Here is a 288,358-nt window from a genome sequence, read left to right as displayed (position 1 = left end):
CTCTTCCATAAAGGCCAACTATGTGCAGTGCACGACTAATAGTTGTCCTATGGACAGATTTCCCCACCTGAGCTGTAGTGAGGAGAGAAAGTCAGGAGAGAATGGAGCCAGCTAAGAAGAGGAGGATGTCCTCCCCTGTGTGGGAACATTTTGATTTTATTCCTCCCAACAAGGTATGTAAATTTCTACAGAAGATGTATTTTCATAATACTGATGGTGCAATACAATTTATGTTCAGCGGCTTTACTTTTGTACAAGGTGAAGTGTTTGCTATGTGCCAGGGAGCTGGGATATAACAACAACACCTCATCCATGCTTAGGCACTACAGAGCTTTGCATGAGAATAAGGGGAACACTGATTGTGGAGCAAGACCAGGTGAGCCATCAAATGCAATGATAATATAGGATGCAGTAATGTTACTAAATGATATAACAATATTATACAACTGTTATAAGTTACGTGTTTGATATTTATATTTGTGCTTTGATTTTGTTGTCTTTCCTCAGGAGAACAATCTCAAATAGATGAAGACCTGGTCAGCATGGTGATTGAGGACTCCCAGCCATTTAGCATTGTGGAGGACAAAGGATTTAAAAGATTTGTTAAATCATTAAATCCTAGCTATGTTCTCCCCACTAAAAAGGTCATAAAAGCAGTGAAAATGTAGTTTTTACAGAATAAAATATGAACAGGCAGGACTGAGGCTCAAAGCCTCAGTGTGTAGCTGTCCATACCTCAACGTTACAAAAGCACAACCACTGTCCACACCCCAACCACACCTCACCTCACAGTAAATGATCATTTCCATTTTAAGCATTTCCAAATAATCACATTTTCCATACTGCCAGTATAAATATACACAGTATGCTGCCATCACTACAATATAGATGTTTTACACACTCCTTTTGTTGTTGACATTTACAGGCTGTGTGCAAAAGGCCACACTCTTCAAATTCATGCCAACTAATATTTTTACGTCCAGTAGGTGTCCTAATAGAGCAAATGAAGCTTCAAGAAGCTTTGCGCTGGGGTGAACCAATTGGATGAAAAGCTTCAGTGCTTCATGAAGCTTCATCTGCCCATCACTATTGGTAGGTTTACAGTTGTGCCATACTCCTTCCATTTCTGAATGATTGCTTGAACAGTGCTCCATGGGATGTTCAAGGCTTGGGAAATCTGTTTGCAGACCTAAGCCTGCTTTAAATTGCTCAATAACTTTATCCCTGACCTGTCTGGTGTGTTCTTTGGACTTCATGGTGTTGTTGCTCCCAATATTCTCTTAGACAACCTCTGAGGCCGTCACAGAGCAGCTGTATGTACTGACATTAGATTACACACAGGTGCACTCTATTTAGTCATTAGCACTCATCAGGCAATGTCTATGTGCAACTGACTGCACTCAGACCAAAGGGGCCTGAATAATTACACACACCCCACTTTTCAGTTATTTATTTGTAAAAAATGTTTGGAATCATGTATGATTTTCGTTCCACTTCTCACGTGTACACCACTTTGTGTTGGTCTTTCACGTGGAATTCCAATAAAATTGATTCATGTTTGTGGCTGTAATGTGACAAAATGTGGGAAAGTTCAAGGGGCCGAATACTTTTGCAAGCCACTGTATGATCCTGAAATAGGAGGCCTGTTTGTACTTGTGGACATTATCCTGTTTTGATTTTTGTCTTTACCCTCGCTCAGTGTTGAGCACCACAGCTGAAATAATAAAAACTAAAACTGAACATTTATTTAATGAAATAAAATCCGTCAAATGTGTCTGAATGACAGAACCTGTTAACCTGCATTCAAATAAGCCAAATGTTATGAAAGTAGTAGGTATTTTCCGCTCTTACTCTTAAAGCACACACATTCACAGTCCCTTCGATAGTTTCGTTTTCTGCTCCATCTGCAGCTGCTGTGTTACTTTCAGTTTGTATTGTGTGTTTAACGTCTTCATATTTTTATTATACTAGTTTTAAGCTCTCTGTAAAATTATCCACTCTGCTGCCAGCACACTCATCCATGTTTCTGCTTGGTCACATGCTGTTGACACACTTGCAGATTTATTGAACAGTGAGTTAACTCACTGAGCTACTAACCAGCTTTATGTAGCCTGGCTGCCAGTGTTAGGTTAAGTAAAGATGGATAATGCAAAGATATCATGTTGAACTTGCTTCACAGTTGAGGGCTTTGCAGAGGTGGGGGCTGTGTACAGTATGTACCCAGAACTGAAACAAAGGAAGCGAAGGAGAACTGGGAAAAAGCAATTAAACACAGGTGAAAACAGGAGGTCACAACCAAAACTAGACTGAAGTAAAACAGGAAACACCAGACTGCTTAGAGACCAAACAGAGACTGTTAACAGGCTTGTTGCCATGATGTGCTTTACACTGAAGTCAAAGTCAGTACACTCAGAGGTCAAGATAAAATCAAGTCAAGATAAGTCACCGCAAAAGTGTTCTACTTTTCTCAGTAAATCTGTAATACAGCAGATTATAATATTTAAATAATCTTCAGTATTGTAAGAGTCCAAGTTGTAAGAGCACATCTTTAAAGTTGGTGCAAACTTGAAAAACCAAATCTGGACTTGAGATATTTTCAGCTCTGATGTTTCTTGGCTGCTTTTCCGGTCATTATCTCCTCTATAGGGTGCACCCTCTTATATGCACAGAAATAGCACATTAGGCCACTCCTGGGCATTGTGAAGGCAGGTTTGTGCAGTAACGGGAAGCTGCTAACCACCCATTGAATTGCCTCCTCCAGGTGTTTGCGCTGGCCGCCTTCCCTCATGCAGCATGAAGAATTTGCTAAACTGGAAAAAGTTGATGAGTCGTCCGCGGCGCTGGGAAAGTGGGCTGAAACAGGGCCGAAGGTTACTTCTACATTTACCTCCTGATTCTCACCCCGAGGAGATGCAATTTGTCTCTTTGACAGGTTCAGAGTGTAAGGGATGAACACGAGGCGCTCAGCTTATCCCCACAGTTCAGGAGGAAGAGGCTCATTAAGGGCCGGATTTAAAACACAAAGTACACAAAGAAGAGAGCTGCCTGCTCAACACAAGTATTAATGATCGCTCTGAAAATATTTGAGCGACACAAGTGTATAAAGAAGGTTTTATCTCTACCTGCTAAAGCAAATGCCTTAACAGGTCATATTCAAATGTGGTAGAGCCATCTAGTGGCCAGAGGAAGTGTGACCGTTTGTCTTTAGGGCAAACGGAGGGAGGAGGCCAGGGTGGATGGATGGGTTCTGGATTTTCAATGCTTTAAGTTTTTAATGTTTTTATTTTTTAAACAGCGATTGTTTTCACTTAAAAAAAACCCCAGTATCAGGTTCCCTTGAGTCTTGTCCACATCAGCCTAAGACTCATTAAATATGTCCTGGTGATCTTTTACCTCATTACCTGGCCGCTAGTGTTGCTTGGTTCATGAATAATGTGCTTGTGGTGTCATGTTTCTCACTGTATTGATACTAGGAAATATATAGTATTATCTAAGTTCATAGTTTGCTCTATAGTTCTATATATATATGGCCTCATTCATAAAACGCGCTTAATGTTTCATGGATTTAGTTCTCATTCTGTCGCTCACTTTATTCTTTGTAAATATTCTGGTTTGCACTCATCCCTCATGCCTCCGAGTGTTTTCTGCTCCTGAGTCCGTTCACCTGTGTTGGCCGCCCGGCTGTGACATAAGGATCACTGATGCTGTTCTGGAGACCTATTGTGGGAAAATCCACACATGGACTTCATGAACATGTACAGAAGTGTCCCAATAAACAGAAACGTAACATTCTCATTTACAATACAATAATCCAGGACAGACACAGAGACCCAGCCACCAGCCTGCTTCATTTTTGTAACTATATTTTATATAGTTTTGCTTTTGCTTTTGTAGGCTTTGTTTGACTCTTGCAGAGGACATCATGTGTATACACAAAGTCCAATGAATGGAGGATACAGAGGATTAGAGTCATTCTGTCTACAGAGATCTTCTCTAAGCTTGAATGAAAGACCTTGCAAAGTTAGCAGCTTTCTCTCTTGCCACAGACATAATGACTTGTATTCAAAGACTGATGTTAGAGAGGAAGGTCTATTACATGTAAATGTCTTTTTTGTATAAATGGACTTTGTGATTCTGATGGCTTTAGATGTGTCAGCCTGTCTCACTGCATTGCTGTTTAATCTGAATACTGCAGAAGGTCAGAGAAGAAATGAGCTGTTACTGATAAATAACCTGTATGGAGTAGCAGGCAGTATATTATGCACATCAGCAATCCTGATGGAGTTTGGGACTCTTAAAACTAATCTGTCTGCCTAACTCTGAACAAATGAGAGAAATGATTTAATGACATTTTTCATAAATAATGGAGTGACAAAGAACATTTCCTGCTAATAAAAGCTGCACTCTCTCATTTTCCTGGTGATGAAGTTAATGTTTAGCATTAATTGCTGGAGTAGTCAAATGATCAAGAAGTTTTAAAATGCCATTTTTATTTTTCATACTTTTCCACTAATTCAGCTTATTATACTGGATGTGTGCGGTGCTGGTGTCTGTGGGAGCATTTCAGTGGGATTATCTGACTAATGACACAGATCGCTGTGTGCTACACACTGTGAGTGAAATTCTGATAGTTTAATCATCTGTTACTTAGCATTAATTAGCAGTTATATGTGTCTATGTGCTGCACCCGTGCAGTTAAAGGTGATAAAGCTGATGAACCTTGCACCCTTTCGTCCAGATATGAGCATTTTACATGTTGGTGGCCAAAATTCTGAAGCCACTGTGTGACATCACAGTTGTTACGTCTAGTCTGCAAAAGTCTGCTTTGATCCAGCAGGTGGAAATGTTGTCATTAGACGATGAGCACTAGATCTCATTTGGATGTGCAGATCCCTGTGACCATTTTGTGATTGTGTGGATTCTCCTGCTACACCCCAATGCACCAACTAACCATCCATCCATCAGGCAACCTTCGTGAATATCTAACTTTAAAAGACCAGTGCTTTCCTTAATGGGTTCTCCCTACTGCCTTGGCTTACTGGTTGTAGTCCTTGAAAACAGTTAGCTTCCACTTCTAACTCCACCATCTTGGGCTGCAGCAGGTTGACAGCAGTCCTTGCTCTGCTCTGGAGATCACCTGTAAACTTTTGAGCCACTCTAACCGGAACCTGCAGCAGGTAGAAATGGCTTCATGTGAGGGTACACTGAGCTCACCAAGGCTGCAGAGTAAAGCGAGGACTACCAGCTGCTGTCCACGATGGAGGATGAAGTTCATCCAGCAGGACAGAAACTGGTTAATTGGTTTTGGCTGGTCCCCCTGGGTGGGTTTGTCTGTCAAAGACACCAGAAAACATGGCTGATTGGGGTTTCCAAGTGAATCAGGATGATGTAAGTTATAAGACTGCAATATTGAGGTGAGCAGGAGTGTTTAGCATATATATTGCCTGAAAACTTTGCATTTTGAGGCAATTTTCTAGCCATTAGCAGAATCGTTCCTTTTCTGATGTTAAAATCTGCCATCATGCAGATGTAGTGAAGAGACACGCGGGATAAAAACTAAAGTCGCTTAAATAAAAGGTAAAAGATCACCAGGACATATTTAATGCACTAAAATAAGAGCTGATACACCAGAACAACTCAACTTAACACTCACCTCCTCCTATCATGTCACATTTAATATAAAGCTATGCAGTGGGTGCACTATATATCAAGCTAACCCAGTTTGCAGTGGCATCAGTCATGAGTGGACAGAGGAGGGCTCTGAGCCACACAGGACCCAGCCCAGAGACAGAGCTGCCAATGACAACATGACCCAGTTCAAAACTCCACTGACTTAAAAACAGACTTTTTCAAAGACAGGAGCTGCTTCACAAGTTTCCTTCATCTCTTTTTATAGGCACACTTATAATGTTTCCTGATCTTGGTGGGACGCGTAGGCTTCTTCTAGTGATTTGATGTTTTTTTCTAATTCCTGAATATTTTTGTTTTCTTCTTTCTTTTTGTGTGATGAGAAAGAAATTATTTTACCTCTCATCACAGCTTTCCCTGCTTCCCATCTTTTTATAGGCACACTTGTTTGAAGAAGAAGAAGAGTTTATTCCCAAAGTGGAGTCTGGAACCTCCTTCCTCCCCAGGGGTCCTCGATGGGGTCCTTTGGGGTTTGTTAGCATAATTTGGTGTTTAATATATTTATTATTTTTCACAATGAAATACAAAAATACAAAGCATAAAATAAAAGTAAAAGAGGAGAGAAAAATTAAAATAAAAAACCCACCCGAACAAACAAAACCCCTGTTCGCTGTCAAGTAATCAAAAGTTTAAAAGTGCAAAATATTTTTTTCTTTTTTTTTTTTTTCTAAATGACATCAGAAACAGCAGTATGCGACATTACGTGATGGCAGAGCTTCAGTTCATCCATTGTCTTTTTTTTTTTTTTTTTTTTTAATAAATAGGACAGGGGGAATGAATGAGAGAGAGAGGGGGAGAGAAAGAAAGAAAACCAAAGGGGAGAAGAAACGGTGAGAAGGGGGGGGAAGAGAGAGAAGAAAAAAAACTCCTGGGTCACCTGTATGGAGAAAAAAAAAACAAACAAACAAACAAAAACAAACAGAGGAGACAGCAAACAACAAAGAGCAACATAATAATAGAGAAAACAAAGCACCATCACAATAAACTAGCTAGTCATAGATATCAGTATTTACTAAGTAATAAACGATATTGTGCAGCACGCAAGATAGACAGCGCACAGTGTGCTTTGAGGCAGCAGCCAAGAAAGCTTTAGTCCGCGTCTGTGAATACCCATGTGTGCATACCTGTGTGGATCAGCATGCTTGCATTCCAAAGGTTTCTCCATGTAATGATCTGCTAGGGAGTGTGGGGGGGCCACAGCCCCGTCCTCCAGGGTGTGAAGCGGGTATGGAGGAGATCAAAACTCCAGACATCCAGAGGCCCCAGAACACAAGAGACCATGGAAGACCAACAGAGGGGCAGCCACGCCACTGTCCCAGTAAGAGCTGAGGAGAGTCCCAGATGAGGGCTCGCCCAGCAGCCGCGGAGCAGAAGTCAGGGGGAGTTGCAGTGACGCGCCCGTGAGCTCCGCCGGCCCCCAGCTGCGCCTGAGTGACCGAGCCCTAGGCCGAGAGGCCGGGGGCACCCCACCTCCAAAGGGGCCCGAGCGAGCCCCAGGCCCCAGGCCCCGACAAGCGGCCGCCAAGGAGTGAGCCGGTGTGTACCCGGACGCCCACCCCCAGACACAAAGAACCACCAACACACCGACACCTGAGGGAGTCCGCCACCGGCAGGGGAAGTGGTGGTGGGTGGAGATAGGCCTCCAAACCTTGGAGGGCCTGAGGTGTCCCCAGAGAGGTGGCGTCTGATACCCAACCTGACATATAGACACAGACATACAGGCACACACAGACACAAACATCCATTCCCACCCTCATGCTCTCATATGCACTCACTCCACACTCAACCAACGTGGAGACAGACATAAAGAGACGCTGTACACACAATCACACTCCCCAAGCGTACTCTACAAACCGGGTCTAGGTATCCTTGCCCCTGGAGGGGGGAATTGCACCCAGACCCAGGTGGTGTTACCCTTTTCCCTGCGGTGGGGAGAGGCAGACCACCCCGACTCCGCAGCAGCAGGGAGGCCCCACACCCCAGACCGCAGTCGGACGGCCAACTCCTCCTACTAGCCCTCCCGCTCCAGCAGGCCGCAGAGAATGGGGGTGGGAGAAGACTCCAAACCTCCCTCCACCCGCTCATTGTAGTGTTGATGCATATGTGTTCTAAGGTGCAATTAAAACCCAGGAGGGCATGGAGCTACCTGCCAAGGAGCAGCAGGTAAGCGCATAGTCCCTCCTGCTAACCCTCAATGACTAAGTGTATTCAAAATTGAGAGGTGGGCAACGACGTCAGGGGTGAGGTATACACCCTGATGGTGATTTGGACTCCGTGATTGTGCCCACCCCCAAGATCCTATATGTATGTGTAATGAGAGTGTGAATAATGTGAATGTCTAAGTTGTGGGATAAAATTGAGGCAGAGGCAGCCAGAAGGGGACGGGGGGGGGGGGGGGGGGGTAGCCTCCTCTGCACCCTGGTGACATACCCCCACTCCAAGGCCCTGCATGTGTGGGTGGTTGTGGAGGAGCGGGAAGGGGGAGGCAGCTGGAGATGGGGAGGGAAGGAAGGGAGGGGCAGGTAACCCCTCCCTGGGGCCAGCTCCCCCGCTGACCCCAGTAGGCACTCCCACCCTCCGCGACCCGCCAGGGAAGGGGGGCCCAGGCCCATCAGACCGGGGCCCAGTGCAGTAGCGCCCCCCGGCTCCACAGAGCCCTGGACAGTCCACCCAACCCCACCACAGAGAAAACTGCACCCACCCCACCAACCACACATCTTCCAGACTACATAAGACGGTAAACGCCCAGGCTGAGATCTTCCTCCACCTCTCCTGTATCTCCCCCTCCTGCAGAGAGTTCCTGAGAGAAGAAAGCTCCTGCAAGATGTGACCATCCCCCCCACCAGTTGAAGAGCCCCCCAGGCGGCTCGATGCACCGGCGGCACCCTGCTCCAGGGCCGGGCCCCCATGCACCCCCCCCCCCCCAACCCCGGCAACACACCAACCAGGACCCGAGCCCCCGAGGCCCGGCCCGGGCCCCAGCCCAGAGACGGAGCGCCCCCAGAACCTCACGCCCATCCCGGACCCACCCAGGGGCAGCCAGGTTGCCAGGTCAGTAACCCACGTCCATCAGCACAGACCCTCCCCTAGCCCCGCTGCACGCAGCCGCGAGGAAACAGTCACCTGAGAGCCAACAGAGCCCTCAACCGGACGTGACCGCTACCCCGGGTTGAGCCCCCCAAGGAAGATGCCTCCGGGGAACCCCCCGACGCCCTAAGCCTGTCCCTACCCCCTCACCAATCACAACAGTGAAGGCGGGACCAAACTATGACCCCCCACCCCCACTAGGTGATGGAGCTGATAAAAGGGGCCCAGAGCAATTGATCTAATGTGGTGGCAGAGGCTGTGTCAAGACTAATGTAATCTAATAGATAATTTCTATATTGGTTAGATTTAAGATTATTTTTATTTTTCCAGTTCATGAGGACTGTTTTCTTGGCTATGCATAGGGCAGTGAAGATCATATGGGCTATATTCTTTTCTGAAGTGACATTATCTAAGCTGCCCAACAAACACACTAAGGGGGAGGTTGGAATGTTACATTTCAGACATTTTGATAAGTCTTCACATATCTCGCGCCAAAACTTTTGCACTGGTGGACAGAACCAAAGAGCGTGGATGTAATTGTCTGGTGTATTGCCTTGACAGTGTGAGCAGTTGTTGGAAGATGTAAAGCCCATCTTGAACATCCGATGACCTGTATAGTGCACTCTATGAAGTATTTTGTATTGTATTAATTGCAGACTGGGATTTTTAATTAATTTAAAAGTTTTTAAGCAAATCTGAGACCAGAAGTTTTGGTCTAGGTTGACTGATAAATCTGCTTCCCACTTTGCAGTAGGAAGGGATATTGATTCATCTAATTTAGAAAGTGTTCTGTATATTTTAGATAATAATTTGGGGGATTTAAGAGTAAGAAAATGTGCCGCACTTAGTGGTGTTTGTAATTCAACTTGACTGAGGTTAAATTTCTTTTTTACTATGGATTTAATTTGTTGATATTCTAAAAACCTTGTCTTGTTGATCCCATATTGTTCAACTAGTCTGTCTGTCAAATGGAATAAATTCTGTTCCCTCTAATATATGTTCTAAGTATTTAATTCCTTTACAACTCCATTCTGGGAAATTAATCATATTATTGTTTTGTAATATGTCAGGGTTATTCCAGATAGGTGTACGTTTGCATGGGATTAATGAAGACTCCGTTATTTTTAGAAACTCCCACCATGCTGTTAGAGAAAAGCTGATGTTGATACTTTTAAAGCATTCATGTCTTTTGATGTTTGAGCTAATAAATGGTAGGTCTGAAATCTCTAGATCCTTGCATAGTGCCTGTTCAACATCTAGCCAGGGCTCAACTAAGAAGGTATGTTTTAACCATTCTGAGATGAACTGAAGCCTGTTGGCTAAGAAGTATTGGTGAAAATTAGGCAGATCTAATCCTCCTCTATCCTTGGTTCTTTGTAGCGTTTTTAAGCTAATACGCGGGGGTTTATCTTTCCAAAGGAATTTGGAAATATATGAATCCAGAGATCTGAACCAATCTTGTGATGGTTTGTTAGGGATCATCAAAAATAAGTAATTTATTTTTGGCAAGATCATCATTTTTATAGTGGCGACCCTTCCCATGAGTGATATGGGTAAAGATTTCCATCTAGTCAGATCGCCTTCTACTTTCTTTAGAAGTGGGATGTGGTTTAGTTTAGTTAAGTCTGAAAGCTTAGGAGAAACATTAATACCTAAATATTTAATATTTCCGGATTGCAGTGGGGCAGAGGAAGAATTATGGAAGGAGCAGTTAATGGGGAGAACTGTAGATTTTGGCCAGTTAATTGAATAATCTGAAACTCTTGAAAACCAGTTTATTAAAGTAATTACCTCAGAGAGGTTGGTTTGTGTGTTTTGCAGAAAAAGCAACACATCATCCGCATAGAGACTGATTTTATGTTCTATGTTCTTACATTTTATGCCCTTAATTGTTGTAGCCTGTCTAAATGCTGCTGCTAGAGGTTCGATAAAAATTGCAAAAAGTGAGGGGGAGAGTGGGCATCCCTGTCTGGTGCCCCTCAGGAGACAGAAGCTGGAGGATGTCTGGTCATTTGTTCTGATACGAGCCGTTGGGGAATTGTATAATATTCTTATCCAGTTTATGAAAGAGTTTCCGAAACCAAATTTGTGTAAAGTTGCGAATAAAAATTTCCAATTAACTCTGTCAAATGCTTTTTCTGCATCTAGAGATAATATTATGGCTTCGATGTTTTTATCGTATGAGTAGTCTATTAAATTAAGTAATCTACGAGTGTTTGTTGAGGAGTGCCGACCTTTTATGAAACCAGTTTGGTCAGGATGAATTAAGAGGGGGGTCATTTTCTCTAATCTCTTTGAGAGAGCTTTGCAGATTATTTTAAGGTCTACATTTAAAAGAGAAATTGGACGATAGCTTGAGGGATATACAGGGTCTTTGCCTGGTTTTAGCAGGAGACTAATGTTGGCAGAATTCATATTTGGTGGTAGTCTGCCCTTTTCCTCGATTTCCTGCAACATGCTGTGGAATACTGGTGCCAAAATTGTCCAGAATTCTTTGTAGAATTCTGCAGGGAAGCCGTCTGGACCTGGAGCCTTATTATTGGGCATACTTATCAGGGCTTCCTGGAGTTCACTTGGCGTCAGTGGCGAATCCAGTTCCATTGCTTGACTGTCTAGTAATTTTGGAAGAGTTACGTTGTCAAGAAACAGATCAATTTCATTTTTAGATGGGTTTATTTGTGGTGAGTATAAAGTTTCATAGAAATCCCTAAAAATGTTGTTTATTCTTCCAGGATCATATATTGTGTTCCCCGATAAATCTTTAGCAGCACATATAGTTGTTTTTTCTTTCTTTATTTTTAGCTGGTTAGCTAGAAATCGACCTGATTTGTTACTGTGTTCAAAATTCTGCAAGCGAAGTCTTTGTATAAGGAATTGTGTTTTTTTATTAATAGTTTCATTTAATTCTAGTTTTGTTTTGCATATTTTGTTCAATGTTTCCTGATCTTGGTGGGACGCGTAGGCTTCTTCTAGTGATTTGATGTTTTTTTCTAATTCCTGAATATTTTTGTTTTCTTCTTTCTTTTTGTGTGATGAGAAAGAAATTATTTTACCTCTCATCACAGCTTTCCCTGCTTCCCATCTTTTTATAGGCACACTTGTTTGAAGAAGAAGAAGAGTTTATTCCCAAAGTGGAGTCTGGAACCTCCTTCCTCCCCAGGGGTCCTCGATGGGGTCCTTTGGGGTTTGTTAGCATAATTTGGTGTTTAATATATTTATTATTTTTCACAATGAAATACAAAAATACAAAGCATAAAATAAAAGTAAAAGAGGAGAGAAAAATTAAAATAAAAAACCCACCCGAACAAACAAAACCCCTGTTCGCTGTCAAGTAATCAAAAGTTTAAAAGTGCAAAATAACGCCAACCAAGGTATACAGAATAAGAAGGAAGAAAAATAAGCAAACAAATATAATTAAAAATAAACCGTGGGTGGGGGCCGCGTCCTTCAACTTCAAACGTATTAGACGTCTTGCCAATAGTGTAGAGAAGGCAATAAGTCTTTGACCCCCTGCCGGTAGTGCCAGACCATCGGAATTGACCCCAAATAAAAATAAAAGTGGATTGAGTGTTACTCTCATTTCAAATATGCATGACAAAGCCTCACAGACATCCGTCCAGGACTTTTGTACTTTGGGACAGGACCAAAACATATGGATCAAGGTGGCCTCTGTCAATTTATATCTTTCGCACGTTGGGTCAATCTGAGGATACATCTTTGCCAATTTTGGTTTGCTGAGATGTAACCAATGCACTATTTTAAACTGCAGAAGGCAATGTCTTGCACACATGGAGAATGAGTGAATATTACTTAAAACATTTCCTCAGTCTGCTTCAGTAATACAGATTTTAAGATCCTCTTCCCAGGATCGCTTAATTGCAGACATAGAACAAGAACCCAGGTGCAAAATCAGAACAAGTATTGATGATATGGCCTTTTTCTTAGCCGGGTTAAAACACATAATGTCATCCATTACATCATGAGGGGGTTTATTCGGGAACCCTGGGATAGAGCCTGAAAGAAAGTGTCGTATTTGTAGGTACCTAAAAAAATGAGAGGGGGGTAAGTTGTATTCATTAGTCAGAAATGTGGCATCATACACTGAAGGAGAAAAAACATAGTTGGAAGCTACTGGGCTGCCTAAGCACATCTTCAGAAGATTAAAATGTTTTCTAAACTGAAAGCAAATTTGGATAGTATTATTGACTATAAGATTCTCAATTGTTAGGCTTCTGGGTAATGGGATAGATGCACCTACGACAGACGATAGCAAGAAAGCTTCGCCATTTCTACCCATACGTGTCCACTGCAATCGTGCTCATAGTGCAGCCAGTAGGTCAGACAGCATAAATTGGAGGCCCAGTAATAATAATGGAAATTCGGTAGAGCCGGGCCTCCATCTTGCTTTGACTTTTGCAGATGGTCTTTGCGCAATCATGGTTTCTTATTGTTCCAAAGGCATGATGTAATTACAGAGTCCAATTTCTTAAAATAAGCATTCGGAATGGATATAGGGAGGCTTTGAAACAGATAAAGATATTTAGGCAATACAGACATTTTAACCACATTCACTCTCCCAACTAACGAGAGAGGAAGCGGCGACCATTTTGACAAGTCTTGCTGCATACTGAGGTGTAACTTGGTAAAATTTTCTTTAAAGAGATCACTGAAGTTTTTCGTCACAGTTATGCCTAGATAGACAAAACTGTATGTTGCAATTTTGAAGGGAACAGTAATGTTTGCTAATGTGGAGAGAGGCATATTTAGAGGCAGTAATTCACTCTTGTGTAGATTCAATTTATAGCCTGACACAATCCCAAATGTATCAAAAAGTTCAAGAATGGAGGGAATTGTTACCTCAGCCTTGGATACAAACAGCAGGAGATCATCGGCATAGAGAGATAGCTTATGCTCAGTGCCATATCGCGAAATGCCTTGAATAGCATGATTACTTCTTATAGCTATGATTACTTCTAAATTCAAACAGGATAAAAAGGAACTTCCAAACCCAAATCTTTTCAAGGCCTCGAATAGATATTCCCATTCTACTCTATCGAAAGCCTTCTCTGCATCCGTGGAGAGAAGGCATTCGGAAGCAGCTTGGCTGGGGTGTACATTATATTAAGTAGTCGGCGAATACTAAAAAAGGAGTGCCTGTTTTTAATAAAACCCAGTCTGATCTGAAGAGATTATGTTGGGTAAAACTTTTTCCAATCGGTTGGCCAAAACCTTCGCTAGTATTTTATAGTCTGATTTCAGGAGTGAAATCGGCCTGTAGGATCCACATTCCAAAGGGTTTTTATCTTATTTGGGAAGTAATGTTATACAAGCTTGATTTAGGCTATCATGCAAAACACCTTTGACAAGAGAGTCAGTATATAACGTAGCTAACACAGGGGCTAGTTTTCCAGCAAAGGCGGCATAAAACTCGTTCGGTAAGCCATCAGGGCCTGGTGATCGACGAGACTGACTTTATTGCCATTATGATCTCCTGCTGCTGCAGAGGTGCATCCAGGGTGGAAACCTCGTCTGGGGACAATGTTGGAATCTTTAGGTCTCTAAAAAAATCAGAAAGGAGGTTAGAATCATTGGTACTATCAGAGCTATACAACTTATAATAATAATGCTGAAAAGCATCATTTATTCCCTGTTGATCTGTAACAGACCCACCATCTCGGGTTGCGATCCCATTAATAGTTTGCCTGGCTCTTGCACATTTCAACTGTCTTGCTAGAATCTCTCCCGCCTTATCTCCGTGTTCATAGGTATCACTCCGGTTCTTTAACAATAAATATTCTATAGAATGTGAGGCAAGCACGTCATATTCTGCACCCAGTTTCAAACATTCTTTATATAAATTTGGTGAGGGGTTCTGAGAATTCCTATTATCCAAGTCTGTTATTTGCTTTTCCAAATCCTTCAGTTTAGAAGTAGAAGCACGTTTCTTATTAGCTGTAAATGATATAATCTGGTCGCGAAGATAAGCCTTAAGAGCCTCCCAGACCGACGAGATGGAAATATCTGGAGTTAAATTAAATTCCAAAAAGCAGGTAATTTGATCCAAAATAAATTCTATAAAGTTTTCATCACGTAGCAACCATGGTTGTCCGATGCCTTCTGTAGTCTGTCCAGCTTTTTATTCACATCATCAAAAAAGCTGACTTTTAGCTCTGCCAGTAAAGCTGAACGGTGCTCCGCTAGCAGTGCTGTTATGTCGGCTTTGCTAACATTCGCAGGAACGCCAGAAGCCGCGCATTCGGTTGTTTTACCATTCGGCTTCGCAGGTTTAGGCGACATGATAGGGCATCAAATGTTCCGACGGCTTCACTAAATCACCAAGATATTTATCAAAAGATAAGTTAGGTGGGCTCGCTCAAATAACTAAAAGTCGCAGGAGCTAAGGAAAAGTGTGACTACCCCATGCTTGTCAAAACCGGAAGTCTGTTAGCATAATTTGGAGAGGTCCTGGAGTTATTTCTGCTTCACATAATCATCAAGAGTCCGAATACTGTGCACTTGGGTCATTTTTGTACTGATGTAAGCTCAGTGGTGTCAAATTGGCTGTACCTCTTGAAAGGAAGGAGGAGGTGGAACTGATCGCATGACCAGAGGTTTCTGACACTGTGGCACTTTTTCTTGAAGAGATGAGGACACAAGTGTATTTCCTGAGGTTTTGCAGACACCTAGACACCTGAACATGGACCACATTACGGTAACTTGTTCTGTATTTTGGACATGTGATAATGTAGGACCAAGTGACAAGTCACAGAACTAGAGACTCATCTGCAACCATCTGGCAAGCTAAAGTTGTGAGGGAAAAATGAGTAGTTCACGAGTGGTTGTGAGTGGTTTATGAAAGTTGACTTGAGTCACTTGGAAAATGATTCCTGAAGTCCCTGTGCTGCAGGTGGAAACAACTGTCACCAGGAAAAACTGTATTCCCCAACTGGTTGGCAGAAGCTGGCTTCTGACTGCATGTTTCTGCAGTCAGAGTTTGCATGGCCCAGTGCTGGACTTGTGTACAAACACTGTTTATCTACTCTCCCTTAGCAGTGATGAAACTGTGAAATATGCAGCACAAACTGGAAATGAAGATGTTTCGCCTTCAAAGTAAAAGTTGTTGCCTTTCTAGCACTGAAAAGTAACCTTTTGCTGGACTGGTAGTGAGCACAGCTGACAAATATGAAAAGCTAAATGTAATCTGCGAGCAATCACAGCAATCACTAAGAGATTTTTGACGCAGAGCTGTCTTTGCGACTGAATTCATCCAATGACTGCCAGAAACTTCCAAGAAACACTACAACCAGTCAGCAAATAGACAGTCAGCTGTATCACGTCTAATATGGCACATAGTTCTTGAGCAATGCATACATGGCGTCATGTGAGAAATCTCAGTGCTAGTTGCTCTGTTGACGGCATCATCATTCTGACAGTCTGGTTGTAGTATTGTTTGACTGACCTGTTTTCCTTCTTTCTGTGATCTACCTGTGGTGTGAATGAGTATCTGATCACACTATGTAAGTAGAACACCGACTTCATGTAGACATAGCCATTGTGAGTTCACTTATTGGTTTTGGACTCACTAAAAGATCTTGAAGCCTCAGTGCCATCATGTTGGTGTGGTGTCCATATTTGGATGAGAAGGTGAAGGGTGGAGCGCTAAAAGTTGGTAAGGGTCAAGCACAGAGATACTGGTACCTGTGTCTGTGTAAGTAATAGACCAATAAAAAACTGATACACACTTCTTGTCTGTCAGTAAACAAAACAGCAGTCATATTAAGGTGGAAGGAGAAGACTCCACAAAGGGCAAGGGGCGAGTGAGACTGTAAATATAAACGGTAAAGAGGCTAGGGGAAACAGGTGGGTAATACAGGGGGAACAACTCAGGGATAATACGACATAATACGACAGGAAGTAAAATTCAATATAAATCACAGGTGACAAAACACTACCAAAATAAAAACAGGAAGTAACTAGAAAGCATTGTGTAGAAGGAAGATAGGAAAAAATTCAGTAAGATGAGTTAGACCGAGCATTAAAAGGAGGTTCAGTTGGAAGGGGGTTACAAGTGTCTTGGGAAGGAAATAAAGACAGGTTTATCTGACAATTCTGAGAAAATTCCAACAGACTAAACAAAATAAACGTAAACGTAGAATATAACCACAAACTGAAAAAAATAACTGAAAATTAATGTACTTAAAAATGTGGCAAACATAAACAAACAATAACAATCAGACTGAGAACAAAGAAAATGTAAAATAATTACCAAAAATGAGGACTGTGACACACGGTCCAACTCAGTGACTATTATCACTGAAGGTGAAACCTAGCAGATGGCTAGCAGCTAACTTTAAGCCTTACAAAGCAGGGCATTCTCCTTTTTTTCACCCGTTTCCTGTCCTCGTCAGATAAGCTGTGGATTAAAGGCATGGCTGGCTTGGCTTGTGGAGAACCACCATGTCTTGTTCGACCTTATCACATACACCTGGTTACATTATACACACATTTTAACTAGATTTTTTTTTTTTAGAACTTTAAATAAAACTCATCACCTAATCCCATTTTAAGCTTATAAGTCTGGTTGTAACAGATATGGTTATTATTCAGATCCTTGTCCAGTTATGGGGAACTCCATGCATGCTGAAAACAACTGCAATTGAACCAGTAATTCCCCAGCATGCAACATCTGCAACCTGAAAGAAGTGTCAACTGTTCCACCAACACCTGAATTAACAACCAAACCAGAAGACCCGTTCCACTGGGAAACTTCAGTTCCTCTGCAGCCCTGAATGAAAGCACAACTCTCTTACTTTTTACTTGTCTTTGAACATGGTGCTGGACTCCTGATTGGCTGGGTTCAGCAGCTCAGTGACCTGTGGCCGTAGCAGCACAGCACAAAGAGCAGTACTTCATAAAAACTTCACTCCTCAGCGTTCAAGATCTTTGGATTATTTTAGGTTTGTCTTGGGTCAGCTACAGATTCCCCAACGGACGATCTGATATCCTCGTGTTGGTGTTGTTCCCTCGTCACCATAAATAATGTTGTTCCAGGTTCAACATTGCAAGTGACCAATCACCTTCTCCTGACGTCATCCGCGACCTTGAAAAAAACAAACGCCTTCAAAAAATCTACTTCACTTGCGTGAAGAGAAACCGCCTCTGTAAGGACAATATGTATAATGCTTACCGTTTACTTAAAAAAAGTATCCTGAAATTCAAAGAATTCAAGTTCCTGGATCGGCGGACAGAAGCAGTTTCTCTTCTCGCAAGTGAAGTCGATTTTTTTAAGGCAGTATTTTTCAAATGCACAAAAAGGGGACGTCACAACAATGTGATTGGTCACTTGCAATGTGATTGGTCACTTGCAATGTTGAACCTGGAACAACATTTATTATGATGATGTGGGGACAACACCGACACGAGGATATCAGATCATTCTTCACCAACACCTGGAGGTGACACAAATAACACGTCTGTACCTGCAGCAGATTTTTTAAAGAAGGACACACAATAGAGAAGAGCTAATAGCAACTATCATTAGCTTCACCTGCATATTAAACAGACCCGCTGTCAGAAAGGTCGTTATTATTCACCGACGTGACGACTTAAAAACCCGAGCTGATGTTTTCTTTTAGTTCTCTCCCCAGTCTAATGCATATTTACACATGAATCCAAGTTCTGCAGCAGTAATTAAGAATAACAGCCAATTTACCCGGCGAGAAATTCAAACCTGAGAAATGTAATTCCTTCATGGCTCGCTGCATTTAATCCAAATTTGACACACTAGGTAAATGGAACCTAAATACTGTGCTTTTCAGCCTCTCCCTCACTCATTCACTCATCCACCATTACTTACATAATAAAGTAGTATAAAAGTAGTACTTCGAGGTACTTTACTTTCTTTTTCACGCCACTTTATCCCTCCACTCTGCTGCATTTCACTGACAAATACTGAATTTCATTTCACAGCTCCCCTTACCTGTTATTTTTCAGACCATGATATTACATAAAAACCATGAGACTGTGGGAGACATACAATCCATTATTAGAGGTTAAGCCTGACTCTGTTTTGTTTTATCGGTGTTTCCTGCTCCAGGTGGCGGGAGTTGTGCCTTCTGATGGCATGAAGGCTGTACCGGTTTCTCTGTTTGACAGCCGTCTTTTAATCGACTCATTTGAGAGAGAAAAACACGTCTTTCAGAGGCAAACATTTATTGCGAGGCTGAGTGCACCCATCCTTCCTGCCCTTCTACACAGCTAATTTCAGCTAACAGCGTTCAGCTGATGTTCCAGGTGTGAATCAGCCGGTCATAGGCTCAGAGAGGAGCTGCAGCACGTATTTAACAGCCTCTTCTTTGCTTCATTCGAGTCCTGATGTGTTATGTAACAGCAGGGTGGCACCTGAATGAAAATGACCAGATTTCTGATGCCAGCAAGCCGCGGGCGAACATCTTTCCGGCTGCGATGGCATCCCTGCATGGCATGTCGGTATATCGTGAAGCATCGTGTCATATACGGCTCTTTCTAAATTATGTATCATTGTTCTTTTGCAAATTTAAACAGCTGTTGGAAGCAGTAAGAAAATCCAATAAAGCCACGGCTGTTGAAGCAGGCGAGGTTCAGACTTGGAGCCCTTTTGGCCTGCTGGAGCAGCATCGATTCCATCTGCGCTTCAGCAGAGCACTTTTAATATGAATTCACTGAACCAGGGAGAGGCATTATATTCACCTTTATCCCCGTTTTAACTCCTCACTTCAGCACAGGCCGGAGCGTCAAAGGTAAAGGAACATTTATAGAGAACTGAATTGAAAAATACCAACGAATAAATAATTCAGGCGACATGACGACATAATGGCTGTGTTTGCCCATTCCCACTTGGGGAGGAAAAATCTGGTGCATTTTAATGTGTTGCTTTGGTCACAAAAGGAGACTGATTTCATTTGTGCTCCTTGTTTTTAGGTCAGAGTGAGTTTTAAAGCTCATCAAGGTGGAAATGCTGCTAATGGGAGGTTCACCCTCATGTCTTTGAGTCTAATTTGCCAACTAGTCATTTAAAGTTATTGGTTTCCCGATTTTATCGTGATTAAAACCCATTTTTCCCCTCCAGCAGCAGCCCAACCTCGTGACACTGGTGGTCAGACCGTTTACCTGTCTACTCCAGAGTTATAGATCCTGTCATCTGCTGGAAGTGAAGTTTATTATGTATATTCATGATGGCCGGGTTAACCTCCTGAGGGCATGAAGGCAAAAACATTGTCCTGCCTCACTTCATCTATCACAGTATCATTATTTTCTCAGACAGCCCGAAGCCAGACATTGGAGATTAATGCATTAGATGACTGACAGAAAAATAATTGCCACCAATGTTGGTAACGTATGTTTAATTTAACCCCATAATCCTGCTTTTATTTATTTATTTGTTGATTGTGACCAGAAACGATGCCCTCACAGTCGAGTCAGCTTCACAGCTCAATTAGAGTTGTGTTTGGAAGTGTACGTCCACTCATCGTGAGGATGAAGGTCATCATGATTTCTTTGACCTGTTCGTTTCCCAGGTGGATGATTATACATCTTTAATGACTTTAAAAAAGAAGAATTGGGTGCAGATGGGATGTGCTCTGTCACAGTTTATGGTTTCTTGGAACCCAGAAAAAAGCTGCTGTGGCAAGAAGTTCATATCCACTCATCACGGGCATGAACGGCAGGGTCATTGGGGTTTTAATGATTTTTTTCACTTGTTCTTTTTCCAGATTACAGATCAAACAAAACTCCAAAATTGAACCTGAATGAAATTTGCAGCGTCCGGTCAACATGGACCAGCCAAATGTCTTCTGGAGAAAAGCTTGATGGTCAGAGAGACAAAATAGCTATTTGGCCACAATGACAAGAGGTATGTTTGGAGGAGTAAAAGTGAGGCTTTGAAACCTAAGAAAACTGTACCAACTGCCAAGCATGGTGGTGGCAGTTATGTTGGCCACTGAGAGATTACAGCCAAGAGATGCTGGTTGGAGTCCTGTTGGACTTCACTTGTGTTTTCACCTTTCCTTTAACCTTTACCTGCATTCACGTCTTAGGTTTAGGTTAAAACACACCCATTCACAACCGTGACCCAGCTAGCTGACAAATTGTTGGCCTTAAAGTAAGAGAGGGCAAGTCAGGTTTACTTTGTTAATATGTTAGTATGAAGTGTTAGTATGATTTATCCATAAGTTGCGCATAAAAGCTGGAAGCAGCCTACAGCTCCTTGTATGCAGATGTTGATAGAATGAGGTGTCCTTGCAGAATCCTGGCAAACCTCTCAGGATGTTAAAGAAATTCCAAAAAGGGGACAAGGTGACAGGGACGACGCTGCTGCTCCCATCCTAAAGATAGTTTGCTCCTCATCTCTGCTCTTGTTTTGTGTCTATATGTTGTGAGCAGCTAAGTGTGCAAAAACCAGTTTAAAGTAGGGAAGTCTGCCACAGGGAGAATCATGAGTGGGTAAAAATGTTAGAAAACAACACATTTCCTGTTTCTAAAGGGCATCCTTCTGCGACCATTATTACAACATGCTCACACAGCCCATTATTCTCAATAAACACAACCAACTTTGGATTTTTTCTCACCTAATCCAAGTTTCAAGCTTCTTTTAAACTCCAGCAGCACTGAATAAATTACAGCACAACTTGGTGATGATGAAAGTGACAACGAATAATAATGCGGGTGACACTTTTACCAAATTGTTGTGTGACTTCTGACAGCAGGAGGGGGGGGAAAAGCCATTTTCGGGAATCCTGTGGCAATTTTTTTTCACTTTAAACCCAAAGCCTTTTGTTCGTTTGATCCTAATCAGCATAACAATACTTCCCCTGCAAAGATAATCTGACAGAGCCTCATTTTAAGAATTATTTTCACGTCCATCTTTGGCCTCTTTCTTTGTGCGCTGCGCTTGACTCTCACTCTACTTCTGTGAGGCTTTTGTTGCAGATAATGTCTTATTAAATTTCCTTCCTGCAGCTTGACTTATAATTACTGTGGGCAGGCTGTACATTGACCTAAATTGCAGCACTCCTTCTGAGCAGGACGCAGTCTAACTGAAACATTCATCTTCCTCTGCTCGGTAATTCTCCCGCCTTGTGGCTCCCCTGGTGGCTGGAAAAGCTGATTAGTTTTACAGCATGTTTCCCAGGTATCCTGTTTCCTGATCACTAACGTCAGCATAGGAAAAATAGACCAGTTTTTTTTATCTGAGTGAACTCTGTGATGTGTGACATGTCACTTTCAAATGGGGTCCTAACCAGCGATGGGAATACTGCGTTATAAGTAACGGCATTACTTTTTTCAGTAACGAGTAATCTAGCTAATTACTATTCCTATCGTTACAACACTGGTACTGTACGGGTACCAGTCTCATTACTATTTCTCAACAAACAGACGGGTGAAGCTGTGTTCAGCTTACCGCACCTTATATCAGTTGCACGGAAGTAACTGTAAGTAATCTGGGCGCTACAGCTTTAAGTAGCTGCGCGCGCTCCCGCGGATGGCAATCACTGTCTGGCAGACGATCACTTTTTGGCACAACACCTGGAGCTAAGCGGGCAAAACAATCGCAGGAGTACTGCTGTTTGACTGAGGAAGAATAACGTCGTCGTGGTAAGCCAATCACATGACCACTTTAAGATGACAAAGCAACAAGGGGATATATACCAGTTTTTAAATTGTGCTGATAGGCCACTTAAAGTCACGATAAACAATATATACACGGTGTTTTTTCCTGAATAGTTTCATCACATTTACTGTCTAAGGATAGCGCTAGCGAGCACTCTCTGCTTATGACCAAAAAAAAAAAAAACAACCAATTATACCCTGGACATTGTTTTTTTCAAAGTAACACAATAGTTACTTACGGAGCCCCGCAGGGGACATGGGAGAAAAAAAAAATTAGGGAGAAAAAAAAATAATTAAAACCGACTTTTGCGAGATCTCGCAAAAGTTTTAGCCGCATTCTTCGGAGGCCGCCAGCTCGAAGCCGACCGGGAGGTCGAGGCACGATGTGCCGGGAAAGCGGTGTTCCTCCCGGCTGTAGTAGGTCTCGACCTCCCGTTAGCTTCGAGCTAGTGGGTGTCAGATCTCCAAAAACGTCGGAGCACTTTTGCAAATATGTGATGTCTTGTAAACCGAGCAGGTATCTGACGCTTACACAACTACATTCACGCCTCAAAATATCTTAAAAGTGTATTTTGTGACCCAGAAAGAGTAATATTACAACTAAGTAGCTGCCGCCATTGTTGGAGTTTTGCGAGGCTGGCGGCCTCCGAAGAATGCGGCTAAAACTTTTGCGAGCTCTCGCAATACTTTTGCGAGATCTCTCAAAAGTCCATCTTAACTTTTTTTTTTTCTCCCTAATTTTTTTTTCTCCCATGTCCCCTGCAGGGCTCCGTAGTTAATCTTTCTAGTAATTGATTACTTTTAGAATATGTAACTCAATTACTTTTTTGAAGAAGTAATTAGTAAGTATAATTAATTACTTTTTCAAAGTAACTTGCCCAACACTGGTCCTAACATACATACATACAACAGAGCTAAGACAAAACAAATGACAATAAACTGTTGTTCCCTGTCTGAACGTCTGGTGTCCTGGTGCAGCCACAACAACCTGGTGCTGAATGCCCAGAAGACAGTGGAGATTATTGTGGACTTCAGGAAGCACACAGCTCCACTCCCCCCCATCATCCTGACTGACACCCCCATCACCTCTGTGGACTCATTCTGCTTCCTGGGTACCACCATCACCCAGGACCTGAAGTGGGAGCCCACCATCACCTCCGTCATAAAGAAAGCCCAGCAGAGGATGTACTTCCTGAGGCAGCTGAAGAAATTCAACCTGCCAACACGGACGATGATGCAATTCTACACTGCAATCATCGAGTCCATCCTCACCTCCTCCATCACCGTGTGGTACGCTGGAGCCACTATCAGGGACAAACAGAGACTGCAGCGTGTTGTGCGCTCTGCTGAGAAGGTGATTGGCTGCAGACTCCCATCTCTGCAGGACCTGTACACCTCCAGGACACTGGGGCGTGCAGCTCGGATCTCAGCTGACCCTTCTCACCCTGGACACAACCTGTTTGACCTGCTCCCCTCAGGCAGGAGGCTCCGGTCCATTCGCACCAGAACCTCTCGCCATAAGAACAGTTTCTTCCCCTCTGCTGTTGGACACATGAACAATAACCGTATGACTGTTCCCGCCACTAACACATGACCCTACGCTGTGTTCACTGCATCATTCCATGTTTGGCACTGATCACCACCTGCACTCATGTATATATCATGTATATATCTATCTATCTACTTAGCACTTTTAATTCTTATCTTATTTTTATTTTCATGTCTATTTAAGCTTAATTTATAACAGTATTTATAACAGTATGTTTGCACTGAAGCACCGCAGCAATCTCCTAATGTTGTAAACCCGCTCAACATTTGGCAATAAAACCCTTTCTGATTCTGATTCTGATTCTCTGTCTCAGGTAGAGATGCAGCCCGGCGCATCCTTGTGGGTGGAGTTTTCCATTCCCAGGCTTCCTTCTTTTCACACCTGCTATTTATTGTCCTAGGAGAGGTTATAATACTACAGGTTAAAAATGAGCTCTGTTAACCACAAAACACAGAGAAGTGGCAAGATTGATCTAAAAATAGTAAAATTAATGTTTAGCTTATTATGATAAAGTGTCATCTACATTTGTAGTAGTATAATTTGTTTATTGACATTTTGCAATGTATTTACTGTTTGACCTACCCAGAGATGAAAATTAGCTAGCAGCTAAATCAGTCTCGTACAATGCAGCCTTTCTCAGAGGAGGAGAGAAGCTGGGACCTCGCCTCAGATCATTCCGCATGACGTGCAGTCTCTTTGGGTCCTCTGCAGGTCCTCTGGGATTACAGGCTCACTGTGGCCAGTCGAGCTAACAGCACAATTAGCTGGTGAAGAGTGATACTTTAAGAAAAAAAATCTGTACAACCTGACTTTACAAGACCTGCAAAATAAAAAAAAAAACACCAAAGCAAAGGTTTTGTTATATAGTCATTTAAAAAAATAATGAATGAAAACACTAACATGAGGAAAAAATTAAGGTAAATTTAACTCATCTCAATCAGAGAGAAACATAAAAGCCTGCCTCAAGTTGACTTTAGAGGAACTGTAGCTCAGAGACTCCGAGGCTACTGGTGTTTACCATGTAAAACAGCAGCAGGTCTGTGACAAAGTAAGATGTTAGCCTCACACTTATAATCAATTTAACAAAAAAAAAGTCATATTAAATATTTTTTTCTGACATTAAAATAGTTCATAGAGGCAAGATCGCCTGTAACTGCAGAAGGCAAACAAAAATTGTCACGATCCTGGGTCTTAGGACCCAGTGTTTTGAGTTTTAGTTCATTTTGATGTTTATAGTATGTTAAGCTCTTTAGGCCTCCTATGTTCATTTGCTTATTAGTTCCCCCTTGTGTTTCCAACCCATGTTAAGTCTCCCCTGCTCTTCATCTGTTTCATGTCTGTGTCTTACGTTGTCAAGTTCTGGTTATCATGTCTGCGTCTCATTATGTTTCCTATTTTATTTGGAAGAGATCCTGTGCTTTTATATCATGGTTTATGTTTTGAGTCCTTTGATGTACTGTTTCTTGTTTCCCTGGATCTCAGTTATGGTTATCTTAGGTTTAGCTCTTTGGCTTTGTTATATGGCTTCCCTGTGTTCCATGTTATGTCCACTGTGATGTTTTGTACCATGTTTCAGGTTCCTATGTTCTGTCTCCCCAGTTGCTGTTAAGTTTGCGTGTTTTAGAATTCAGTCAGTGTGTTTCCTGTTTTACTTTGAAGGTCCATGCCTCATGTGAGTGTTTCTAGTTTTGCGTCTGTCTCGTCCAGCCTGATTACTCCCAGCTGTGCTCCCCTTCTGTGTCTCATTCCCTCGTTATCCCTCTGTGTATTTAGGCTCTGTGTTTCTCTTTGTCAGTGTCGTAGTCTCCCTCATGCTGTGTGTGATTCTCCCCGTGGTTCCTGGTATACTTTATGTTTAGCTTTCCCAGTTTAGTTTAGTACTGTTTTTGTGTTTCACCTTTTGCCAGCATTAAAGCTGTGTTTTTGAGTTTACGTTTTGTCTCCGTGAGTTTGCGTTTGGGTCCTCTCCTGCCTGCCACACAGCTGAATCATGACAAAAATTCCAATTACACTTATTTATGATGATCTCACATGTGCATTATTAGCATAAAAATGAAGGTTTTGTCTTTTAAGTGGAGAGTTTACGTCTCTCATTTCAGATTCAGGTGATGCTGGAAGGAAACGTGTTTCTGATCATTTAGAAATCCTCTAACTGTCACAGTCTGGCGGAGGCAGACTGTATTATGAAGAGGACCCAAAATGCAGACACCATGAAACAAAACTTAAATGTTAACAGAAAGCGAGCCGTTTATTAAGGCTGGTGAAAACATTACAAAACAAAAGGCAGAGGAGAAGCTAAATAATAACCTAAACTGGGAGAGCTAAGATAACATAGAAACCCAAAACATGGACACAAAAACACCGAGAGCACAGAACCTGGAAACATGACACAAAGGACAACAGACGACCTGAGAGTGAATGAACAGAAACACACAGACTAAGGTCGTGTCCAAATTCATGGGCTGCATCCTCCTGAGGCCGCATTTGTAGACCGATTACGTCACAGCGACGCGCCGAAGGCTGTCCAAATTCGTAGACTCCTCCGAAAGCAGCCGACAAATGCGTCCTCCTTTTCCCCGAATTTGAAGGATACGTTGGGTGTGTCCTTCGTGGCCTACCATATCCCAGAATTCATAGCGCAGCCCAGCCAAACTCCAGTTTCCAACAATGGCGGCCGCTACTAAGTTTTAAAATTACTCATACTAATCTTTCTGGGTCACAAAATAAACTTTTAACATATTTTCAGGCGAGAAAGTAGCTGTGGAAACATCAAATATCTGCTCGGTTTATCAAGATATCGCATATTTGCAAAAGTGCTTCGATGTTTTCAGAGGCGTCTGCTACCCACCAGCTCGACAGCTAGCCGGGAGCTCGAGGGTTACTGATGCGGCCAAGAACGGCACAACTCCCGGCACATCATTTTCAGATCACCGCGGACTTTCGCTGCTCGGGTTAAACGTAATATATAATTCACTTAGACAACCTAAAAATGTTATCGTTGGGCTTTTTTCAGTGTTTTGTTTGTTCGTGAGTAAATCGGTTTGGTTGAGATTAAAGTTATTAGATTAGATTGGATAAAATAAAACTTTATTAATCCCCCTCCTCCTTGGTTTTTACACAGCTGACTAAACGTCAAACAGAAAACTGATTAAACAGAAGTATGAGACAGTCGAGAATTTACGCCAGTGTCCTGTTATATTTTAGATAGCAAGGAGCAGACGGCTGAGTTTATTAACCCTTTAAGACCTGCCATAGAACCAAGTCCGCCAGAGCTTATATTATATTTTTACATGTTGTAGAGCCATTTTTGGGAGCATTTCAAGTTGCTATACATCAATACAACCACTACAGCCTAAATTTTAATAATATGCATGCATTAAGTGCATAGTAATTACATAAATTGCAAAAAGTGCAATAAACTACAAAAACATTGAAAATCGTTTTGTTTTTTAACATATATTTCTAGTTAGAGAAATTTAAGAGGCTTATCCCTCAAAACTGGAAATACAAAAAAGTTGCACAGAATAGTTTCCCACCACAGGAAATTTATTTTGAGTGTCTTCATAGTTTTATTTTTGAAATACACCAATTTCTATACACTGCAGGAAAAACGAAAATAAATATTATAGTGCAAATTTGCAAAAAAGCAGCATATGCATCAAAATAAACTATTTCCAGCAGTGCAATATGAGTCCTAAGCATCCCAGAAACAACACAAAGTCATAAAGTCAAACATAACTTTTAAAAACACCAGTATAAGCTCATGAGGCCTTGATGGTAAAAAAAAAAAACAAACTACATTTCCGCGAAAATGACGCCACTTCCGGTTTCGGGCAGATCATGGCGGACATGCGATAGCTTGTGCTAATGGACGTAGGAAGTTTTATGAACAGCTGATCGGATCGGCAAAGCGTGTTTCTGGAATATTATGTTTTTGTTGCTGCAAGTGCTTTTTATGCAGTTTTTGCAAAGCTATATGTGGAAGGAAACCGTGACCTAGGACAGGCTGATGGCATAAGATGTAAGTACAACTCCTCCGGTTTCATATGCAAAAAAAAATTATTGCGCTAGCTCACGTGGTTGCAGTGCTACCGGGATTTAAAAATAGTTACACAAAACGGAGCGTGCCCGCTCTGACCGGTTTTAAAGGGTTAAACTCCACCGAGACAGCGGTGACCCTAATCTGAAGGCTAGACCGTCCAATTTCACGGCCGTTTACTTCCGGCCTACTCGACCTTCTGAGGACCCGGCCCACGTAGACTGCAAAGGCCGGGTCCTCAGGAGGATGCAGCCCATGAATTTGGACACGACCAGCATACACACAAGGGTGATTAGGGGGAAGTGGAAACACATGGGGAAACAGCTGACACTAGTCTGACATAACAGACAAAGGAACCAAAGCTGACTGCACTGACATAGGACACAGACCTTCAAAATAAAACAGGAAACATGAGATGTAGACAAGACAATATAAACCTGACAACATAAGATACGCAGCATGAAACAGGGAGAGGGAAACTTAAATACAGGGGTAGAAAAACACAAAGAGAAGCTAATAAACAAATGAACTTAGCTATTCTAAAGAACTTAAAACATCCAAATAAACTAAAACTCAAAACGGGTCAGTAGGAATGTGACACACAGGCTACGTTCACACTGCAGGCGAAAGCGCATCAAATCCGATTTTTTTGACCCTATGCGACCCATATCCGATCATGGTATGACAGTGTGAACGGCACAAATCCGATATTTTCAAATCCGATCTGGGTCACTTTCGTATGTGGTACTGAATCCGATACATATCCGATGTTTTAGAAAGCGACTGCTGTTTGAACGGTCATGTCGCATTAAATCCGTCTTTTACGTCACTGACACAAGACAGACGCCAATTATCAGCACCAGAGAAGCGCCCGATAAGACATCGCAAACGCTTCCTGGCCATCCGGTGAAACAGCTGGGAAGACAACGTTTGAGAAACGTGAACATTTTATTTGTACTGTATAATCTGCAGATTCTGACAGAAATCTGCAACTATCCTTTGAAGCACCGCTCCTCTCTAAAACAGCAATAAGGATAATTATGAGGTTATCTACATTATTATGTAAATAACAAAATAACTTAAAACAAAAATTGGGAAACATGAAGTCTGAAGTCTTTATATTAAGGGCCATCAGTCAAACAATATTGTTTGCTCTGGGTCTAAACAGAGCGTTGTGTGTGACGTCGTCTTTTGCGCATGCGGGCCGCTTTGGGCGTTCACACTAGAGCACGTTTGCTGTCGCATTTTATTTGTGGTGTGAACAGGCAGACAAACAAATCGGATTTGATCAAAAAATTGGAATTGAGCATTAAGACCTGCAGTGTGAACGTAGCCTAACAGACGCTCCCACTTCCCTCCAGGCAAACTAGAAAACCAAGCTGACCTCTATGTTCTCCGCGGCCTTCAGTGTTTTTGTTCTGAGATTTCACCTCTGTGCATTTGTTCTTCTTAGCCCCCGCTTCATTAAATTACCCAGACACTACCATTTATTCTGCCAGATTACTTTTAAATGTGTAATTTCACCTCTTTCCAATTAATAATAATGATGAGGAGGCTTCTGCAGAGCAGCCAAAGACTCGTGTTGATCTGAAATTGAGCACTGCATTATAATGATGTTTCATGCAGGTGAAGCAGGACACCAAAAAACAAGCTTTCATTAATCTCTCTTTATCTGTGCTGAGAAATTAAACAGCTATCTTATTTGTATTCTTCTCTGTTCTTTTTCTCTATTTGTTCCTTTCCGCTTTTTTTTTTTTTTTTTTTTTTTTTTTTTTTAACATCTTGCAATAAAGACATGAACACTGATGAGCCTGTAAAAAGGTGAAATCTCTTCAGCTCATCTCAGTGTTCAGGGACTCACAATGTGAGAAATAAAGCAGCAGCATTTCTTTATGCTGCAGTATTCAGTCAGGAAGAGGGTATCTAAAAGGTTTAGGAACTTAGGAACTGAATCTAAATTAAAAAACCCTAAAAGCCTCACTGAAAAGACCCAATTTTTATTTCATCCAGGGACTGAATTAAGGAAGAAAGTAAATGCCATGAGGCCACAAGCTGTTGTATTCCTCATTTTTCTCCTGCAGCAGTCTTACAATCATTTTCACCCATCATTACAGGTGTATAATACGCTTTGGGCTCTTGTTCACTATGCAGTGGACAGTTTGTACTTGCAGCAGTGATGCTGTTCTGGAAAAATCCTCATTGAAGACTAAATTAGGATTTTTCAAAATTTGAAGTTATTCCTCTTGTAACTTCACCAGTGAAGATGCTGTGTTCTCATTCTGGCTCAGAGTCTCTATGAATGCATCAGAAAGACAGTATTGGTAGCATGTAACCTTGCAGAGGTTACACAGGTAGTCCAAGTCCTCCAGGATGGCACACCTGTGTCTCCCAGTTTTAAGAGCAAGGAAGATATTCCAGGAGACATGCAGTTATTCTAGGAGAGCTACAGAGGGCCGTAGAAGGCCTTAACCCATCAACGGGACCAACACCTGCTCCTTTGTTCAAGGAGTAACAGGATGAGCACTGCCAGAACTTCAAAATGACCTCCAGGAGGCCACTGGTGTGAATGTCTCTTACCAAACAATTAGAAACAGACTACATGAAGATGGCCTGAGAGCATGACGTCCTCTAGTGGGCTCTGTGCCATCTCCCCACTGCCGTGAAGCCCAGATGCAATTTACCATAGAATACCAAAATTGGTAGGTTCACCCTGAGCACTTGTGACAGACGTGAAATGTTTTGGAGAAGGTGTGGAGAACCTCATTATGCCTGTAGCGTTCTTTAGCATGACCAGTTTGGTAATGGGTTAGTGATGTCCTTATGAGGAATATCCATGGAGGGACTTCTAAAAGCTACAATCTCAATGCAGACTTTGACTTTTCCCACAGAACACCAATTAGGAACCACTGCCTTCAAATATACTCTGGTTTATCATCCTTCTGGCTCTAATGGGACCACGATTCCCAAAAGGGCATCATATTTAATGTAATAAAACTTGAAACTGGTGACTGAGACCATAAACTCCTCAAGAAAGTGTTTATTGACTTAATGTTGTATCCAGAGGAGTCAGTATGAATGTGGGTTTAAGGGGCCACTTGAACCTCCTGAAGTGAGAGCAAAAATGAACTTCAACTGTACAGAAAACCATCTGAGTCGGAGCAGAAAAAGTTTGGCCCAGTCCAAACTAGAGGCCGGGCTAAAACACAAGGCAGCTAATGTGAAGCAAAACATAGATGAAGCACAAAGAGTATTCTGTACGGTGGAGGATGATTAACTGGGTGGAGTTTTTATGATTTTAGCCTTTGTTATTAAGCCACTTGCTTCACATGATAAACTGTTGACTAGGGATGGGTATTGATAAGATTTTCACGATTCCGATTCCATTTTCGATTCTGTTTAACGATTCGATTCTTTATCGATTCTCTTATCGATTCTTTTTAAAAAGGAGAACACTAAGGTCGAATAGCTTAGAACTTTGTTTTATATCTTCTCTTTGAACAAGAAAGAAATTTAGGAGTAACATGGCCTTACAAACCCAACAGTGAGATCTTAAGAGATCCAGCCTACGGCTCTTCAATGGGGTGTCACAGGGTCCCCAGGAAAAAAAATTGCAAATGTAAAATAATAAAATAAATATTCTTCTGTAGCAATAACAAAGTACAACATAAAATATTCTGTAGCAATTACACAAGAATATCCAGTAATGTCCCTGCCTACAATTAAACACATTCACTTACCGAAAATCGGGGGCATCTGCTGTGGCAAATGGGTGCAAGCCTTTTACCACAAACTGAGTCTCTGCTCGGTGACATTCGTCTATCCTGCAGTCTACGCTACCGGTAGACTGCAGCGAGAACTGCCAGCATCTGAGCCAGACTCTGTCTCTCTCATCATGGTCACCTAAATGCACAGTAATGGCAGGTTTTGTAATAAGGCAGATCGCGCTAACATAATATGCACTGTTAGTTGATTATTTACCTGCCGCTTTAACAGGAGAGGACGTGCAAACGTTACCGCTGCTGCTGGGTTGAGATTCACGAGTCCGGAGCGGAATTAAAAACACGACATTCATTTAAGGTCATCGCGTGTTTTGTGAGCAACTGCTTTTGCATATTCGTCGTGTTTCCTCCCTTAAATGAAATATCTACTTTGCAAGTATTGCAAGTTGCCCTGTTGTCATCTGTTCTCGATACCCATCCCTACTGTTAACATGTAAATAAAGGTTTTTATTGATTTATTTTTAGTGTGTGTACACTCACAGACTCTAAACCTAATCAGAACTGTGTGATTGACATTTTGGGCGAACCACCACCAAAGAAACAACCACTGGCTGTCCAAACTGGTCCCAGAAATGAAAGCCCATATCTGAGTGCTGAAAGCAGACCAAAATCAATCTTCAGCTGCTGTCACTAACCCACACAACCTTTTGGCTTCATGAAATCAAACACAATGGAGGATTCCCAACCTCATTACAAATGCTCTGGTCTCCTCTCAGCCAGAACCCTCTGCACAGAGATGAAGCCACAGTGACAAGGGAATCCAAAAACCCCAGCCATGACGAGAAGGGCGAATGCAGCACACTTACCCTCTCTGCATTCACCAGTTTGTCTCAGTAAGGAATAAATATATATATACACATCCTCTCTGTATACTTTCATGTAAGTTTGTTTGTTTACATTTCCAGTAAATGTACATTTTCAATGATCTCATTTCCTCCTCAAAGCTGATCATCTCTTCAGCTGAACATCAGAAAAACAAAAATCAAACTTATATAATACATCCATCCATCCATCCATTCGCTTCCGCTTATCCTTATCCTTTTCCAGCTGTCATAGGGTGAGAGGCGGGGTACACCCTGGACAGGTTGCCAGTCTGTCGCAGGGCTAACATACAGAGACAGACAACTATTCGTGCTCACATTCACTCCCACATTCACACCTATTGGGCAATTTGGATTAATCAATTAACCTATCCCCACAAACTGCATGTCTTTGGACGGTGGGAGGAAGCCGGAGTACCCGGAGGGAACCCACGCAAACACGGGGAGAACATGAAGAGATGAACAGAATTTATAAAGAAAAATCAATTTAAATAAGACCAATAAATACATACAGATTTTTTTTAAATAATGAAACATCTCATTTAGATCTTTTTACCTTTTTATACCTAACTGGGAAAAAGTTTTGTCTTATATTTGTTCAGATGTAACCAGGGATTTTGGGGGTATTTGGGATGAAATACAAAAACTGATGACCCAAAAGTTGATTCTGTTCTTCTGGATGTAGCGTTTTCAGGGGGAGAAACGTTTTGTCCCTCATCCAAGTGACTTTTTTAGTCTCAGCTGACTGCAGGTTTCCCCAATCTTATAAACAGTACCTCTCAGCCCATTGTTCCTTTAGTGGTGCTAGTTTCAGTCATTATGCGAATGTACTGTTTACTGTTTATACAGCTAAATCTTCACTTGAAAATGTCTTAAAAATATTGACTTCAGTATCTTCAGTGACATCATCCCAGACAATCTTATAGCCAAGCCGGTAAACTTGGACTAAACTTGGAACCTCACCCTAAACACAAAGAAAACCAAGGAAGTGACATGGAGTTCCATAAAACAAGAACTGATCCCCCTCCCCTATCCATAAAAGGTGACTATGTGGAGAGGGTGTCCTCCTTTAAGTTCCCCGGCACCCACATATCTGAGGACCTATCTTGGTCCACAAATACATCAGCCCTTGTGAAGAAGGCCCAGCAGCGCTTGAGGGTTCTGAGATGGCTGCAGACTGACCTACTCGCGTCCTTCTACCGTGCCACAAACGAGAGTGTGCTGGTGCACGCCATCCCTACAGAGGGTCATCAGAACTGCAGAGGAGGTGATCAGCTGTCCGCTCTCCTCCCTGGACTTAATTGCCAGCTCGAGATGTCTCTCGAGAGCCAGGGCAATTATAAAAGACCACCTCCACCTTAACCATCACCTCTTCAACATCCTGCCCTCTGGATAAAGTTTCAAATCAATCAGGTGCAAAAGCAATAGACTAAAAAACAGCTTCTTCCTGTGGGCTGTCAGAACTCTTAATGCAAACTAAGAGTGTGAACAGACTTCTCCCATACAACCACTCGGACGCTGCTATTGATTAACTATGTTGCTGCCATCCCATGTCCAATAGCTCAGTCTTTCCTTGTTCCTTGTTCTGTGTAATATTTTGGTCTCAATGAAATTACCATCCCCACCCTAAATGACCATAGCTCCTCCACCCTTATTTATTTATTTATTTATTATATATCTGCCCTTGTATAAAGCCCCAATGTTTCTGTTTCAATGTTTCTACTCATACACCATGTATATAGTTTACTCACATATTCGTGCTCACATTCACTCCCACATACATGTATATTGCTTTTTTCTTGTTGCATATTGTTTTCTTTACTTTTGCACCTTTGTGGTCCAGCTACCCAATTTCGCTGTGCAAGAAACTGCACAATGACAATAAAAGCTCTAAGGTCAAAGCCTAAAGTCAAAAGTTTATTTTGTGAACCAGAAAGAGTAATAAGACTAATGTTAAAACTGGAATTGGCTGGGCCGCGATATGAATTCTGGGATAGGTTGGGCCACAAAGGATACACCCGACCCATTGTTCAAATCTGGGGAAAAGCAGGATGCATTTGTCGGCAGCATTTGGCGGAGTCTATAAATTTGGACAGCCTTCATCATGTCGCTGTGACATAATTGGACTACAAATGTGCAGCTGTCTATTGTAATTTGAGTCTACTAAAATAAAAATAAAAGTGTTCTAACATCTCACCTGTTTTTTTTTATTAAAGCATACATGTATACTATTTTTATTGATAGAGAGATTAAGCTTGTGTTTCAGTCATTTAGTGACTGTGCTTAACTGTATGAAGCTTATTAGACATTATAAAACAGATGATATGTAATTTTGCCAAAGTGCTTAAGATACTTAGATCTTAAGTATCTTAAGCACCCCCCCCCCCCCCCCTTCATCACTGAAATGTCAAAAAATAGCCAACAATGTCACCTCTTGTACTGTTGGCAAATATCCTGGGAGTCCAAAAATATTCAACTTCATTTTGTTATTTATGAGAAAGAAAAGCATAAAATCCAATTTGAGCAGCTGGCAAGTAGAATACTTTACATCGTGGAAGAAATCTTGGATGATGTGGTTTATCTGTAACATCCCTGAACATAAAAATCACCTTGAGCTTTGATCAAATGTAACTATAACGCTTTGCTCTCAGGCAAAGTCTTTCTATGTAGCACTGGTCAAAAACTACTTTCACTTGTTCCAAGTGGGAATTTTCTTGCAAGTATTCCAGTACAACCTTCTCCTCTGCAACCTTTTCTAGCTCCTTGTGAGGGATGCCAAGTGTTATAAGATGGTGTATGCCATGGCCTCCCAGCTGGGCATGCCTGGAATCGTCCAACCTAACCAGATACGTGAATCACCTCATCTGGCTCCTTTCAACATGACTCTACTTTGATCTCGTTCTGTTGTCTGAGCTCCTCCTCTGTAAGGCTGAACCGAGCCATCCTATAGAGGAAACTGATTGATGAGGAAACTTGTTACCCAGATCTTATGACCACATGAGGTTAGGAGGTAGATGGTCAAGTACAACACTGACACTGCAAACCAAACCACATCCTCTGCAAAAAGCAGGGATACTAATCTCAGGATCAAAGACAAGCATCAACCCAGGGAAAGCCCAGTGGCCTCCTCTTTGTCTTCTTTAAACGTGAAGAGAGAAAACCGTCTTGATAAAAGTCAAAAACTGTGAGTGAGGTCAGTGATATTCACTGAAGCAACAAATCTCACTCCATATAAATTAATTCATATCAAAGGGACAGATTTTTCTTTCACATTCACCACAATTTTTTTTACATTTCAGCTGCTTCATTATAAAACCTTTTCCTTCTCTGCTGGCCTTTAAAAATACTTTTCACATCCAGTAATTTAGAGCTTCCCTCAACTCGGGCTGCTGGATGTGGGAACATTTTTCTGCTCCCACGAATGACTTTCCTCTCAATTGTCAACTTTTCAGGAGCCGAGATGAACATCTTCACGCACCGACCGACACAAAGCAGTTTAAAGCTCGCTCGCTGACTTTCATATCAGAAACAAAAATTACAACAAAAGATTTCCAGAGTGTGACAATGACAGAGGTGTTTCATCAACCTCCCAAAACTTGAAGTGAATAAAAATCTCCCAGAAAAAGCAGGAAGACAGTGAGAGTACGTCCTTACTTCATTACACCAGCAGTCACTAAAGGTTTGTGTCCATCAGAGGCGGAGCCAGACATTTGAAACACCCGGAGCTTAGCCCTAAAGGGTGGTATGCATGTGGGATTTTTTTGGGGGGGGGTTAGAAATGACTGAAAGATTAATTGCCTCTGTTTTGACTTTTGTTCAAAAAGAATGGCTTCATATAGGGAAAAATATATACCACATGTGCAGAGCACCTTAAGCTAGTTTTTTAATTAAGCAGCAAGGCAGAACAAGGTCAGGGCTGTATCAAGACACACGGACTAAACCCCAATTCAACCAGACCCAGAACTGATCCGGAATTAAAACAGGACACAACAGTTCAAAATCAGGACTACTTAGGATTTAACCAAGACAGAACCAGAATCAGAACTAGATGATAGTAGCACTAAAAATCATCATAGACCTGCACTACACTTATTTTTTTATTCTACCAAAGTCCACTATTTAGATTGAGAAAAGTTTATATAATTATTTAGCCTTGTTGTGCAAACAAGCCTGCATAACTTAATAAATGTAGAATTTGAAAAATAACAAACCTAAAAAGAAACACTAGGTACGAGATACATGAGGACCTATGATACGGTGATACTTTTGGTAAACAACCATTTGACTAACATGTGTGTCGTACCTGCTCTTGTTCATCTCTGTTCTGTCCTCATTCTCCATCTCCCTCTCTGTTCCTCTCTCTCCCTCTTTGTGCTGACAATCATCAAACATACAGTGGAAACCAGATATTTACATACTCTTCAATTCAAAACACAAACACTTTTTTAATTGTAACATCAAATCAGACTAAATGTTTATTTATTTAGATTGATAAATATAAAAACATATTTGTTAACTTTAAGAGCAAAGAGAGAAACTATCTGTTTTCTTAATTGCAAATGGCACCAAATTGTATTCAAAACTGAGCCACACTTATGGAGCTCCACAGTTCTGTTCCTGGTGTTTTGGTTGACATCTCTTGATGTTCCCATGGCAAAGAAACAGGCTCTGTGTTTTGCCTTATATGCATCCACAACTGTGTCACCAATTTACTCACATGGACTCTACGAACCTATCAGAAGCTTCTTCAGCTCAGAATGGAATCGTCTGCAGTTTTCTTATTAATTAACAATAAACTTAGTGTATATGTACTCCTACATTTGATGAAAGTGATAATAAATAGACAGCTCTGTCTCTCTTTATTCTGACATTTAACTAATTCAAAAGATCTTTCAATATTTATTTATCCAAAACAAGTTTACTCTAAATTGATGTTGTACAGTAAAAAAAAATTTCTTGTGTTTTCCACAAAGTGTATGTAAATATCTGGTTTAAACTGTGAATATACTGCTGTGTATTGAAATTCCTCTTGTTTTGCATAGAAATATACTGAACAACATACAAAGCATAATATATAAAATACTACCAGAGTTTTTTCTTTGAAAGAAGCCCCTTATGTCCATTCTTGTATATCAGTACATTACTGAAACCGATTTATTTAGCCGTGGAGGGTAACAACTGAAAATATGAAATAAACACACAAGCTGAGACTCTTTAAAGTTGTTCGGCTTTTCATTTCGCCATTTGTTGATTCACTTGAAGAACAAGTAATGTAATATGGGTCAAGTGATCAGTTTGATATCAATCTTTCTTGATACATACTTATGTATGAATTCTGGTTGTGTTTACTGACCTCGAACTGATTTTATATGGTACACAGCGCTCAAAAATCGGTCAAAAATGTTTTAGTACAACAAGTTAGAAGTTAGCAGGAAGTTAGCTCGCTAGTTTCCAACTAAACATGATATACCAAGTTCTGACTGAGAGAGTTCTGAAAAAATTAAAACGTACTGTTTTGCAATCACTTCCAACATAAATGAAGACAGAAAACTAAACAGCAGTGACATTTGTAGGGTTATTGAAGTTGGTCTTGCAGGTATGATGTGCTACGTGATCTCTAGCAACACAGATATGTTAGCATAACATAAACACATTGACGTTGGAGGATGAACGCTAACTTTTTTCCCACTCGATAAAGTTTAACGTGAGGGTTCCCCAATAGTTATAGGCAAATGCAATCGCATGGAATTATAGAAGTATGGAAGTGGAGGAAGCATGAACTAACTGAACTCAAAATGCATAAAGAATATAACCAGCAAAAATAATAAAACAAAAATTCTGTAATAATACATGAGAAAATAATAAATAGAACTAGAAAGATCAAAACTCAAAAACACTGGTTTAAACACCCAGGACCAGGAATACCAGCCAGTAGGGAAACGGCAGAGAAAGAATTGGTGCTTAGGTGTAACAGAGCAAGGGGATGTTTCATAGAAAGAAAGCCTAAAAACCAAAACAAACAGAAAAAATAAAAAGTACAAACTTTACAAACCTGAGTCATGCAGCTAAGTGGAAAATACTGAAGCAGATGTGATATATTACTCGCCTCTGTCAGTGCGCCCCAGGGTGGCTGTGGCTACAATGTAGCTTGCCATCACCAGTGTGTGAATGTGTGAGTGAATGGGTGGATGACTGGATATGTAAAGCGCTTTGGGGTCCTTAGGGACTAGTAAAGCGCTATATAAATACAGGCCATTTACCATTAGTTTTAGTTTCCTGGTGGATTTATTGAACTTTATAAAGAGACAGATGGCATTACTGAGATACATAATCTTCTTATATTATTACCAATATTGATTGCAATTGATGACCGAAAGGAAGACTGTAATAAAAATATTTAATTATCAGAGAGCAACAGGAAAATCAGAGACTTCACTAAAGTACGAGAACGTACACTCAGTACTTTAACTATGTGGGAGCACTTGTGCTTACAGGTGTAGCCAGCCCTAAAAAGGCTGATTTGTGAGCCAGAAAAACCCTGCTGAGATGCATTCGCTTTCTATTATCAGTCCCTTACTATCTTAATATAGTCTATGAAACATGAAAAGTTGTCATGCAAAATTCCTGCAGTCTGAGTAGACATTTTTATTTGGTTTAATATTCAGCTCAGTTCAATTTGATGTAAATAGCACCAAATCACAACAGCAGTCCTACAGACCCTGCAGTAATACAATACATCTCTCCATCTCTGCAGAACTCTCATATTTCATAGGCTACAGTTGTTTCAGAAGGGCGATCGTGGCTCAAGAGTTGGCAGTTTGTCTTGTAAATGAAGGTTGCCAGTTCAAGCCCCAGCTTGGACAGTTTCGGTCGTTGAGTCCTTGGGCAAGACACTTCACCTACCGCCTAGTGGTGTTGGCCAGAGGAGCCGATGGCGCGATATGGCAGCCTCACTTCTGTCAGTCTGCCCCAGGGCAGCTGTGGCCACAACTGTAGCTTGCGTCCACCAGTGTGTGAATGTGAGAGTGAATGAATAGTGGAATTGTACAGCGCTTTGAGGTTCTCGAAAAGCGCTATATTAACGCAACCCATTATTATTATTCAGACCCCATCAGGTTCTGCACTGTTCCTAAGCATGTACTTTTAATCTTACATGAAAAATGGCATTTTCCCCCATCCATCCCAAGTTTAATAACCCACAGAGGTGTTTTTATAGACCCTTTGCTGTTTGGTGAGATTCGTCCCGTTTGCTTTGTTTATCGCTGAACCTGACTGCAGACTCGCTGTGGCACACTCAAGGGGCTGGAGACACTGTGTATCAAAGGGTTCACATTTTGGACTGCATTAAAGCAAAAACACTCTCTGCAGACCTCCACAATAAAACTGTGGTGAGTCATAGATCAGGTTAAGGGTCTGAAACCATTTCTAAGGCTCAGAGCGTTCCCAGCAGCACAGTGACCTTAATAACAGTGAGATGGAAGAAGTTTAAAACTCTCAACCATGAGAGGTGACTGAGAAGCCAAATGGATAGAGCTCCAGAGCCTATACCAGCTTTCTAAAAACACATTTCACTTTGTCTTTATTGGTTTCTGAATTTAGATTAGTGAGTAAAAATATCTGTTTTAGTCATTTTAAAGCTGTTCTTTGAAGTCGACCTTTCTCACATATAGCAGTGTCAGATATGCTGTCATTACCGGAAATACTCTGTGTTGTTCAAACAGCAAAATAAAAGAGGAAAACAGAGACATGAAGACAGACAGGTATACAAACACAGTCAGGTGAACACCAGAGGTCCTGGCAGAGAGTAAAGGCTCAAAGGAAGAAAAACCCAAAATAACAGAAATAACCTAAAAACCATAACTTTATTTATAAGTTGTAAAATATTTGACACTTACACACACACACACACACACACACACACACACACACACACACACACACACACACACACACACTGATTTCTGGACTATCTGCCGAGTAAACAGTCCTCACTCTCCGTATTTACCCTCTGCACAGCGAGTTTTCATCAGACTGCTGATCTGTCGGGTTAATGCAGTCTGTGTTTCTGGCCCACGGCAAGTGTGCAGATAAGACCCAGAGGGCAATTTATTGTCAAGTTAATCACTTTAAACGGTAAATATGCAGCGTATAAATGGCAAATTATGTGCTAATGATGGAGCGCGCCAACTCAATTACATCTTAATTGGGTTGATGTAACAACTCTCAGCATTTTCCAGTATTAGGTATTCATCAACAACTTAGTGCAGCCGCCAAGTGATATTTACTGTGCATCTCTCAGTTTGGATCAGATGTCAAGTGTTCATATGGAAGCTGTCGAGATGAATGCTTGGTGGTTATTATGCACATTTTTCATACCAGCCAGATTTGATTCCACAATTTGCTTTTTCTTTTTTTTTTGGTGGGGGGGTATATTGAATAAATAATTTTTGTAGATGACATCACCTATGACATCAGTATTGGTGTGTTAGCCTCTACCAGTTTGTTTTTTCTGGAGCCTGAAGTTGCTTTTTATGGATTGTTTACCGTTCAAGTGCACTGCACAGACATGGCTAATTAATGCTCAGTAATGGATTAATTGAATCAAGACTAAAGCACTAAGTTGTTGGACAGTGGGTTCTTCACTGCATTTTATGAGCCAGAAAATGTAAGAAACAGTGAAAAGGTCCAGTTTACTCACCTGAAACGGGGCTGGGTCAGCAGCAGCCTAACCAAAGAAGCTTCTCCCTGGGAACCTCCTCCAACTTGTCTTGGGGAACACCAAGGCCTCTCCAGGCCAGCCGAGAGATACAATCTCTCCAGCATGTCCTGGGTCTGCCTCGGAGCCTCCTTCCGGTGGGACATGCCTGGAACACCTCACCAAGGAGGCACCCAGGAGGCATCCTTGTCAGATGCCCGAACCACCTCAGCTGGCTCTCTAAGGGAGAGGCCAGCCACCCTTCAGAGGAAGCTCATTTCCGCCACTTGTATCCACAATCCTGTTCTTTCAGTCACTACCGACAGCTCGTGACCATAGGTGAGGGTAGCAACGTAGATCGATCAGTGAATTGAGAGCTTCACTTTTACGCTCACCTCTCTCTCTCTCAATCTGTCTGCTGATCTCTCACTCCCTCTCACTTCACTTCTGAACAACATCCAGAGATACTTAAACTCCTCCACTTGGGGCAGTAACTCGTCCCTGACCCAGAGTGGGCACTCCAGCTTTTTCCAGCTGAGGATCACCTCAGATTTGGAGGTGCTGAACCTCTTTCCCACCCCTTCACACTCTCCTCCAAACTGTTTCAACAACACGGAGTCCAGAACCCACCGGGAACAAGTCCAGCTTATTACCAGCTATAACTCCCATACACCCTAAAGTATCCTTGAGAGGGTAAAGAGCTGGACCAGTGTCCTGCAACTGGGACGAAAACCATATTGTTCCTCCTGTCTCTGAGGTTCGACAAAGGGACTGACTCTCCTTTCCAGCACACTTGCATAGACTTAATTCATGTTTTACAGAAATTTTAGATGCTTTACACTTCAGACTGGTTGTAAAAGTTCTCCAGCAGCTTGCAGGGAGACATGAACCAGTAATAAATAATGAACCCCCAAGGAAATCATTCTTTTCAAAGCCACTACACTACACTGTCATTTTTACCTTTGAGATGCACATATCCAATAATTTACACATATTTGAATTTTGGTGTTGCTTTAGGTTTTTGTCTTTCTATGTTTGCAAATGTTTCTAAACAAAACACTCCAAAAAAGCCTCTCGTTCATGCTCGCTCTCAGTCTCCCGCCTGGTGTTAAACCTGTCGAAATGCCTTTTTTGCACTTACAGTAACATAATGTGTTGTTGTCACATCAATTTATGTTATTTTCCATCTCCTATTGCTTTCTGCTCCACTTCATGTGTGAGGATACATTTAAAGGATTCCCACTCTCTTCCTCACAGTGAGGAATACAGCTGGTCTCAGATCAGTGCTTACAATCAGCAGGTAACCTGTTGTATTGGAGCTGGAATAAGTTAGATTCTTGGATCTTTGCTCTAAATTCCACTTGACCTGCTCAGCTGTTCAAATCTTAGCAGCTTTAATGTAAATGACACACATTTGTGTGGTGTCTGGGAAAGAGCCAGTCTCAGCAGAGGAAACATGAGCCACTGCTGTAACAGATGAGCTCACTGAAGTCCTCTTCACTTCTTGTAAAAACTCAGAGGTGTTGTAGCAGCAGGCTTCGCTAACACGAGTTTAACTCCTGGGAAAAAGTAACAATGCTGATTCTCCTTCCCCTCCAAGGTCACGGAGAGACAGGAGTCATCAAACAGCTTAATCTTCTGCATCTCATGAAGGTTGTTTTAATTGGGTTTGTTGGCGATACAAAGTTCAGTGACTCACAAAGTGCAGTGACAGCAGGACTCAATGCACGATGCTTCAAACTGTATACAAATGAGTCTGTCCTTCCGGCTGTCTGTCAGAGCTGTGTTTGATCAGGCTTTATGAAATTATGCAACATCACAGGATGTGAGCTGGATAGCAGACAGTATGCATGCGAAATCCAGTAATTAGAGAAAGAGAGAGAGAGACGCCGTTTCCTGAATCTTTTGTTCTTCTGTCACGGACCCGGCTCTGGGGACTCGGGGTCCGTGGGCAGTGGGGACTGTGACTATTATTGTTATTGTTATTATTATTATTATTTGGTGTGTTGTCTGCACTGCCCCTATGCACATCTGTATGTAGGCAGGTATGTGTGTGTGTTTTGCCTTTCTGCTGTGGCCAAGTTACAGGCACCTTCAGCCCTGGGGGCGTGGTCTAACTTGAGGGCTGGCCACACCCGAAGTCCTGGCCGCACACCTGCTCCTCATCTGGGCTCGTCGGGGGAGCTATTTAGATGAGCGATGGAGCTTCCACCGACGCTGGATTATTGCGTTTGACTACACGTCAGTCTTCAAACAAGTCAAGTGTGAGTTTATGCCTGCTGGGATAAGTGTTAACGGCTGTCTCTTTTGTTTTCCCCTCAGGAGGAGTGTGGGACGAGAAGGAGCAGTGAGCACGGGGAGTGCAGGGACACTGGGGCAGAGAGCACTACACGGGGACTTTTGGGAAGAAGACACTACACGGGAGTCTGGGAAACTGGGGATTTATTGTTGTTTACTTCACCACCTTGTAAATAAACACTGTTGCACTGAAGAGTCCGGCGTTTGGGTCCTATTTCCCCATCTCCCCACGGTCTGCCAGCCAGACCGTGACATCTTCTCTTTGTGTGTGACTCTCAGAGATGTTTTTATGGACTCGGCCTCGTTGCCTGCTCTCTTTCTGGGTTGTTTGCCTCACTGCCAACCTCTGATTAAAGACTTGGATTTTGAACTTGTGCTCGGCCTCTAAATGTCCTGCATTTGGGTCCTTTCCTCTGCATTCTTTACAGAGCTACTGAGAAAGCAGGACGGTGACAGGAAATAGATGCTGTGTGTGCAGAGGAGCAACAGATTAGCTTCCAGGTGTTGCTGAACAGATGGGGGGCTTAGTTTGGTGATCTCCTTACCACCACCTCTAGGATTTCTTTGTTGGAGGTGTTTTTAAGTAGAGACTGAACCCTGAAGAAGAACTCTGTAGTGCCAGAACAGAGGAAAGTAAGAAGTACTGCCATCATACACATATCAGGTTCCCACTCATAGACTTAACTGACACAAGGCACTCCGATGTATCTGCTAACTGTAAATGGAAAATATGTTGGGAAACAGTTTTTGTGCAGCAGATAAAAAACTAAGTACCAGAATTGTGACATTTACTCTTTTGTGGTTACACAGAAATTTGATGTGGCCACATCAACAATCAGACCCATTGTTAAAATGCATTGATGCGCCAAAAGACCACAGAATTATTTCCATGATGAAGAAAAACAACTTCACACCATCTAAACAAGTCAAGAAGACCCTTGTCATGGTCTGGGTGAGTGGCTGGGTTTCTTAGCCTGTCACTAATTCCTTGGTTGTATCTAAGTCGAGCGTTCTCAATGAATCATCGCCAGATTATCTGCTAACTCTTGTTAGAGCCAAGCCACCAAGTTCAAGTTCTTGTAAAGTTATAAGGTTCTAGTGAATTAACTGTTATCTACTGTGCTTTAGCTTTCCTCGGATCACCCTTCCATGTCTAACCATTGCTAACACTCACCTGGACTCTGGACTCGCAATCCACCACAGCCACCATACTTGCAATTGTGGTTCACTATTTCGCCTCCCTGTCTCAATCACTTAGATCCACCAGACCCTCAGGATTAACGAGTACTCACCAGGACCTTGCCATCAGCTTCTCGCCCCACGCCACAGCCGGACTGTGGACAAGTAAGGCAAAATATATTGGACCTCTCACCAGTGAACCGCCTGACTCCTCTTTCCCTCTGTTTCTGTGACGCTGTTCGCCAGCCCAGAACCACGACTCATTGCCTGTTTACCAGTTCTTAGTTGTAAGCACCAGATTCCAGTCATAGTTTGCTCGTAACATTTAGCATCCCTAAGAGTTTTTGAGTATTAAAGTTTTCACGTCCAAGCCACGTTAACTGCCTCCGTCTGAGTCTGCTATTTGGGTCCACTCTCTCGCTCTGGCCTCTCCACCATTACATGCTTCTAAAATGGAAATACAGAATTTACAAGAAGATCCAAATACTTGTTTACACTCATTAAAAAACATGTAAAGAGTTGCACAGGTCTGGGGAAAATTCTTTGGACAGATAAAACCAAGATGAGCTTGTACCAGAATGATACGAAGGCAAAGGTCTGGAGAAGCAGTGAACCAGCTAATTATGTGAAGAATATCACATCATCTTTCAAACATGTAATGTTATAACATGGGCATGAATGGCTGCCGGTGGAACCAGATCACTGGGATTTAAAGACAGAAGCTGACAGAAGCAGCAGGATGTGCTGTGAAGTGTTCAGGGCTGTACTCTCTGCTCAGATTCAGCCAAATACTGTAAAAGTGATTGGACAGAGCTTCACAGAACGGATGAATAATGACCCAAACAAACATTGATCTGAGGCCCAGTAGGCATCCTTGTCAGATGCCAGAACCACCTCAACTGGCTCCTTTTGATGTGGAGGAGTATCACCTCTACTCTGAGCCCTCTGACTGAACTCCTCATCCTATCTCTAAGGGAGAGGCCAGCCACCCTTCAGGGGAAGCTCATTTCTGGCACTTGTATCCAAAGTCTTGTTCTTTCGGTCCCTACCCACAGCTTGTGACCATAGGTGATGGTAGGGATATAGATTGACCGGTAAAGAGCTTTGCTTTTACACTCAGCTCTCTCTTCACCACAACAGACGTGTACAGCTTCCACATCACTGCAAACAAATAAAGGAACCCAAGAGTTTCTCAAAGGAAAGAAATGGACAAGTCACTCCCCTGATCTCAACCAACAGAGCAAGTTATTCAGGTATTAAATGGAAAACTGAAAACAGAGACACCCACAAACAAGCAACAACCAATGGTGGCTGCAGCAACGAGCATCTGAAGTCCATGGGTTCTAGACTTCAGTCACTGAACACAAAGGATTTCAACCAAAAACACTTCTTACATTTAAAATTGTTAGTTTAGCCATTTCTTTTTAAGAAAATTGGAGATTGTGTAGAAAATGTCTGTAAATCCTAAACATATCATGGCATACTCTTGTTAATTAAAGCTGAAAGTCTGCACTTCAGTCACATCTTGAATGCTTGATTTAAAATTTTCTGTGTTGGTTTACAGAGGCAAATGTAGAAAAAAGTGTTGCTGTCTAAAAGCTTATTGAGCAGACTGTAGCTGAAGATGCTGTCTGGATGAGTAATTATTGACTGACTGGCTGCAGAGAGACAAACATGCACTGAAACAGTTTTAAAGATGGGCTCTTTACAGTTATCTGTTCCTAATGAGAAACGGTGTCCAGGTCACTAGTCTGACACTGAGGTGTGTCGCGGTCTTGTGTGATCGATGGTTACGTAGTCTGTGAGCTTCGACTGTGCATCGGGCGACTGTTATGAACTCTCAATTCTACCAATGTGTCTCAAAGTAAATGCAATGTAGAGTCATGTGGTAAAACGGATCCAGGGCAGGTTCGGTTCAGAAACAGAAGATCGCCCCGTGACCCGCGGCGGCAGCATTGTTGTTGTTGTTTGTGTGATGTCAAGCCTGCGGGGGAGTCTCGGGTGTTATTTTTAGCGGTGAAAGGTTAAACGGAGAAGCTCGACTGACTGAACTAACCAGATTATCTGCCATTCTTGTCTGGATTTCATCATAGTAGGATTTAGTGGGAGACGGGCCATCTGAGACAATTCACCAGTGACGCCGCAGTAAGCTGGAAACCGGCATCCGCACATTTCTCCTCTGATTAAAATCAGCCCAAATCATAAGGAACTCCCATTTGAATACCAAATAATTTCACCTATTTTCTTAAAGTGCCTGAGACCTGACAGAGACTCCTGCTTATCTCTCCCTTTTATTTTCATTTTGCTGCCATGAATACAGAGCGGAGTATCAACTGTGAATATTTCAGTATTTAATCAAATGTCAGAGTGCATTTAGTCTGAGCCCTGAGAGGAGGGTTTTTCTTTAAATGTAATGCGGTGATAAGCGGAGCTGGATTTTAATGTGCAAAGTGAAACTTTTATTAGCGGCTCCCTGAGAGCTCCTCGGCTTTATTAGATAAAACAGCTGAGGGGGATGGAGGAGAGATTGGCAGACAATGCTACAAGTGAAGTGTTGTCACTGAGAGCAGAAAGGCTTTAATGGACTCCGAGCTACTGCTGGACTCACTTTAAATGAACTACATCAAAGTCAAGCACAAAGCAAAGTACATGAAGTAAAACACATGTGCTACAAAAGCTTCAGAGTCCAGGTCAAAGCGCAACACGCCAAATAATCAACAAGAGTACCAGAATTTGTGCCTCAGAGGACCAGAACGTGGAGTCAATCACTTTGTTTTGTTGCAGACCTGCAGCTTTATAATGAGGAGTGGATGGACTCAGTTTGAGTCATCGCTGCAGCCGCTGTGATGTCAGCTATTTTGAAGCCTCGGCCGAAGTGTTTTTGCTGAGCTTTTTGAAAGCAGGTGCCACGAGTCCAGAGTGAACGTGATGCTGCACGGTTTCCTCGTCCGTCCGCTGACCGATCAGGACTTTGATCAACAAATTGAGGAATGACAGCAGGCTGGGTAGTCGTACAACTCAAATATGCAGCTCAGCATAACAGAAACCAGTCCTTGTGTTTGACCTCACCGCCGTCGTGTTCAGTTTCGTATGGACTAACTTTGTTTTTAGGAGAGATTAGGTAAATAACATGAACAAATACTTTGCCTTTTATTTTTTCTTTAATATTTTTCTTATATTTTCTTTTTCTGTGTGGGTGCGTGTGTGTCGGGGGGGGGGGGGGGGGGGTTACAGCTGCTAATCCCAGTGCTTCAGTCTGGCAGCAGTGAAACACACAGGCTGTGTTGGACAGTAAAACAGGCACCGGATTACAGATTAAAAGCAATTTCTAATCTTCTTTTGCACGGCTCTTCAGATATGGCCCAACTTGGCGATGTCTGAGCTCCAGCTGACCTACAATAAGATAAGACCTTCAACTTTCCACCATCTCTGCTCGTCACAGAGGTCACCAGAAAACATCAGAAGCCTCGCGTATGAAAGTGCACAGGCAGTAGGTCTTCCTCAAAGCCAGAAGTTTTATTTTTACTCCAAATCCTCAAAGAGACACAATCCCTCACCCCCTCGCTCCCCCCAGCCGTTAGCCTCACTCCACCTTTCATCAGTCGGGTTCACCTGAAGGAAAGAGGTTTGAAGTTCACAGCCATTCGAAACAGTGTGAAGTTTTTAGGTTTGGTTTCATGTGTTAAAGTCGCACGAAGTTTGGTTTAGTGCTGCAGTGTTTGGATAGAGCAAAGTAAAGGCAAATAAAAATAAAATAAAAATGCAAACAAGTTACTGAACAAAGATTTGGTAATTAATTTTTCTTTCTTTTTAAGCAAGACAGTCTAAAATAATCTGGTTCCAGCTTCCTCAGAGTGATTTTATTTTTTATTCTTTTTGGTTGCTGGATGGGGGGAAAAAGGAGATTATGATCTGTCAGCGTGTCCTTTGGGAAAGTTTCATCTAATTATTCACTCATTAAATATTAAACCATTGTGGGAGAACTAAAAGAATTAGATTAGTTTAAGGCTTTTATCTGAGTAACATGATGACATACCTGACAGTGTTTGCCTGCAGCTTCTCCAGTGCGACTGTATTTTGTTGCTTTTATATTGTTTTTATAAGATGGACATAAAAGTATTTTTTATATACTGTATTTATACGTGTTTGGGTTTTCTGTTCGAGAGCAGAAACTTGGATGTGATCACGGTTTGTGTCTTTCTAAAGTGAATATTAACCAAATGAAACTAAGTAAAAGTCGGCTGATTAAGAAGAAAAGTTTTTAATTGAAAACTGAAAATTGCAAAATATGTGTACACATAATGTATTCATTAATCAGCTTAGGACAGTTAAAAAGTAGTAAAAAAAGATTTTTGTTTTAAAGTGGGTTTATTTTTCATATTTGTTGTGAACACAGGGATTTTAATTGTTGCATTAGTGATAACAGCGTGTTCATGTTTTTCAGGGCTTTGAATGTCACAGTAATTTAATGGAAGAAAATACAACAACATATAAAGAAAACTATTCACATATGTTTGAATTACAACAACGTGTATATGGAGGCTCTGTCCCTCTCTCTGATCTACAAGCTTGTTTTCTCTTTATCCAGAGTCAGATTTCTGTAAACGGCTTCTTTACAGGCAGATTAAATAAAGACTTTCACATCAGATATTTGAGGAGTTTAATATTAAACTGATCCATATTCTAAATGAACTCTATTTATTAATTAAGCAGAATATAAAAGTAAAAGTGCTACAGATAAGATGGCAAGAAGGAATTTAAATGTTTTAAATGAGTTTTATTTTGTTGGCAGAAACATCATAGTTCAAGTAAAAGAGCAGAGTCATTAAAATGTTAATATTTTTTACTGTGTTCAAGTAAAGCGACTGATCTTATTTCTTCTTTTCATCCCAAGGCTCTGCACACTGTGCAGTTTCAGCTCTCTGATCTAAAATCATTTCTTTTCATGTGTCGGAGTCAGATTTCCTTTTAAAGGACTTCTGCACTTGTGGAACAAACATCATTTGTCTGGAGCTTCCTGGGACTTAAACCCTGAGATGGCATAAGCTTCTGGACTTATTGTATTTGTAACAAAGGCATGAAAGTACATTGAGCGGAGGATTTAAGTATTCATTTATTCCTCCAAGCCCAACGGTTGTCACAGTTTTGTGCAGCGATCAGGTTTTTGAATTGAAACAATGAAGCCTGGAGACAGAAACGTGCAGGAAACCGCCAAACGAAAGAGAAAAACATCAGCAAAGATTCAAAGGTCCAGCAACCTGAGTCTGTGCAGACATGTGATGTGCTCGTGAGGACCGCTCGGAGCAGTGAGGCCTGCAGGATGCCTTGATTGAAAGCAGCCGGGGAACCATGGCACGGCGTGTCCGGCTGGGCCAGGAGGGGGTGTGTTGAGCCAACTAGTCATCGTGGTTGACAGATGCCCCCAGAAAGCCACTAACAGGATGACGCCTGCGCTGCGAGGGCTGCAAGGTAAAGACGGATTATGTCTGAGCAGTAGATAAACAGATTATTCCAGAAACAGTGCCTACTTTTTTAACCTCGTCACTCTTGCCACACTTTGCAGCAGGTCCTGTTCTGGATCGGTTTACGCTTCCACACGCATCCTGGAATTCATCGGAAGCGTTTCAGCAGCCGCTCAGGGTCCCCCAAATGACACGAGGTCGACCCACGCCCATGATCTCCACCTGAGCCAGAGGAGCCCCCTCCTCTTCGCTGACACCTTCCCTTGTGCTGCTGGATTAACTTTGACGTTCATATTTCAGGAGACCGTCCTACATGATGCTTTGGGCGTTTGGACTCGCTCTGCTGCTCGCCGTCGCTCCGCAGGCTGCCGTGATTAAAGGTGAGCCTCGTTGGTTCGCATTTTATTCTTTGCAAACAGAGAGGTTAGATGTGAGGGTTTAAAGAGTAAGGCTATCTATACTCGTACTAAACTTGGTTACAATGTGAAGCAAAGCCTATTACGATTGCGTAAGTACTTGGCTGTGAAGTCATCGTGGAGTTGGACTGTCACTTTTCCCCCGAGGATACCAAAAAGGCAGTTTAAATGCATGGTGACATCGCAAGAAGTTTGCCTTCCTCCAATTATGTGTGTGCAAACATGTCCTCAATGCAAATGGAAATGCAGAAACAGATAATGGCAGTTCAGTAGATTCATGGCTGGCGTGCTGACAGCTTGACAATTTGAATTACAGCTTTCTCTCCTCACTTATTCAGGAAAGAAAGAAAGCTAAAAATCTGACAAAAGAGGGGCTGATAATCAAAGTTATAAAACAAAGTTCACCTTCACTTCAAAACATTTCTCAGGCTGTTTATTTCTCCCAAAAGCAGCCCGATGAATTACAACCCTCACTTTGACTCATGCTGTCCTAAATTTATCTACAACAAACCTCTTGTTTAGGAGCGTCCTTTTGGTACACCGAGTGCTTCCAGTTTTAGTGTGTGTGGGCGCCTGAAGGAGAGAGTCGACCCTGAGCAATGACTGTAAGGCAAACACTGAACTCGGCTCAGCTCCATGCAGCAGATAAACAAAAAACAGAGAAATGCTGAAGGACTCACACAGATTAATGTAGGGAAAGATCACGGCATGTGCCCAAAGTGAATGTGAGGGATAGGTGGAGGTTTAGAAACAAGAACATAGAGAGAATCAGAAGAAAAGGTCAAAAACATGGAGCTACATGCAGCAGCAGACAGCTTTATAAAATATTCAACACAGAAAGGTTTTATTGGTGCAATTTGGTGGTGGTCTCTTTCTCAGTTCAGTCATTAGAAACCTTTAGAAACATTTCTGCATCACTCACAGGTTTAATATCTTTAATTAATCCGTTTCTTTTTTTCCTGATGTTCCCTTGTTTATTAATAACACATACTGTATCATTTACAGGTATTACTGCTCCTTCAAACTGAAGCGTCGGCAGTGATACGGAAGGATTTAGTCACATTAATGCTGCATAAAAAAGCACATCATCAAAATTAACCTGGACATTTTCAACACTGCAGCTTCTTTGGATAGAAAACGGTATCTAATGAGAGCAAACTCAGAAGTGAAGTATTTAAATACTTTTACATCCCACATTCACCGTCAGTGCAGACAGTAAAAGCTTCGGTGTTCAGAAGATGTCAGGATTCATAAATTTTAACAATTATGATGTTTACAGTTAGAAAACTAGAAAAAATGTGCATAATTTACAGTTATAAAATCCTCTGATTAAAGCTGACTTTAATGTCCAAAATCCATCAGGTTCTGTAGGATACTGAGGATTTAGTCACATTAATGCTTCATAACATATCTTGGAGACTTTCTTCTGCATTCAGCTGTAACGTTGCAGCTTCTTTACGATTTATTTTCTTTGCAAAAAATGTCACGCATGTAAATATGTTATTGTCATCTATGTATGTTGAACTAAAATAAACTTAAAGGTCTGTAAGAAAGAAAAAGAAACGGGATACGTGTTGTGTAGCAGCATGTTAGGAGGTCACAGAAAGTCAGCGTCTCTAGAAAGATCATTTAATACCAGGCTTCAAACCACTGACACTTCGATACTGATAACCTAAAAGCTTTCAGGGACTCGCCTGTAAGAACACAAATCTCAGTCACAAATCTTGATGCCTACGTTGTTGTGCTCTGTAGTCTTGTCCATGACATTTTAATATAAAGATTTGTCGAGTGATTATTGTGTAACTAACCGAGACAGCCAGAGGGGAGAATGTAAAAATTAGCTGTGATGATAAACAAGTCAAACTAAGCACTTCCAGACCTTTTACCCTCTGAATGAGACCACTGAGGGAACAAAGTGTGGATCCAGTCTCCTCAGATCTGGGCAGTGATGTTAGAGTTTGCATCTGTGTCTGCTAACATGCTGCTTAAATGCTACTAACACGCTGCTAACATGCTGCTTAAATGCTACTAACACGCTGCTAACATGTTGCTAACACGCTGCTAACACGCTGTTAACAAGCTGATAACACACTACTAACACGCTGTTAACAAGCTGCTAACACGCTGCTAACATCCTGGTAATATGCTGCTAACACACTGTTAACAAGCTGGTAACATGCTGCTAACAAACTGGTAGCATGCTGGTGTGGTGTCTGAAAGTTCAGGTTTATCTTATGAGCTAAAATACAAAAACTGTAAATCTGCCGGTTATAAAATACTCTCTGACTCTGTTTACCAGCTCGTAGCCATGAAGCTGTGCGTTTGCTTTCAGAGCACATCTTTGATGACGTGTCCTGTGGAAGTGACAACCATTTTTTTAAATTAATCCTGTGATGTCACTGCTTTTCTTTTACTGCTTTCTCATTGTTCTCAAGTGGAGGAGGTAAAGTTGAGGAGGTAGACTTGAGGTCTTTGCTTATCTGTGAGGGAATAAGGAGGGAGCAATAGTAGTAGAAATGAGCGCCAGAGATTAATAAGAACTAATGGTTAAATGCAGAGGAGTGTATACACATGGTGACTGAAGAAGAAACACCCAGTGCATCATGGGAATCCCCCAGCAGCCTACACCTATTGCAGCATAACTAAGGGAGGATTCAGGTTCACCTGATCCAGCCCTAACTATAAGCTTTATTTTTCATAGACACTGAAGGGTGTCTGGGCCCTCATCTGAGGTGTTTCAGCCATGTCCTACTGGGAGCAGACCCAGATTTTCCCTTTGGTAAAGTCTTTGTGCCCCCCTGTTCTGGACATATCAGACTTGGATAAGTAGTTTTGTTTCTGAAGTGACCAGAACTACTTTTGTTGTCTCCTAAAGAGTTGTTTTGCATATTAAATGTCAGAAACTAGTCGTCCAAAGGCTCAGAATATTCCGTTTCTAATGAATAGAGACAGAAAATAGCAAGTTTAATGTGGATCTGTCTAATTACTGAAATGCTAATCAAGGCTTTTTGGTTTATGGACGTCTTTTCTACCTCTGACTCTTTGCAGAGTAAATCAGACCGGCGGTGGTGTCACTGTGGTCCTGATGCTGCTCCATCAGTCTGCGTTTGACTCGTCACGATGTGTGTTTGTATCTGAAATATCTGGCATCTGTTTATTTACCACAGCAGCGTAGCAGCAGCTGGTGTTTTATCTGCTCTTCACTGCGTTCGGCTCTGATTCCTCTCCTGCAGCTCCAAGCTTCTTCTCCTGTTTGTTTTAAGCCTCTTGTAGTACCAGACGGATGGGGTTTAAATCAGGCAGTGTCGTTTGTGTCGCCAGTGGCAGAAAATGACTCTAAATCCGATTTCGACTGTTTTCAAATGTTGTTTAAATCTGGTGACATGAGCTGCGCTGCTCTTTGTAGTAAACACCACCCATCTGTTGCTCTAAACAAATGCCAGGGATTTGGAACTGACCGCGATCTGCTCTGCAATGACTGTGTTTTGACCCTGAAGTTATTTTTTACCTCCTCTCTTTGTCTGGCTCAGAGGGCGATGGAAGGATGGACTCAGGGGTGAAGATGGAGGCCGTTGGCCCGGCGGGACTGGCGCAGCTGCTAAAGATGCCCGCCCTCACCAAAAGTTCAGGTTTTAAACCAGAGCTACGCCGATCCAAGAGGTCGGTGTTTTTACACTCCGGAGTGAGAATCTGCCCCCAGGAGACCATCAGTGAAGTGATCGCAAGCCACCAGGCGTACTACCAGCTCAGAGGTACAATTTGTATTAGTCTGGAGACAATAATACCCCCTAATCGCTGTTGTCAGCAGTATTCCTCTGATAAATTATAGGTATACTACAACTGCATTCAAGTTTTATTTATATAGCACCAAATCACAGCAGTCGCTTCAAGGTGGTTTATGTTGTAAGGTAAAGCCCCTGCAATAATAGAGGGAAATCCCTACAATCAGACGACTCCTGATGAGACAGTGGCAAGAAAAATAAAACCCTTTTAACACGAAGAACCAGTCTCAAGGAGGGCTTCTTATCTTACCTTTCCTAAATCAATTGCTGGTTTTCTGCCTATAAATCTGCAAACAACTCCGAATTATCGGCCAAATATTGATATTGTTCAAATTCCTTCTACAAACAGGCCCTTTTTGGGCTTTTATTTTGAAGCTCAAGTGTAAAGAATGTGTCTGTGGTAACCAGGATGTAAAAATCATGCATGAAACCATGAGACAAATATTGGGTTTGGTAAATCTGCTTCAAAGTAAAGTTTAGAAAGATTTTTTTTCCAGTGGAGTATAGGTTTGATGGACACGTGCAAAGTTACACGACGTTATGCCTTAATTAGCGGCTCATTATGGGGGTCCTTTCGTCAGAGCAGCTCTTATTTGCATTTTGTGCAGGGCTGAAGGTAAGAAAGTTTCCCACAACAGCAATAAAAACTGTGAAAAATATTTTACTATCTGCTTATTTTCTTTGCAGAAGTGAAAAAAAATGTTTTCTGATGCTTTGGTAAGAATTGTGTATGTGGGTGGATGCAGGAGGCAGTAAACAGCTGAAACAGTCGTGAACCTCCACCCTGTTACAGACTGCACCCATACGCTTCTGTTCGTGACACGGCGTGCTTTGAGCACCATGTCTCCTCTTTATTCTGGCTGTTTATGAGCCTCACTGACTGGCATCAGAATGAATTTACATCAGTTTGTTCAGAAATGTTCAGAAATCATTTGATGAAGACGGGAGAGGGAATAAATATCAAAGAACATCTGGAGGGATCGGATGACAGCGCTGAATGCACGCCTTATTATTACCTCTTCCTTAAGATGAGGTCCTTACATTTAGCAGTACGATAGAGCGTTGGAACCACTGATGGTGCAAAAATAAAAATAAAAAAAGGTGAGGTGTGGGGATGTAGGGGTTGTTAAAAGTTAAAAAAAAGTTCAAAGAATAGTCTGATGTTGGTGCTCCAGCATGGGGATTTCAGTTAAGTATCAGAAAGGGAAGCAATGCTTTTCCTAATAACGTGCACATTTGGAAAGGTAATCTCCAAATTTATAGCTTTTCTTCAACTTTAACTGGCACTGCTCTCACCACTGTGCTGCCTTTTGTTGTGAGAAAATTAAATTTGTGGCTCCACAATTTTTTTTAAATGTGGAGGACAAAGCAATTAAACATGATGCTGTGAATATAATTTTACTGGTTTTAAGTGTTTGCATGCTTTCAAGTCTTAAATTTAATCAGATTGAACTTCAAGAGTAGCTTTAAAAGCCTTACATTTAGCAGATTTTACCTGCAGACATCCACACAAAGAAAAGACAAAGCTGAAGTGCAGAAGCGTCGGTTTCTTCACACAGTTTCCAGCAGGCAGTTTCACTGTGGAGGAGGGGGGGGGGGGAGTGGAGGAAAGCACAGGTACATGATCCCACACTCGAGCCAGCTGACCCGTCACGGCGCCACTGAGGAGCGATGAAGTGAGTCACAGGCGTGAGTCACTCCCCTCCTCCGCACAGAAAAGTGCCGAGCTGTGCGGCTTGTTCAGCACAGGAGCAGAAGCACGGGGATCGTACCTGTGAAACAAAACGGCCTCCGCACGAATCTTCTGAGCGACAGATGCAGGACAGTGTGAGGAGTCCCATGTTTGCAGGTGGTCCAAAAGGTGACGCCCCCCCCACCCCCACTGACGTTTTCTAATCCCTTTTTCTTGAGCTTTATACAAAACACCATGAGCTTAAGGAAAGGTGTGAAGGAGAGCTGATGAGGCCAGGAAGATCAGACTGCTGGACTAGAAACTCCTCATCATAGATACTTCTTCACATGTGTGGTTTTTGCATGCAGGCTGTATAAATGTGTCTCGTATCTTCTCTTGCTGCTAAAGGAAACTTGTGGTTTTAATGGCTTTGTGATGATGATCAAATCTGTCAGTGCAGAATGCCCAGAAAGAGGACAAAACCAAATCAACCTCCACTTTCACTCCATTTTCACAAAGCTCATTATCGTTATTCACAGAGGTCAGCTCTGAAGAGAAGAAGCTTTATAACAAGCACATCTTAATACAGCAGCAGTTCAGCTGTGGATTTAAAAGCCTGTTGTTGAATCTTTAAAGCATGTCAGCAGGTTACAGCATGAGTGGAAAACCTCATCGCCCTTCAGTCTGCTTGTGAACGGTCGGCACAAGTCGTGGGACGCCATCTCCTTCTGATAGTAAAGCCACACCACTCTTCATATGGACAAACTGTTCATGAAAACAGAATTCAGCGTTACCCAAAAATCAAGTGTGCCCTATAACCTTCAGCAGCGGGCGCCCATGTGCATGAAAACATGGGGTTATATATATAAAAGTACTAGTTGGTCGCGGCATCCACCTCGAGCATTTCGCTGCCGTCATTTTTAAACTCCTCCCTCCACCGCCGCTTCTGTGGCTTCAGATCGATGGCGCCCTCCTCCATCTTCGTTTTCCATCCGAGCTCCCCTTGCACTTCACATTGATCCACATCAGCCTTCACCTCCCTCCCCACACCTTCAGCGTCTAGACCCCCGCGGGGGGCATAGCTGTGCACCTCACGCCCCAAGTACCCCCTAAAAATAATTAAATGGCGTCTAAAGGCCAAAGAGTCCTCACATAATTCAGCTTTTTCTTCGTTGTGCTCATAGCTGGTCTAATAAATCTCTTTCTTTTTAAGCCTCGATCTCATCTGAGTCGCCCCTGACAGAGCAGCTCTGAGATGACGGATGAAAACTGTTTGTGACATCAGTTTTAAATGCAGCTCGCCTCGGGCTGTATGCGTGTTTAGCCGGATACTACCAAAGAAAGACGGGCCAGAGTAGCTGTGGATAAAACATGAATTTCATAAACAAGACGTGTGAATCTCTTCAGATGTTCAGTGAGAGTTTATTTGTGTGTTCCAGGAGTTTTTCCCTCAGTTAAAATTCACTCTTTTATGACTATTTATTGTTATTACCGGCACCCAGGAGCTCCTACTTGCAAGAAGCCAAATTAAATGTGTTTTAATGTTTACCCATGTATGCGCAGCGTCTGCAGCCTGCAGAGCTGCATGCTGTGTCCGTGTTCCTTTATCCTGTGCTGTAAATGTCAGAAAGATCCCGTCCCACTCTGATGGCTTAATTCTGTTTTCAGACGTTCACCCTTCATCTGATTTTCGTGTCATGCACAAATATCTTTTCATCTTTCTCGTCTTATCTCTGCTCACGCTCCTGTTTGATCTTTTATCCTCGTCTCACACGGACTTTATTTTCCGATTGATTCAGAGCGGATTAGCTCAAAGTCTCGTGTGTGTTCTGTAAATTTGGACATACCGAAGGCTTCAGTGTGTTGTTTAAAAAGGGAAAATCATACAGCTTTGCTCACAGATCCCACCGATGGACATTCTTTAGTTATTCCCAGTGAAACCAGACAGAAGCTGACGTTTCCACAGATGGTGGTGGTTCATTCAGACAAAGCAAGAAATACTGGTCTGATTTCTGCAGTAATAATAAGTATTGCATCTTTGCTACCTAAATAAAACCACAATCACGTCTGTGGTGCAGCATTCTCATGTGAATATTTTCTTTCAGTCGATGAAATCATTGATCGTCTTCCTCCACTCACCTTTAAGCATTCACAGCAGACGGCTTTCTCTGTTTTCTCAGTATTATTGTGGGGCCTTACAATACAAAGCTACTTCAGGCAACTCTTAAAGAATTGAATTGAATTGAATGACCCCGGGTGTGACTGTGGTTTAGGTTGTTTGTAGATTTGTTCCCTCAGTGTTTCCTGTCTCATTTTTTTGTTAAGTTAATTCATGTGTCACTTCCTGTTTTATTTTGGTAGTTTGTCTTGTGTTTAGCCTAATTTCTTTGATTTTGCCTCCTGTGTCTTGTTACCCTGCTGTTTCTGCTTTACTTACCCTCGTGTATAAACAGCACTGTCTTCCCCTCAGTCTTTGTCTAAGCGTCTGTTAATCTCCCACATGTGTCTCCAGCTTTGGGGTTCTTTTTTTTACTTTTCTGATGGACTTTGTTTTGGCTAGTAAAGAGCCCATAAAAGAAAGGCTCACTTTAGTTTAGTTTGCCTTTCTCCACATGTCTGCAATTCATTGCAGTTTCTTGGTTTTGGAAGACATAAACTGCACACCTGTTAGACTTCAGCAGAAGAAGATGGATGGACGACTAAACCAATCTTACTGTGCCATCAGTTTTTGTTTTTTAATCCTCCTCAGTTAATTCATCCATCACAGACACTGCTGCAGAGTTAAATACGTCCTCTGGAGGTTGGAGAGCTGAAACTGTCTGATTCATTTAAAAATATCTCGCAACAAATCTGTATTTGCAAATAGATAAACATGTACATGTTTATGAATATAAACATCCATAAATGGATGAAATGTTGTTTATATTTAAAAGAATGAGGCTGCTGTGAGGAGGTGGATATTGGAGGTGAGGAGGTGGAAATGTCACTATATTAAAACCCATCTTCTTTATTTTAGTGATGTGGCACAACATCAACATCCACCTGTGCAGTTTTTCTGTCATCAGACCAGGTCGAAGGTTTAAACCTGATCTAAGGTTTAGGATACATTTGATGTCTGCTGGTTAACTATTGGAGTCAATCTGGATTTAAATAAATTGTCATCTCTGTGAGATGTGACAACACTGGACACTTGGAATAACTTTGTACAAGTTTAAAAGTGCAGATCTGATTAGAAAACGATGTTGTGATGATATAAAGAAACCTCCGGATCCAGCAGCAAAGTGTTCAGTGCTGAACATGGTGTGTGTGTGTGTGTGTGTGTGTGTGTGTGTGTGTGTGTGTGTGTGTGTGTGTGTGTGTGTGTGTGTGTGTGTGTGTGTGTGTGTGCGTGCGTGTGGTCCTGTGGTCAGTTTGTCAGGAGGCGGTGTGGGAGGCGTTCAGGATCTTCTTCGACAGGATTCCGGGGACGGCCGAGTACCAGCGATGGGTTCACACGTGTCAGCACGAGTCGCTCTGCATCTCTGACCTCGCCAAAAACTTCAGCGACTCGGAGGAGCACGTGAGCATGATTCAGCGGGTACAAACGAGATTCTTCACATCTGCCTGCAAACCATGTTTCATGTTCATCCCAGCTAACCTGTCATTGTTTTCATCGTTATGTTGAAGGCGTGAGTTACGTCTTGGATGCTTTTAAATAAACGAAGCGGAGTGAGTTTCGCTGTCAGTCAAAGACACACAGTGAACTAGAGTAAATATGCAGTGCTCCTTGTCATCTGTATTTAATTGAGAACCTGATGTTAATCCAATCACAGTGAAACTGAACTGAGACAGTTTTTACTTTATACTATTTACAGTTTTCTGAAGATCCTTCACTTTCTTTGGTTTCTTTTTCTTTTTTTCACCTGAGCCTTTAGCTACAGACACTTCCAGTATATTTTAATGTTTTGCTTTCAGTTGTGTTTGTTTGCATCATTTCTACTGTTTTTTCCTAAAGTCTACTTTTTTTTCACTTCCATTTAAAATGTTTTGGTCACAATGAGCTAATTAGTTTTCTTAATTTAGGATATTTTTTGCTGTTTTTACAACAAATAAGCTGATTATCCCAGCATGAATCAGTCCCTCTAAATCATTCAGGCACCTCACTTGCAGGAGTGTGGTGGTTGGAGTTTGTTGGCCGGCAGCCGCGTTGTAAATCCATCAGCAAACATGCAAACATTCGTCACCGCAGCATCTGTCCTGTCTGTAAAGTCTCAACATTAACGGCACGAAGATTAAAAACTGCAGAGATTTGTACTGAATCAGTCCAGTTAACCTGCAAAGGAGAAAAGAGATGCTTTAATAGCATTTAGCTGCTCAAAACCGCCAAGAATATGAGCGAGCTGGACATTTAAAACGTTCATTAACATTCAGAGGCGTTTTTAAAAAATGATACTGTGGAGATTTAATAAGTTTAATCGCCAGAAGGTTTGTAAAACTTCAGGGACAGCTGCAGCTAAATGAAGGTTTAAACCACAAGAGGCACTTTTTAAATGAAGCCTGGTGTAAAAGTAAATCAAATAATCAGTTAAAGTAAAACCAAACAGCTGCACACGAGCTGAAATAATGTGTGGTGAAAGTAAACAATTGTTCTGGTTTCTGATTGGTTTACAGAGGATGGACCGGCTGAGAGACAGGAGGCCTTCATCACGGTAAGAGCTGACAGATGATTCATGTTCGTTAAGCTCTCACTGTGCTTCTCTGACTGCATGCACACTGATAATGTGAATATGATGCAAACAAGGCCATTAAACAGTGTGTGTGGGGGTGTGAACCCGCAGGAGTCCAGAAATGTCATTTAAACAAATGATTCGAGTGTCAGAGCGAAAATCAGCTTTACATTAAAAACTTGGTGATTTCTTAAAAAAATGTCTAAAGCAGAGGTATCAAACATAATAATAATGCAGTCCCATTAAACAGTATTGAAAAAAGTGATAGACGGTGTAAACTTTGGACTTTTAGTTTTACAGCTTTATTTACTGACAGAAACTTCCCACATGGTCATTCATGCTCCACCAAAGTAATTGGGTAAAAAAAACTTAAATAAAACACTTACATAAAAGTTCCTGTTTTTCACTGCCTACTATAGATATTTCATTTTGTTTTTACGCAGGATATCCTGTGTATCCACTGAAAACTATACACTGTACACATGAATACACATTTGTGTAATTTTACACGTTTACAGTCTAAAGATCAGATTTTGTAATCTGGTTAAAAGGATCGTGGTTCTGATTGAACCCTCACTCCCTGAGGCGTGTTTCAGAGGTTTTATGCAAACCAACACGATTTTAGTGTCTTACCACGTGCTGAACTTTGCATAGCTGTTAGAAATATTCATTAGTTAAACTTAACAATGAGCACTCAAAAAAGGCGGGGGTGGCAACCTGCCCCTGAGCCGGGCTCTGCCAGAACTTTCTTACTGTTAAAAGGGAGTTTTTCCTTCCCACTGTTGCCAAAGTGCTGGCTCACTGGTAATATAGTTGTTGGGTTTTTCTCTGTATGTACTATTCCAGGGTCTACCTTACAATATAAAGCACCTTGAGGCAACTGTTGTTGTGATTTGGTGCTGTATAAATAAAATGTAATTTAATTTAATTGAATGGAGAAGCAGATTTTCAGCACCGTCATTGCCAGCAAAATTAATCGATTCCAGGCAGTTATTGGCCATTTACAGGTTGGGAATTTTGCAGGTGCCAAATATATTTTGGCAATATTTGAAATTTACAGACATGTTTCCAATGCTGACGTCAATGACAGCTTGGGCAAAAATAACAGTGGATGAGCTTCTGGTGGTCGTTATGGTCTTTTCTGTTGTTGTCTACACATTTCTGCCACTTCAATCGAAAGATTCCTTCAAAATATGTATTCATGCATCAGAAACATCTTACCATACATAACGTGTGCAGGGAGAGGGAGAGGAGCATGAAAAATAAATAATTTCCCTTAACAAATAGCAGATTTGAGGGGTAATTACACACATGCAATCAAAAGGTTCCTCATTGGATCTTTACTAAGGACTGAAGTGCTACAGTAAAGGATTTTGAAATGTATGTTTTCATTTGTAAATTTTAAGTGTTTATTGATTTGCAGCAAAGCATCACTTTCATAGATTCAGCTGAGCAGTCTGTCAGTGAGTCATGTTTCAGGGAGAAACGTCACATGGGTGCAGATGTTGCTTTAATGTCATGAACACGGTGGAGAGAGTGCCGTTTGGAGCTGACAGGTGCACTTTTGTGCGTTTGTAATCATTCGTGGATGACTCAGCACCGTCATTATTTCTGATCTTTGTGTCTCTTCCATAAAGGAATAAATACAAAGTAATGTGTGTGCGTGTGAGTTGTTAGCAGAGTGAAGTTTATTACTTTAATTCATCATTTTCACTCATTGATCTGAGCGTCGGTGTTTCAGCTCGTTCTGCTGCTCTCTTCATGAAAGATAGATGAAGTTATGATGAGTCGAGTGTGACTCTTATTAGAAGTACAAGGCAGGTTATGCAAGATTCATTCAACGTGATTAAAAAACATGCAGACCTTTATTTTTTTTTAACTTGAAGTGTTTTAATATTTCATCTGCACTAAATGTTCTCTGTAAAACATTTAAGGCTTTGGAAGAAGCCCTTCTTCCCTCTTAAAAGCAAAATCCTTTGTGTTTGTGGTGGCGTTTGGATACGACAGGCTTAAGCCCGAAAACACTGCTTTATATGGGATTAGCATTACATTTAACATACAGCATGGCCATGTTTTATTAAGTAACTCAAATGCATATCAGCGTGTAACCCTCATCATGAAGTAAAAGAGATTTTGTTCAAACATCGGCCGTTTTCCACCGGTGCTCACACCAAACATAGAGCAAAGTTTTAAGCTGCGTTACTCGGCCAAAAACAGGACAGACACAACAGCAGCTGCCTGAAAGTGCTTTATAGTGTAAAGTAAAGACTCTACAGTGATAGAAAGAAACCCCACCAAACAACCCCCTGTGAGCAAGCATTTGGCAATAGTGGCAATAGTGGCAAGGTAAAACTCCCTTTTAACAGGAAGAAACTTCTGGAAGAACCAAATAGAGTTCTAAAAATTTGACGGATATAAAAAAAAAAAGTCTTTAATTTCAGATCAGTGCATCTGTAAAACATAAAGTTGGAAGTCTTACAGCTGTGCTCATTACTGATACTAGAACAGCTTTGCATGATTCACAGTTCAACATAAACCTTCTTTATGTCACACTGAGCCTCGCTGCTGTCCCCTCAGTTAATCCTGTGTGAAACAAGCTGTTTTAGCTCCTCCCACTTTAAGTCATCTGCATTCTGACAGAAGGTCTGAACAGAAGGTGGGTGGAGCTTCTGTTTCAGATTACCATATTAGGGATATCCTCTCCCTGTGATGTCATTAAGAACCACGAGTAGAAAAAACTGCCTGAAGCTGAGTGTATGTTCTGATTCGTACATACACCAACCTGGAGCAGGAGAGATGTGACAGGAAGTCAATCAATCAAATCTTTATCTCAAACATATAAGTAATAAATGTTAATACAGAAAAAGACAAACATGAAATCGCTTAAAGTGACCATATTAGGGGGAGAACGCAAACGTTTATCAAATCCTATACAGTGGGGCAAAAAAGTATTTAGTCAGCCACCGATTGTGCAAGTTCCCCCACTTAAAATGATGACAGAGGTCAGTAATTTGCACCAGAGGTACACTTCAACTGTGAGAGACAGAATGTGGAAAAAAAATCCATGAATCCACATGGTAGGATTTGTAAAGAATTTATTCGTAAATTAGGGTGGAAAATAAGTATTTGGTCACCTCAAACAAGGAAAATCTCTGGCTCTCACAGACCTGTAACGTCTTCTGTAAGAAGCTTTTCTGTCCCCCACTCGTTACCTGTATGAATGGCACCTGTTTGAACCCATCATCTGTATAAAAGACAGCTGTCCACAGCCTCAAACAGTCAGACTCCAAACTCCGCCATGGCCAAGACCAAAGAGCTTTCGAAGGACACCAGGAAAAGTATTGTAGACCTGCACCAGACTGGGAAGAGTGAATCTACAATAGGCAAGCAGCTTGGTGTGAAAAAATCAACTGTGGGAGCAATCATCAGAAAATGGAAGACATACAAGACCACTGATAATCTCCCTCGATCTGGGGCTCCACGCAAGATCTCATCCCGTGGGGTCAAAATGATCATGAGAACGGTGAGCAAAGATCCCAGAACCACACGGGGGGACCTGGTGAATGACCTGCAGAGAGCTGGGACCAAAGTAACAAAGGTCACCATCAGTAACACACTACAACGGCAGGGAATCAAATCCCGCAGTGCCAGACGTGTTCCGCTGCTGAAGCCAGTGCATGTCCAGGCCCGTCTGAAGTTTGCCAGAGAGCACATGGATGATACAGCAGAGGATTGGGAGAATGTCATGTGGTCAGATGAAACCAAAGTAGAACTTTTTGGTATAAACTCAACTCGTCGTATTTGGAGGAAGAAGAATACTGAGTTGCATCCCAAGAACACCGTACCTACTGTGAAGCATGGGGGTGGAAACATCATGCTATGGGGCTGTTTTTCTGCCAAGAGGACAGGACGACTGATCCGTGTTAAGGACAGAATGAATGGGGCCATGTATCGTGAGATTTTGAGCCAAAACCTCCTTCCATCAGTGAGAACTTTGAAGATGAAACGAGGCTGGGTCTTCCAACATGACAATGATCCAAAACACACCGCCCGGGCAACAAAGGAGTGGCTCCGTAAGAAGCATTTGAAAGTCCTGGAGTGGCCTAGCCAGTCTCCAGACCTCGACCCCATAGAAAATCTGTGGCGGGAGTTGAAAGTCCGTGTTGCTCGGCGACAGCCCCAAAACATCACTGCTCTCGAGAAGATCTGCATGGAGGAATGGGCCAAAATACCAGCTACTGTGTGTGCAAACCTGGTAAAGACCTATAGTAAACGTTTGACCTCTGTTATTGCCAACAAAGGTTATGTTGCAAAGTATTGAGTTGTATTTTTGTTATTGACCAAATACTTATTTTCCACCCTGATTTACGAATAAATTCTTTACAAATCCTACCATGTGGATTCATGGATTTTTTTTTCACATTCTGTCTCTCACAGTTGAAGTGTACCTCTGGTGCAAATTACTGACCTCTGTCATCATTTTAGGTGGGGGAACTTGCACAATCGGTGGCTGACTAAATACTTTTTTGCGCCACTGTACTTATCTAGATCATCCTCTGTTTTCATTATACAATCTAACATATACCTTTGTGCCACAAATAAATATGTTTGTGTAATATGTTTTCCTGTAACTATGTTCATTGTTTGTAAATGTTTGAAAAGATGAGTCAAAGATGTGCATTAGTAGTTTTGAAATTCTTCAACAACTCCAAATTGGGGATGTCAAAGAAATTTAATTAGTGTGAATGCTTGAAAAGCATTCACAGTATTGTTGTTGTAATCTTTATTATTATTATTAGTGTGAATGCTTGAAAAGCATTCACAGTATTGTTCTTCTAATTAGTGTGAATGCTTGAAAAGCATTCACAGTATTGTTCTTCTAATCTTTATTCTATTTTATTTATTATTCTGTATTCCGTACGTTTTTTGTAATCTATCTCCTTCAAAACCGTTCAACTTAGAAAAACCATTCAAACACCGTTAGATTCCTATTCTTTTGGACATGACTGCTTCTATTTTTCTCATTTCTAACATTTATATTTTTAATTTTATTCAACTTTATTTAACAAAAATTTATAATGTATTTCAATGGAGAGACCCTTCAAATTCTCATTCAAATTCCTCCTCTTTAAACTGTATCTACTTCCACATACATTGACATAGAGCCACCATTCAAACTTTGAAACGAAGACAAGACATTCAACTATTCAACTTGTATTTATCTTTTCAATATCTATTATACTTTTTCTTCAGTTCCAGTTTAAGTTTCATGATGTTTTTTCACCCGTTTCAGAGTTTATAATGGGTGTGTATGGGACGGAATGTTGGGGCTAGAGTGAGGCAGCTCAACTGCTAGAGTGAGAGGAGCAAAAAAAATAATCTTAAAATCTTTTTTAAAACTGCTGCTGTGTCCGCAGCGTTTGCTCTACAGGTATGATTTTACCCTCAAAACGTAGCCATGGCTGTCCTCTTTCATCCAATGTGTTTACTATTATCCTAGGTGTTATGGTTCTTTCATAAATGTCACCAATGCACAGCCTCCTCCCTCCAACTCTTCCATAGACTCTAATGTTAAAATGGCTCAGAAGGTTCGTTTGAAAATCAGAAGAGCATGGTGTCTTTACACTGTCACCACGTCCATATAATAAGCTCCACAGGCATGAAAACTGAGAATTAGGTAGACTAGACATGGCTGTCGCTCACGGTGAAAGAATTTTGTCAGTACGACATGTACTTTTCATTTGGGAACGATTTGTTTCGGCCTGACTTTTCTGTTCATTTTAAGCAGCAAAAGTGAGGTGCATGTCTGTGTGCGTGTGTATGGAGCCATTGGGTGCGGTCACTATAGCAACCAGGCTCACACCTGCCTGCTTAACGAGCTCTGCCTGCCACTCTGCCAAGATTCAACTTAAACACTTCTCTTTCAACTGCTGCTGTGTCCACAGTGTTACAGCCATCATTTTACCCTCAAAACGTCGCCATCGTTGTTCTCTTTCCAACATCTTGTCTTTCAAAGCTCAGGCATTTAAACTTTTTAAACTGTGTGGATCAAAGTGGAGGGATCACATTTGAGTCATTCAGTGATTCAAAGAATATGACCTTTTAATATTCATTCAGATGTTTTCTGACTCTAAATGTTCTTTTCTCATTTCTTAGGTTTTTCTAATTTACAATTAAAACATTTTCAGCTTTTTTCCAACTTCTTCTTCTGTGTAACCTTCAGCTTTTAGCAGTTCAGCACCTTTGTTTTCAGGTTAAATTCGGGTTTTTTTTTTAATCTCATTCAAAATTTTTAACTTAAATTCAGTAATTATTTCATTTCAATGCATACATTCAGATTCAAGCATTCACACTGCAGTTTCTTCAGAAAATGCACTTTCTAGTCTTTATTCTATTTTATTTATTATTCTGTATTCCGTACGTTTTTTGTAATCTATCTCCTTCAAAACCGTTCAACTTAGAAAAACCATTCAAACACCGTTAGATTCCTATTCTTTTGGACATGACTGCTTCTATTTTTCTCATTTCTAACATTTATATTTTTAATTTTATTCAACTTTATTTAACAAAAATTTATAATGTATTTCAATGGAGAGACCCTTCAAATTCTCATTCAAATTCCTCCTCTTTAAACTGTATCTACTTCCACATACATTGACATAGAGCCACCATTCAAACTTTAAAACGAAGACAAGACATTCAACTATTCAACTTGTATTTATCTTTTCAATATCTATTATACTTTTTCTTCAGTTCCAGTTTAAGTTTCATGATGTTTTTTCACCCGTTTCAGAGTTTATAATGGGTGTGTATGGGACGGAATGTTGGGGCTAGAGTGAGGCAGCTCAACTGCTAGAGTGAGAGGAGCAAAAAAAATAATCTTAAAATCTTTTTTAAAACTGCTGCTGTGTCCGCAGCGTTTGCTCTACAGGTATGATTTTACCCTCAAAACGTAGCCATGGCTGTCCTCTTTCATCCAATGTGTTTACTATTGTCCTAGGTGTTATGGTTCTTTCATAAATGTCACCAATGCACAGCCTCCTCCCTCCAACTCTTCCATAGACTCTAATGTTAAAATGGCTCAGAAGGTTCGTTTGAAAATCAGAAGAGCATGGTGTCTTTACACTGTCACCACGTCCATATAATAAGCTCCACAGGCATGAAAACTGAGAATTAGGTAGACTAGACATGGCTGTCGCTCACGGTGAAAGAATTTTGTCAATACGACATGTACTTTTCATTTGGGAACGATTTGTTTCGGCCTGACTTTTCTGTTCATTTTAAGCAGCAAAAGTGAGGTGCATGTCTGTGTGCGTGTGTATGGAGCCATTGGGTGCGGTCACTATAGCAACCAGGCTCACACCTGCCTGCTTAACGAGCTCTGCCTGCCACTCTGCCAAGATTCATCTTAAACACTTCTCTTTCAACTGCTGCTGTGTCCACAGTGTTAAAGCCATCATTTTACCCTCAAAACGTCGCCATCGTTGTTCTCTTTCCAACATCTTGTCTTTCAAAGCTCAGGCATTTAAACTTTTTAAACTGTGTGGATCAAAGTGGAGGGATCACATTTTAGTCATTCAGTGATTCAAAGAATATGACCTTTTAATATTCATTCAGATGTTTTCTGACTCTAAATGTTCTTTTCTCATTTCTTAGGGTTTTCTAATTTACAATTAAAACATTTTCAGCTTTTTTCCAACTTCTTCTTCTGTGTAACCTTCAGCTTTTAGCAGTTCAGCACTTTTGTTTTCAGGTTAAATTCGGGTTTTTTTTTTTAATCTCATTCAAAATTTTTAACTTAAATTCAGTAATTATTTCATTTCAATGCATACATTCAGATTCAAGCATTCACACTGCAGTTTCTTCAGAAAATGCACTTTCTAGTTAGTGTGAATGCTTGAAAAGCATTCACAGTATTGTTATTCTAATCTTTATTATTAGTGTGAATGCTTGAAAAGCATTCACAGTATTGTTCTTCTAATCTTTATTATTATTAGTGTGAATGCTTGAAAAGCATTCACAGTATTGTTCTTCTAATCTTTATTATTATATTTTATCTATTCCGTACGTTTTTTGAAAGCCTACTCCTTCAAAACCGTTCAACTTAGAAAAACCATTCAAACACCATTAGATTCCTATTCTTTTGGACACTGTTGCTTGTATTTTTCTCATTTTTAACATTTATATTTTTAATTTTATTCAACTTTATTCAACAAAAATTTCCCATGTATTTCAATGGGGAGACCCTTCAAATTCTCATTCAACTTACTCATTTTTAAACTCTTACTACTTCAACATACGTTCACATAGAGCCACCATTCAAACTTTAAAACGAAGACAAGACATTCAACTATTCAACTTGTATTTATCTTTTCAATATCTATTATACTTTTTCTTCAGTTCCAGTTTAAGTTTCATGATGTTTTTTCACCCGTTTCAGAGTTTATAATGGGTGTGTATGGGACGGAATGTTGGGGCTAGAGTGAGGCAGCTCAACTGCTAGAGTGAGAGGAGCAAAAAAATTAATCTTAAAATCTTTTTTAAAACTGCTGCTGTGTCCGCAGCGTTTGCTCTACAGGTATGATTTTACCCTCAAAACGTAGCCATGGCTGTCCTCTTTCATCCAATGTGTTTACTATTGTACTAGGTGTTATGGTTCTTTCATAAATGTCACCAATGCACAGCCTCCTCCCTCCAACTCTTCCATAGACTCTAATGTTAAAATGGCTCAGAAGGTTCGTTTGAAAATCAGAAGAGCATGGTGTCTTTCCACTGTCACCACGTCCATATAATAAACTCCACAGGCATGAAAACTGAGAATTAGGTAGACTAGACATTGCTGTCGCTCACAGTGAAAGAATTTTGTCAATACGACTTTTACTTTTCATTTGGGAACGATTTGTTTCGGCCTGACTTTTCTGTTCATTTTAAGCAGCAAAAGTGAGGTGCATGTCTGTGTGCGTGTGTATGGAGCCATTGGGTGCGGTCACTATAGCAACCAGGCTCACACCTGCCTGCTTAACGAGCTCTCTCTGCCACTCTGCCAAAATTCATCTTAAACACTTCTCTTTCAACTGCTGCTGTGTCCACAGTGTTAAAGCCATCATTTTACCCTCAAAACGTCGCCATCGTTGTTCTCTTTCCAACACAGTGTCTTTCAAAGCTCAGAGATGTAAACTTTTTAAACTGTGTGGGTCCAAGTGGAGGGATCACATTTTAGTCATTCAGTGATTCAAAGAATATGACCTTTTAATATTCTTTCAGATGTTTTCTGACTCTAAATGTTCTTTTCTCATTTCTTAGGTTTTTCTAATTTACAATTAAAACATTTTCAGCTTTTTTCCAACTCCTTCTTCTGTGTAACCTTCAGCTTTTAGCAGTTCCGCACTTTTGTTTTCAGGTTAAATTCGTTTGTTTTTTTTTAATCTCATTCAAAATTTTTAACTCAAAATTCAGCAATTAATTCATTTCAGTGCATACATTCAGATTCAAGCATTCACACTGCAGTTTCTTCAGAAAATGCACTTTCTAGTTAGTGTGAATGCTTGAAAAGCATTCACAGTATTGTTCTTCGAATCTTTATTCTATTTTATTATATTTTATTATTATGGATTCCGTACGTTTTTTGTACTCTATCTCCTTCAAAACCGTTCAACTTAGAAAAACCATTCAAACACCATTAGATTCCTATTCTTTTGGACATGACTGCTTCTATTTTTCTCATTTTTAACATTTATATTTTTAATTTTATTCAACTTTTTTCAACAAAAATTTCCCATGTATTTCAATGGGGAGACCCTTCAAATTCTCATTCAACTTCCTCCTCTTTAAACTGTATCTACTTCCACATACATTGACATAGAGCCACCATTCAAACTTTAAAACGAAGACAAGACATTCAACTATTCAACTTGTATTTATCTTTTCAATATCTATTATACTTTTTCTTCAGTTCCAGTTTAAGTTTCATGATGTTTTTTCACCCGTTTCAGAGTTTATAATGGGTGTGTATGGGACGGAATGTTGGGGCTAGAGTGAGGCAGCTCAACTGCTAGAGTGAGAGGAGCAAAAAAATTAATCTTAAAATCTTTTTTAAAACTGCTGCTGTGTCCGCAGCGTTTGCTCTACAGGTATGATTTTACCCTCAAAACGTAGCCATCGCTGTCCTCTTTCATCCAATGTGTTTACTATTGTCCTAGGTGTTATGGTTCTTTCATAAATGTCACCAATGCACAGCCTCCTCCCTCCAACTCTTCCATAGACTCTAATGTTAAAATGGCTCAGAAGGTTCGTTTGAAAATCAGAAGAGCATGGTGTCTTTCCACTGTCACCACGTCCATATAATAAACTCCACAGGCATGAAAACTGAGAATTAGGTAGACTAGAAGCTGCTGTCGCTCACGGTGAAAGAATTTTGTCAATACGACTTTTACTTTTCATTTGGGAACGATTTGTTTCGGCCTGACTTTTCTGTTCATTTTAAGCAGCAAAAGTGAGGCGCATGTCTGTGTACGTGTGTATGGAGCCATTGGGTGCGGTCACTATAGCAACCAGGCTCACACCTGCCTGCTTAACGAGCTCTGCCTGCCACTGTACCAAGATTCATCTTAAGCACTTCTCTTTCAACTGCTGCTGTGTCCACAGTGTTACAGCCATCATTTTACCCTCAAATTGTCGCCATTATTGTTCTCTTTCCAACACCGTATCTTTCAAAGCTCAGGCATTTAAACTTTTTAAACTGTGTGGATCAAAGTGGAGGGATCACATTTGAGTCATTCAGTGATTCAAAGAATATGACCTTTTAATATTCATTCAGATGTTTTCTGACTCTAAATGTTCTTTTCTCATTTCTTAGGGTTTTCTAATTTACATTTAAAACATTTTCAGTTTTTTTCCAACTCCTTCTTCTGTGTAACCTTCAGCTTTTAGCAGTTCAGCACCTTTGTTTTCAGGTTAAATTCGGACTTTTTTTTTTGTTTTTTTTTTAATCTCATTCAATATTTTTAACTCAAAATTCAGCAATTAATTCATTTCAGTGCATACATTCAGATTCAAGCATTCACACTGCAGTTTCTTCAGAAAATGCACTTTCTAGTTATTATATTTTATTCTGTATTCCGTACGTTTTTTGTACTCCTACTCCTTCAAAACCGTTCAACTTAGAAAAACCATTCAAACACCATTAGATTCCTCTTCTTTTGGACATGACTGCTTCTATTTTTCATATTTTTAACATTTATATTTTTAATTTTATTCAACTTTATTCAAAAAAAATTTCCCAAAATTTCCCATGTATTTCAATGGGGAGACCCTTCAAATTCTCATTCAACTTATTCATTTTTAAACTCTTACTACTTCCACATACATTGACATAGAGCCACCATTCAAACTTTAAAACGAAGACAAGACATTCAACTATTCAACTTGTATTTATCTTTTCAATATCTATTATACTTTTTCTTCAGTTCCAGTTTAAGTTTCATGATGTTTTTTCACCCGTTTCAGAGTTTATAATGGGTGTGTATGGGACGGAATGTTGGGGCTAGAGTGAGAGAGCTCAACTGCTAGAGTGAGAGGAGCAAAAAAATTAATCTTAAAATCTTTTTTAAAACTGCTGCTGTGTCCACAGCGTTTGCTCTACAGCCATCATTTTACCCTCAAAACGTAGCCATGGCTGTCCTCTTTCATCCAATGTGTTTACTATTGTCCTAGGTGTTATGGTTCTTTCATAAATGTCACCAATGCACAGCCTCCTCCCTCCAACTCTTCCATAGACTCTAATGTTAAAATGGCTCAGAAGGTTCGTTTGAAAATCAGAAGAGCATGGTGTCTTTCCACTGTCACCACGTCCATATAATAAGCTCCACAGGCATGAAAACTGAGAATTAGGTAGACTAGACATTGCTGTCGCTCACGGTGAAAGAATTTTGTCAATACGACTTTTACTTTTCATTTGGGAGCGATTTGTTTCGGCCTGACTTTTCTGTTCATTTTAAGCAGCAAAAGTGAGGCGCATGTCTGTGTACGTGTGTATGGAGCCATTGGGTGCGGTCACTATAGCAACCAGGCTCACACCTGCCTGCTTAACGAGCTCTCTCTGCCACTCTGCCAAGATTCAACTTAAACACTTCTCTTTCAACTGCTGCTGTGTCCACAGTGTTACAGCCATCATTTTACCCTCAAATTGTCGCCATCATTGTTCTCTTCCCAACACTTGTCTTTCAAAGCTCAGACATTTAAACTTTTTAAACTGTGTGGATCAAAGTGGAGGGATCACATTTTAGTCATTCAGTGATTCAAAGAATATGACCTTTTAATATTCTTTCAGATGTTTTCTGACTCTAAATGTTCTTTTCTCAGTTCTGAGGTTTTTCTAATTTACAATTAAAACATTTTCAGCTTTTTTTCCAACTTCTTCTTCTGTGTAACCTTCAGCTTTTAGCAGTTCAGTACTTTTGTTTTCAGGTTAAATTTGGGTTGTTTTTTTTTTTATCTCATTCAAGATTTTTAACTTAAATTCAGTAATTAATTCATTTCAGTGCATACATTCAGATTCAAGCATTCACACTGCAGTTTCTTCAGAAAATGCACTTTCTAGTTAGTGTGAATGCTTGAAAAGCATTCACAGTATTGTTCTTCTAATCTTTATTCTATTTTATTTATTATTCTGTATTCCGTACGTTTTTTGTAATCTATCTCCTTCAAAACCGTTCAACTTAGAAAAACCATTCAAACACCGTTAGATTCCTATTCTTTTGGACATGACTGCTTCTATTTTTCTCATTTCTAACATTTATATTTTTAATTTTATTCAACTTTTTTCAACAAAAATTTATAATGTATTTCAATGGGGAGACCCTTCAAATTCTCATTCAACTTCCTCATCTTTAAACTCTTACTACTTCAACATACATTGACATAGAGCCACCATTCAAACTTTAAAACGAAGACAAGACATTCAACTATTCAACTTGTATTTATCTTTTCAATATCTATTATACTTTTTCTTCAGTTCCAGTTTAAGTTTCATGATGTTTTTTCACCCGTTTCAGAGTTTATAATGGGTGTGTATGGGACGGAATGTTGGGGCTAGAGTGAGGCAGCTCAACTGCTAGAGTGAGAGGAGCAAAAAAATTAATCTTAAAATATTTTTTAAAACTGCTGCTGTGTCCGCAGCGTTTGCTCTACAGGTATGATTTTACCCTCAAAACGTAGCCATGGCTGTCCTCTTTCATCCAATGTGTTTACTATTGTCCTAGGTGTTATGGTTCTTTCATAAATGTCACCAATGCACAGCCTCCTCCCTCCAACTCTTCCATAGACTCTAATGTTAAAATGGCTCAGAAGGTTCGTTTGAAAATCAGAAGAGCATGGTGTCTTTCCACTGTCACCACGTCCATATAATAAACTCCACAGGCATGAAAACTGAGAATTCAGTAGACTAGAAGCTGCTGTCGCTCACGGTGAAAGAATTTTGTCAATACGACTTTTACTTTTCATTTGGGAACGATTTGTTTCGGCCTGACTTTTCTGTTCATTTTAAGCAGCAAAAGTGAGGCGCATGTCTGTGTACGTGTGTATGGAGCCATTGGGTGCGGTCACTATAGCAACCAGGCTCACACCTGCCTGCTTAACGAGCTCTGCCTGCCACTGTGCCAAGATTCATCTTAAGCACTTCTCTTTCAACTGCTGCTGTGTCCACAGTGTTACAGCCATCATTTTACCCTCAAATTGTCGCCATTATTGTTCTCTTTCCAACATCTTGTCTTTCAAAGCTCAGGCATTTAAACTTTTTAAACTGTGTGGATCAAAGTGGAGGGATCACATTTGAGTCATTCAGTGATTCAAAGAATATGACCTTTTAATATTCTTTCAGATGTTTTCTGACTCTAAATGTTCTTTTCTCATTTCTTAGGTTTTTCTAATTTACAATTAAAACATTTTCAGCTTTTTTCCAACTTCTTCTTCTGTGTAACCTTCAGCTTTTAGCAGTTCAGCACTTTTGTTTTCAGGTTAAATTCGGGGTTTTTTTTTTTATCTCATTCAAAATTTTTAACTTAAATTCAGTAATTATTTCATTTCAATGCATACATTCAGATTCAAGCATTCACACTGCAGTTTCTTCAGAAAATGCACTTTCTAGTTATTATTAGTGTGAATGCTTGAAAAGCATTCACAGTATTGTTCTTCTAATCTTTATTCTATTTTTTTATTTATTGTGTGGATGCTTTAAGCATCCACACTATTGAGTTCCTGTTTCTCTTTATTCTTTATTCTACTTTATTATTCCAGTTGCTTCCGTACACTTTTTGGCACTTAACTACTTCCACAATTTTCAGCCGATTTTCACCGTTCAAATTTTAAACTATTCTGCTATTTTTGCTAATTCCTGCTATGACTTTTGCTATTTTTAACTATTATACTTTTTAAAATATTAAGCTTTTTTCCTTTAATTTGTCCCATTGAAATGAATGGGAAACTTCTGCAATTCTGCTAAATTTTGCTTGTTTTTGAAACTTAACTACTTCCTCATACTTTCACCTAGAACAACCATTCAAATTTTAAAATGTTCACAAATTATTGGGCTATTCAGGTATGATTCAGCTTTTTCAAATCTTTTACTGTTTTACTTTTATGCCTCTTAAAGTTTTGAGTTGCAAAATTGTGATTTTTCACAAAATACATGCGTTGTTATGGTTGCTATGCTCTTGGCTTCCAGTGTGCCACTGAAGGTTTTGCAATTTTCACTTCATGTCCGAACAACTTCTTGCTACTTGCTCAATTTTCACTCAACTTCCACAAATTATACATCAAAACGTAGGTATTTTTGCTGGCTTTCAGAAAATGTCACTATCATTGTTGTGGGATTTATAGAATTTTGGCAAATCTCCTCAGACCAACACAATGTCGGAAAACTCTCCATATAAAGTCAATGGAGAGTTTGTTCAAAATCACCGCTGGATTTCTGTAATGAGAGGCATATTCGAATCGTCATATCTCCTTAACGAAGCAAAGTTAAGACATGAGGCTTGTCCCCGTATATCTTCAGACACTCCTGACGCTCACAATTCAAGAATTTCTTTCTCACCTATTACCGTTCTGAAATGAGTTGGACTTGTTTGAGGGTAGGAAATTTGTCCTTCGCTCAGATTTCTTCAGATTTCAAACTGTGGAAATACTGGAGCTAAATATGTTCCATTTGTTCAAATAAATAATATTCCTTTCAGCAAACGCTCCCGGCTCCATACATTTCATATTGCTGCAAGCAGCTGGCTGAATCATATACTAGGCTATTGAACAACTAATGTGGTGCGCATGCAGGAGGACAACTCAGCGTATGGCATGCTTTGTCCAGAATCTAAAACCCAAGTTCTTCTCCAGCTAATGTTCACAAAGAGGTGAAAGATGACATTAGATTAGCTTCTTGACAGTTTAATAAAAAACTGCATCTGCCAGACGAATCTGACGATTATCACTACGAGATAACCATCATAATTCACTTTACCACAAACTCCGAATTCTTAGATACAAGTTGATCGGTTCGCTACTATATCTGCACAGGCTCTGCACAACATATGCAACAATATGCGAACATGCTAATTACAAAGACCATACCTGTAATGATGCCATCACTGTAAAAATTTAACTTTGTCTCAGCATTTCATTGTAATATAAGAACAGAGAAAATCAAAGACAGTCGTGGCTATACACAAAAACAGAGTATGGAGGTCTATTGGTGAATTAGTGACTGTGGATGCAGATATCTAAACCAAAGCCGTGCTCACATATTCTGTTTGAGGTGCTGAGTCAAATTTAAAACAAAACATGTTTTACTCGACTTGGAGAGATTTTCGTCCCTATACCAATATCGCCCATCACAGATGAAGCATCACATTAGTGAACAATCACCAAATACTAATATCAATATTTTTTTTCACATTTGAAAAAAAATTCTTTTTTTCTAACTCTGCAAATAAAGAGCTCCTTATCTTACCTCCAGCATCCCACATAGGCTTCATAAACTGCTTTGAATTATGAGCTGAACAAATACCGCAGCTTTCTCTTGTCAATGGCATGTGACAGACAGCCTTTCACATGTCCCTCAGCATAACAACACAAAAAACCAAAAGAAACCCAAACTCAGTTGCACATACATGCACATAAAGGTACAATAAGCCACTGCCATTGCATGAGTAATACTCGCTTTATTTTAAGGTGTTTCTACCGTAGTACAACAATCATTATTAATAATAAAAACATACTATTTTAGTGAAGCCCTAATACAGAATATTCTACCTTAGCATATTACAGTGCTGCTTTTAAATTCCACAGTCATTTTGTGCTAAGTGAATTTAAGTACCTCATTCATTTATTCTCATCATGCTGTTAGAACCCTTTATTTATACCAACCAGCTTTCATTTTGCGTCTCAAAGTAATGTAAGTTTACAGATAATTATCTGACCTCCTAACCCTTAAAATATCTAATAGGCAATAATACCACCATTTGCTTTAAACCCCACTTACAACACTTACAAGCACTATATTAAGAAAATTTCATCTATATTACATTTGACTTCGCTCAGCTAAGTCCTCTCAGATGCATTGCATTTGCTTTCCTAAATTAGCTAGTTTACTAACTGCTCATTCATTTCAATTTACTGTCAACAACAAACTGCCAAGAAATATTATAATACCCAATCTTAGCACAACTTGAAGTTCAATTAATATGTTTATTTCTAAATTCATATTTTCCTCTCACGAGTTACATTCGTATTCTTTACCACACAACATGGTTTCACTTCCTTTTTCATGATCATCCTTTTGTTACATATACTCCACATCACAAAGTGCAAATACAGGAAGATATAAATTTAATACTAAAAATGTGGCACATTTTAGTTTGGCTGATTCAAAATCCAACAAATAATATAAACTCCCAAACAAATCAAAAGACATCAAACACATATAAATCCAACATATATTCAAAAATAACAGAAAACAATATGCGTTTAAAACTGATTCACGGGTCAGAACGTTATGCACTAAGACACTTTGTTTGGCTAATAGGAACAAAGCAAACACAATAGACCAATCAGAACAGATGCTAAGTAAAACTCAAAAACATGCCAAGGGGCACCGAACTGAACAGAGAATAAAACAAGAAATACCAAGAAAAACCAAGTATAAACGCAGTACACTACGTAACACAGTTTAACTAGAATTTAATTCAAAATCAAAAAGAAAACTCAACATCGGTAGTAGGGGAACGGCGATAGTTGACATTTTTGACATTTCGTCTGTCAATGAACTCTTTTAGTAGTGGGTCAAACATGTAATGCAAAGTATTCTACCAGTCTCGGCTATTAAAGTAGCAGCTTTTCTCTGCAGCACAATTAACCCATTTGCATCGTATGCCTCAAACACAAAGAGTGACAATACACATTAACCCTAGTCGGGTTAGTTGTAACATATCCTGGTGAAATGTAACACAATAACTAAGCGTACTAAAAAAATCAATTAAATTACATTTGTTTATTCAAACACATGAAGCACATAGGCCATTAATGTAGCTGTGTTGTGTACAGAATGCGAAATCTACTTGTGAACATATCTCCAACCCCAAAAAGACAAGATTTATGAATTTTCTGCAATGAATTATTTCATTAATTTTGCGTTGTCTTCCCGAGTTCGGACTCATTGCCAATGGCATTATAACCTTTACAACTCTGCACCAATTCATGCAACATACAATGGAGCTGGAAAAAATTAGTTCTCACCAGCATCGCAATCCATACTTTTTATCAGCTTACCTTTTGTGGTTCTGCAATGCTTCAAAGATGAGAAATCCTGTTTCTTGCACCCCAGTCCTGATTTATTTCCACTACCAGTACTTTCCTACTGGTCTCATTCTCTTGACACATAAGTCGATAATATGTTAACACAAACAGTGAGGCAATGTTTGCCTATGGCACTACGCATATACAAATGCGACCAGTAACCTCTTCTGCTGATGTCTGTGCGCCCAATTGTTTATATAAGTTAAATTAAAGTTGTGGAAGTCTGCAAATCCATTATGTTACAACTACCAGACTCCATAGCCATGAACTACGCTAACAATTACAGCGCAACGCAAAACATTAGACTAAAGACCTACACGAATATTACCCCAACAGACATACAAATTAACCAATTTAAGTTTGAGAGTTTAACGAAAAGCAAATCAATAGCTATTAGCGAAATTGAATTAAGTAGAAAACTTACTTTTTCCAATACAAATCTACTTTTTCGTGAATGTTGTCGTTTGACAAAATTTGCTATTTTCAATGGATAGCAGAACTGAGTGGCATGCACCGAGAGCAATCATTGCAACTTAGCCCTGATTGAGAATTGGAAAGTGTTACAACGGACCCAACTTTACAACTTCCCCGGTCTCCCTAATAACTGAAAAGTTCTTATAGAAATTGAATCAAGTAGATAACCAAGATTCCAAAAAATACAGAGTGTCAATCAACTAAGAATATCAGGAAATGATTGTACTCATTTATCACCTCTATTTTCAAGTGGTCACTCAAAGCACTTTCTGCTAAGCTTTTCACCCCATATTTAGCACTTTTTTCGGACATTGCACTCACACACCATTTAATGGCATGCTTCATATCGTTTGCCCCAAGACACTTTGACGTGTGGACTGAACAGACAGAACAACTCATCGACCTTCTTATGGACAATCACACAGCTACCAAACCTTGAGTCACAGTGGCCCAACTGGGACAAAGACTTAACCAGGGATCTACAAATACTAAAGACAAAAAACGTGAGACCAAGACTTACGAACCTAAATAAACAAAGAACCCAGAAATACAAGGTAAGCTGTGGATGAAGGTTATTACCAGGTGCCTGTCGAGGAAGGGATTAGGACAGCAGAAGTAGCAATTAGTGGCTTGAGGCAAAGAAGATAGCTGTGAGCGCGAGCATAAGCATAAGCTTGCTGAAAGGTGTTGGACCACACTAAAACGCCTGAGTAACATGGAGCGTGTATGAGTTTGGCGTGCAAACCGGTCCAAGGGATAAAGGAGCATGCCCCCCCACCCCAAAGCCCCATCAGTGAACGTCTTCATGGAAAGGGGTTACTGTTTTGTGGGGGAAAGCATTGATTGGGAAATCGGAAGGATTGCGTGTCAGTGAGAAATTGAAGTGACGGCTGGTTCAGAGTCCAGCACTAGTAAAGCGCCTTTGAGTTGTGTGGAAGCAATGAGACCGGGAGTCCCGTAAGTCCGTGACCCCGCAGGCGGCAGGGCAAGGCGTACGGAGGTTTAGCCACTTAAAACCTGGAGGAAAGTCACGGAGCAGAAGAAATTCACACCCCACGGGACGTGGCACAGCCCGGCGAGAGATTGGGCAGGGCCGGCCCAGAAAGCAGGGGTGGAACTTTGGAACAGCGAAAAATGGATGAAGGAGAAACATAGTCTGACCCACGAAGTTAAGTCCCATCAGGGCGAAGAGCGGTGGCAGAACAAAAGCAAAACAAAACCACACCTGGAGGCAGTGCCACAAAAAGAACGAATATGAAACAGAGTCAGGGATGCAAAACATGCGCCCGAAACTGCCGCCCACGTTGTTACTTCTAACATCCTAAACCTCTCCCTCATCCCCATTTCTAATATTAACAGTTCCTCTCGCGCTACCTATATCTCCCTCTAACAGATCTCTCTTTCAGGCCCCTACAACGTCTCACACTACCTTCATATTTTATCTCTTATAACAGAAATGCCAAACTATATTTGTAAAAACATAGAAATAAACAAAATGATATATAATTAAAGAAATGTGCACATCAGTGTCTGAGCCTAATAATAAATGTATATAACACAGTTAATGGAGAACCTATTTTGTATGACATTACTTTGCAAACCACAATTACTAGCACACATCGGACTGAAATGTACTACCCGGTATTAAAATTTTTTGTATTTTTTCAAAGTCAGAAAATTCAGCCACTTTCACGATTGAAGGCTAAATTCGCTTGTTAGTACATCTTGCACATATGTCACAAGTTTTCTAAGCTGGTCATTGATGAACCAGTAATGTTGCGTTTTCCTTTTCTGACTCAATTCAAGAAAAGGACTGGTCAACAGTGCAAAACACATCCTCAGCGAAGATTCAAAAGAAATCTTATTCAACCAAGTGGAAATTTGCCTCTTATTAAATCACAACTAACCAAGGTTTAAAAAGACGCAAAAACACAAAAAGCACAAAACATGATGATAACATGATTCACAATGACAGTTGCCACTTTGGCACTAAATCAAATACATAACAGGCTGATGACCAGATTATTTGAATGACCAGAAGCAAGCAAAACGCTTTAAGTTATTCTGTACAACCTTTGCTGTCTGCATCCATCCTTTCTTCAAAGGGAGGGTTGTGCAGCGTTTAAACAGTCCACATCACCCACAAAAAGTTTCCAATGTTTAAACGTTGGCCGTGGGCCACTTCCGTGCGAGGGTTGTTCTCCCTGTAGTTTCTGTATCTCCTAGAGTTCAAACATCAAGAAGGCTATTATGATCCACTGTAGTTGTTAATAATTGCATGATGTTTGCTCATCATCTTGTTCACCTGACAGACTGGCAACATCTTCATGATCTTCTTAGGCTATCCTATGTATCAACTGCATCAATCTTAAATGGATAAACTCCGAAGTAATTGATATAATTATTGTCACGGTTTATTTCTTGTTGACTTTCTTAGTTGTGTTTTGTTTCGTTTTAGCTTTTCCAGAACCACGTTGGTACTGTCAGGTTTGATTAACAGAAACCCAAGGACCAACCTGCATAGCGTCTTAAATTGGTTTAATGTGTCACTGCTGATTTTTATGTGATAAATTCTGAGAACTGTCGCCAATCAAGTTTCCCAGGAGGACAAAAAAGAAAGTACAAATGAAAAAAAAAAAACAACACCGTCCCAACAAGCAATTTATATATCACAGGGTTCATTATTACTATATGTATTGGCACATAATTCTCAAATGTGTTCTTCATATCATATGGCCACTCTCCATTCACTTCAGAGACACACTATTTGACACATTTTTCTTTGTCTTATTTTTGCCTGTTCCTTACTTTTTCACACACCTCCTTGTATAGGGTAGCAGGATGCGGACATAAATACTTGCTATTACTTTAAGCTATCTTTTTAGGTGCTGTGGTGATGGAAAAAGCACATCCTCCCAAGAAACATGTCCGGCTGAACTACTCCAATTAAAATACATTAGTTTCAAAGTTGCTGACTACATAAAAAAAGAAAAAAGAACAATATAAATAAATTTTTATGTCCATGCCAGTAAAAATCAGATCACATTTCCTCCTGTTTTCATGACTTTTGGTCAGAACCAAGGCGCATCTATAACTCCGAGAGAAACGGCGTCGCTGACATTGATTGCTGGGCTGCTTAGTGTAATATACATTGATTTTTAAGTCACGATTCGTTTTCTTCTTTTGGGATTTGCTTCTTGAACCTTAAGCAAAAAACAATCCCACCACTTTTGTACAATGCTGTTCCACTCTTTCTGTCTCCTCACATTCAAAATAAAGCACACAAACAGTTGCAAGTTGGACATCTTATGAGCACGTTTGCAATCTTGATCTTTCTTTGACTTTCAATCATCTTGTCTTATCTGAAATTCTAAAGCATCACTGTGTTGTTGCCCCACAAATTCCACAAGAATTTACTCTCAGATATCTCAGTACTATTTTTAGAACATCTCCAGGCACCCGATAGGACCAAACTCAATAGTTTCGGCAGATACAAGCTAACAAAGGATTTAAACCATAGAGGAGCCAAGGCAGTGTCGATTTGTTGTTGTCCCAAGCTTTGCTGTTTACAACCCCCTCTGCTATAGTCTACTTAATACGCCCAACAGACATCAGATAGTGCGTTGGTGTCCAGGAGTTTTTAAGCCTGTCTCCTCAATATTCATCTGCAGGCTCCAATGTGTTCCCGTTCTGGAGAAACTTGGACCACAGCCTTAGCATTGAATTAATTCAACTGTAAGGCCTAAACAGACAACGCCTTTGGCTCTGCAGTAGCAGTGAAGGTGTCAGATGATTGGCGATACTAGCACCTAGAACAATCAGGGCTTTATTAGCGTATTCCCGTTCGATTCCTAAGTCAGATAGCCTTTGATCTTAGAGATACTGTGCTGCTTAATTGGTTTATTGACCATCCAGCGCCTTGCCATGTTGGCACATCAATGATGAATGTCAGTCTGCTTAGCTGAATGAAAACTGGACCACCAGCTTTAGTTCAGCTGGTTCGTTATGTCGTTGCCAGGTTCTAACAAGCATGAATAACATAAGTGGCAGGGAAAGACAATCATTACAGCTGCTTTAAAGTTTTTTGCTAAAACTTGTTGCAAGTTTTCAACTTCTCGGGTCATATCAGTTTGTTGTTCATATAATAAATCTTAACTATTCTCTATGAATGTTCTGGAGAAATAGGACTGCATTCAGAAAAAAAGGTTAATTAGTAAAAACATTATTTTATTTTCAAGCAAAATTTCTAATAGTTATAACAGTAATTTAAACAAAATGTGGGGGAGTAGAAAATATTGTGTAATGCCAAGTCTGACCAAAAATTTATTTCCCTAGCAGATTCTTTTTCTACTGCCTCTAAATACAATCTATTTCAAAACACTGAGATTGATAAGAGAAGATTAAAGATCTAAGGGTAACATTAACATAACAAGGGTATTAATTTTTTATCAGACAGCACCTTATATTCATGCTCTTTCAAAACTTTGGGGTTTGCTCTGTATTATTCACATTGGTGCAATACCAGAGATTGTCAACCCAATTTTATATACAATTTCTTTAGATGCTCTTGAGAAATTTTATTAGATAATAGTCAGCAGGTGCATGTTAAATTTCAAGACATTCATCCAAAAATTAAATTACATAAAGTGCACTACTGATTATTTGTTAATGTTAGATCTATCATACCCATGAGCTGACACAGCCTCACGAAAGAGTATCTTCTACTGATTCATTAGCTGCATATAAATGCCCATGGAGGAGGGCAAAGCTTGAAGATGGTACAGATATTAAATTTATCTTGGTGAACCGTCAGTAAATGAAGATACAAATTTTCCACGAAGTTCAAATAGAATATAAAATCACAGCTGAAAACAATGGTGTTTAAATTCCTTGCAACCTGGAAAAAATGTAGAATTTACATTTCTGCAGTACACAGAAGATAAAAAAACAGTTAATGCACTGTAACCTTCACTATATTGATGTTATGACACCTCCTTGTCTCTTGCATGCACCTAATTCATGAGCATTATAATTTAAATATTAGACAACATGTTGTAAGATATATTTTGATATTTTCATCTATACACAACACAACAGTGTGTTAGTTGGCCATAGGTTTTACTTGAATTCCACCACAGCCTCCAACTCTACTCCCCATAAAGGGTCACTATGCAATGGCTGAAGCATCCAAGAGTGATCATGTAAGACAATATAAAAAGCCAGCCCGAGAGGTATGCATCTTATATGTGCAAAACTAACTAGCTTGATGCTTTACTCTGCTGTTCTGCTACTTAGTTTCAGTTTCTGTATGTGCAGTCCAGATTAAGATAGGACTTGCAATCCAAATTGAACAAAGAAGTCAATAATTTTCCTAATTCTGCAGCCCCAAGGACAAATTCATTTGCTCCTTTGCTTTTAAAACTGGACGGGGATTTTGTAACTGCTGCGTACAGTGCATCCAAAAAGTATTTACGGAGCTTTACTTGTTCGACATTTTGTCAGGTTACAGACTTATTCCAAATTGATTAACTTTTTTTAATTCTCCACTAATCCCCATAATGACAAAGTGAAAATGTTTGCTTGATATTTTTGCAAATTTATTAAAAGTAAAAAATATATATATATAAAAAAAAACCCAAAACATTTACATAAGCATTCACAGCCTTTGCCATGACACTCAAAATTTTGCTCCCACTAACCATCTGTCAGATGTTTCTATAACTAAGTCCACTTGTGGTAACTTCGTTTGATTGGACATGATTTTTAAAGGCACACACCTGTCTATATAAGGTCCCATAGTTGACAGTGCATATCAGCAAAGTCCAGGAAATAGTCTGTAGATATCTGAGACTGTATTTTATCAAGGCACAGATCTGGGGGTGTATATAAAAATTTCCGTAGTAGAATGAAGATTCCAATGAGCACAGTGGCCTCCACCATCCCGTAAACGTATCATCCATAAATGCATACATGTACATATATAAATTTGCAAGGAAACCTTTTTCACTTTTTCATTATGGAGGTATATAGTGTGTAGAATTTTGGGTTGAAAAATGAATTCAGTCCATTTTGGAATAAGGCTATAACATGACAAAATATGGAACAAGTGAAGTGCTGTGAATACTTTCCTACACTGTAGGTAGTTATTATAAGTAGTCCTGAAATTTCATTTTCCACAAGAGAGCAAGAAAAGGAAGACCGGTACTGGTTTAGCAGTTACAGATCGGAGCCCTTACAGTGACATTTAGACAGTATGGTTCAATATTTTATAGTATTTTGTAAAAACTCTGGGTTTTATGTGGTGAATGATTGTATGACACAAAACAGGAAGCAGACTGTTTTCCCAAAAAAATACAGCAATTGTTTTTGGAAGGTTTCTCAATGGCATATGGTGCATCAAGTGAAAGCTAACAGAGAAATCCATTCAGAGTTTTTCTTCTATGAACTCTGAAGTAAAAATTCTAATTAAAACAAAATTGTTTAATGGCAAATGCAGTTTTACATTTATTACACCATTCCACTGATGAGATTGAAGCAACCTAAAACACTGTCACATGTTTATTTGTGATTGAAACATTAGATTTATTAGCACAGGATTACACAGGAGTAAATCACATTTTCTGTTCTGTTTTCTGTTTACTGCATGAGCCAAAAGCATATCCATCTTTTAGAGACAAATAACACTAGGCTTGCACATCCTTGTGCAGGGTGTCTCATGGATTTATAATATTTTAGCATACTATTTGTTCTAATCTACACCATTACTTTTGGCCAACAGCACTGATATAAAAGGCAGAACACCTGGTGGCTCAGACAACTGTGCCTAGAGACATACGTTTTTATTTATTTATTAAAATCTATTTTCAGTCAAAGAATATTAAAAGGACGCAGTTAAGTCATTTCAGCCCATTGCTATCTTGTATAACAAAAACATGAAACACAGCATCTCGATTAAGGTACACAACCATTTGTTCTTTAAAGCTCTTTGACACATATGCCCCAGTCTTGTGTGTTCTGCATGTTGATTTGCCACGATGTCTTATCTACTGACATTTGTCATCCTTTGTGTTTATGCATGCTATATAAAATCTTTGATACAGAGATATCTAGGAAATACAACCTTTTGGTCTAAGAAGTGTCTTGTTTTTTGGTTGTTGTTAGGGTTTTTGTTTTTTTTGTTTTTTTGGCGGCTCAGAAGACATATTGCTTTTTTTCTTCCTCTGTCTTCTTAGCAGCGTCTCATTAATTAACAAGTGATGTTAAGGAGGATGAGAAGTGGTCGATAGCAGGAGGAGAAATGGCAACACTTCATCTTGTACTCTTGCCAGGACCATGGATAAAGAACAAAGTGTTTGGCATTAGTTCTATTAGCATTAGTTTTAGTATAATGATAATGGGTTTTTAGTTTATTTCCAGTCTTTTATAGAAGTGATCAAAAAAGTGAATTTCTATATTTGGTATTATGCAGTATACTTCTAACTGTACACTGGTTCATCTCATCGTGTAAACAACAGTAACTTACTTACAGACATTTAAATGTAACCTAAAACTGTCACTGATGTGATTTCTACATGTAAATGCATATTGCTGAAGACAGGTTTGATCATTTCCAGTAATCCTCCCACTTCACTTGCACTGAAAAGATACATTTACAGTTCCTCTGTGGCCAATGAATCATATAATTTGTCATCACTGAGTGATTCCCCTCTGAGCTAGTATTAGATTACTACGTCTCCTAATTACTCAGTCTGAATTTGCATAATATTTCACTTCTATCGTCTGAAAGTTTACAAAGTAAAGCTGCAAGCAATTATCTGTCACCATCTTCAGTCAGGAGAATTGACTGTTTGACCCTGCTTGTACAAAAATCACACTTGACACTCGTACTCCTGCAGGCAATGTCAAATGAGACAGCTGGGGCTAACTCAGGATGACACACATCACTGACTACTGCTAAAGATGTTCCATTTGTCAGAAATAAACTAATATTTCCTTTCAGCAAAAGCTCCCTGCTCCACTACATTTCATATTTGCTGCAAGGCAGTGCTGAATCTATACTAGGTATGAAAGACCTCATGTGGTGCGCAGGAGGACAACCAGGGTATTGGCATGCCCTTTGTCCTAGATGTAAGAACCAGTCTTCTCGCTAATGTTCTACAAAGAGTGTGAAAGAGATTTAGAGCTTCTTGACAGTTTTTAATAAGAAACTGGCAATGTTGCCAGACTGAATTCTGACAGGATTTATCACTACTGAGATAACCATCAAAATTCATTTACACAGAAATTGCGATTTTAGAAAAGTTGATCGCGTCTCGCCTTAGCGGCACAGTGCTCTTTGCACAACATATGAAAATGCAGTACATTGCTATACAAAGACCTCTACCCTGTAATGATGCATCACTGTAAATAATTGAATTTGTCTCATGCATTTCATTGTAATGAAAGAACAGAGGAAATCAAAAAGGAGTGTGTGGGATTACACAAAAACAGAGGTATGGAGGTACTATTGGTGAATTAGTGGGTGGATTGCAGGCATATCTAAACCAGCCGTGCATCAACAATAATCTGTTTTGGGTGGCTGAGTTCAAATTAAAAACAAAACATGTTGTTACTATTAAGGAGGATTTTCGTCCCTAATAATACCTGCCCATTCAACAGATGAGCATCACATTAGTGTACAATCACAAATACTAATATCAATATTTTTTTTCACATTTGAAAAAAAATTCTTTTTTTTCTGAAGTTCTGCAAATAAAGAGTCCGTATCTTAGCCTCCAGCATCCCAGCATAGGTTAAACTGGCTTTGAATTAATGAGCTGGAACAACTACAGCAGCGTCATTTTGGTAATGGAGTGTGGACAGAGAGCTTTCACATTGTCTCAGTGTAACAAAGCAAAAAACCAAAGAAACCAAATCAGTTTGCAATACATTGGCACATAAAGGTACAAGAAGCCACTGCATTGCATGATTGAATACTTCTGCTTTATTTTAAAGGGTTGTTTTTTACCGTGGTAACAAAATCAATTATTAATGGAATAAAAAATATACTATTAGTGAGCCCTAAAATTACAAATATTGATAACTTAGTTCATATTACAGTGCTGCTTTTAAATTCACAGTCATTTGTTTGTTTGTCTAAGTGAGGATTTAAGTTACCTGATATTTTTATTTCTATGCCATGCTTTTTAGAACCCTTTATTTTATACAACAGCTTCATTTGCAGTCTCAAAGTAATAGTAAAGTTAAGATTATTTCTGCCTCCTAACCTAAAATGATCTTAATAGGCAATAATATCCACCATTTTGCTTTAAACCCCACTTTAAAACACTACCAAGCACAATATTGTAAGAAATTTTCATTAGGATGTACATGACTTCCTCAGTAGATGTCTGCTCAGATGCATTGATTTGCTTCCTTAATTAGCTAGTTTACTAACTGGCTCATTCATTTCAATTACTGTCAACAACAAACTTCCAGAAATATTGATAATACCCAATCTTAGCTACAACTGGAAGTCAATTAATGGATGTTTTACGTCTTAATTCTATTATTTTCCTCTCACTGAGTTACATTCTTTTCTTTGACCACACAAACATGGGTTTCATCTTTTCATGATCTAGCCTTTGGTTTACATTTACTCCACAATCCACAAAGTGCAAGATACAGGAAGTAAAATTTAAAAGTAAAATGTGGGCCATTTTATTTTGGCTGATTCAAAATCCACAAACTAAAATAAAATCCCAAACAAAGTCCAAAAGGCAATCAAACATAAAATCCAACAGAGTATCAAAAATATCAGAAAGGAATAGTGGTTTAAAAATTGAATTCCACAGGGCAGAAAAGTTAGCATAAGACACTGGGTGGCTATAGGACAAAGCTAAACACAATCAAGACAATCAACAGATGCTAAGTAAAACTCAAAACATGACACAAGGGGCACCGACTAACAGAGAAAAACAAGAAATACCAAGAAAACCAAGTAAATGCAGACACACGGAAACACAGTTTAACTAGAATGGTTAATTCAAAACAAAAAGAAAACTCAAGGTAGTAGGGGAGACCGGGGATAGTTGTAACATTTTTGACATTTCTGTCTGTAAATTGAAGCTCTTTTAAGGTAGTGGATTCAAAATGTAATGCAAAGTATCTACATGTCTCGGCTATTAAATAGTGCAGCTATTTTCTCTGCAGCACAATTACCCATTGCATGGTATGGCCTCAAACACAAAGAGTGAAATGTTACAATTAACCCCATAGTCTGGGTTAGTTGTAACATATCCTGGGGTGAAATGTAACACAATGAAATAAGGGTACTAACAAAACATTAACATGTAATCTTTGTTTATTCAACACATGAATGCACTTAGAGCCATTAATGTAGCTGTGTGTGTGTGTGACAGAATGCAGAAATCTAGCTTTTGAACATATTCCAACCCCCCAAAAAAGACAAGTTATGGAATTTTCTGCAACTGAATATTTCATTAATTTTGGTTGGTCTTCCTCGAGGTTGGCCTCATTGGCTCAGTGGGCATTATAACCTACAACTCTTGCACCAATTTTGAACATAACAATGGAGCTGGAAAAATGTAGTTGTTCACCAGCATCGCAATTCCATTACTTTTTATCATGGCTTACCTTGGTGTGGTTTGCAAAGTGCTTCAGAAAGATGAGGAAATCTGTTTCTTGCACCCATCCTGATTTATTTCCACTACCAGTACTTCCTACTGGTCCATCTCTGACACAGTGGTCTGCATAATGTATGTGTGGGAACACAAACAGTGGAGGAATTGTGTTGCCAATGGCATTAACCGCATATACAAATGCGACCAGTGAACCTCTCTCTGCTGATGTCGTTGCCCCAACTTGTTTAATATAAGTTAAAGTAATAGTGTGGTAAGTTGCAACATCTGCATTATTGTTACAACTGACCCAGACTCCTATAGCCATGAACTAGCTAACATTACAGGCAACGGCTAAAACATTAGCACTAAAGACCTACACAGAATATATCCCCACAGACATACAAATAACACAATTTAAGTTTGATGAGTTTAACTGAAAAGCAAATAATGCTATTAGAAATTGAAATAAAGTAGAAAAACTTACTTTTTGCCATACAAATTACTTTTTTTCGTGTTAAATTGTCTGTGTTTGACAAAATGTGCTGATTTTTCACATGTGATAGCAGAACTGAGTTGGGCATGCACAGGATGAGTCACATCATTTGAAACTTAGCCCTGATTGGAGAAATTGGAAGTGTTACAACTGACCCACGTTACAACTATCCCCGGTCTCCCCTACATAACTGAAAGTCTTCAATAGATTGGAATCAAGTAGAAACCAAAGATTCCAAAAAATGCAGAGTGTCAAATTCACTAAGGAATATCAGGAAATGGATTGGGACTCATGTAGCACCTTTCTATTCAATTTGAGCACTCAAAGCACTTTCTGCTAAGTCTTTCTCACCCATATAGCACTTTTTCTGACATTCACTCACACACATTGATGGCTGCATGCTTCAGTATCTTGCCCAAGGACACTTTGACGTGTGGACTGAAAGAGCCAGGATCAATCTATCGACCTTCTTATTGGTAGACAATCCACCCTACCACCTGAGTCACAGTTGCCCCCAGAACTGGATAAATACTTAACAGTGACTACAAATACAAATACAAAAACTAATACTCAAGACTACTACCACTATAGATACAAGAATCACCAGAAAATACAAGTTTAAAGCTGTTTATATAAGGGTATACCCATGTTTCCTGTAGTGCAGGGATTATGACAGCATAAAGTATCCAAAGTTATTTGTCTTGTATTTAAAGTAAGAATATCTTTGTGTCTCTAGCATAAGCTATAATTTGATTAAAATTTTGGACCACACTAAAACTTATAACATTGAGCTGATAGTGCTTCAAACTTGTCAAGTGTATCAAGGATCAATTCCCCCCCACCCAAAGCCCCATCCATTCAACTTTCATTCATTGAAAGGGTTTTTCATTTTTGTTGCAAGCAGTTTGATGTTTGAAATTGAATGTTTTCTTGATGAGGGAAGCTGGGAATTGGCTGGCTGTCAGATCAGCACTATTATCTGCCTTTTAGGTTTGAAGCAAATTAGACTTGGAGTCCCTAAGGTGCCTGGACCCTTGCATGCTGGCAGTGTTGAATTCTCTGAGCGTGTCACTTCCTTGATGGAAATTCACTTTAATCAGAAGAAGATTCACAGCCCCACTGGACTTGTTCACAGCTTCTAGATTTGTTTTCAGGGCATGCCAGAAAGCATTTTTTTAACTTGAAACTAAGAAATGTATGAATGAGAAACATATCTGACCAGTAAGTAATCTCAAGCAGGTCGAAGAAACGTTTATTAACGAAAAATCAAACAAACCTGATAGGCCCAAAAATGACGCAGACATATTTTGATGCAACATGCGCCTACTTTATAACAGAAATGCCAAACTATGATTGTAAGAAAAGGGAGAATAAAAAAAAGATATATAATTTAAAGGAAGATGTGCACAATCAGTGTCTGACATAATAATAAATGTATGATAACACAGTTAATGGAGAACCATTTTTATGGACATATTTGGCAACACCAAATACTAGCACACAGGGGACTGGAAATGTCTACCCGGTAGTTTAAATTTTGTTTGTATTTTTTTTAAAAGTTTCAGAAAAATTCAGGCCATTTCCTGGATTGGAAGCTAAATTGTCTTGTTAGTACATCTGCAGCATATGTCACCAAGTTTTCTAAGCTGGTCTTTGATGAACCATATATGTTGCTGTTTTTCCTTTTCTGACCTCATTCAATGAAAAGGGACATGGTCATACAGTGCAAACACTCCTAGGGCGAAAGATTCAAAAGAGTAATCGTATTCAACCAAGTGAATTTGCCTCTGATATTAAATCACATAATTCAACATCAAAGTTAAAAACAAAAACACAAAAAGCACAAACATGATGATAACATGATCACAATGACAGTTTGCACTTTGGCACTAAAAGCAAAGTACAGAACAGGCTGATTGGAATGAATTATTGAATTTGACCAGAAGCAAGGCAAAAGCTTTACAGTTTATTCTGTAATACCTTTGCTGTCCTGCTCCATCCTTGTCTTCAAGGAGGGTGGTGCAGCGTTTAGAACTGTCACATCACCACAAAAAGTTTCAAGGTTTGAACCTGCTGGCCAGTTTGGGGCCCTCCTGGTCGAGGTTGTTCTCCCTGTAGGTTTTCTGTATTCTGCCTAGAGTTCAAAGACATTCAAGTTAGGCTATTAGGTGATTCCAGCTGTAGTTGTTAATATATGTGCATGGATGATTGCTCATCCCTCTTTGTTCACCCTGTGACAGACTGGCAACATCTTCAGGGTCTTCTAAGGTATGCCTAGTATCAACTGCATCAACTCTAAAGTGGATAAACCCGAAGATAAATTGATAATAATTATTGTCAAGGTTTATTTTGGTTGATTTTGTAGTTGTTGTTTTGTTTTGTTTTGCTTTGTCCAGAGACCACGTTGGTTACTGTCAGGTTTGGATTACAGAAACCCAATGGCACTAACCGTGCAGTAGCGTTCTTAAATTGGTTAATGTGGTCATCTGCTGATTTTTATGTGGATAAATTCTTGAGAACCTGTCTGCTAATCAAGTTTCCCAGGAGGGACAAAAATAAATTAATGAAAAAAAAAAAAAACACAGTCCAACAGCAATTTTTATATAGTCACAAAGTTCAGTTATATATTTATGCTCATTGGCACAAATTCTCCAAATGTGTTTCTTCCATTCAATGTGCACTGCTCATTCACTTCAGAGACACACTTTTGACACACTTTTCTTTGGTGTTATTTTTTGCTGTTTCCTTACTTTTTTCACACACCTCTTGGTTAGGGGCAGGCAGGATTTGGGTAAAAATACTGCTATTACTTTAAAGCTCATCTTTTTAGGTTGCCTGGGTGATGGGAAAAAGCACATCCCCAAAAACATGGTGCCGGCATGAAACATACTTCCAATTAAAATACATTAGTTTCAAAGTCCTGCTGACTGTCACAAAAAAAGAAAAAAGAAAATAAAGACATTTTATGTCCATGCACAGTAAAAATAGATCACATTTCCTCCTGTTTTCATGACTTTGTGTGAGACCAGGCTGCAATAACAGTCGTAGAGAAAAGGCTGTGTCAGGCTGACATTGATTGCTGGGCTGCTTTAGTGTAAAATACATGATTTTTAAGTGCAGCGATTCGTTTTCTTCTTTTTTGGATTTTGCTTCTTGAAACCTTGGAGGCAAAAACAATCCCACCCACTTTTTTACACATGCTGTTTTCCACTTGTTCCTGTCTCTGTCACAATTCAAAATAAAGCACACACAATCAGTGTGCTAAGTTGGACATTTTATGATCACGGTTTGGATCTTGGTCTTTCTTTGCTTTCAATCATCTTGTCTTATCTGAAAGTCTAAGCCATCAGGTGTGTTGTGCCCCACAAATTCCCACAAGTAATTGAACTCTCAGTATATCTCAGTATATTTTCAGAACATCTTCCAGGCACCCAGAATAGGCCAAATCATTATAGTTTCTGGCAGATACAGAGCTAACAAAGGATTAAACCAGAGAGGAGCCAAGGAGTGTCGGGATTTGGTTTGTTTGTCCCAGCTGTGCTGTTTACAACCCCCTCTGCTATAGTCTACTTAAAGACAGCCCAACAGACATCAGAGAGGCGTTGGTGTCCAGGAGTTTTGTCAAGCCTGTCTCCCTCATACTCATCTGCAGGCTCAATGTGTTCGCCTTTGGAGAATGATTGACCACTAGCCTTAGATTGAAATTGATTGCATAAGGGCTATAACAATGAAACGCCTTTGGTATTCTGGCAGTAGCAGTGGAAGAGTGTCAGAGGATTGGGGTACTGCTGTCACTAGAACAACAGGGTTCTTTATTAGCGTATTGTCTAGTGGTCAGATTCCTAAGATCAGAGTGAGCCTTTGATCTTAGAGATACTGTGCTGCTAATTGGGTTGTATTGATCCATCCAGCGCCTGCCCATGTTGGCACAGTCATGATGAATGTCAGTCTGCTGTGCTGAATGAAAAACTGGACTAACCAGCTTTGAGTTCAGCTGGGTTGTCTGATGTGCGGTGCCAGGTTCTAGACAGAGAAGAATCAAACATAAGTGGCAGAAAAGACATCATTACCAGTCTGCTTTAAAGTTTTTTGTAAAACTTGTTGCAAGGTTTCAAACTTCTCGGGGTCCATATCAGTCTTGTTGTTCTATAATAAATCTTAAGCTATTCTTCTATGAATGTTCTTGAGAAATAGGCCTTGCATCAGAAGAAAAAGGTTAATTATTAAAATTATGTTATTTTCAAGCAAAATTTTCTAATAGTTATAACAGTAATTTAAACAAAAATGTGGGGGGAGGATGTAAATATTTGTTATATTGCCAAGTCTGACAAATATTTATTCCTAGCAGATTTTTTTCTACTTGCCTCTGAAATACAAATCTATTTGCAAAACACTGAAATGATTGATGAGAAGATTAAAGAGTTCTAAGGGAACATTAACATAACCAAGTGTATTAATTTTAACAGACAGCACTTTATATTCTGCTCTTTTGCAAAAGTTGGTTGGTTTGCTGCTGTATTATTCTGACATTGGTGCACAGCTACAGAGTTGTACAACCCCAATTTTTATTGCACATTTCTTTTAGATGCTCTGAGAAATTTTCATTAGATAATAAGTCAGCAGGGTGCATGTTTTCAAAATTTCCAAGACATTCACTCCAGGAAAACTTAAATTACATAAATGTGCTACATACTTTGGATTATTTGTTAAAATGGTAGATCTATACCATTGAGGCTGACACAGCCTTCATCGAAGAGTATCTGATACTGATTCATTATGCTGCATTAAATGCCCATGGAGCAGGAAGGGGCAAAGCTTGAAGGATTGTACAGCATATTAAATTTATCTTGGTGAACCTCAGTAGAATGAAGATATCCCACGAAGTTCAAAATGAAGATATAAAATCACAGCTGAAAACAATGGTGTTTAAGTTCCATGCAAACCTGGGAAATAAATGGTAGAATACATTTCTGGCAGTGACACAGAAGATAAAAAACAAGTTAATGCACTGTAACTTACTATATGTAGTTTTATGACACACCTGCCCTTGTCTCTCTGCAGTCCCTAATTCAGTTTGAGCATCATTAAATTTAAATATTAGCACATGTTTTAGTAATGAATCTTTTGATATTTCTCATATATACAACAACACAGCAGTGTTGTTAAGTGTGGCCATATGTGTTTTTACTTGAATCCACCCACAGTCCTCCTAACTCTACTCCCATTAAAGAGGTCAACTATGCAATGGCTAGAGCATCCAAGGTGATCATGTAAAGACAACTCATTAAAATAGCCAGCCCTAGACGGTGCATCTATATATGTGCAAAACTACCTAGCTTGATTGCTTTACTCGTGCTGTCTGCTAGTGTTTTCAGGTTCTGTATGGTGGCAGTCCAGATAAAGATTAGACTGCAATCCAATGATACAAGAATGTCAATTAATTTCCTAAGTCTGCAGCCCCAAGGACAAAGTCATTTGCTCTTTGCTTTTTACAGAACTGGACGGGATTTTGTAATTGTGTGGATGCTTTAAGCATCCACACTATTGAGTTCCTGTTTCTCTTTATACTTTATTATTCTTCAAGTTGCTCGTTTTTCGTCCGCTAACTACTTCCACAATTTTCAGCCGATTTTCACCGTTCAAATTTTAAACTATTCTGCTATTTTTGCTAATTCCTGCTATGACTTTTGCTATTTTTTGCTATTATACTTTTTAAAATATTAAGCTTTTTTCCTTTAATTTGTCCCATTGAAATGAATGGGAAACTTCCAAAATTCTGCTAAATTTTGCTTGTTTTTGAAACTTAACTACTTCCTCATACTTTCACCTAGAACAACCATTCAAACTTTAAAATGTTCTCAAATTATTGGGCTATTCAGGTATAAAGCAGCTTTTTCAAATCTTTTACCGTTTTACTTTTATGCCCCTTAAAGTTTTGAGTTTCAAAATTATGATTTTTCACAAAATACATGCGTTGTTATGGTTGCTATGCTCTTGGCTTCCAGTGTGTCACTAAAGGTTTTGCAATTTTCACTTCATGTCCGAACAACTTCTTGCTACTTGCTCAATTTTCACTCAACTTCCACAAATTATACATCAAAACGTAGGTATTTTTGCTGGCTTTCAGAAAATGTCACTATCGTTGTTGTGGGATTTATAGAATTTTGGCAAATCTCCTCAGACCAACACAAGGTCTCAAAACTCTCCATATAAAGTCAATGGAGAGTTTGTTCAAAATCACCGCTGCATTTCTGTAATGAGAGGCATATTCGAATCGTCATATCTCCTTAACGAAGCAAAGTTAAGACATGAGGCTTGTCCCGGTATATCTTCAGACACTCCTGACGCTCACAATTCAAGAATTTCTTTCTCAACTATTAACGTTCTGAAATGAGTTGGACTTGTTTGAGGGTAGGAAATTCGTCCGTCGCTCAGATTTCTTCAGATTTCAAACTGTGGAAATGAACCACTTTTTTCTCTCGTCATAACTTTTTGTTGGATTTCCACAGAGACCTGAAAATTTCCATGATTGTTCACCAAAGCCTGCTGTCTCTTACGGTGAAAGAATGATATCGATACTCCAAATAGATTTCAAGTCACAAAGCGTTGTTTGAGGGCAAGTCAAGGCAGTTTTTGCTTCGCTCTACTCAGTTATGGTGCATTAGAAGTCAAATATCTTTAATAATTCATATTTTAATGATAAATTGTAAACACTGGAAGATTCCCCCATCTCTTCTGAACAAAACGGTGTAAGAATGACCGCTCTAGCCCCTACGGTTTGGAAATTATGGTCATTTGTTTGAGGGGAGTCCTCACTATGAGAAATAGGCTGCAATAATCCTGTGCCTCTCTGTGCTGCGTGTGTAAAAAGAGGCACATGTTTTGGCGGGAAAAAGTACACAGGCTCTCTGATTGGTGGATTCAAATTCAGCAGCTCCCAGGCTGACCTAGAAACTTACTTCTCTCTCCCTGTGCATTTTTTTGCTGATTTTTTCATTTAACAAGTATATTTGAGGGACCCTCAGCATGTTCAGCATTTTTTCAGCTGTCCATTTTGCTTTTCCAATTTTTCTATTTAACTTATTACTATTGTGCTAAATCATACTGTTTCTGCTATTTTATAAGATTTGTGCTTAATATAGTATTTCTGCTTTTAATAGGATTTGTGCTTAATATAGTATTTCTGCTTTTTATAGAATTTGTGCTTAATATAGTATTTCTGCTTTTTATAGAATTTGTGCTTAATATAGTATTTCTGCTTTTTATAGGATTTGTGCTTAATATAGTATTTCTGCTAAATTATAGTATTTCTGCTTTTTATAGTATTTGTGCTAAAACATAGTATTTCTACTAAATGTAGTATTTATGCTTAATCATAGTATTTCTATATATTTCTGCCAGGTCCCCAGGCAGCCAATCCTCTGTGAGGACTTAGACATTCAAATTTTCAAATCAGGGCCTGCACGGTTTCCCAGCCAATCATATATGTGTCCTGAGGCATTCAAATTTGCATATTGGGGCCTTCATGGCTTCTAAGCCAGCCAATCATATCTGAGGGCTGAGGAATTCAAATCCACAAATCAGGGCCTGCACGGCTTCCCAGCCAGCCAATCATATATGTGGCCTCAGGCATTCAAATTTGCATATTGGGGGAATTCGTGGCTTCTAAGTCAACAAGTCATCCATGTCGTATATCTCTAAAAATTCACATTTTAATGATAAATTGTTAACACTGGAAGATTCCCCCATCTCTTCTGAACAAAACGGTGTAAGAATGACCGCTCTAGCCCCTACGGTTAGGAAATTATGGTCATTTGTTTGAGGGGAGTCCTCACTATGAGAAATAGGCTGCAATAATCCTGTGCCTCTCTCTGCTGCGTGTGTAAAAAGATGCACCTGTTTTGGCGGGAAAAAGTACACAGGCTCTCTGATTGGTGGATTCAAATTCAGCAGCTCCCAGGCTGACCTAGAAACTTACTTCTCTCTCCCTGTGCATTTTTATGCTGATTTTTTCATTTAACAAGTATATTTGAGGGACCCTCAGCATGTTCAGCATTTTTTCAGCTGTCCATTTTGCTTTTCCAATTTTTCTGTTTAACTTATTACTATTGTGCTAAATCATACTGTTTCTGCTATTTCATAAGATTTGTGCTTAATCATAGTATTTCTATATATTTCTGCCTGGTCCCCAGGCAGCCAATCCTCTGTGAGGACTTAGACATTCAAATTTTCAAATCAGGTCCTGCACGGTTTCCCAGCCAATCATATATGTGTCCTGAGGCATTCAAATTTGCATATTGGGGACTTCATGGCTTCTAAGCCAGCCAATCATATCTGAGGGCTGAGGAATTCAAATCCACAAATCAGGGCCTGCACAGCTTCCCAGCCAGCCAATCATGTATGTGGGCTCCAGGTATTCAAATTTGCATATTGGGGAATTCGTGGCTTCTAAGTCAACAAGTCATCCGTGTCATATATCTCTAAAAATTCATATTTTAATGATAAATTGTCAACACTTGAAGATTCCCCCATCTCTTCTGAACAAAACGGTGTAAGAATGACCGTTCTAGCTCCTACGGTTAGGAAATTATGGTCATTTGTTTGAGGGGAGTCATCATTATGAGAAATAGACTGCAATGATCCTGTGTCTCTCTGTGCTGCGTGTGTAAAAAGGATGCACCTGTTTTGGAGGGAAAGAGTGCACAGGCTCTCTGATTGGTGGATTCAAATTCAGCAGCTCCCAGGCTGACCTAGAAACTCACTTTTCTCTCCCTGTGTGTGTGTGTGTGTGTGTGTGTGTGTGTGTGTGTGTGTGTGTGTGTGTGTGTGTGTGTGTGTGTGTGTGTGACAGAGAGAGAGAGAGAGAGAGAGAAAGGCTTTTAATGGGATGATCTCATTCTAAGATTCAAATTCAATATATTTAGACTGGTTGACTGAATTGGATCTTGTGTGTGTGTCTCTCTGTGCATGTGTGTTTTCTTATGTGTACATATTTGTGATTGTGTGGCTGTTATAGATTTTTTTGCTGATTTTTTTCATTTAACAAGTATAGTTGAGGGACCTTCAGCATGTTCATCATTTTTTCAGCTGTCCATTTTTGCTTTTCCAATTTTTCTGTTTAAGTTATTACTATTGTGCTAAATCATACTATTTCTGCTATTTTATAAGATTTGTGCCAAATACCGTATTTCTGCCAAATATAGTATTTCTGATTAATTATAGTTTTTTCTACCAAATCATAGTACAGTATTTCTGCTTTTTATAGGGTTTGTGCTTAATATAGTATTTCTGCTAAATTATAGTATTTCTGCTTTTTATAGTATTTGTGCTAAATTATAGTATTTCTGCCAAATTATAATATTTGTGCTAAAACATAGTCTTAATTTAAAATTACAATATTCATAGTTCATCACAGTGTCTCTGGTAAATCACAATATTTCTGCTCTGTTGTACTATTTTTCTAAATCATAGTGTTTCTGTAATGTTTAAGTATTTTTGGCTAAATATATTCTTTCTGTTATCTTATACTATTTCTCCTAAATTCTTGTATTTTTGAGAAGTTATCATGTTTCTGGTAAGTTACAATATTTCTGCTAAATTCTGCTATGCTATTGTATTTCTGCCAAGTATTATGTTTCCTCTAAGATATTGCAGTTCTGCTAAGTTATTCCATTTTAGCAAACTTATTTTGCTTCTGCAAAGTTTTTACAATTTCTGCAACTTTTCAGCTTTTTCAGCTACTTTTTGCATACAGCTTCAGCTTTAAGCATCCACACTGCATTTTCGCAGGAAATGCAAATTTTTCTAGTTATTATTATATTTTATTCTGTATTCCGTACGTTTTTTGTAATCCTATAACTTCAAAACCGTTCAACTTAGAAAAACCATTCAAACACCGTTAGATTCCTATTCTTTTGGACAACACTGCTTCTATTTTTCATATTTTTAACATTTATATTTTTAATTTTATTCAACTTTATTCAACAAAAATTTATAATGTATTTCAATGGGGAGACCCTTCAAATCCTCATTCAACTTACTCATTTTTAAACTCTTACTACTTCCACATACATTGACATAGAGCCACCATTCAAACTTTAAAACGAAGACAAGACATTCAACTATTCAACTTGTATTTATCTTTTCAATATCTATTATACTTTTTCTTCAGTTCCAGTTTAAGTTTCATGATGTTTTTTCACCCGTTTCAGAGTTTATAATGGGTGTGTATGGGACGGAATGTTGGGGCTAGAGTGAGGCAGCTCAACTGCTAGAGTGAGAGGAGCAAAAAAATTAATCTTAAAATCTTTTTTAAAACTGCTGCTGTGTCCGCAGCGTTTGCTCTACAGGTATGATTTTACCCTCAAAACGTAGCCATGGCTGTCCTCTTTCATCCAATGTGTTTACTATTGTCCTAGGTGTTATGGTTCTTTCATAAATGTCACCAATGCACAGCCTCCTCCCTCCAACTCTTCCATAGACTCTAATGTTAAAATGGCTCAGAAGGTTCGTTTGAAAATCAGAAGAGCATGGTGTCTTTCCACTGTCACCACGTCCATATAATAAACTCCACAGGCATGAAAACTGAGAATTCAGTAGACTAGACATTGCTGTCGCTCACAGTGAAAGAATTTTGTCAATACGACTTTTACTTTTCATTTGGGAACGATTTGTTTCGGCCTGACTTTTCTGTTCATTTTAAGCAGCAAAAGTGAGGCGCATGTCTGTGTACGTGTGTATGGAGCCATTGGGTGCGGTCACTATAGCAACCAGGCTCACACCTGCCTGCTTAACGAGCTCTGCCTGCCACTGTGCCAAGATTCATCTTAAGCACTTCTCTTTCAACTGCTGCTGTGTCCACAGTGTTACAGCCATCATTTTACCCTCAAATTGTCGCCATTATTGTTCTCTTTCCAACACCTTGTCTTTCAAAGCTCAGGCATTTAAACTTTTTAAACTGTGTGGATCAAAGTGGAGGGATCACATTTGAGTCATTCAGTGATTCAAAGAATATGACCTTTTAATATTCATTCAGATGTTTTCTGACTCTAAATGTTCTTTTCTCATTTCTTAGGGTTTTCTAATTTACATTTAAAACATTTTCAGTTTTTTTCCAACTCCTTCTTCTGTGTAACCTTCAGCTTTTAGCAGTTCAGCACCTTTGTTTTCAGGTTAAATTCATTTTTTTTTTTTTTTTTTTTAATCTCATTCAATATTTTTAACTCAAAATTCAGCAATTAATTCATTTCAGTGCATACATTCAGATTCAAGCATTCACACTGCAGTTTCTTCAGAAAATGCACTTTCTAGTTATTATTATTATATTTTATTCTGTATTCCGTACGTTTTTTGTAATCCTACTCCTTCAAAACCGTTCAACTTAGAAAAACCATTCAAACACCGTTAGATTCCTATTCTTTTGGACAACACTGCTTCCATTTTTCATATTTTTAACATTTATATTTTTAATTTTATTCAACTTTATTCAACAAAAATTTATAATGTATTTCAATGGGGAGACCCTTCAAATCCTCATTCAACTTACTCATTTTTAAACTCTTACTACTTCCACATACATTGACATAGAGCCACCATTCAAACTTTAAAACGAAGACAAGACATTCAACTATTCAACTTGCATTTATCTTTTCAATATCTATTATACTTTTTCTTCAGTTCCAGTTTAAGTTTCATGATGTTTTTTCACCCGTTTCAGAGTTTATAATGGGTGTGTATGGGACGGAATGTTGGGGCTAGAGTGAGGCAGCTCAACTGCTAGAGTGAGAGGAGCAAAAAAATTAATCTTAAAATCTTTTTTAAAACTGCTGCTGTGTCCGCAGCGTTTGCTCTACAGGTATGATTTTACCCTCAAAACGTAGCCATGGCTGTCCTCTTTCATCCAATGTGTTTACTATTGTACTAGGTGTTATGGTTCTTTCATAAATGTCACCAATGCACAGCCTCCTCCCTCCAACTCTTCCATAGACTCTAATGTTAAAATGGCTCAGAAGGTTCGTTTGAAAATCAGAAGAGCATGGTGTCTTTCCACTGTCACCACGTCCATATAATAAACTCCACAGACATGAAAACTGAGAATTTGGTAGACTAGACATTGCTGTCGCTCACAGTGAAAGAATTTTGTCAATACGACTTTTACTTTTCATTTGGGAACGATTTGTTTCGGCCTGACTTTTCTGTTCATTTTAAGCAGCAAAAGTGAGGCGCATGTCTGTGTACGTGTGTATGGAGCCATTGGGTGCGGTCACTATAGCAACCAGGCTCACACCTGCCTGCTTAACGAGCTCTGCCTGCCACTGTACCAAGATTCATCTTAAGCACTTCTCTTTCAACTGCTGCTGTGTCCACAGTGTTAAAGCCATCATTTTACCCTCAAAACGTCGCCATCGTTGTTCTTTTTCCAACATCTTGTCTTTCAAAGCTCAGAGATGTAAACTTTTTAAACTGTGTGGGTCCAAGTGGAGGGATCACATTTTAGTCATTCAGTGATTCAAAGAATATGACCTTTTAATATTCTTTCAGATGTTTTCTGACTCTAAATGTTCTTTTCTCATTTCTTAGGTTTTTCTAATTTACAATTAAAACATTTTCAGCTTTTTTCCAACTTCTTCTTCTGTGTAACCTTCAGCTTTTAGCAGTTCAGCACTTTTGTTTTCAGGTTAAATTCGGGGTTTTTTTTTTATCTCATTCAAAATTTTTAACTTAAATTCAGTAATTATTTCATTTCAATGCATACATTCAGATTCAAGCATTCACACTGCAGTTTCTTCAGAAAATGCACTTTCTAGTTTCACATCTAATCCCTGAGATATTCTAGTATAAGAAAAAGAAGTGCAATGTTCAACACATCTGTTTTTTCCACACAATAAAGAAATTCTGCTGAAGTGAATGAAAGAAAGCACTCTTTAACTGTAAAAATCAATGTGCGAAATTACAGAAAAATAGCATCCATGTGAAAACAGGAACTTCTGTAGCACATACAGTGAATAAACAGGAGCTTTTATGTTTTTAAAAGTATTTTCTAATTACTTGTAGCATGAATGGGCATGTGGGAGGTCTTTGTCAGTAATGATAAAGCTGTAAAACGTAATCATTTACACCTTGCTTCACATTTTTCAGTGCTGTTAAGTGGGGCCAGACTGGAGTCTCTGCTCGGCCGACTTTAGGCCCTGGGCCTTATGTTTGATGCCCCTGCTCACTTTCAGAATGTGAAATTTTTGTGTCATGATGTGTTTGTCTTTCTGCAGGGGAGCGACGACTCCTGCACCAACGCAGAAGCTCCCGGAGATCACAGGTAGGACATCTTCAGCGGAATGCATGTCATCTGTTTATACACTGATAGTTTTTTACTGTTTTCATTGTATATTGTCGTACAGGGAGTGCAGAATTATTAGGCAAGTTGTATTTTTGAGGAATAATTTTATTATTGAACAACAACCATGTTCTCAATGAACCCAAAAAACTCATTAATATCAAAGCTGAATGTTTTTGGAAGTAGTTTTTAGTTTTAGCTATTTTAGGGGGATATCTGTGTGTGCAGGTGACTATTACTGTGCATAATTATTAGGCAACTTAACAAAAAACAAATATATACCCATTTCAATTATTTATTTTTACCAGTGAAACCAATATAACATCTGCACATTCACAAATATACGTTTCTGACATTCAAAAACAAAACAAAAACAAATCAGCGACCAATATAGCCACCTTTCTTTGCAAGGACACTCAAAAGCCTGCCATCCATGGATTCTGTCAGTGTTTTGATCTGTTCACCATCAACATTGCGTGCAGCAGCAACCACAGCCTCCCAGACACTGTTCAGAGAGGTGTACTGTTTTCCCTCCTTGTAAATCTCACATTTGATGATGGACCACAGGTTCTCAATGGGGTTCAGATCAGGTGAACAAGGAGGCCATGTCATTAGTTTTTCTTCTTTTATACCCTTTCTTGCCAGCCACGCTGTGGAGTACTTGGACGCGTGTGATGGAGCATTGTCCTGCATGAAAATCATGTTTTTCTTGAAGGATGCAGACTTCTTCCTGTACCACTGCTTGAAGAAGGTGTCTTCCAGAAACTGGCAGTAGGACTGGGAGTTGAGCTTGACTCCATCCTCAACCCGAAAAGGCCCCACAAGCTCATCTTTGATGATACCACCCCAAACCAGTACTCCACCTCCACCTTGCTGGTGTCTGAGTCGGACTGAAGCTCTCTGCCCTTTACCAATCTAGCCACGGACCCATCCATCTGGCCCATCAAGACTCACTCTCATTTCATCAGTCCATAAAACCTTAGAAAAACCAGTCTTGAGATATTTCTTGGCCCAGTCTTGACGTTTCAGCTTGTGTGTCTTGTTCAGTGGTGGTCGTCTTTCAGCCTTTCTTACCTTGGCCATGTCTCTGAGTATTGCACACCTTGTGCTTTTGGGCACTCCAGTGATGTTGCAGCTCTGAAATATGGCCAAACTGGTGGCAAGTGGCATCTTGGCAGCTGCACGCTTGACTTTTCTCAGTTCATGGGCAGTTATTTTGCGCCTTGGTTTTTCCACACGCTTCTTGCGACCCTGTTGACTATTTTGAATGAAACGCTTGATTGTTCGATGATCACGCTTCAGAAGCTTTGCAATTTTGAGACTGCTGCATCCCTCTGCAAGATATCTCACTATTTTTGACTTTTCTGAGCCTGCCAAGTCCTTCTTTTGACCCATTTTGCCAAAGGAAAGGACGTCGCCTAATAATTATGCACACCTGATATAGGGTGTTGATGTCATTAGACCACACCCCTTCTCATTACAGAGATGCACATCACCTAATATGCTTAATTGGTAGTAGGCTTTCAAGCCTATACAGCTTGGAGTAGGACAACATGCATGAAGAGGATGATGTGGACAAAATACTCATTTGCCTAATAATTCTGCACTCCCTGTATACACAAATATATTATACAGGTAGATTGTAGTTGGTTTATTCTGAGATTAACGTTGCTCCTGTCTCTCTTCAGGTCCTGAGGCTCAGACCGATCCCCCGTCAGCGCCCCCAGTGCTCGTCACCAGCACCACTGTCTTCTTCAGTTCCACGAGTGCCTCTCCAAGCTCCGCCCCTGAAACGAGCCACCCTGCCAAGGAGCTCAAAGAGGTACAGAGGAGCACTTACATTTACATACGAAGTATCAATCTGGCGCTCTTATCTGCCGCAGGAAGCTGAAGGAGGAAGGAGCTCAAGTGTCTGACAGGCTGAAAATGTCACGCTGGGGCGTTCATGAAATTATACATCAGTTAATTTGAGTGAAAGGCATCACTTCTGTCCCTCTGTCCTCTTTCTTAACCTGTAATCACCTGTAAGTAACCCATTAAGAGCTGCTTACTAACTGCTCCGTACTTGAGAACTCAAAGGTTTATCCTTCAACCAGTCCTGTGAAAACTAATTTACTCTGATGATGGAGTAGAACCACTTTTACCAGCAATAAGCTGAAGTAATCATTTTCTGTGTGATTTATCAGCCTCTCATGTCACTGTGGAGGGATTCTGGCCCACTCTTCTTCACAGTGTTGCATAAGTTCATTGAGGTTTGCAGTATTTGTCTGTGCACAGCTCTCTGAGCACAGCATGTCAGTCAGGCTGAGGTCTGGACCGTCGCAGCACCTCGATTCTTTTCTCTCTCAGCCGTTCTGAGATCTGCTGTTGCTTGGGATCATTGTCCCGCTGTATGACCCACTGCAGGGATGACGTCGCACTGTGGACAAATCACAAGCAAAGATTTTCTTTTTTAACGCTACATCGATAAATAAGACAAGCACAAAGATCGGTTTTGTCTTCTTTCACGTCTGTCCGAGCCAAAACAACAGTGAGCCCTCCGGTTGCTGCACCAGCATAATCCACCTCGTTCTTATTCCCACAGCGTTTGTGTAGTGTAGTGTGAAAACAAGAAGACGGTGAAAAAGGTGATTAAGAACAAAGCAAAACAAAGTGCTAAAACGAAGGTCCTGTGGCACGTAAACCACCAGCCCTCTGATGTCCTCCAATGTCCTCCTGGTTTCAGTCAACAGTGACCTTCAGTGGGAATTGGAGAGGCTTGCTCAGGGTAACACTGCAGTGGATAAAATCCGCACACCCAGATTATATCGCCTCTGACCTGGGGATGCCTTGGGGTCCACCAGGAAAAGCAGGAGGAAGTAGCTCGGGATTCCCTTTGTGGGAAAAGAAGAAGGTAGATTTGATTAGACTTTATTGTCTCGGACAAACAAGGGAGCACATGGCCTAAAATAAACATGATATCAGATCCACACAGAGCCCAGATTTGCAGCCCTGTTGATCAGATTTTGAGTTTGTGATCTGAGCTCAACAGACAGGTTACCAAACGTAATACCAAAACTGATAATAGATTCAATAGGTCCCTTATAAAATAATATCCTCCCGCTGTGCTGTTAGCCTTCTTTAAAAAAGGGGCAACAACAACGCTTCAAACCGGTTTTAACTGACAACCAAGGTCAGCGCCTGATCTCAGATCAGCGATCTTCCCTCGGTTTCATTTACATTTAACATTTGGTTTTGCCCTCCCACCAAAGCAGCGTCCCTGCCCTCTCTCTTATATACAAACATAATTTCTATATGATCTGAGAATTGAATCACAAGCTTGTTTGTATACTGCAGGAAGGAGAGAGCTCACACAACCCTGGGGGGGTGTCCTGTACTCCTGCACGAGTGAAACAGCCAGGTTACTTTCCACCTGCTGCTGTTTTTTAATTATATAAAAAATACACACCTTTGTGTGTCGTGTTGTTTAGGAGACTGTGAGGGAGGCTGGTGTTTAACGCTGAGCTCAGACCCATCAAAGCATCATCAGATCTCTGCTTCACTCCACAGCATCTCTACCAGAATGCAAACAAAGCATTTCATCATGGTTACGTTAGAGCTACGGGTCTCATTATTTTAGGGATGAAGATTGAGTCAGCTGAGAGCCGAAACAACAGACTACAAGCTGGAGTCACAACAGCAGACACAGTGTTTAGGAGAAAGTCCCATCACATCCACGGGACCTGGTGGTGTCTAGTTTTTTAAAAACTGTTCACAGTGCTGGGATCAGTTATTACTTTGTCAAATTCCATCGAGTGACAGATTCTTACATTTAATTCTTCTGTGGTCCTCGTGCTTCCTTTAGCTTTCCTCTGGTTGTTCTTGAAATGTCCTCGACTGCACATCAGACGTCAGATGGAGGTTTTCTGATAATCACCAGCTGAACACAAGATGAACGGAGGCACAAACTTCATTCACACTTCACTTAACACCTCAGCCAGTTTTCAGCCAGTGAAGTTTTTTGCACTTATTTTTAGTCACATCAATTTCTTTTCAGCTCATTTCAGTGAAACAGTTGCTAATAAAAGAAAAAGCCAGCTTTGCAAAAACCTGAAAGATGTGCACGTTGGCAGCTGTGTTTGTTGGAGAAGGATCACATGACCTTCAGTCTGCAAACAGCGGGTTTACCTGCTGCACAGGTGGAGCTGTTAAGCGCCTCACTCCTCCCCCTCAGATAATTACTGCTTTTTCACACCACTGACCTATTCATGGTTACGGTGAGAGGAGGAGGACAAAAAGCCCAGGCTGACATTTGACATCAAACTCCTTTAAAGCAGGGAACATGGCGTCATTTCGCTGCTGACTGTTCTCTGAAATGACCGCAGCAGTGAGGTCGTTGCTCTTTCACGGCCTACAGGAGCGTTAAACATACAGGTACGAGCCTATTTCATGTTTGCAGCCATTTTTTTCCTCATACTTTCATTATGGAATATCTTTGCTTTAGTTTCAAACATAAACAAAGAGATACGCTATTTCCTGTTGTGCTTGGATGTATGAAAACTTCCTTTTGATCCTTATGGTTGTTGAAATATGAATCATAAAAAGAGCTTTCAGCCTGAATTTCCCGCTCTATCGTTTCTTTTTTCTCGTCTGCATATGTGGTTCTATTCACACAAGCAGATTTGTTATTTTCTCTGATACCAGTCAGTTTCATGTATTTGGAAATGCAAATTAAAATGTTAAAGCATAACGAAGAGACGCACGTAAGCTGTCCCTTTTTAGCGCCTCTCATTTGTCTCGTTTGCCGTCCTGAAGGACCCGGAGCTTCCAAACGTCGTCCCAGATAGTCCGGTGGAGCAGATCGTGGAGTTCAGTATCGACCTGGTGGATCCGGGTTACAGAGAGCTGCTGGATGACCCGGATTCCCCTCAGTACATCGACCTGGCACAACACCTGCAGGACCAGGTGAGACCTCCTGATTCCTTTTTTTCCAATCTCTACTGATGAGAATAAAAAAAACTACCTCACTCAAACCAATAGAGAGAAGTGGGAAAATAAACCTAAGCTCCCTAAACTGCAAAAGACAAAGTGATTATGACCCAGCATTTTGAGGTTATCGTCTTTTTGTGAATTCTTTGTGTTTGGAATATGTTAGTTTTTCTTAGCATTTGCTGTATGTTTAGTTTCATTTGTCTGGTCCAGTTTTCTCATCAACCCTTCTTGTTTACATGTGTCCTCCCTGTGCTCTGTTCCATGTCTCCCCTGTCTGTCATGTGTATCCATGTATGTTTCTTCAGCCCGTCATGTCTCACTCCCTCTCTGTCTCTCGTGTCAAGCTCCCAGTTTACGTCTCGTTTCCCTCGTCACCCTCTTGTGTATTTATGTAGTCTGTTGTTATTCATTTATTGTCAGGTCATCTGTTATGTTCATGCCATGTTTCCAAGGTTTTGTGCTTTCAGGTATTTACGTAATCTCCCCAGGTTTCCGTGTTCAAGGTTTTTTATGTTTACTTTCTAGTTTTCTCATTTTAGGCTTTTTCTTTTAGGGTCAAATTGATTTTGCCTAGCTGTTTGGTTTGTACTTTTTATCAGCCACAATAAACGGCTCGCTTTCTGTTAAAGGTTTTGTTTCGCGTGTCTGCATTTGGGTCCTCCACCATGTGGAAACTCGTTTAAAGTTCACTTTTTCTGCAGTTTTCCTCAGAAAATTATCAGAAAATATCAAACATCCAGGGTACCAGCACTCTTTTCAGGTCCTCTGTGTTAAACTGGTGCAATTTATTTAAACTATGATATATCCCATGACATTGATGTTCAGAGCTGGTTACTGGATATCATACACAAGTAGTTTAAACGTGTTTTTCCACACTGACACTTTCTTGTGGATATCTGCCAAACACTGAGAAACGCTGGAAAAATAATGACAAATCAGCAAATTTCAACCAACATATGAGGGGAAGATCTGGGCTCAAGTTGCTGTAAAAACATCAGCTGATTCTGAGGGGTTGAGGTGGGAGGCACTCTTCGTGTAATGACCTTGTTCTTCCTGGGTCTCGCTCTTTACAACGGCTGCAACGGAAGAATTAAATAACTCTGATTGGTTAATTCTGCATTGCTGCATCAGGCTCAGTCTGCACTTTTAATCAAAGAACTAAATCTTTATTTCTCAGTTTCTGAACGAGCTTCGCTTGTGACAGTCTGATCTCCTGCCCTTCCTCCTCCTCCTCTTCCTCTATCAGCGTCCGTCTGTGCCGGTGCTGCTGGTCCAGGCTGATAGTAAAGAAGCTTACACCACAGGGCAGCGAGGTCAGGGTTCAGAGAAAGGGAGAAGATTACCCCCAGCCCGCTCTCCCTACGAGGGTTTTCCTTTTGTCTCCTTGCTCTGGGCTCCTTGCTGCGAGTCATGTCGTGTCCCCTGCTGAGAAATCGAGTCCTTCAAAGTTATTTTCTCTTTTTCTGATGCTAAAGAAAGGCAGCTGGGTCCTTTAAAGTCACGCCAGGCGCAGCGGGATGCTGCCTGATGGAGCTCTTAAAGACGATTATGTCATAAGTGTCCAGGTGCTTAACTCGCCCAAAGATAGATATCAATGGGGGTTTCCCATTCATGCGGTGTTTGTGCATGTTCACACGCTGGCTCTTGTTTGGTGGCCCAGAACTGATTATGTTGGAGCGGGAAGAGGGTGACGATGGTATAAAGAAGTTTGTTTCTTTCCTTTGCAGATGCAGCATGTCTTTGATAAACTTCCTGGATTTAGATCCATCCATGTGCTGGGTATCAGGTGAGTTCGAACCGTGAAGCATACATCTGAGTAATCAAATCTCTCCAGTGTGGTGGTGGTGGCAGCGAGGCAATCCAGCGAGGCTCGATAATTTCATCACATCTGAAACGAGCAGATCAGTTGGCGTGGGCGGCCTGTGAATAGATAAGAGGCCGGTTGTGAGTCGGATTGTTTCAGACACCGCCGCAGGCGAATGTTTCGTGCCACTACTAACAAGACTGAATGGAAAGATTATTTATCTCTGCTGGATGCGTTTCCAGTTTATAAGCAGTGACAGCGGGCCAGCATCGAAACCTGACGGGGGAAGAAAATATTATTATAGTTTTTCCTCAAAAACAAAGTCATTTTTAACCGTTTAGGAAAAAAAACTTGGTTTGAAATCAGTCAAACAGGAATGAATTAAGCAAACATTCAACCGTTCGTCACAGAGCGCTTTGTTTTGCATGATTCTATAATCCAAGCGTTTCGAATTCAGTTTCACCGAGCGCACCAAGGCTCAATCACAAATATATGCCTGATATGGTTTTTTCACGTCCACATAAAGCCCTTGACCAAGGCGCCAAATACGATTATGAGCTTTTCTAACATTTAGCGAAGCAAAATTATTCAAGACGCCTCCCGTACAGCCACCTCGCAGCAGCATGGGGCATTTATTCTAACCACAATATGACCTGATGTAAGAGTAATCGATTAATGCTGTTCCTTCACACACAGATGTCTGTGCATCCTGCCTGTTTTAGCTTCCTTAAAAACCAAAGAATGAAATTATCTCCGATAACATACTTCACCTGGACGACCCTGCCACCAAACTGGCTGCACATAAAAGTAACACTTGCTCATTTCATTTTCTGACTCAGATGATCAGCACTTTGCTTTGTTTGTGACTCTGTTATTGCGGGCTAGCATTCCCACGCCTGTGCAGACATCTGTGGTTATAAATCTTATATTCACCTTTCATCCTCACGTGCACCTCTAGACCAGTTTCACCACCCGGTACCTCAGCTTCAACCCCAAAACTCTGAGAATGTCACTGTAGACACCACTGGTAATCCTGCATGTTTCACTGCTGCTCACTGAGTCTCCGAGTGTTTGCAGACAGGTCGGCATCTTCGTGACAACCTGCTTGTAACCAAAGCAACTATGAGAAGGATTTTAGTGCTTCACTGTACTGTTTGAGGTCAATTGCACCAAGCAACTGTTCACCAACCAGGGGGCGCCGTTGTGTCTCTGAGCATATGTGACTGTGAAGAGGACTTCTTGAAGAAGTCTCATTAAACGCTTTCACATGCAGTGTTGGGCAAGTTACTTTGAAAAAGTAATTAATTATAGTTACTAGTTACTTCTTCAGAAAAGTAACTGAGTTAGTAACTGAGTTACAAGATATTAAAAGTAATTAATTACTTGAAAAGTAACTATTGCGTTTTAAAAAATTCTTTAACCCTCTGGGGTCCAGGGTATAATTGGCCATTTTTAACTACTTTTGCCTCACCTTTAAAAACTATTTACTTCGCCTTGTTTGGTATCAATCTTTTCAGCACATCCTTACGTGTCTGAATTTACAGTTATGTTTTCATTTTGACATACTGTATTAACACAATTGATCTAAAATCAGACAAAAAACATAAAGTCTGAGTTGAAAAAGTTATATTTTTAACAACCACAAATATGTTTATTGAATCATATTTCATAACTTTAAATGCAAATATAAATTGTCAATTTTTAAAAAAGTTAAAAAGTTATTTGCAGCCATTTACCTTTTACCCGTTTTTTTATAACCACTTCAAACTATTGACATAACCATCAGGTGTTCTGCATTCATTAAAATGCCACACTACGGAGCCCCGCAAGGGACATGGGAGAAAAAAAAATTAAGACAGACTTTTGCGAGTTCTCGCAAAACAAACTTGGGATCTCACAAAAGTTTTGCGAGATCTCGCAAAAGTCTAAACCGCATTCTTCGGAGGCCGCCAGCTCGAAGCCGACCGGGAGGTTGAGGCACGATGTGCCAGGAAAGCGGTGTTCCTCCCGGCTGTAGTAGGTCTCGACCTCCCGTTAGCTTCGAGATGGTGGGTGTCAGATCTCCAAAAACGTCGGAGCACTTTTGCAAATATGTGATGTCTTGTAAACCAAGCAGATATCTGACATTTACACAACTACATTCACGCCTCAAAATATCTTAAAAGTTTATTTTGTGACCCAGAAAGAGTAATATTACAACCAGTGTTGGGTAAGTTACTTTAAATTAGTAACTTAGTTACATTACTAGTTACTTCTATCAAAAGTAACTCAGTTACTTCAAGTTACTCGTTACTTTCAGAGTAACTAGTTACTAGGGAAAGTAACTTTGGTTTTACTCAGAATTCTCTTGTTAATGTGTTGCTTCCGTAACTGGATACCCAGCAAGATTTCCAGTCTTCTAGCTTGCTTACTTGCCACAAGTGCACTGTGCCACCTACCAATTAAAGGAAAAAATAATGTAATCATTTCCATGAGAGAAATCCCACGCCTGATTCTATCCTAGCCTGCTTTTTACATCCAACACAAAAACTGCAGTCGTGGTGCTTTCGATTGTACTCAGAACTCGGAAATTCTTCCTTCTGAATCGGAAGATGTAGGTAACACCAGACTGCAGATGAGCTGCATACAGGGCTGGACTGGTACAAAAAAATCGTCCCGGGCATTTTAACCATTATAGGAAAAATCATAAAGCCTTTGAATGAAAATAAACACTGTTGTGACAGTGATGTACACTGTTCTGATGGTATATATGTATCAATCTATCAATTGTTTGTTGTAAGACTCAGATAATTATTTTTTTAAAAGTGAGGCATTTTAAATGAGAATAAGAAAGTATTTCCTTGTGCCCCCCTTTCCCTTTTAATGCCCTACATGGACCCCTGGCAACACTTTGCTAGACCCGCCCCTGCACAGTTACCAGCTGTCAGCTACTTAGAAAAGGATCCTGGTGTTATTTGTCTTACCGCGACATCCGCTGGTTTCCTCTTTCTGGCGCAAAGTGGGCGATAAATAAACAAGAGAGAAAAGCCGATCAGCTGATCATTGATCAGTTTCATGACTGAAGTAGAAACAGGAGAGGGAGGGGCAGAGAATGAGAGAAGAAGAGGCAGCTGTGCAGCATAAAGACAGAATAACTCCAGCTTTGTGTCTTTTTCATTGTAGCTGAAGTCCGGGACAAACTGTTCCTTTTCACCTCAATACCAAAAGCGTAATATTTTCTCTGAATATGAGACGATTCCGTTTTTTACGGGACGGTTGGCAACTCTAATAATTAACCTTATGAACAAAATAAAGTTCAACATCAGTAACATCATAGCACCCACCCAGCTGTATAGAAACTCCGTCATGCTAGCTAGCACGCAGTACGAAAAAGTCAGCATAACGAAAATAAACTCCACCTAAACTTGGTTCATATCTGACTCAGATACACTGCAGGTCATAACTTCTTACCTGAAGTTCAGTTCACCTGACACTCTCGGACCAGCGGCCGCTTCGGGTCTCTCCTCTTGCCTCCCTTTTCCTTCATCCACCTGCTGGCCTCCACCACTTGCTAATGTTATTGAATCTGTGGAAGCTCCGCGATAGCCACCACACGAAGTAACGAGTAACGAGCCTATCTAAATCCCAGTAACGAGTAACGCGTTCCCAGTTTTGGCATAATAACTAGTTACCGTGCTCGTTACCACAATAATAACGTAGTTACTGTAACGCGTTACTTAATAACGCGTTAGTCCCAAAACTGATTACAACTAAGTAGCTGCTGCAATTGTTGGAATTCAACTTTTGTGAGATCCCAAGACAGCAATCGCCTCATTGTTCAGACACACAACACAAAACCACAACACTACACACTTAACTACACAAGACAACACATTAACTACACACTTCAAACATGCTAAACGTCAAAAATCTCTCACATCTCAAAACTCTCTCTCTCTCTCTCTTTCTGCTGTCTTTATCTCTCTCTCTCTTCCTCTCGCCATCACTACTAAAACTTCCCCTCTTCCCTAAACAACCAAATCTCATGTTGCCATATCATTTTATGATTGGTCGACATGGTGCATTTTTCCACCAACACGAACAGGCTGTTTTTTGGTTTTCTTGGTCATAAGCAGAGAGTGCTTGCTGCGCTGTCCTTAGACAGTAAACGTGACGAAACTATTCAGGAAAAAACACAGCGTATATATTGTTTATCATGACTCTGGTTTTACGTGGCCTATCAACACAATTTAAAAACTGGCAAATATCACCTTGTTGCTTTGTCATCTTAAAGTGGTCATGTGATTGGCTTACCACGACTACTTTATTCTTCCTCAGTCAAACAGCAGGACTCATGCGATTGTTTTGCCCCCTTAGCTCCAGGTGTTGTGCAAAAAGTGATCGTCGGGCAGAAAGTGATTGCCGTCGGTGGGAGCGCGCGCAGCTGCTTAAAGCTGTAGCGCCCAGATTACTTACAGCTACTTCCGTGCAACTGATATAAAGTGCGGTAAGCTGAACACAGCTTCAACCGTCTGTTTGTTGAAAAATGGTAATTCTTAGTTTTACCATTCTTAGTAATGGTAACAGTGTTGCAACGATAGAAATAGTAATTAGTTTGATTACTCGTTACTGAAAAAAGTAATGCCGTTACTTCCCATCACTGTTCCCACTTTTCCACCTTTGATGTAAAGCGCTGCTACAGAAATCACTGCAGGAGTCAGAGCCACTCGGTCCTGATGCAGCAGGTTATTTAAGCTGTTCATTGTTAAAGTTTGTATTTTATTCTGAGCATGTTTTTTTTGCCAGCTTTAACATTGATTGTTGTTCTTTTGTCTACAATGTTTCCCCCAGAGAAACAGGCTTTTTCAGACTCCACCATAATACACATCATTTCATGCCGAATTTAAAGTGACACTCAAATGGCTCATTTCTTGTGGCTCTTGTCATCCTGGTGGTGCCTTTCTTTCTGTTACACTTTCATTTCCAGCTCTAATGCCTTCTTTTCTTCTCCCCAATATAAGCGAGACCCAGGACACTGACGGGTAAATGGCACCAAGAGATGAAACATCCCCTGTAGTATCCGCCTCCTGTTGTGTGTTTGTGTTCAGTTTCCTGCCAACATGCGGCTCAGCTTTTATTTGTGTCCGAGTTAGACTCACAGAGGGGGGATTATTTCCCCCCAAACTGTTCACACAGCTCAGTGAAAAGATCTGCACGGGGACCAAATAACTGCTCAGACAGGCGGACAGCTTCCTGTGAATCGCAATCGCGTTACAGGTGAACACAAGGAGCACAGATGCTTTTTCATGAAGTTTGTGACAGTGTCGGAGAAGACAGGTGAGCAGGGAAACAGGAAGACCTGTGGATACTGTAATTGTCAGGCTGCTCCCCCGATTAATTTGCCTTCCCCTGTGGCGTCTGGGGCTGTCACGGCCAATAACACGGAGGTGAGGCCTCAGCGGGAGCTCGTCCTCTAATCTCGGGAAGGATTCGCAGCTCCTCCTTCCTTCATCTGCCTGCCAGATTGCAACAAAGCAAAGAGTGACTTTTCTCAGTGTTTGAATTATGACAATGAGCAAGAATATTTTCACATGTCTGTACACTTGTTCTTACTTCTTAATAAGCAGCAAGAGCTGGACTCATGTCAGTAAAAATAAAATCAAACAACAACACGTAACGAAGACCTCACAAACCTATGGCTGACTGACCGTGTCCCCTCGAGATTTTAGCCTCTTTAAGCTGCTTGTTTTGGTTTTCAAGTCTTAAAGATGTTTTGAGCAGCCAGATGTTTTAGTCAGGGGTAGCTGGAGACCACAGACTGTACATAAAAGATGGAAAAAGGAAGCGCGTTATACTGGCGTTCATTCAGTTAGCCAGCCACGGAGGATTGCAGAAATACATGTGAATCACAGGTATTAAAAACAGTAACTTTCTACAAAACGAAGGAGTGACAAGAGTATTCAGTCTCTTATTTAAGGAAAAGTCATAAAAATATGTTTAGTACCTAAAATAAAAGTACAGATTATGTAGAATCATAAATGTGATTTAGCTTTAGAGCGATATGTTACCATGCATGAGTACATTTGTTTTCAAATCTGTAGTAAATAAATAAATGGAGTGCAAAGTAGAGTGTTTACAACCACAATACAGCAGAGTAGAAATACTCAAACAACGTACAACAAAACTTATTTTAGTGAAGTGCTCAAATGGACCATGTGACTGGCGTTGGTAGGGGAAGCATGGACTCATTTATCTGTGACTGATGAGTCTGTGCCACTAGGTTGTTTGAATATAAGAAGTTTATTATTGTAATTATTATTGGATTCAACAAGACAAATAAGGTGGAAGGTGTGTTAGGGCGGAGATCACTACGCCTTTCCTTTATGTACAGTCTGTGGAGGAGACAAAAAACAGCGATAAGAGGGAAGTAAGTGTAAAACCAACCTGGTGATTTACAAGTTCCGAATGGAGAACCATCTCGCGGCCTAAAGAAGAAGTGCTTTCACTTCGTCAGTTCACTCAAAACAAAGAAATTCACATCATCGGCATTCTAATTGTCCCATCTAACAAATCAGCTTATTCTCTGCTGATGATGATAGCGATGCAGAATATTGATGCAGCGCAATATTCTCTTCTTGTTTTTGAAGTGTAGCTTCAGATATTAATGCCTGGCATTTTAAAAGTAGTGTTTCTCAGTGCAACCTTTTAACTATGTATGTGAAACTCTTTCCCATATGTCGGCTCCTTTTGTCAAAGCTGTCCTTTAGTGTCTGTGATCTCACATGCATACATGAGCGCAAACTCATAGTTTGTAGTTAGTAGTTTTTATTGCCTAAATCCAATCAGTAACAAGCGAAACAGACCAGGCATCTAAAACTTAGTGCAATTCACAAATGTGCCAATCTGAGATTTTTGCCACCTATGCATCCTCAGCTGCTTTAAAGACAGCGGATATTTCTGCCAAAGGACACTCCGTAGCAGAGATCACGATGAAATCTGCAGCATTATGTTAAAACACGATGTTACAGGACTGACGAAACAAAAGCTGAGAAGCACAAAATCTCCATAACAGTCGACCTGTATTTGCAGAGTTCAGACATTTATTGATCAGCGCGGTTAGTGAGAAGATTCAGAGGCAGTATCTCCTGACCCTGACACAGCTCACCCTGTAGAGTCTCTGCCCCACCTACCCATGAAACTGAATGTCATCCCTCATCTGCTCCCCATATTCATGTCTGTTTTGCCATCTTTAAAAAATAAAAAGGATAATATTTCCTCTTTCAGGCCTGGAGGAATCTCGGTGCACTACTCTCTGGTCTTTGAGGTCAGTTCCCCTCAAATCACCTCTGAGATTTCAGAGAATGCGACTGACACACCCAAGTCTTCCTCAGCCAACTCTGCACTCAGGGAAATGGTGACCAAGGCTCTGCGTGAGGAGGCGTCCCTTCCAGTCGACCTGGATTCAATTAACTTTGAACCAGGTAACGTCTCTCCACAGAGGTCACTCTTTGGTTTCATTTATATGGTCATCGCACAAATAAGTTGCATGTAAAGAGTCATGAACAGCTCTACTTGCATTTTTTAGACGGCATGGGCAACATCCAGCTACTGTGACACAGCTGTCTCAGATCGTCCTCTGTGATCCAGGCCCTTCAAAAGCTAAAAAATTTCTTCAGGACCTAAATTTGTTTCACCCAAATGATTATTTAGAACATGTGAACACCGGCATTGTTCAGTCTTCAACGAGAACGATGTTAGAACATTATTTTAATACAGAAGGATTCACAGCTACAGTCTGTAACAACAAAAACACCTTTCATAAAGACTTCTCCAGTGAATTCTCAGAAAACAGTCGAAAACGTCCCATCTGACACTTTCTTTTAAATAAGCCTCGTTTATCTGAATTAAAAATGAGGAACTGAATTAAAGAGCTTCACTTTAATTCAGTTTTGTACTGGCCAATTGTAAACATAGAAAACCTTACATAATCAGGCTCCCTGGAGCTCTATGACATTGTGGTTCCACTGAGAATTTTGGGCTCAGTGATACCTGGAGCATCCGGTGGAAACTTTTACGTAACTCCTAATTTGGACAATCAGCTATTTCTATTTAGTTAAAGCATTTAAGGCTTGGTGTATAATTCCACTACAAGATTTTGAGAAATATGAGTAACTGATTGGTTTTATCTGATTTCAACCTGCTTTTTTTTAATGTCATAGAAAAGATCCTCCTACCAGCATTGAGAGCCACCGCTTCAGTTGGAGTAATGAATCAGGTAAGACCATTATAATGGTTAATGAAACTGTAGTTGGCTTATTTTAAAGAGAGACCACCCCAGATGAAACCCCATAGAGCCTGCAGTGCTCTCTATCCATCACGTTCTATTAAATTGAAGACAACTGATCTCCAGAACTGTGCAGGTCACACTAGAGCAGTCTTTGTTTGTGTTGTCTTGTACAGCTTTCAGTGTGATTGGTAACATGTTTAAATACAATCCTTAAGACTTAAATATTGTAAATTAAAGTTGTCTAATAGGTTTTTTTTGTTTTTTTTTTGTTTTGTTTTCATTTTTGCCAACATGCCTTCCACAGTCCAGCGAGCCTGATTCACACAACGAGTTGGAAATTTCCACTGTGGAGCCAGAGTTTGACAAACTCTGGCCGGCAGTTTCCCTCACCCCCATGGAGAAGGAAAATGCCCTGGAGATCCTGCTTGACCCAACAGCAGTCCCAGATGATGATGCGACAGCAGTGACCAGTGGGGTGGCAGAGGGCAGCGATCAACTCCCAGGCTCGGAGGACGTTACTGATGAGTCGATTTATGTGAGTGAACCCGGGCCAGTAAAGGAAGAGGGGAAGGGAGAAGAATTGCTGATCATTACACATGAGATTGAAACCATTCATCATGATGAAACCGGTAAACTTGTGCGAGACTACATTCCCACCCCTCCTGCACTTCTTGAGCTGGAGACAGATGCTCCCTACGTCAGTTTGTCTCCTAACCTGATACCAGAGGGAGAACTGAGTCCTGTTGGTGACGACAGAGAAGTTCCTAGATTGGACACTGTTCAGATTACCCCAACCGCTAATATTATATTCACTACAATTCCGGCTGCAAAGGAGGCGCCTGATGTTAGACTCCCCATCACAACAGTCTCCGCCATAACAGACCAGCCACCCACAAAGCCAACAGTGATACTTCATGAAGACGAAGAAGAAAATGCTCTTCCAGAGGAAGAAGAGGAGGTACATTTGGGTGTCTCTAAAACCCACGATGCTGGTGATATTTCAGAAACAAAGGATGTTTCAGAGTTGGAAAATGAAAAGGGCCTGCTCAAACCAGAAAGTGGGTTGGCAGTTGAACCTGATGAAGAATCGCTCAAAGTTTTGCAGGCAACTGTTGAAGTTTCAGAGACAGTTGAAGGAATATCTGAAGTTTCAGAGTCAGCCAAAGAAGTATCTGATGTTTCAGAGACAGTCAAAGAATCATCTGAAGTTTCAGAGACAGTCAAAGAATCATCTGAAGTTTCAGAGACAGTCAAAGAAGTATCTGATGTTTCAGAGACAGTCAAAGAATCATCTGAAGTTTCAGAGACAGTCAAAGAATCATCTGAAGTTTCAGAGACAGTCAAAGAAGTATCTGAAGTTTCAGAGACAGTCAAAGAATCAGCTGATGTGTTTAAACTAAAAGAAGTAGTAGCTGAAATTTCCAAGGTAGATGAACTTCAAGAACCTAACAAACTAGGAGCAACTGTTGCAGACCCTGATGAAAAAGTAGCTGAAGTATCAGTTGAAAAAGAAGTACATGGGGTTTCTGAACCAGAAAAAGAAGTGCCTGAAGTTTTAGAGCCAGACCAAGAAGTAGCTGAGGTTTCGAAACCACACAGAGAAGTGCCTGAAGTTTCAAATTTAGAAAAAGAAGTATATGAGGTTTTTGAAAGGGATAATGAAGTGCCTGAAGTTTCAGAGCCAGTAAAAGAGGTAACTGTAGTCTCAGAGCCAGGTCATGAAGTAGCCGAGGCCTCAAAACCAAATCAAGAAGTATCTGGGCCTTTGGAGCCAGATCAAGAAGTACTTGCGCCTTCAAAGCCAGGTCAAGAAATACCTGCGCCTTCAGAGCCAGGTCAAGAAGTACCTGCGCTTTCGGAGCCAGGACAAGAAGTACCTGCGCCTTCTGAGCCAGGTCAAGAAGTACCTGCGCCTTCTGAGCCAGGTCACGAAATACCTGCGCCTTCTGAGCCAGGTCAAGAAGTACCTGCGCCTTCTGAGCCAGGTCAAGAAGTACCTGCGCCTTCTGAGCCAGGTCAAGAAGTACCTGCGCCTTCTGAGCCAGGTCAAGAAATACCTGCGCCTTCAGAGCCAGGTCAAGAAGTACCTGCGCCTTCAGAGCCAGGTCAAGAAATACCTGCGCCTTCAGAGCCAGGTCAAGAAGTACCTGCACTTTCGGAGCCAGGTAAAGAAGTACCTGCACCTTCAGAGCCAGGTCAAGAAATACCTGCGCCTTCAGAGCCAGGTCAAGAAATACCTGCACTTTCGGAGCCAGGTCAAGAAATACCTGCGCCTTCTGAGCCAGGTCAAGAAATACCTGCACTCTCTGAGCCAGTTCAAGAAGTACCTGCACTTTCGGAGCCAGGTCAAGAAATACCTGCGCCTTCAGAGCCAGGTCAAGAAATACCTGCACTTTCGGAGCCAGGTCAAGAAATACCTGCGCCTTCTGAGCCAGGTCAAGAAATACCTGCGCCCTCTGAGCCAGTTCAAGAAGTACCTGCGCCTTCAGAGCCAGTTCAAGAAGTACCTGCACTTTCGGAGCCAGGTCAAGAAGTACCTGCGCCTTCAGAGCCAGTTCAAGAAGTACCTGCGCCTTCAGAGCCAGGTCAAGAAGTACCTGAAGTTTCTGAAGTAGATAATGAAGTGCCTGAAGTTTCAGAGCCAGCTGAAACCTCAGAGCCAGGTCACAAAGTAGCTGAAAATGCAAAACCAGACACAAAAGTGCCTGTAGACTCAGAGCCAGGGGAAGAGTTTATAGTAGAATCTCAAGAAGTTGCTGTTTCAGAGCCAGAAAAAGTAATTACAGAAGTAATTACTACTCTAGGTATTGAAGAGAAGGACCTTGAATTTTCAGAGCCCAAGGCAGAAGCAGAAGAAAGCACCGTCAAAGATCTGACAGAAGAAGCACTGCATGAACAGCCCAGTGTTTTACAACCAGAAGAGGAAAAAGCAAAAATTACAGAAGAGATTAAAAAAATGGACGAAAATGTAATTCCAAATTTGCAGCCTGAGCCAAATGTGGGGGGTGTTAAAGAACCAGAGGAAGAGTCACAACTCACAGGTGTAGAAGATGTTTCAGAACCAAAAGGAGAGGGGGTTGATGCCACAGGATCAGAAAAACTAGTGCCAGAGGCCTCTGAACCTGAAGCAAAAGTAATTCAGGAAAAGCCAGCAGATGTGAAACCAGCAGAAGAAGAGGTTTCTGAGGGTCCAGCACGAGATGATAAAGATGTCGAAAGAAAGGAGGAAGAGGTTTTGCGGGTAGAAAAAGTTAAATCTCCAGCAGAAGAAACTGCAGAACCAGAAACTGCACCGACAAGGGAAACCCAAGTGCCCAAAGTAACAGAAATGGCACCTGTGGAAGTTGGGACTGCAGAATCAGAAAAGGAGCAAGAAGAAGTACCAGAACCGACTGAGTCGGTGGTAGAGATGAAAAAGGTACCATACGAACCATTACCTGGGAAAGAATCAGAAGTACTGGATGTAACTGAGGTCCCACTACCACAATCTGAAGAAGTCGTGGAACAAGTGAAGGTTGCTGAAAGCCCAAAACCAAAAGAAGCTTCTCAACCGGTCAAAGGCAAAGCTGACAGTTTACCACCAGAGGAAAAGCTACCAGAAGTCTCAGAGCCAGAATCTAAAGAAGAGGTAATAGAGGAAGTCCAACAATCAGAAGGGGAGCATCTTCATGGCCTAGAATCGGATCCAGGTGAGGGGGTAGTAGAGATGTTAGAACCAGAACCTAAAATAGATGCCACTGAGCCACCTGCCGAATCAATTAAAATCCTGCCCTCCTTGGATGGTGTGGACAACCTTCCTTTTGGAGAGGATGCTGTTCAGGTCATTGAAGATAAAAACCTCCTGTATCCTGTCAGAACTGACTATCATCACCCAGCAGAGGAGCATAATTTACCCGTCATACCAGTCCAGCCTTCCAGCGAAGATGTAGGCCAACCTGACCATGACTATCCCATCATTGATCATTTTTACAACGAGGAGGATGTAGAGAGTGTAGACGTTCAGGTGGAGCATGAAGTCAATTCCACCACAATGACAGAAACGACAAAAGGCAATTCACACTTGGAGACGATCTCTCATATCACAGGTGAGCAGGTGTGAAGAGCAGTGTTGGGGTTGTTATTCAAAAAAGTACTTTATTACACATAATTTTTTACTTTCCTTAAAAGTAATGCAGTACTTAATTACTCGCCGGAGAAATCAGTTCGCTTCACTACACTACACTACACTACTTGTTACATTACTTAAGTGTTTCTTTTGTAAAACCTATAAAGAGTATAATATATGGGCGAATTACAGTAATTATAAATGAGATGGAAGTGAGATGATTACATGTTTTCTGATGGATTGATTATATAATTTTAGAGCCGTGTACAAACCAAAATGTGATCTCCCTACATTTCAGTGCAGACTGTGCAATGTGTCTGTGCTGCATGAAAAGTTGTGGGTTATTTTTTGATTATTAAAGACTCCATCAGATGGATCTTTTCTGTAAGATTTTATCTTAGTGCAGAAGTGAGGATTCTGCATTAGCTGTATGAATTTATTATGTATGTATACAGGCACATTTTGGTAATTTGTTGAAATCCTTTGTGTGCACTCATGACTTAATTAATCCTTTTTGCCTGAAATTTCAAAGTGGCAGCTGCAGACACAACAGGCACATCAGAAGCCACTAAAGAGTTGCCAGAGGAGACACAAAAAAGTAATTTATCCCCAGAAACAGACATCAGTGTGACAGCACCACCAGCTTCAGACTCACTGCCTACACCTCCGGCAGCTTCTGTCGATGTTTCTGAAGTGTTTTTACCCGTCCCAACAATTGACTCTGGACTCTTTGAGGTAGCAGAAGAATCTGAAGTCCCCATTGTTACTGAGTCTCCTGAGGGTGATAGCGCTGAGCCGGAGGTGGAGTCAGAGCAAAGCGAGCCACCTGTCGTCATTATTGATGAAGACTTAGGAGGCTACATAAAAAAAGAAGGCGGAAGCCCCACCACCCCGCCGGATGCTACCGAAGACATGGTGGAAGAAGCTGTGCAGGACCTGGCTGTGGAGCTGGATCAAACCAGCGTGGTGGCCACAGACCCAAATGAGCTCCTGGAAAAGGGAGAAGAGGGGAGCGGCTTCCTGTCTGTGCAGGAGGAACACAGGACCATTGTCACCACGGCCACACCTCCACTGAGATACCTAACCACTCCCACCATGACCACGGCCAGCCACGGCCGGGAGCTGGTGGTGTTCTTCAGCCTGCGCGTCACCAACATGGACTTCTCTGAGGACCTCTTCAACAAGACTTCACCTGAGTACAGGTCCCTGGAGAACACCTTCTTAGACGTGGTGAGTTGGAATGCAACCTGCATCCTTCTTTAGGGTTCTTTATTCTGCTGGTTTGTCTGGTTTAAAGAGTCATTATGTGTTGTTTGCAAAACTGTCACACCTCTTTGAATATATCAGCAATCACCAGTTAGTGGATTACAGCTGTTTAAGTAAAAATATATTTAAAGTTTTACGTACTGCAGCATTTCTCAAACTGTGGGACATGAGCCGCTGCAGGTGGGGCGTCGATAACCAGCTGAAAAATACAAATGGATGGAAAATTAATAAAACTGTGGGTAAACCTGAGGGTACTGCTAACCTTGGGCCTTTGCTTTTCTTAATGACTAATAAAACATGTTCAATGTGCTGTGTAAACTTGGATGAACTAGCTACGATGATGCAGAGCTGACAGCAGCTAGCCCTGTCGGCACCAGCCTGTCTGTGAAAGTGGCCACGGCAATATTAATGCATAGCTTTAAACCTCGATGTAACTCAAACAGGAGAGTTGAATAAAAGGTTTTCTCCACTACTGTTGTTCTGAAGGAGGAAACCATCCATAGAGGTCAAAACAGTTTTTTGTATTAATTCAATTCAATTTTATTTATATAGCGCCAAATCACAACAAAAGTCGCCTCAAGGCGCTTTATATTGTACAGTAGATACATAATCATATGACCCCCTATGAGCAAGCACTTTGGTGACAGTGGGAAGGAAAAACTCCCTTTTAACAGGAAGAAACCTCCAGCAGAACCAGGCTCAGGGAGGGGCGGCCATCTGCTGCGACCGGTTGGGGTGGAAGAAGGAAAACAGGATAGAGACTTGCTGTGGAAGACAGACAGAGATTAATAACAGATATGATTCAATGCAGAGAGGTCTGTTAATACATAGTGAGTGAGAAAGGTGACTGCAAAGGAAAAACTCAATGCATCATTGAGACTCTGAAGGTTTTTATCTCAGCTGTAAAGTTGGACATTTTAACATATTAACATATTTTAACATATTATCCATCAGTCTATGGAGACTGACTCACTTTTGGAGCCTCATGTGGAAACTAGAGGTACTGCAGGTATTGGCACTAATGCATTCATTTGCATGTCATGTCTGCAGGTTTTTTTAATGTGTGATTTTAGAGTGTTAAATGACACAGACTATAAAGTTCAAGGTTTTATGTGACATTAATGTTCTGGAGTGTGATAGATTTAGATTTAGCTGCTGTACCTGACATATCCGTTTACTCTGGGTATTTTTCCTCGTTAAACGTGGGTCCATAGATATTTTCTTCTCTTTGGCAGAGCCGATATATTTGGTTTATATCACCACATTAAAAAAAGAAGAAGCAATTATCCAATTCTAAAATCGAAAACTGAGCACTTGCTGAATGCAGAAAAATTCAAACTGTTTAATATTTGGGAGAGCATCACATCATGAAGCTGTAGCCTGAGAGCTGAGGGGAGCTACAGACTCGGATCATAATCATGTGTGGCTCCATCAGCACCAGAGACTCCTTTCATGTCATTTCATACATTATTATAAGAGGAGAGGAGAACAAATTCCCCAAACTGAGACCTAATTGGAGCTGGTTTCATCCCGCTTTGATGCCAATGAGCAATTTTTCCTTCTTTGATTAAAATATTCATATTAATAGGGATATTTAGAGTGTATCGACACAGTGCCTGGTGAGTGCGATACCTCATACTTCTATGACTTGATGGGTAAAACAGAAAGCCAGACACAATTAATAACACAAGCTCTGTTTTCATTCCGAGTTCTCCTGGAGCCCTCAGCGTCGGAGCTGCAGGTTGTTGCGCAGTGAATGGATATGTTTTGATGTTTTGGATGAAGTGAGAGAATAATTTCAAGCTCAGGCAGGTACAATACAGCCCTTATTTCTCTCTGAACAATGACTCTGCTGGATTAATGAGGCAGGAAGAACACGCCGGGGGAATATAATGGTAAATGGATGATGCAGGTGCGAGTCCTCTGCCTGAAATACTAATCTAAAGATGAAACGTGCCTCCTACTTACTGCAGTTTTATTTGCAGATTATTGCCTGCCGTCAGTGTCCTTCAGCTGAGATTTCAGATCAAATAATGTCTGAAGAAGTGGGAGCTCTATCTGGATTTCTTAGCATTCAGACAGTTTTATCAACCTTAACTCTCTGCATGGCGCTCACATCTTTCTTTACCTTTCTTATTTTTCTCATTTGGATCCATCAATGATTAACACTCTACCCTAAACTAATTCCTGCTGCAAATGTACATTTTGGTGACCGTTACGTACTGACGTTTCAAAGTATTGAGTTCAAGCCTGGAGGCATTTACATACTAATATGGAGCTGCAGCAAGTGATGTTTGTGCAGCAGCCAATTAGAATCCAGAGCTAAAAACGGCTCAGTGTAACTAAAGGTGCAAATATTTCACATAAGCTTGAGTGACTATTCAAATACTCAGCAGTCATAAACATACCTTTCATTGATGAGTAAGCACTTCCTGCAGACTTTTCACATTAAAAGCCTTACAGGAACAGCAGCCTGCGAGCTGAGGCTTTTAATGAGTGTCAGTGATTTACAATGTTTGAAAGAGTGGCAAAGGTGAATAGACTGGAGTTACTGTTCTTTTTTGTTTAATTGGGAAACTTGGAAGGAAACCATTGAGTCTGCAGAAATGCTGAGTTTGCATTATCAGCAATATCGGCTAATTAAAAGAGGGGCAGGCAGGAAAATGGAGAGATCTGGGTAATATATGAGTCAAAAAACACAGAAAAGCTTTTTATTTGTGTTTAACTCGAGGAATTGAACCAGCAGCCTTTAAGTCGTCTCCTCTGTGTCCTCGCTCTGCTGCTGGCGGTGAAAAATTAATTCAAGCCCTGCAAGACGCAGTAATTATCACATGAATAGAAATACAGACTCAGGCCGACAGATACTGCCTGGTAAAGAAAGTACTTTAAATCCTTTTGGGGACCAACGTTTTCTGAATAGATTTTACTCTTCATCTGCTGAACAGTTTAAACTGCATCAATAGAGGTAATTATGTCCGGTCAATGCAAATTAGAGAAACAAAACTGTCGAGTGTTTCTATTTGTTCTCTTTTAGTTTGACTCTGCAGATCGTGTGTGTGTGTGTGTGTGTGTGTGTGTGCGCGTGCGTGCGTGCGTGCGTGCGTGTGTGTGTTGAACTTCATTTTCAGGGATACTAATTTGTCGGCACAGTGTCTCATTTAAGGTGAGGATGCTCTCAAAAAAACTCAATGACAGGAGGAATACATGAAGAGGAGTGATGACTGAAACGAAGTGCGCTGCTTTACTGCATCTCCTCCGTAAACAGCATAATCACATCAGTGGCACTCGCTGCCAGCGGCACTTATAAATGTACTTATTATTTCCGGACACATTTTACACGCACATGCAAAAAGGACCATAAATATTTGTGTAATGAAGGAAGAAACAAGCATGTTCGGTAAACTGGACTTGTGGGGATTTAACCCGACTTTAAAGAGTAAAACCTCTTTTTTCTACCAGTGATATATCACTGTCTCTCTCTCATGGGTTCAATTTAAGGTCGAAAAATATTTGTTTTAAACTGAAATTTATGATATAATAATAATCACGATGATAAAAATACATTTTAAAAATTCGTAAAAAAGTTTAAATTGATGAATGAGGAAAAATATTTAGAATCACTGATAGAGACTAAAGTAAACTTTGTAAACTCATCGCATAGATAATCAATTCGGTTTGATTATATAACACCAAATCACTGATGACAGTGGGAAGGAAAAACTTCCTTTTAACAGGAAGAATCTGCGGCTATCTGCTGTGTGGGGAGGAAGACAGAACAGGCTGTTCCTTTCTTTGAGGCAACGCGATCAACACCAAACAGAAGACACTTAGGTCACTGCATTTCTAAAGGTTCTCAAAAACGGTAAGATGTGAACAAATAAGATAGTCAGCTCCAAGTATATGCCTCCCTTCAACACCGCCGCTGTTAGCTGTACTATAAATAATAGAAGCGATTGCTGTCTGGTTGATAACAGATGGAAAGCAGCTCGTCGGGCTAAATGTGGTGAAAGCCATTCTTCTCTTTTTATGAGGTGGATGCTTTTTGTGCGGACCTTTTACAAATAAATGCACGAGAGGAAACAGCTTCCAGTACAGATGTTCATACTAATGCAAAGTTATTGAATAAACCATGTTACATGTAAAAATTTACATGTAATTTCTATAATTAATTGCACCAAAGGATCGACTTTAAAGTGAATTGAAGATAAATGGGATTGAAGAAGAAGTACTGACTTAAACTGAAGGGAGAAAAGAACAGGGCTGTAATCCTATTAAGAAGAATAAGCCAATCAATTTGGGGCACAAAAACTGGGATTTAACTAGAAAAAACCCGGATAAATCCTCTGATTACTTTCTGGTTTGAAGACACAGTTCATCCATATCACATTAAAGTTTAAAATTATGACTTTAATCTTTCCTTTCTGTGTCTGCTGACAGCGGATTGACTCAAACAGTGGGATGGTTTCTTCCTCAGAGAGATGTTTGTGTGATTTAAAAGGCGTTCTGTATTCTTTGCAGCTTCTGAATTACAATATAAATCTTCAGTGTGAGTTCAGGCATTGCAAGAATTTCTCGAGCAGGAGGAGGAAACGTAGATGAATGTATTGATTTGTAGAAAGAAATTCCAGACATTCACACAAAACTCTGGATAAAATCAGACTGGGTGCATCAATTCAGCCAAGGCTTTGACTTCATGGGCATAAAAGATGTGAGTTATGTGAGCAGAGAGGCATCAAGTTATTTATGAATTCACTCAGTTTAGACAGAATTCATGATGAGACAGTTTAATCGGCCCAAACTACATTTACATCAATTTTCTTCTGTTTTTCCTTCAGTTTTGTTTTGTGCAGATTCTCCAAAGAGCTCAGAGAAAATGTGTAATTTTCCCTTTGTGTGTGTGTGTGTGTGTGTGTGTGTGTGTGTGTGTGTACTTGGTTGTTAATATCAAATTATATCAAACAGTCAGACTCCCCTATGGCCTACGCGTCACTCTCTGCTTCTTCTTCTTCTGCAGCTGCTGCCGTTCCTGCAGGCCAACCTGACGGGCTTCAAAAAACTGGAGATCCTCAACTTCAGGAAGGGCAGCGTGGTCGTCAACAGCAAGATGAAGTTCACCAAGTCAGTGCCGTACAACATCACCGAGGCGGTCCACTGCATCCTGGAGGAGTTTTGCACCGCTGCCGCCAAGAAGCTGCACATCCAGATTGACACCCACTCTCTGGACATCGAACCAGGTGCGTGAAACGCTACCGGGTTTGCAGGTGTCCTGAGCTTTCTCTGCCCCAAACCGAACTGAATGTGAACTTCGGTCTGCTGCTCATGTACACCAGCCGGGCCTAAAATTGTGAGCAGTGACAGGTGAGGTGAATAACAGTGATTATTTCTTCACCTGTTAGCAGGTGGGAGCAAGTCAACATTTTGTTCTCAAAGTTGATTTGTTAGAAGCAGGTAAAATGAGCGAATGTAAGGATTGCCATCACAGTTTGACAAGGGCCGAGCTGTTCAGAGTGTCTCTACACCTGCAGCTCTCGTTGGGTGTTTCCGGTATGCAGGGGTCAGTATCTATCAAAGTGGTCCAAGGAACGAACAGTTGTCATGGGCGGCTGAGGCTCACTGATGCATGTGGGGAACGAAGCCCGGCCCGTGTGGCTACTTTAGCTCAAATTGCAAAAAACGTTTAAGCTGGTTCTGATAGAAAGCTGTCAGAATACACAGAACATCTGGCACTACAGACAGCGAGGGTTCCCACACTGACCCCATCCACCGTGTTCTGCTGGGAAACCTTGGGTCCTGCCAACACATGGACGTCACTTTGACATGTAACATCTACCTTAGCGGTGTTGCAGACCATGTACACCCTTTCATGGAAACAGTACTCCCTGATGGCTGTGTCTTTCATCAGGATAATGCGAGGTGCCACAAACCAGAAATAGTTCAGGAACAATTTGAGGTGTTGACTTGGCTTCCAGATTTCTCAGATCTCAGTCCAATCGAGCATCTGTGGGATATTCTGGACAAACAAGTCCCATCCATGGAGCCCCCACCTCGCAGCTTAGAGGACTTAAAGGATCTGTCGCTTACATCTGGGTGTAGATCCCACGGCACACCTTCAGGAGTAGAGTGGAGTGCATGCCTCAACGGGTCCGTAGCAGTTTATAAAATAGAGTAATATAACACAGGAAGACAGTTTGTTTTGGCTGATGTTAGCAGTGATTAAAGCAAGCTCTGGCTCAGTGCTGATTCTACTGTTGTTCAACTGAATATCTAAGAGTCCTTTTTGCATGCAATGGTGTTTTTATTCCTTAACATGAAAGATTAAAAAGCCAACATGCCGTTTCTTTTGTTAGCTGCAGTGCGGTGGTGTTTTATGATGTCAGGATTTCTTTTTATGTATGAGATATAAACAGGCATCTTAGAATAATTCACATTTGTTGTATCAGCAGCGCTCCTCTGCATGCAGTTCACACTCTAAAAGCTTTGTGATGTAATATTCTCCACAGATGAGTCTGAGGCAGGGAGCAGAGATCACAAACATTCAAACAGACTTGGTAATTAGGTCTATATGTCAAATCCAACGGCACACGGTGGGATCGTAGAGAACATTATAGGGCCCGAATAATGGTGATGAAGATGAGAAGTGAGCTGCTGAGAGGAGAAGTGCTGCTGCAACATCTTCTGTCTCGAGGCGAGCGTGTGTGTGTTTCAGCAAAATCCTGATTGGGAATCAGGTTTTTGCTGAAACACTTGTGTTTGTTGTGAACAAAGCTGCAGAAGCTGTGTGATTTTTATCACATCGGTATGGACCAACATCTCTGAGGAGTGTTCCCCAGCAAGGGATACCTAATAAAGTGGCTGGCAAGACTAGATTTTGAACTAAAAGAGGCTATAAAGCACTACATACACTGTAAAAACAAAGGTAAATGCAGGTTTATAAAACCTTAAATTCTCTTGTAGTTGATTTGAGGGTTACAAGCAATCTCCCAAAAACTGTGCAGCGATATGTTTGATAGATTCCTCAAACCTGCCAGTTACACAGTCTAAGAAAAGTAGTAAGAGGGACATTTTACATACACAGATTAAATATGGCTATTTATTCCAAGTCATGATGTAAAATCAGCTGTTTCTGTTCCAGCTGGCATACACTGATAAATATTAGAGATGGACCGATCCGATATTACGTATCGGTCCGATACTGACCTAAATTACTGGATCGGATATCGGAGAAAAATAAAAAATGTAATCCGATCCATTAAATATCACGAAAGCACCTCACAAAACTTGCAACACGCCGTAACTCACCTCAGAACGTTAGCACGTCGGAGCAGTATGCATCACGTGATAGAGCGGCTGTGGCATGCGGGACCTGTCGGTGGTCTGGATAGCATGTGGAGCTTCGCTAGCAACCCGGCATTTCATCTCCGACAAAGTTATCCCGAGAGAAGTAAAGCAAGTGTGTAAGTCCATCTCTGAATGTTTGTAAAGCATTCCTGCATTAAGCTTAACAAGCGACTGCCTCTTCTTGCTGCTACTTCAATCATGAAACTGCTTAACGATCAGCTGATCGGCTTTTCTGTCATGAGTCTGTCTCTCTTGTTTGTTTTTGGCCCACTTTGCACCAGAAAGAGGAAACCAGCGGCTGAACAACAGCAGCACGTTTAAGCTTGATCAGCTGTTGTTAGAATTTATTTAATATTACTTTCTACTCCAGGATCTTTTTCTACGTAGCTGACGCTGGTAACTGTGCAGGGGCGGATCTAGCAAAGTTTAGCCAGGGGGGCCGATAGGGCATTAACAGGGAAAAGGGGGCACAAAGACATACTTTTCTTTCTTATTCTCATTTAAAATGTCTAGCTTTTAATTATTTAATATTTATCTGAATCTTACACCCAAAGTTTTAATCTGATGTAAAATGTATAGAAGTCCATTATTGTATATAGTAACTGTTAAGTCTAATATACCCTAGTAAGCTATAGTACTTTTTCCTTTGGGAAGGTACCATCTGTGCAGTCTGCAATTTTGTTGAAGAAAGATGTTGAATCTATTTAATATTTCTTGAAAAATAATTGATTTCTGTGCATTTTTTTTCACACTGCATCAAATTAAGGTTGATTACGTCGATTAAGCATCATGAGGTGGAGCGTGAGGGGTGGTTCCCTATTTTTTATTTATTTATTTTTGTTGTTGCTGGGAGTTGGAACCCTATTAGTTAGGTTGCTTAATATTTATGCTAAGTACTCTTTAAAATACCAGAATAGGGAGGATGGTGTAGGTTTAAGTTTATTAGATTGATCAGTATTGCTGAACTATGAAATTTTTTTTTTTTTGCATACAGGTATAACAGAATAGCTTTAGTGTAGTTGTTGTTTTAAACTTGAGTATGAACTTATACAAAATGCAGCAAGATATTTAAAAAACAGTTTTGTTGATTAAAAAACACTATATCGGATTCATATCGGTATCGGCAGATATCCAAATTTATGATATCGGTATCGGACATAAAAAAGTGGTATCGTGCCATCTCTAATAAATATACAGTATAAATAAACAGGAACTCTCCAGGACACGAAGGCTGTAGACCCCCAGCAGAAGCCCTGATTCAAACACACATACTTGCTGATGTATGTTTGGATTACAGATACTGACCACGTGCTGTGGCTTCACAACATGATGTACTTCTCATCCGTGACACCCTGCACACATGCTAATTTCCCCGGAGTGAATCTGACGTTTAGTCTCGGAGGCCGGCTAAACCTTACATTTCAGTGCAGAGCAGGAGGAGAGGATCTCATTAAAATCAAACACTCCTGAGCACCTCCCGGAGAGAGGAGGGTGGTTAGAGGAAGGCGCGGGAAACTCCTCCTGAATACTAATGTGTGTCCACGTTTTTCTGCCTTCCTCTCCTTGCAGCTGATCAGGCCGATCCCTGCAAGTTCCAGGCCTGCGGTGAGTTTTCTCGCTGCGTGGTGAACGCCTGGACGAAGGAGGCGGAGTGTCAGTGCCAGTTGGGCTTCGTGTCAGTGGACGGTCTGCCCTGCCAGAGCCTGTGTGTCCTCCAGCCGAACTACTGCCAAGGAGGAGAGTGCCGCATAGTTCCCGGATACGGAGCCGTGTGCAGGTAAATGACGATGTATGCGGACTGTGTATCAGCAGGTCCACAGTTTGGTCTATAAAGTGTTACAAAGAACACAGAGCAGAAATCACAAAATTTATTATTTCTATAATTTTACAGTAAACGCAACCACATCATCAGCATATAATGGCAGTCTCAGTCTGTCCCTCCATATTACTTATTACACTGATATGCAGAACTCTAGAGACAAAGAGTTAACTCAAAAAGCACATGAGATGAGGGACTTTCAAAATAAGACAGGAAGTAACAGAACACAGGAACAAAAACAGCGTCCCAAACATTTTGTTGGGGGGTTGTTTAAAGAAAAAAGGAGTTAAACAAAACTGAAGGAAGCAAATAAATGAATGAAATCAAATAAAACATTAGGTTAAAGCTAATAATAGGTTTTAATACAAAAAAAGACTGCAAATAAAAACAACAAACTGAAAAAACAGGAAGAAACATTCACGGTGGACAGGACATCTCAGACTCAGCGAATGAAAACAGGACGAGTGTTAAATAGGATTTCAAACGGTCGATTGCTGAACTTTGTGCAGGTTGGCAGATTATTTGAGAGGCTGTGGAGTCGATTCATGGAGGGCAAATTTCATTGATAGCCAGTGCAGTGACCACTGCGTGATGTGTAGGAGCTGAATTGTGATTACTGAGTGGATTTGGACAAACTGAACATAAACGGGTCACCGCAGTTCAACTGAGAAGTCATTAAAGGGCCGTTAAAGTTAAAACCAGCTGCAGTTTTGTAAAAGCTGACCTTCACGACTGATTTGACTGTTAAAAATACGATTTTTACAACATTCAGCTGAACAACAGAACAGGAACACAGACCATGGGCAGCACGTGTTTCAGTTTTGGAGTGATGGTGAGGCAGAATTTAAATCTCAGGACCGGGGTTTGCAAACAGGTACAGCGGGAAAGTCAGCGTTCAGTCATTTCAAAGTCCCGGCTGCAGGAATGTGGGAACAATCATTTCAGAGTGATAATGTGTGACTGTCTTATCCTCACTCAGACTGAGCTGCCATTCTTTGAGCCGCTGGATTCAAACCGAGAGCCATAATTTTCATTACAGATGTATAATTTTTATCAGAGGGAGCTGGAGCCTGCCGGTGTATAATGTGATTTTCTGCTTTCTTTTTTTAAGTGGAATCGTTCTTTTTGTAAAGGGTCGTGATGCCTCGAGTTTAAGCTGTTCTCTGCAGCCTTCTTTAACTTTCTCTGTTAAAAGTAGAAAGTTATTCAGGTATTTTTTAACAACCTCAGCTTGGGGTTAACGCAGGGTAACCTTAAGCATGCAAAACAGAGGACTGAAGCCAAATTATACTCAATAAAATATGAGACAGGAATTAAACATACAATTAAACAGTGTTAGCAATCACCTCAATCGTAAACTGTGTCACTAAAATACACTGAACAAAAATATAAACGCAAGACTTTTGTTTTTGCTCCCATTCCCCATGGGATGGACGTAGAGACCTAAAATTCATTCCAGATACACAATATAACCATCCCTCCCAAACAGTGGTCACAAATCAGTCCAAATGTGTGGTAGTGGGCACATCTGCTATATTGAGATAATCCATCCCACCTCACAGGTGTGCCACATCAGGATGCTGATCTGACATCATGAGTAGTGCACAGGTGTACCTCAGACTGCCCACAACAAAAGGCCACCCTGGAATGTGCAGTTTTGTCTCACAGCAAAATGCCACAGATGCCACAAGCAATGAGGGAGCGTGCAATTGGCATGCTGACAGCAGGAATGTCAACCAGATCTGTCGCCCGTGCATTGAATGTTCATTTCTCAACCATAAGCCGTCTCCACAGGCGTTTCAGAGAATATGGCAGCACATCCAACCGGCCTCACAACCGCAGACCTCGTGTAACCACACCAGCCCAGGACCTCCACATCCAGCAGGTTCACCTCCAAGATCGTCTGAGACCAGCCACCCAGACAGCTGCTGGAACAATTGGTTTGCACAACCAAACAATTTCTGCACAAACTGTCAGAAACCGTCTCAGGGACGCTCAACTGCATGCCCGTCGTCCTCATCGGGGTCTTGACCTGACTCCAGCTCGTCGCCGTAACAGACTTGTGTGGGCAAATGCTCACATTCGATGGCGTCTGGCACGTTGGAGAGGTGTGCGCTTCACGGATGAATCATGGTTCACATTGTTCAGGGCAGATGGCAGCTGAGAATGTCCCAGTTCTTGCATGGCCAGCATACTCACCGGACATGTCACCCATTGAGCATGTTCGGGATGTGCTTGACCGGCGTATACGACAGCGTGTACCAGTTCCCACGAATATCCAACAACCTCGCACAGCCATTGAAGTGGAGTGGACCAACATTCCACAGGCCACAATTGACAATCTGATAGACTCCATGCGACGATGTGTTGCACTGCATGAGGCAAATGGTGGTCACACCAGATACTGACCGGTTCTGGGTCCTCAGACCCCCAATAGCGCAAAAAAATGCACATTCCAGGGTGGCCTTTTGTTGTGGGCAGTCTGAGGTACACCTGTGCACTACTCATGATGTCAGATCAGCATCCTGATGTGGCACACCTGTGAGGTGGGATGGATTATCTCAATATAGCAGACGTGCCCACTACCACACATTTGGACTGATTTGTGACCACTGTTTGGGAGGGATGGTTATATTGTGTATCTGGAATGAATTTTAGGTCTCTACGTCCATCCCATGGGGAATGGGAGCAAAAACAAAAGTCTTGCGTTTATATTTTTGTTCAGTGTAGAATAAATATGAAATCTGATTAGTAAACATCCATTGTTTAACCACTTATAGCCTGTCACAGCTGTCACAGGGAGAAGGGTAAGGTGAGGCGTCTGTGGAGAGAAAGTGAACACTTTCATCTTTTAAAGTGAAAAAGTCCACATGTGGAGGCTGGAGGGGACACAGAGTCATACTCATACACAGATTTTCATGCTTCATTTGGATTTTTTTATAACGCATGAAGCTTTTAATTGCCAATAAGTTACTCGGTTAGGTTGGTATGCATGCAAACTCCTCCCACAAAGGCCTCAGCGGGCCAGCGGATTCAAATCCAGAACCTTTTTGCTGTTAGGCAACTGTGCCACCCAAATATACCAACCAGGGGCGATCGTGGCTCAAGAGTTGGGCGTTCGCCTTGTAATCGGAAGGTTGCCGGTTCGAGCCCCGGCTTGGACAGTCTCGGTCGTTGTGTCCTTGGGCAAGACACTTCACCCGTTGCCTACTGGTGGTGGTCAGAGGGCCCGGTGGCGCCAGTGTCCGGCAGCCTCGCCTCTGTCAGTGCGCCCCAGGGTGGCTGTGGCTACAATGTAGCTTGCCATCACCAGTGTGTGAATGTGTGCGTGAATGGGTGGATGACTGGATATGTAAAGCGCTTTGGGGTCCTTAGGGACTAGAAAAGCGCTATATAAATACAGGCCATTTACCATTTAACCAAAAAAATCCTTATCTGTCTATCTGATTCAGACTGTCCCAGGAGCCCACTGAGCTCCTGATCCAATCTGGGATCAGGAACTCAGGAACCAATCCAATCTTCTCTAGCAAGAAGCGATAAGGAGAGCGCGGCGGTCCGTGTCCATCTCCTGCAGAACCATTCCCTATTTGGGGGTTTGTGTTGCCGTGCCTCTCCAGATCACCCGTTGTCACTTTGATTTGCACTAAAACACCTGAAATGGATCAAGAAGATAAACTCTGGAGGCTGACACAGACTGAAGCCATGATATAACTACCAGCCACTCACGTGACTGCAGGAAAGTGAGCGTATAGAGACATCTATGGTGAGAGAAGAAGGGTGGAGCCTCTTTTTCTTCTTCTGTCGCTTTGTGGTGTAACAGCTACTTTGCTTTCACTCTTCTGTCCAGTTCATCCCAAACCAGCTCAATGGGGTTAAAGCCTGGAGACTGTGGCCACTTCGTGTTTTTAAGCTTACTATCTTGTTCTTTTTTCCTGAGGTAATTCTGCCATAGCTTGGACTTGGGTCATTATCTTGCTGTAGGATGAATCCTTGACCAACTACGTGCATACCAGAGGCTATTGCATAGTGCTGCAGAATGCTGTGGGAGCCGTTTTGCTTCATGGCGCCTCTCACTCTGTACAAGTCACCCACCCTGGATCCAGCAAAACAGCCCCAGACCATCACACTTCCTCCTCCATGTTTGCCAGTTAATGCCACACACTGTGAAACCATCCTTTCACCTACTCAACGGCGCACAAAGATCCTGCGTTACAAACTGAACATTTCAAATTTTGATTCCGCCTTCCAGTCTTCAGTCGTCCAATGGCAGCGTTTCATGACCCAGCCAAGCCTCTTTGTAATATTCTGACGTCTTAGCGATGGCTTTCTTGCTGCAACTCGTCCTGTAAAACCTGCAGCAAGAAGTCTCCTCTTCACAGTTGAAACTGAGACTTGCTACGACCACTATTAAGCTGTGCTTGAAGCTGTTATCCTGTTAGCCGCCTATCATGCAAGCTGTTAACTCCCAGAAACGTGTCCCATGATTCAGCTGTGGCTTTGGGTCTGCCAGACCTTATCCTGTCAGTTTGCCCCGGTTTCTGAGTGCCTTTTGATAGTGAAGAAAACTACTGTCACCTTAACTTTCTTTGCAATTTCTCTGTAGGAAATACAAAGTGCTACGTACATTTCATTGAAACTTGTGGTGCATGGTTGAACTTAGTACATCTGAAGCGTAACCGCCAGCTGTTAGCTGCTGTGATGAGTTTTAAATCGTGGCAGGATGATGTCGGCTGTCCACAGACGCCTTTGAAGAATAGTTCCTTTCCTTAAGCACTTAAAAGCTTCATTAATATCGTGTTTCATTAACTGTCAGCTCACATGCAGATTTTTTATTACATTATGAACGTTTAACTAAATTAAAAGTTATCCTCGGGTCTGTTAATAAACTGCACTGCAGGGAGCGGCGACGGTTTTAAATCTGAGACATTTAGAGACAGACAGGGTGAGATAATGGCTGGAAAGACTTTTTTCTCAACTCTTATGGAAACTTTGAAGGAAATCTGACGACGCTCTGCTTGGTTTTTTTAATTGTATTTAATCCAATAACACCAAACATCTGTCTGCTGAAACAAACAGACTCAGTAACAGCAGCTGCTCTCTGCGCTTTTATCAATATTTGTTCAGGACTAATTTTACTGCTGTTTAATCCACGTTTGGTGTGTGTGTGTGTGTGTGTGTGTGTGTGTGTGTGTGTGTGTGTGTGTGTGTGTGTGTGTGTGTATAAAGATGATTTTCTGAGTTTTGGTAAGTTTGGCAGTCTTCGAGATGTAACGTAGTGCCGTAATCATCCTAAAGATTAACTGTGTCTGATGCTTTGGTTTATAGCAAAATGTTGCTTAGAACTGAGATCGTGATTTTTGGTAACGCCTGCTCCTTATTTCTGGTTTTGAAAACTGTCAGAGAAAAAAAGAAAAATCTTTGCACATGTGGTTCATCAAACAGATGGATATGAGATGGACAAACAGATCCAACGCTGCAAAGAAAATTGATTTAATGTTTTGGTTTCTTTTTGTGGGTTTTGTCACTTTGTGACTGAGGGATTGATCGTGCGATTGATATTTTTCAGTTTCTTGTCACTTTAATGGTCAAATGATGGAAAAATTGCCCCAAATAGCTTTAATGTGCCTCTGAATTCAGACTGACCATGCTTGTATGAAGTAATATCTTTGTGCACAGCCTTTAGCGGTCTTCTGCTCTGCTGTGGTGTTTATCCTCCTTCTCTCTGTCTGATCCGTCCCTCCATCATCCAGCCCCTCACCACTGTAAATCAATGCTAAGTTGATTTTTAACGGAGAGAAAGCGTTTTTTCTTTTATTAACCACCTGCAGAGAGTCGCTGCCGCTCAACTGCCAGAAAAATCTAATTTCAGCACCGTTATATGCCAGCACCTCGCCTCCTGACACACAGCACCTCAGAGATTCTCACGCTCAAACGTCGATTTTCCATCAGCTCAACCTTTGCACAGATAGTTTTGGGTCTGCATTGTTTCACCTGTCAGACAGCACAAACTTCATTTTCTGGATCTGCAGTGGTGAGACATTAGAGAAACCACAAAAGCGTAAAACACGTATTAAAACGCCATCGTTACAGCTTCTGTGTCCACAGATTAACAGGCAGGAGATCCACAGCTCTGAGCTTCTAGACTGAGGACTTCGTTTATTGTTCGTTGGAGAAAAACACAAGAAAACTAAGAAGTGTGGTGTATTAGGGGCTAATCCTTTGTGATCTCCTTTGAATTCATCTTGTTAAGCGTTGTTGTAAAATCCTGACCTACACGAAACCCAGTTGTTAAAAACTTAAGCAGGAAAATAAGGGACAGCACAGCAGCTAATTTGAGTATCATAATTGGAGGTTCAGACTAAAAACGGAAGTTTCTTGTTCCTCAAAATACCAAATAAACAAATAAATAAGTAAATACAGTGCTTTTGGAGGATATGGTTAACAGCTCTCTTGCTTCCACCTTGACCAGCTCAAGACTTTTGCACAGAACTCAAAACAAGTGACAACATATTTCCACATTCTTTTGATCTTTTTTTATTTCTGCATTTACTCTTCGACCTTCCTGACCACGTCGTGATCACCAAACTTGGGGTGGGTTAAGATTAGCAGCCCAAAAGAGCAGCTCCAAAACAAATTCCCGTTTTCTTTACGATTCCATCAGAAACAGCAACAGCGTGCGGACAGCTGCACCAACGGTACTCATAGCGACGGCCCACATACCTCTGCAGGAGAGGAGGGCTATGTTTACCAAGTAACTGAATATGAATAATGAAAAGTTTCATCAATCAGAAGAAAAAGAGCATTTTTGGGGGCACAGGAATTTATATTTGGATGGTGCTTGGAAACTATTTTGATTTCCTTTATTATCTCGGGGGATTTCTTGTCTCTTTGTAGGCAGCGGACAGCAGAGAGATTAGAGGAAATGTGAGGAGGAGGAGGAGAGATGGTTTCCAGGGACACACAAATACACGGTCAGCATCTTAGCCCAGTGATCCACAACCAGGGGTATTTGTTCTGTAACTGCCAACGGCTTCTAGGAAAGAGTGAAGCAGCAGTACTAATTGGATAAATGTGATATTTCTGCATTTTATAAATAAGTAAACACAGTTCAGGCTTGAATGCTCGTGCCCACAAATGACAGGTGAAGTGCAGAAAGATGTGCACCTGAAGCAAAGTCTGACATCTGATTTTCTTACATTTAGTCGATGACCCGAATGTCTTCATTTGCATTCGGAGCCGAGGACACGGACGTGATTTTTCCCTGAACCGGAGCTGCGGTTTGTGGTTTTGTTTAACATGAATATTTGATTGGCCCGATTGGCCCGAGCAGCAGAAAGAAACCGCTGCCGGTTTCCTCCCGAAACGCTCTTCCGTCTTGGGGGATTGAGGGGGTGGCGGTCGACTTAGATTTGCCACGTTTCATTAACACTGAACCCTGTTAGGTCTAATCCAGCGTCCAGACCGGCCGAGAGAGGACAAAGAAACCAAAAACAGCCGTAAACACCGAACACCACCTGGCAGGTTAGTACCGCGGCGCTGCACATTCCTTTTAATCTCATTTGGCTGCCTGACAGCACAGAGAGCTGGCAGCAGTGAAATCATTTTGTGTAAGTTAAACGCTTTCTAATGAAAAGACTCCCCGAAAAGGCACACAGGGAACGACTCCGAGGAGTCCCATTTCTTTTTCCTACAAAGCTGTGCAGGTTTTCTTTGGCACCTTGCTCTCCATGTGGCCCTGATACTCCAGGTCACGTTTCTTTAATCCTGCTCGCTGGCTGGCTCAGACTTGTTTTAGTTGGGTGTTTGCCCGGGTGAGTGCAGGTGTAACAGACTGGTTTTAGTGTCTAGGCGTACAACCATGTGTGGTTTTCTAATATGCGGTTTAAAGGGTGAAGCTGGGGAAGGTGGAGGTTTTAGTTCCACGCAGGGTGAATCTTCAGTTGATATTTCAAAAAAAATTTTCCTCAGTAATGTGTTTTTATCTGCTGCAAACTCGCACTGGGTGACTTTACCTACCAACCTGGCACAAATAAATGCTAATGTAGTGTTTTAAAGCAGATATTGTGAAGTTATTTGAATTGCACAGTTTAAAAAAGAGTGACTTTGGAGCACTAAAAATAAGACAGTTTGTGTTGCAGAGCATCAGCCTGTGTGTAATTTCTGTAGTTAAATTGGATAATTGTGCACAGAGGCCCAAACCGTTTTTTTGTAGCAGGCTCTAAATGCATTTATTTCTGCTCTAACGTGAAACATTTTAACATCAAAGTCTATGGGGACCGACTCCTATCTGGAGCGAGCCTTAAATGGACATTAGAGGAAGTAATGGAGCAAAGGAGAGCTGTCGCTTCATAGTAAGAAAGATCTCACTTTAAATCCTGCCTTTCTTTGTGGTTCCTGCGTTGGTGGGTTCTCTACAGAAGACCAGCTGAGTTGATGAAGGGCTTATGAAAACAGATCCTAATACTGGTTCATGCATTAAAAAAAATAGGTTTTTGCTAAATAAAAAGGTTATTGATTGATTTGTCTCTCCAGCTTAGCTTTGAGATTTGCGGCTAATAGACTTAAATTAGTTTATGTTAGCTAACTAGTGACAGAACCGATAACTCAGAGGAAAATGAGGGACTAAACCTAAACTCAGTCCAAGGGGATCACCTTTGAGTTGCTCCTGGCTGTAACAATGAGTTTTATGTTAACAAACCAAAGATATTCTTTACACTTTCACTCTCTCTGTCTTTAGCAGTAAAGGAGTCATCATTGTTTGGACTGGTTCTTATATAGCGCTTTTCTACTCTGTCCGAGCACTCAAAGCGCTTTATACAGCTAATTCATTCACCCAATCACAGCCATTCACACAAGCACTTCTAAGCTTAAGTGCTAAGTATCTAACATTCATACACATTCACACTCCGATGGATGCATCGGAGAGCAACATGGGGTTAGTATCTTGCCCAAGGATATTTGGCATGCAGACTGGAGCAGCCTGGGATCGAACCACAGACCTTCTGGTTAGTGGCTGATCCGCTCTGCGAACTGAGCTACAGCCAGCTGCACTAAAAATCCACCTGTTAGCTGTAATGTTCAGGTTTGTAAAGCATTTTATAGATGAATGAATGAATGAATGAATGAGAACAATGTTGAAGTTCATGAAAATTACACATTCAGAGCCTTTGAGTCTTATTCAGTTATCGGTCCATTAAATGGCTCTGAGCGGAACCTACCAACAAACCAACCCGGTGACATTCTGTACTTAAAAATTAAAAACTATAACTTTAAAAAAGGGTGGAGTGCCCACTCTGGGTCAGGGACAAGACCCTGCCCCAAGTGGAGGAGTTTAAGTATCTCGGGGTCTTGTTCACAAGTGATGGGAGAAGGGAGCCGGAGATCGACAGACGGATTGGTGCAGCGGCTGCAGCGATGCGGATGCTGTACCGGTCTGTTGTGGTGAAGAGAGAGCTGAGCGTAAAAGTGAAGCTCTCGATTTACTGATCGATCTACGCCCCTACCCTCATGTATTTACATGTATTTACATTTCCTGAGCAGGGCTTCAAAGTGTAAATCCACATAGTGTTTCGTGTACACTTCAAGATGCTGCAACAAATCATTTTGTTTCTTTCAGAACTGTGATTTTTTTTTTTTTTTTAATTGAAATATTTTCCATTTCTGTTGTCCATCAAATTACTTAAGCTAATGTTTCAGTGGTTAGAGATGACAGAAGACGGAGATGAAGTCTGCAGCCTCTCGCAGCCATTTTCAACTGGTGTTAAAATGGAAACTCAAACAGTCAGTCCATCAGTCTACATTGAATTGGATAAATTTGGCAATTATGTGCAATCTGTTTGCAACAATAGGGTAAATCAGTAAAAACTGCTAATCTGATGCTGCTTAAATGCAGAGAAATTCACATTAACGGTTTACCTTCAGAGTCCTGCCAGAACCAGATTTGAAATAGAAATCCAGAAATAGTGACGTTGTTGCTGCCAAACTGCAATTTAACAGCAACATGAGACAAGCGCTCTTTGATATTGGAACCAGAACAAAATGAAGAAAGATCATAAAGAAACTCAGTGTAATTAGCTCTTTAGTTTAAGATGAGAGTACCTCTGTGCAACCTCAGAAACAGCTCGCACGTACACACTGTGTACAAACCATTATCCTGCAATATGATGCTACTGTGCAACTGCAAGACCAGTGTATATTCAGGTTTTGCTGTCCACTAACTAGACCACTATTCACGTGACTTTAACAAAGGTCCAGTCACACAGGCCTAGAGACCAGTGAACCCTGGTCACTGCTGGTCGCTAATGTATTATTCCCTGACTGGTTGGCAAATAGTTGCTGGCAGTTGCTAGGTGAAATTGGTTGCTAAGATACGGTGCTGAATCAGAAACTACCTTGTGATTGGTTTGGTCACTCGCAGATTACCACAGTTGTCCACAGTTTCCATGAAATACGCTGACTTCTGCAAACACTCACCAAGTTGCAAAGACAGAAATATTTCCTGTGTTTTAGACCAAATGCACATAAGATAGTAAAGCTGTGCAAGACATTATTATGCCACGCTGGTTTATTGATGGATTGTATTTATTTATGTATTTTATATATTTTCTCTTTTACTGCAAGAGGGCTCTAATGCAAACGAATAATGTTAAGTAGTAAACTGTGAAAACTGGAAATGGGGAACATTGGCCTTCAAAATAAAAGTTGTGCCTCACCACTACAGCCAAAGCATTCCAAAGTTTTACTTTGAAGGAGAAAATTTTCTGCTTCGTCTTTGTGTCTTAATTTTCCAAGTGTTACTTACACTCTGAGAGCAGTGAGCCAGTGTTTGCAGACTAGTCTGCGTTTTCCATGCAAACTACGAGTGACCACAGCCATCTACTGCCCACCCAAGCAGTCACAGAGAGGTTTTTGGTGCAGCACAATATGTCTCTTTGCAACCAGCCTCCTACAACGACTGGGCCAGTCCCTAGGACTTTGTGCCTGAGGCGTCATTAACCATTTCCGGGTCCAAACCGGAATACACCGTGTTCTGACTGAGGGATTAAAACGTGTTCAGGTTAAATATAATAAAATATTAAGCATTAAAATGCGTTATAAAGACAACAGCCTTAATGAACGGAGTAGGAGTTTGGACTGGAAGCAGGATTTATATGTCATCCGTTAACAACAAGATTCAATGGACTCCACAGCATCAACTTAATATTTCAGATGGAAATGTTTAATTTGCATAGCATAGTAATAAAAACTTAGAAATCCTAACAAATTCATTAGATTATGACTTAAATGTGTTTCAAATGGCTGTATGCTGCCCTTGGATGATGCTGCCTAAATAGAGTAAAAGAGAAGTGAGAGTTTTTACTTCAAATCAAGCTTCATGTTTGATCTGAGTAGCAATGAAACCAAATCACACTGCAGAGAGAGACACGCTCAGTTTGATTAACAGCTGAGCTGGTCATTAAATAAAATGCATGTTCTGCGGTTGAAAATAAAAACATTGCATGTCTGAAGCTTTGTACTCGCAGGAGCTGAGCGTCTGCTCATTTGTGCCTCGGCTGTGAAGGAGGGACCGTTTGATTACATGCAGATAAACCGCAGTGGAAAGTTGTAAATCAGTCAGGTTCAGGCTCGAGGTGCTTCTCACAGGAGTTAAATAAATAGTCTGTTTGGTGTAATCTGCTGACAGTCTAGGTAATTTTTTTCTCTTTCCTCTGCAGGTATTTTGAACATTTGCAGTATTTGCAGATCTTCTCTGATATCTGTGGCTTCAGGACAGAGGCTGATTTTGGTGCATGTGCAGAGTTGCTGTAGCTGCAGTTTCATACCTGCCCACCTCATTTTCTCCGCTTTTTCTTTTCTCTGCAGACACAAAGACGGCTATTCCCTCCCAGCCCTTTCCAGTTAAGAGAATATAAAGGATCGGACGGCACATGAGAACACCACCACAGGTGAGAGGGGACTGGTTTGTGTCCTTCATGTAGACTCGTGTGCTGCAGCCAGGAGAGAACATGATGCACACTCAGCAGGACTTCATTGTGTAAAGTGGAGCTGATTAAGAAGTGGTAGTGTTATCAGATGATGCAGAGACCTTCCTCCTCCTTCTCCCAGTGTGAGATTAGCTCTAAACCCAAACACGAACACCTGTGTACGCCTTTACAGCACGATAAAATAATCACAGTAAGATAATCTGTCCTGCTAGTCTAAACCCCCGATTGGTTTAAAGCTGCTGTGTGTTTAGGCAGATGACCAGTGAGTAATTAAACCTCCCAAAGGAGGACGACTAAACCCTGACCTGACGCTGCTGTTTAGTACAAACTGTCCTGAGCCCACCTTTTACCTCCTCTCTGATCCTCTTTCGGGGTCTGAGTCGCCACAAAGCTGCGAGGTAATTTCAGAGCATCTCCCCCCAACAAGAAAAACCCTGGAAACCACATCTCTGAAAGGCTTTCAGAGGAAGATAAACCACGACAGCGGCTTGCAGCCTCCACCAGGGTCACACGCCTTAAAGTCTTTGTTCTGCTGTGCTGGCTCCTACATCACTCCGTGTACGTTTAGAAAGAGATTCTGAACCCTTGAAAAGGCTGAAGAGTTTACTGCTGAGATTAACTGCAACACCGGAGAAGTTTGAGGGCAGAAAGCAGCATTTTGGATCCACAGTTACTGGAAAAATATTTATTTTACAGGGCTCTGGAAGTGGATGTACTTAACTGCTTAATTAAATTAATTAAATTCTATTCTTAAATACTTTTGTAATCTGTTGATTTCAGTTTTATTTATATGAAATCTCAAAATAAATTTAAAAAAGCCTGGTAGTGTAATGTAGCTCCAGTTTTTCTCCCCTGAAACTTAAACTTACCACTGCTGTTTGTTTCATATAAATAATGAAAGTACCAATTTTCTGTAATATTAATGGAGGAGAAACCACAACTGAATGACAAGAAAACTCAACACTGAGACTTGGCTTTGAGTTCCATGAATATTGAAAACAAAACCTGCACTGAATACATCTTGGTGTCTGGAGCTCTCCCAAACCCACATGAATAATTACAGGGGACATTAAGCTACAGTGATGATAGGGACAGCTAATAAATCTCCCTTCTTTGACTGTGTAAGTTTGTGGATTTTGTAAACGATGGACCACAAATCGAGAGAGTTTATTGATATGTCACATCGACCAAAGTGCTGCAAAAATATTAAAACAAATGAAGCCATTAAGAAGCAATTAAAACCATCGGGTAAACAAATCAAGCCATTAAAGGCAATTAAGAAAGCCCATCGTGTGGTAATCTACAGGGCTCGTTAACAGTGTAGGGTAAAACTGGTCCTAATCCGGGAAAGTTTGAGGGTAGATGTCCTGATATGGAAAGAAAAACTGTTTCAAGATTTATAGCAGAAAAAAGTAATCACTAATTTGTTATGTAAAGCATAAATTTACCTATTTATTGTTATACTTTTTTTCTGGCTGTGGTGCCAAAGTTTTAATTCCCCAAAGGCTGCTCAACGACTGACATGTAAAACACCGATCTTGTTTCTTGTCTCTTTGAAACAGGAACTCGGACTCATCGCGGCCTCATTCAGTCACTCGGTTTAAATTCAAGTTGATGCAGAGCTGAGGAGGTTTCGGGACAAACCGCTGGCTTCTACACTCCCCAGCGCTCTGAGCTTCATACCAGAGGACAACCAGCCATCGGGGAAAACAAACGTTTAGGCCATTTTAAAAATGTCAGAAAGCTGTCGTCTGCAGCTGACGATGAAGAGGAGCTCAGGGGACGACCACAGCATCGATCGGGTTGATATCGATTGACCCTGGACTGCTTTTATATATGCCTGCTGACTCTATATGTCTGTAGGCTGTGTGTCACATGATTAGGAAGTAATCTGATGGTTCCCCCAGATGTTAATGCAATTTACAAAAAAAAAAAAAGGTCTCCAGTGGTGGGTAGCAATTTGTTTCATACCAGCATAATTTTATGATGTTCAGATAATATTTTCTAGATAAATAATAGAGATGTTCTTTAACTTCCTATTGTACACCTGAACCTTATATATCGAGTGAAGATGCAGTAGTGATAAAAAAAAGTTATTACTTTTCTATCAAGTTTGATTCAAAGGACATTTGGATGCTTAACGAGGTTAAAATATCCAGTATTTATTCTTTCTCTCATCCCTTATTAGATTTATTATGCCCCATATTTAATTTTTGTAATGTTTTATGGTCTCGTCTTAATCCCAAGGTTGGGAATCTAGAGCTTTAAACTATGGCTAGCCGCAGTGCAGTGCTGAGCTAATGCTGATTGCTCAAGACTCCGCGTTAGTAAAACGTGTATGCATTGGCCAACCTTGATGTTAATACCTGGATCCTTTAAGATGTAGCCACAGGGTTTTTCTTGGATGTTACTGCAGAAATTAAGCTGTGGGAATACTTCCATGTTTTTTTGCAAGATGATTTACACTTTAATGAAACACTAACAAACTGTTGACAAACTGTTGTAAAATTACGGAGTTCCTGTATTTGCTGTGAAAATGTTGAGGATTACCATCACACCTTCTCTGCCACATGTAGTGGCTTCAAAATCCAGGAGTTTGGGTGATTACAGAATAGTTGTATCTATTTTATGATGTAGAACAAAACATGAAATCAGGTGACCCATCAATGGTTAAGGTTTGATTTTGCTTCAGCCTTGTTAAATAAGCAGATCGTTTAGAAATGAAAAGCTATTATCTTTTAAATGTGTTGTCACAAACTGAACATTACACTCACTGTGTGCTAGCTGCTAGTATTAAACATTAAATCTACAGTTACAACAAAACCTAAATAAAAATCCACCCACTTCCTTGACCTAACCCCGAACCCTTCTATAACAAAACCACAGTTAACCAAAGACATTTTTTCAGGCGTCAAAAAATAAACCTTTAACAAGACCCACAGAGTTTTTCATGTAACACTATGTATGTGATTGTGTTTTCGGCATGGTAGTCATAAATCAAACACAGTACTTAGTGTTTGTTTCTTGTTTGCAGTTTTTGGTTGTGACTGTAATGCTAACTGCTAAAATTTAAAACTTTTTAGTCTTCTAATAATACATTTAACAGTGACAGAAACAATTCAACACAGCTAAACATAAAACAATACCACAAGCCATTTAGCATAAAGGCCCAATAAAAATATGGTGCTTTTAGCTAGTTAACAACTTTTGCATGAGTTTGTGGTTCTGTCTTTTTTGCTACCTAGCTAACATGGCGACTACTTAAAAGTATTGAGCATTCTCAACATTTGGACTGTTTTAATTTCACTATCCCTGTTACTATGGTCGCTGACAACAATTTGACAGCAAAAGTGTAAAGTACACAATTTGAGATGCAGTGCAGTTGTCTACAGCTACAATAACTGATCAAAGGTGGCACCATTAGTGGGTGGCTGAATGCTAACATAGTGCCCGCTTTATTGAATACGTTTCTAACATTTGCATGCTAGCATACTAACATTTTACAGCAGAGCTGGGAGAGAATTAATTTGATCAGGTGGTGGCGCTAGAGGAACTGTCAGAGGATAACCAACGTTTTTATTGTTCATCCATGATAGTACATATAGCTCTCAAAGTTCTAAATATATGCAACATGGATTCATGGATTTATCCTTTGTGTACATGCATTAACTATCCTTAATGTAATATTAGCTCTTACATGCTCTGACAGACACCGTGAACTAGAAACGTTTACCGTGTAACTCTTGGTGTTATCTAATTGTTCCCTACATTGTGATATTTCTGTAATTTTTATTTACATTCTGCTGCTATTACACAGGAAGTCAAGCAATACGCAAAACCCCCCTAAAGTTCATTGAGGGGATTAATTTGAACTCAAGTACCGCATACCATCAAAGGTGCGACTTGCACACCTGTGAAATGTACATTTGAGTCAGTTTAGAGGCTTAGAAGTGGATGTAGTTGCCATAAACTTAAACTGCACTGCAAAGAGTTAGTAAATTGAGCTAGCTGAAAACCATGTTGCAGCAACAAAGCTAGTAATATATCCTTTGGATTAGGATTATTTGTCATTGTTTGGTTAGAAAGCATGGATGAACTTTTAGTTATTAGACAGTTAAACAGGACGCCAGTTATAAACTTTCTCTTGCGTGATGCATTTACATATGTTAGTCTATATTATGGTGCAAATTTGCACCAACATGAACTGGTAGTGGTCAGTTTACATGAGTTAAACTGTCAAATCTGATGTTGTTTCAGGGCAGCTGGAGCTATACAGTTCAAATTCACTTTTACACAGAGACGAGAAAAAAAAGTTAAGAGCTTGGAGTAAATGAAGTTGTCATAGACTTTCCTTTGCAAAAAAAAAAAAAAAAAAAAAAAAGGTGAACAGTCAGCAGTGTTAATGTTTGTCTAAAAACAAGTAAACCCTAGGACACAGCAATTTGTCCACGCTAGCACGTAAGCTAATATTATGTAGAGAAAAAAAAAAACGGAATTCTGATTGACATCAACAAAAAATGTATATAATTTATATGTAAGTGCTTATTACACTGGGCACAGGAAAACAAATATTTTGGAAATCTGTCAGAAATATTTGCTTAAAACTAAAAATTATATGGTTTATTAGTCAAACTGAAAACTGATGTGGTTTTGCCCAAATGTAAGCCGCCATGCAGTTCTATTCTGAAAAGCCAGAAATGAATCAAACAGAACGTTCAGTTCGTCATTCTGCTCAGCAATGCAAGTAAATAACTGTAATTTGGCATTTTAAAGAACAAATTATTTGCATTTTTTTGGTTAAAAAAATGCATGGATAACAATAATTAACAATAACAATAAGCATCCCAATGCAACGGTATTCATGTTTGATGTGAACACACCATAAAACTGGTGAGCGGGCCCTGTAAATCTCTTCCTGCTGAGAGGCTCGGGACACATTTTTCATTGTGTTAGAAACTGAAAAAAAAAAAAACAGAACAAAAGAAGCTTTTTGTTTTTAGTTTCATTTATATGGCGTTATACTTGTAAATGAATTCTGTGGAGTCAAATGATCTTCCATTAAAGTCGTAGGTAGTAAGACCAAATCTTACCTTTCTCAGGATTAATCTTACTCGCACGGATCATGTCACAGATCAAACCGATACTTAAACTTCCCAAATGCTGTCGTCTTATTGATGTAAACACTGTTCGCTGTTTTTGTCTCAAATCAATGCATCTACTGATGGTTATTGCTGCTTGTGTGGGGAGGGAAGCCTCCCCCAATGACTGTAATGTGGACTTTTCTTATTTAAAGTCTTAAAATATTATGTGTTTGTTTCACAATCAGTAGTTGAAAATACAAAACTGTGCTGAATAAAACTCCATCTTCTTCATTTTGAAAGCATTTTCTCTGAGGTGGAAAAGAGGAGGCGAGAGGTGAGTGAAACATGGAATGCTTTTATTCATCCGTTAGAGATCAGCGTTAGAAAAATGACAGTGGACAAAGGCAGTGCTTCCCCAGGAATGATTGCAATGTGTGGCGAGAAACAGATCGCAGCAAATCCACAAGACTTTCTTTGCATGTTATGGAGGAAAATATCTCGAGGTCATCACTTGGTTAAAACAAACACTGAGGTCTTAATGACGGCAAAGCTCAGAGCGCGTCCCCTTTACACTCAGCATTAACACGTGTACTGGCACATTATATACAAATGCCAAGCTTGGTGAAGTTGATCTTTGTATTTGGTACAGATTTTACTGAAGAAATTTGAGGTTTTCTGACCTGCTTCAAACACGGCTGGAATCCTTACAAATGAAAATTCCTGGACCAGTCTGATTTTCCATGTTGATGTTTTTTAAAGCTATTATTTGGCAAAATGAATCATGAAGATTATACGGTCTCCAAGATAGTCCTGCTGCAGTTCCCCCCACACTGATGATGGGCCTTTTCCCCAGCAAAACATTTTGTGTCTATCAACAATGGCCGCAGTCCACTCGGCTCCTGGTTCAGTGCGATGGCTTAGTAAATGGAACCGAGCTAGGTCAACATGTCTGCTGTGGAAGAGGCCCACACACCAAGCTCGCAGTGGGTCCAAAATTGTAATCTGACCCTCTGATCAGTTTGGTTGGCATTTCTAGTCTTTCTCTGGCTCCAGTAGGCAAGACTGTACGCAGCTTTTAACAGGAAATGTCCCAAAAGGACTCACTTAACTATTGATAGCAGTCGTTCTAACCTAATTAGTACCCAAATGGTATGATTTCATCAATTGTTGATGTTGACGTGTGATATATGGTTTTTGATGACCTTATATTGTTGCATGTCTCAGATACAAATTGGGCCTCGTTTGTTTACGATGTGGGAATTAAATTCCCCTTTTCAGTGATCGTGCTCAGAGCCCAATGCCAAAAACCTGAGTCAGCCTCTTTTGTGATAATTCAGGTTTTGTATAGCCAGCTAAAGCAGCTAAAACAAAAGCCTGGCTATGCAGAGCATGCTTATATTAAACCCCTCTGCTACATGCAGTTGTTTATATAATCTACTTCTGAGATTAATAAAGTAATGTTTAAATCAAGTTTTAGGTTCTTTTTAAATTTAGCTGGTGGTAAGTGAGCCGTCTTCATCAACTATCAGATCCATCCTGGCTGTGCTGTTATCGCTGTCTGTAAAGGGGTTCGGCTACTTTGCAACAAGACAGATGTTCATGCTTTCAGACAATCTCAGCTACATTTTTCTTGTGCAGAGCATCAAAGGGGGAACAGAAAGCTTGGGAACAAACAGGCTCGGGGGAATAACGCAGTGCGACGTCACCACAGATTGTCTGTCATTGTTGTTTTTTTTTTCTTCTAAGTAATGACAAAAGAGGCCTGTTTTTTCCTTCTTAGCTGAGTTTGTGTGATTTATTGCTTGACGATCTCATGTGCCCAAGCCGATGAAGTAGAAACTGTTCTTTGAAAAATAAACTTTTACATTCCAGTAGGAATAACACTGCTGTCTGCACATACCGCCCTATAGAAAATATTCAGTGTTATATGAATGTTCCAGTTTGAGGCCAAGTACCAGTGCATCGTAGAGTTCGTGCTCGAAAGCTTCTCACACAGCAGGGAAATGTCCAGTCTGACAGAATATCTTAACAACTGATTCCAAACCATATTGTTTTGTGCTACCTTGGGATTCGCTGCACTTGCAAATTACTAAACAAATCAAATTCAAAGTGTTGAAGCATGGCTGAGTTATTCGGGTCTCTTTTTGCGGCGCTGATCTGTTCTGAAAAACACCACGAACACGTGGAGTCGTATCTCAGCACTCAGCAGTTGCATAATTAATTCACATTTTCTGCTCGGCTCCTTAAACAGAAATTAATCATGGATGGGGCTCCGCTAATGAGGAAAAAAACCAAAAACAAGGTTTCATGTCCGGAGCCACGTTTGGTCTCAAAAGGTTTTTGGACCCTTTACTAATTTAAATCACATACGATGAGAAGAAACAAAAGAATCACGACATGAAAAAATCAACAAGGTCTCAAGTTACATTCAGCTGGAAAAACAGGAGGTAATAAAAAAAAAAAGTATTTGTAAATATTGGATTTAATTCGGTGGAATAATCGGACACCCATGCATGCAGCCTCGTGGTGAGAGCTTGCAGCTCCTTGTGCGAGTTTCTCTTTTTCACCCTCCAATAACCGCATGAAGACGACGTAAACAGCAGCTTTTAAGTCGGAGCGGGATCACCAGCTAGCTGTTAAGACGGAAGCGACACACCTGTGAGATTTCAGTGTAATCATCAGGATCATCAGGAATGCATAATTACAGAGGAATTAAACTTGTTCTGGGGAGGCAGCTTTGAATAAACAAACAGAAAGTCCTACCTTTCAGCATTTAAACCCTGTTAAAGTAGTATTAAGGCCTCATAGTTAGACTTACAGAAATGTTGGAAAACAACCGGATGTGATCATTTAGCATGATTTTTCGTTTCTGCATAGGGTTCAATGCAAAACTTCCCCGCCCTGCCCCCACTGAGGAACCAAAAGCCAGTGAGAACGAAAACTCATCAAACGGAGGAAAAACAAAAGGACAGTTGAGAAAAACAAAACGCCGTTCACGTCGAACGCCCTGGAGTCAGAACCTGTGCAGCGCGCCCGCACTCCATCTGTGTCAGGTAGCTGGTGCATTCGTCCCTTTGTTTGCAGCGCGAAGCCCCGCCTCCGGGCCCCGTCACTTGAACATGCTCTGCAGCATGGCTGTGGCGTAGGTGGGCCGCGCCTGCCGGCTCTCGATGGCGCTGCGGAGGTACTGGATCCCGCCGCAGCGTTCCCAGATCTCCTCGAACTGCCGGGGGAGGATCTCGGCACCCCGCTTCCTCGAGAGGCCCGTCTCCTCCAGGCTCAGCTCGCACATCTCCATGTCGTCCTTTCCTGTGAGAAGAAACGAGTCAGAAAAGAAAAAAAAGACGTGAAACGCAGTGATGAGGAACTCAAACAAGGCCAACTGCACTGTCAACAAAAATGCTTGCAGAATAGTTTCACACTGGAAAACCACCACGAGTCTGTGGCAATAGTTCACATCTCTCATTTGGAAGTTTTACTTAACTGAGAGAACCAAGTGCAGATGCCTGTTATATAAAGAAATGTATTTCTCTCCGGATAGCAAAGTCATTTTAGCCATTTTTCTTCTTTCAATGCATTCATTTAATTATTTACTATTTTAGATCCTCTCCGATTCTAAGTTTGCTCAAAGTTTAATACAAAGTTAAAGAATAAATTAGTTAAAGTGTAAAGCTGCTATTAGTCTCAAATAGGAAAACAATGGGAGAGATGTCTATGAGAGTTATAAACCCTTTAAAGAAAAATATAAAAGTTGTGTTAATAATAAATGCCACAAAATAAATGTAAAGCTAAATATGATTGCATATTTACACAAATCAGTTTGATATTTAACAAAAATATCAAACTTAAATAAAATGTTGAATGCTAACATCTTGAACACATTTCTTTGTTGTGCATATTGTTATATAATGCTAAACTAACGTTCGTAAGGTTAGCAGCCTTAACAGCCTTTGTTTAAAAAATGTAAGAATTTTTAACTTCCTCTGAAATATTTTGTTACGACACGAGAATAATGTTGATAATAATGTTCTGATACAGTATATATATATTTTTTTACCATGTTAATAGCTCAAATGTATGTACTTAGCATGTTAGCATGCTAAAATACTAAATGTATAAATGTTGTTAAACTGCACCATAAACTAAAAAAGTTTTTTATCTCTAAAATGGGGAGAAATTATGGTGGTAAAATTAGACATTATTGTGAAACATGTTGACAACTGACAAAAAACCCAGAGCTGCTGCTAGCATATCTAAAATGTTAGCTAAAAATAACGTCATCTTAAATAGAGATTATGTAAATGGGGTTTAAATGTGAACAAAGGGAAAAAAACACAATACAAAGTTTTTCTAAATATTTCACCAATAATCTTTTTTTATAGATGTGGTTGCTATCTACTTTTACATTAGAGGCTTAAACACAGCCAAAGTTTCAAATAATGAGTTAAAAGTAGCTAAAAGTAATTTTGCTTCATTTTCAACAGGAACAGCAGACAAACATCGTGACTGCCGCAAAGTACGAGCAGTACAACTGACAAGCTCCTGGTGCTGCCGGCAGGCTTCCAGAAGCTGGCCAATTAGATGTTTGGGGGTCTTTAAAGGAAGGGCCCCTCAAGGAGACAAACGCTAATACAGAGCATATTTATACTCAATTTCAGCTCTTTTAGCAGACCAAATGTTCCCAGTTAGTGCAAATACACCTCTGTAATACTAAAAAACTATACAGCAGTACAACACTGAAAATTAAAAACCAACAACCAAAATTTTATGGGCAGAAACATGAATTGCGTGTTTAGGTTAACTAAACCCTCTTAAGAGTCCCAGAATGAAAATGGCCCTGAATGATACTGCCTCTTAATATCTGAAATCACAGAGTGTTTAAGGCCCACTTTAACAGTCTGAATTAAATCTGTAGCCCTAGAAGCATTCAATGCCTTTATTCCACCAAACATATTCAATGCTTGCAATTTACATTCAGTGTGTATCTACAGCTGTTAAGGCAATAACAAGTTGCAGCAGTGTGCTCTCTGAGTGTCATATGAGGCAGTTACTCACCCACATACTGACGCCGTCTGAACACAGCGGCTGCAAAACAGCAGCTATTTCCCTACGACATGAGCTTTCTGAGACCGACGACCTCACAGTGTTCAAATCACACATCCTGCACAGCCGTGACTCGCTTTCATAAAGCCTCAAACCCACAGACGAGTGCAGCCCTCAGAGCCAAATTAAAGTTGAGAAATATGCTGCTAGGAGTTGTGATGTTTGAACTCATCAGCACACATATGCTCAGACAGGTGGGTGAACAAAACAAACGCTTCGTTTTTTCCTTCTTTACTGTTGTTGTACTCGTCATTTGGTACAATCTGCGATTTTACAGCTTGTTCTGACACAAACACTCACTCAGGCGCTTTCATTTAATTTGGCAAATTGTGGGAGGATGCAGCAGCATCTGTGGATATCTGTTATATTATGTTATCAATAGAATACAAATATTACACTTTGCTCTGACAAATGTTGGAGTTTCAAACCTTTTTTCTTTAATGCAACTGGAAAAAGATTCCAGATTGTTTTTCTTTGAAGTGCTCTGTATAGAGGACAATTAAAGAAATCCCAGGCACACTTTAACAATTCAAAGTAAATGTTTATCCCCAGTTAAACATTTACTTTCATAAAATCTCTTTTAGACACGGGAATTAAAGAGCAGCATATCAGGTCAATCAAGGGATTACATTTAAGTAAAAACTGAATGTTATCGACAAGGTAAACTGTTGGAATGAGGGAAATTTCTGAGGAAAAAAAAAGGAAGGCATTTATGAAAGGCACATATTCAGGAGGCTTGCAGCTGGATAGCGTAGTGGTAAGACTGCACGGCTTTGGAATGGGATTCGCAAGTGCGATTCCCACCTGGGGGCGCCTGTATCCAGTAAGGGTCCTAGGCTAGACCCTCTCTACAGACAAATATGAAATATGATAAATATGAAGTGAGGTGTTGAGGAAAATTGACGGCGAAACAAGTAGTGTTGCAACATTTGGAGTATTTAAAAGTAGAAAGGGAGGCAGCGCCTTCAGTTTTCAGGCCCCTCCTCTATGGAGCTTCCCATTTGGATTCAGGAGACACTCTACTTTTGAGATTAGGTTTAAACCTTTCCCTTTTGCTAAAGCATATAGTCATGGCTGGATCAGCTGACCCTGAATCCTCTCTTAGTAACTCTGGATAGGTGTAAGCTGCTGGGGGATTCCCATGATGCACTGGGTGTTTCTTCTTCACTCCCTATGTGTTAATCGACCTCTCTGCATTAAATCATTCTTGTTATTAATCTCTTAATCCTGTTAAAAGGGAGTTTTTCCTTCCCACTGTCACCAAAGTGCTTGCTTATAGGGAGTCATATGATTGTTGGGTTTTTCTCTGTATGTATTATTGTAGGGTCTACCTTATAATATAAAGCGCCTTGAGGCGACTGTTGTTGTGATTTGGCGCTGTATAAATTAAATTAAATTGAATTGAACTGAATAAAGTCATGTAGAATGAAAACTGCAGCGTATCGCTCTAATGTTCTGATAAAAGCTGACGCATGATTTCTGGCATTCTCGAAGGAGAGCTCGTCAAATCGCGGTTGATGATTCGTTGCACGGGCCTCCTAAAAATAAAAGCCTCTGCGTCTCTACGGAGAACAACCTGATGGTGCATTATGACTCGAATATAATCAATCTGCTGCACTCGCACAAAGTCAAAGTCTTGAACATTGATTAACAGCGAAGTGCTGCTTCTGATTTCATTTCTTTCTGTGGCTGTCGCAGAATCAACTCATCGATTTTCCTCTCCACCTCCACCCTTTCTTCTCGTTTTTTCTTCTACTCTTTAACTGCTTGTTTCCTTATGCCTGTGTAACCCACATAAAAATAAAAAGAACTGCGTCTATAACTAAATTGGAATCTTAAATTCCAACCGGAGCGTGTCCGTGAAGGCATCGTGCGTCATGACGCACGCCACGCCGCGAGGCTGCACATGCCTGTTGTGACCAATCACATTCGCGAGGCACCGATATATGCCTTCCGGGTTGTCGCTTCGAAACGACGCGGGGGAGAGGCGTTAGCGGATGGAAGCAACAGGTACGTGGGGCGAGCGCTTTTCGCTGTTTACTATCTTGACTTGTTTTGAATTAATTGTGGATTGCGTTCAACAGTATTTTGATACCGCCGTGGGTAGATGCGTGGGGCTCGTATGTGACATCGCACGTAGTGAATGGTGAGTGAGTCTGAATGTTTGTTTGTTTGTGTAACCTGTATCAGTATGCCAGTGCTATTAGCTGATGGGATGGCTGAGGCTTACTGTATTACTACTGCTCTCACTTTATGTGGCTGTAGTTTTGTTATTTGAGATTGTCATTTGTTTTAGTTCATTACAATGGTTGGATATGTATTTGTTGTATTTTCTCATGGATTTTATGTGTACACTGGAACTAAAGCTAGCTTGGGAAGTTTAGATGAATTTTGCTAATAGTGGTTTTGTGATTATAGTGCAGGCTAGTGGTGCCCTGGAGAGACCACAGCGACACCACTACTTTGGATGGCGAGCTAGGCCCAACGAGCCAGAACCCCAGCTACAACTTCCTGCGGTCTGGTAGGAGGCGGCTGCGGCCTACACTCTCCCCTCTTGGTTTAGTCCCCTAAATCTCACTTCTGAGATTTCAGCTTTGGAATCTTAGTGCTGATCATCCTACTTCAAATTTCAACCTGTCTAGACTGTCATACGCGTTGGACTTATATCACTCATGAAATAAACTTTATGGACATTGTTGCCAGAGGTTGGACGAGGTTCCTGCACTGCCGTGCAGCGGATATTTTACAAGCTTGAATTGTTTTATTTTTTCCTTGTCTGCAGATTTTGTAAATATTGGTGTTTGGTAATTGCACTTTATTTTCACTATAAATAACAATTGTAATCACAATATCTGTGGTTGTACGTTTATTGTACTTCACTCACCTCCTAGAGCCGAATCTGATATCTTCTGAATTAGCCCAACTATTCATAACCAACTTAAATTATTTTAGCTTATGTACTTGCTACACCTGTCACTCACTCTGTCATACTGTGATGCAGCCCAATGGGTGGTGTAACTGTGTTTAACTTGGTGCATATATATGTTGTTTCATTTAGTCTGTAGATGGATAGACTCTCAAAGAACAGAATAACCTGGCCACTGTCGACTAACATATGTGTGCAGAAATGTTTCCAACACAGGTGAATGTATAACGTAAGGTAAAGACAGAGATTTATTTCCATGCTCAGTCTTTGCCTCCCTCAGATATCTGGGTTGTACTGACCTGCCACCAGTAGGATTGGGTGTTTATCGGGATGCAGCTCCATCTGCCTGGCGATCCAGGGTCCGTCGAAGTGCGCGTACCACCAGCCCTTCTTCTTGTTCTGGGGGTCCTTGTACTGGTCGCTCGGCCGGATGAACGGGATGCGGAAGTAGCGCTGCTGCCGGTTCATCGCCACCTCGTACTGCCGGGCCGGTATAGGCGGGGCTGGGTTCTGCTGGGCTGTTGATTGGATGCAGAGGGAAATATATTAAAAAAAAGTTAGGAGTCTTTCATAAATCAGAGACCATGTTTACATGCAGTAGCCTGGGAAGTGGTTATGGTAAATGTAGCTTATCCTGTTTCCTGTTTATCAACCTGTGCATTAACTTATGAAGCAGAGTAAAGACAGAGTTCTTTGCAGACTAAAGATAGACAAAAACATGTTGTTGTTGTTTTTAAAAAAAAATAGTTTTCTACTTGGAGACGAGGGTAAGAATTTCAACAAACCACACTAAGGCTCAGAGGATGTTTAAAACTTTAGTTTTTTGCTTAATGACATGAAAGAAAAGGCTGGAGTTTTATCTGAACTTACTAATTCCAATGTTTACAGCTCGTTTTAGTGTTTTAGCTAAAAGCTGCTCGGCCTTGTTAATTATGCAAGAGACACAATAGTGAGTTGCAGTGAGCATACAGACATTAACAACAGCTGCCTGAGCACAAATTACATCTGACATTCTCAAACTGGACAGTTTAAAGGAATATTTTTGCATTTTACTCAGTAGCACTCCAAACAGCAGCGACCGTTTAGATTAGCATAAAAACTGGAAAAGAGAGGCTGATCCTGGTAAATAATATCTACCTTCAACCTCTGTGAATTCAGTAGATACAGTTTTACATACATTTAATCTGACAAACTTTAAGGTGTTTTAAAGGCACATCTAATTAAAGCCGTAGGGGTGTCATTGGTAGCTTCGTAACCTTCAAGTTTGTCCTTTTTTCTACTAGAAGATCTGGTTACAGGATGCAGCTTCGTGTTTACCAGCTGACATGAAAGTCTTTTAAGGCAAACTTGCATATACCAAATCTGCAATTAAAGTACATTAAAATGCAAGTGATTAAAAAAAAGCTTGACCTGTGTTGAGTTTAAATGATCTTGTTCTTGACATCAACACAGCACTGTAAGTCAGAGGCTGCTTGACCTTGCGTCAGTATTCCCCTAAACATACTTAGAAAACAGGAAATACTTTGTATCAATAGGTAACTTCACATCTGAGCAGACAAGTATCACATGTGGAGTTCCCCGAGGTTCCATCTTGGGACCCCTTCTGTTTAACATCTACATGCTCCCACTGGCACAGATTATAAAGAACAACAAAATAAACTACCACAGCTATGCAGATGACACAAATATATATCACAATGTCACCAGGAGACCGAGGCCCTGTACAGGCTCTTGGTAAATGCATTGAGGAAATTAATGACTGGTTGTGCCACAATTTTCTCCAGCTAAACAAAAACAAAACTGAAGTAATAGTCTTTGGATCCAAAGAAAAACGATTACAGGTCACCAGAGAACTTCAATCTATACACCTAAAAACCACAAACCAGGCGAGAAATTTGGGTGTAGTGATGGATGCAGACCTAACTTAGAAAAACACATTAAGACAATAACAAAATCAGCTTACTATCACCTCAAGAATATTTCAAGGATAAAAGATCTGATGTCTTGGACCTGGAAAAACTAGTCCATGCATTCATCTTTAGTAGGCTTGATTACTGTAACAGCCTCTTTACAGGTCTACCTAAAAAAAAAAATCAGTCAGACAACTACAGCTCATTCAGAACTCTGCTGCTCGAGTCCTCACTAAGACCAAAAAAGTGGACCACATCAGTCCAGCTCTGAGGTCCTTACACTGGCTGCCTGTCCGTCAGAGGATAGACTTTAAAGTTCTGATGCTGGCCTATAAAGCTCTGAATGGTTTAGGACCAAAATACATCAATGACCTCCTGACCCAGTATGAACCTTCCAGATCCCTCAGGTCATCTGGATCTGGTCTTTTATCAGTTCCCAGAGTCAGAACCAGACACGGAGAAGCTGCATTCAGCTTTTATGCTCCATATATGTGGAACAAACTCCCAGAAAGCCTCAGATCAGCTGAAACACTCAGTTTATTTAAATCCAGGTTGAAGACTCACCCACCCAGCTGCATTTGAATAAAGCACCAAATCCACACTTTTAAGCTTAAATTTCAAAACTTACATTTAACTACTGATTTTATCTACTGTTCTGATTGTATCTACTGTTTTTTTTAATCAATTTTAAATCATGCTTTTTATTTGTTTTTTAATGTCTCTGTAAAGCACTTTGAATCACCTTGTTGTTGAATTGTGCTATATAAATACACTTGCCTTGCCTAAACGATGGGAATCTCAACACAGGAAGTTCAGAAAAAAAGTTAAATCTCTTTTTCCAGCGGTCATCTCCATCAGTGCACTGAGTCATCTTTGAAATGCATGTAAAGTCTGACAGGCCTGCACACTTTTTGGATGAAACAAATCCAAAAGCTTTGTCTGCTGTTTGTGAGGACAGCAACCAGCATAAACTCAGGACGGGCTCATATCTGATTGTTGCTTTTGGCTCTCATGCTTAAATCTTACCCTGCGCTTGTCTACGATTCACATGGACTCCTGACCACGAACCTTCTACTGAAATGCTGCTTTATATCTACAGCTGTTAATACACAGGTCAAGGCTCAGGAACAGGACTAAACACAGAATCTCAATCAGCACAACCTGGTCAAATGTTTGATCTCCTTTTCATATTTCCCATTAACCCACAGCATGTAAACATGAAGCCCCGTCTGCTGTACTCCCATTAGGTCTGAACAAAGAGCCCATTCCCTGGTCTCCATGTCTAAGTGCAGTCAGTGAGTCCTGCTGTTAGAGCTGAGGAGGAAGAGGAGGAGGGTTAGAGATCACAGCAGAGCTGGTGGAAGAGCAAAGAAATCAGCGAGACGTGAAGCAGATGCCAGATGTTTACGAAGGGGTTTGTACACTCGTGAGAAACATTTAAAAAACAATTTGCATCTTTCTAAAAAGTGGAGTGTAAAGTAATACTCTACAGAGATTGAAGAAGCTTCTCTACGTGATAAAGGACATTTAATCTGCAGAAAATCACATTTCAGAAAGAAACTCACAAAATAAAATCTAGTTTTCGATTCATGTCAGCTCGTGTTGATATAAATTGCCTTTTTGTTCCATTTCTCAAGCTGACAAATGGAAGAAAAAGGCAACGTGTTATTTTAAACCTGGTTTCAAACATCTTTAGGTCTGTTTGGTTTTGGTTTTTTGCAACGTTTCAAAAAAAAGTGAGAAAACCATCTTCTACAAAGCAACGCTTTGTTTAGCCGTCACCTACAAACCACCTCAGAAACCAAGAAAACAAACTTCACCTCCAGGCGTCAGCAAACTTCAAAAGAAAAACGCCAAAAAAGAGGGGAAAAAAAAAAATCAGCTTTCTTTGTTTAGAAGAAGCAGCAGAAATGGAGGTTTATCCTTCAGAGAGGTACTTGTGCTGAACTCCCTGCTGCATTCACTCGGCCTGTTGATTACCGTTTGTCGTATTTTAGTACCCGAGGTGACTCAACGAGGGGTCGAGAGGAGGGTTCAGGCTTCAAGGCTGACGAACGCACAGGATAGCACTGACAAAGGGTGGAACTGGTTTCTGTGGATGAATTGCTGCACGCTGCCGTGTACCACGTATGAATGAACAAACTGATGAGTGACCCGAGTCTCCATCTGCCTTTGGAAGTAAGGTAGCTGACGTGTTCTTCCAGATGTCTTCATTGGGAGCAGTTCTGGAACGTTACAGTGAGAATGAGTCCTCATCATCCCTGGACGACATTGTTGATCTGCCTCCATCTGGGCCCAACCCGGCTTACCCACACCAGATCCATCTCCTTCAGGTCGCCATCACAGTTCCATGATGTTTTGGGCCGACGTTCGTTTGTGTTTTCCAGGTGGTGTCCAATTTATGGTGGTAGGCACACCATGCTCTGGCTATTTGTAATGTTGTAGGGATTGATGTTGTGGTTTTGTATTATAACCTCTGTTCTCAGGTTGCACTGCATTGACTTCTAGATGGGTTGGAGTCTCTGAAATGAGCCTGTAATTATCTAGTTTCGTGCTGTACAGTTCTTGCTGATGAGCCATGATAAGTGACACTCTTTACTTGGTCAGTGGGCCATCGGTAACTGCGATTAGTCCATCTGTGTTGGTTCACTTTGGTTTTGGAGGAGCTGATGTTTGCTGCTGCAGATTTAACCTTTAAGGGCAAAATTCAGCCTGAAAATCCAGATACTTGTTTCAAGACTTTCCACATTTTCTCCTGCTTTATACAACATACAGTCCAGACGTCAACAGCTTCACTTGCTAGCTTTAATATTGTTGAAGAGCTTCTTAAATGACTGAGAAAACTGTATTAAAAAACAAAACAAAACAAAAAAACCTCAGCAGGAACAAGCAATAAAACATGTTTTGGTTTCCTCTGGCTGACCTGACCTTTTTTCTCCAGTGTTTTTGAGTTCAAGTCTTGATGACATGATCTACCTCATCTTTAGGGACAATTTCGAATGTATACCTGTTAAAATAAATCTCTTTGGTCACTCAGAGTTCAATCTGCCTGTTGTGCCTTGCTCAGCTGAACAGGCTGTCGTGTATCTAAACTCTTCATTAAGTCTGGAGTGAGGGGAGTGAGCCATCTGCTTCACTGATGACTTCTTTTACTACGTTTCTCTTCCGATCAGCCGGCGTGGCGGCCTTTTCCTCCCGTCACAGCGCAGTAAACATGATGCTATCATCCCTCGCCAAACAGAAGCCAACTACCCTGAAAACCCAGAAAGCCTTCTGTCCTCCTCTCCCTCCCTCTCCTCTTCCTTGAGAAGTCCTTTCTGTGGGAGTATCAATAACAGCAGCCTAAAGAGCTCGCAGGAATATCCTCCACTCTTTATCAAAGCGTTATGGCTGTCAGGCAGGCGAGAGCTGGCACCAGCACGCTGCTCGTAAAGACAAAATGGTGCTTAAAAAAGAAGCCCAAATAATGTCTCAATACAGGCAGCAGTTGCTACGGAAACCCATCCACCATCTATTTCCTACTCCTACCATAGAAAAAAAGTACGTTTACTAGCGAAAGCACAAGCCTGAGGCCAGCAGCGATCCCAGGGCTGAGCGGGAGGGGAGGAAGGGGTTAGTAATGGCGGCGGGGTGTAAGTAGCATTACACACTAGAGGACCACTTACATGCTGTTTTCACAGGTGGTGCATGATCTGAAAGTAAACATGCCAGGTTACACGTACACACACACAGGAAGTGATGCAACACTGACACTTTATGATAACAGTGATGAATGAGAACATGAGAATGAAGACATGAACACTGACGGTATCAGACAGCACCGCGCTTCGACATCATGTCTCAGTCAGGTGTTAGTGAGGCGTGTTCAGCAGCGGCAACGAGAAAAAGGGCGACACGGAGGAACGGAGACTCAGATTTTTACACGTAACTAAACATAAATATGCGACTCATCAAATCGAAAACTTTTGGGGGCTTTAAATCTGCGTCTGCATTGCATCTGCTCCGTAACCTGTTGCACATCACATCGATGCAGAGCACGAGAAGATGTACTGCCACGTTTGTCCTGCCGTTTCCTCCGGTTTTAGAATGAACCAGTACCAACATGATAGAAACCCCATCGCCTGGTGACGGGCAGCAGGCTCTTATACAGACTACATCTGAAGCTCTACGCAAGCATAAATCATCATGATGGTTCTGTCGACACTCTGGTGCAACACAGCGGTGCAGCACCACGTGTGAAAACTGACACACGTGGTGCTAATGAGTGTGGATGTTAGACAGAAAACCAGAGAGGGGGTTGCTCACGTCAAAGACCCTGGGAGTGATTTGGGGATCGGATATTATAAATACATGTCATCACCTTCACACACGGAGCCACGGCCACCGTTAAAGCCGGATCTTCTGACGGCTGCACATGTCACATGTCCGGAGTCGAAGCAGCAGCAGGACAAAAGCTGCGACTCTCACATGAAGGATGAGGGATAAAAGAGAGTATGCGTGTGGGGGCTCGTGGACCAATCTGTAGTCTGAGCAGTGCACACAATAGACAGCTCTGAATAAGAGCTCTTTGTCGTCATGACAACTCAACGTGTGGCACAAGGAAATGAGGCGATGGCGGTGGAGAGGTGAGAGACTGAGTCCATTTGCTCGTCTTGTTGCTGACTGACAATCACGGCAAGCTGTCAGCGACCCCGACAGACCGAAGTGCTCGTCTTTATAAAGTCTGGCATTCAAATGAAGGCATTGTTTGGTCAGAGTCCAGCACGGTGAATCAGTTTCAGATTTTGGAGACTTCAGAGGTTTAAAATCGCTCAGAGGAATCTTTAAGGTCAGAGGATCTCATTTATAAATGTGCACAAACCAAATCCGTCTCACCGTTCTGCACAAATCTGAGACTCCTTCACATCCAAACAAAAGTCGACCTCTGTGACCTCTGACCTGCAGGCTGTTCAAGGCTCAGTGTGTTTCTCTCTTCCTGTAAAGCTTCGGGTTGTTTCCTTCTTTCAAGTGTAAGTTTAAACATAAGAGAGAAAGATTAAATGGATGAGAGACCTTTGTGGCCACAAGGTTATACAAAAGGAGTTAGAAGTGTTCGAAAAATGTTTTTGAGGTACTTTGAGGTACTTTCAACGTCAATCTGCAAACGAGAGAGCTGTTTTTGTACCGAGTGCATGAAAAATGCAGAAAGCGTTTCACTCGCTGTGGGAAAAACACAAAGAGAGACAGCTCCAGAGGAATAAACGCTGCGGCGCCCGTCATACCGTAGTCGGTGACAGATTTCGGTGCTCGCTGCTCTGTATCGGTGTTCCTCTTCTTGTTCTTTGACTTCCAGGCGTGGTAAACTTTAAGCCGGCGGTGGAACTCCTCTCTGCAGGCGGCCAGCAGCTCGATGTCTGGAGGAGACAGGATCAGAAAATCAGGCAGAAGAAATACTGACAGCTTCTGCAAATACATTTCAGAGACGTACATCGATTTGAAAACTGGAGAACCTGAAAGAACCGAGAACTTGGACGAATCTGTGTAAAAGTCATATTCAAACAGAGAACCATGAATCTGACAGGAGTCTGAACCCCGTCGCTCTGGAAAAAGCAGTGCTGTCCTTCCGATTTCATCAACTCCACCATTATATTTAATAATAGTTAATAACAACATGCACTGAAAGCTTTGGTGATAATTACATATTGAAAGTGGGCTGGTTCTTGTGCACCGCTACTCTGAGCACTCAAACTTTACACAGTTCGCCTCATTCACAGTTTCACACGAGCACTTTTTCGCGGCTCTTTTTATTTAGGTGCTTACTAGCTGACATTCAAACGCATTCATACTCTGATGCATTGGAGACCAATTTGGGGCTGGTATCTTGTCCATGCAGACTGGAGCCGACAGGGATCGAACCAACAACCTTCTGATTAGTGCTGGCTGCACATCTTCCTCCAATCAGCCACTGAGTCATCAGGTTTGAGTTCAAGTCGGTGTTAAAATCCGAGCTCTGTTCTTACTTAAGTGGGGAAACCATTTCTTCACTGAGCTGGCTTTCACTGTTTCTGTCATGTTCAATTCAATTCAATTTTATTTATATAGCGCCAAATCACAACAAAAGTCGCCTCAAGGTTGAAACAGCAAAGAGGGTGAACACAAACTGAAGCAGCGCACGGCTGACCGATTCACTGGTTCAGACCTTTTCTGTGGATGTCCGACATCCCGTCAACCGGGCTTAATTCTTACTGCATAATCACAGAGGCTGCAGTGGACCAGGTGCTGGGAATCCATATTAAACAGAGGTTACCTGACATTAAACTCCCTCATTCATGTTTTCTTGAGGCAGCAGACGGTGTTTGGCTAAAGGCTGTATCAAATAAAGGGATTATAGCCTTTTAACAGGCAGACACAAGTATAAGGACGAGTAGCAGCGACCATAAGATGTAGAAGGTCACTGAAATCCGGGCCTTGGATGGCAGACGTGACAGGCCCAGCGACAAGATCGCCCTCAGTGACTTCCCTGCTTGTTTCCTAAGCATTTAGGATGAGAAATTCTCCACAGGGTTAAAGGGCAATCAGGGCCATGGCCACTAGTCACCAGCTGTCAGAGAGCAAGCACTGAGTGAAGGTTGGTTTGCTTTATCTGTGGCTGTAGATTTAAATTCTCCAGCTGGTTTGGGTTGCCTGATTGCTAACATTTTGGAAAAACAAATCTTCTCTGTGGATTTTTATGTACATAGATGTTATTTATGAACTTTTTAGGGTACAATTATACAGCTCTCTATGTCCACAAACCTTTGGCCATAAAAAGTACAATTTGTTGACAAAAAAAAAAATCCACATTATTGAACCGTTAAAACTCACATAATTAATATTGGCAGATGGACCAACTTTTGTTGATTCCCCCACACACGGCGCTGATGTTCATCTCAACATAATCAATGTAGTGCGCGCGCCCCGAGAGAAGGCAGGCAGCAGCATTAAGCACACATTTCATCTGGACGATTCAGATAAATGACTTCAGTAATATATAAAGAAAGAAAGGAAATAAAGAAAGAAAAACACACACATTCAATTTATCATCCAGAGTGCGAAGGCTAACACCAAGCAATGAGATGCATAATGCACACTAAGTGCTTAGGTAACGCCAGACGAACAAAAAAAAAACATCCTCCGTTTGTTGAGGCGAGCGGAAACCTCTGCAGAATACGCTGCGTGTCAACAGGCCCTCGACGCTGGACTTTTTTATTCTGCTGCTCGTGATGATCCGTAGCTGTGGACGTGATCGCATCAGTATGCGATCCCCTCCTCTGTCTGGGGAGGTGAGCGGCCTGTTAAACGCTGACCGAGTCATTCTATGTGTTTATATGCGGCCGCCCGCAGGCGACTCTCAGCACATTCATTTCAGAGAAGCCGGCGGGCGTCGACCCTCCTTGTCCCAGTCCTCCACGCTTCCTGCTGCGTGGATAAGGACAGGTGATCTCTGAGGTTAAACTGAGAAAGAAAGAGAGGAAACAGGCGGATATTCTCCTCTTGGCTGTTTTCTTTAAGTTTCACTTTCTTTTATAAGTGAATCAAAATCAAACCAAGGATGAAAGTTTGTTCGTCCACTATCAGAGTCCCCTGATTGGATGTTCCACCTCCTGTACATTGAGATAACGGCTTCAGGGATGGAAGACATGTTTAGATCTTAGATAAAGCAGGAACTGCTTTGTGTATTGATGACAAAAGCTACAATTTTACAGCCGTCCAACTCAGCAGTAACACCTCAAACAGGGTTCTGAGGCTTATTAGATCACTTTCTTCCTATTGTCCAGCTTCTGGTAGCCTGCTGAGGGGCAAAGCCAGCACCTATGGCCTCTTTATCCACCAGTTGGTATGGAAGCTGAAGAAAAACTGGAAGCCTATTAAGTCAAATAATTTCTGAATGGAAATGCCCAAACACCTGAGACAAGCTTTCAGCACCGTGGTGGAGGGATGATGGTTTGGACACCTTCCAGTCACTGAGTGGACCATGAACTGTATATCAAAGTACTCTATAGACACATGAGGCCATCTGTGCCACAGATAAAGCTTGGACCAAACTGGGTCACAGAGAAGAACAATGATCCCAAGCAAAGCAGCAAATCTCCAGGAGAACGGCTGAAAAAGCAAAGAATCAAGGTGCCCCAACAGTCCGAAGTCCAGACCTCAACCTGATTTAAACACTGGTGCAGGACCTTGACAGAACTGGACATAAACAAATCCCTGCAGACCTCAATGAACTGATGCAACACAACATTAAAGGGTAAAAATTTGGCCTTTTATGGTAGAAGAACATTCCTGCTCTTGTCCTTACAGCTAAACCAGCAAATCAGCCAGAGCAGCAGTTAAAACCAGCAGCCTCGCTGCTATCATTACGTAGTAACTGAACATATTCCTTAAAAAAAGACCTATATAGACATATTATATCTGTATTTGTTGCCTTTGGGTCTCTTTCCTGTCTGTGCAGGTCCAAATATGAAATCACACTTTTTTTTCCTCTAACATTTTTAAATTATATAACAACAATTCAATAACAGTCAAATTTGGCACAGGTAACACATTCTACATATTCTGGATAGGATCATCAGCCGCTTTTTAAATGTCAGTGTAAAGGTTGAGTAGGTTCGACACTCTGATATGTTACAGTGATATCACCTCGTACTGAAATTCTTCTGTTTGACAAAGCACCTGCTACAGCTGTGGTATCATCACGATGAGTTTGGCTAAAAGAGTTGTCCTCTGTTCTGCTCGACCGGCAGTTCACTCCCACACGAGAGAAGTGGTCATAAAATGAAGCGGCGTTTACAAAAATAAAATTAAGTGGTGTGGAAAGCGAGCGGTGGCAAACAATTCTGTCAAAGCTGCCCATTTGCTGGAAACAAGAGGAGTGAACTCTTCACTCAGAACAAACAGCCTTTACGACCATTTAGCTATTCTCAGAGCGAGGATAAAGGAAGACCATGGGGTCGATAAAAATAACAGCGGTCTGTCTTCTTAGGGAGTGTGAATACAATCAGCAATTCCCATCAGTGTGCCTGTCATTGCACCGTTAAAGATCAGATTTCTATCCAAGCGCGCTGATAATGGAAAAAAGTTTAAAAATAAAAAATCAAAGAGCTCATCCTCTGAGGAGTATGAACATTCTGAGAAAATTAGGATTTTTCAAGTCTGTCAGTCAAATTGAGCCATTTTAAATATATTTCGCCTCACAGCAGTGCTGGAGAAATGTCTACCGGATCCATTATTAATCCTCTGAGGACCAAGAACAGTGACTTTAAAAAATTTAAGGAGAGTCTGCTCAGTTTCCAGAAGAAGTCCATCACGAAAGTAGCTTTAAAGTACCAGTGAGAACAAAGGAACAGAGAACATCAAATTTAAGGAAAATGTGGACATGAAGCTCTGAGTTTAACATAAAGTTTAGGAATTTTAGAAGACAACAATGGACATTACAGGTTCATTAAAATCTAAAAGGTTCAGCCTCTGGGAATATGAATATACACAGTAAATATGTCCATTACATATTAATACTTCAAGGCAAGGTAAAAAAAAAAAGGTTATTTATATCATTTACAATCTTAATCTCTAATCTGACAGGCTGAAAAGTTGGAGTTGAAAATCACAGATTTCTGGTGATAAATTATTAAAGAGATCTTATTTTGAAAAGCACTTCTTAAAAGGCAAAGTCTGGACTTGATTCTCTCGACAGAGCAAAATGCACAAGGTCAATGCATGAAACTAATTCAACTTGAATGTGGCACCAGGGTGAAGCTCCCACTGTGTCCAAAATGGGAAAGATTCATCCTTTGGGAACGTTAAGGTACTCAATATGTGTACTGTCAGTTATCTGAATAATTTCCTTGCAGCTGTCAAGCATCAACCTCTGGTAAGTGGTTCATCCTCTGAGAACGTTGACTATCCAATAAAAAAAAAAAATTTAATGAGTGAAAATTTGTCTTTGTAACCCACAATGGCACGTAGAATGTCTAGTTTATGCTTGGGGAAGTGTGGATAGCCATTAAATAATGTCAAACAATTATCTTTATTGGAAAACTATCAGCGCAACAGTAAATAAGAAAACACTCACCACATGAGGTATTGATGGCGTCACGCAGCTCAGCATACTTCCACTTGCTCAGCTCGTACTTCTTGGTGCCCGCAGCCGCCTTGGACGCCTGGACCTGCGGACCTCTAATACAGGAAACAGAAGAAGGATGCAAGAGGTGAGTGACATAGACCCACAGCTGAGAACTGTGGGGGACCGTCAGCAGGTGATCATTTCCACCGACACCACATCGGTGAGTTTACTGAGGGGGTCGCTGTTAGGGTCATTAAAGGACTGTGCCATGCACCCAGTTGGATTCTTCATAGGTTTTCCATCCATCCATGATATAAAAGTCACAAATTTATTAGGGAAGAAAAATTTACGAGTTGTTCTTATTGTGCGTATTAGTCAATTATTTATTTATTTATTGGCCTACATGGTTACCTGCCTCCAATCTACACTGGCCCCTTTACATTGTTTGAGTGTCTGACTGGGCAGGTTTCGGGTTGGTTTCTGTTATACGGCTCTTAAACTTCAATCTAGTGTTTCCCAGAAGTCTCTAAGAATTTGAAACGTGATAGCCATCTATAGATGCGAATTGTTTCAGCAACCCAGTGAAGAAATCAAATTATCAAGTCTTTGTTCAACGTACAGGATGGGATCATTTATCTCAATCTTAAAATACTGAGACAAACTTCAGTCATGTTTCAGATTTTAAAAGTCCTGAAAAGAAGCTCTTTGTGAGGAATTCTGGATCAGGTCCATTGAACTGAGGTTATTAGGTTTCTCTAGCTTGTGCAGATATAAGATTAGTTAAAGTGGTGGCTTCAGAGGCAAAGGATGCTGCAGACCTGCAGAACATTCATTTATAAAGACCTGCAATTCTGTAATTAATGGTTTTATTATTATCTGGAACTGATCTGCTAATGTTTCATAGTGTAATCTGTAACTAAGAATGACTTAAGTTGCCAGGTTGTAGAAAAAACCATCCAGCATTAAAGTTTGATTTCCATTTTAGCTTTTGAAAGCCTCCAACGGGCCTGTTCGACCATTAATCTTCAGTAAAGGAGCCGCAGGATATCTGGACCTAAATCCCATTTATAACTGCACACTTGATGGATTATTGCGAGGATCAGATTTTAATGATTTCTTATTAACATTTATAATTTTGGGTCCTGGAGATAAATGATCGCACAGCCCAACAGCGGCATCTCAGAAAAGAAAAATAACGCAGGGGAAGGTTTTCTACATCCAGGCAACTCAAATGTTTTCTTCTTTTTTCTGATGTGTGAAGCATAAGTGGGACGGTTATTGATCATTAATGAAGTTATGGTGTACAGAAGTTTGGTTCATATTTCAACCGTTTGCAGTGAAACATGGCTCACAGCCGCTGGAGCCCGGAGGTGGATATGTTTGCCCAAAGCAATGATGACAAAAACGAATTGATGGAGATGAACGGCCTTAACTTTTGCACAGAAGTGATGACAAACCACGATTTGTTGGCCGGATGTGTTCTATAACGCCTGATTGTGACTTGAATAGTTCATTAGGGTGCATGGAAACACAGTCAGTGACGCATCCCACATAGTAAACTCCACCCAGGTGAAAGTCACCAGGTGAGACAGGAACCAGTTTTCCACGAGGAACAGAAGCAGCGCCACGTTCTTTAAACAGCTGCTGGTTCATTATGAACGTCAGGGTGAGGAGGACTGAGGGTGTCAGACAGCAGCGTTATAAAGAAGGAGAGGACCAGAAGAACAGAAGGTGTGAGTACATCATTAAAATGCATGCTGTTTCAGTCTCTAGGAAGCCACACAGCACCTCCATTGTGTCGGCGTGTGGCCGCCACAGCGTGACGGCTCGCTCTGTTAAATTATGAATGACCGTTTGACAGCAGAGAACAGCGGCTACCCTCCAGCTGCTCGCTCCTCTGCGGCGCTGCTGACAGGCCTGATTAATCCGTGACCTGGATTTGCCCTTTTTAGAACGCCGGGAAGTTGGAGGCGGGACCCCGCTGCTCCTCTAATCCTATTGGATCTCATGTTTAGCCCGAGCTGGGCCTCAGACCCGGGGTTGCTGAGCGTGTTTTCACAAGCACGTGGTGACTTTGGCGTGCTAAGTGGCCAAGCGCTGCAGTCACCTTCTTCCCCTGCTTCCTGTCGCCAATTAACCGCAGACAGGCGAACACGGGAAGCAGGGACTGGCACGGCTTCAGCTGACATCACTCATTCACAGCAGCGGGGATGCTGACAGGAACACGGGCAGAAAACAGCGTATGCTCGCAGTAATCTGACGGGACCGGCAGTTTAACCTGCTATAGGTTAAAGGTGGAATAACTCTCTGTGGTGGAGTTTCAGGAGGAAGAATTTGAACTCTAAATCTCTATTAAAGTCATGGCTTTACATTTTTGGGCAGTAAATCACTGGAACTCGAGTTGCTCCTTCAAAGGAGCATGTGTTTCAAAGTGTGTTTCAATTGTGTTTCATCTGCAGAGGTAATTACAGAAAAAAGCTGTTTGTGTGGCTGAAGACAAAGATCTGGAACTCTGTACTGCATGCTTTCCAGCATTAGGATCAAAAGGTGTACCACCTGAGCAGCACCTGCCGGAGCACATGCACTGTGTCCTTATCTCATAGGTCCAGGTTTGACTGTGCTCTCAGCTGTTTGCTACGCATCACCCTCCTTTTAACATCCAGTCAGAGACCAAAGAGAAAAACCTTGAAGGAGATTTATTCGGCTCATTCCCAGCTCCATGTTTTTATTCCTGGACTCCAATAGAGCAGCCCTTTGGTTCATCCTCTGTTTGCAACATTTTAGCTCCTCCCACTTTGGGCCAACATTCTTCTGACTGGCTGCCCCTCGTTAGAGAGTAAGTGGGTGGGTTTTCTAACCATATTAGACATATCGCCTCTATAACATCTTGAAGAGACAATATTCAAATTCGAATTTGAATTTAGAAGAAAAAAAACTGTTGGAAATAAAGCATTTGGACCCTGTTTTAAAACAGCGCTTTGAGAGAAAACAAACTACTTTTTATTTGCTTCCAAAAATCCAAAACATCTAAAAAGGTTTTCTTAGTAAATTTTTTTTTTTTTTTTTAAAAACTAGGAAAATATTTACATTTCCAAATAAATATTATTATCATTAACATATCAGGACAGTAAAGAAATTTAGATCAAAATCATTTTGTCTCTGAAATGATGAAGTGAACATTTCAACGTTTAAAGCTGAGCTGGACTTTTAATAAGCAGCAGCATAAAATCCTCCACTAACTCTGCATTTTTCTGAAAGTTACAGCTTTTATCTGTAAAATCTTAAAAACAGGAGCAGCTGGAGCCTCTGCGGCGGCCGGGCGATGGAGGCGGGAAATAACAGCTGGGTGACATTTAACGGGCCACGGCGTCCCCGTGTACACGGCCGACTTTCAAAATCACAAAAGAAAAATAAATCATGTTCTTTACAGTGGAGGCTAAATAGTTATTATTAACCCTGTAATCAACACTGCTCAATTTACTTTTGATCATCAACAATCAAAAAATGATTCAGTTTTAGTTTTTGTTCAATTCTCATTAAAATTTTCTATTAACTTTGATCAAAGAGTGAGTTGATTGGTCATTGAGGTGTGATCCACATAGACGGTTTCTACCCACCGAGCCAGAAGTTCGGACATTTCCCTCGCCATTTCCTCCCTAAAAAGCACGATGTTAGGATAAACTGTTAGTATGCTGCCGAGACATTTACTACAAAATACTTCATCACCATCTTTTTCACTAAACAGGGACAGCAGGTAAGTGAAAGGAAAACAAAGAGAGGGTTAAAAATGAAGAAGAAGAAGAAGGAAAAACAGAAGTTGGTGTTCATGCACTTCGATTTTTAAACAGCTGAAACTACAACACGACAACACTTGTTCACACTTCTCGTAACTTCACAGATGATCAGAAACGGAGGAGAAGCTCATGCTACAGTCACACTGTGTGCAGTGATCATGTGATCTCGATGCCTTTAAAGACCGGGAGCAGGTCTGCAACCACTCAACAGTCAGTCTGCTATTGGTCTGGACCACTGAATGTGGTCTCGTGATCAATAATAACTGGGATAAATCTGGGAATATCGCAAGTCTGTTGCTGTTTGCATACACAGAAATTCAATTCTGCTGCTTTCACACAGGAACATAAACATCCGAGTGGAGTCTTCTGTCGTTGCACACAGCAACCATCTAAAATCCTTCTTAAACTGGTCTAAGAGTGACAAACCGGTATCGGTTGGAGACATTACTGGCTACAAGCGAAAGATCCCGTGAGAAGACGGGAGGAGCATGTAATGTAAAAACTAGCAAATCGAACATGCAGAGCTACCTGCTGGGCGACGCCGCTGAATGAAGGAGCAGCTAAAGGTAGCTTTCTGTTTGGAGACAGGTCGACTCCCATTAGGCTGAGACATCAGAGACCTCAGCTTCGACCAATTCTTTGTGGTATTTTCACTCTAGTGTGACGGAGACGTTACTTGTCCTGTTTGTTACAATTAAACTTTCTTTTTGTCCACGTTATAAAAAAGGTCCCTACGGTGCCGCCCACAGCTCGGCTTTCTGACTGCAGAAGCTCTGAAGCCTGCGAGCCTGCAGACCTCCACCTTCATCTGATAATTCTTCTCATTACCAACATGATAAGCTTGTGCACGGACGACCTCGTTCACTTCAGAAACATGTATTCATTATGTCGTCTCTGGTCACACGTTTAATGGTCCGAGCCTCCTCCTGCGTCCGAGCCATTAACGACGCTCCTGTGATGTTTACACGAGTCCTTATTAGGCATTAAACGGAGGAAGGTGAAATCAGGCAGGAAGCAGCTGCTGTAGTTAAAAGAAAGCAAAAAAAGGTGCAGCGGGCGTCATTATGCGGCCGCTGAGCCATTAACTAAACACTGTCACGCTGAGTCCAGAGGTTCAACTGGCAACAAATCAGAGGCCATGACAGTGACGCCTGCACTTCCTTCCTACTCAGGTGCCCTGGAGCCATGAGAAGATGAGCTTAGCTTAGAAAATAAATGACTTAACTTCACAGTTATTGAGCATGAAACATGATGCGGACTGCCAGTACAGCTGCTCTGAATCAAAACGCACACAGCCGACACATTTAAGAGAATTTAAACTTCCAGAAGACAAAAGGAGAGAAACAGGAAGTCAGGTGAGAGGAATGGGAGGAAGGAGGCAAGGATGCCAAAAGAAAGGAGGTGAGGGAAAGGAAAGAGTACATGTTTAAGTTCATAACTGACACTTTAATGTCTTTCATTTGGATCTATGAGCTCTGACACAGACTGATGTGTAGAAACAACCACATACAGGGCCTTTAACTCACTCGCTCTTCTCCAGACATCTCAGGCTGTAAATCAGCTGTTTTCTCACACAGTGAGGTCAGGCGTGTTTACGCACTCACGCTTTTTGTACGTTTTTGTAGGTGTTAAGTACTTAAAGAAAGACATCCTCCAAGTTTTATTCTTTTAAAGTCATATTTTTATGTCCAGATCAACCTGAGATAAAACTGATCATGGCAGCCCTGCTCAGAGGTTTCAATGTCTGCCTTTGATTCTTTTGTCTGAATGTCTGTGATGACTCTTTTCTTCAAATCTACATCTTTAACACTGATGCATGTGCAGGTTTTACTCGGTGATGTGGAGAACAGAACCCGAACAGAGAGGCCGGGTCTACGTGGCCGATCCACCCGCAGTGCAAAGCTCTGTGACGCAGCGCTCTAGGGAGGTCAAACAGTTTGATGTAGCCACTAACAAAGCCGAGTCACGGCGTGAAGCATCAATTTCAACTTTCAGAGAGACGTGTCGCTTCAGGCTAAGTGAGAAGAGTGATCGAGGCCAAGGCTACACCGAGTGCTTTATGTCTGGATTCGCCGCTGTGAGCGCACGGCGGCGTCGCACGGTGCCCTGAAGCTGTCTGAGGCGTGTGGTGTGACAGGAAACCTACATGGTCAAGCTCTTGAGCTTTGGGGAGGCAGCAGCAGCGGCGGCAGCGCTGTAAACAGAGGATTACAGGATTATAACGGAGCAGCAGAGCACAACATAACAAAGCAATCAGGGAGGCGAAGGTGATTCCTTCCCCCGAGGCTCATCAGGAAATCATTCTCCTTCCAAATTGTGATCTGAGGACAGGCCTCAGATTCATCAAACTCCTGAAAGTCACACCTGAAGGAAAACTAATCTGGACTAAAGCCTGCTTTCAGATGCATCTTGATGATCTGGAGGTGAAGTAGAGGTGGGGCTAGAGAGCAGAGATTTTTGCACATTTAAGTTTTCGTTTCTTTTTTTGTACAGAAGATTAAAATCACCTGAATTACCTCTCGATGTTTTATTTCATCTATGCTGCAATAACTAGCAGACTGACCTCAGCTGGCTGTGAAAGCCACTTCCAAATCAATTCTCCAGTTAACCTTTGACCTCTGATCCGTGTATGAAGGGTGACTTATTCCTGAAATGTTACTGCACTGAAAGTTAAAGTCTGAAATTGAACCACATGACTGCAGATCTTCAGCGATGAGCGACGTGTTTCTGTAAGAATCTTTGTGACCAACGTGGCAGCTTTTTTAAAATTATCCTTTAAACGTGTGAGTTCTTAAAATGTTATTATTTTGTGCATTAAAAAAAATGAGCTGAAGCTTCTGCTTTTTTCCCCCTTTGTTTGGTAATTATTAACGTTTCTTTTGATTTCTTTTATTTAAAACTGTCTAACATCAAATATAAATATCAGTATATATCAATGAAAATACACCAATATTACTTATTTATTAAAAGTAATAACACTTTTAGCGTTTCCAGGTTTATAGCTTTTGAATTATTTAATTACAGAGTATAGATCCTAGTATAGATCTAGGGGTGCATGTTTGGAGTATTTTACTTCTACTTTGTCTCTTTCTATGGCTGTAAGGTCGTAACCCTCAGAAGTCTGATAAACCTGAGCCTGGATCGAGTTTCTGGTGGGTGAGAATCAAACCTGGTGCTCATATCTGGATTTAAATGTAAGTTAATAAAAGTCACTGTGTTCAAACTGATGCATCCGTTAGCTGGAATCAGAGGGCAGAGCCGGGCTGGCAGATTGTTACAGCATGCAGAGGGTTTGTTATGGTTTGAAAGGTCAAAGGTCAGGTGTGTGGGAGTGAGGGGGTTAAATTAAAGGGTTAAGAATCGACGGGTCTTACGCTGATCGCTCTGGGGACGATGGAACTGAGGAGCCGTTACTGAGAGGAAAAAACAAACAAAAAGAAAACAAAGAAGAAGAAAATGATTAAACTCAGGATCAGAGGGAAACGATGGTTTCTCCAGGACGAGTCCGAGTGGCATTCAAAGACGTCTCCGTCCCGTGAAGACGCGTCGCAGAGGGTCTCCTTAAACTCAGGCTTACCTGCGCAGGCCCGAGTCGTTGGCCACCTCCTCGGGGATGAGCTCAGCCTCGCTCTGGGCGATCCTCAGCGCCAGCTCCCTGTCCCTCCTCTCCTGCTCCAGAACAGCCTGCCGAGCGGCCTCCTCCTCACGCTCCGCCTGCAGCTGCAGCTCCATCTCCATCTGCACACACACCGAGCACACACACACGCTCTCGTTCAGTCGCAGCACACCTGGCGCATCTCCGCCGCAGTTAACATATGTTCATGACTGGAAGTGCTGCTGTAGCCAGCTTTCAGTTCACTTTCTGAACGCTCCCACTTTGTCAACCATCTGCTGGTACGAACATGTCTGCCAGCTTCGTTGCGGCACGGCTGGCGTGCGATGCTGCATCAGCGCAGGAAGGTTCAGCTGCTCATGCGTGCAAACGCTTTCAGCTGCAAAACATCAGAAAAACTGCAGCAGCACACAAAACGACTAATTGCTACGTTCACCTGGTGAGGAGACGGGACTCTTAGAGATCAGGATAGACGCCATCTGATGTCGCAGTGTGGCGACGTCAGATGGCTTGACAGGATGGAGTAAGGCGGAGGCTCATGCAGTTACAGTGCTGAAGGTAAATATGCAGCGGTGACACAAACGCTAATAGATCTCAGCTTCAGTACTTTATTCCGCTCGTGTCAGCAAACATGCCGACTTTTCATCAGAGACTTCTCTGATGAACCAGAATCCTCTGGTTGATTTTCATGGTTTCACTGCAGCTTGGAGACTATTTTGAGAGTGTTTGCAGACCAGGTTCATACAAACTACATATGATTCTGGCAACTTGCTGGTTTTTGCAACTGATTTCACCGAGCAACCTCCAGCCACTTGCCACTGACAAGCAGGATGCGAATTTCAGAGTCGTGTCATTCCGATGCTGAATAATAATGAAAAAAGTAGCATTGACAAAAACCTACAGGAAACCACTTCCTGCTCACACCAACAAACATGCTAACATTTAGGCCTTCTGGCCTTCATCACAGCTCCTCTGAAGCATCTCTGACAAATCCAGTTTCAGGTCTTCTCATCCAACATTCCCATTATTCCAGAGTTTTTCTGTGCATCTCCTGGTTTTGCAGTTTCTCCCAGATATCCTCCATCTGCATGAGCCTGAAACTTGCTGGAAAACGTGCCTCAGTGAGTTTTGTCTGCACAGAGTAGTGTCTGCACAGACACGCTGAGACGCTGCATTCATTCAGCTGTGTGCTGTCAAAACACAGAACGAGGAAAACAAACACGAATCGAGCTGTGTGCCGCTCTGTGGGTGCGTCAAACATAGGTTTTCGTTTTTTTGTGTTCAGTTAATAATAAAAATAATAATCAGTTCAAGCTTCCAGAATGAATAACTCATTATCGAAAAGTTGTAAAAAACAAACAAACAAAAAACCTACAAACAACGCCTGTTTTTAATCACAGACGATTTTCATCAAACCTGTCCGAGCTCGTCCATCAGGACACTCTGAACACGTCTGCAGGGAAACAGGATTTAGATGGCACAGCGTCACCAAAATGATTTCATACATCGCCGGCCTCCTGCAGGTTAGCACAGGATTGCAATTTTATTGAAAAACTATGGAAAAATATTTAAATCATTAAAATAATGACTGCTTTTAGTCTTTTTGCTGTAACATCAAACCAAAGGAAATTATTTTTACATTTATAGAGTTTATTTCGATTCCTTAGTGCATGTTCATCTTTTTTAGCTCCTTTTATTTCTAATAATCAAAATAAATTTTATTTGGTCATCATTGATTCACTGAAGCCATTCTGACGTATGTGTGGGCAAACCTTCCCAATCTTCAGAAGAAAGATGATGTCATCTTCTCCTGATTGGACGATCATTATGAAGCTTTGATTAATCAGGCAGCCGTTCGTATCACTGCTCAATGCTAACACAGTCCAATAATCACCGACTGAGCTGCTCATTAAAGCAGGAACAAGGGGTGGCAAACGAGGGGCGGCGCTAAACTGGATGATTAATGCTCTGGCTTCCATTTTCCATCATGAATCAAGGGAAACGGCTCCTTGACTGGCTAAGGAAGGTCGCAGGGATCTGAAGGCCATCACTTCATTAACTGAAGTTCATCTTTCTTTAAGATGTGGACGAATTCTTTAGCCTTCACGTTTTCCATGCGGTAACTCCTCTGTGAGGCCACGTCGCAGTGCAGCAAGTTTTGTTCACATGAGACCACTCCAGGAATATTCTGAGTTTAGCAGCTGCAGATTTATCCGCAATACTCATTTTAATTTATTACACAGCTGCCTTTTGTTTATGTTCCTGCTTCATGGTGAAACATTTGAAGGTTTGGAGCCAACAGACCTCAGCTGGATTTTTAAATGCGAATTCAGTCGTCAGCTGCTTCAGGGACAAGTTGGATTTAAGAGTACTCCACATGCTGTTTTTAAAAAAAAATAGTTTTAGTGTTTTTCAGTCTGTTTGTTTTGGACCGATTAAAGTGCACACCTGGAGAAAAACCTGAGGAGCTGCAGTGGAGAGGCCGATGTCTCTGTTGCTGAAAAATGAAGCCAACACTGAAACAACAAAAGGTGCAGTTTCTCTAATGTCCACTTGAGGCTCCAGCAGCGAGTCCCACGTTAGCATGTTCAGCATTACAGCAGAAATAAAAAGGTTCACAGCCTGCTGTAAAAATCAGCTTCAGCCTCTGTGGATCGTTTCCTCCTTTCTCACAAACCTCCAAGGGTTTGCTTTTTTAGAAATCACCTATTTAAACCACACACATCATCAGTGCCCGGCTCATATTGCATATAAGCAACAACAAAAACAGAAGAAAAGTCTGTGACTGAGTTTATGATGTGTGTGTATGAAAAAACACAGATTTAAGTCAACTTACTTCTGATTGGCTGCCCGTCATAAAAACAAGGTTTGAACAGCAGGTGGGTGGAGTTTCAAGGTCACTGCCTGTACAATGACACATCTGATTTGATCCACTGCATGCAAGTTTGACCAAATTCTGACCAACAGCGGAGGAGCAGCAGTGATCTCTGTGGACGGAGGATGGACGCCTCGCTGTGTCGAGCTCATCGATCCTTTGACCAGCTGAGCTAAGAACAGTGACACAATGGCTGAATGAGGAGCAGAATGTGCTGCAGTAAGACCCCTTTGATTTGACTCTGATGGGTCATGTGATCTCAGCATGTCACTTCTAAACGCTTCACATTCAGATTGACGACCCAAACTTCACAGCGTAGAGGGTCCTGAGGCCCGATAAACTCGGCAGCGCAACTCGTGAAAATTCTGAGCATTGCGAACGTGCTGAGAAGCCCAACAGCTCCAAGTTGATGGAAGTGCAGCAGATTTGTGGGTAACCCAGCCCAGGGGATCTGGGCTGCCGGCCAACAGCTTTGATCTGAACAGCTGCCGAAATCTGCACTTGATCCGGGCCAGGTCGACGCCCCGGGGACCCGAAGGCACCAGCCGCCACGGCAACAGATGGGCCAAACGGAGATGTGCTAAATGATAAACATAAAACCCTGTGACCATAAAACCCGCTATCACTCTCTCACACTCACACACACACACACACACACACACCATCTGCAGAGAGCGCGAGTATCAAAGAGCAGATTTTGAAACCTGCACAGTCTGAAAACACATGACGCACATGTTTGAAGCGTCACAGCTGCCTTTAAAAGCACGTCTGACCCACCTGCAGCCTCGCTGACTCCGCCACACCAACAGTTTCGGTCACAGAGAATAAAATTTTCCTCCGCGATGTCAGCCATTGCTTTGGACATTTTAAAGCTTCAACATTAGCTTGAAGACATCAAATTCAGGGATTTCAGTTAGCTACAGCCACCTGTCAGTCAACTGACAGGTATCTGCTGGGATTAAATCAGGATTTCTCCCGCTGGTCTTCTGCAACTTCCTGTCTGCTTCACCAGAGTCTGTAACCCACTTTATTCTCATTCATATTCAAAACCAAAAGAACGACCACGAGACATCGGCTGCTTTTTCTTCTTTTAAGTTTTAGTGCTTCTTCTCTTCATCCTGTATGCTGCATGCAGGGTTTTGTAAAGCGTTGTGGGACGTGTGCGTGTTAGCGATGTTACATAAACACATTCTGGTTTCTTGCTCTGCTTCGGAACATCAAATCTTTATGATTTCAACAAAGCTACACCCTGATAAATGTTTTAATCTACAAAAGGCTATTCAGCTTGGTACAAGCGTGGCTCTTCATGCAGTATTGCCTCATTCTGCAGCTGTTTGCTCACACAGAGCGACTTCAGCTCCTCTGCTAACTCGACAAAAACCACAGCTGTTAAGTTCGTCCAATAATTAATGCTGCAGTTCATTTAGTGGCCACTCGGGGCTCCAGAAGTGACTCTGAAGCAGTTAAATGTACTAATAAACCATCCAGGAAGTCTGTGCTCGAGGATATTATCTTTTCCCAATCAGCAGATATCTCTGCAACGCAGTGTGTCCACCAAGTTAACCAGCCTTAGCTGATAACTTGATAACTTCACCCTCTCACTCAAACATAGTCATTAATGGTTTCATATGTCAACGGCCATTCAGAGTGTGTGCTTTTGTGACAGAGAGTGGTGGTGACAAGGAGGCAAAGATAAAAATCCGCTATTTGCAGACAACCCGGTTCATCACTTGCTTTTTTAATGCTTTAATAATTAACACGTCAGCCTCAATTGCACCTAAAGTGGGACTAAACTAGCTCGAAACCCCTAAAACTCCTAAACCGCGCTGAGCTGATCTTAGTGAACATCCTCTCTGTGACACAGAAAGACAGAGAGGACCATTAGAGAGTGTGATGGAGAGAGATGAAGAGCAGCCGGGTTCCTGCCAGAACAGCCAGAAATGGATTAGAGCAAAAACAGAGCTCCACAGGAGGGATTTCAGGGCTGTAACTCAGCCGTACGGCAAAGACAAATCTGTGAGGATGGAGACACAAAAGCTCCGAGCGCACAAAACTGCTTCACATCAAGCCCGACTGCTGGCCTTAATTTAAACCGGAGAAACATTATCTGCAGACATTTGGTGAGTACACCCGAAACATAACCTTGTTTCTCTCTCACAGAGAGTAACTTAAGGTTATGTATATAACCCCGGTTCTCTGAGTAGCATGAGTGAGTGTCTCACTATGGGAACGCCTCCTGCGTGACCTCATCAGAAGCTCAAATACCATTACGGTATTTGAGTGACGCCCATTTCAGGAGGGGCCAGTGCCTCCCTATATAATAGGCTGACATAGCGTCAGATGTCATTCAAAACAAGCCCACCTCTTCCTCGCTTCCATAGCAAGGAGGGCGGTCTGGTGAGACACTCACTCATGCTACTCAGAGAACCGGGGTTATATACATAACCTTAAGTTCTCTTTCATAGCATTCGTTTCGTGTCTCACTATGGGAGAAATACTGACTCCCGGATTGCCAGACATGCCTGTTAAGAAGACAACTGTCCCCAACAGCACTTCACAGGGGAGAGGCCCCCACCCGGGAAGAACCTGCACTGAGGACTGAATGTGCTAGGTTAGGTGCTGTCACATCTAACCTGTAAAACCTAGCAAATGTATGAGGTGAGGTCCAGCATGCAGCTGCACACACCTCCTGAATAGAAACTCCCCTAAAGAGAGCCCATGAGGTTGCCAGACCTCTAGTGGAATGCGCACGTAAGCCAGCAGGGGGCTGAAGGCCCCTGCTAGTATAGGCCAGGGCAATTGCTCCTACTATCCAATGGGAGAGGCGCTGTTTAGACACAGGCTTTCCCATATGTGGTTTAGCCCAGGACACGAACAGCTGGTCACTTCGTCTGACACTCTGGGTTCGGTCCATGTAAATGCGCAGAGCACGGACTGGACACAAGGTATGCAGCCGCTGTTGCTCCTCTGAGGAGGAAGGCGGTGGGCAAAAGGCCGGCAGTTCCATAGGGGAACATGTGCCGACAACCTTCGGGACAAAGGCAGGGTTGAGCCGCATACTGACCCTCGTATTATCCGAGGAGAACTGAATGCATGACTGATGCACTGAGAGAGCGTGGATCTCTCCCACACGTTTAGCAGAAGCTAAAGCAATTAATAGAGCCGTCTTCAAGGACAGAAATTTTAACCCAACCTGTTCCAGGGGTTCAAATTGGCAACAGGAGAGCGCAGCCAATGCTGTGGGAAGGTCCCACGATGGAGCCAACGGCCATGACGTAGGCAATTTACGCCGTGCACCCTTCATGAAACGGCATATTAAGGGATGCTGGCCAACAGTCTTCCCCTCAAAACCAATATGACAGGCCGAAATTGCTGCCAAATACACCTTGATGGTGGAGAAGGCTTTACCCTTATCAATCAGGTCCTGAAGAAATGACAGAATCACAGCCACAGAGCACTGAAAAGGGATGGCCTGTGATTCTAAGCACCAGCTCACGGGCACTCACGGGCCAAGCCCATAGAGCTAGCCTCTCTGGGTGGGGGTGGAATATTTCCCCCTGTGCCTGAGACAGGAGGTCTCTGCGTAGTGGTAACGGCCAAGCTGGGCCGCACAGCTGCTGAAAAATCTCCGCCAGCCAGTGCTTCCCTGGCCAGTGCGGGGCCAGGGAAGCACTGGCTGGCGGAGATTTTTCAGGATCATATAGTGACTTCTTTCCCTCACTCTGGCCAGAGTTGGAGAAATGAGGGCCACTGGGGGAAAAACATAGAGGAGGGTTCTCGGCCACTCATGAGCTAGAGCATCCACCCCGAGTGGAGCTCTCTGATCGTGCAGCGAGTAAAACAGGGGACACTGAGCATTCGCCCTGGATGCATAAACATCCACGGTCGCCTGACCGAATCGCAGCCAGATCTGCTTCACCACCTCTGGGTGAAGCTTCCAGTCCCCATACAGCGGGTTGCCCCTGGAGAGAAGATCTGCTCCAAAGTTCAAGATCCCCGGCACGTGAGTTGCTCTCAGTGACAGCAGGTGGACACTGCTCCAGACTGTCAGTCTGTGTGCCAGTGTGTGTAACTTAGGGGACCCCAGACCGCCCTGTCTGTTGATGTAGGCCACAACGGTGGAATTGTCCGACCTCACTAAAACATGATGACCTCTCAGCCAAGGGAGAAAGTGTTTTAGTGACAGGTGAACCACCAGCAGTTCCAGACAGTTTATGTGGGTGGAGCGCATGTGAGGGCCCAATTCCCCATTCACTGTTCTGCTCTCGTGGGTGGCCCCCCAGCCCGAAAGAGAGGCATCTGTGGAAATCATCTTCCTGGCTGAAACTGCCCCCATGGCAACGCCCTGAGACAAGAAACCTGGCCACTTCCACTCGCGGAGAGCGAGTGAAGAGTCTGCAGAGACTCTCACGCGACGGTGGCCGTCTCGGTGAGGGTCCAGTCCCCGCGAGCCCACCCAGCGCTGAAAGCCTCTCATGTGCAGGTGTCCCAGTGTTATCGCCACTAGAGAAGAAGCCATCAGACCGAGCAGCCTCTGGCACTGTTTGAGGGTCACTGTGTTGCCTCTGCGAAACAGTGCTAGGAATGACTGTATGGCCGCTGTTCTCTCCGGCGACAGAAAAGCCCTCACCCGAAGGGAGTCTAGGCTGAGCCCTATGAAAGTAATGCATTGAGTTGGCGTCAATGTGCTCTTTTCCACGTTTACCTGGAAACCCAAACTCTCCAGATGGTGTATGAGAGCATTTGTGTGACAAGTCGCTCCCTGGCGGGTTAGGGCTGCCACCAGCCAATCGTCGATGTATGTGGCCACCCGAATGCCCTTTTTCCTGAGCGGGGCCACTGCTGCCTCAGTGCATTTCACAAACACCCTTGGGCTCAGTGAGAGACCAAAAGGCAGGACTACAAACTCGTATGCCATCCCCTGGAAAGCAAATCTCAGATACTTTCGGTGTGGGGGATATATGGGGATGTGGAAATAAGCATTCCTCAGGTCGATTGATGTGAACCAGTCGCCCGCTCGTACAAACCGTAGCAGCGAGGCGTGCGTCAACATCCTGAACTTGTATGTCCTCAAATGCCGGTTCAGGGCACGGAGATCCAGAATGGCTCTCATCCCCCTCCCCCCTTTCTTTGGCACAAGGAAATACCTTGAATAAAATCCGCTGTGCATTTCCTCGGGAGGGACAACTCTTATAGCTCCTTTGTCTCTCAAGGTGGAAATTTCCTCCAGGAGAAAACTGGCAGACTCACCCAGAGCACGAGAGTAAACGATTTCTTTGAAATGTGGTGGAGCGACACTGAATTGCAGCCTGTAGCCCTTTTTCAATGTCCTCAGCACCCATGCTGACTGAGTGCAGGTGGCCCAGCTCTTCATGTGGAGAGACAGAGCACTCACTGGCCACTCCACCGAATATGGCGTTTTGGCGCCCCCTTGTGGTCGCAGCGCGAAACATACGCCATTTCGGTGTCCCATCACCTCTGTCACAGGCGAGCGAGGTGACTGGCTCATCTGCATCATCACAGCCGTGGAAACGCGAGTCTCCACGGGCTGCGTTATGGCAGACGGTGCTCTGTTTTTCAGCATGTTTGATTTTTTCATGTGTTTTGCAACACTCGATGGCTAACTGCCTGGATGCACGTGTCGGGGCTTTTTTAATACAGAATGCATGAGAGAAGTGCTCGTGAAACAACACTGCAAACTTTGGCTCTCTTTCCCTCTGGCGGGTCTGGTGACAGGAACGCCGGCCCGAGTCAAGCACTCTGTGTGGAACATGTCCCGTTGAACTTGCTCTGGAACGGAGCTGGGAGGCGGCAGGGCGGCCCATGAAGGGGAGAAACTGGGTTCGCTCCCGCCTAGAGGAGAGGCTGTCAGGCCGGCCGCTTCTTCCTCCTTACGATCGCGGCAGCGGGGGGAGGAGGAGGAGGGGCCGCTTGAGGTCTGGCCTGGGGAGACTGCTTCTGAGTCCATGGATTCTTAGGGGCCCCGGCAGCCTGGGGGGCAGCCTGGGGGCTGCCTGCGTCTTAGGCACTTTGGGAATCCTGAAAGCGGGGACCGGGCGAGACGCTGCCTGCGCGAATGACTGGCGCAGCGCTGCTGGGGTGGCGTGCAGGGCCCTCCTCGGCAGGCAGAGTTTCAGAGCCTCATCATCTCTCTTTTTCTACTCACATGTCTTCTGCATGGATGTAAAAGCTGCACCGAAGAGACCGTGAGGGACGACAGGGGTGTTGAGGAGTTCCTCTTTTTCCTTGGTCGTCAGGTTGGTGAGCCCGAGCCAGCATGCTAGCTCCTGAAGAACCATGAGGCCCATGGCTCTCCCAGTAGCCTGTATGGCTATCTTGTGGAGGCGGAGGACGTGGTCAGTTATAACGCAGATTTCTTCCCACACTGTGGTATCTGGGTTAGCTGTCATGTCCTCTTCTAGCTCAGCTTGGTAATCCATTAGCATAGAAGAGGCGTTGTTGGCTCTTACCGACAGAGCCGCTGCTTTGTAGCACTTATCTGTAAGGCTAGACTGGAAGCGGTCTGTTTTGGAGGGGAGAGATGGAGCCGATGAGTACAGAGACGTCTTCGGGTGAAGATGGCTCGCCACCAACGGCTCCACTTGTGGCATCTGGCGGAGGCCGATAGACTCCATCCCCTCACAATCCAGCAGGGAGCTCCCCACGATGGGGTGTTTCTCGCTGTAAGGTTTTGCTTTCCACGTCACCGCTATTTCATCGAGTAGCTCAGGGAAAACAGGCAACACATGCTTCCCCGTCTTTTTCGCCTTCGGCAATTTCTTACCGTCAAAACGAGACTTTACAACCTCTGTTTGTATGGCGGGCCACGGGATATTGAGCCTAGCGGCTGCGCACTTGCACATGTCCTGCATGTCGAGATCCAGGGGAGACGGCGGTGTCGGTTTTTCAACCTCGCCGGTAGCCGAGGGCTTTGCAGCCCAGCTGATGCTAGCCAAGGAGGTGGAATCTTCCTCCTCACCGTCGTCAGACAGCAGGAGCTCAGAGTCAGCTGACTCATCTCCGTCCTCGTTAGCATCTCCTCCCCAGGTGACTCCAGCATCGCAGAAAAACACACGATCTCCGTGTGCCTCCAGCGACGGGAAAGCAGTCGTGATGGGCTGAGGGTCTGCCTCTGCCCAGCTCGGCCCTGGCGTTGCGGCCAAATCATCGGGCATCTCAGTTTCTCCTTGCGCCGCAGCATCCTCACACAGCAAAGGGTCGCCGCCCAACAGGTTAGCCTGGCGAGCTAGCCTGCGGCGGAGTAGTTTGCTTGGGAAAGCCGCGCAGTGGATACAGTCATGTGCAGGTGTCAAGGCAGCCTGAGCGTGAGATAAACCCAGGCATGCCGCACACACGGGGTGTGTATCTCAGGCAGAAATCTTCTTTCCGCAAGGACAAAGTTTTGCAACTTCGTTGGCCGTCGTAGCCATGGTTAGCTAGAGGGTCGCGCAAGTTAGCGAGGCTGACACCGAGAGCGGAGAATATTGCTATTCCTCGCTAACGTGGGGTGAAAAGTGTTGCTACTTTTCTACAGGTATTGCTACCTAATGTGTAAAACCGCTAGCGTCGAAGGGTATTGCTACCTGATGGTGAAGCTAGGGGTACCTTTATTAGCAAAGTGTTGCTACTTCGCTGGGTGAAAGTATTGCTACTTGGCACCGGCACTAGCCACAGAGCAGTATTGCTACTGCTTGTATGCTAGTGGACAACTGAAAAGCTGGTAACAAAGCGCCCGGCGACCGAGTTGTTCACTCGAATCTGTGTGCAGTTTAGCTTTAGCACCCAACAGCACAGTTGTCTACAGGTGAGAGGCGAGAAGAGGTTTTTGAATGACATCTGACGCTATGTCAGCCTATTATATAGGGAGGCACTGGCCCCTTCTGACATAGGCGTCACCTAGCCGGCGTAATGGTATTTGAGCTTCTGATGAGGTCACGCAGGAGGCATTCCCATAGTGAGACACGAAACGAATGCTATGAAAGAGAACTGCTAAGGAGTTTGAGATCAGGTGGGATTCGAAATGATGATGGTGATAGTGTGACTTCAGTTCATCTCCTGTAATAGTTTAATTATCGGAAGGGTTCAGTTACACTCTACAGACCAGCTTTGCATCACAGCAAGAGCTGTTTTAGCCCCCCCACTTTAAGTCAACTTTCTTTTGATTGGCTGCCCCTCTTAAAACAGGAGTTGGGCCAGCCCTTTGGGCAGACGATCACTATGTTAGGGATATGCCCTCTGTATGACATCACACAGGGACAAGAGTAGAAAAAAACAGAGTGAACCTGAGCATTCAGCTCTCACACATTATTTGTACACGCACTGACCATTACTGAGACTCTGGCCAAGTTCAACACAAGTACAGTTCTAGTTGTTAAAAACAAAACCATCTACCAAAAAAAAAAAAAAAGGGGGGGGGGGGGAGTACACGGAGTACTCTGTGACAGTGGGGAGGATAAAACATAACAGGAAGAGCCCCCAAGAGAGCAAGGCAGGGGCAGCCAGTCTGCTGGTGGGGCTCCACCAGAAGAGGATGACATAGAAAAACTGGTCCTTTTATTGTGATAAGACATAACATTTGCTGATTTTCTTTCATCACAACAAAATCTGAACAACATTTTCCTGTTGAAGTCTGAATGTGTTTTTGTAACCATAGAAACAATAGCTGTTTCACATGCCCGCAGGTTGAACTGAAATGATGTGTTTAGACTGCACGGTCGGCACCGCTGCCTCACAGCTCGAGGGCCGTGGGTTCAAACCTGGGAAGGGCCCCTCTGTGGGGAGACTTCCTGCAGGATTTTCATATCAAAGAAGATTTCATTTTTAAAAAAAAGGTAGTTTCATTGCTTTTTGTAACACAGAAATGTCCAAGGTGGAACTGAGCACTGATTTAGGAACGTATTTATGTGAAGATATCTGCACATGTTGCACTTTGTTGTGTTTGGTGTCGTTTTATACGAATGAATAAAGGTTAAAAAAAAGTTTAATTAAGTTTAATTGTGCCTTTCTGTAAAAAAAGGACACATTTTGTAAATAGAAACAAACTGAATCCACATCCTCTTGTTGTACCAAAATGCAGAGTGTTACTCATCACGGTGTCACACTCTGGAATGTATTTAAAATAGAAGACCTAAACTCAAACAGCCCCTTTTATAGACGCTGGACTGTTAACCTGCAGGATCCGTCCTGTAAATCATCTGCAAACAGCTTCCAGGGTTAAAAACAACAAAGGCCAACAGAGCTCTGCTGTCTGCGGGCCGCCTGCAGCGACACACACCCACCTGAATCCGCCTCTCCTCCTCCTCCCTCCTCTTCCTTTCCTCCTCTTCCTGCTTCCTCTTCAGCTCCATCTCTGCTTTCCTGCAGAGACGAAACACAAAAGCAGAGATGAGGACAGAAAAGCGGAAAGAAGGCAAAACACATTTGGAAGAAGAGTAAAACATCAGAGAAAAGGAGACAGAGGGGGACTGAAAGTGCAGCGCTTCTCTGTGTGTTCACCGTTATGTTGAGCGCTCTCAGACGATGATGAATCACTCATAAATACTCAGATCTGAATGTAATCACTGAAATATTTGCGGTGTGACACCAACTGCCTCTTGTTCTGTTTGTCTCCAGAAGAACCAGACCTGCTTTCCTAGCTTTCATTCTGACGCTTTAGTAACAGGAGTAAAAACAGCTTGGAGGGGGATGAACGCGAACACAACCAACACATTTTCAGCAGCGTCGACTCGGCCCAGTAAAGACCATTATTAACAGCTGAAACCTTTTACCAGAGGCATGATTTTCTAACAGAATTAATATTTTCCTTTAAAAGGCTTTTTGAAACGTTTGTTGCAGGTTACTGATCTGTAAAAACATGTGGCTTTGTAGCTAATGTGCTTTTAGCCCCATATTTGGTCTCCACCAACCACTTGTTATCAGAAGTTTAAGTTAGCACAGCAAAGAAAGGTGCATCATTTCAAACCCTACTTTCATTTAAACTCGGTTACACGTCAAAAAGTTGCTCTGTACAAAAATCTGATTTAAAGTGGAAAAACAGACCTGTTGGCTTCTCTTCGTTTCCTGTCACACATTTTTATTAAACAAGGTTTCGATGATAAGTGCACATAAATCCTGAGAGCCAGATACAGAAGCCCCACCCACCTCCTTCTTTATGAGGGGCAGCTAATCAGAAGAAAGTTTTCTTGACAAACCGAGGAGCAAGAATGGCTCGTTTCATATAATTTTCAGTAAAAATTAAAGGAGGATTATTCTAAGCTGTGAATCATGCAAAGCTACTCCAGCAGAGTCATTAAAAAACACGGAGCTGGAAATGACTTCCTGTGAGAGCTCACCTAGCTGAGGTGGCCTTTAGGCAACTGCAAACCTCTCTACTCTCCTCTCTCATTAAAAGACAAAGAATCCCAGTGTAAGACTTTATAATTACTTAAACAAGACACACAGTCAAGCATATATTTTAAAAACCTCATTTACGAAGGTGGAATGAAGAATATTCAGAAATCTGCTGATTGATGGATTCCTCCTGTCGTCTCTCAGCCGTTTTATTTCTGTTGTGCGCTCACTGGAAAACTATCAGACCACCAAAGCTCTGACTTTTGGCCTCTTTACTACCTCCAGCTTGTCCTCGCCAGTCATGCAGGACCTGAAGGTTATTGTGCTGCTGCACACGCTGCGGGCCGCCGTAAATAGAAACGTCATCTTTGTGTGGAAAAAGATGACAGAACACGGGGCTCCAAGTCGTCGTCAAGACAGAAGTTTCTGGTTTCTCATTACCTGGCAGGCTTTAGTGTGTTCTTACAGATACTACAAGGATTAAGGCTGCACGAGATCTGCTCTCATGACCTTCAGTCTGTGACCTTCAGGTGAATCCTGGGGGTTCATAACTCGCCAGAGGAGGAGAATAAAGTGAAGGGAAGAGGGCCATAAAATTCAGGCTGTCGTCTCTAATGTCTTATATTAGCAGCTAGTGGTTTGTGACGAACACAATGGCCCCCATCAGTCCTCCTAAAAGACCTTCCATCCCGCTGCAAGCAGCAATGTGGAGGACAAACCCGTGTGAGGAATACGAATGCCACAATCTAGGCGGGAAATGAAATTTTCCGTGTAAGCGATTGCGGGTGTGTGATGGATTCAAATCCTCAGCAGTCTCTTAAACATCAAAAAAAGACCCGAGGAAAAGGATAAAGAGTGAAAACGGAGCGTGGGAGGCGGCGCGTCGTCACTCCTGGATGGTTTTCTCAGCCTTACAAATACGACGCTCTGAGGAGGGCTGTAACACCTCTGATTGGACAGCAGTCTGAGGTTACCTCCACAGCCAGAGCCCCCAAAGGCAGGTTTAGTGCTGAAGCTGGGCTGTTGAACTTTGAATGAACTTTTTAAGGAGGACGGCTGGTATTTGCGCACGTTAAGCAGATAAAACAGAGCTTGTAGTTTCTTTTCTAAAGGACGTGTGATATTCAGGTGGAGGTGTTAAAGCCCGGCTGATGTTTAAAGATAACTGTATAATATGAAGTTTGTTTTTTGTATTTTATCTTTACAGACCATGCAAATACAGCAGAACTTTGAAAGAGTTCACTCCAAATTTATGCCCTTTTCCTTTTGGTTCAAGTTTTGGAGATTTCAGAGGTAGACGTGTCTCCCTTCACTTCAGTATAATGGAAGCAGCCGGCCCTCGCCCCGTGATCTGGTCCAAAGTGCTTCAGCTGAAAGAAAACTGGAGCTTTCAGAGCTGAAGAAGGCTCTCAGCTGAGGGGTGAAACATCTTCAGAAAGCTAAAAGAAGTCCATCTGCCTTCGACCTGGATCACTGAGACGCTGCACGGACATACTTATATATTTATACAGATTTTGTTTCTTAATTTCAATTTTATGCTCTGTGCTTTAAGCTAAGATGTGCTTGTGTGTGTGGTGTGCTTTTATATTGCGGATGAAAGAGACTGGTGCATGAGCCGAGGTCGGCATGGAAACCACCGTGACATGTGACTGATGTTCGTAACCACAGTGAATTTGGGAAACTCCGGCACAGAGCAACTTACGCTAGACATCTCTGTGTTTGCACAGTGATGCTTGTGCAGGACACATGTCAGAATAAAAGAGTCTGAAAACATGCTTATTCACATTTTGTGCTTCTGTGACATTAAATGAGCTTTTAGCTTTTAGAGGTACATATAAAGACAGTGCTGCTGAGCTGATTGAAAGCTTACCAAGAAAAAAGAGTGACTTCCTTATAAATAAGGAGCTAGATGTAATTTCCAGCTGTTTAGTGAGAGAGAGAGAGTGTGTGTGTGTGTGTGTGTGTGTGTGTGTGTGTGTGTGTGTGTGTGTGTGTGTGTGTGTGTGAAGATGGCGTGCAACACCACACACGCTGTGGTAAGCTGTGAAGACTGAGAATAAAACATGACCCAGAAATCCTCTGTTGAAAAACATTAAATGAAGGAACTATTTTCTTTCTCTTGTCGACAAGAGATGTTGCTGAATCTAAGCAGATCTTCTAAAGCCCCACCCACTAGGCGCATCACACACAGGAAGACCGAATCTTACTTCCTGTGTGGACTTTCCCACTTATTGTCAAATGATGCAAAAAACACTTTTTTTAAGCAATTATTGATGACCTCACAGAGGGGCTGTCAGTGCTGCGCTTTGAAATGTTGGTCTGTGTTTTAGTGGGTTGTTAGGTGGTTGCTAGGCAGCATTAATAACCTGTGTGTGTGTTTGTGAAACCATGGTTTTCAGGAGATGCATAAACTCTACAAGTGGGTCACTTTAGCACATTGCTTGGTGGTTGCTAAGCAATCTGATAACATGATAGCATCGGATACAGGGGCCTGAGATGCACCTGTGTGCCAGTGTTGTTTGATGGTGTAGGAGGAGTTGGCGTGTTTTATAAGACAGGCTCTCACAAACCTGAGACTAATTCTGCAGAGCTGTGGTGTTAAAGTGAAGCTAAGAAAACCTACATCGTTCACAGAAGGTGGTGGAGAACAAAAACTGAGCTAAAACAGAGACTCGGAAACAGCAGGAAACTAAAACAACTCCAGCTGGACACAAAAGGCTCCTGAAACCTGAAACCAACATGAAGCCAATCGATATAAACATGTAAATTTAGCTTTTGCCATTTTTAAATCCTCAGGTATTAAAGGTTACATGGCAACGCAGCCCAGTAACAGTAAAAACTTCCAACAAAATCTTCATCCTGAAGGCATCATCTCTTAAATCCTTTCAATGACCTGCTGTATTTATGGACAGGAATTACACTCACACATATACATACACACACACACACACACACACACACACACACACACACACACACACACACACACACACACACACACACACACACACACACACACACACAGCTGTGGTACACGCTGCTGTAAATCTGTGCCGAGCCGTCTGAGTGTGTTTGTCACTTCTACGAGTGCCTCTCCACGTTTTGGCTGCGACAACGAAACAAAAGTATTTCAGTGAAGAGACCAGAAACATTCGAGTACTCCAACTTTAAACCCCCCCGTCCCACTTACAGCCGTCTATCCTCCTCCTCCTGCTTGCGGCGCTGCTCCTCCTCCTCCCTTCGCTTCCGCTCTCTATCCATCTCCTCCTGGATGCGTCGCAGCCGCTCGCGCTCCTCCTCCTCCTTCTTCTTCTTCTGCATCTCGGTCAGCAGCTTCTCTGACCGGGTCACCAGGCCCTTGTACTCGTGGTCGATGTCGATGCGGCCCATTATGGTGGTCTACAAGGCACAAAAACAAGGTTGCACTTACAGTCAGGTCTCACAAAAGGAAGCACCGATCCCGATATCTGGACCGTGCGGATTCAAAGCACTGGATGGAGAATCTGTGCAGGCTGATCTGTTTCACTGCATCACGCATGTGAAATGCGGTTATGATCCACCCTTCACCCTCATCTCCAGCCACGAGATACGAATAGTGACCGAGCTTCCTCTGAAGGGAGCCTTAGAGACAGGGCGAGGAGCTCGGTTGATGCCTCCTGGATGTTTCATGCATATCCAGCTGGAAGGAGGCCTGGGCAGACCAGGACACGCTGAGTAGGTGGGCTTAGACCCCTGGCCCTGCGTCCTGGAGCTACAACAGCATGAATAATTAAAACCTATATTCTTAATGGAGTCTTTGATAGCTAATAATGAGCAGCCCAGGAAAGCAAACCAAACTCCACAGATGTCTTGGTGTCAGTCCTGCTAAATACTAAACTGGAGTCTGTTTATACATTTCTTTTCCTGATCTTTGGACTTAATGCTTATTATTATTTTATCACTCACTTGAATGACAAACATTTTTCCTATTTAATTTTCCAGTATTTTCTCATAAATATCCAGATTTTTCACTCAATTTGCCACTTTTATTTAATTTTTGTTGTAACTTTGCCATCTTCTTGCTGTAAATGTCTATTTCTTCGTGTAAACATACGACATTAAACTCCTGAACTTTATTTCTGTTGAATTTTACCCCAGCTCATCCAGCTCATTATAAATATCCTAAATGCTGTTATTGAGTTGTGGCTAAGCTGCAGCGTGTCACACACGTTTATGTTTCTGTGCTGAGCCGGTGGTCGTGTAGGCCACATCTGATATCTGTGATCACAGAGTGAAGAAGCCTGCCTTTAAGTCTCTGCCAGGGCTACAAAAACTCCCTCGGAAGCGTCGGTATTCTCACATTTCACCGTCACGGCGTGTTCAGGTGTCATCGGGGCACGATCTGACATTTGACAGACAAACACGGGGCGGGGCGGTCGTGTAAACCAGAGGAGGGAAACGCGTTGGAGTCTCAGGATGATGAATATTTATGTGCATCTGCTGTTAACAATGTTCCCTCTAAGCTGTGCGCGTGCGGAATTGCGCACTGCTGGTCTCTGAGCACAGAACATCTGCGTTGCGCACAAAAAAAATCTAACCTGAATTGAAATAAAAATTAAAACTTTAACAATTCTGCGCGTATGGGATTAGAACGATGCCACCTTATCCCATAGTCCAGCCAATGATGTGATTCACATTCGTATATACGCAGCTAATCAACATCGTTGGCAGGCTATGACAGCGTCCTGATGTGCTGACACCAGTGTTTTAGCTGGCAAAGCGGCGTGGCTGGCACGTTAATGACAACGTGTACAACCATTGGAGATGTGAGCAGGACAGACGGAACAATTGATGGAAAAAGTGTGGACTTTATACCATTTTTGAAATTGTGTTGATAGGCCACGTAAAACCAGAGTTATGATAAAATTATATGCAATGTTTGGTTTTCTTCCTGAATACTATCGTTGTTTATATTTACTGCGGGAAGAAACGGTAAAAACAGCGTTTTATAAGGAAAACCACCTGCGAGCAAAAACAAAACTGAAAACCCCCACCCTTTCCTATTGGTCGAAAAATGTACCATGTCGACCAATCATAAAAATATATGGCAACATCGCACTTAGTTGTTTGGGAATGGGGGGAGTTTCAGGAGTGACGGTGTTTTGGGATGTGAGAGATTAGCAACGTTTACCGCAAATCTTGTGTAGTTAGTGTGTAGTGTAGTCAATAGTTTTGTTGTGTGTGTCAGAACAATGAGGCGACTGCTGAATGTTACAGGAGTGACACATGTCCTGCTGTCAGGCCTGCAGGTATCAGGCTGTTGTTCTCCTTTATCTTATAGTGGACAGAAATTATTTTGTGGAGTGGCACAAATGATTTGTGTGGCATCAAATTTGATGCAGAACACCTGATTGTTCCGTAAATAGTTTGAAATGTTTGTTTAAAAATGCCTTGGCTGCATTTTTAGGTAAACAGCTGCAAGAAACGTTGTTGTTTGCAAACCCTAACCCCTTTTTGAAGAACTACATAATTAATTGCCCAACATTGGTCATTATTTACTGTATTTTGCAGACAGAGTTACAGGACTCTCTCCCAGACCACAGACTCATACTTACAATACAAGTCAGAGCTTTACTTAAAAAAAAAAAAGAAGAAGAAAATTTTGTTTTCAAAATTGGAGTTCAAGTTATTTTTACTTCCAATAGTGTTAACATACTAAACAGGTCATGAACAAGATTGTTTTTAATTTTCATTGTAAGTGGGCTAAAGCACTTAATTAAAAGTAGTTTAACATAAATGTAAATGCTGTAATTTGATTATTTTAATAAACCATGTAACTTTGGATGGATTCGATGCCGGCGTGACCACAGTGCACACGTCTGCTGTTGCTCACCGCTCAGGGAGCTTGTGTGTTCACTCAGACACATGAAAAATTAGAGGGAACATTGGCTGTCACCGCACCACTTTTCCTCCAACTAGCAGTCACTCCACAACAAAGCTGCGGGGCGGAGTCTGAAGTGACGGGAGCCTTTCAGTCAGACTTCCTCCACCGGCGTTTGTCCCTCTTATCTCGACACATACCGCGGTGAACACCTGTCAGCCTCACGCCTGTCAGCCTCACGCCTCCACCACTTCCCTCCAGGAAGAAAAGTGACAGGGAAGCTACGGTGTGCTAAATTATGGAAATTAAAAAAAAAAAAAAAATCCACTGCGGCACGTTCAGGATTTATGACATCCACGGGTAAGATTATCTTAGAAGAGGAGGTGACGTTACAGTCAGACAAAGCACACCGTTTAATCCAGTTTAACAGGAAATACCATTATGACAGTGAGAGGGTCACTTTAGAGGCTGAGTGCCTGTGAATCAACGAGATAACCAGATAAAATTCCTCAAATCACATTCAATCATTCAATCAAAGACTCTTTTTAAAACAAATTTGCAAGCATTTATCTAAGAAAAAAATAAGGAAATTTACAAAAAAAGATAATTTTTGTTCCAAATTTGCAAACTTTTTTTCTCATAAATGTTGTATACATCTCATTTCTCATAAACATGGCACTTTTTCAGTGCGCGGTCAAACTATGCACCACACCCACCTTGATTTTGACTATCAGGGTGTCGATGGCGGCGTCCAGCTCCCGGACCTGTTTGCTCATCTCCTGCTTGCCCTCCTTGAGCCCGCCCACCACCTCGTTGAAGCGGTCCATCCTCTTCTTCAGGTTACGCACCTTGACTAACCCGTCGATCCTGCCACACAAACACAAGGCCTCAGTAATGAAAAGCATCAGAGGGAGAGAGCACCGCCGGGGGGCTCGTTAACAGCGGGCAGCCGTTAAACGCTGGTAATCTCGTCACCTGGCAGTCAGCGAAGCAGCGTCAGCTCTGCTGCAGAGCTCGCTAATTACTCGCAGAATAATCTCAATCACAGTTTGGGCTTCAACACTTGATTAGTTTCTCTGATGACGCGCTGTTTAACGCTCACACTCGCCTGCATCTGATCAGCTCTTCATTTTAATCACACTTAAACTGCATCTTTTTACTCAAGAGAGGAGTTTGGTTGAAAATCACGTGTCACCACTTTACTCGATATTTTAATCAGGTGTGTGCAGCATGATTCATGGATGCAGGTGTGTAAAGTCTTGTTCAGGACTTGGATGCCTGGGCTTCACGCGATGACCGAAACCATATTTATGACGTGCCAGACTTGGACTTTGTGCCACCTCCACTTTGACGATGCTTATTTCATGCTTGTCACCTTGTCATGTTGCTTTGCTCAATCTGAATTTGTGCCCAAACTCTTCCCGCCGGTCATCAGCGCACCCCCACCCGGCCTCTGTAATCACACTCTCCAGCACATCCTGCAGTGAGGGACGCAGCGTGGAGCGGCAGGTTGTTTATCGGCGAGAGATTGGTGGTAATAAGCAGAGCTGAAGCATCACAGAGCAGCCGTCTCCGAGGGAAACGCGACACCGTGGACGTGAAAGAGGCCGATAGCGAAGAGAAAGCATGAGTAGCAACAGGTGAGCATGAGGGTTGTGTGAGCATAAAGAGGAAGAGGGAGATGAAGAAAATAATGAAGAGGTAGAGATGAAGAAGAAAAGAGAAAGGGGGGTAAACTTCGTGAGCAGGAGAGAGAGGAGCTGAGGAATTAAGAAGAATAAATGGATGAAAATGGGAGGAGAGAGAAGGACAAAGATAAGGAAAGAAAAGGAGGAGTGAGGAACAAAGGAAAGAAAGAAGGAAACCCACCGTGGTTTGTGTTTCTTCATGCAGAGCCACATCCGGACCGTCTTCTGCATCTGGATGCAGGCGCTGGTTCGATACAGGATCTTGTTCTTCACTGTGACAAACAGAAGAAAAGAAGCAGAACGAGATGGGAACTTTAACCTCAGAGCTGAAAGCAGCGAGGTCACAGTCTGCACCACGAGACCAAAACAACCCGACTTCAGCATCCTGTAGGAAACCAGGGATCATTCAGAATCCCAAAGTGCGGTTGGTTTATCCAGTCATTACCTCATTGGCTAACGACCTATTAGTCACGACTTCACACCACTGTGATTTATGGGCTTTGTGCTTTTATTCCCAAGAAGTCTCACAGCAGGTATCTCCTCATGTTTGATCTGGCAGATTTCTGCACCGGACGATAAAACTCTGAAGTGATTTGTGTTTCCTCCTGTTAGAAAAATGTGCAAACCTCTACACTACAAGAGTATAAGTTCGACGATAATTAAATAAATTAACTTCCTGTTTTATTCAGCGGGACATTAAACTACAGAATGCGAAACAACTCGACTTATTTCTGCCAGCCAGAGTCGTCGCCCCCTGCTGGCCATAAAGGTCTTAAATAATCAGGCTCCATCTCAAAGAGCTCATAGCACCGCTCACCTGGAGAGAGCACTCAGACTGCTGGTTTACTCCTTACTAGGATAGCTAAAAGTCTTTTGCAAAACAACCCTGAGCCCGGGTCTGTTTGAGGTTTCTTCCTGTCAAAAGGAAGTTTTTCTTTGCCACTGTCACCAAGTGCTTGCTCATAGGGACTGATTCTTGAGGCTTTCTCTGTATTATTGTCTTGACCTGACACTATAAAGCACCTTGCTGTAATTTAGGGCTATATAAATAACACTGAACTGAATCTATTGTAGTAAAGTTTCACTATAGACCTTTTGCCGTCCCCGTCTTGGTGTTATGAAAGCAGACAGGACCTGGCACGCACCACAAGGTAAGCCTTCCCTAAAACACACATGGATTTCGTATCTATTTGGGTATAAAACATCAGATTTGTTTTATCCAAAAGACCTGAAATGTGAGACCGAGGCCTCAGATCAGCAGAGCTGAGGGTCATCTTCCTGGAGACGCAGATCCAGAAGCTAGGTCCAGACTATGCGAGGTACAGGTCTGGTCAAAGCCAGCAGGAAGCTTTCTTTTCTGTCTCATAGTTCAGGAGTAAATAATAGAAAACTTAAAGTTTACAGACTTTGTCCTGATAAGAAACCTTGTTCCGCTGAATTCCTACAGATCGGTTTAATTTGAGGCGAGCTGCTCTCTGATGCAGTTTACCTTCTGTTGTTTGCAGAAATTCACGATTTCTTCACAGAGAAACATCATTTGTGATTCAGACCCACCCGTCTCCAAGTCTGTGACAGCACCGGCGCTTCTCCGTCCTCCCAATGAAGGAAGTTTGGATTGAATTGAAGTGAGAAAATTAAAGCAAGAGAGAGAGCGAGAGGAGGGGTTACGAGGGAGGCCCGAGGAGATGAAGTGTGAAAGATAAATAGAGACAGAGATCAATAACATCTCTGCTCGCTGCCAAATTCGTTTCATCTTGTTATGACCTCAGAATATGTAACTTCTACACCGTCAATAACAGGATGATGAATTAATGACTTTGCATTTAGAGAGCAGAGGACACCGGGCGCTCCTGCAGCCCACGAGTCAAAGTATTGTCTAACAGTTACGGCTGAAACATCCCCACGCCTCCTGGATCCATTTTTAATGGGATGGGTGACGTGCTTGGGTAGTTTTTGCAAATAAAGCTCGATCGATATGGAGAAGGAGAGAGAGAAAAACCCAAAAACGGAGAAGAGCAGGATAAATGGAGACGGACACAGACAGAGAGGCAGTGACCGACACTGCAGTAATAAAAACCAGCAGACAGACGGACCGCTCCTCCAACAGCTCAAGCCCACATTATCACAGCAGCCTCTGCTGCACATAAACAGCCAGTGGTTTGTTTTCCCTGCTCCGTGCACCTCCTGTTTGCGCGACGGGGCTCCAAACACATCTGCCTGCACTACACTGTGAGCTAAATGAGCAAGATTTATACGAGAATTACGCAAATCTGCGCAAACCTGACCTGCTGCTGCTGTCCCTGAAGGTCTCCTAAATGCCTTTAAGCAACAAAAATGGTTCTTTTTACTCAATGAAAAAAAAAAAAACCCTGAAGGATTCTGATGACAGATCAACAGGTGCCTCTACTGCAGATAAGTATTCTGCATACACTCACAGAGGTGGTCAATGTGAGTGCTCAGCAAACAAGATGACAATGTCCCAAATGCAGACAGGAAGCTTTAAAATGGGACTTCATGAAGCAGTGGGTGACGGTGGCCACCTCCGTTCTGGGGTTTGGCATGACTGGACTCACGAAGCTCTGAGTTACATCACTGTGTCAATTTGTCAGGTGACGCCATGCTCAAGAGTTTCCTGCCACACTGAAGGTGAAAACAACCCCCTGATTGGCTGGCGGTGGTTCCTGGAGGTTTCTCTCTCTCATCTGGTGCAATCTGTTGCAAAGAAGGTGTTTTCTTTGGTTTCTACCATGTTGCCATGGTTACCTGTAGTTTTTCCTGTCTGTCTGCAAATACTCGCCAACTAATGGAAGTTTCCACTTCCACATGTTGGCTTCAGCAGGCACAACCTTAAGTTTGAAGCGGAATCTTATCGACTCCCAGCTGCACTACAGCTTGGAGAACAGCTGCAGGGTGTTTGAAGTCCATTGACATTCAGACTACATCTGCCCGTTCTTCCTAGCGACAGGTGGTTGCCGACGGTTGCAGACTTGTCTGTAGGAGTGTGTGACTGGATCCTAAATGATCCCCATGACTGTTAAGTTAACGTCACGTGGGCAGTGCTCACATGCAAAGACCTGCAAAACCTTAATATGAAATTCAGCAAGTGCAGCGTTCTATGCCTCAGCAAGATAGAGATCCCTGGTTTGATCCCGGGAGGAGGAACGTTGCATCAGGAGGGCACCCGATGTAAAAACCCAACAAGTCATACGAGCGAAGCAACCTGCTGTGAACAAAGGAGCTTCTATGTATAGTTAAAAAATCACATGTGATTTTGTGGTGGTTACAACAGAACCTCAGTGAGCCTATTTATTCATTTCCATCAGCTACAGTATGACCACTGAGACACCAACTGAGAGAACATAAAGCCAGTTATTCATACTGAGGATGCTTTTCTATCATTTCAGAATCTTAAATGGACGCACATTTTCAAACACTGTTAGATCATCGTCATGTTAAAGCTCACGATCGTGATATAAGAGCAGACGTTGCGTACGTTTGATGACGGACAGAGCGCACCACTGGACCTTCTTCCAGCGGCTGTGGATGAGCCACTTGTTGACCTTCTTCACCAGCTCGGCCAGATGGTCGGGGTCAGACTTCATGATCTGGTCAAATTCTGCAAACTGGACAGAGACGAGAAACACGTGATCAGAGCAGTGATTGTCTTTGATTTTTACCCGGATAAACCTCGTTTGTTCTTTTAGCCATTTTAATGGGCAGTGTGCCTCTTCTTTATCAAATACTCCGCTGAAAATAATCCCAAACAAATAACACATCATCATCATCATCATAGCCTTGAATCCTTGTCCTTCAGTCTTAAAAGCAGGTTTATTTTTCTGTTAGTGTGTTTTGTATCTCACTAAAGAGCAGCCAGAAGACCGGAGGTGTACGTTTATTCTAGTTCGAGTTCTCTACTCCATTCATGAATGTTTTAGAAGTCAAGGATATCTCCCACGCTTTAATGCTCTCTAACCTTAACTGCTCTGGATTTATAAGGCTTCGGAGCTCTTCTTTACGACTGTGCAGCTGACGTTTGTTGTGATCGTGTCCTCCAAACACCCCTGAACGATGAAAGAAACTGCTGAATTTCCTGCATTATCTGCTCAACATCTGTGTGTCCTTATTGTTTGTTTTCCAAATCTTGATTTCTAACAGCAGTGACACGCAGCCCTGCCAAACCCCCGCCCGCCTCCGGGTTTCAGATGTCTGAAGCTTCACACCATCACATTAGGAGCTACACTGCCTCTGAGATGTGCAAAGATTACCAAGGCTGTGCTTCAAGCTTTGACACATAAAACTTACTTTTCTGCCACCTAACATTTGCTAAAACTGGAAGCCACAACTGTCGGTGGCTGCTCGCAGGTGCAAACAGTTATTCACGGGGACCATGTGATGTTGCGTCTACACTGGAGGGTGGTGTCGTCTTCAGAAAGCAGCCAGCGAGGACTTAAGTATTTATGTATCCCCTGCAGCTATACTGTCAGGCTTATAGTTTGTCCGGCATGTAGCGCTTCAAGGCTCTCTGCTGCAAATGTGTGCACTTTCATAAGTCCCTCCTGGAAGCCACGCGTCTGACCCAAACGTGATTAATTATTCATCTGGTGGAGAAAAAAAGCCCATCTGCTGGCTCTGGCACTTCTTTAGAAAACCTCATCTAGTCTCACCTCGGCAGCAAAAGAAAACTAATGCGCTTTTCCTTTGGCTCTATTGTCTTTCTTTAGGTGAACAAAATCTATATTAGCCAGAGTGAGCAGGGAATAGAGCCTCACCTTCCCAGGCCGGAAGAACACTCTGGTCAGGCCGAACTTGTAGTCATTTTCATTCAGCCCCAGAGCTTTGAACAAAGCCTGCAACACAGATATGCAGGGCAGAGATAAACATGGGGATATAGCTCTGTTAAAATGATAACCACTCAGGGCCAGACCCGAGGGGCGGAGGGCTGACCTTGCAGAAGAGCCGCGGGTCGAGGCGGGTGAGCTTGGGAGGCATGTACTTCTGGTACATGTTGTAGAGCTCGTGGAATGGAGCTCGGGAGGGGAAACCGCCCTGCATCAGGTCCAGCACCGAGACCATACCTACAGACAAAAAAAGAGGAAAATATGATTTTACCAGACAAAAAAGTTCAAGATCCACTAACCGCACAGCCAAGAAAGGCAATAAAAACAATCCCTCAGAGTTAGCTCATGAGCTTTAGGCATTTTACTCCAAACCAGTAAATCATAAACCAAATATCTCAGTGGACGTCTGAAAAGACGTTTCTGCTTTTGGAACACGAAAAGACTCGACACGAGGTTTCCACCTGTACACATATAAGATAAATTAATTACACAAATACTTGATACCAAGGAGAAAAGGCATGAGTCCACAGTATGAGCTGCCCAGTTCTGCAGTTTTTATGCCTCCTGCTTTCACATCAAACAGCTCTGAGGACTGCCTGCAGATAGAAACCAACCGGGGAGCCCCTGCTGGGAGCTTCCTGTTTACACTAGCACCTCTAACAGCAGCTCTGAAGTGATGAAGAGCCAGTTTCTGTAATCCCATTGCAGCCTCTTCACTCTCTTTGCTGTGTGGTGGATGGTGCGGAGCAGGTTGAAGTTTACTAGCAGAGAGTTTTATATTTCCTTCTGACATAGTGAAACCTTTTATTTCCTCCATCACTTCACTTGTATCCATGTACAGCTGATCTCTAATTCCCCCAAAGTCTTGTTTATACATTTTTGTTGTTTGCTGCATTCATTTTTGTTTCTGCATTCATGGACTTAGCTGATTAATGTCACTCAATTATTATTCACTCAATTATTCTCTTAAGCAGGTCCCTTTTTAGCTGCAGCTAAAAAAGAAATAGAAAGTTACTGGAACACAGAGGAAGTTTCAACGATACAAAAACACAATATTTTTACTTCCTTATGCACACACAGGAGCACAGCGAGGACCAAGACCGTCTTCCAAATTAGATAACTGACACCAGGAAGCCTGGCTGACCTCGAGGCTTGATGCAAACAGAAGTGACAGAGGGGAGATCCTCGAGTTCATAGACGAGCCGCATCGTCGCAGGGCTCGAATGTGGATGACCTCTGACGATCCGACCATATTAAAAAGAGACCTACTCTTAAAAAAAAGCATCAGTTATGAATAAAATTTAATCTGTGACCAATGTGGACATCTTTTCACTGAATTTGACTAATAATAGATTTAGATCATCTCACATTAGGATTCATTATGAATCCATCTGGCAGTCGAAATAATCTCTTCTTTCTTCTAAAGAACCGATTATAAACATGAGAGTCTTACTTAAAACCGCTGTTTTAACCCAGCATCACAGCTTCCTCTACACCCCTCCCAAGCACCATTGGACTCCTCAAATCTGAACACACTGAAGAGGAAACAACATGATGACTTATTAAAAACGAAAAAATTTTTATCACCAAACTTTTGTTTTGTTTTAGGACTTAGTGTTCCTCATTGTTAATGAGGACTTAGGTTTCCAGGGTTAAAACTGTTATAGGCTAATAAGTAGGCATATGAATTGATGCCAACTAACCTGTGTAAAACGAGAAAACACTCATTTCAGGTTTGACTGGGGTAAGTAGGTAATACAGACAGCTCTATAAGCTCTTGGACAACAACACAGTTTTTGTCATTTTGCCTGTTCCCCGATTATTTCAAGATAAGTTGAGCAGATAAAATGATCTGGATGTCATTCAAAGTGTTGAACTTATAGACTGAAATGAAAAGAAGGAGGTCATAATTAAGATGAAAAACCAAAATAAACCAATCAGACAGAGGAAAAACTTTACAAATAACCAAATCAACAATCTGGTGCATTCTTAAAAAAAAAAAAGAAGAATGCTCTGAGCAGCTCACCAACAACAAAAGACCCGAAAGATCACAGATGACAGCTAAAGCACATGATCGCAGAATTATTTCCATGGTTCAGAAACAAGAGGTTAGAGAAAAACTAACTAAGGAGTATCACTTTCAAGAGCTTACAACAAGGTGCAAACCACTGGTTACACTCAAGAGCAGACTTTTTTAGAATTAGACTTTACCAGAAAACATCTAAAAGAGCACGTGTAGTTAAAACAAAACAAAAGAAACTTGTTTTTTTTAATTAAAAACAACAACAACAACAACAACATGTTTTTTGGTGTTTTGTTTTTTTTATAAATTCAAGACAAACTTGTACCAGAATGATGAGAAGAGAGAAGTCTGAAGAAAGAACGAAACAGCTGATGAGCTCATGTTAAAACATGGGCATGAATGGTTGCTGGGGAAAGCAGGTCACTGGAGTTTATTGATGACTGCTCATCAATGACTGCTCTGCTCAGTCCTGAAGTGTTCAGGGCTGTACTCTCTGATCGGACAGAGCTTCACAAAACAGATGAATAATGACCCAAATAAACTGCAAAAGCAACCTAAGTCTGAACCCAACAGAGCAGCTTTGCAGGTGTTAAACAAAAACAGAGACCCAGAAACAGGCCTGCAGAGGATCTCAAGATGTCTACGGGTTCTAGACTTCAGGAAATCACGGATGAAAATCTATTGCAGTCAAAGTATTAAAAGCCGTGTTTATACTTAAAATGATGTCAGACTAGCAGTTAGTTTTGAGAAAATGTAGGACTTTGTATAAAAACTTCTGTAATTCCTAAAAAAATGATGCAGTACTTTTGTTAAGCACCTTGAATTACAGCTGCAGAAAGTCTGCACTTAAGTCATAAACATCTTGAATGTTTGATTTGAAATCCTCAGTGGTGGTGTACAGAGACAAAACTACAAAAGCTCTGTCATTGTACAAGTACTTACGGACCTGACGGCAGCTGTCAGGAAAAACAGGAACAATATAATTCCCAGAAAAACAAAACAGATGGCATTGTTATTTTTTTAGACACTGGATTGTGCAATCTGTTGTTAGACGTATGGGTAAAAATCAAAATACTCTCAGGTATACTGGCACAAAAATGGAAGTGAGCTTCGGCTGATCCCATTAATAGAACTTCCAAATAGAAAAAATTCTAAGCAGCTAAAGGCTGCTTAAAGAGCTTGGTCCAAACAGTCTGCGCATGCCAATTAGCATCCTTTATCAGACACTGCATATTCAGCTTTGTGACCCTTTCTGTCTGCTGCTTGTGCTGCCACAACTTTCCTCTGACACATTACATTAATCTATTTATTTAGACCGCCTGTAAACGGAGATCATTCGCCATTTTTGAAGCATTGTTAGTCATCTCATTTTGCTCTGGAAGCTTCTATCAAAGGGCTCATTTTCAGGCCTCTTTCATGTCAAACAGATGCTGCTAATTGGCATTCATTCATCCTCTCTGCAGTATTTGTTCGTGTCCTTAAGTTGCTTTGGAGCTCATGACCTCCATCGAGTGTTTTTCCACTGATTTCGTCAACCCCCTCCTCAGCATAAAGTACTCTCACAGCCACGTTAAATGAGTTAACAGTTTAAATCACAGGACGGCACAAACGCAGAATATATGGCTCAAAGATAAAATAAAGAAATAAAATGACAACACAGCGTTCAAACTGCATAAGACGGAAGCATGCACCAGAGAACTTTTTTGTATTTGCTATGACACACTGAACATAAAACACAATCAGAGCCACTGCGATGTCGCTTTCTGGTTCGTGGACTTTGGCTGTACAAGATGTTAGCCAATGAGCACAGACTAGCTATTCCCCCTTTCTGACTCTAATAATATAATTTACAAAATTATCTTGATGCTTTGTTCAAACTAGAACTGAGACCATAAACTCGTCAGAAAAGTGTTTTCTGAGTTCAGAACAAGAAAGCTGTGAAGTGCTGGAAGTTGGAGGTTGACAGTTTCGTGGAGCTCAGCTATTTCAAGCTGAACATCACCAAGAAGACTTAAGAGTTTATACAGACTTTAGGAAGCAGGATGCTTCGTTCTGCCCTGCCATCCTCAGGGGAACAGATGTTTGAGGTGGATGATGAACACTGTGGCTCAGGCAGTTCAGATATATGAACAGAAGCTGCGTAAGAACCGTTCGGTTTACGGTTCACACAGAAAGCACACTGGACCGTGCAGAATGACAGACGTCTGTAGGAGCACACGGTCTATGTTCTATCACGATGTGGTGGTGAGCGTGGTCTTCTATGTGGAGTTGTGCTTGAGCAGTAGGGCGAAAACAGCTGATGCCAAGAAAATGATTGGGAAGGCTGGTGTCAGTTCTGGAAGAGGAACTGGTGGAGATGTCTAAGAGGAGGTCACTGAAGATACTCAGCATCGTGGACGATCCAGGCCGTGCGCGAGTCACCGATTGGTCACCACAGCAGTGAAAGGCTCAGTGCTGCACGACTGAGCACGGCAGGAGATCCTTTCCAGCTGTGGCTGTTAGACTGTATGACTCCTCTCTGTTCAACCAGTTAAAACACTTTAAAAATCTGCACATGCACATCAGCACTCTGATATCATACTCCATCCATCTGTTCTTTACCAGATGGGAGGATTAGCACTATGGCATCCTCTATAATTTATTCCCTGTTATGGTGTTTGCCAACAGCATTATTGTTAGAATTACCACTGTGCCACTTTGTGTCTGTTTGCACTATCGTACATACTGATATTTATATTTCTCCAACCACAGGAGTCGCCCCCTGCTGGTCATGCAGGTTTAAGGCACTTCTGAAATGGCTATGCCCAACTGTTCAAAAAAAAAAAGACTCTCCAGCATTAAATATCACGTTTCCGTCCCGTTAAAGAAACAGTTTTGGTTTCTACAGACTGGATTGTACAGACTAACCATGCAAAAAGTCTGTGCTTCAGTTTCTGTAGGTGTAATGTCAGTATTTTATTAATCTCAGCATCCAACGGAAAAATGGCGGGAGGCAAACTGCTGATGCCGCGGCTTCAGTACTGCTTTATTGGATGTGTCCATCTTTTGTTTACAGTCTATGGTTTTGCTTACATGACTTCGTTCCAAAATAAAGAGAGAAAAAAATGCATGAGGACATTCCCACAGCAGCGAGCATATCCAGCTTTGATACTGATATAATTTCAAAATAAGACATTTTAGGATTATTTTAACTTGAACCCTGGAGGTGCATCACTAACTGAGAGCAACAGAGACACTGCCTAGATTCCTACTGTGTTTAGCCTACGCTCACGTCTCTGCTATTTCATTAGTTTCCATTGATTAATAAAACTGTGGTGATGAGTGACAATCAGCAGCACAAGACACCGTCCGGAGCCCGAGGATCAAATTCAAATCTTCCCCATCATTACCTTCAGCCCATCGACCGCGAAGCACTTTCTTCTGCTGAATGACTTCCTCCGCCCGCTGCCCCGTGATAAGAGAAGTTCCCTCTTGTGTATTCAGATAAAGCTGAAAGTTGTTGAGTGCTGGCCCCGAGCTGAACACAACTCATATCGGGCTTTCAGCTGTAATTGCTGCACGGCTTCCTGTTTGGGGATTTGATATCATCTTTAATTGAAACATCACCCTTCACAGCTACATGGAGGCAATTTTCAGAAGTGTGGGCTTTCACCTTGGAGCCCTTTTGGGGGGCATGAAGGTATTAAAAGCTGATCTGCGCTTTTGTTTGTAGAAGAAAAGAAACCCTGAATCTGTGAGCCTCCCCTCCAGCAGCTGTAACACCACACGTGGTTATCAAGTCCTGCGTCTAACTCGCAAGGTGTATCACAACTTCAACGTGGACTGATTTACTTAAGCCCTCTAAGTCTATCTGTACTTTCTGCTCAAGGCAGCTCGGGTCAGACAACCCTGCCCCGTCTCAGGCTCAGATTAAATCTACATCTCATTTTCAGAGGTTCTGTGCCCCGGCTGTTGCTGAGCTTCCCACTTTGTCGACTGTGTCGAGCTGGTACACCGAAGTCTCTCACGTCTACTCCAGACCAACAACACTTCAATTCTCAGCACAATAAAACTGATAAAGAGTTTGGCGGGGTGCGGTATCTGAGCTCTGCGAGCATGAACCGAATCTCTGAGGATATTAAATCTGAACTCATCACTTCTTTACCTCCAAAGCCAAGGACAGGGAAGAGATGGGGGTGAATCTCACAGAGGGAAAAAGAAAATGTTTAAGAATAAGGCCACAGTCACAAGCAGGACCACAGGAAATACAGGCCATCTGGGTATGCTTAAAATACCGACTGGTTACAATTGACATTTACTTGAAAAAACAAAAAAAAGGCAAGAAAAAGTAATGAACAGAATCAATTTAAAATCAACTTTTGTTCTTGTGTTTAGTAAATCCTCTGTTATTTGCACTTTTCGTGAGTTATCAAATCGAAGCTGCATCAAAAACACATTTCAAATCCTTTTTAACACCTTTTTAAAAAATATAAGTCTTTTAACGAAACACATCTGTCGCAATTTCTCTTCTCGCAGTGTGGAGGTTGATTTGCTGTGTGGCTTCAAATGGGTGTTGGGCAATTAATCACAGTTTAATTTGAACTACCAGCGATGAGCTCCAACAATTAGGAAAACAAGATCATTGGCATAAACAAGCACTTTGTTGCACTCGTTTTTATTTGGAAGCTCCCGTTTTGTTGTGCGTGTTATTAATGAAGCCATTTCCTTTACAGATGTGCAATAAAAAAACAGCATCACTCACAGAAAACACTTTTTTTTTTAAACAACCACCTTCAGGAAAATCATTTTTTAATTTGATGGCAGTGAGATATGTTAAAGTGTGTAGCATCTCCGCGTTTTTTTACTAAACAGCCTATAAAAATCTTCCTGACTGTAAATCATGAGCTGGAGTTTAATGTACAGTATGGGAGCAGATCAAAGCTCCAAGGCACAGAGGGAAGAACAGGCCTCATACCTGCTTCATCCACGAGTGGCTTTTCCACAGGTGAGCTGGCATTTGTGGGGACGATCAGATCAACAGCAGCTCTAAAGAATTTCAGACGGTTTGTTTTCCTGATGCACTCTCCTGCTTGTATTACTGATGAAATCTGCAGGTCTGTGTAACCGAAACGAAGCTCAACCTGAAATCGTGTTCTCGGAGCACACCGGGCCAAAACAAACCTGACGAGCTCCTTAATTATGGAAAAAATTAGCACATTATTTTGGTTAGCAACTGTGTGTTACCTGACAAATATCATGCAGTGATCCTTCCAAGATGAGGGTCTCCTAATCACAACCTGATCACAGTCTGGCCAAAGGCGTATCACCTTTGCTTGATCCTGACCCAACAGTGGGCGGTTTGGGTGCGTTTGATTTACAACACAAGACAGTGTGAGAGCTTTATTGTGGAGATAAAGACAGAGAGCTCACCTTCAGCAGTTTTGTCACTTTTTAAACTCACTTTGTTTTCCTTCTGTACAACTTTTAAACTCGTTTTTCAAATAATTCACAAACCTTGCTCTCACACCGTTAAACCCTTGTTATTTTCCCGCAGACTCGTCTGAAAAACATCCTTGTTTGTTGTAAAAGACGATGAGTCACTGCCTCCTTTTTGTCTCGCCCTCTCTCTCTGGTTAAATTTTTCCGTGTTTTTCTGAGATTTCGTGACATTTTGTTCTTATTTGCAGTCTCGGTGTCACCTGTAAAGGCGCTGCATGTTTTTTGTCATTTAAATAGGACAAATAGGACGTACTGATAACAGATGTGTGAAACGCGCTGAAGGGGAGATTATAAAATAGTCACACAGAAGTTTGTTTCTTATCAACAGCTGTGGACAGAAGGACAGATTTTTTTTTTTTAATAAGTAAACAATCAGCCGTCTTTGGACGTCAGACCTACGCACTGCTGTTTGAGGCACAGTTTATGGGAAAATCTCAAACCTCAGGCACACAGACAGTGCCAGAACATTAACTTTTACTAACAGAGAGCTAATGTGACACTTGTACTGTGAGGTTTTTGTTGGTGAAGAAAGAAAACTGTCCAAAACCATAACCGTTGTAATAATGTGCTGCCATTTATGAACTGCAGTTTTCAGGCCCCTGTTCTGTGGAACCAGCTTCCAGTTTTGATTCAGGAGACAGACACTAACTCTACCTTTAAGATTAGGCTTAAAGACTAAAGTGTATAGTTAGAGCTGGATCAGGTGACCTTGAATCCTCCCTTAGTTACGCTTCATTAGTTATTATTCATCTCTGTCTCTCATACACAGCATGTCTTTGTCACATCTTCCTCCCTCACTGCAGATGGCCCCGCCCCTCCCCAAGTCTGGATCTGTCGGAGGTTTCTTCCTGTTAAAAGGGAGTTTTTCCTCCCCACTGTTGCCAAGTGCTTGTTCATAGCAGGGCATCTGATTCTTGGGGTTTCCTTTCTATTATTGTAGAGTCTTGCCTTACAATACAAAGTGTCTCGAGGAGACTGTTAAGTCTATTAAAAGTGTTCAAACACCAGAACAACGAGGCCCTGACATGTTTTGCTTCTTCAAAAAGACAGAATAGACAGGAAGTGATGTTAGAAGTGAAATGACCTCACTTCCTTCCAGGTGCAAACATTAAAATCAGAGTGTGCAGGAAACACTGACCAGAGCACTGCAGCTGGGAGAGGATCTGAGCTCCTTCAAACTGGTGACTGACCATCTTCAGGTTCGGCTTAATGCAGCGAATAAAACTGGAGCCCTGGAGGAGGAGGAGTTGAGGGGTAAAGAAACCAGAGCGGAGAAGATGAAACAAGTTATTACACCAACAGCATGATCCACAACCTACATCACAAATTCATGGCATTCATCATATCGGGCTCAGGACGTGATGCACGGCGCCGAGGGGGAGGGGAGGTGGGGACTGCGAGATGTACGGACAGGACGGCTCGCAACATCAATCATGTAAACAAAAGAGGAGCAAACACTGACCGTGCTGCGGAGCTTGTCCAGGAGAATATTCAGCTGGGTCTGCGGGAGACAGAGGAGGGAGACGCATCATCACTTTTATTCAAACAAACTGAGAAAACCTCAAGAGACAGGCAGACACACAATCGCCCGACATCCATCATGTGACTGCAAAACTGGGTACGGGTTATTCCACATCACATCCCAATATTTTCCCAGTCATAGGCCGTAAGAATGCACGAGGAGTCTGTTCAAAATTGCTCCTTTTAAATAATTTTTCCAGCATTTCTGAGCCCTCATAGCTTCACGAGGACAGGAGATCCACGTTAGAGAATATAGAGAATAGAGAATATAAACACGCTCAAGTCCTGCTACAAACTTCATTGTTAAAGCCAAAGTCTGGTTTCTCCACTGAACATCACTATCATGTGATGTATCACGATGCTACTGTGGATGTTGATCTGCTTTCTGATAATTGACTAAAGAAAGCGTCACAAAGTGCTTTTACTTCAAATTTCAGGGGTTACATGACCATGTGGGATAGGAGGTTGCACAGTTTTAGCGTGACAGTCATATCAGACCTTCCGTCCATAATTGGCTGGTTTAGGTGGGATGTACCGCCTGAACCTGCACCTTCCTCTGAAAGCTAGCAGCTGTGCATCTGCACAGAGACGAGTGCCGAGGAGATCAGATTTGGCTAACTGGGCTGCAAACAACATACAAAAATCCCTGAAAGCAGCACATTTGTCCATCTGCAGACTGCTGCTGCTGTTAGGGATAATATGATTAAATAAAGTTGTTTTTTATGATTTTTACACATTGCTGTGCGCATTAAAGAGTTGGCACTCCGTGTAATGAAGGTCAGAAGCTTCATTCAGCGCCATGACTGAATTGAATTATCGTGATTGACATGTAGAAGTTCTGAGGGTTTTGCAAAACATGCTTACACATCATGCTGGTTAAAAGTCAGGAGGATATTTTCTGGGCCTACGGAGTCCAAACACAATGTCCCAAACTTAGATAATAAGTAGAATTGGTAGAATGACATTTATAGTCAAAGCTAGGCAGGGAGGCATCTTTTCTCTGTTTTTTCAGGAAGAGGAGCAGATACAAGGTAAAATTGTGATTGGAGAGAGAAGAAGATTCGCAGGGAGACGGCAGGGCCGCCCTGTCTGCAGGCAGCGCTTCTGATACGGAACCAAAACCTTTGTAAATCTACATTATCAGCATATTTGTACCCAGTAAGCTGCTGGGTGCAGTTTCTGATCAGGTCTCTGCCTTTTCTTTAAAAAAATGTTTGTTCCAAACAACAGAGTTACAAATCAGCACAGAAATGGATTCAGAGAGGGGAAACTTCTCACTAATGCTTGCATTATTAAAGCTTCTTGTAGCTTTTCTTGATGTGACTGTGGACACGAGGAGCATCTGTGAATGTGAACATATGCAAATGTAAATGATGTATACTGATTAGGGGGTATAATGCAAGACAGATGAGTGCACAGTGAAGCCAAGCAAACAGTGACAGATTGTAAAGGACGGCCCGCTAACGGCAATTAACACCACAGCAACGTCCTTGTTTGTCCACTAATGTGTTTGGCGGACACACAACGGCCAATCCAGGCTCGCAATGACGCCCTCGGCTGATGTGGCAAACACTGTCATATGCGAGCAGGAAGCTGTCTCGAAAACTCAATTTTTTCCCTCACGCTTTCACAAACTGAGCACCACAATAACTACAGAAGAAGAAGCTCTGCAGGCTGGTGAGCCTGACCAGAGAAGCAGAGCAGGGCTGAGGAAGAGCACCAGATATTTATTTTTAAGCATTTTTAAGGTCATGTGATGCGGATGAGGACACATGACAAGGACAGGTAGGGTCAGAGTTTAGTGAAAGCATGGACCCATCTTGCCTTGTATCCACTGTTCAGACTGACGGTGATGCGATGGTGCAGGGACAGTTTCTTGACCCTTCATTATTTAAAACCCAACGCCTTTTTCTGAGACCCTGCTGGTTAAGTTTCGGAAGCATTGTATTAAAAATGCTTAAAAAATTATTTCGTCAAACTTTCTAAAAAGCCACTGCAGCACCTGTGCAAATTACGTTTAAGGCTGATTGGAAAATCATTAGTTTTGCAAGTTTTGGTGATATAATTAAGTAAAGACAAACTGCAGTGATGAAAAAGCTAACTCACCATGTCTCCCTTAAAGCCACGGCACAGGTAAGGCTAAAACAGGCACGACAGCTTGAAAGCCTTTCCATCCATCTGCTTACTGTAATTGCTTGTGGAATTAACACAGTCATATACTTGGAGATGCTCTAATAAAATGATGGACTTGGCCTTCGCCTCATCCATTTTCTCGTGAGAGGACGTATGAGAGTGTGTTACGGCTTACATAACTCCCTTTTATATGCAGCAGCCTACATGTGCTGACGAAAAGCAGCTGTGCGGAACAAAAAGCAGAAGAATGCACGGCCGGCCGGCCTCCGCTCCATTTAAAGGTTTAAATGTCTGTAAAGCGTTTATGATGTTATTTACATCTCTCTCAGTCATGCTCATGCAAACAGACAAACAGCCGCTAATGCAATCTGACCCGGTCAGGTCTGCTGCTGCACGATGACTTTGTAATTCATAACAGAGGAGCATGCAGATGATTCGGAGGCAGGCAGGTGAATTATCAGCCATGTCTGGATGAGCCTTTGGAGCAGGACACCTTTGTTATGATGTATTTGGTCACTGAAGTGGGGCAAAGCCACGGTGTCTGGTTATAATGAAAACCTGCACGGATCACAATCTCCCTTCATCGCTGCAGCTCCAGGAAGCAGCGTCTCCATCACCTCCACCGTCTCGGATTTATCACTGCTCATTTTCCCCACCCCGCTCGCCTCTGCACCCACGGCTCGCCTCCCGTCTGGGTCCTCCGGTACACCTTTTGAACCGTAATCATAGCTCGAATAGTGAGGGCTCAGGAAGGGGAGGAGGAGGAGAAGCGCCGGGATGAGGAAAACACAGAACACACTAACACACGTAATAACGACTAAATCCAGTCTGCACGGACTCGAGTTAAACCCTCTCGAACGACCGCGGGATGCTTTTGCTGGTGCAGTGGCAGACAAACATGACTTGTTCTTTGTTTTCCTGAAAGCATCAGTTTAGTTGATCTTCCACGCTGGACATTCACGGTTTTCAAACATTCTCCTCGTGCGTCACAGAAACAGTGCAGCCTGAGGCACATCCCCAAATCCAAAAGCAATAAACCCACAGGAAACACTGACCTTCATCGGACAGTTTCAGCTGGTCAGCTGACCTCACCTGGCTGAGAATATAATCCATGTGCACCAACAAATTTGATAAAAATGGCGCTACATTAGAAAAATGTCTGCTTCATGTAATTACCTTATCACATCTAAATTTGAAGTGTATATTTATCCTCACATACTTTTAAATTCGCTGCTGTTCTGTGACTCATTATGGTAGGAACTTTCCACATAGCCTCGTGATGGAGAGCCACAGTACTCAGCTGGACAGAAAACCAGTGGACCAATCCTGAAGAGTACTGGCCCAATTCAGTCAGCAGACTATGATTAAAAACACTTACTGTGAGGATGACTACAAATAAGAAGAGATGCCTGAGCCTACCAGGAATAACACCTGAAGCTGTTTTCTGACATATTTTATGCCTACTTATAAAACATAATGACTGGATGTGCAGCAGAAATCAGTGATTCGGTCTCTGTCTATGCAGCTACCCTTGGAAAAACCTGGAAACTGTTCTAATGGTTGTCAAACCATGTCTATGTTCATCTACACTGAGGTGTGAAAACTCGGCATTAAAGGTCGGGGGAAGGTCTTCAAACGTCGTCTCCATGGGGTAAAGCATTAATATTGTAAAAAAGGGTCTACTTCATCCCAAACTATGATTGTTTTATAAACTTAAACAAACAGGAAGTGGAAATCAAACTTAAGATCAGTCTCATGCAAGACTCCTTACTCCTCCATACAAGGCTCATTGTAATGGCCGGCAGATTCTTTGGTACCGACTGTGCTTCATAATAATCCTTCATCACTTGAATCGTCACCACTTTTGGATAACTTATTAAGAATTTAGACAAACAGCTGCTGCTCAAATCCAAAGTATCCAGCCGACTCCACACCTCCCGTCTTATTGGTTTGTCATTAAAAAACAAGAAAACCGGCCACAGTGAACTCGTCCCTGTGCTCTTCAAAGCTAGAGCACTAAAATTCACTGATCATAACATTTTATTACAGAAACTAGAAGCTGTTAGTTAGAAGTTAGTTCCACAGGGCTCTCAACTAGGCCCAATACTTTTCTCATTATACATACATTCTTTGCTATGCAGATGACACGCAGTTTTACGAATCTGTGAAGAAGGATGACACAAATCATTGAAATAAACTACAGACATAAAGGCCTCAATCCGCTGTAATTTTCTACTTCAGAAAATTCAGAAAACAAATGATGTTTATTCTGCTTGGTCCTAAAAATGGCATTACGCTGACCTCCAGCAACACCGGGTGTGATTTCTGACAAGGACATGTCTATTAGCTTACAAATTAAATAACTAAGAACACCTTATTCAGCTAATGCTGAAAAACTATTTTATGCATTTATTACTTCGAGGCTGAACTATTGCATTTCATTATCAGGCTATTCTGAAAGCTGCCAAATGTAAATTAAACAGTGCAAACGACTCCAGACCTCCTTTCTCCTTAATTTGTCAGGAAATGGAAAGAAACGAGGCCCCTCGTGGAAATGAAACTCTTATCAGTCAATTGTTCCAATTAATTTTAAGCCTGGAAAAAATGCAGGGCGAGGTTAAAAATGGCCTCCAGTAAACACTTTTTCCCTCCTGCTGTTGTTTCAGACTTTTGCAACATAGGCCTGTTATGAATGTTGGAGGACCGGTTGATATAAATCACTGTCACTGTACACGTGAAAATTAATTTATTGTGTTCCCGCGTCTTTAATTTAAAAAAAAAGAAAAGAAACAAATCCTGTTTGTACTGGACACCTCGCTGCTCTCTGGCTTTGACCCTGTTAAATACACCTGGCCATCACTACCTCAGGTTATCTTTTCTCCATTAAATATATATATTTATATATTTTAGGAGGGATGATTGAGTGGAGCCAGGCGCTGTGGTTTTTGGCTCACCTTGCCTTTGGTTAGGTGACACATTAGAGCGCACATCAAGGTGAGAGGCTGAGCTGGATGAGTCACGATGGAGGAGAATAAAAATCCTCCGTTTATAACTCCAGCTGACAGCAAAGACGTTGCCATCTCTGTGCTCAGGGTGAAAGAGAGACACTCATCTGACTGTTTTTAGGTGAAAAATTATGTTCTTGATGAAGATTTCATACATTTACTTTGACTCTTTGTACCTACGGGACCTCGGAGGTGAGCCTGGGCGCTGTCGGCTTTATTATAACAATCAGTCAGACATGTATATAATGAGGCAGACTAAACATTTAGGAACTATTCTGCTTAATGGACTAGAGTAGAGTAGCTTTGCATGATTCACAGTTATCATCATCGTTATTTATGTTAAACTAGGCCTCTGCGCAGCCCCTCAGATTATCCTCTCACGATGATTTTAAAGCATTTAATTACCTTAAATTTTAAAATGACATTTTAGGACTTTTTAAGGATGAGTGGGAACCCTTGAATGAGCCTGCTGGCCTCTGGATTTGTGTATATCTCATCATCGCTTCATCGAGCAATGATGAGAATTTGCAGCTCAAACTCTGAAGCTCACGCTGTGCCTACTTAAGGTTGGGGATGAGTTCAGCGGGTAAGGAATAAAGGGAGCAGATTGTAGGATGAAAGTGGAGGGCGAGGAGAACAGCCGAGGTGAAAAGAGTGATTTCACATTGTTTGGGCATTTGAGCAGAAACACCTCCTAGGTGAGGTGAGGCGCTTCGGGCATGTCCATCTGAGAGTCCACGGGGCAGGCCCAGGAGATGCTGGAGAGAACACACTGAGGGTATTCTGTCAGCCCTAAAGGGCTTATTCGAGCGACCTGTACTCTCACACCAAAATCTGAAGAGTCTTCAAATTAGGCCCGAGTTTTCCCAGCTCAACCAGTTAGGAGCTCCTTTTAGCCTCGGGGTGTTTTGTGTAAGCTGACAGAGGCCTGCATTTTTGATAGCTACATAACAGGTTTGCAACATTGCTTGTATCAGATCATCCTAAAATAAACATACAACAAGCATTTAGTAAAGAAGAAGTGTGAGTATGAACTGGCCGGGGCCCAAAGTGCCGCCTGAGCAGACTGGGCAATGAGCCGGGATCTGAGGGGATGACGTCTGGAGCACATCTTTAATTCAAGCCATTAATGAGGTGTAGCAGCTCTGTTTTATTTTTTGACAGACAGGACGTCTTCATCAGAGTCAGACGAGCCAGTGGTGGCAAAGACTTTTAATTAGACTCAGCCTGTTCTCCACAGAGCAGTACATGTCCTGGTGGTCATAAATATCTACAAGTATTTGTATCACACATCGCATGTTGGATTGGATCTTTTTTTTTTGCTGCTCACCTTAAACTTGTTGCCGACGCTGATGAAGCTGAGTTTTCCGGCCTTCTGCTTCACGTCTTTGCTGTTGTTGGAGTTCTCGAACAGCTCGCGGACGAAGCGATCCTTGGACTCGCTGACGAGACACTCCAGAGACATGTGCAGGGCGTCGTTGTTCTTCTCCACAAACTTGGTCTGAAGGAGAAACATTTCAGCGTGAACGGGGCGCTCGGTTCGAGTCTCTTCTTTTTGTTCCCGTTTCTGATACGCCTGCTTAACTGCAGAAGGAAAAATCTCTACACGATTTTATGACTTGAATCTCTCCGCAGCTACGCTCGGTATGTTTTTAAAACTCTCATCTCAATGATGGCACGCTTTCATGTTAAAAGTTGAGTTTTCTGCGGTCGAGTGATCAGAGAAAAGAAATGATTCATTTTGAAGACGCCGCAGTGTGTTCTGGTGACGCACCGTCTCGTAGCACACGGCTCCTGCAAAGTGCCTGATGATAAATCCTTCATCGTCCCTCACGTTCCTGTGGACGGTCAGCTTAGACTTCCTGGGTACCTGCAGGACACACACACACACCTGATCACGGGTGGAAACACACACACACACACACACACACTAAAACTCTGCAGACTCAGCAGAGTTCATGCATGCTTCCCATTTACGATGGAAAACTAATTCCCAGTCCTGCCAATCACTCGCTGCTGGGAAGATTAAGATTTGATGCCAGTAATTTAACCGTCAGTGAGATCACCTCACTCTCAGGCTTCACGTCACTCCACTGAAACTCAAAACTTCAAGTCAATATCAAAAGTTCCCATTTTTTGTGTTTACCAATATCATCAATATTATCCAAATTATCAATAAAAGCTTTAAAATTAAGGAGCCATGGGAGAAGGTGAAGCTCCTTGTTGATAAGTTATTGTTTAATACTGCAGATAAAGTGCTCCTCGGCTAATAATCTTTAGTGGTGATAAATATCAGAGCAGTGAGTCCATCATCTCGTGTTCAGGCTGTAGTGCCACCACCTTTAAATGCAGTTGGTGATATCAGCTGTTCTGCTCTGCAGCATCACTGAACCCTGCGTGCAGGCACAGGTAACAGATTTGCACCTGCTGCAGGTCTTCAGACCCAGTCTAAACATTTACTCATCGAAACATGTCAATGTGAGAACGTGCAGCTTCTCACATTGCAGTCTTTGTCTTATAAAGTTTTTTGGCTGCTGTTTGGACAGAAGCAACAATTTCAGGACTCAGTTTGGCGACAGTCATTTTCACATTTACATATAAAGAACTAATTGTTGGGACACAAAATGAGGTGAACCACTTGGGTTTTCTATTAATTTAATAGATCTTTTAGCAGCTGGTAAATTTACAAAGCCGAAAACGAAACTAGAACTTCCTTTACCTGAGAGATAGGAGGAAAAAAAGCACTTTTTCCAGCTCTGCGTTTGTAATCTGTAGTCTCTCAGGTTTAATATCAGCCCACCCTGAATGCTGAGGCCAAAACAGGGAAAATAAGGTCTAAATAGGCCTTGCAGCAGATTATTTGGAGGAATGGGGTAAAACAAGAAGACTCAGACAAACATATAAATCAGCTCCAGTTTTTTCTGAGTCTAAAGATTAAGCTGAAATGATTCAGAGAGAATCTCCTGAGTAAATCAAACATTCCCTGAGTCCCATAAAATCCTCGCGTTAAAAGTGGCATGCTTCCCTGACTTTCCTTCCTTTGTGCGGTCACTTACAGTCAGGCGGAAGTGGTCCTTGTGTTTGTTGTGAACGGTGTCGGTAAAGTGCTGGTCACTGGGTTGAGGTAGACGGTTCTCTTCGTCCAGGATGTCCAGGATGCCGACCACCTTCGCCTCCACCAGGTCTGCGGGGAAAACCGTGACAAGCATGAGAAAAATAAACGCTGCGTGTCCTCTTAATGAAGCTGTGGCGGATCACCCCGAGGCTGACGGGCTACGCGACCGATTGAATCACGGAGGGTGCGATGTAGGCAAATTCAAATTAAAGTTTAATCGAATGGGAAGAGGTGTGGAGATTGTAACAGTTTCTCCTTGACCTGATCTGACTTGAAAGGTGATGGGGACCTAATTTACCAAATCATAATTATTATTATTATTGCATTAGTGCAGTTTAGTTCTCTCGGATGGTGCAGAAGTGATTTTTATTTTATTAGTTTAACATCAAATCCTTCTCACTATTAAAAGTCATTGACCCATTCTAAAGAGAAGAGCCACGGCTCAATTTAAGGACGTAATGAGCTTCAAGCTCCTGATGACGGAGACTGGGACACCCGAGGACTCACTGCTTACTTCCTGTTTTGTGCCGTGCACCAACTTTCGCTCCTTTCTCCTACAAAAGTATCAAAATCTAACGTGATGGAAGTTGGATGCACTTTTATTTCTGAAAGGTCCTGACATGGAAATGTTAAGTAAAAACCAGTTTCTCTGCATATTTAAGTCAAAAACAGTTGTACATATAAAAATACATGATTAAATCTCGTCATTGGCGAAGCCCTCTGTGTGACTATGAGAGATCAAAGCTGTGAGTTTTACAAAGACAGATTCTTTTTTTGAACCATCCTGGGTTGTGAGCATATCTGATCACACCAGGAGAGACGTGAACGGTTATTTAAACAATCAGAGCGAGCATAAAGATAAATGGAAGCTTCCTGTTACTATACAGAATATTACACAGCTGAACCTGGTGTTGTGGTATTGTTTTATTTCTGTATACTGAGGAAAAATGAACTCAAGTAATCCACCTGAAGAATATCAGTCTTTGTAAGGACATCTGTGAAGGTTCTCGGTCATCCTGGTCATGATTGTCTCAGGTGCTTGATCTGAAGGCAGCCGTTCTTAAAGATGTTCCATCGCTAATCCAAGAGACTCATGCAGGTCTCAGGATATGTAACTTCTAAGGTGCAGTCAGGAGGTGGTCCTTAGAGTTTTTACGGCTCTCTATCATCACGTGAGCCGCTGGGGTCACGTGATGGCTCATGGTGTGAGCAGGTGTTGAATCTCTTGTGATGGGTTCTCAAGACTGTGTTATAGGAGGCTGACAGGTGGTGTCATAGGCCACCACTTTTGTTCAGTGATGGAGACAGATGGATTCCTTTACTCAAGAAGCTGAAGAGCCTAAAAAACAACTATTTAGGAAGCTCATTTTTAATATTTAACAGCTCCTCTAAAAAATAAGAAGCTGGAGAAAGAACCTTCCCTTTAAATGTTCTGAATTTGCTACAGATCCTACTTTCAAAATGTTATTTTAAAGATTATTTTAACAGAAAGAAGAAAATAAAGGAAGAAGGTGAGGTCTGCAGTGACCGACAACACGCCTGTGAAGGAAAAGCTGTCAGCGCTGAACAAACAGCCAGCAAACTGACAGAAAACTGAGGCGCAGGGGAGGAAGTTTACGTGGGATGACTGACTGATTCAGAGGATGACGTGGGGGATTGTTTAGAAGATATGATTACCTACCTACGTGAGCTTTAGCAGTCTTTTTCAGTAATGTTTCCTGACAGGAACTGACATGCTGCACAGTAGAGGCTCTTTGATGGAGACTCCTACTCACAAACTATTCAGCAAATGAAGGTCAGCAGAGCTTCGAGCAGCAAAAACCTCGGGAGGCATCCCGTCATCTGCCCCTCCATTGCTCAATCCGTCCACCTTCTCTCCATCACAGGAGACAACCAGCAACAAACGAAAGCGCACATGGCTGCACGAGTTAATAAAACCTGAATGAAGTGAAAGTAACGCTTCAAACAAACTTCTGTGACGTTAAAGAACTTTTTAATAGTTCCCACTCCTCCTCCTCCTGTTCGTTTCCATCTCCGCCTTGTTCTGTGTGCAGTCACGTGGCCGCTGCTTGTACAAATGTAATTTTCTGCTACATCAACTGTGGTTTTTACGTCCCCTGAACAAAGAGGAGCTTCTCCTTTTATAACACGCAACGGGAATCCAAACCAGCAAACAAACAACCGCGTTTCGATAAGCTACGAGCCAGCGAGCACAGCCAGCCTCCCGCCTCCCTGCAGCTCGCTCTGCTGTAGTTAAACATCTCATACTGAAAGCACAGAAAGCATCATTAACCTCCTTCCCCTTAGATTGCCCTGTCACATCAGTCTCCCTCCATGTTTGTGAACTATTAAGACACATTTCAGTCAGGACGGGAGTTCACAGGCGTGGGGGCTTCGTCGTTCGTCCTCTTTGCGGTCTTTGAAGCGCCACCGAGGCTCGGAGGTCAAAGTGAAGAGAGGCAGCTCTCCTAAAAGTGAGGATGATGAGCACTGAGGTGGATAATGAGCAGCTTTTACAGGACACACTTACATATAGGGCTGACATATAAATACAAAGCTCTTTTTCTTTCGTATACAATAAAATTTCATGAGGCCTAGCTCTCCTTTAATACGGCACACTGCAAATAGACTATTTCATTTTTAGGCGCCACCTTTGAACTAGAGCTGTCTTTTTCAGTCTGATGTACCCAGTGGACATCAACACATCCCCATAGACTGTATAATAACGACGGGCACAGCCATCTTTGAAGCAGTGCTATTTTTGCATGGGAGTTAGCTAACCCCCCCTCAATTAATCAGAACCTAATTAGTTCTGATTGGATCTCGTTTCCCCGAAAGGTTTTCATCTCATTTTTATTCGTTGACAGAAGTTTCAGTACGTCATGGTTTTCGTCCTCATGTATTAGATTTTATTTAGCTATTGTGTTTTTGCCTGAAAGAAATTACTGTTGATGAAACCTATGATGAAAATCAATGAAATGAACACTGTCTGGAAGTCAGCTATTTATTTTGGATCTGAACTCTAAGGATTTTAGGCATTGATGTGTTGGCTCCTGAAATGACCACATTTAAATCAGAGGGCGGAGTGAGAGGTTATCGCTTGGTTAGCGAGCGGCATTCATAAACTGTATCGGACGCAGCACACAAAGATTCCCCCGATATCCACAGACACTATAAACGTGCTTATTTCAGCCTTATAGTTGGACATTTCAACGTTAAGAGTCTAATGGGGATTCATTCACTTCAGCCTCGAGGTTGCTTCTCGCAATAAAGTGCTGCACAAAGTGTTAAAAACTCAGCCAGCATTCGGTCTCAGAGCACTTACTCTCAGGAAGAGATTTTAACGGGTTTATTACACTTTATTTGTGTGAGATGAAATTTTATAGTAACAGCTCGAGAAGTGAAAACAGCTGGATGAGTCTGTGTTTCTTTAGGAATATTTAAAAAATATAGCTCTAAATATTAATATAATAAACCACACAAAAGATAAGATGTAGCACTGATCAGAGGATCAGAAGGAAATCTTGCTTTGTGAACTAAAACAACAAACTCTCCACATTAACGGCAAAACTTTGTGTGAAAGCCGCAGGTGGGATTTTTAAAGATGCATTACTCTGCGTGCGCTGAAGGTTTAGTATCAAACCAAAGGGATTTACTTCCTCATCAGCTCTTTAACTCTTGCACTGGTTGTTCCAGAGCAGAAAAGGGGGGAAGCTGATCAAATCCCCTCCACACATTCATGCACCATCTAGATATTTAAAGAGGAATTTGAACTGCTTTTTGCACCTTTGTTGGGTATCTGAGGTGCACAGTTGGAGTAGGGAATTTTTCACATTATGCTCTATGCACTAATAAAAGGAGTGGTGTAAAAAGAGAACAAATATCAAACCCCTCTGCAGAGAATTTCATCGGCACAGAGGAGTGACTGCAGCTGCTCTGAATGCACAATCACGCGAGCTGAGCGAGGAGTGGCGTCTTCATACCTATGCAGTCCTGATTGTCGACGTAGTGAACCTCGTTGACTCCCAGCCCCTCCCGCTGGTACAGCTCTTGCTCCTGGAATGCAACAGAGAAACTTCTAATGAGAAATCATAACGGTATTCACGGCATGCCCGGCGTTCGTCTAACGAGGGCAGGGACGGCTCGGAGGTTCTGCCTGGGGGGCATTCAAGCTCTCTAACAAGTGGCGCTTAGGCCAGGCTTTTTGCTATTACACTTTCATGCAAAAATGAGCATCTAAAGGTGATGGGGCTTTTCATGCTGCAGACAGATGTTTGGGCAAACGAGGAGTTTTAAAGGTAAGAAACAGACAGCCGCTGTTAGAACACAGTCGAGGGAAAGTCAAACACAATCCAGTATTTAATGTGGCCCTTCTCTGAGGTCTGCGGTTTACAGACAGAGCAGATGATTCAATTACGGCACTGATCCAAAACTCTGGATTCTGCGAGTGAACTATGATTACACAACAGTCTGACAGAGGGACCTCAGGGTCTTCAACTAAACAGCATTTCTTTTGTTGGAAACAGCTCCCGACGACAATAAACCCATTAAGGAGGCTGTGGCTTTCCAAGGTCAGCAAACGCTGTGTGTTGGCGGAGGTCTGAGCGCTCGAGTTCCTTCTCCTTTATTATAAGAAGACCTTCAAAGAGAGCGTTGTTATTTTCCCCACACAGAAACGCAGCTTTTCACAGACTTGGACGCCGTCAGTCTCCGTGCCACCTGTTGCTAATGACTGTTTGGGTGCTGATAGAAGTGGCAAGTGAAGAGTTTCATCTGAACTTGAGAGGATGTCAAGTGAAAGAAAAGAAACAACTTCTGTTCCAAGAAGAAGTTTACTAAAATCAGCACGAAACTTCCCACCTTTCAATGCTGAGCTTTGTTAGTAGCGCAGACAACACACCGGTCTGCTGTGGCGAGACGAGCCTAAAGGCTGGTCCTTCTACGAAGTGTGTTCACAAAAGTTCAGGACTTTTGTCGATGACTCAAAAATGACAAATCAACTTTAAGGATCTCCTAACTTTCAAGGAGAGCTGTCAAATCTGTCATAGCGGCCGTGCTGATAATGGGCCAGAAAAACCATCAAAAGATGGTCTTAAACGAGGACCACCAGTCCTCTTCAGCAGATCGTCTTCCCTTAAATGTCCTTCACTTCCTGTGGAGTCTAAAGAGCGCCATTTTGACATAGTGGATGAGGTCTTGAACACTCTGCAGTGGAACAGGTACAAAGGGAAATAAAAGGACACAAAATGGTCCAGCAATGCACAAGAAGATGATCCTGAAGGGATCATCAGCCAGATTTATATCTTAGTAAGGTTTCTGACTTTTACAGATTTTTAATTCTGAAGCTTAGAAAAAGCAACAGATATACTTTTCCACCTTAAATGCGAGTCTAGCTCACATTTAAGGTGTTAACATCTCTACGCTGAGAGAACAGCGCAGGTAAAGGTCCGTCCGTATCGGAGGTAAATTCCTGCTGGATGCTACATGCTTCAGAAAAGCTCCAGAGAACGCAGGGAACGGGAGTCTCTCCAGAGATCATGTGAGGATCTGATGTAAGTAGTGTGAAAGGCTCAGCCATGGAGCCAGGTTGAGGGTATTTGGGCATGTGTCTGCTTAAAGTGCAAATAAAAGGTAGAACTTAGTTGAACGGATGGAAAAGTTTTCTGACATAAACAGCAATAAACCTGAAGCACACTTTCACATTAAAATAAAACCTATTACAATAAAATTCATGTTTTGCAGAGATGAAAATTTAAACTTCATGTTCAGACTTTTGGAAAATGAAAACTTTGCAACCTGCAATTTGAAAATGTGGCATCTAGTCTCAGAAAAGAATTGCCTGCAATAAGAAAAACACTTAAAGTTTAAATGGAGAGTCCTCCACAGATGTCTGCTTTGATTTGACGGTGTTTGCCGGCGGAGGTGAGATGGTGCAGGGTTTTACTTTCAAACAGTTCTCACCTCTTTCAGGATCCGCTCGTTGAAGAACTGCTGCAGCTTCTCGTTACAGTAGTTGATGCAGAATTGCTCGAAGCTGTTGTGCTCAAAGTACTCTGCAAATATATTCGTTACACAATGTGTGTCAGAGCAAAGTGGACTATTACAGGATCTTTTCTGAGGTGATGTGAGCTTTCAAAACGTGCATTACTTCTTTTTTGTCTCCTTAGAAAAAATGTTATCAAACCAACCAACAGGTTTTTTTCCCCTTAAAACCATCAAACAAACATTTCTTAGTTTTAAAAACACGTTATCTATAAAAACCTTGAAATTCTGATGTTTTTTTGTTATTATTGTGATACTGACCAAAGCCAGCGATGTCCAGGACGCCGATGAAGTTGGCGGAGGAGTCGAAGGGGAAGCACTGGTTGACTCTGGTCACCACGTGGTCAAACAGACGGCTGTACACGGCCTTTGCCAAAGCGTCCCGGGCGTTGTTGGCCTGCTCGACTTTGAGTGGCACTCTGGGAAAGACACAAAGATAACAGGTTTAAATAAATCAGAGATTTTAGGTTTTATTTTCACTTACAGATGGTCAAATAGGGAGAAAGTGTAAAAGTTAAACCATGTGCTCAGGCTTCCACTTTCAAAAGCAAATTCTTGTTCCACAGAAAGATCCCAGCAGGGACACTCGGACACAGCAACCTCTTCTCTCTCCCAGGTCATCATATAATGCTCAGGCAGCTATAAATGCTCAATACCCAGTGCTGCTGGCTTTAACTCCCCTTTTACTGGTTTTCTGCTCCAGGCATGCAACTCCAGGATTTAAAAACACTGAGCTTACAGCCCAAAACAACAAATCTGCCACGTCTAGATAAAGTGTAACGTGTGCTTACACACCTGCAGATAAATGCTGGGTTTAAATGAACCGGGCTAGCTGGACCTTCCAAGCAGGTAATTGTGTTATTGACAGCTGCAAAGAAAGAGGGATTGGGTGGGAGGCAGTGGCCATAAAACGGCGACAGAAACCATAACTGGCAGCGAGCTCTGTGGAGGTACATTGTAATTGCTTCAGACTGAGTGCAGACAAAAGGAGTGACCTGATGGCAGAGGCTGGAGAAAATACACCGCATTAATCTGCTGCTGGGGCCGAGTTTGTGAGCCGGCTTTACTTCTGGACTTTACTTCAGCACGACTGCAGTGCACTCAAGGACACGCTGGGAAATAACTCCACACGAGTGGCACTCAGACGACCAAAGCTTCCAATAACGACTCCCAAAGTCCTCCTCCCTCCCTCGGCGGCAAATTATCTCCTCTGCACATACCTGTATAAGCCACACATTATATCAGGGGAGTTGTGATCCCTGCAGGTGGCTCGGTTGGTATTTTTCTAATATATTATGCTGCAGGATGACCTGAGCCAAGGGCAGACCTAATAAAGCTGCATTTCCAGTCTATTTGCATACATGAAAACATACAGTGAAGCGCTACACATTTAGATTTTAGGCATCGTGAATGTATTCTCCAGCATGTGCATAAACATACGTCTTTGCTCATATAGATTTCTCTTACCAATCAAAGCAGTTATTTTCACCAATTGAGATCACCTTCAGCTACATTCTCACACTTAGAATTCATTAAAACTTTATTATTAATAATAACAATAAATTACTGCTTTAAGAGAGTGGTAGGCGCTACCGTCTATATATCTATATAAACAGGAGCTGCAGCTTCTCTCTGGAGTCATTTTAAAAGTGGTGCAGCCCATTAAGAGGAGCCGTTTGCTCAGTCATTACCATCTCAGTTAGAACAAGGAGTCCTGCAGCAGATGGTCCGACCGCCCCCACAGAGATCGATCAGCTATATTACCCAAGATGCTTCAAACCACCAACCTACCTGCTAAGTTCCTTAGAATTTAATGGTACAGAAGACGTCCTTATTTTAAAGCTTTTCCCTCTTTACTGCACTTTGAGTAAAAAGCAGATGTTTTTTGTTTTGAAGGCACATCTCAGGCGTCCTTTGGAGGCGTCAAATTAATAAAACATTATGAACTCTGCGTTTTTTAACCTCAGTGTTGTGAAGCAGTGTATTTTAACCCAAACTGTGACCGTTTTCTTAACCCTAACCACCACACAGTTTACCAGGGAGTGGAAGTGAAAGTAAACACGGATCCATTCTGGGGCCTTTATTGTTTCTGTTACATCTGCTCCCTCTTCACCACATTTTGAGCACTTCTAAGGACATTTTTGTTCACCGCTATGCAGACGACATACAGTTATATATCTCTAACTCTTTGTTTCCAAGCTACAGGGTTTGCACAGGTCCTTAAACTCTATTAACAGTTAGTTTGCTGATAACTGTTTCCAATTTAATGAAGAGAAAACAGGCCTTGTTTGTGCCCCTTGCTATATTTACTAAAACGTCTATCGGGAAAGTGACTCAGGTTTCACTTTAGAGATTCACATTAAATCTCTGGTTTGCTTTTTCTTTTTTTTTACTTATGTATCTTTTACTTATGTATTGCATGTATAGAAATAGGATTATTCTAATTCCTTTTTCACTTTTCTCACCATTTTCAGAACAACCTAAGCTGCTCTGTGCTGCAGATACAAGATTTTAAAAACCCAGAAGCTCCTGTGACTGCAATCAACTCTCAAAATTAAGCATCGGAAAGATAAAAATGATATGCTTTCCATTATATGTGACAGCTTAGCCTTTGCAGAGTTAACACTTTTAACAAGTGAGGTTCAAAATTAAATGTAAATATAACCCGAGTTGCACTTCAGAATGTAACGCAAAGTGTTTTAGCACTTAGCCAAAGTTACAGCCACAGAGGGGACCTTAAAGTCGGACTCATCGCCTATAACCTGTCCTGGAGCTCCTCTCCTTCACGCTTGCCCTCTCTCCATGTTAAATTCATGGCGCCGGGGCACCGCAGCCGGAGGTTCTAACACTGCAGAGAGCCCTGCTCATTTAAAAACCAAGAGGTCTAAATGTCAGGGCAACATAATGTCAGAACACTAATCGTACAAGCAGCCTAATATGTATTCCCTGTGAGCCTCGGTGCTGAGAATGTGTTTCTTCCTCTTCTCTCTCGGTGTAATTACTGATGTCGCCTTGTGTAGAAACTCTGCGCTCTGAAGACGCCTGCTGGCCTGCAGCTGCTCCTCGGCCCCGTCCTCAAAGACACCACATGTGCAAGAAGATTGCTTTTAAATCAGACTTCTGAGCCAAAAAAAGCAGCACTCACATATGAAAGAGAGGGCACTACACCGCCACTCATGTAGACACATTCACACGGAGCATTCACCGGCTAAACTTGAAAACCCAGCTTTTCCTCTGTTTTACTGCCCCTCAGGCACACTGAGATACAAATCAGAACTTTTCTGACAGCCATAACAACAACTTTTATGATACCCGAAGAAAAAGACTCCTTCTTAGCATGATTTACAACACTGCACCGAATGCCCATTGCAGCAGGTGGCTAGCTTGTTTGCATTTATATACTTATGTGCAGACGGGGCTCTCACAGCTGTCGAGTACGTACACGAGTGTCATTCGCATTCATCATACAGGTGCGATGGATGGAGGGAAAGATTGCATATTTTGGTTGTAAGAAATCCACTTTGGTCGAGTGGATAAACACTTTTTCTTGTCTGAAAATAAGTTTTAATTAACAGACACAACACATGGTTAAAAGCAGCCTTAGGTTAGGGCACAATTGACACAAGTACAGATTTAAGATGTAAGACTGTAAGACTGAAGCTTTAGTTTAAGTTTGGCTTTAGCAACAACAACAAACTGATACACTGGCAGAGGAAACAAGCACAAAGGCCCTACGAGGTACATGGTGACATCTGGGAATAGTACGAACCGAACTTTCTGGTAGAGAATGATCCACAATTTTTCTTAGAAATGATGAGTAAAAGTACTGGGAGACATTTACATGTGCAGGATCTTCTGTGAGGTCACTGAACAAGCCTCCAACAGCCATTAACTGTTGACCTCAGCCGGCACGAGCGCTCAGATTGGCATCTTCCATTTTCTCTTTGCCCTCCCACTCATTACTCCTCCAATCACTCGCTCTGTTTGAAATTACACTCACATTAAAGGTTCCCTGTAAAGCTTCAGGTGTAGTACGACTCTGCCCGCCTGGCTTTCAGTTCTTTCTGCCGCCCGTCGCTCTTTTACCACCGCTTATTTTATCTGATGCTCAGAACATTGTCCGTCTCTTTCATGCCCCCCGACTCAATTTTCTCTCCACTCTTACTTTGTCACATAAAAACACTTGATTCCTCTTCATTTTAAAGTAACTCCATTTCCCTGGTTTGTTTGTTTTTTTTTCCCCATTTCACTCATTATTTCCACCAAATTAAAAAGAAAATGGACCCCGTATGACTGCAGCACTCCAGAGTGACAAAATTAAGTGGTTTCTGATCTGACACATTCCCACTGTGCCATCACTTCAGCAGGTTTATGCTTGGGCTATTCCGGGCTATGAAAGCAAGTTGTTAACACAATATTTACATTCAGTTATGGAGCAACATGATCTTTGATTTCAACGCCAAGATCTACCCAGTTTTTCTTCTCCGTTTTCGCTCTCTACCAACTCCTGTTGTAATTTAACTCGTTAGCTGTGAAATACTCCATTTTGCTCGGAAATAATCAATTAGTCATTACTATATAAAAAACAAACAAACAATATTTTATAGAACTGCAATGGACTGGCGACCCGTTCGGGGTCTCCTCCATTTATCCATCCATGTTCTGTTCTCCATACAACAAGAAAAACTGAAGATGGATGACACCAACGCCATCAGCAATATCAGGCGTTGCCGTCCTAAAACATGCGCGGCACGATTCGACAATACCGTACAAACAAAGGAAGACTACGGCTGTCCCAAAGTCTGAATACTAGAACATCACTCTCTGCCCCAGCGATCCACGCTGATGTCCTGGTGAGCAGTCTGAGGTGGAAGGTGATCTTCAGCGAGAATAGTTCCCAACAACTAGCAAATGCTGGTTTTTTTCTGCCCATTCCCACCTTCTGATTGTGTCAGTCTGCTCTTTGGCACATGGCAGGGAGTGTTTTCAGAGGTTATTCACAGAGTAAATATTGCTTTCTGTTTCACAAAATGTTCTATAACCTATGTATGTATTATTGTAGGGTCTACCGTACAATATAAAGCGTCTTGAGGCGACTGTTGTTGTGATTTGGTGCCGTAGAAATGAAATTGAATTCAATTCAACTGAATTATTATGCAAGCGATGAGAACAAACCAAAGCACTACAGCTTTAGTTAAACAGCAACAAACAGTTCATCATGCATCAGCTGGTACCCTCACTACTGGAAGCCACTTTGCAACCTGCCTCAACCCATGGTGGTGTCACTGACCTGTACTCCGCTTTGTACTGTTAGCATACTTGTTATTAATCTCCGGCTCTTTTGCACAGCATGTCTTTTATCCTGTCTTCCTTCTCTCACCCCAAACGGTCGCGGCAGATGGCCCCGCCCCTCCCTGACCCTGGTTCTGCCGGATGTTTCTTCCCACTGTCGCCAAAGTGCTTGCTCGTAGGGGGTCATATGATTGTTGGGTTTTTCTCTGTATGTTTTATTGTAGGGTCTACCTTACAATACAAAGCGCTTGAGGTGACTGCTGTTCTGATTTGGCGCTGTACAAATAAAACCGAATTGAATTGAAATTGAAAAGACATAATTACTACAGGTAGAAATCTTCTCTCGACTGACATGGTTCTGACTGAACTGCTTTAGAAATGTTTTGGAGAGATGAGCCTCGACATATAAAGCTCCCAAAATTATCAGCCTTCTTTATTCAAACAAACTTGAGAAGACTGAGAACAGTCTGCAAAGAAAAACAACTGTTCACACAGAAAAAAGGATCTTTTCATAGTGCCAGTGTTATTCATCAAAACCCCTTTTTATCGATGGAAATCAGATCCGCCAATGGTGAGGTTACTGTCACCCATTATTATAGAGGGACACGCTGCACATTAGTCTTAAATTTTTCATATTTACTCACATGCCTATGTAATCAGTTGAAGTATTGCACTACAGAAAGGCAACGAGCAGCAACCGGATTAGAAAGGAAAAGCGGTACATCATTGAGTTTCTGGTTAATAAAAGCAAACCAGCTCCATGAAAACCACCAGCTCACGCACCGTTGCAACAAGTTGGCCGATGATTGCGCTCTCGTGTTCGTTGCCAGTGAATGTGACTGGATGTTTCGATGGCCGTCATATGCCGATTTAGACGACACACTGCATGGTTTTATCTGCCATACATCAGCATTAAATTGATCAGAATGCTCTTTATTTATACCTGCCGCAGCAATTCCAAGCAAAGCACAGACTCTCCACAAGTCTAAGCTGCCATTAAACGTTCACTCCAGGGACGCAGCCATGAAACAACAGCACAAGTGCACGCAAGTCTGCTGTTACCGAGTGCCTGAGTACAAACTGTGCAACCTTGTACGCATTTGGCTGCCACAGAGGAATATAAATTATGCCGCTAACGAGACTGAAGCGTCTTCTGACTTCTTCACGGCCGAAACAGAGCGAGTCTCATTCAGCCTTAAAAGCATCAAAGGTTCCCGACAGCGCTGGTGGCGCGATGAGTCAGTTTGTTGACTTGTAATTAGGCGACTCGTGTCAGAGAGCCTCTGCGAGTTCATTATGCATCCAGCGTGCCATTTGTTTGAATCGTTCTGAACTGCATCTTCATGCAATTATGTTCTTTCAGAGACATGATGACCTGACATTGACTGTTTGACTGAGCAACGAGACGCCTTTCAGTAAGTCAGTAGTTTGTGTGTCTTTGTGTTTATGAACGTGAGATCAGCAGCAGGTGAAAAGATGTTCAACTGCAGATGTTCAAGGACTAAAAACTCCGTGACCATGTTAATCTGTTATTTCTGCAAAGAACATGGTTTGTATTTACGGCAGCAGTGAGGGCGTGGGGCATGCAAGAAAGAAGGTGCTTTTTAAATGAATAGACGACATTATTATTCACTTTGTGATGCAATAATCAATTCCCCCTCCAACGTGGACTCTGAGTAAACTCTAAATACAACCTTGGACTGCAGAGTGTAGCGTCTGATCTGTTCTGGAGCCTCAGCACGCTCAGAGTAAGGACAAAAGTTTCCACCTGCTGCAGGTTCTGGTTAGAGCGGCACTCCAGCTCAGAGCAGAACAAACACCAGTCCAAGGTGGAGCTCAAAGTCTGTCCAAATGTGAATGACATCAACGATCAATCTCCTCCTACATCGTCTGATCACGGCAACGATGCTAAAAGTTATTAGGCGACAGCAGTGAGAGCAAACAACTTTGTTAGGGTTTATGTAACGGACAACCTGACCTCACAACTACTGGTTGATTTTGGGCTCTTGCAGCAGATGGCCGTCCCTCCCTGCAGGAGGTTTCTTCCTCTTAAAAGGGAGTTTTCCTTCCCACTCTTTGCTTTGTATTACTGGAGGATGTTGCTGTTGCTATTCTGCATTTTATGAACAGAACTGAACTGGATTTTTGAAGGGTTTAAAACTGTTGATGTCACTTTAGTTAATCAGCGCTGTTCAAAGGGGTGAGAATGGTGATCATGAACGAGTCGTTGAAACCAGGCGAATTCTAGTATGCCTGCAGACACGACAACTTTAACACTCTCAGTCTATTCATGCATGCCACAGTGACTCAAAACCCCAGTTTTTCCAAGACCTCATCCCAGAGAAACAAATGAATGTCAACACAGTCAAATATTCTGCTCAATGTTAGGGGCACAAAGTCGATTTACACAATGTTCCTGTGTTGACTGGATTGCTGGATTGTAGGTATAGACTGGAAGACAACAGCCGGTTTACTTGCTTCAGTTTGAATCCCCATCATATTTGTTTTCTCCTCCAAGAGCCTCAGAAACAAAGCAGGAGGTGCTGATGTGCACTGATAGTATACACAGCACACATAAGGCTCTGCAGTGCATCGTCTACATGTGGGAAACATGTCAGCATTCGTTTTAAATTTCAATAGAACAGTGGCAGTATAATGTCCTCGTAAGTGGAAATCAGGCCCTTGTAGAGCAAAATTTAGTATTTTGTTCTAGACAACCCAAAACGTGATGTCCACATATGCGGACGCCAGGTCCTGGGAGGTTAAACCAGTTAAACCCCCGCGGAGGGTTCACATCACCGCGGTGTCTGCTGCTCTGCGTCGCCTCGATCCTCCACTTTGCAGAGACGAACACCTGGACACCATCGCAGGTCCATGAACCCTGTTTAAGGCGCAGCAGCCGAAGCATCAAAGAATCAGAGTTTGAACTGTGGCTGAACTCGGCCATATCTGGTTATCTTTGTCACTTTGCTAAAAAGCCATAGAAACATGACTGTAAAACAACTCAATTTACTGTGAGATCTCAGCTTTTGTCCACAACACTGAAAAAGGGTCAATTATGCACTTGCTGAAATAACAGTTTTTAAAATTAAAAGCTGAAGTCAGAAGCATTTTTCAGGAAATATTCGAGTAAATGTGAGCAGGAAAGTGCACTTACTTGTCTTCAGCCTGAGCTACAGTGCAGAAATCGAGTATTATGGTGAACATGAAAGGCTCATTTGCAGTCTGCAGAAATAAAATTAGTGAAATCCAAATGATTGACCGGGCTGTTAGTTCCATTATCTTAATGATTGTTTTCTTTCTTTAATTTGTTTTGAGGAGTGTGTCTGCATGAACATGATGAAAGTTGAAGAAATCAGGTCACATAGGAAGCAGCAGCAGCAGCACACACACACTCACTCACACACACACACACACACGCGCGCACACACACACACACACACACACACACACACACACACACACGCACCTAAACACACTGAAATGTCTCTCCTGAAATTAGACCAAAAAAAGAACCAAAAGACAAATATCTGATTTTAATTCAGACTCTCTGAATCCCATGTGCCTCGCACGCCTCTCCTCTCTTTATTCCCCCACTCTTTCGGACGGTCTCTCGCCCTCACACACGCCGCCGTCTGCACTTCCTCCTTCATGAACCACACGCACAAATAGCCGGCTGATGCGATGCATTCAGCTGGCGACGGTCCAGCCGGCTGCCTCGCTAGAGTTCACCCGCTTTATCCGCTTTTTGCCAACAGCGAAAATTACAGCAATAGCGTGTGAAATTTTCATATAAATGAGCAACAGTACGGAGCCGACCGTGCCACCGCAACGCTGCGACACCATTTTCACAACGCCCTCAGAGCTCTGAATAGTTACAGCCACTATGTGGGAGAAACTCACAAAATTAAAGTCTGAGTTTGAGTCTTTTTGTTTGTTTGGATTTTTGTTTTTTTAAAGGATGTAAATAAACAGCAACAGGTAAAGCTATCAATCTGTGCAGAACTCCCAGTCCTCGCTCTCCCCCTGGCCTCCTACTCTTCCTCCTCCTCCAAACAATATCTCCTAATAAGGTGTCAACAAACCAGCAACACTGTGAATTTCACCACTGAACTCTGATTGGGTCAAAGGCATCTGTTACTGCTCACTGAGAGAGAGAAAGCAAGAGAATGACACACACAAGGATGAAAGTCACCCGCTGCCTTTAAGGGTCTCCACGGCCAATCATCTGCCTCCATGTCCTCCCAGCATCCTCCTCTGTCACACCAATGCTCTGCATGTCCTCCCTCACTATAACCATGGATCTTCTATGAGGTCTTCCCCTTTTCCTCCTGCCTGGCAGCTCCATCTTCATCATCCTTAGTCTGATAGGTTCACTCTCCCTCCTCTGCACATGCTCAGACCATCTCAGCCTCGCCTCCATCCTGCTCCATTCCAATTAAAATCTTAACATCGACCTCATTTCTGTTTTTCAGAGCCACCGTCGCCATTCTACATCACGTGTCGCCATTCTTACTACGTCAAAAAACCCTCCCTTTGCTTTCATCGTCAGTAGATTTCCGCAGTCGCCTGCAGTTTAAAACTAGTCTGCAAACACAGTCAAGCAGCAAAAACACAAACCACTCAAAGAAAAACAATAGTAAGAGGAGCATTAGTTAGTGGTAAATTATTAGATTAAACTCATTAAAAACGTGGCCAACATCTAAGTTACTGAAGTCTGTTTAAAATAAGGAGCAACCTCTGCGGCTGAAAATGAAACGTGTATGGAAGCGCCAAAAGCTGCAGTTCCTCTAATGTCCACTTGAGGCATTGCTACAGTGGCATCACCCGCTGGTTGCGGGTGTCCTGTTTCGGAGCCGCGAGTTGAGCGCTTACAGCAGGTGTGACGAGGCAGGGCAGGGCGGGACTTTGTCTAATAACTTGTGGTTGACACTCAACAGCCAGTTACTGTGGGATTTTATAATTTCCCAAATAACCCTCAGATAATGTTGAATGACTGAGATTTTATTTTTATTCATTATGACCCAAAATGAGCGACTGAGTACGTAAATGGAGACTTCCAGAGGACTGAAAGTCTTTGAGCATCTACAGCTGTCGACATCTGGTGGCCGGTTTCTGACCCGGAAGCTACATTTTTACTCATTTTATTTTGAAATAAACAGATAAAATAATCTTTTTTTCCCCATATTGTGATCAGTACATGCTGATCATGCCACAGGTCACATGACGTTTTATTTATTTATCAGCAATATGTTTCTTAAATCAGCAGTTGTATCTGTGCTCCTTTGAAACACTTAAATGAATCATCGGGCGCGCAGGGTATTAACACCTCTTATATTACTAATGTTGCGTCTGATAAATTAAGACTTCATTTCCTTCTAAACTAATTGTATAATTGTGCAGCTTCCCAGCAAATCTCCTCTTCCCCGAAGGGGAGGAACATGCTGGAAAGCATTTTCTCCATCCCCTCCGACCATCTGCCTCCATCGGTGCGTCTGCCGCCTCCTCGTGCAAAGAGGATCTTTTGCTTTCTCAGTCACAGGGTTTTTCTTTCTGGCTTTAACAGAGAGAATAAACATGTTGGACGGGATTTTTCCCATCAGCTTTTCATTCCTTCCACCATCTGCCACAAGACTGCAGCCATGTCTCTCTCACACACACACACACACACACACACACTAATGGTTTTGTATTATGGTGCTGTGTGCACTCATTTATATTCATCGGTTCTCTCTCGCTCTCTTCTACATCACCTGACCTTATTAGGGATCATAATTTTTGGACCCGACCCGGTCATTAGAGCATTTAGGATTCAGTCCTCTTTACTGTAACCTGAGAGTTTTGAAGGCGCCACAGTAAACCCACCCCAGCTCTCGGTCCAGGCATTTGCCCAGAGGTCCACACAAGATACCCCCAAAAAATGAACAAGCAAAATGTACAAGAGTCCAAAATATCAACAGACTGCACTTCTCCCTCTAATTCCCCCAGACTCAGTCGCTCACACAAGACAACAGTCCCCAGTGTGACAGCACTGCAGTGTCAACTTCAGCCAGTTTTGGTTCTTCTAATTTACTGTTGCTAGGAAAAGCTCTTTGGAAGGGAAACTCCAAACATTTCCAAAGCAGACGGGGTGGACGAACAGGACGAACAGCTGGACTGATGGACTCTGGGTTTCTACATCAGAGGATCATCAGGAGCCAGCAGGAGGTAATAAATGAAGGACCTTCCTGGTGTGTGTTTGTGATTTGGGACATGTGTGTTGCAAAGTTGTGTCAAATATACTTTTTAAAATTCTAAAACATCAAACACCTCCTCTGCCTGTCTGATTATTTGGCTACAGGCCATGAGCCAGTTAAAAATCTTCAAATGACTGCCCAGAGAAGCGTGCAGGAAAAGCTGATGTCCATTAGTCCAAATCCGTCCACTCCTCCATCGCTCCTGAGATCCATTCAGGGACCACAAACAGTTGAACAGGCGCTCAGCACTGACATCACATATACAGATAGACAGACGTCAGTAATGACAGGCTTTATTGGAATCCGCACCAAATTCTGCTGTTTCTCTGTTCTTAATAAAGAAGACATTTCTTCTTTTGCCTAAATAGTGATGAAACCACAGAAATGTTGACCCTGCGATGACCTGTATCCAGTGACACTCAGGCCAGTTAATGGGCTTCAAATGAATTTCCATCCTAACATTACTGAGAGGAGAAACATGGAATCTAAAGACTTGATCTGAAATTCAGTCAAATAACAGTGATGCGAGGCAGGCGCTTTCCAAGACGAACAGATGCAGAACATCTCATCTAGTACCAGAACTTGAAGAATAGCAGAAGATTACGGGCATTGTACGGCGAGTCGATAACTGACAGGCAGATAGAGGCTGGAAGTGGCATTTAATGCACCTACACCTACTCCTCTCTCTGCACACAAAAGACGGGAAACAAACGTTGGCGTGGGAGGTTTGGAGCCAAGGCGAGCGGCTCGGCGTTCAGATGGCACACTCGGGCCGAGCTGCCAACAAAACAATCAGAGGCCTCAGAGAGCGAGCTCAGTGTATGCAACATGCACAATGAAGAGCATAAATGAGAGAGGCTGGGAGCTAACGCCTCCACTGACCTCCTCGGGTTAGGGTTAGTGTTAAACAGCTCTCGAGGTAAACGTGCTAGGCGGTTTCTGTTATGACTGTCGTATTATTTTCTCATCACCACCGGCCAGTGCTCGGCTGTGTCCCTGCCCTCCCATCTCCTCTTCTTCATCACTCTGAGGATTACGTTATTAGCTGCCTTGAACTCCTTCATGGTGGAGCAGCACTGGGTGATGGGGGAGGTTTGTTTAGGTGCATTCACTCCTCTCTGAGCCAGAGGGAGAATCTAATGCATGAAGCTGTCTCCCGGCGGCAAGCGCCGAGCCATAAAAATGGCATAACACTCATCTGAACTCCTCCTCCTCCTGAACGCTTCATGGCTTCGCATTTATCTCGTTAAGCCGCAGCCAGCTGGTAAAGCTGTGAAAGGTCCGGGCCATCTCTCCGAGTGAAGATGCGTCAACGCCACTCAAGTCTTCATCCGTCACCGAGTCACGCTGGTGTCCACCTGGACTCCAGTTAATCCCGTCAGAAAGTCACTGCTGCAACTTTCACACATCAATCTTCAAACAAACAACAGACCAAAGTACACACTCCAAAATAACGTATTTAGGACAGTGAGAACTACGAATAGTTAGGTAGCATCAGGATTTACCATAAATATGAACTCTGCAAAGACGCAAAGACAATAAAAGCGAAAATAAATGTCTGTAAGTTATTTTATAGTTTTTCACTTATTTGAACTTAAAACTCTTAATAACAAATTTACAAAATTAGACAACTGATGGGTTTTTGGTGTAGCGTTTAAACTTAAACCTTTTGAGTTACCTTCAGGACTGGTATATCATAGCGGCAAAGCATTCATTAACTGGCCGAGGTAAACAGGTAACACTTAACCCTGCATTCTTTTTAACGATCACCGGGGGGCGACACCAGTAGCTGCAAAAAGACTTTGGTCCTGTAAAAGTCCATGGGAATAATGCTCGCTTTGCTGAGCTCAGTTCTCAGATGAGTTTATGGCAACTTGTGTTTGACAAGTCGTTAGCCAATGAGCTAACGGCTTTACAGTCAGATCCACCTCTAAGTTGTCACATCTGGTTTCAAAACACAACCAAGCTCACCTATATAACGGGATGAGAGCGAGTTAGTAGCCCATTAGGGGCTCAAAGTAAAGCCACTGCTACTGACTCATGAACTGCGAGCTGAGCTGGCCCAACTAGGAGATGACCCTGGAGATCCTTGAGGACCAACTGGACCTCCAAAGCATCCATGTGTGACCGTTTCCACCGCTCATCTTTGTGTCCTTAAACATGACTTTTCACACATACGAAAATTAATATTTTCCACTTTTGAAGAACTGCAAGAAGAAAAGATGGGCGGAGTGAAGAACCTGAACCTGTACGAGGAGCCGTGTCTGCTGTTTGGAGGCTTCTTTGTTACAAAACGTGAGATCAGCAAAGATCTCATTTCAACTGATTTAACTGATTTATTTATTCCATATCACTGGTTTATTTCCCAATTCTCTCACCACCCAAAGAGATTGAGCTGTAAGAGAAATCAGTCTGTTAAACTACAAAAAAAATCTGTGAAAAGAAAATGTTTTATTGTTCTTCTGCTTCTTTTATCTGGAAATGTGCAACCTAATCCTGGTCCAGATTGCAAATGCTTGAGTACTCCTTGTGATTTTAAAGCTTGAACGGGTCTTGGTATCACTCATTTAAATGTCAGAAGTCTTCTTCCCAAACTTGATTTCATGAAAATTTGGATGAAAGAGTTATATACTGATATTCTTACATTATCAGCAAAGTGGCTTACAAAATCGGTTACTGACAAAGACATTGCAATAACGCGCTATAATCTTTTCCGTTGCGACCGCACCAGAAAGGGTGGCGGTGTTGCAATTTACGTAAAAAACAAATTCCATGTTACTGTCCAATCATCAGTATCTGTTTGTAAACAGTTTGAACTTCTTGCCCTCAAGCTCTAACTTTTGAAGGGCTATTTTATTACCATTGTGGGCTGTTATAGACCCCCCTCAGCTAGTAGTGAGGCTTTAGTTTCACTTAGTGAAAAACATTCTACTTTAGATTTTAATGAAATTGTGCTGGCCGGAGATTTCAACTGGGACTGATTGTCCTCTGCCTGAGACAGTTTTAAATCCATGTGTGATTCATATAATCTCACACAACTAATTTACAGCACAACTCATCCAAATCTTAAATGCCCAGAAAAGTCATCACTTATTGATTTATTTTTAACTAATATGCCGTGTAAATATTCTCACACTGGGGTTTTCGCAAATGATATCAGTGACCACTGTGTGGTAGCTGTAGTCAGACAATCAAAGCTCCCAAAATCAAGGCCACAAATAGCTTTTAAACGAGATTTTAAGCATTTCTGTGAGCAAGCTTTCTTTCATGATTTATGGGACTATAACTGGAGTAGAATCTACCTGATAACTGATCTTGAGTTGGCATGGAATTATTTTTATGATACGTTTATCAAAATTATAAATAAACATGCCCCCATCTGCAATTTTAGAGTAAAATGCAAAAACAACCCTTGGTTTTCTCCTCAGCTCTCCAGTCTACTCAAAAAAAGGGATGCTGCCTGGGCTAAGGCCAGAAAAACTAAATCCGAAGCGGATTGGCTGATTTTTAGACAGCTCAGAAACCGTTCAACTTCCTTAATTAAAAAGGCCAAATCAGAATTCTATCTTTCAAATACTACTAAACATTTGAACGATCCTAAAAAATTCTGGAAAATAATAAAATCTTCTTATGGGGACATAACTACACATGAGATGCCAACTTTTGTTGTAAAAGACTCCTGCACTTTAACAGAGAAAAATTGACATTCTAAACTGCTTTAATGAGCATTTTGTTTCTTCAGGATCTCTATTTGAATCTTTATATCCAGATTTTAAACAGCTTAATCAACAAGAGGCTCTCTCTGCAACCGCTCAAACTGAATCTGTGGTCCAACCCTTCAGTTTTTCTCCGTTAAATGTTTTTGAGGTCCACAGGGCTTTAAATTTGTTGGATCTAAATAAATCTGCAGGACCAGATCAACTTGATCCCTATTTTCTTAAGATGGCTGTAGATTTTTTAGCAGAACCAATAACTTACATTTTTAATCTTAGCCTCTTGAACAGTGAGATCCCTGTAATATGAAAATCTGCCTATGTTCTCCCTTTGCTGAAAGGAGGCGATCCTTCAGATGTTCTAGAAGTTCTAGAAAAGTTCATTAGTGAACAACTGAAAGACTTTTTGGACGAAAATTCAGTTCTTTCCCAACATCAGTCAGGATTCAGAAAACAACACAGCACAATAACTGATGCTATTAAAGTGGTTAATGACATTGTTGATTCAATGGACTGCAAAAAAATACTGTGCTGCTCTTTTTCTTGACTTGTCAAAGGCTTTTGATACAGTTGACCATGCTATTTTATTAAATAGACTAAACAATATTGGTCTATCTGTAAATGCTGTAAGTTGGTTTTCAAATTACTTGTCAGCAAGAAAACAGTGTGTCCATGCTGCTGGGTCTTCTTCCTCTTTTCTCTCAGTACCCAAAGGAGTTCCGCAGGGCTCCATATTAGGACCATTGCTATTTTCTCTTTACATAAACAACCTTTGTGATAATTTGTCAAATGCAGCATTTCATCTTTATGCAGATGATACAATTATTTATTGTTCATCCCCTTCAGTAGCACACACCCTGCAATTTCTGCAGTGTGCCTTTGATGTCGTTCAGTCCCATTTAACTCAACTTAAGTTGGTGTTAAATCCAGATAAATCCAAGCTCATGTTATTCTCAAATGGCAAAGAGTTGTTAGCTATGTCTCCTAAGATTAAAACAATTCAAGGAACTGAAATTGAAATGGTCCCATCTTACAAGTATCTAGGGATAATTATAGATCAGAATTTGTCATTTAAGACTCACATTCAAAGGCTTGTGTCGAAGTTAAAACTAAAACTAGGTTACTTTTTTAGAAACCAATCCTGTTTCTCCCTCCAAGTGAGAAAACATTTGATTTGTGCAACCTTTTTACCTTTATTGGAACATGGTGACCTGCTTTTTATGAATGCACCTGCCCACTACCTAAAGAGGTTGGATACTGTGTACCATTGTGCTTTACGTTTTATTACTGGCTATGGAAATCGTGTACATCATTGTTCTTTGTATGCTGCTGCTATCTTTCATATTCGCAGACTCTCCCATTGGTTGATCTTTATCTATAGATCTCTCCTTGGGCTGGTTCCATCTTATTTATGTGTTTATATGTGTAAAAACCACAACCAATACAGCCTTCATTCGCACAATATCATACAATTGATTGGCCCAAAAATCAGAACAGAATTGGGGAAAAAGGCTTTTAAATACGCTGCCCCTGCTTCCTGGAATAATCTGCAGAAGGAACTGAAATTATCAGAATTGGTTACCTTGGGAGAGTTTAAGTCTGTCTTAAAGGAACGAGAGAACAGCTCTTTTACTCAGTGTGATTGTTTTTAATGTACTCTTAATTTGATCTGTTATTGTATATTTTACACATGTTGGTATGGGATATTGTGTTTGCTTTAAATGTTATATACCTATGTGGTATGTAACTTTTGTTGCCATGATGCCAGGTCTCTCTTGGAAATGAGATTTTTAATCTCAATGAGATTTTTTACCTGGATAAATAAAGGACTAATAATAATAAAAAATGTATTTAGCCTTTTTCCATGTTGTTTACTCAGTTTAGCTGGTCTTCAATGAAGCAGGTAAAATAAAGAGGAGTTATTCAGAGCCTCCTACACCTCCTCTCAAAAAGTTGGATATTTAGTGCTACCTTTGTCCCATTTCAGCCCATTTTATTAGGTTGATTTTGCGTTTCTACGCATTTTATGACAGCATAAAAATAAATAAGTCCTCACTAACTAAACTCCCTTCTGTTTACATTTGGACCTTTCAGCATTTCCAGTTTGGCTTTTTATGCACAAATTTTACAAAAGTGCATAAATTGAGCTGGAAGAAAACACCTTCCCCTGCCTGTAGGTGATGCACGCTACACTGAAACTGCTGCAGCAGGTAAATTACCAGCAATTTAAAACACATTAAGCACAGAGAACAGAATCCAGAAACAACAGGACATTATGTAAAGAACGTTAAATATGTCTGTGAACAAAACCAAAGCCTGGAAAATTTAAGTTGCACGCCGTTCTTCTCACTCACACACACACACACACACACACACACACGCACAGTGTTTTCCTCCAGCAGAAGGGGAGCGCCATATGTGCTCCGACAAGCCAATTGTCACATTTAACTTAAATTAGGTGTTTAGCATGTGGAAGGAGGAGACGGACAGAATTTCAATGTGCACATTTATATAAAGGTGTGAGGCAAACACACTGGCCTGAGCAGTAAAGAGGTCTAGAAGCCTGTTTGCATGATGTTTACAGGACTCTGTCACCTTTGTTGGACTCCTTGCTGATGGTGTCTGTTTGTCGTGTGCTGGTATTTTACACCTTTAAAAGGTAAAATTGTACCTGCTGCTTTAAGCAAGCTTTCTTCTCATTGGTCGCTGCTGTTTGAACAGCTTCTATGACAGCACAGAGAGCCCAGAGAAGAAAAAACTACATTTTTTTTCAAGAACTTCCACATCTACTATGAGCATCCAGCACAGAAAACCCTCAGTGGACATTTGGTCCAGAAGCAGCATGATAAAAAGTCGGACACATAGACAGTCAACATCTTATATAACCTTAGATTCACATAATTGAAGCAGCCAGCCAAAGACAAACTGTTTAAATCCACCGTGAGTGTCTGCCTTTATTCCTCTCGCCTTTCTTTCTAAATAAGAGCCATTAATAATATTAACGGATGATGTTTTTTATCAGCATTATCTGTGATCCCTTTCAGGCTGCAGTAAACCGTAAAGGTCACCCTGATTTAAAGTGCCTAAGACCAGGAACTCCCTCACTCTGAGCACACTGGTGCATGCTGCTCCCTCTTGGTGTTACAAGTTTCTGCATCACATTGTTGACGGGTTAAAGTGTGAAGTTTAAGATAAATCCGAGAGCGGGCATGTAGTGAAGCATGTTCTGACCCCAGATACATTTGAAAGTAGTTTGAAATAATGAGGATTCTTTTATTCCTATTTGGGATTACGTGTTTATGCCCAGGAATAAAAATCCAAATTAAAGTGTCACAATGGACTGAATTTTAAGGAAACTAGATGGAAGCACATGAGGATGGGGTTTTTCTAACACCCCTGTTTCTTTCCAATATTTTTAAGCTTCCTTCATAATGAGAGCTGAAATTTTCTGGGCTGAAAAACACGTTCCAGAAGCTGTAAGCAGAAGAGTTTTACAGCCACCCCAAGTGTCACAACATGAATAAATAATAAAACAGTTGAAGTCAATTTCAATTAAATTCAGCTTTTATCTTTTTACGCCTGGCTCATGAAAACTGGACTTGCCAATGCGACGCTCTCTGCATCGGGTTCAAATCCAGCAACCTTCAGATGTTTGGCTTCCAAGTACTGCTTTAGCTTTCTTGGCACCACCCAACCCTTCTGTGCAGCAAAGAGCAAAATGTTCCCGTCACACTGTGACTATCGAAAGAATTAGAGACCAGTGAGGGCACTGGGGTGGACTGAGACTTGGTACCGTATTTCAGCGTTTCAAGCCCTTGTGTCATCACCTAAAGCAGGGGTAGGGGAACTTTAGGCCTCAAGCCTGGGTCAAAACACACGAATCAAATCAAAGAATCGAATCAAATCAGAATCAAAAGTTCATTACTAGCCTCTGCAGAACTCCAAGACATGTTGAGGAGGTGATTTAGCCATTTAAATCATCAGTGTTGGATCAAGGAGACATCTAAAACCTGCAGGACACCGGCCCTTGAGGCCTGGAGTTTCCCACCCCTGATCTAAAGCTAAAAACTGACTCGTTCTGGTTGATTCTTTTGTAGATGTTTGATCTTCTTTTCCTGATTATTCACTGGAGAAAACGTCAAAGAGTTTGAGGGGATTAGAGATACCTACAGCTTCGATTTACTGCCAGGGACACCGATGGGTTGAAACTATGTGACCATGTGGTTGTTGGCCCCCGATCAGCTGATATGGATTCTGGGCGTACGTGCTTGGTTGTTTCGTATTTTTCTTGTGTTTCTGAAGGAAAACATGAAAAATACGATGGAACGACCTTCCTGAAACATTCAGCCACCACTCTGACCTTTTCAAATCAACCTCATTTGAGCATCCCGGCGCTTCAATCAGAGTCCAGATGGCCCTCCACTTTATTCATAATAAGTTTTGGCAAAAACACTCAGATTCAATCAGGTGTTTATCAGGACAACGAGATGAGGCGGAGAGTCAGCCGGCTCTTAGCGAGGAGTTACGTAGGACACCCTACAAAAGATGCAGTAGGAGAAGGAAGGTTTAAAAAAACACGAAACAAAGTTAAAATAAAATTATGACCATATTTACTCAACTTCTATCTGAGTCTCAGAGTACAAACTCCACTCGGCAGCTGTTCTGAAGCTTTCAGTCAAGCTTCAAACTGTCAATTCTTTTTCCAGGCACAGTAGATTTTTTTTTAAACAATAACAGTGTGAGAAGCTGTACGGTGAGAGCTGTCAGACAGGAAAACGTGTTTCAGTTCACTGAAAACTCAAAGTGAACACGTGGAGGCTCCGCTCGGCAGCAAACAGCCGGCAGACACAGAGTTTAACTGGAAACACTGCCGTGCATTCAGGAGGCAGATACTTCGCACGCAGGTTGGTGGAGACCAAACACAAAGCTTCAAGACAGCAAATATACACCACAGACAGTTTTGAAGGGTACTGAATGCCCAATGTTACGCTCCCAGCCAAACCTATAATCACATCTCATCAAGAATTTCAATGGATCATTTCGATCTAGTGATTCTCTTGTTGAACTTTTATAGCTTGTCTCTCCAAACTAACGTCTTCCCTCCTAATGATGGGATATGAGAGGAGTTCAGGATCACAAAGACATTGCAAGAGGAAAAATTACAGTAAGTAACTGATATTTAAATCCTATGACTTTATTTATTAGTTCAGTTTCTTTTTAAAGTGTAAATATTTCACAGAAATTACCTGGAGTACCTTCACAACCCACTTGGGGACCATGTTCCACACTTTGGGATGTGGCTACTTCATAATTGAAGGTCTGTCATTCCCGCTTTGAAAACACCAGCACGGCCAAAATGTTCCGATCGAGGCTTCAGGACAATATATATTAAGCCAATGACTATGTACATCTTTTACATACAGTCTATGCACCACACTTGGACGTCCTTTGTTTTCGGTAAACAGTAACACGGTTTGCCGCACCGGAGGCGGTCCTTAACCCGAGCCCTGACCGAGCCAGTAAGGAAATCTAATTTTTCATGATCCACTTGGTTGATCTGGCCAAGATTTACAGCAGGTGCCTTCCTGACTGGCATTAGGAATAAACATTGCTCTGTAGTTAAACTGAGCCGTAAGAAGCCCTGCTTTACAAATCTACGTGATCAAGAGGAGAATGTCAGTGCTTCCTCCCACTGTGCAAAAGCTGCCATGTTATCCAGCAAATAGTTACAAGTAATGTTTTCTAACAGTTAAAAGCAATTTTAAAAAAATCCAGGAATGAAAGAGATGAAATCACACAGACAAGGATAAAAGTCAAAGATGTGCTTCCTTTGTGGTCCTTGATATAAAGACGGAGCTCCAGGTGGTGCCAAACTACAGCCTAAAACCTTTATCATCATCATCAGTAAAATCCCTCTGAGACGAGCACGCTCTCTCATGCTCCTCTACGCTCCTTCTAAAGGCACAGCTGGTGGTTTTTATGTGTGAGAGCGTCTCATTTTAAACTGGTCGACACCACAGAGCTCAAAGGAACAAACCGGTTGGCTTAAAGTCAGCAAAACACCTGTAGTCCCTCTCAGCATGAGGCCCCACCCAACAGCAGCAAGGCGGTCTCTGAGATCCTCAAAATGTCAGAGTGTGTGTGTGTGTGTGTGTGTGTGTGTGTGTGTGTGTGTGTGTGTGTGTGTGTGTGTGAGTGAGTGAGAGAGTGAGAGAGAGAGAGAGAGAGAGAGAGAGAGAGAGAGAGAGAGAGGTTCTGGTGGTGACCTGACCTCCTCTGGTCCCCGTGACATCATCATTGTAATAAACTATTGGTTAGTGTTAGTAATGCAGTGATCATGGGTAGCACATAAATCAGTGAAAGGTCCTCTGATGTGAACACAGCTGTCTGACTGTCTGTGTGTGTCTGTGTGAGTGACAGAAGCTTCTTACTTGATCACCGTTCCTTTGGCGCCCCCTGCTGTCGTGAGCATGACTCTGCTGGTGAGACTGACCCGCAGGTCCTCCTCCTCCAGGCCAAGCAGCTCAGCGCAGTGCTCCAGCGTCTGACTCGACTGGTTCTTGATGGCGCAGCCGCCTGCAAGACGAGGAAAAGGGCAAAACTCGTACTGAATATACACACACACACACTTATTTATCTAATATTCACACACACTCCCATCAGCATGTCAGGAGCAACTCACGTTTCAGTATCTTGCCTGAGCAGCCAGGAATGTAGGGCTGTTTTCTTATAGACTTTTATTGAATCCAACCCGAGGAATGCATTGCACAATAGCTACACATTCCTGACCCGGAAACCCAGAAATCAAAGTGGCGCTTCAAGAAATGTTTGTTGCTTTGTTTGACAGCAATGTAAGTTTTGAGTGCTCTTAAGAGAAACGTCTTCTGGTTGGCTTTTACAGCCTGGAGCATGATTACTACAGCGGTCCACACGGAGTTCTAACCTGGTGTCTTTTCAGAACCAACCCACATTTTCACAGGTTTTAAAACCAAAACTCTTGGTCTGATTTATGGTCAACGCATTGGTCGTTGCATGCCAACTGTGACGTCACCATGCCTTGCTGACCACCAGAGGAGAACATCCACAAGTCTCATCTTTACATCTTCCTATGTGCAATCAGAGAATCTCCGAACTCCTGTACTCATACATCACTGATAAAGCAGTGAACAATCACACGTGTGCTTCTTAAACTCAACCGTGTGTCGCTTTATAGAAACTGTGAGATGCACAACAAGTGAAACTCCACCAGAGAGCGGATGTGTCGTCGGCTGTGAGGTCACTTTAAGGCACGACATAAATCAGCGGTTACAGAAAATGGGAAAAATGCTGGTGGGGCGAAATCTATATGCATCTGCAAGTCTTTGTGAACATGTTCCTCATTTCCTTTCACTTTGATATTTTAACACCTCACAAGACTTCCTTTATATTTTTACACTTTAATAGCCCCACTATGGAGCCATGCCACACTTCTTCCCATCTAGGGTCAGGGGTAGGGTTATTTATTGAAATTTTCAATTTAAAAAGGTCATGTTTCCCCTGCTGGATCAATGAAGATTCATCTTTTCCTAACTCACTGTGAGCAGGAGAAAAAGGAGAAAAGCTGTTTCTATACCGCTCTGTGCCGATGGCGGCAGCAGCTGATCCGACCCACCAAAGGATTACGTGAATGTAAAATATGAATGTAGCAACCTGCTAAACCCCCCACACTTACCAGACAGCGAGCACTCGCATGACAAGTGAATCCAACTATAAGATGAAGGCCGTATATGACGCAGGCTTTTACGTATGAACGCCTCGGCATGTGAACAGACCACAGGAAGTGACAAGTTGGTTTCTCACATGAAAGGCGGTCCGATGGTGTTCAGGGCTGAGGCTGCTGACGGAAGCCGTTCACATCAAAGATTGGATTAGAGCAGCCGTGAACCCCCGTGACACGGCTTCACATCATTACAGCTGCTCCTCCGATCAATGCCAGGAATCGATAGCCCCTGAAAGCTAAGCTAAGCTAATACCTAATCGATAACTGGAGGGTGAAAGAAGGCCCCGCAGAGGCGAGCGCTCAAACCACAAATCAGAACAGAAGACGAACACTTGGACATGAATCCCAGTTAATTAAGGACCGTTATTTCCAGCCTCTCTGGATAGATTTCTCAGTTTACTCTGAAATGAATCGAGTCCAGAGAAGAAGCGAGCGTTGACACCAGCGCCAAAGGAGATTCATGGGAAGACTTTAACAACGAGCTGAAATGAGAACATTCAGAGCAGTTTGACCTTTTGAAGAGACTCCATCCTGCCGTTCAGAGCACCGTCGTCTGAGTGGACTTATTACAGCCAAACAGCAGAGATGAATCCGCTAATTAATCTGTTGGCTAAAGGTTGGACCTCATTAGAACGTCCCCGCTCTACACCACTCATCCTTGATGGAAACGTTTTAATGAGACCGCCCTCTCGCTCTCTTTTGTCATGTGATCAAAGAACCTGAAAACCACAAACAGGCTGAGAGATGCAGTCGAAGTTATTTGACTGTTTCCATATCATCCTATATTCAGTGCTGATGCGTGCTTTCAGCTACGAGCGCACTCATTGCCAAATGCTGCGGTCCGATTGGTCAGATCGCACTGGAAAACTCATATAAATGAAATCCTCCTGTGTGAACGGCGGCATTAGGAATAGCTGTTTAAATGAACTTGACTTCTACATGCTTTCTGGGTCTAAGATAAGTAAATATTCTTTAAAAGCTCCCCGAGGGACCGCTCTGCAACTGCAAGCCAAGCCCGTCTCAATAGCCCCATCTGATTGGCTCCTCGGCCTGAACGCTCTGTCCTTGTTTACTGTAAAACATGTGCCAAGTGAGCCCCCTGCTGTGAGAACCAGTCCGTTTAATAGGCTCCCTGCTGTGCTTCCTCTTCTTTCCGGCGCAGGGAGAAAACGACGGGGAGGAACTTCAAGACCGAGTTGAAGTTCAAAGGATCAGCTGATTTTCATGGAAACTGAGCCTCCCTGAGGGTTCGAGTCTTAACCGCTGTGGAAAAACGAGGCACAGAAAAATGCCTCTGCGAGTGCAGAGAGCATAATCCCTGAAATATTCACTGGAATAATTACAGAATTAGTTTGTTGGCTGTGTAATTAATGAATTTCCCCTCAGCCAGAGAAAAATAACTCGAGATTAGTCATTAGTGTTCTGAGTGTTTTTCATCTGCGAAAAAAAACAAAGTGCAACAAGAAGAAAACGTCTTTCCGTGACGCCGCTGTCAGACCCGCGACATCTATCAGCCATCGCAACGAGGCTGAAGTGAGACGGAGGGAGATCGAGGCTGAATATTACAGCAATCAATCACAGCACAGAGCTTTGAGGGATGAGATCAAAGAGGCGTCGGCCTCTCAGGAGCCAAACCGGTGCCGTTTAGGAGCTGGGAAGCCCGAGAGATGGATGACTTCTGATACAGAGCAAATGCAATCACGGAGCGCCGCAGGGCTCCGCTCGGAGAACGCCCACCTCATCAGTTAGAGCTCACGACCAGCCACGTCGCACTCCGTCGAGTTACAGTGCTTCACGTCCTGATCCGTCCTGATCTGTTGGGGTCAATCTTTCTGGTGTAGTTTTAATTTCTTATTATTCTGTTAGCAGACTTAATAACTAGCTGGTTAATAAACAAACAGCAGAGCCACACAAAAGGTTTGTGGATTATGGATTACGCAACCCTTTTCTCCTTTCTGGGGCATCAATCAGCACAGCTTCATCAAAGCTGGGATTGTGGCTCACTTATGACCGTGGAGAGTGATCGAGAAGGGTTCTTGAAGTAGGCTTTAGTGCTAAAACGTAATCAGTGAGTGGAAGTGAAGGTGCAAACAGGAAGGTCCAAACTCTGGAAAATGTGCACAACTAATCGCTCCATCGGTGCTCTCTGTCAGACAGACTGATGGACGCGGTTGGATATGTAAACCACAAGCACAGGAAGTTTAATTAAATAACATTTCGGTGCAGAACTTTATTCACATTAGCTAAATTTCAGGTCAGACGGCGTTACGGGCTTTAGCAGCACCAACACACACAAAGGCACTTTTTTAAAATGCCTTCCTGTTCAGGACTGTGATTTTAATGCAGCGTGATCATGCAGGTAAACCTGACATCCATCCCCACATCAACTACAGCTGCGTTTCCCTCCCGTCTTTCAGTGAATGCTTCGACGTGACGTCTTTGCATTTTTAAAGTCGAAGAGAACGACCTGTTTGGCCTTGTGCTATTTGTGTTTGATTGGAATCATCTCCGTGTGAAATCTGACATTTGAATGACAAATTGAGGAAGTCAAAATGGCAGCGACACATCAACCAACCTGGGATGCAGAAAAAAAAAAGTTTGATTGAGGTTCTCAGAAAGTTTAAGGGTTTATTATCTTCACGACGCTGTTAATGAATTTCACGTTTTTCTGTTTTAAATGTTCGGTGTGCTCGACAGCTCGTGGCTGAAGGTGATGGTGGGAATGTAGATCAACAGCCTTGATCTACATCTAACGTTAGTGAGCCTCCTGCTCCTTCTTCACTCACTGCTGAGCACGAGTCGGGACACCAAACTCCTCCAATCGGAGCAGCGACTCATTCCCAGCCCGGAATAAGACACAGCCTTGAACTTAGAGGTGCCAATTCACAACCCGGTGACTTCGCTCTGGGCACCAAACTGCAGGTTGTCAACAGAATCACATCATCTCCAAGAAGCTTCCGGACCAAGTAGTCATCTACCAATCAGCAGATTCAAAAAGTCTGCAAAATAATGAACCAAGTTTCCCCCAATACGATCGACTACACTCTGACTGAGTCTGACCAAAACTCTGTCTGAGGTTGTAAACGGACCGAACACCCCGTGACAACAGGAGCGATGCCCCACAAACCCAAAGAACACAAAGGACGTGAAACGTCTTCTCCAAGTCCAAAAACAGGTTCACATGTGTGACTTCTTGTTCTCACCTGATGTGCTTCCGGCCTCCTCGAAGTCGATGTTGCCGAGGTGCAGCACGCCGGCCACCACCCTGAACAGATCCAGCTTCTCTGTGTCGTCCAGGCCGATCTTCTTCATGGCTACGCACATCCTGGCAAAGTCGCCGTGGTCGTCCAGCAGCGGGTCCTTCAACGGGCCCGACTTTGTGTGCTGAGGAACCAGGAGAGAAAACGTCACCGACATTTAAAAATCTTCGTTCATCTCCATCTCCTTCATATTTTTATTCTCATGTCCTTTCTTACACAACTCACTTCTAACTTCATTTCTTTACCGCTTGTCATTTTTACCTTTCTGCCTACCTGCTCTCTTCTCTTCCTTCACTTTGGAGAAATCTGAATCTCCAAATCATTCTAACTTAATCTCGAGCCGAATGCTTTCACTCTGCGGAGTGCAGCAATCACCCTGTTTATCACTGATCGTGTTGCACAAAGCAGAGCAGGCAGCGAAAGAAGAAGCACAATCTTCAGCAGAGAGAAGTAGGAAGAAAAACACACACACACCTGAAAAACTCACTCAGGAATGCCGCATTGTAACGATAACCACGGGCTAAACTATAGACGCCAGCGCACGCGTGTCCCTTGTGATAGTGGATTAAGTGGAAAACGAATTATTTTGCTTAGCCGGTTCTTCCATTTAATCAGGTTCTCTCCAGATTTCTCTCTCCCTTCCCCCCCGCCAATAGAGCTCAAGCAGTCGAATCAACAGCCAGAAGGGAGCATTTCTGCAAACATCAGTCAGTTTAACCGGTATTTATTTACACATTAGAAGCATTAGGAGCATTAGGAGTTTTGGTTATGAGACAAAAATGTGAATAAATTTCACTTAGACGCCTGAAAATCATCTGAAGAAAAACTTTAGCAACACAGAAGCTGAAACCTGCACGAGGCCAGAGCCCAGCAGCCTCCCGACAAACACTAATGGGCTGGGTGCTCGCATAGGACAGGTTATGGAAGGTAACTGAGTACTTGTACTGCTTTCTGCTTCTACTCCACTGCATTAAGGATGAAAACACTACACCAGGGGTGTCAAACTCAAATACACAGTGGGCCAAAATTCAAAACTGGAACAAAGTCACGGGATAACATTAATATTTATTGAAAAAAAAATTCTTCCTCCAGATATAAGAATGAATCTTTTCTTATGGACTCAAATAAGTTTTTCTGGAAAACTGAATATGGAACAAGCAAAGCTTAATACTAAACAATATATATGTTAGCTGTATAATACCAGTAGGCCAGCTCTAATAGTCATTTGGTATGGCTTCGCGGGCCAAATGTAATTAGGCTGCGGGCCAAATTTGGCCCGCGGGCCAGAGTTTGACACCTATGCACTACACTCTGTGCTCTATTTAAAATGTGCATTTGTGAATATGTGGTCCTGTTTTGAAACAGCCTGACTAAAATCATCTGCAGCTGCAACATTAATGTGTTACAATGTAACAAATTATTATTAATAAATTATTGTTCTGGTATTTATTTACCCCAGTTTGTATAATTACGCAGATTTGATATTATGAAACAGGAGTAATTCACTGCAATGAAGAAAACACGGCACTTGTGGTTTGTTGTCAGCCACCATTGCGCTTATTTCAGTGCAGAGTCAAATCCAAACTTAGGATATAAATCAAAATAAAGTTAAGTGTTAGTTAATATTGCAGTTTTGGGTGGAAGTGACATAAATATTGTCGCATCTAGAATAAACTCCACAGTGGAGTCAAATCTAGGCACAGGACAGCTTCAGGCAGCCATTAAGCTAAGATAAGTAATTCCTTTAGACAGCCACATACGGTCCACTTGGATCTTCGATGGGCTGGACCAGCAAAGCTCCCATTTCTGAGACAGGCCGACTGCACTGTGACATTCCCAGATGCACAAAAGCAGACACAGGTTGACTGAAAGGCTCGATTATTTTCTACAAAGCAGGAAGGAGCAGAAAGCACTGCAGAGCTGAAAGCATGCTCGGAAAGTCAGAAGCGAGAGGAGAAACAGCCAATCACCTGGTCGTCCTGCGTGACACGAGCCGGAGCAGCGAGGAGACATACAGCACATCATTTATCAGAGATTACAGCAGCTACACTCGAGCTAATCTGGGACTGATCCCGCTCACAATTTGTCTTCGTGAACCCGAAGGACCGGGCGGGAGGGGCGAAGCTCGAGTTTCCCTAACGTTTGATCTCCGAGGCCGCCTCACAGTTAATGCGGGATATTCCTCTGTGATCCGGGATTTTATCAGATATTACCTGAGTTGCCCTGCCGCACGCCCTCCCTCCCAGAGCTCAAGTTAAGGCACAAAAGCTGGAGATTGTCTGCAAATACTTCTTTACTTGGGTCTCTGAGGAAGTCATGAAATAAAGCAAGAGGACACGCAAAAAACAAACTTTCCGAAGATCATTTCCCAGGACAACTTTCTTCCTTTGTGTGCCTCCTTTCTATTAAACAAGCCTCCCACTCTGATGCTGCCAGATAATTGTGTTTCCCGGGCTACAACAAAAGGACCGTTGTCCAACAATCTGTTTTTTTCATTCTGCCAAAAACAGTTTAATTCTGCGAGTCCACAGTTTGACACCTGATCTATTTCACCCTTGCGCTGACTTAAAGGACGAGGAGCAGATCTGTCGAAAAATCAGTCAGCTTCTTTCTCCTTCTGCATGTTTTTATTCTGAAGAGAAACCCTGATGTCACTGGAATTTAATATTAGAGTTGTTTTTTGTGTTTATTGTTGTTTTACTGGTTTGCTGTTTGGAATTTTGGACACTTTGAGGAATAAGAACGTGCTGTATGATAACACTGCTTTGGGACTTCCCATGATGCACGGCATCTATAAACTTTCTTTTGTCAGTCACGGATGGCTTCCCGTCCCCGAGTCTGGTTCTACAGAAGGTTTCTTCCTGCCAAATGCTGCTCACACAGAATCATCTGATTCTTGGGGTTCTATAAAACATCTACAAAGCAAAGACGACTGTGACTCTGAACTGAGTCACAGTTCATTGAGCCAGATAAAGGTCTGCTACGTGAATAAAACTGAAGGTAGACTGAATGTGCATATAACCAGATTTAAAAGCAGCACCAGGACCTCCAACCCAGTCCACAAAGCATTAAACTCCAACAATGCCACCTCTGGAGCCTCCAGTTGAGGCGTTTGGATGGATGTGTGCGACCGGATTCTTCCTCTTTCCATCCGCCATCTTCAGCAGCGCTCCGATGTACCGTCCGTGCTCCTGTTAATGGCTGCAATAATTAATACCGACGCACTGCAGAGGAAGCCGTGTACAGACGCTGTAATAGAACACTTGTGCATAATTAATCAAAAGCCATAGGCAAAGAAAGGAGCTCATTTCACATGATGAGCTTCTCTTATTAATGCACAGCATTAAATGTCCCGCGCTGCACCGAGGCTCTCGGTCTGGCTGCTAATTAAAATGTTTGCTGTTTATATATGAAGCATCTGAAAACAAGGAGATTATATAAGCAGAGCCTGTTTGCAGCGAGCAATTTCAGGCAAGAACATTACACAACAGCACTAATGAATTATCACAGGGTGGCTGCTGTTAGGATTATCTGCTGCCTCGTAACGAAATGCATATAATCAAAGCTTTACTGTCAGTTTATTTCCATCTCTGAGGCTTTAGGTAGCACAGATGGACCAGCGTGTTAACGAACAACCTCAGATTCAAACTTTCAATTAGTTCTAAGATTCCCAATGCCGTTCTTATCGCCTTATGGGCCTATTATTTAACCGTATACACTTGCAGGCCAGTTTATTAGACACACCTGCTCATTAAATATTACATCTAATAAGTCGATGAGATTGGATTGAGGCTGGTCCGAGTGTTTCAGAAGCTGCAGATCTGCTGGGAGTTTCCCACACAAGGGAGAAAATATCCAGTCACATGTCACAGGAGAGTGATGGCCAGACTGCTTTGACCTGACAGGGTTAAACACTCATTTCAGTGAAGGTATGCAGATGAGCATCTCTGAATGGGCTACAGCAGCAGAAGACCACACCAGGTGTCCGTCTTGCAAGCCAAAAAACAGGAAACTGATATAAAGTTCACACAGACTCAACAGAATTTGGATCCATCCTGCCTTGTATCATCCGAGCACCATCTAAACCCCACAGCCTGCCTGAGTCCACAGTTAAATCTAACAGAGCGCCTCTGATTCTCATCACAGATGTTCTGTGCAGTCTGTGAAGCTGTCACGTCAGCATGGACCAGAATCTCTCTGCTCCCAGCAGCTTACAGAGTCCATTTTTGTGCTGGTCGTTTGCTGTGTGATACGTGATTTTTTTTGTTTCTAAATTTTTAACACAGATATATGTTTTTGAAGAAAATCTAAGAAGCTGAAACCTGATTTTTGTAAATCTCCTTCCTTCAATTTCTATTTTAACTGAAAGCTTCTTCCAGCTACAGCTGTTACAGCCATGAAGTGAAACAGCTGCTTCCAGATGTTCGCTGTCATGATGGTGAAGCTGTACTCATGTACTTCATGATTTCTTATTTTTGTGCATATTTGTAACAAATAAATGTTTCAGATCATCAAACAAATTTAGAAAAAGATCATTTAAATGAAATAATTTAACAGACATACAAACCAAAGCTGGGCGTGCAAAAGCATTGTACTGGCTGAATCAGAATTTGGACTTTTATTCGTGTGCAGGATAAATTCTTTCATTTTTCAGTCTTTCACATGTTGGTTTTCTGTGCAGATGAAAAACATCACACACGTTTCTCATGAAAAGTCTGTAATTATCAGTGAAGACACACACGTGCTTCACAGGCAGGTTTCTTCTTCTTTTCCCCCATAAAAAAAAAAAAAAAAAAGACTATTTCACACATTGACAAATAAGTTAAAGCCAACTTCTTAGATCTTTTATTCTTTTCTGAAAAGCTCCCACTGGACAAACAGACAGAGTGATCGGAGAGATAAGAGAGGCTCGCTCACACAACGACTGTGAGAAGAAAAGCGGAGCTGGAGGGCGTAACGACGTGAACGAATCTGCTGAGTCGGGTTTAACAAGGAGCTAATGGAGTTTGCAAAGCGACCGTTTCCCTTCTTCCAGCCCACAGGGGCATGAGTCGACGTTTTTCTTCTCAGTTTTTAGAGTTTCCTTTCTAAGAAATGGAATTATTGGGGGACACAAATTTACTGCAGCTACAAGAGGACAAAAAGTCCTCTCTGCTGTTTAAAGAAAAGAAAAAAGGGAAAATTTGCAGCTCAAAAACTCAATTTAGCAACTAAACTTGTTTGTGGAAACCAAATCACCTCATCAGATCTGTATCTGATCTATCTAAACTCGCAGTTTTTTTCCTACTCTCTGCTCTCTATGATGTCACAGAGTGTGGATATCCCAGATATGATCACCTCCGGCAAGAATCCCCACCCACCTGCTGTCCAAACTCAGTGTTTATGAGTGGCAGCCAATCAGAATACAGTTTACTTAAAGGAGGAGGGGCTAAAACACCTCTTTTCAGATACAGGATGATTTGAGAAGCTGCACAGGTCCCAGAATCATGAATATAAGAATTATTCTGAACTCTGAATCATGCAAAGCTGCTCTAACAGAGTTCAACAATAAAATATACAACTGGAATGATCAGTATGTTGCTTTATTGCTGTAATATCGTAATATCAGCCTCACATTTCAGTGAAACTGTGTTTTTCTGCTTATTTTGTGGTCCAGGTTTCATAAACTGGTTGAACTCAGAGACTTTTCTGCATACTGTACCTCTGGGCTCTTCCGATTCTGCATGATGTGCTTGTCTGTGTCTTTGGTAGCGAAGAACCGAGTGCATCCTCTGTTCAGGTACTGCAAAGCAATGAGACACAAGAGAGAGGAAAGATGAGCAAAGTTTCAAAGGCAGATTAAAAAGAAAGAGCACATCAGAAATCACCCGACATTATACAAGCCGGTGTGGTTAACCTCGTGAGCTGTTCTTGTGCAAGTCTGCCATTAAAAAAAAAAAAAAAAAAAAAAAAATGTAACTATCACGCAGTTTGTCAGCTTCAAAGAACAAAAAAGGTTTTTGAATCGCACTCGGCAGACAGAGGTGGTCTTTGGAGTCCAGAGTCCTGAAAACTACAAATAAAAGATAAAGATCCAAAACTATCAGACATTAAAGGCTGTTTATCCTCAGACCCCTGGACTGACAGCAGCTTTGATTTTTTTATCTCTGGTTTGCTGTTTTTAACTTAGTATTTAGTTCGTTGTCATAGCTTTTATAAATCCTGGGGGGGAAAAAAACTAACTCATTTTGCTTATTTATCCATTCTTTTTAAATGTATGTATTTTTATTGGCACTCCCTGCTCTGGAAAGCACTTGCATGAAAAGTACAACTGAAATAAAATTATCATCACTGTGTTATTATAAATATGCAAAATCAGAGCCATGGAAATACATTTTAATAACTGATTACATTAAGGAGGACTGCACAAGCTTCAGACTAGTATAACTAAGGGAAAAATAATATTTTCAATAGAAAATGTGAATTTCTGTAGTCTTATATGAGTCACTTACTATTATCAGCATTTTTCTTAAACAACTTTATTCGTATATTTATCTCAGAGTGGAGTTTAGGTTTAGGCTCGTCCTGTGAAGTTGTACATCTAAAACACTTCAAGATGCAGTTTCAAAAGGTAAAAAATGAGCAGAAATGAAACAAATCCAGCTAAATGTCCTGTTGTCAAAGTTAAAACATAGCAACAATAACTAGAAATGAAGCAGCAGAAACTGGCGTTTTTGCACTAATGTCATTTTCCGACTCGAGTGTTTGAGAGGCGGCCTCGCGCCTCCATGTATGGAAGCGCTTTGTTTTACGGCTTAAATCATCAGTCAAATGGGAACGCTGTGCTCTCAGAGTTTGTGTGCAGGAAACGCTTTGCTTCAGAGACGGTCAGAGTTCACCTGGATAATTGCATTTGCATTAAAAGCAGCTTTGCTCTGCTGACATCCTCCTCCTCTCTTCACAGACACGAGATGACAGTGGCTCTGGTGCTCACCTCCCAGGTGTCTTGGGAAGAGGGGGAGGCTGGTTCGAGCCAGGGCTTATGTTGTTTGCAGAGGCGAGCCCTTCTCTCGCCGAGAAGATGAACATAAACAAAAACTTTCATTAGAGCCGAAGCCACCGGGAGGACCGAATGTCCTCCATTTCCCCGGCAGACCGCCGATGGGAGCGTCTCGTTTTCCTCCTGAAAAACCTCAGAGTCACCCCGCCGAGGTGAAATGCACCTCGGCCCCTTTACTGCAGTAAATACTTGAGTACTTTTTCTCAAGATTTCTGGGACTTCATGTAGCTTCCATTGCATCCTTCTGTCCTTCTCTTTTCCGGCCCTCCTTATTCCTTTGTTTCCTGGCTTCTATCCTCCTTCTGGTGCTTCCTCAGTTACTTCCACCCTCTCTGCCTCCTGTCCTGTATGTCTTCTTTTCACACTCATCTATTCTACTCATCTAGACTACTCTTATATTTATGTGGTTCGTTATGTCCTTTCTTTTCACCTTTCTACCCTCCATTTCTGTCTTCTTTCCTTCCCTCCTTCAGCCTTGTGTTGTCTACGTCCTTAATTTCCATTTTCTGTCTTTCCCTCTTTCTTCCTTTGACTCCTTATTTCCTTAATCTAGCCTCGTTGGTTACCGCTTCTATTTCTATTTCCTTCTTTCCACCCTTGCATTTGTTTGCATCTTGCTTCCTTCATCTTATCTGTTTCCTTCTGTCCTTCCTTATAGCTTTCTTCCCATTTCTTTCCTTCTTTATCATCTTTCCTCAACCTCTATCTCCTCTTCCACCTCTTCTAAAAAGTGAAATTCTTCTGTCTTTTTACTTTCCTCCTTTTTCCTTCCTTCCCGCCTTTCCTCCTGAAACAGCATCTTCCCATATTGCTTCCTTCTTTATTCACTGTTTTTCTTCCTTTACCTTTTTGCTTCATGTTCTCTTCCCTCCTTAGAAAAAAGTGCACTTCATGTCCTCTTCAGTATTTGATGATGAAAACACCTTCTTGCTCTCTTTGGAGTCATCAGCACTTTGACCCTTTAAACAAGCCTTCGTGGACCTGAACACACCTCAGCTCCTCCTGTGATGCACAAAAGCTGAACTTCAGGAGTTCATCACGGCTCAAACCGTGTGAGCATTTTTCTCCCACCGCATCATCGGGGGAAAGTGCAGATGCATGAACCATCAGAAGATGCAGGTGGTGTAATAAGTTGCAGGGGGACAGGGGCGGGTGCCGTAGAGCAAACGTCGGAGGTGAGAGTAGATGATTGAATTTAGAAGCTGCCAATAAAAGAAACGACCCTGAACAAAGAAAGTGACCTCAGGTTTTCTTCTTCTCCTCCAGAAGATGTGAGTATGAGGATGAGTCAGCTCTTCTCAGGTGAACCAAAAGAAAGCAAAACCATCATCTCTCAGTCTGTTTGCTTTTTAACTTTAATTTGCTGTCATGATTCTTGTGTATCTGTGATGTTGTTGTTTTCCCTAAAATCCGGTTGCTAGGCACTCAGAAGTCACACGTTCCCGTCTAACCTCTCAGCTCTGTCACAGATTACATGTTAGAGCGTTGACGGCACAGAAATCAACACGAGTTCATCACCGTCATGTAACAGCCATCACGGCTGCTTTTGCCTCCGTTACCTCAGGACTGTGGACGTCTGCGTTTGTGGCTGCAGGTGGCAAACCTGATGGCAAACACGAGCACCTGACACCCCCTCTCCCCGCTCTCCATCCACCGCTGACAGCTGATAAACAGAGCATGTGCAGCAGGTGGGCTTTACTGAGGATGAGCTGCCCCCTGCTGTTCAAACAGGGAAAGAGCAGGCTGAATTTCTTAGTTTAAAGGGTGTGACATCTGACTTTCTTGGATTTTGAAACCATTATTTAGATCTTTTGGAATCCTCCTAACATAGAGTCGACCCAGGAGTCACACCCACACCAGGCTCTGCAGACTTTGAGCACACACAGCCGACGCTTCACATGAGGTCAGTGTATGTACACGCATGAACCACAAGCTCAGCCTTCAAACTGCTTCAAACACTCAGTTCCACATAGTTTTTTCAACCCTTGGATCTGTATGACATCACGAGGGATCATCTTCTCTTCGTGAAGAGCAGCCAGTGAGAAGAGAGCTGGCTTAAAGGGGGAGGAGCTAAATTGGCTTGTTTCAGACAGAGGACAAATATAGAGAGCACAAGAGCACAAATATGGAGTTGGAGGGAGTTTAGGCTTCAGACAGAATTATGTAATAACAAAAAATTTCTACCGTTACCCGTTTTTGATTCAAACCTAACAACTGCAGGCAGAGGCACTTCAACCTCGGCTGCAATAACTAAACTACAAACACAAACCAAATCACTGTGCAAGAGCAACATCGAGAGCCTCGAGTGCTCCTGGCAGGACGTAAACAGTAATGGTGTGCGATGCTGGAAGCAGAAAGAAAGTAGTTCTCCTGGAATTTTTTGTATAACTAAACCAATTTAAATTGTAAAAAAGCATTTTTAATGCAACTATCTGACCAATAATATTACTGCTGTACAGTTAACTGTACTGCTGCACTGGCTGAGAGTAAAAAAACAGAAATAAAGTGATAAAAATAACACAGCAGCATCCAGAAGTTGAACCGTGGGCTTGGAAAGTCATCCCTCTCTTCTTTATTTTGATTATTTTGGCAGCAAACATGACTTAAACATCAGGAGACTGTGGTGTTTTGAGGACTATTTTCAGTGGCGGATTAAGATTTTGGGCAGCTCGTGGTGATGAAGGACTTTTGTGGGGTTTGGGCTTTGATGAAGAAGAACACACTCAGTGCTGGTTTGACAGAAACAAGAAAAATACAGAGTCCTTCCATCAAGTCTGCGATCAGGCCCCCACCCATCATCTGCACCTCCTCCATTCATTCATCAGCCATCAGCCCCCGCCCATCTGATTGGGCTTATCGAGCGTCAGGATGATAAAAATCTTAATATCCGTACCCGGAACGTGTCCGGAGAGCTGAGGTGAAACTTCTGCCGGATGTCTTCGGGAGCTCCGGCACACAGCCGGTAGAAGATGTGGTAGTTCCTCTCCTCGGGGCTCTGCCGACAGATCCTCGACTTCTCTAGCAGGTAGTGCGACACGAAGCCGCCCACGACGGCGTTCTGAGGAGGAAGAGCAGGGGAAAAACCAAAAAAAAACAACCTCATTTATGGCATCTATCAGCGCGTTTCATCTTCATATCCTGCCACTTTGTCATTATAATAAATTATATGGTGAATTAAATGGAAATTAAATATTAAATATAAAGAATTTATCTCATATTATAGTTTAAAGAAGAAAAATGTAGATAATAAAGCTGGAAATCACAAAGAAGAGTCTGCCTTTGGGTAACATGGAAATACGGTGATTTATAGGACACATAAACAAGAGCGAAACAAAAGAGATAAATGATCATAAGTGAGGCCTCATTACTGAGTTTATGCTGCGTAAGCATCTGAGATGGCAGAGGGCAAATCGCGTCTCTTCACAAAAGCAGAAAGATCAACGTAAACAGATCGTGCTGAATAAGTGCGGCTTCATTTGTAATTCATAACTTTCATCAGCAGACGTTAAAGCTCGTGATCGACTGAGCGAGAACGGCCCTGAGCACCTTCTCGTTGAAGTGGATCTCCACGAACTTCCCAAAGCGACTGCTATTGTTGTTCCGGACAGTTTTGGCGTTCCCGAAGGCCTCGAGCAGAGGGTTCGCTGCAAGGGAGAAAGAAGTCGAGTTCAAACTCAAACCTCAACAGGAAGCTGATGAGAGAAGCAGAAGCGACCTCACCTTCGACTATCCTCTCGTCGATGTCCTGACCCGTTCCGTACGAGGTCGTCAGGTATCTGCAAGCACAGCACATCATCAACACCTGAGAACACGCGATTCGTCTGTCATTTTAAAGCAGAGGTTCTCACAGGTTTACGGCCTTGAAGGTTTTTTAAAGCAAGTAAACATTAAAGTTTGTTCAATAAAAACTGTTTTTGTTGGACCATATTTCATTTTTAATACTGCTGAAAATGCTGTAAGAAGGAGGAAGAAGACCATTTCTGATATTCAACAAAACAAATCCGGCAGATTGTCAGATGTTTGTGTGAAAGCAAAGAACGATGCTCTGCAGGAAGTACAACTGTGTTAAATATTTAGGTTAAAGTGATCAGAAAAGCAGAAACTCTGGGTTTACCAGAGGGTCACTGCACAGGTTTAAGGCTGCCGCAGTGCTCCTGGTAAACGACTCTTATATCGAGCTTTTCCACTGGAGCACTTAAAGCACTTGATACATCATGCCTCGCTCCCCTATTCACATGTATTCATGCTCTGATTAACACACTGTTCCCTCCCTGAGGACACTTTTGCCTTCCAATTAGTAGATGACCTACAGTACAGTTTCCTGTGACCTCCACAGAAACGCTTCCTTTCTGCGAAAAACCGGCAAAACAAAGCCCAAACCTGCAGTTCCTCAGACGTCCACTAGAGGCTGGCTTCATCGGTGAGACTCCCACATTACTGCAGGTGAATATTTTAACACCTCACTGCTTAAACCTCGTGCCTGCTAAGTGAATCACCGAACTGGAGCATTTTTATTGCGGTTATCTGAGCGATGACATCACTTCCTGTGTGGTACCGACCATCCAACAAGTCTACAGAGAGGACCTTTAATAGTTTGGTACTCAGCAGATATCTCTGCTAACCCTTTCATCCAAATAGGCTCATTTCTGGCTTCAATCGCCCACCAGCGATCGCGGCTCAAGAGTTGGGAGTTCGCCTTGTAGTTGCCGGTGCGAGCCCCGGCTTGGACGGTCTTGCTCGTTGTGTCCTTGGGCAAGACACTTCACCCCTACTGGTGGTGGTCAGAGGGCCCGGTGGCGCCAGTGTCCGGCAGCCTTGCCTCTGTCAGTGCGCCCCAGGGTGGCTGTGGCTACAATGTAGCTTGCCATCACCAGTGTGTGAATGTGTGTGTGAATGGGTGGATGACTGGATGTGTAAAGTGCTTTGGGGCCCTTAGGGACTAGTAAAGCGCTATATAAAAACAGGCCATTTACCATGGATAACACCGTGACATCTTACTGAAAAGCTGCTTCAGAGGAGAGCATTATTAGAATCACCGGCTCTCACCTGCCTGTAAACGTTTCTGCTCACATCGTCTAAACACTGTAATGTCACAGCTTTTAGCATGTCCAAAGTCCAGATTTTGTGTGAGCATTTATCAAATACCGCTTTTAATAATCAAATAAGTAATTTCTTAAGAAAAACTGCAAAATATTTTAAACTCTGAGTTATCAGAATAACTGAGTAGAAAATATTTGGGGTCAGTGAGTCAAATGAAACAGGACATTTAAATGAACTAAAACAGGCCTTTTAACCATTTTACGACCTTTTCTGGACAAAACAATCAATTAATTATGAAAACAAGCTGATAATTAAAATCACAAATGAGGTCAAATGAAAATCGATGATATCAAAACTGATTGTGTATATAAGCTCCGAGTACAGGTCACATTACAATAATCACACGAACATGAAAACGTGGATAATTTTCTCAGATTTGTCGTCGCCGCGTTCGCTGAAAGACGAGACCCTCGCCTCCCTCACCTGAGAACAAACTTGGTGTTTTCAGTCTTGCCGGCTCCAGACTCCCCGGAGACGATGATGGACTGGCTCATCTTCAGGACCTTCATGTCCCTGTATGCCTTATCAGCTGAAGACAGAGGCAGCAGTTAGATCAGACGCCACGCTGACCCCAAAAATCAAACAGATATTAAACCCCTGCGGTTTCAATAAGTCAGTCTGGTACCGTGATGTTCAGGGGACTCTGGGAAATCTGAGTGCTGGCTGCCCCCTAGTGAACAAATTGTGAACTACAACATTAACTCTCACCCTAAAAGAACTGCTTTTGGTATTAAATTATTAGAGGACGATTAAACTGATAATTTCTTAATGACTTTAATGATCTTGTTCAATTTGTGAAACATTAAAATAAGTCTTATAAAAATGACAGGGATTAGGACATTTTAAAGCATCCATGACCAAAAACTGCTTAAAAAGTCTAAAATAAAGATACTGACCTCTAAACCGTCTCAGGAGTCTTTAACTTTCTGAATATGTAAACAAACTTTGCTCAACTCGAGCAGGTTAAAATGAGCTCTGCAGAGATGTATCATGCCTTGTTCCCTCCACAGGTAGATTTCACTAACTAACAGAACATTTCTTGTCTCTCCTTTAATGTGAGGCTTTCTGCTTACGATTTGTTTGTGTTTTTAAATCACGGCAAACGAAAGGTTTCCCTCTTTCTAAAAACACACCAAAAATGCTCAAACTGAGCTTTAGTCACGAGCACAGAACAAAAATGTGGGACAAGTTCCTGGAAATACTGTCCAGCATGTAAAAGTTGTGATAAACTGAGCTGCTCACCAATGGCGTAGACGTGCGGCGGCAGCGTGCCCAGCGACCGGCCCCGGTACTTCTTGATGGTCTCCTGCGAGTAAAGCTTCGGGATGTCATAGTACGGGTTGACGGCGATCAGGATGTTTGCTACAAATGTCTGAAAGAAGAACAAGAACAAGAGGAATAAAAATCACTTATTTGGCTCATAAAACCAACAAAGTCTCTAATTTCTCTGCCTCCTCCTGAAGGAGCAGCAAACGTTTTCTTTCAGCACTTATAAAAAGTGAGAGGCTCCAAAATCTGTCAGAGTTTAACGGAATCAGGATCAGAAAATCTGAATTTCTGTACTGATCCAAACTCCATATCAGCCAGTAATACGAGCATTCAGCCACATCTCAAGAATTTCAAGAATTCATAAAACTCCTGAGCATCACATTGTGATTGAGGATTGTGTTTCCAGTCTTCATGGAGGTTACAATGATTATATTGTGTTTTCAAAAGTTTTGGAGAGGTTTAGATTTACATTTATAATCGCTGCAGATATTTCTAAAGCTTTACAATATCCTCATTTATCAATAAAACCTGATTTATATCAGAAATGCCCTCTGTGAGCTTCACAGTGCAGTTCCCTCCTCGGCCACTAGGTGTCAGTGTGGACCAAGTCTGACTCCAGCTGACATCAGTTGGAAGCTTCACAGGAAAATGGAGCTAAATAGCAAAGGCAGCAGAGGTCACATGAGCCCCTGCTGGGTGCTCAAGGTGTGAGGCCGGGCCGAAAAGCCCCCTGGGGTGAAAAGACACCCTGTGTAGCCCCGCTGCTCCTATCAGAGCCTCATGTGGAGGAATAATCATCAGCTGAGGGTTTGCTGGTAAGCTGAAGACTCTGTTTGGCCCACATATGTTTCATCTTAAGGACTTGAGCAAAATTATAATTATTTAAATAATAGCAAACACGTGACAGCCGTCCTCTTTATCTGGATGGACATGAATAATTACTGAAGTCTTTTTGAAGTGACAAGAGCCGAGATCATTCATGAACCCCGTGAAGTGAAGACATCCATATGAAGGAAAAATAATAATAATTAAAAAATAAAACAGTTATTCAATCAGTGTGAAAGTGAGTTTTCAAGAGCAACACAAAATGCAGTGCAATAAAAAGTAACTAACAAAAATTCATTTTTAGTGAGTAAAATCGGACTAATAATGAAAAAATAAAGAAAATAGAAAAAGGAAAATGTAGAAATAACTGCAACAATTTTAAAAAAGCAAATAAAAAACCTTTAAACTGATTAAATGAATAAATACATATATAAATAAAGTTATTTAAAAATAAATTTACTAAGGAAATCAACAGGAACTAGAAAAAATATCAGAAATAAAAAAACAAAAATTCAGTTAAAAAAATAAAAAAAATGTAAAAATCAAAAAAGTAAAATTAAGGGGAAATAAGTGAAAAAAAATAAGAGCAACAAGAAAAAACAAATACTACAAACGAATCAGAAATATTAATTGTCACATGTTGATGCAAAAAAAAAATCGAATAAAGTTTGATCTGATTTATATGAGTTGTTTTTAATCTATTCATTCATTAAACGTTTTATTTTGACAGCTTCAGTCCTCCGTACATTACATGTATATTTACACAGTAACCTGCACACATGTTATTTTTTCTGAACTGGGAGTGCACACGTTTGTCCAGTAAGAAAATGTGATGCCTTTGTTTCAGGCGAGGGTGGAGTAGATCTCTGCTTCAGTGGAGTGTGGAAACATGACTGAGCGTGCGGCCCGCCCACAGGTGGTGCGGGCAGGTCACGACCGACGCTTTGTGCTGACACGGCAGCTGGTTTCCTTCATCGGGTGATGATAACGTGTGACGTTGTCTTTCCGAGGTCGGAATTATTTTGGTTCGGTGTGAAATTTTGACTTTTTACGATCAGAGGAAACGAACCCCGAACCTTTATGAGTTTTTCTTTTTGCTTTTGTGACCTTTTGGTGTTTATTCTTTCATTTTCAGCGCCACAAGTTCACCTGAAGGCTGAGCCTCAGGTGTGTCCTGTGCATTTAACACACCATTGAGTCCAGGAGTGAATACAGCACGCCGAGGATGAGGACGACCTCACAACCGTTTCTGTTTCACAGTATTTCACCGACCGGCCGCTCCCCCTCATGTCTGTACTTACATAAATTTTGTCTTTGCTGTATCTCACTCGGATGTTGTTGAGCAGCGTGGCTTCATTCAGGTACATCAAAGAGCCTGAGAGACACAAGCAGGACAAAATGTTACTAAACTCAGCAGAGCAGCGGATCCACGCTGCACATCGCATCATCCATCGGGCCGAGAGCTCACGTGAAGGTGGTTATCAGTCAGACTGATAACCACCTTCAGCAGCATGTAGCCAATCAGAAACAAGCATAGGTTTACTCAAAGCAGCTGAATTTACAGAAAGGAAAAAACAAAAAACAAATAACAGTGCCACTCGAGAAATGTGAGGATGCTATAGACACAACAACATCATCAACAACAACAACAGCTGTCGGCAAACCAGCAGATTATATGAGAGGAAAACTGCAGTGTGCAGGGTTTTATCAGTCGGGGGCACATAGGGAACCAAGACAGCATAACATGAAAATACTGCAATAAAGTGATTAAAACTGCACTTCAGCAAAGTAATTAAATGACTGTAGATACTAATAAACAGCAGGGTCTTCAGGGAGGGCCAATGCCACCCCATCCCCTCCCTGTAGATGCACACCTGGCTGCATAAAAAAAGCTGCATTTTAACGTGCGAATAGCTTTCAATACCGGGTACTCAAACCTCACCTTCTGCAACACCAGGAGAAAAGTGTTTAGCCTACAAGAGGTTCTTTTATTTTAAAAATCGACCTGATTTCCTACCCTCTGCAGCTCTTTAAACAAGCAAAAAACTCATTATTTAAGCGAGGAGAAGCATAGTGACACAGTAGGAGACTGTTCTGAGTGGGCATCATCATGATGGCACTGCGCCCGGTGCATTCCCGGGAAAAGACTGGAAGAACGCCTCATAAATAAAATCTATTTAAAGCCACGATGGAAAATCTGAAGGAAAAAAGAGACGACTTGGTCCGTTAATAAATTTATGAATATCACTGCTGCTTTGTTTAGACTCAGAAATATCAGACCAACATTTGCTGACGTGCATCCTGTTATAACTCTGTGTTAAAGCTGAATTTAACTCAAATTACAGATCAGCAAGTAAAATTCCTGCAATAAAAATACTCCTATATGGAACTTTATTTCCTTTTTGATGTGCATCAAGAAAAGACTTTAGACCAGGGGTGTCAAACATAAGGCCCGGGGACCAGAAACAGCTGATCCCAGACTTCCAGAGTAACAGCAGCTTAAGGAGGACGACAAATGTCTAATGTCAAATATCTAAAAAAAAGGAGGAGCCAGATCTGTAGGTGGAGCGATGAAGCACAAGTACTCACAGTTATCCTCCACATGTTTGTTGACGTCATCCTCTGCAGGGAAGACTTGGCTCACCGGAGCCAAAAACGTCTGAGAGAAAAGAAAAGAAAAGAGAGATTTATTATTATGATGAAATAAACTGTCAGCTTAATGTATTTAAACTGAGTTAATTTATACAGAGGGGCTTTAAAAACTCAGTGCATGATGCTGTTGATGCATGATGCAGCTTCGACAGAGTTCATGGGTTTCTTTCATGTTCATGTTTTTAAATGATGGCTCCAGCAGGGTGAGTGTCATCTACCGGTTGCTGCAGACACGATGAATTATTTGGAGGCAGGAGGTAACGGGATCAGGGCGACGGGACTGTCCAATGACTGAGATGCAGAGAAATGCCGCGCTGCATTATTAACATCCAACTACTGCCTTTCGATCGGGTCGGCAACAATCCCGGCTCCACTCAAACGTCTGAAACCGCCGACTCATTCACGTGGTCTCGAGGTCAGCACAACCAGCTCAGACCTGGCGCCAAACTTAGCGCTCAGTTTTGAATTTTGAAAGTGTGAAAGTAAAAACAACAAATTTAATTTCTTAAAAAGAAAAAAAACATTTGATGGTTTTTGCATTTCTGTTGCTCTTTAATGCTCCGTATAATTAGCATTTACCTGAGGGCTCAAACTAAAATCAAAGTGCTCTCTGTTTCACTGTTCCACCTTCGGCTTTCTTTTACTCTAAAAGCTTTGGAGCATTAGCTCTGTACACATGACTTCGAGCTGAAGCCGGCCATGCTGAACCAATGCAGGAGGCTTTACGAGGACGTGTGACCTCAGTGTTTTGGAGTGCGGGGGCGTGTGTGTCGTATTCGTGTGATCTTAAAGCCGATCGCTGCCAGCTCCTGAAGGCCCCGGCAGACTCTCACTCCTTTGAATCGGGCTCTTTAAAGAAGCGCTGCAGGCCTCGGCTCGAGCCAGAGACTGACGTACAGCCGATTCATTCTTTCCAGTGGTGGCATGTTCCACATTCTCAGCCCAAGCTGGACCGATTCCACAACACTGCGCCGCGTGAAGACAAGGGGGGAAATAATGTGTTATAGCACAGCCAGCTATTACTTCAGTGTTACTACTGAACCTTCCTGGAATGTGCAGACCCCTACAGAGCTGCTTCTGAGCAGGGATCAGTGGACACTTCAAGGCATCTGAACATGAAGAGCTCTGAAATGGCCAGAACCTGACACTGAACCCTAAACTTCACGGGGAGCCAGTGTAAAGAGGACTCGTCTGCCAACAGTGTGGGATGAGGTGTGAGGTACATGTTAGAAGAACAGCTAAATTGGTCCCAGTGAATATCAATGCTCACCATAGCACACCATCAGTTTCATCAGTTTCCAGCCTTTTCTCCAGCTTTCCAAACCCAACAGTCCAGAACTCACACACACGGCGTTCCCACAGCGCCATGCTAACTGCTCAGGGAGGCCTCAGTGAACACAACAAGGGGCCTGAAGTGTTTTTGAACTCCCCGGGGTCCCAGTTTGATCAAGCATCTGCTGCATGCCCGGGAGCGAGCCCGATCCACGCAGGCCCTACCCCCAACATCCAATTCCACAACACCACAGGACACTCCCAGAGGTCCTGTGACCCCACCCCCACCCCGATGCTTCAGAGTTGTTTAACAGTAGCACCCCCAGGCTCCTACTTTTCTACCTTTAAAACCCGGAGAGCAGCCAAATGGCTGGTAGGCTTTTAGCTAAGCTTTAGCTTCAGCCAAGTGGAAGCTAAATTGGCTCTTCATTCATATGTAAATTAGGTTGTTACCTGGGAATTCTGGAGGGAGGGGAGTGGGGGTGTGTGGATGAGGGGGTGGGCGAGCTGCTAAAAGCTGTGAACTTCCTTTTGTGTTTCATCTTGATGCATTCTCAATCATCCAGGGAAATAAATCTCCAAAAGTCACCAACTTGGAGTGTTTCAGTTTGCCATCTTAGGGAGAATCAACACACATGGGTGTAGGTCCTTTGTTGCTGCGATTTATTGATAAAAACAGTACAAAAAACCAACCATTTGTACACATATTTACAAATGGCCTGCTGAGTGGTGCACGGAGCATGTTCATTGGTTCATGGACCTCCCTGAACTAATGGCATTTATTGCAATTGTCATCTTGCGGGGGGTTAACAGGGTTCCATCTCTAAATGACTGCTGGTCAGCAAACCTGGGAAACCCACAGATAATTGGAACTATGGCACGAAACCGCTTCCAAGACATCATGCAACACCTACGCTTTGATGACAAGTCCACCTGCAGTGATCGAGCAAAGACTGATAAGTTCGCTGCAATTTCCAGTGTGTGGGGATCATTTGTCACCAACTGCATCACGTGCTACAACCCTGGTCTACATATCACCGTTGATGAACAGCTTTTCCCATCAAAGACTCGGTGCTGTTTCCTGCAGTATATTGCAAGTAAACCTGACAAGTTTGGGATCAAGTTTTGGGTGGCTTGCGACCTAAAATCCAAGTACATTTGCAATGTCTTCCCATATCTTGGCAAGGACCCCAATCGTCCCACTGGGGAGAGACTTTCTGAAAATGTAGTAATGAGAGTTGGCTCACTCTCATGTAGCTGGGAAGAAGGCAAGAAAAGAACAGTTGCTTTGGACACAACCCTCCACACCTAGCCCTGGAAAAAGAGCCATGTGTCAAGATGACAAGTGGCCTGAAGTGGACCCGCTGCCTCAGTGAGACAACACCATAACCAAGCACCTTCTCAGACTGGAGGGCTGGGGATTCAGTCACAAGTAGGGCTGGGCGATATGACCCAAAATTCATATCTCGATATTTTTTAGTTGGATGGCGATATAAGATATATATCTCGATTTTTTTTTTTAAAGCCATAAGTTAAGAACAAAAAGAGAGTTCTTAGTCACACTGTGTCCCAGATGTCACACGGGCACTTTTATTTACATACAGCGTAGATGTACATGAAGAAATTACTTAAAAATAAATTATCAGCATTTATTAAATAATCATGGCCCATAAATAAAAGAAAACAATGTTGTTTTTGTGCATAACAAAAAGCTCACAATTGTGCAGTCAAAATGTAAACTAATAGACGCTGAGCATAATAACAAAGAGACAGATTTCACAGCTGCACCACGTCTCTGAACAGGTGCCATTTGTGGTCCTTATACACACACAGTACAGTAATATTACGTTGAAGCACAGTACGTATCACTCCGCGAGGCTCCTCCCCGGTAGCCGTAATCCTCCGACAATCCATCAAGCGGTGCAGCTCCGTAGCTTAGCAAAGTCATATTAAAACATTTTTTGACAGATTGCTGAGCGCCGTGTTCCACATAAAATCGGTTCGCGGTCAGTAAGCACAACCAGAATTCATACATAAGGCGCACTGTCGAGTTTTGAGAAAATGAAAGGATTTTAGGCCGTGCAGCTCCTCCGGGCTGCATGTCGTTAGCGCGGTTAGCTCGTTAGCGCGGTTAGCTCGCTAACACGTTGACGCCGTCCAGCCCCACGCACGGGACGATCCGCGGTAACTCGCTAACGGAGATTTTCCGCTTTCATCTTGTCATTGCCTGCAGGTGAAGCTATGGGGGAGGGGGAGTTGTGTTCAGTGAAGGAGAGGCGAGGCCGAGTAACGTTGCGTAGAGACAAAAGTGGACGAAAGAGAGGCAAACCTGCGGCTCCACAAGTATAATTATAACGTAACATAAGCTATATCGATATAAACGATATTGTCACATCTTATATCTCGTATGAAAATATATCGATATTTTTAAAAAACTCGATATATCGCCCAGCCCTAGTCACAAGTACTGTAGTGTTTACCAAACAACCTGAAGCAGACTCAGATAAGTACTGCTGTGATTTGGTGGCATATAAATGCAATTAAATGGAATTAAGTTGCTTTTAATGTTGTGGCTGATCAGTGATTTGGATATTAAGGATTGGCTATAAACTGGTGCAACGAACTGGCCAAGTGGATGAATAGCTGGTGCAAGTGACTCATGGTTTATGGTACAAACAAAGCTAGTCCTCTTCCTGTTTCCAGTCTAATCAAAGCTAATAACTTCCTGGCACTAAAGCCACATCATCAAACTTCATCATCTTATTTCATTCTTGGCGAGAACAAAATAAGTTACAAAATAAGTAACTCCAAAATTGCCTTTTTAAGTATCTGCTGCAAAAATAACTTCATCTCCTTCAGTAATGCCCTTCAAACAGTTTTGTCCATCTGCAGCTCCGAGGCAGATCAGACACTCTCTGGGAAACAGAAACACAGACAAGGCCGGCTCTTTGTGAGCGATAGTATGACAGGGTCTCATGCTCTCCGTCTTTCCCCTGACGTCCATCCCGGGAGGCCGGCCAGCGAGTGAGCACATCGTCAGACACTGGCACAAAGTGGCTGCAGCGGGACAGACGGGACATTGTTCAGATTCAAGCCCAGAAACTCGCTCTGACAGCAGATCAGAGCATTACTGTTAAAATACTGTTTTCTGTGGTAAACCCAGAGAGGGACCCTTCCTACCAGGAAACCCTTTGAAGCAGGCTTTGTACTGCCTCGACCGATAAAACTGATTTATGGTGTTTAAGTTGGGGTCAGAACTGGTTTATCAGCTCCTTTGAGGCAAAACTCAGGGACCCTACTATTTTACTCACATGGCTCCAAGGTGCAAAATCCTCAGGTTTTTAACAAATCCACCTGAGACGGCAGACAGCTTGCACTCTTCTACTGATCGACGCCATCAAAGTTTGCACTGCGAGTTCATTTTAGCCGATTTATTCAACGGGCTCGCGGTGCATGCCCACACGCCGCTTTGAAGAAAAGCAAAAAGGACTTTTCTGATGAGCAGCAGTCAGTATAATTACTGATTTTGTCCAGAACTGCAAAGACTCAGGAAAACTATTTTTAAAAACAGAAACAACACAGTCTAATAGCAGAGGGCCGGGGTTAGCATCATCAGTCACAGGGTTGTTGCAGGTGATGATTTAAGGGTCGTCCACACAGGAAGCAACTAGTAGCACTTTGCTGACCACAGAAAGCCGATGACATTCAGTCACTTTAAGCAACAACGACTGAGATAACTGCTGAACGCTCAAAGTGGGCGGATCCTGAGTTAAAGCTTTCTCAGATTACAGACAGAAGACTGAAACAGCCTCCATTAGCGGTCCAATGCGTCAAGTCAGCTACAAAGACACAAGCATCATTTCCTGTGTTGATGCTCTCATCTTTCAGTTGCACAGTAAGGCGACTTATCTGACGCCATCGTCACGAAATATATTTTTGTCACGATGAATATCATGAAGATATTTTGTTAAAGAGGATGTGTGACCAGAAAACCAGAAGCTAGCAGCTCAAAAGGGGCGACATCACTGATGACACTTAATATAAACTCAGTTGTTAACATATCATTGACACGTCACGATATTCACACCCTGAAATGAGACCACAGCGAGCAACAGCAACACCACAAAGGCTGGTTCTGCTCGTAACGTGAGGTCTCATATTTCATCGTATTTCTTTGACTTCAGCACACGAGTGAGAGACTGATACACGTGGGACAAACTTCATTAATGCAAACCAACACACTGTGTGTGCAGAGGTGTAACGCTCCGAGTACACAAATACATAATAAAGCCATCTGTCTAGAAGCATCTTCATCAGCCTTTACTTGTTCCTCACATCTCACTTCTCTACCTGCACCTCTGTCAGTCGCTCCTTTGATAAAAATAATAAGACACGTATGTCAGATTCATGGAGCTTTTTGGTTCTTCAAATGAAAAACATCTATTTTTACACTCAAGTTTGTGCAAATGATTAAAAATAAAAGCCTTGAAAAGGAGTGAAGGGTTTCTGTGAAACAGTGAAATGTAGCAAGAAGGAGCAAGAAGGATACAAATGCTAAAGTGGAATTAATTATAATAAATATATATTAGTAGAAGGCCAGGTATGGCCATAGGTGAGGTAAATAAAGGTCAGTCCCAACAAAATAAAACGTTTATGTTAGCTGTCAGCGTTAGCTTACTTTTACTGTTCCACTAAAGATGGAAGAATGTGTGCAGTAAAAAATACTACTGAAGCAGGTACCGGGTACTTTTAAGGTGGAGTGTCTCCTCGTGTGTTTTATTGAATCCATGAATTGTTGTGAATCACTGAACACTTGAAATTCCCCAGTTGTAATTTTCCATCCATAACGGAGATCATTTCAAACTGGTGTGACATTTAAAATACATTTACCAGGAATCTCTCTGTAAATGCAGAGAGGCCCCGTTTATGCAGTCGTTTGCAGAGCAAATGTGCAAAGATCAGGGGCACAGTAAAAGGTGGAGTAAATATTTCTGGATAGAGATGGTGAGGAGGGAGATAAAAACCATAAAACTGGCTGTGTGAGTGTCGAATGACTGCTGTAAAAACTGCTGCAACTCATTCCAGTAAACGGCCAGAAATCCAGTGAGGCCAACCTTGTGCAACATCTTTTATTCAGAGAAAACATCCAGGAACGAGAGCCACTCTTAAAAGAACGCAGGATTAAAATCACTTTTCCTGTTTAAATATCACTCATGACTCAGGCAGGTGTGGAAACACACCTATGCGGTTCTGTGTTTTACAGGCTGACGGTAAATCAGTGAGGAGCCTCTTTAAAGAGGAACGCTGTCACTGCCAAGGCCTCTCCGAGGGGGAAGATTAGTGAGACGGACACCGAGCTTTAGGGGTTACCACAGCAACAGACTCTCAGTGACATTAAAAGCTTTGCTGAAGGCGATTCAGCACCTGATGCAGCAGAAAAGCGAATCAACGGAGGCGATATCAAAAAAAGCGCGTTTATCTTGCTGCACAGAGCCACTTGGCTTCTGATTAATCAGCACTTGAGCACCGGAGGTGAATCTCAGAGTGAACAATGCTTTATTGCTTCCAGAAAGGTGGCCTGAAGCCCCGCGAGCTAAGTGGGACATTAAATCATTAACACACAGCAGGTGAGAGCACATCAGATAAACCCATCAAAGAAGGGCCAGAGCGGACCGATCGATTCAAAACCATTTTCATCTCACTCATTCTTCTTCAAAATAAAAGAGGAAGGCATAAAAAGGCTGACGTAGAGGTGATGAAGCTACAGCTAGCCGTTTAAGTCTTTGCTTTGTGTTATTAATACAACGCTGATGCTTGGAGGTAAAATAAATGTCATCCTTCCAACCCGAGTCCTGCACACAGACATCAGGACGCAGTTGGGAAATTGGGGACGGTCTCGGGGTAGGAAGGCAGGCGAGTAAATAAGTCTGCAGTGCAGTAATAACTGCTCCTGTAAAGCAGGTAACCCTCAAAGTTTGCTCACCTTTCCCTTCTGTTTGAGGGGTTCGATGGTGAGGCTGTCAGCTCCGATGTCTACTATGGTTCCCAGCTGGAACCCGTCTGTTGGGTGTGGCGCCCACACCGGCTTCCCATCCTCCATCTCGCCGCTCTGAAGGCTCTGGAAAACATGACACACGACAGTCAGCGGCGCTCTTTCAGCTCCAACATGCAAACATTTCTTTCTGTTTAAAGCTCAGTTGGCTCCTAGTGTGTTGCCTTGATTGCACCTCAGCTCCTTGGTACTCATTTCACTCAGCAAACCATAAAAATCCCAAACAGCCAATCACACAACACTGAAAGGATGCTGTACTCATGAGTGACATGTAGGAGGTGTGCCTCCTGTTTTAAAGTCTGTTTATCTCACTGCACCCTGATGACTTGCATTTCAAAATAATCTTTATTTATCGGACACTGTGCCACGATCCTCTGTCTGAAACAGTTTTAGCCCCTCCCCCTTCAGCCCAGCCTTCTTTTGATTGGCTGCCCCTCACAAACAGAAGGCTTAAACACGAGGTGGGTGGGGCCACCTACTTCCCTGACTTCCAAAGATATTTTAGAGCACAAACTTTGTTCCTGCATTTGTAACAGCCACGTTATTAAACCATTTTGTCTCTCTTTAGTTTATCAATGAAATGGACATCAAGATTAGAAATATTCATTATACTACAGACTGAAACACAGCACTGACTCTGGGCTTTCAGGAGATTTTTCTGACAGCAAGAAAACCAATTACAGTGTTAGTGAGTCAAAGCAGCAGCTGATCGCGTTACAGCGGTGACACAGGGACAGAAACTCCCTGAAGTCTCATGATGCACTCACAAATCTAGAATAAAATATAGAAGTCGGTTAAAAGGACATTCCAAATGTGCAATAAATGAAGTATTTGTCTTTAGCTTTAGTCATTAATAAGATTAAAACTAGCACACAAAGTAATGAAGTCTGAACGTTAGCATTCCTTAAACAATAAAAAACAAACCTAAAATAAACCAAAACCGCTCTGGAAACTGAACACAGTCAAAAACAAAGGCCCAAAAATTAAATAAAGGACAATAAATTTACAATAACATCGCTGAGGACAAAGCAAGGCACACCAGTGTTTATATTTTATCAGATTTTATGGATTGACAGCTGTAAAAATGATGATTTTCAACAGCTGTCATTCAAACATGAAACACTAAAAATCACAAAAATGACGCACTTTATAAAACAGCAGTGTAACGTTTAGGACTTGTTAATCCTTGTTGTAAGAAACAAAAGTTCGAAAAGAAAAGTTTCACAAAATATTCTTTTCCCCACAGACTGATGTGATGATTTCCATTTCTTCCTTACAGCGTTCATCGCACTACCACGCTAGCATCACCACATATGTGTGTCACCATACAGTATAGTATGTCGTGGAAACCCCTATGAGTACAGTAATCCGGTTGTTCAGTCTGACGTCACTAGCCGTGTCTGGGCCTAAACTCCGCTGCAGGTCCATATATCAAATGATCACTATGGCATTACTGAGAGTTGAAAAACTGTCTAAAGTCTTTCATCTTTAATAAAATGATCAGCGTTCTGCTCTACCAGGTGTAACAATTGAGTTTAACATCCAGGCATCCATGAAAACGGAATTTATGACATTTAACGGAGTTAGAAGTTAGCAGGAAGTTAGCTCGCTAGCTTCTATCTAAATACAATATAGCATGTCCTGACTGCGGGGTTTTGGAAACAAATTAAAACGTACAGCTGTGCTATCACTTCCAGCATAAATGAAGACAGAAAACTAAACAGCAGTAACGTTTGTAGGGTTACTGAAGTTGGGCTAGCTGGTATATAATGATGTGCTACGTGACCGCTAGCGACACAGCTATGTTAGCATAATATAAACAAGCTAACTTTTTTTCCACTCGATAAAAATTAACGTGAGTGTTCTCAGTGGTCAGGAACAAATGTAATCGCATGGCAGGATGCTGTAAAAGGACCAAACTTCAGCCAGGAGAACAACGGAGATAATCCATCCACAATACGAGGTTAGTCATTCATATACTGCTGCATGGGCTGGGCTGTAGTTACATCCTAAGGTTTTAAAAACTGAGCTTAAATAAATGATTAGCGGTAATAAAAGCCGAGGGAGGTCAACAGGGATCACTGACTGTTGTAGGAGCTTTTTGAGATCAAATAGAAGAAAATACATAACATTAAACATGTTAACAACACAAAAGCCATATTAAACGCAGACTAGGCCTACTTTAGACCTGGAAGTAGGATTCGTCGCATCATCACTGAACAACCGGATATGTAGTGATGTAAACAAATGCAAGCTGATGGAGCCGGAGTAGCTGCAGTTCATCATTCCTGTCCTCTCCGTTGTTTCCGTGAATACGAGCGGCCGGAGGCAGAGCAGACCATAAACTACCAGCATGTGTGAGAACCTGACGGTCAGCCTCGCAGGCCAGAGCGTGTTTACACGCACACAGCACGGACTTCCAGCTCAAAAAACACTTTCTATCACACTGAGGTTTTAACCTGATGCAGAATTGATGCATTTGTCACATTAAAGGAAGTACCGGCGATGGTGTGGTTACAGACAGCATACCAGCTTCTTCTGTCACAGCAGCTCTCTGCACGTCCTCCTTCACTACATCCATGAATCATCTCTGACCTTTGTCCCACATGTCCACACCATCTCAGCCTCAGCTGTACCCGATGGACTCATTTCCAATTCTGTCCCATCCTTGTCCTCGCAATGAAATGCTAACATCTTCAGCTTTTAAATCCGTGACACTGTCTCTAAACCACACATCACATTAGTGGTAAAAGTGGTTGGCTGAAGACAATGACTGACCTTTGTGTAGTAGAGCAAAGAAAAAAAACACATAACACTGACCTTAAAAGTCTGTTTGTCCCTTTGAAGTGACATTTCTGTGCAAGTTTTTATAATAAACCAGATTATAAAAACTGCCAAAGAATCATAATAAAAATAGTAATGTTAGTGTCTCACAAAGTTAGAAACTCTTAAAAGGACATGACAAATCTGCTTCCTAAATCAGTGAACATCCTGCCGTGGGAACGCGGAGACAACTTTGAAAGCTCTAAAGTGAAAGCTTGTGTTTCACTGGAGGATGACTAAGCATCATCCCAAAGCCTAAGAAAAACCATCGAGGAGCATCGTGACCTCGCTAAGAAAAAAAGAGGAGCCGGGCGGGGTGAGCAGCCAATAAGAAGCGAGACTCTGAGCCAGCTCGTTTCCATCCACACAGCTGCGACCGTCACCCAGCAGCTCCCTGCACACACGGTGGCTTCCTGCCAAACAGCAGCAGGCTTTTCTCTGGGAACTTAAAATAATTACCCCGCACTGTCTGAGTGCTGCACTAAGAGCCCATCAAAACTAATTAGGGATATTAAACCATCACAATCCCAGTACAATGAGCCCCTTTTATCAGAGCAGCCTGGACGCTGCTGTAATTGGAGACCAACAGGTGTGATCCCCTCAGGTGTTCACTGTGATGCACATTTACATAAGCAGAAGCAAACCCGATCACACCGCATGCACGCTCCCAAGCTGCACGCTCAAATACGAGGTCACAGGGTCAAACTGTGACCTTGTACGTGTGCAGTATTATTATTGTTGTCACTGGAGAAAAAAAAAGAAGCGTAGTTATCAGCTGGGACTCTAGGTCACAGTGTGCACTTCACTTAATGCTAATTCCTCTGTTTGCAGCAGCCGGAGGAAGGATTCATGGGTATGCGTTTCAGGCCTCTTGTTCACTTTCAATGAGGTGACATCACGTACTGGCAAACTGAAATGTGGGTTCTCTGGCTTGTTTGCAGTGGAGAGAAGTTCGAGCACGGCCGTTAGCCATTATGAAACTATCCCGAGAGAGAGGCGGGCGGGGGGTTGTCGGTCGTAGCATCTGGCATCAAAATGAAGTGGAAGTTAATGACTGCAGTGAGTAATCGCTGTGCTGTATTTGATATAAGGCACGGCTCATTTAGCATGCTCATCAAAGCCTGTTGAAGCGCTTTGTGAGTGAAGAGACACCTTTAAAGTAACACATGCACGAGTCCAAACATGAGCCCCGAGGCACAGCAGAGCCAGCAGATTAAGGGTTTGGGTGTTAACTTCAACTACTTTTAGAGGGAAGGCAGTTTCAGGTGTGCTGTCCTTGTGTAAACTGCTCCAAGTTTAAATTAAACTTTTAAAATAAAAGCCAAACTGGCAGCTTGGTTTCAAAGCCAAAGGCAAAGATGTTTTAATTAACCACACTTTCGTTTCCCAGGTCGAATTAATTAGTCAAACTGTAAAAGTATAAACCAAGTAAAGACGTTTGCCTGAAGTGCTGCTGAGCAAACAGCTGGAGCCGATGGCCCGGAGAAATGGACAGACGGACGCTCGCCGACTCCTTCTGCTGGCCAATGAGGGCGAAGGTAGTGATCTACAGATATGACCTCACCCACGACTCTGCGTCCAAAAGCTCCTCGATCAGGACATTTAATCCTGCAGCTGAGAAGGAAGCTGCACTTACAAATGGATGACTGATGACCAGGAAGTTCATTAAAAAAAAAAAAAAAAAAAGGACAAAACTATGAGGTCATCCAAACCGACTTCCTGATGGCACAGCTTTGAACTACCGGTAACTGATTCGGACGTTCAGTTCTAAAAAGGTCAAATATATTATTTAAACTAAGAATAAAAAATAAGGTTCATTTCTCAGACTGATCTACAGTGTCCAGATGCTACAATTGTATTTTATTATATTATTTTATTTTAACCTTTAATATCTGAAACACAACAACTTTATTAAAAATAAGATAATCTTATATTGATGAAGTACTTAAAAATAATAAAATATACCCAAAGTATTACAAATAAAGCATTTGTTAAAGTTCAGATAAATGTCAGCTGATGTTATATAAAAGGAAACGCATAACTACACTCGACAACAGGCTAAAACAATGTAACCTATTTAATAAGCACACTGTAACATAAACTGTAACTTTCTGAAATTATTTGGTCTATAAAAGCTTTAAAAACATTTTTATAGTGATATATAGATAGATATAGTTATGTATTTATATATATTGTTCCAGTGCAGCACTAGCTGCCAGTCACTATTCACACATCTACAGTGTAGAAGCCTCAAACACCAAGTGACTGACAGCAGCACAAAGTGTACAGGAACCTCAGGACTGTACAGCAGAGGTTCAGTCTGCCACAGCGTCTCACAGCAGGTTAATGAAGGCATTCAAAACTCCCACAGGGAGCCTTCACTCACTCATTCCTGTATACTGATGCTGCGCTGCTGCAGGGCACTTTGGCTTTGAACCTTGGCCTCTAATCAATATGATGATTTTCCATTATGAGTCTAACACTGTCGGCAATCCTCCAGAACAATCGCACACACGGCGGGTCACACAAAGACAAGATCAAACCTGCTACAGCGGCTCAGCGCAGCCTGCACAGACCATCAGAGACACAGCAAACATCTCCTGCAGCTCACAGGATGTGATGTAATCACCTTTAACTCAGCTGAGCTACTGCAATAAAAACTGCTGAAAGATCAAAGAGTGATCGTTCCACTTAGTGGGACTGAGCTGTGTTTGCCTCCCTGCACCCTGGGAAGTTTTCTATAGTATTAATAACAAAAAAAAAAAAAAAATAATAATAATAATAATAATAATAATAATAATAATAATAACTAGCACTCTAAAGCTCAAGCATTAATCTGGTGAAGCTGGAAGCTGTTATTAAAGTTTCATATTTTTAAGAAGTGGTAACAATTTATATATTTTATGGTTCCTGTACCTGAAAACGCTCCATAGCACCGCCTACAAAATTGCAACAAAGAAGCTCCGCCCAACAAGTCAGCCATTTTTACCAAAGAGGCATGTCAGGCATGCTTTGTGCCATTCACAGCTGCTGTACTTTACAGAGGTGGGACTCGCCAGACACCCCGCGATACAATATTTGCACAATACTTCATTCACAATACAACATCAATGCAATTTAAACATTCTGCGATATGCTGAGTATTGCAAAAGCATATCCATACATGTTTTTATCCAATAAAGTTATCTCACTTCAGTTTTTTCCCCTGCAAAATGACACAAACGTGTCAAGCATACCAATACTGTCACTAAAACCTGCCTCAGGACAGTCAGTCTGCACTTCCCCCAGAGTTTTCTCCAATCCCAGGACTCTAACAAGTTCCAGATTTAATCAGATCAACATATAGCAACATGATTTAATTCGTGGGTGCTCATCAATGCCACCCAGGAAGTGATGTGGAGCTTCTTAGAGCGACAGCCAACAACAGTCCAACAAGTCTGTGGAAACTGATTGGACTGCAGTTTTAATTTTGTCTGGAGTTTTGGTTTTTTAGTTCAGTCTTGTTTCTGTCTTTTTAATTGTTATTTTACACTATATTACATTATATTTGTCACTGGCAAATATCATTTCAGATAGCTGAAATAAAAACTGAAAAACCACAACTAACTAAAATGTTTTTGTCCACACCTAGCTACTTTTAAATGTATAAAATCTTTGCTGAAATCTGCAAATTTTTGCCACGAAAAAGATTAAATTCAAATTCAAATTTTATTTGTCACGTACACAGTCATACACAGTACGATATGTAGTGAAATGCTTGGACAACTGCTCGTGACCTAAAGAAAACAAAAAAGGAAAAGGCTATGAATAAGATAGGAAATAAATATGAAAAATTAAAAAGGGTAAATTTAACTAGGAAGGAATAGAATATAAATTAAGGTTAAAAATGAAATAACTGTACAACACAAATTAGAATGAAGGGTAAATTTAACTGGGAAAGAATAAGATAAAATATATAAATTAAAGTTGAAAATAAAATAACTGTACAACAAAATACACAATATAGAACTATATAAGAATGTATGAAGAAATCTAAATATAAATAAATATATACACAATAACAGCAGCTGTACAAGTATTAACCGGAAATGAAGAATATAGTGACCAGTGTTGTGCAAATCATTAAAAAATAAAAAAATCACAATGATCTATTTGTCATCCCGTGTAGTTTTTCCAACGTAAACAAAGGCACAACGTTTACCCATCACAGCTGAAAAGGTGATCAAACCTGCTGTTGATCAACTTTATTTCCAACGGTAAGCCCTTGGAGAAACGAGCCTTACTGCTGACTACATTAACATTAAACTGACTCTGCAGCTAATTTTAGACTCTGAACGTCGCACTCGATAATTGTTGCTTTCACCACGGAGCTCACAAAGCTGCGGGGACGACTGATCCCTCCCGTCTGAAGCAGCTAATTAAGAAAACCACAAAGTACCAGCGACAGCCGGCCAGCAGCAGAGCTGAGCCTCGACTGCAGCGCTCACCGTCACATTAATGTTTTTGGGGGGTTTTTCTAGCAAAAGCCTGAAACTAAAAGGGCTGAAGCTATTTCTAGCTGCTGCCCTAAATATTAAAATCCTGCATGGAAGTGTAGCTCCTTAGCTAACCCGTCTCCAGCTGTCAGCATCCTCTGGAGCAGGATTTCCATTAACAGAGTCATTCAGACGAAACATTAAAGACGCAGCTGAGAAGTGAAGGACTGCTGATTGTTCACATCAGACCATCATAATAAAAAGCTGCTTAGAGTGAAAACTTTGAATAAGAAGAAGAAAGGAAAACAGGGAAATACAGGGAAGTGTATTTAAAGCAACTCGCTGGACGAGTTTTCACCTAAGTGCAAATAATGAAACTGAAATATTAGAAACCGGCCACCTCAACGCTGCTGCACGATGAGCATCCTAAAAATAAATGGGACACACCGAGGTCGCATCATGACAGATACGCCTGAAGTCAGAGTAAAAATAACCTTTACTACTTTTTATAACACTTTATAATAAACACGGTAATAAAATATAAACCAAAGTTATTAAATATGCTTAAAAAACAGAATAACAATAAATTAATGTTTAGTTTTCATTCATATTGTTCAAATGTATTCTATCATGTTTCACACAGTGAACATGTCGTATCATTAGTGTGGTGCATAATTGTTCACATAAGTTGCATATATTCAAGTATTTCCCAGGTCTGAGAAGCAAAGCGTGAAAGGACGAGCCGGGGAAGCTCCACTGCCTGCAGCAGTGTATCAGAACACGGCCCTCTGCTCTATTAATGTGTCAGCTCATGTGTGACTCCCCTGATTAATAAAATGTAAAGCTCATTTTGCAAATGACAGTCCTTATTCCAGTCAGAAAGGAGGATAGAGAGCGCGGCACTCTCACCGGCTAATGTTCTGTCAATCACAAGTCAGCCAGTGAGTACACGCCGGATAATCCCGTTTAAAAAAAAAAAAAAAAACCCACACAGTATGACCAAGATTCACAGATCAAACAAAACAAGTTTCTCACACCTGAAGCCTTTTCATCCATGTCTTATACCGTCTGTGAGTGTGCAAGCACAGTGGCAATGTCCATCTATTATATACAGTCTGTTTTTCCGTAAATCCAGGCAAACATCTTGAACTGAATGATCATTATTACACACAAACACTGCTTTAGCACTTCTAACCCAGGAATTCCCGTACACAGTCGCAACAATTATTTTCACCTAGAAGTTAAAGGAAACCCGGAAAGCTAGCAAAAAATTTCAATCACACGATGAGGAATTTATTCAGACAAAAAAATATGCTGTCACAAGCACAAGCCTCAGTCCCAGTGAAGCTGATATTAATACCACCAAAGACAGGATCATATGAGAGGTGAAGAAAGAAAAGAGAGCCAGCACAAAAATAATCAGACATATAGAAACACTGTTACATCTACAGTTTGGTTCACACTAGGGCTGAACGATTATGGAAAATAATCTAATTGCGATTTTTTGCCCCAATATTGCGATTGCGATGCGATATGCGATTATTTTTTAAGGTCTTTGTCTTCTGTATTATTAAACAAAGACAAGCAATACATCATATAGTATGGCCAATACTATATTACATTAATTTTAAACTGTTCTTTCCTGGAAGACAGACCTCTGTTATGATGACATGAGGTGATGCATGAATTGATGACTGACATTTTTATTTAACTTCTTCAATCACAACAGTATATTTGAACATACACAATAGTTTATTTTTAGCTTACAAACATTTGAGCATAAAGTGCTGACAAGGAACCCTGGTGTAAACATTAAAATGAAAGTCAGTACAATGTGCAGATTGCAGAAATATACATAAAAAAAATCAGTGGCTTTACTACACTCAGTTTTTCGACATCTGTGAACTACTAGACAGTCATTCAATTAAAAAATAATATTAAATAAATAAAACTAATAAATAAAAAATACACACATCTTACTGATCTCTGCAGTCAGTAACATTACACATAAAGTGCAAACATAATAGCAATTGTATAAACACACACACAAACACGCCTTTAAAGTTTAAAGGCGTGAAATTGGACGGTCTAGCCTTCTGATCAGAAGGCTAGTTCTGATTAGCGTCACCGCTGTCTCGGTGGAGTTTAATAAACTCGGCCGTCTGCTTCTTGCTATCTAAAATATAACCAGACACTGGTGTAAATTCTCGACTGTCTCATACTTCTGTTTAATAAGTTTTCTGTTTGACGTTTAGTCAGCTGTGTGAAAACCAAGGAGGAACCCACCCGTGGGATTAATAAAGTTTTATTTTATCTAATCTAATAACTTTAATCTCAGCCAAACCGATTTACTCACGAACAAACAAAACACTGAAAAAAGCCCAACAATAACATTTTTAGGTTGTCTAAGTGACTTATATATTACGTTTAACCCGAGCAGCGAAACTCCGCGGTGATCTGAAAATGATGTGCCGGGAGTTGTGCCGTTCTCGGCCGCATCAGTAATCCTCGAGCTCCCGGCTAGCTGTCGAGCTGGTGGGTAGCAGACGCCTCTGAAAACGTCGAAGCACTTTTGCAAATATGGGATATCTTGATAAACCGAGCAGATATTTGATGTTTACACAACTACTTTCTCGCCTGAAAATATGTTAAAAGTTTATTTTGTGACCCAGAAAGATTAGTATGAGTAATTTTAAAACTTAGTAGCGGCCGCCATTGCTGGAAACTGGAGTTTGGCTGGGCCGCGCTATGAATTCTGGGATATGGTAGTAATTTGGACAGCCTTATAATCGCAGTATAATCGCAGCCTTTGCGGTTAGAAAATTGCACTTGATCATGTCGCAATATTATCGCAAATGCGATATATCGTTCAGCCCTAGTTCACACTGAGATATTTTTTTTAATTTATTATAAAAACATGAATTAAAAAGGAAAACATCCTTAAACATCAGCAGACGAGCCCATTAGCAGCTCCATGACTAACAGAAGCCACCATCAGCATATGAATGATTACCACTACATTACATTAATGCCTGCTATGGAAAATACTTATCATTTGTGGATGCTATATTTACCAAAAACAAAAGGTGCTCTTTAATGTTTAAACACACGCTCAGAAAAATGGATTTTACCACCATGGCGTCCTGACCATTATTTTAGCATAACAAACATAAACGTCCCACGGCTATTTCGAAGAAGTGCAGTGACTTAGTAGTTTGAGGTTACGGTTTCCAAGGTCGGAAACTTTATACCCACATTATTAAATACGTCCGAATCACCTCATTTGATCAAAGAAGCGTTGTTTCCCTTTATTCCAGTCTCCAGTGAGGAGGCTGACACACCTGCTCCTCAGCCTTTCAACTTCCACAACAAAGAGGTTCAGTATTTGCTTACAAGCTGAACATCTTTCAGAGTTTGCATATTCAAACATGCCGATGGTAAAAGAGCAGCCAGTTGTTTGCTCATCTGAATAATGAATAAAAGCGGGAGAACGTGATATGATGTCAAACAACAGACCAGCTCTTCGTGGTTAAATGACTGGAAAAACATCCTGATGCAGGACAAAGTAAAGGGTGGAGTTACCACCATGCCACCGGTTTCAATGTGGGCACCAGAGAGGATGTTGGACTATACTGGTGGCAGTAGGGGTGTCTGAATCATTGGGGCGTAAATAAAGGTTGTGAAAACTTCTCTTTCCAGTGTGCAGCTGCTTTGAAGCAGACGAGCGTGGTTGAGTGGAGCTGAAGTAGATTTTTTTGGTTTCCCCTGTGATGCAAAAAGCGTATGATTAGGTCTGTCAGCCGAGCCTCGTTGTGAGACCTGAGTCACATCATAGCAGGAGGTATTTTTAGTCCACAGTAGGGCTGGGCCATATTATACCGTTCACGGTAATACCGGTATAATGTTAGGCAACGATAGGAAAATGAAATATCGCGATAGAATGGGAGTAAAACGCGCATGCGCAGTGCCTTTGTTTTCATACGCACATGGCCGATTGTTGAGTGAAACAGATGAACCAGAATTGGTTTGTAAAAATGGTGCAACTTCCG

At 41.9% G+C, this 288,358-nt stretch overlaps 2 protein-coding genes across 4 annotated transcripts; one reads left to right on the top strand and one right to left on the bottom strand.

Moving 5' to 3' along the window:
* Nucleotides 1-50,129: 50,129 nt before the first annotated feature.
* Nucleotides 50,130-149,511, top strand: LOC113037600 (interphotoreceptor matrix proteoglycan 2-like). 3 transcript variants are annotated; one of them, XM_026194847.1, is made up of 18 exons: nucleotides 50,130-50,251; nucleotides 50,545-50,624; nucleotides 54,191-54,412; nucleotides 59,525-59,691; nucleotides 60,765-60,802; nucleotides 103,513-103,559; nucleotides 105,266-105,399; nucleotides 108,372-108,521; nucleotides 110,276-110,334; nucleotides 115,353-115,373; nucleotides 117,616-117,812; nucleotides 118,551-118,606; nucleotides 118,923-122,703; nucleotides 123,256-123,953; nucleotides 129,004-129,223; nucleotides 132,897-133,104; nucleotides 145,009-145,091; nucleotides 146,693-149,511. In XM_026194847.1, exons 2-17 carry the CDS (start codon nucleotides 50,558-50,560, stop codon nucleotides 145,046-145,048), a joined length of 6,105 nt encoding a protein of 2,034 aa, XP_026050632.1. In that variant the 5' UTR covers nucleotides 50,130-50,251; nucleotides 50,545-50,557; the 3' UTR covers nucleotides 145,049-145,091; nucleotides 146,693-149,511. The 3 variants fall into 3 exon arrangements, with proteins under 3 accessions (XP_026050632.1, XP_026050630.1, XP_026050633.1); XM_026194845.1 differs by having other exon boundaries at nucleotides 50,346-50,624; XM_026194848.1 differs by lacking the exons at nucleotides 50,130-50,251; nucleotides 115,353-115,373 and having other exon boundaries at nucleotides 50,265-50,624.
* Nucleotides 149,512-150,546: 1,035 nt separating this feature from the next.
* Nucleotides 150,547-279,419, bottom strand: myo6a (myosin VIa). Its single transcript, XM_026194849.1, has 36 exons — nucleotides 279,193-279,419; nucleotides 276,943-277,077; nucleotides 269,625-269,694; nucleotides 268,337-268,410; nucleotides 266,184-266,313; nucleotides 265,365-265,470; nucleotides 263,562-263,617; nucleotides 263,388-263,485; nucleotides 262,735-262,899; nucleotides 258,504-258,584; nucleotides 252,746-252,926; nucleotides 248,215-248,359; nucleotides 226,804-226,961; nucleotides 226,462-226,553; nucleotides 224,484-224,556; nucleotides 220,442-220,569; nucleotides 219,160-219,255; nucleotides 218,716-218,886; nucleotides 212,189-212,227; nucleotides 211,865-211,958; nucleotides 203,332-203,462; nucleotides 203,157-203,234; nucleotides 201,881-202,010; nucleotides 198,569-198,659; nucleotides 197,416-197,566; nucleotides 194,030-194,238; nucleotides 189,789-189,867; nucleotides 177,600-177,760; nucleotides 177,397-177,435; nucleotides 176,169-176,216; nucleotides 173,846-173,884; nucleotides 170,238-170,341; nucleotides 165,412-165,543; nucleotides 163,816-163,842; nucleotides 158,540-158,758; nucleotides 150,547-153,520 (listed from the first exon to the last, which is right to left on the bottom strand). The coding sequence occupies exons 1-36, from the start codon at nucleotides 279,364-279,366 to the stop codon at nucleotides 153,321-153,323; spliced, it is 4,104 nt and encodes a 1,367-aa protein (XP_026050634.1). The 5' UTR covers nucleotides 279,367-279,419; the 3' UTR covers nucleotides 150,547-153,320.
* Between the last annotated feature and the right edge of the window lie 8,939 nt (nucleotides 279,420-288,358).

This window comes from Astatotilapia calliptera, chromosome 15 (assembly GCF_900246225.1).
Source record: "Astatotilapia calliptera chromosome 15, fAstCal1.2, whole genome shotgun sequence".
Lineage (NCBI taxonomy): Eukaryota > Metazoa > Chordata > Actinopteri > Cichliformes > Cichlidae > Astatotilapia > Astatotilapia calliptera.
The sequence above is the reverse complement of the archived record's forward strand: the minus strand, read 5'-3'. Positions and strand labels throughout refer to the sequence as shown.

Coding starts and splice junctions, on each gene's coding strand:
- LOC113037600 (XM_026194847.1), top strand. CDS start 50,558: ATGATGCTTTGGGCGTTTGGACTCGCTCTGCTGCTCGCCGTCGCTCCG. Junction 103,560..105,265: donor GAAGCTCCCGGAGATCACAG/GTAGGACATCTT, acceptor GTCTCTCTTCAG/GTCCTGAGGCTCAGACCGAT. Junction 118,607..118,922: donor CAGTTGGAGTAATGAATCAG/GTAAGACCATTA, acceptor TGCCTTCCACAG/TCCAGCGAGCCTGATTCACA.
- myo6a (XM_026194849.1), bottom strand. CDS start 279,366: ATGCTGGTAGTTTATGGTCTGCTCTGCCTCCGGCCGCTCGTATTCACG. Junction 263,486..263,561: donor CGACGAGAGGATAGTCGAAG/GTGAGGTCGCTT, acceptor TCTCCCTTGCAG/CGAACCCTCTGCTCGAGGCC. Junction 212,228..218,715: donor GCGTCGGCAACAAGTTTAAG/GTGAGCAGCAAA, acceptor TGTCTCCCGCAG/ACCCAGCTGAATATTCTCCT.